This window comes from Aphelocoma coerulescens, chromosome 2, assembly GCF_041296385.1.
Source record: "Aphelocoma coerulescens isolate FSJ_1873_10779 chromosome 2, UR_Acoe_1.0, whole genome shotgun sequence".
Classification (NCBI taxonomy): domain Eukaryota; kingdom Metazoa; phylum Chordata; class Aves; order Passeriformes; family Corvidae; genus Aphelocoma; species Aphelocoma coerulescens.
Genome location: NC_091015.1, coordinates 35,719,204 through 35,962,996, shown reverse-complemented (window position 1 = coordinate 35,962,996; position 243,793 = coordinate 35,719,204). Strand labels below are relative to the sequence as shown.

Sequence of the window (243,793 nt, the reverse complement as noted above, 5' to 3'; positions counted from 1 at the left end):
ACTTACCTTCTTGTGGGTTGGAATTCTCTTACTGGATAATTCTTCCTATTCAGACTTTGAAAACTGACCTACAAAAAGTTCACGAGGCTTTAAATTTCCAGTAATACTTTGATTACAATTATAAATATTTCTAGTGAGCAAGTCTAAATACATTGTTAATTTTCTGTAAGTGTCAAACTCAGAAACTTTACTGGTACTCCTGAGGCTTAAACTGCCTCTGACCCTCAGGGCCACAGTTCTTGTGACAGAGCCATTAGCTTCATACAAACATGTCTCTGACAAAACCTGCAGGCAACAGGATGAGGCATAATCACAGCTGCACAGTCTTTGCCACTGGCATTGAGGAGCATGCTGGAGGAAATCCAGATGAAACTTGTAAGGTTGGCAGCCAGTCTGGTTTTGCCCCAACAGAACAATAAAATTCACATTACTATTGTTTTCATTATTACTGTGGTTATCCAGCTCAGTAGAGCTACAGCTTGTGTGGAGCACTGGGGTGGTAAGACAAAGCTCACAGAACCTACTGTGCTGGTTGGGGCAAAGTTGCCCTTTCAGCCTGGGCCGTGGGCATTTCTGCCCAGCAGAGCATCAGCATTGTGAAATCCCATCAGAACTATGGAGCCTATTTGGAGGCATGCAGCTGACAGCCATTCGATTCTGAACCCCTGTACAGTCCTCAGAAGTTTATTTTTCACAAAATTAAAAAAACAAATTGACAAACAGAAAGCTGAGGCAATAAAGGAATATGGGGTTTTAAAATGCCTGTAATATGTCTTCACGAGAGGTTCCAAACTCATAATTGTTTAAAACAGGACGCAGAGGGGAGATGCAACCCCAGGAGGGATTCAATTATTCATGGCAGCATTTGGAGTCACAAGCATGACACCAAAGGCCTGAAACCTCAGACAGTGTACAATTACCACTCCAGCTCTGTTTGGGCACCATCTCCTGGACATTGCCCATGTGTTTCAGAGACTTCAGGGCTGGAGGCCACGAGAAGCATATGCTTCCTATTGCTTCACGCACTTGTGCCTATGGGCTGGAGAGCAGAGGGATCACTGTGCTCAGCTATTTGCTGCTGAAGCCCTACCCTTCATGTGTAGGGCAGCAGAAGGCAGCTATGGTTCAATGCTGCAGATCTGCCTCTGAACAATGGAGAAAGTAGAGCTGGTGGATAAAAAGTTGTTAGGATGGTGCATCCCTGTGCAGCTAAGTCCAGATACATCTCAGTATTTCAAATACTTGGCAAAAAAAGCTGTAGAAACTTTGCCTTCACCTGTGAAACCTAATAAGCACAAGACTACAATAATAGGATGCCTATAGTAATATCAATAACAATAATAATTATGTTGATAAAGGAGACAGTTCTGCAATAAATATTACGATGATTAATTTTCCAGAACTTTCAAATGGCCATTTCAGACCACTGTCTTTATATATTATGAATGCTGCATATATGTTATCATTGATTTTTTTTTAACTTAGAGTTTTTGAAATATTTATGGCTTAAATCAGCAACAGACACAAAATATGCATGGAAAAAGATAGCACGGGGGACACTGGTGATAATTTGAGAAGTGCTTAATGGAAAGAGGTACAATTCTTAAAAGAGTGGCAAGATATGATGACACCACAAATATAATCATACTGTGTGAGAGAAAAAAGTATTTTGCAGAAGATCCAAAAGGATTAATTCTAAATCTAAATTAAGCCTTTCTTTCTTCTACACATCATTCATTTCTGGTCTGAGAGCAACTTTCCTGCTTTTCTGATTAATAAATAGGGTATGCAAAACAACAAGTTTATTTGGAAAGCTGGGCAATGAGGAAGGATACGAACACTGCAATGAGGCAATGAATTATAATTGTGTCACGTCACCCTATTCAGGAACCTCTGTTTGCCATCCTGGCTGCTTCCATACATGCATTACTTGGTTAATATCAAGTACAAATGTATCACTCAGCAACAATCTATCCCCTCAGAAACTTAAACCTGGGAATGTCTTTTCACTGACTGGCAGGATAGATCACTCAAAGTTCTTCTTTTCTGTCTGTGTTCAATGTAAGTGTTCTTCAAATTCTTGAGAGAAAATGGTAGTTATTTAAAGGTCAGGTAGGGAGAAAATTAATTAATATAGTTAAGAGACCTGAAAACCACCTAAACCAAACCTGAACAGAAAAGATGGCCTACTAGAGCCATGGTGAGAACACAGTTAAGCTCCACTGTTAAATACAAAAAGTTACTTGGTTCCTCCTTTCTGTGTTTTAAATCATTCAAGCCATTTGCAATGACCAAAACCAGCATTCAAGATGATGGAGTGTGTGTCTGTGCACATGCATGTTTGTGTTTGTGAGGGAGGAATAAAGATTGAAAAAAAAAAAAAAATTAATTTCTTTTGCTCTCTAATTTGGAATTTTCTCTAAGTGGCACCGACAGAGTCCCAGGAGTAGGACAGAACCTGCAACCGCTAAAATTTCAGCTAATTCAAAAGAATATCTAAATTCTGCTTATCATGAAAACAAGTGATTTAAATGTTGGCAAATAGAATTATTTATCGACAGTTGCATGGCCTCACAGAATGAAACCTAATTCAATGCTATTCTCAAAGAAACCTTATCCCTTTCTTTAATGCAAAGATGGGAATGAAAATGAGTACTGTACTGACTGATAAAGGCGAGCTATTGCTTTCCAATAAGGTAAATGGCACAAGCCTGATCCCAGAGTAATTTGGCATAAAACTGGTTTTCTGGGTAACATGAAAAGGATATTGTGTATGGAGTCTCTTCCCATTGATTCATTCCCTCTTTTCAGGCTCCGGTGCTGCTGAAACAGATTGTCTGCTCTAGGACAAACCCAAGTGACATCTGATTCACACACTGGCAGCCATTCAAGCCTATCTGGTCGAGCAGGCTTCCGTGAACTGGGGACTTCAGTTTTTTTCCACAGCATTTATCAGCAGTTTTCATGCTGTTGAAATGATCTTGGCAGTGCTGCTCACAGCAATCCCTCACCCCTTAGCACCACTGCTCCTTGCAGATACAGCTCTCCTTACTTCTAGGTGTGTTACCTCGAAGGACTTCAGCCTAGGAAGGCTGTGCAAATGATCAGTTAAGCTGGGAGACCTCAGACAATTTGGATGATGTGCAAAATCAATGCCCTGTAAAAACTAATACAATTTTTTAATGCAATTATGTTAACTACCTGCCTACTTAAATCTAGCATTTAAATCCCCCAAGGCTTTGGAGCCTGCAAATGGTCAAGCACTTCAAGCATCACCTAAATATATTTCCTCTGGGTCTCAGCCATCTCCTAAGGTGCCAGGAGCCTCTTTAAGGGTTCAGTTGTCAAAGAAAACCCAGTATGTCAAATGCATGTAAGTAAGATGAGGCACATGCTTAAACACACCTACTATATGGGGTGATGGTCTGTAGAATAATAGAGCAATTCATTATATATATGAGGGGAGAAATTTGATTTATCTGTACCTACAAACATCTCCAGGAGCTAGACAAAAAGGATGCCAAGTAAAACAAATTATGTTAACAGTGTGCCTCAAAATATCTGTGGGTTAATATCTTACAACTTATTCCCTGAGGGAAGAAAAAGAACCAATCCATATCTATATATAACCATCAGCACATGGTACAGTGTTTTGCATCATGAATTAGATGCTGTCCAATGAAGACTCATAAGAATAAAGCAAATTAAGAACAAAACCAGGAACTCTGGAGAGCCCTGGAAATAACTGAGGATGAAAGCACAGTGCATTCTAGGCATTTATTAAAGCATTTATCTATTTGAGACATAAGCATCAGTTCTTCAAAGCCAGTCTGAATCACTGCTACAACCAAGATAAAAGCAAGCTTAAACAGGAACAGAAAAACCCATTCAAAATTACAAAGGCTGGATGAAAAAAATCAGCACGGGTCAGTGCAATGTCAGAAGAGGGAGGATTTGATATGACTATGCTTAAAGATATCCATGCTCAACACATATCAAAAAAGAACTTCACAATTCAGCAGTCTGTATCAAAATGGGCAGAGCTAAAGAATGAAACATACTTGAAAAAGATTTCTACAGCTGTCCTTTGAAATTGCACATCGACAATTTTATGATCTCTTTAATAGTAAAAGAGCTGAAAGAAGAGAGGTAAAGTCCTGCCTTCAAAGTAGAAAATGCTTCCTTGTTAAACAAAAGATAGGCAGTACATACAAAAACTCTCCTTGAAAATAACCCTTAAAGTCATTAATATTGCATGTGTCATTTAAAGATCAGTGAAACATGCATAAAGGTGATGGCAATGTTCTACCCATTAGAGGAATTAAGTAGTAAAATTCTATTTATTTTTCAATAAGGAATAATTTATTGCTGAGACTTAACAATGTACAGAAAATACCTTTTTTACCTATCAGTACAATTCTTATAATCGTTCAAACATGATATATGGTTATTTAATGTGGTATTATTCCAGATACAAAGCTCATCAGATTTCTCCTATTATCAATCATTAAGGGCAGAACAACTGGTCTTTCTAACCTTTGAGAAGATACAGGAAAAAAACTCCAAATATTTATCTTTACACATAAAATATGCATGATAATGTAGAGAACATTTTGGAATTAGTCTGAGATCTGATATAATAACACTTTGTATTATCTAGTAAATGAAAAAAAATGTGCACTCAAGGGTTACAGAAATAGCCAATGTGAGCGTGTGGTAAGGTGTAGTTCTTGTCATGTCGACTCTTCAGCAGTTGCAACTACTTGGATACAGCATTTCTGTATTGAAAAGAGAGTCTTTAGATGACAGATAGATTATGAAAGCAAGTTCACTAAGTCCTTTCATTTTATCTATTTATTTACCAGACCCTTTGGCATGGAATCCAACATTTTTTTTTTTGCTGTAACAGGAACCTGCACCCTCTTGTCCTCTTTGTAAAAAATTATCTTCTTAATCAAAGCCTTCTTTTACTTACTCTAGTAAGTAAAAATTTAAATTCTGAATTAAATCAGTCACATCTCATATTAACTCCAGATATGTTGACTTAAAGAGTGCCTCCAGTCTGAAACCAGAACACATTACTATCCTTCATCTGTATATACAGTGTTTTTTTAACATATCTGGTTTCTTCTTGCCTCACATAATCTCCTGGTATACTTACCATATGAAACAAAAAATTCAACATTCTGTGATTTTGATGTTATTCAATAGAAGAGAACTTAGGCTCTAAGGCACAATCACAGTCTGAATATGATCTAATTTAATACAAGGTCCCCATTATGCAAATAGTTTTTTATTATGTACTAAATTCATGATCTTACGTGAAAGCCCTCAGAAATTAATCATTAATCACTGTGGGAAAATTGCTTGGCTTTTTTATATGTTATTAATTTAAAAAGAGATTGCCCTGGAATGGATTCAAATACAAGCATACATTTTCATCATTTAATAATCAAAACCTGACTACAGACTTTGTGTATGTCACTAATGTGGCTCTTCATGCTATGCTACTAAACAAACATCCCAGTGGTAAGCCAGAAGGCATCACTAAACTGGCATTTCTATTGCAGTTCCAGGTGTAATTACATTCTGTGTACATGTGTACATGTTTACAGGATAACATGCATTATGAGAATGTGGACTATAATTTACTAGTTATTAATGGAAAAGATCCTTTATTTGAGTATTTGTTTCCAGCCAAGACCTCTGTGAGAAACTTAGACTTCAGTGATGATAAGCTTCAGGGAAGTGGTACAGCAATTAGCAAATACAAGAGCTAGTTCCATGGGGAATTCAGAAACAAGAGCTTCCCTGCTGGGATAAATAGAAGCAGTATTGAAATCAAAATGCTTTGTTATAATACTTGATGCTATTAAAATCAGTCTCTGCTGAATTCTCTCACATGGGAATGAAAATTCTTTTGTGTGTAGTTACTTGCAAAATTAAGAAATGTCTAATGTCAAAATAGAAGCTCCAAGTAATTTTATAGACAAAAACTTTAAAAAAAATCAGAAACACATCAAGAAACAGACACTGTTTCCCCAACATTGCAAGCAAGTAAAGTTCTCACATCTTCGTGAAATTTATCTGGAATTTAAATTGACATTTACTATATGCAACAAACAATTCAATGTTCATTTCTCATTACAGTCCTATTATTGTATAGAGTGCCTATGGACAGGCATAGTAAAAATATGTAAATTTACCATTAAGAAAGTATGTTCTGCCTTCAGTCATTATGCACCACTTTGCTTACTGTGTATAATTAGCATACAAAAATAAATTGTTGTCAGATTTCTTGTTCATTTGCTTTGCTACAAATATAAGTTGAATCAACAGGTCAAATTAGGTTTTAGACAAGAAAAAAAATGGAAGCAGCAGATTTTAAATATAGAAGAATCACTCTGTAGCCATTCAACAGCCACTACTGTGCAACAATCTTGAAAAGGCTGATTTGGCAATACAAATGTGCTTTGCATATCCTCTGAAGGACATGCAAACCATTTCCTTTAATTAGCAAAGTTAACTTGATAAACAGCAAGCATTCATAATTTCTCTTCATGGCAAATGAAAATAATTGTAATTTGATTAGAGTTCAATCATAGTACAGCATCATTTTGTGACATAAACACCTACACTATTTTTAATGGGAATTCTCATTGGATAGATTGTCTTTCTTATTATTAGAAGTCTACATTACCATCTCTGCAGGAGCAGAACATTAAAACTTTTCCTAAGCTTCTATGTCCCCAAAAAGACAATTGTATTAATAAACTGAACTTTCCTAGGTGAAGCCTGCAAGAAGACATGACCCACACCCTTCTGCCATGGTGATCTACTTACAAAGACATAGGAAATCAGCTTTTTGCAAAGGACATAGGCATAGAACAGTTTAGAAAGATGAAACGAAACAGCTGGTATAATAATTTGCCATGTGAATGGCTTTGTTGCTTGCCATGCTAACATAGGATAACTCACTGGAGTTCCTGGTTTGATCATTCCCCTCTTTTTTATCACAGCACCTTTCTTGACATCAGAGTCCATTGTACTTTACTTCACCATAGATCTCTTTTCCCCGAAATTCACTGCTTCTATTACCTGTGCCCACGTAACTTACCTCACTCTGGCAGAAGGGAAGGAATATACAGCCTCTTCCTCATGAGGTAATCAATAGTGCTTCAAAGATAAGCCAGCCAGCAAAGGCTTGTAAATGCATGTCACTTCTGTCTTCAACAGCCCTCAATGTGTGACATTTGCACTGTTTTTAGTTTCAATGGACCTGGCCCAAGGGAAAGATGTCAAAAAGCTTCTGATGAATTGGAGCTCCTGAAGTTACTGCTTCACTGGAGGATTACCACCTTATGCCACACTGCTTTCCCTGCATAAATACTACACCCTTAGTCTTTATTAGCATGTTAGATACATCATAGATGAACTCTCTAATAAATGATCATCTAAGTGAAATATTACTTTTTGCTATAAATTTACCTTTTTTTGTTTGTTTGTTTTACTTGGTATTAATCAGCTGTTTCATCTACAGTGAGAGATAAAATAAAGAGATACAAAAATAATTACCTTGATGGAAGTAGAAGAAGAAAAGAACAACAGAAGAAAATCAAACCTTTAACCTTGTTCTCTTGCAAACTGGTAATAAATTCAGAAATATTAATTCCTCCCAAGGTTTATCTTGGAGACTGCCATGTAAATATCATCTTCCAAGTTTAAACTAGTATGGTTTGTGATAAAGTCCAGAGGTCAGTGACTTTTCAAAAATACAGAACTGGTGGTCAGTAGAGCAGGACTCAAGCACAAAGGAATTGGAAAAAGTTCTTGAAGCTCCTTATCACTGCCAGAGGTTAGTAACATTTAATTGTGTCAGCTTGAGCTCCACAAGCTCCACATAAGACTGTATATGTTTGAGTTGAAAATTTAAGGAGAGGGAAAAAAACCCCATCCAAACCCAAACCCTCAAACCTTTCTCCATTATCAGATATTACTGAAGGCATAAACAATGAATCAATAAACTCAAATACCCAAATGGAACACTCTGAAATGGAATAATAAAATCTGCTATTCATTTTTAGAAGCAGAAAAGTTGCACTATGACTGTATATATATGACTGTATGACTAAAAGTCATATATTAGAAGGCAGTATCTGTCTGAGCCCCAAGAGCTCACCTGGACACGCAGAGCCCAGGGCAGTGCCTGGATTCTGCTCAAAGCTGGGCAGCTGAGTGCACTGTGAAGCTCACATGCATTGGAAAGTGATGTCTTCTCTCACATTCCCAGAGGGAGAACAGATACACTTGGACTTTAAAAGCGAAGTTTTATTACCTTCTCTATTTGCACATTCAAGCTGCTAAGTATATAAACATGAAATACTTATCACAGAATCACAGAATAACTCAGGTGAGAAAGCAGCTCAGGAGGTCTCTGGCTGAGCCTCCTGCTCAAATATGGGTCAGCTTGAGATCAGACCAGTTTGTTCAGGGCATTTTCTACTGAGGATGGAGACTGCACAAACTATAAACCTATGTAACTGTAGGAAACAAATCCTCTAAACAAATTTTTATGTATGTGCGTATATAAATAATACTGTATTTAATTGATATCTAGAGTTAGAAAAGCAGCTGATCATTTTGAGAAAAGGTCTGAATATCAGGTATTAGGGGATACATATACTAGACAGGGCTGTGATGTAAAATAATTCATTGTAAAAGAGGCAAACAAAGGTGATGTTTGTTTCCTTGTGCCATAGATAAAACAGCGCTCCCAAAAGCAAAGGAAAAACAATTTCTAAGTAAAATATAATTCAAAAATGTTATAATAATTTCACTTCCAATGGCACTGAGCTCCTGCTAAGAAAATAACTCTACTTAAAAAATCAAGATCTTTGAAATGTAGTGATAAAAGTTCAAAGGCTCTGATACCAAAATTGTTGCTTAATTGCTGCAACACTAACTCTTCACTGCCTCCTTGGTAGCAAACAGCAAATTGACTGTTCCATTTTTAGGGGCCATGATCATGAAGTGCAGTGGTATTTCTGCTGGTATGTTTGAAGTTTGTTCCTTCTGATTTGCTCCTGGGAGATTTCAAAAATAGCAAAGCTGCAGTTGTGTCAGAGATCTGTAATTCTCACACTGCACACACTTTATGAATGGTATGTAATTCAATATTTGAAAAAATACTTGAAAAACACCACTCTTCTGTCCACTGAACTGAATGTTTAGACTAAAAAATGTAATGAAATAGATGTACGTATGATATGTTAATGGTATATCTGATTTTCCTATCAATACTAGAGAACTTTAATGCATAATGTCAACCATTATTCTTCTATTTTTATCATTTGTGGTAGAAATAACTGTCTACTTACCTAAACTAGATGGGAGAATAAATTCATTTTTTCAGTTCTAAAACATTATGTCTGAAATACAATTGTTTGCCTTTGCAGTCCCAGATGGCTCAAAAGATAAACCACTCACACTCTAAGGATCCGTTCAATGTAGACTAAACGATGGGGAGGTACCTGTTGTGGGTATTTTTTGCCTTCCACATTTCAGCTGTGTTTTAAAATTCTTAGATACCAAAACTTTAAATAACATGTCAAATATTAACGTGGTTAATAGTGAGCCTTGGTATTAAAACTTAATATGTCACTTGATTTTGTGCTAACACTCAAAATACTAAAAATTACATATCTTGATAATTTCTCCAAGGTAAATGGTCACTGTTGTCACTGTTTGATTAGAATCTTGTAGGGTTCGTGCAATTCTGTCAAGTTTGTGCAATTCCCTTTGCACAAAACTTTTAGAGCTATTGATGAATTTTTTAAGGCTTTGTAAGCTACTTTCACTGAACAAAGAAAACTAACCATACCACCAGAAAACATCTCATAGGCTACAGGCAAAACCTCCCTAGACACTCATTTTTAACTCAGAATGGAATAAAGACCAAGTTATTCTCATTCATTTTTACTGTTCCTAAGAATTTGGGCTCCAGGTACATGATGATATATTACCATAATTAACCCCTCCCACAATAATGACAAATAGTTATGATAAAAACTCTCATTCACAGTGAATGCAGGCAGTAGGCTATGAATAACCTAAATGCTTCTACCCAAGACTAACTGCTCAAACAAGAATACAAGGCAATTGTGTACCCTGGAAAAATTACTTAGTACTTAATTAGTCCAACAAAACAATGATTTTCCCTGCTTAAAAGGTTATATTTTCAGCCTTCTCACATGCCTTAAAGAAGGTAGGTTTTGACCTACTGCAAACTCTGCTACTCTCTGAAGGTTAGCAAGCACTGGACCCAAGAAGTTAGGAAATTATTTCAGCCTTGGTGTCCTCTCAGGAAACACTAGGAAATGTCACCTTTTGCAGTAAGGGAACCTAAATCATGTGAGCCTGCATGCCTTGAGCAGTGGCAGCATGCCCAGATGAGGAAATCTTTGCAAAAACGACAGTCCCAGGCTACAGGGCAGAAGCAGGGTGTCTGTTCAAAAATTTTCATTTAAATTGATACCAGAGACCAAGAATGACAGCTCTGTGCATTCTTCCTTCTTTAGTGAGACATTACCTTTAACTGAACTTCAACCAGTTTTGGGGTCTAAGGTTACATAGAATTCTATCCCTGAAGAAAAGCTGGAAGATAACAGGCTTGATGTCCACATCAACAAGCCATAACTTCCTAATCAGGTGTGGGCAGATTGAGAACGGAATGATGAGATGACCAAACGTGGGTCTCAAGACATAAATGTGAGTCATTAATGGAAAAACAGGTAGTTCAGTTTGAAGGACTACTATTACTTCTGCCAAATTCTCTGCTGATGATGCCAAACTTTCACCATCAAATCAGTCCTGTCCTGGTATAGGTAATTCACAGTTACTGATGCTCTGGCCATTGCTGAACTCTGGCTGAGGTATTGAGTTACCACACCGGTCAGCGGGCTGCATTACATCCCATCGTCTCCCTGGTTTAGGATAACAAAGTAGCAGTCACGAAAGAGCCACAAGGTGACACACTGCTCCGGCAGATCCAAGAGGAGTTACTGCCCACAACCACCCAGTGAGACACTCCTGGGGCTGCAAAGAGCAAAGCTACTGAAGACCAGCCTAGTCAACTCCTCAGAAAACACCTGCAAGCCAGCAGTGCCTGCATATAGGTGGTGTTGAAGTTACTTAATAGATTTGGTCTGTCTCTGAAAGTCTCTTCATTATGAATAACTGGGTGGGGATAACCTACAAAAAAAATTAAAAGATTGTTCTCAGAATCTTTCTTCACATCTGCACAGTTTTTCAAAAGGCAATAAAAGTGTGCATCGATTACTGTGTGTAGCAACAAGCAAAACAGTGTTTGCAAGCTCCCTCCTGGAAGATGAGCTGCTCAGAAAAAATTTTGTAACTGCTTGGGACCCAAGGCCAGTATTCGCTGGGACGAGGTCTGTCATTTGTGCTCCAGCGTGGCTGTAGCAGGTTAACCCTGGCCGGATGCCAAGCACCCACCAAAGCCTCCCTATCACTGCCCTCCACAGCTGGAGTGGGGAGAGAATATACAACAAAGGGTTCATGAGTTAAGGACCGGGAGAGATCACTCATCAGATACCATTGTGGTGGCTGGCAAGCCTACGAAACAAGGGACAAAGAGAGTCCACTGGTGAGACAGTTCCTGGTATCAGAGATCCTCCTCAGGTTAGGGTGAACAGAAAAAGCTTCCTCCAGGATGCTTTGCCCTGCGATGTTAATGTACCCCAGTTCTGCTTCCCTGGTTGGCTGTTGGCCTCTCCGCTCGTTTGTTACCTTGTATGTCCCACACCCTAGAAAGTTCTCCACTCCAGGTTCCCCCCATTGGCCTTTGTCCCTCACCACTCCCCCAGAGCTTCCCCATTGGCTCCCATTCCCCAGTCCCACCTTTGTACTGCCTCCGTGTCCTCAGATCATTGGTCTCTGATGCTCGCCCCACTCCTGTACTTAAACCTGGACCCCTCAATGTTCTTTGTCCCTGGAATTCTTCATGAGCGTGGCTGCATTAAACTCCTCCCATGGAACCCCATACGAAAACCCTTCCCGGCCCTTTGCCATCAACCCATTTACTGGAGCTCTGTGTGTGTGTGTGTGTGTGTGTGTGTGTGTGTGTGTGTGTGCACGTCTGTGTGAGTGTGTGGTGGCCCTGCCGAGCGGCTTCGCTAATGAGATGCTTTTGGAAGGTCGCAGCACCTCGTGCTCCGGCACTGCCAAGCTGCAGCGGATGGCTCGTGACAACCATCACAGGCAAAACAGAGATTAGAGATAATAATTGAATTTATTAGAGATAATAATTGAATTTATTACTAATAAAATCAGAGCAGGATAATGAGAAGTAAAATAAATCCTCAAAAACACCTTCCCCCACGCCTCCCTCCTTCCCAGCTCTACCTCCTGCCCCACATGCAGAGGGACGCAGAGAATGGGGGTGATGGTCAGTTCATCACCCATAGCTTCGTCCTGATGCTCAGGGAGAGGAGTTGTTCCCCTGCTGCATCATGGGGTCCCTCCCATGGAAGACAGTTCTCCATGGACTTCTTCAATGTGAGTCCATCTCACGAGCAACAGCTCCCTGTGAACTGCTGCAGCGTGGGTCACTCTTCCACAGCGTGCAGTCCTTCAAGGACAGGCTGCTCCAGCATGGGCTCCTCTCTCCACAGGTTGGCAGGACCCTGTTCCAGCATGGGTCTCCCATGGGTTCACAGCCCCCTCTCAGGCATCCACCTGCTCTGGAGTGGGGCTCCTCCACAGGCTCTGGGTGGATCTCTGCATCCCTCTGATCCTCCATGGGCTGCAGGGGCACAGCTGCTTCACCATGGGCTGCACCCCGGGCTGCAGGGAAATCCCAGCTCTGGCACCTGGAGCACCTCCTGCTCCTCCTTCTCCACTGATCTTCATGTCAGCATAGTTGTTCCTCTCACATACTCTCACCCTGCTCTTCTCCGGCTGCAATTACAACTGTGCAATAATTTTTATTTCTTTTTCTCCTTCTTAAATATTTTATCACAGAGCCTTTACCACCATATCTAATTGGCCCAGCCTTGACCAGCAGCACATCTATCTTTGGAGTTGCCAGGGACTGGCTCTGTCTTACATGGAATTAGTTTCTGGCAGCTTCTCACAGAAGCCACCCCTGTAGCCCCCCCACTACCAAAGCCTGGCCAGGCAACCCCAATAGAGTGGCCTGCTAAGTAACTGAAGCATTCAGCAACGCAGTCTTGTATTCCATTCTCTCTTAACAAAGGCCAAAAAATACAGCAGAATATGTAGGGATGTGCTAAAAGAACATGATCCAAGCTATATCACTTCTTCAGCCTGGCTTTTCAGGCTGTTGTCTTCTGTAATGAAAAAAAACCTTTGGGGAACAGAAGTCTCTTCTCTGTGCTGCTGTCCCATACTGCTGGCAGCTGCCTCACCCTGCTTCTCTGAAAGGTGACAATTCCCCTGGCTGGCCTAAAAGGCTGGCCTAAAAAGGTTTTATCTACAAGGAGGAAAAGGTAGTCTCAGTTTTGTTTTGACTCCAAATCCTAAAAGTGGGAATCAATGGTGTGATTTCACACAGATTTATATAGGCAGGCTACTCAACAATTAAAGACAATTCCATAACATGAGCAATACAGGTCAAAGGGTGGGTTTAGCAATGCCATGTATTATCTACACTATGGCTGGATTCAAAAAAGGGTCAAGATACTTTTATGGAACAAATGTGGGCTGTAAAAGGCATTTTTCACCTAACCACTTGGCATTAAGTTTGTAACTAAGAATGAATATTGCATTCCTTTTCAGGACAAAACATTTCATAATACTGCAGCAATATTTGAAGGATTTTGATGTATGAAGATATAAAGACATTAAAAATTCAACTGATCCTTAAAATATTTAAGAAAAAAAGGTTATTTCATAACACATCTTTCATAGCAAGATGTTATAAAAAAAGTCTGGCATTTGAGTCAAAAATATTCAGATATTGGTGACTGAAACAGTGATCCTTAAAATAAATACCAAGAAATTGCATTTTAACAATTAAAATGAAAACATCCTGAAGTCTTTCTTCTGGGTAACATTATTGCTATACTCTATCTTTTACAAATCCCATCTCCTCAGCTGCTAATTAGTGTTTCTTATTCCACCAGGATTTTAAGCTCTTGCAGAATATTGTCTCATGTAGCCTTCCCAACTTCTGATGATTCAAGTTGTCTTTGTGTTTTATTCTTTCCATACCACTGGAATTGGCTGTTTTTAACTACAGCCCCAACTTGCAGACTATCTCTCGTCAGAACTCCCACAGGTATCTCTCCCATGTAAAGAAATGAAAGCTCTGACACTGATCTGGGGGAAACTATTCAGATCAAAGTAGTAAATAATTTTTCACAAGTTATTAGACTTGCTGTATTGGTGCTTCTCCAGACTTCTGCTCTCCATTTTGAGAATAAAGATGTTTCTCCCAAACTCTTTCCAATTGTTCAGTCACAGGGCAGAACAAAAGATGATTTCTCTTGGTATCTCTCTCTGCAAATTACATTTGATACAAATGATATGATATTCACTGAAAAAACCTGCACAATTTTATGCTGTGAAGTGATATACTTTATTTTTCCAATAGAAACTCACAGAATATGTAGCAGACCAGTGAAAACTCAAATTGTTTGCAGCTGTATTTCCTTCTTTGTGTGCCTTCCAACTGCTGGTGCCTTGCTAGAACGTGACAGTCTGCACTGCTTTACCTGAAAGAACACAAGAAATGAGGTGCTATCAGCTTGTTCTGACACACTTCTCTTCTACCATAAGATGGCAGACATAGTACATAAATTTTCAATAATACACCGAAAATTACAATTATTAGGCCAATATGTATATCATGTTCCCTACTGTCCTTACTGGCATGAACCAGAAAAAAAGTGGTCTCACTGTACCATTATCTGCTACTGCATTCATGGCATCGTGCTATTAGTTCATCACTGCAGCTCTTTCAAAACAACATGACTTGGCAAGAAAAATAAAATAATAAAAATTTGATCAGGCATAAAATTACTGTATTTTTGGTTAAAGTGCATAACAGTAGCACAGTATAGGTAAGATACAGCGTTTGCTTTTATTCAGCTGTTTTGTATGCTGTAGGTATAAATGAGACTTAAACCAAGCATCAAAACTGAACCTTTCAGACGTTAATGTGATGATAGCTGTGTTATTATGAGCCTAATGATATCTAGTGCACACAAGAATACATAGGTGTCATGCTGAGAAACCAATGATCTGGCTCTCATTCTGACTGCAGGCAAAGAATATCTCATCAAAGCTATAAATTTCATGACTCTGTTCCCAAATTTAAAACCCTTAAGGAAATGGCTTTCATGGTTCAAGAGTTTTAAAGGGTTGCTCTTACTTGGCTTTGTAACAAGGAAATTAATAGTTCTTCCAAACAAATCAGAATTATGCCATAGCTGCATGCATTTTCATGCTGTTGCCTTCAGCATTTCACTTCCTTCCCCAGATAACATCACTGCAGAACCCACACTGAATTCATGGTGGGGAAACATTTATTACCTGCTATGATTTCACTCTGTAGCCTTAGATAGGTGATAGAAGTTGTTTGCTCATTGTAAAAATTGTTTTCATTAGGCCATGTGAAATAGAGTCAGTTTCTAATAAATCTTCACTTTTCAGAGTAAACCCAGGGTAAAACCTATCCAGCCCAATGTCAGGGAGAGTTAGATTCTGTAGCGTGATGCAGAGCAACCAACCAAGAGGCAGCCTGCTTATGGGACTGCAATGAGAAAGAAGCACTGAAGTGAGATACTTCTCTGTCAGTATGGTTTTCTCCGGTCAAAAATTCCTACTGTGCAAATATTGAAGCTCCTGAGAGGGAATAACCATGTTAAATAGTTTTCTTAGTTTACAGGTACAGAGATGCTTTCTAATGAGCAGAAAATGAATATTGTATTAGAATTAGCCACTGTGTGTGACACTTTGTGCACATAATGTACTGATCAGGACAAGGACCCTAAATGAGCCCCAAATGTCCAGTGTAGCAATACATTGCAATGTATCATTAAGAAAAAAACCAAAATACTGTGGATTCTCATAAGAAGTTACACCTCCCCTGGGATTAAAATACCAAAATACCTGCTTTTGTTCAGAACCCTTATGACTGCAAAACATTTTAGATCCAACTATTTCAATGACAGAAGAGCAACAAACAGGAAAGTAACAGCATCTGTGTCAAAAGTAGCTTTGATTTTTTAGCTCAGGCCAATCATTTGGAGTCCTGTCTTTAATATAGGAATGTAGCATTTGGAATAAGAATCCTTGCATAACAACAACAATTTGGTAATATACTAAAGAGATTCATTTAATAACAAACTATTGCACATATATCTACAATACAACATAAGCCACACTCTCATAAATCAGAAATATTACTCTGAATGATTAACAAGAACTTCCACACCTCAAATTTTTGATACCCTCATGAGGCAGTGGAAAGGTTAGACATTATTTTCTAAGAACAACAATGATAGCAATGGAGAAATTTGCTCTTCTTTGAGGATGAAGCAATTGTCTGTAATAGAAAACAGTGTTGGAGTTCAAAAAATTCTCCATACCCCGCTGTTCCACAGGAGGGAAAAGAGCAAACATGGAGGACTGAACAAAAACGAACAGCAATCCATCATTAACTGCACAAAAGCAGTGAATTTGTTGTAATATGAGGAAAATAACAGTTTCTCCTCAAGCACAGAAAACATAATTATCCCCAAAGCCACCCTAAAATAGCTGTCACTAATGCAATCCAGAAAAACTGCTATTCCCAACTGGGGAGCATCATCACTGTCATGCATGAGAGGGATGCAGTGGGAAATAAGTAGCTCTCCATCTAGACTTTCAGATCTGCATGTGACTCTTAGTATTAAATAACAGAAAAGAGAGAAAGAGAAATAAAAAGGACATTATAACTGGCTGCTTGGGCACATGTACAGAGGAGTGTCTGTGTGCATTTGCATACAAACAATATACTGCTCCATAAAAGTGACTGCTACCAGCTGAATTAAAGCTGTCTCAAGTTTTGTTCTTCCCATCTCTAAGCTGGGCTTTGAGCTTATTCAGATAAGCTTTGAACTTCATTCTGCAGGAGATAGGATGCTTTCAGTATCCACGCTGGCTTGTGTTTGACTGCAGCACAGACACACCTTTAATAAAAGTCACAATATTCTGCATCAGGTTTACACCTTAGTTCTGCTGAAGAGTAACACTCATCATGTCAGAGTCAGGTAGCAGTGTTGCAGACATCTGCTTTACCCAGTGCGTTGTATCAAAAAAACCTCTGGACACTGAGGAGAAAAAAATACATGATGAAAATGTAATCCATACTGGTAGTTTGAAAACTCAGGAATACACCAAAAAATCAATTCAGGTGCTAATTTTAACTAGAACAGAATCAAAATAAAGGAAATAAAGTCACCTATTTGGTATAGCCTTCATCTGATCCATTTGATCTTTATCAGTTAAACACTTCTCCCCCTCTATTTAGTAAACATGTCTACAAACAAGTTATTAAGATCAGTCTTGTACATTTTTCTGGAAGAGATGAAGTAAGGACTGAATTTCAGTTCAGCCACGTTTGTCTCAATCTCCATCCCAGCTGGTTATGGCAAAAGTGCTGGTTATGGCAAAAGTACTGGTTATTATTTTTCAGCGAAAATGCCTGAATGCCCATGTTTTGAAGTCAATAACTTAACCAAGGGACAGGTTAACAACACTGACTGTAGACTTCTGGTGATGTATGTTGGAGTTAGCTAAAAGTATGGCTAATATAATTATACTTTCACATTAAATTTTTGAAGAAGTTAGGAAAGATATGGAAATACTCCTTTAAAGCTCATCAGAGTTACGCATCACATGGAAGCAAATGGTATCTTTCAACGACTGAACTATTTTTCTCACTCAGGTTTTCCAGAGCCAAGTGATGCATTTTCATACAAAACCTGAACACCGAATAACCACTCCTCTCTTCTCATGCACCTGTACAGTCCTGGGCTGTCACAGAGCTTTGACTCACAGCAAAAGTACAAACATGCTGCCATGGACTGAAAGGAAATAAGATTATATAAAGATATAAATATTTTGCACAACTGAGGCCCTACCTGTTAATTTCAGACAGGATAAACCCAAACATCAAGTGCATCAAGTGCAGGCTGAAAGGTCAAGGCATGTCCAGGCCAATTCATCCCAGTCAGTAGCTCCCCCTGACGTTACCTTTCCTTTGTGTAAGCCCTACGTAAAACTTCATTCTCTTACCTTTCTTTAAAAATTGCTAGTTCTGTCCTTCAAAATTCAGAGGTCTTTCAGCCTGTTCCACTGGACATCCTGCCCCTTCCTCAGACCTTGTGGAGAACTAAGCTCTGAGAACTATGGTTTTCTGGGTTAGTCTGAAAAAATGAAAAGCATTCCATTTGTTTTCACCTACCCTGTGATCCTTCACATCGCTGCACAGAGAATGGTCCCTAAGGTCCTGCAAACTCTGCTTCTGTCTTTCCTAAATCTGTCTCTTCCACTGCAGTGAAGAGAAAATCATTTTCCCCTCCACTCTGAGATGGCTACAGTGGTTGATCTGCACCAAACGGACCAATGCTGAATTTATTTTATCCGTTAATTTACATGATAGCTTCATTCGTTAAAATGAGATCTAGTGTTATTAAACTCCTGTAGAGTAATTGTGATTGAAATTTCTCCATGAGCTAGACACATTTGAACCTCATGAACCAGAAAAGAATTCATAAAAGATATTGCTTAAGCACAGGCATGTTGTTTTTAAAATATCTGAAAATGTAATTTACACAGAGAGGATAAAATTGAGGAGGGATACTATTTACCATCTGATTTAACACAAAGAAAAAAGTAAAAGTGTAGAAGAGTGGGAAAAGAAGTGTACTTTAATTTCTCTAGAGCAAGATAAACTTCACTGAAGGGACTTCAGTGAGTGTTGTTTTAAACCTAAAAGAGAATCAGTGAGATTTTTTGTTTCTTCATTGCAATCTGTGAAACTATCAGGCTGTAAATCTACCTCTGAGTTTCTTGTACTTTCCCATTTACTGACCAGCACAGGCTAAAAAGCAGAGGTAAATTGGAAAACAAAATTAGGACTATAGGAAGAAAAGTTATTTTAAGATATTTATTACTCACTTGAAGGTCTAATGACACAGAAAGACGTTATTTTATTTTGTTAGAATGGAAAGATTGGCATGAGGGAATTAGACCTGGGTAGGATGGCCTAATCAAGACAAAAGCTTGACATTCATTAAAAGACAATGATCACATGAAGATGGAAAAGGTTTACATAAAGAAAAGTATAATGCAACAAGAAACCAATTAAAAATCACAATACAAATGTAAAACTAATTACTTCTAAAAATGTACCATACATATAAAAAAATCTTGCCTCTACCTACTCCTCAGAAGCATTTATTCTAATCACTGATCAGAAGAAATTTCAGAACTCCTTTAATAGAACATATTTATCTAACTTTTAAGAATCAAAGCTCTTGCTCAGAAATACCAAAATATGTCTGAGTTATAACTATCCTTTAAGGATAACACTGCTTTGCAGAGTAAAACATAAAATTGCCCTATTTGCTTAGTAAATGCTATAAGTGATGAATAACCCATCAGCTTTTCATAACGTGTTCAAAAAGCTTTCAGAATTTTATTGGTATGGTACTCAGTTCTGATAATTCAGCTTTAATGTAATCAAGAATATCACCAGGAGCTACTTAATTAATTCCCCAGTGCACCATGAATTTAATTTTCAATGACTTTATTGAGAACTTTTTTGTTAATTTTACAATGAGAAACTATAACCACTGTTACACAACTTGCAAATATTTCAAACAAGACAGCAATCTCCTATTTTTTTGATTTTTTCTGTTCCAAATTCAGCTCCTGAGATGGATTTTCTGCTTCAGCTTCATTTTCATCTTCCTGTAAAAGAAAATGAAAACCTGAACATTAATCAACTTATTGAAGAAGTTCACTTTTTCTGCTTATGCAGATGTATGGAATTCTTTACAGTCTTTTGCCTGACCAATAAGCATAAAAATAAGCAAAAAAAAGTAATTTATTCAAGTGATTGATTTGCTCCAGAATTGAAATAAAAATGATAAGAAATTTAAACAGGTCTAATTGCCTAAATTTATAGTGGAAGAATAATTTAATGAGTAAATATTTTACTGACCATTTTACTGGATGGTTACATAAAGAAATTATTAAATCACACACGGATGACAAGATATTCAAACACCTACAGCAGACAGTATTACACACCTTTACTTTGTTCTTGACCAGAGGTTTCCACTAAATTACTTTTGAATGCAAGAAATTTCATCATTGTACTAAAAATTACTTTTGAAAAGCATCTGCCATTGAAAAATGTTTCATTTTTTTGCGACCAGATGCGTTTACTTCACCATTTGATAAAAGACAATAAATTTAACTTCAGAGACACTTTATGTGCTGCAGCATCGTATTTTTGTCCCATCTAGCATATTTTTTTGACAGGTCTGCCAATTTTCCAATTACTTGTACCACCATATGTTATCTGAAGATCAGTCAGGTCTAAAATAGGAAACATGAGCATGTCAGGCAGCAGCATGCTTACAATATTCTACAGCTTCAGCTCCAAGAGTTGGGCTCATAATTCACTATGGGTTTCTCTGGATCTCACTGAAAAAATGAAGTGACATCATAATGCCTGCTTCCATAGGAATGGATACTATTTTGTGTCCAGTACAAAATTGTGACCTCCAAAGTAAAAATTATGGAAGAGTGAGAAAACTGTTTTATAAGGCAAGTTACAACCCATCACATCATGAACAGTCCTTACCACAATTTCAAAGTAAGGCCAGTTTTCCAGTCTGCATTTTAATTCAATTTACAGAGAATCTTCCACATTGCAATAACACAAAAAAGAAATGAACAGACATTTTGGAATGAAGAAGCATCCTGGCTTCTGTAACCCTTCTCATTACAAGCCAACAGTCGAGAGAAAGGAAACACCAGGGACATTTAGGTGGGACCCAGTAACCTGAGATGTATTTTCCTGATTTAAAAGAACATTTTCATTCTTGTAGGAAAATAACTTTATCCTTTTGTATCCTAGCCCTTCTTTCACCATCAAAGCATGCTTTGTAAGGATAACTATAATATTTAGAGGCAGAAAATATATAGGAAGCACAAATGGGCAGCACAAAATAGAACAGCAGTAGAAAATCTCATTTAAAAATCTGATCTTGTAATATGTCACACCCAACTATAATAAAATGGAAAAGCTAGTTGTTCTATTAAGGTAGCAGATACTCCAAGCCATTATGCCTCTGAATTCTCCCCCTTCTGGGGACAGCATAGGCACTGAGAAATACTTACATGACTGACCACTAAAAGCTAAAATTTCTGGACTGTCATCTCTGCAATTACCTTTAAAACATGTAGTGCTCCCTGTGGCTCTTTTCGTTTAGGTAAGAAAACATGTCTGTGCATGTGTGTGAAACCAAACACTGCAGATTCATTGAAATTAGAAGTGTAGAATCAGATCTTCCCCAAGCATACTGGCAGTGAGTAAAGAGAGTGCAATGTATAGTAGAGGTCACAGAGGTCAAACTTCAAATGAAAACAAGCACAGGGCAGAATTGGAAACAAAGGAGTGAGCTGTTACCAAGCTTACTGCTTACAGGTGACAAAAGAATACTGTGGAATAAAAAAAACACTCACTGAAACTTTTGGCTGCTACAGAAAAACAGCCAGGTTATTTAATGAAGAACATGTTAATAAAAAACCAGCAAATCTGCAAGTTTCTGAAGGTCCCTACCTACAGAAGTTGTATCCCAACTGACCTCAATGCCAGCTAATCCACCTCCCTAGCACACAACTTGACATTATTCTGATGCCCTGACTTGTGCTCCCTCATACAGGAACATAAACCCTACACTATCGCTCTTTTCCCAGAACTCTTCATATATTGCTTAGGGCTGCTTCTCCTAATAGATGGAGCATGCAGAAATTTCAGAGACAACGGGGCCATACCATCACTGAGGACTACAAGAGGGTCAAGGCACATTAGGCTCAATACTGAACATTGGCTTCCTGAGTTTTTTAATGGCAAAAAAGTTTTTGTCTAGTGAATGAGGTTTTTTTACAGAATCTTCTGTCTTTGTGTAAATTTGAAGTGTTTTAATTCTGTGCTCAAAAGGTCATACTTGCACTCTGGCAGATTTCCTAGGTTACAGCAGCAGCTGCAGTGATCAGTATATTCTGAGATGCAGAAACAATGGCTATCGGTGATGGCAGCTCCAGGATTTGCTTGGGTTGAATACTCAAGATGGAAGCATCCACCTTGGGGTATTTTGCAGAACTAATACTCTTTCCTTTGTTGATTTCCTGTTGCTTCAACCAAGTAAAACATTCAAACTGGTAAAAACTACCAGCAGAGCATAAATTGGACTTATATGGGTAGATTCCAGCGCACAATTCATCCAGATGCCTGACTGTTCTTTAAATGCATTGTTATTTTTGCATTTTTATGCACAAAAACTTTCTGACTAGCTTGCATTGAACCATGCTCCACATAGAACATCTTAATTTTCTACAAGCACTTTTACTCCATCTCTGTTTTCCAAGAACAGAAACTCACACCTCATTTGGAAACAGAAATCGGAGTTTGGTATCTCTGAACACAGGTGACTGCTGTGCAAAGCTCAGAGTAATGATGTCTGACCTTTCTTATAGCATGAATTAGCAAGGCGAGAAAACTTTTCCTTTGTCAGAAATGCCTTGAGCCAGATCAGTTCCCAGGCCAGTGCACTGCCACAGTGCCAGCACAAACAAGATAGCAAAAAGGATTTTTGGGGAACACTGGAAAGTATGAACCACAAGTTTTGGCCCTCATGCAGTTTTCTGCCAGAAAAGAAGTGACAGCAGAGGCCTCAGAATGACAATGTCAGAAAAATTTGGGACATGAGCCTCTATAAATTATAAGGAATGTTCTATCACTGCCAGTATGCTTGGGGAAGATCTGAACTGGCAATTTAGAGCACATATTAACCATACTACAAGATGAGAAAACTCACTATTATTTCAGTTTGCTGACAATGCAGGATTTCTATGAAATGCTTTATCTTTTTTTTAGTAGCCCAAGAGGAAGCCCGATGCCTGCACATGGAATACTGAAATGGCTGGAGTTTCTAATGTCATTAATAATGTTTGACTTTTCAGCTACACAGCCTATATAGCCTAATTATCAAGAAATTATGCGAAACAGGCTGCAGATTAAATATATTTAATATATTTGTTTTAGTAATTACCACCTATCATTATCACTATAATGCTTTTAATTCTGATGAATAGCAAAGGAAAACCTTTTATTTTCATGTTATCTGTTAAAAACCAGTCCATGATGGCAGTGTTCAGTTTCTATTACCAGCAGCTACACAGAGATGAAATACTGAATTCTGGTTTCTGTCCACAGAAATTCAGTTCATGTTATTTTTATTAATACCTCACATCTCTTTTTTATATTATTATTTATTTTTCTTCCAGCCACCTATGACTCCAACATCTAGTGCTTTCTGTTCTAAAAATCCTAAAATCAAAGTAGCTTTTCCTAGCAGATGTTACAAGTCCAACTTTTAAAGTAGTTCCTGCCCTTGGATGCCAAAAATAAAACTTATCTCAGTATCTTTTCTGACTACAGACAACCATAGACTCAAATATAGTGAATAGACTCAAAACAGTGAATACACTCACCTAAAAGATGCCTCAGCACAGATTTGGTGACTTGTAAGAATAACCAAGGGAAGTGAATCCCTCAAGACTGTACTACTACTTCTACTGAAAAAGTGCACTTAACAGCCAAAAGATGACTTTAATATTGAAATTAATAAAGTTCACTAATCTGGAATTGACATTATTATGGATTTCCAAAACCAACAGTGATGCAGAAAAGTATAAAGAACATTACAAAGTGATGCTAAACCCAACGCTCTGAACTGAAATGCCAGCTCAGGAGCTCCTTAAGCCACCAGTGACTGGACACCTCATCTGTATCCTGATGACACTGATGGAGAGATGGAGTTTCCACATTAGCTCTCCTACATCCTTTGCCCTGGCATCCCACTTTTTCTCTGATGGAAACAAGGTACTGGATTAAAGGGTCCTTTGGGTGCTCTACAGGTGTTTTCAAGTGTCCTACAGACATCTCTTCCTTCCCACTGCTTAGTCTGTACTTGGTAGCTGGGCATTTAAGGGTCACAGAAACAGAATGGGGTCAGGCATTTAGAACTGAGACCCTGAAATCTGCCACATAATTAAGTGTTGTGATTTACTGAAGTATTGAGCATTCAATAGTTTTGCTGAAGTTAATGAGAACGCTTTGATATTTAGATATCTTTAGGTGACAAAAACTAAAGGTAAGAGTCTGACTTTAAGATTCTTTTTCTAAAGTTTTGAGCTGACAGTTGAGAAAGACTGTGATATAATTTCATCCCCTTTGAAAGAATGTTTAAGGTCAAACACATTATTCTCTGACCAAAGAATAATGGGTCTAACAGAGAAAGTTAATTTTGTAGTAATTATTCCAGAATATTCCCCTGTGGACAAATTTTGGAATGAAAAAAGAAAAAAAAAATAGCCTAGAAATAGGGGTTTGAGTGTTCCTTTCTCTTTTTTTCTCCCTCAAACCAATTTCCTTCAAATAGTCTGAGAATTTCTTTTTCCTCCATTAGTTAATGAAATGAAATCTGGAAAATCACAGTGAATCTGACAATTCTTAACTCTACAGGAAATCTGACACTCTTCTGCATATAGAACAAATCACACATTAATTAACTGTGCTAGGAAATGCATCAATTCCCAGTTCTGTTCACCCACCTGTAATATCTAGAGTTGCATTAGAATGTCATGTATTTTGTCAACTGTAACCTTAATAAACTTAATAAACAGCTATGTATTACAGAATGATGTAAGGGATCATCTGAATAATAAGAAAGTATGTGAAACACAAAAATGCCGTGCTATAATGAGGAATGACTAAAGGGTTGTCTCTGTTATTACATAGTCTAGAAATACCATCTCAAAAGCACTCAGGACTAAATTCTGATCCCATTACTTTCTAGAGTATCTTAACACAAAAGACCTGTAATATGACTAACAGACTAAGGCATTAAGAATGTCCAGCTGGCATTTCATCTCTTGCCTCACAAAATCTAGCTAGGAAAACACGAGTTGGAAGCAGGTAAAAATACTTTTAATACTCTTAAAATATATCAGAAAAAAAAAGGATTTTACTAAATAATAGAGCTTTTGTTTGTGTATGTGGTGAAAGTCTAGCTTCCAAAGTCACAGGCCAAATTTGGAGGAAAATGAGTGTCAGGGAATAGTCACTCTGTTAAATCCCCAAAAGGAAAGCATCCAGCAGTAAAATTCAAAAGCTATTTTAATTCCAAAGCCTATGCTTTCTTCTTGAAATGTATTACTGACAGCCCTTATAATGACGAATGGTGCAAAAATACAGAGTACAAATGGAACAGTTCTTTACCAATGGATATTAGAAGCAAATATAAATTTATTGTGATAGATGACAGTTTTCTGTCACCACAGCTCTGCAGTGATAAGGCAGCTGTTTGTTTCCCAAGAAAAGGAGACCCTTGCTACATGGATCATTTTCATAGTGACAGCCTTGACAAGTTTGACATTTGCTTCATGAAGTATTCTAAAGCAGCCATCAAGAAAATGCCCCCTCTGGGACCACTGGATATCTGACAGTTGTACCTTTTAATGCGCATCGCCATTAATTCTTTCTGTCAAAGCCCACCAAAGCCCTACAGCGCAATCTCTGCTGATCTGGGACACTATAAAATGGAGGCTATGAAGGGACTAACCATTACAATGTAAGCAAACATGACATCAATTAACTGGAAGCAGCTCTCCACCCCACTTCGTTCAGTGAAAAGAGCAACGCTGGAGTGTTTCCTTACCGAGCAGTACGTGCTGCCGAGCTCTAGGTGGCAATGCAAGACCAGCAGAACTACTTTTACACTAAAGCTCCTCTTTAAGAAGCTCTAAGCAGCTGCATGTTTATCACAAACTCTTTCCTTTAACTCACACTGCTACAAGAACTTCAAAGTCTTTTTGAAATGTTTGTCAGTGTTCTGTATTTTCTATTTCCTTGTTTCTAATTCTGATTATACAGATAAATGTACCATCGCAAGAGCCCTTACAGTCAAATTTCATTTAACGCTTAGTACAGAAGTGGAATTTCATGCCAGATTTCAAATCTTCCATCTGTTCCTCTCCTTTTTAGGAGGAAACCATTCCACTGAGTGGTCCCTTTGGCTGACTGCCACTACAGTTGGGATCCTCTTCAGGGCAGGTGGTGCTTGAAACCCAACCATTGTTTTATGAGTTCAGCTGGTTCTCCTTGAAAAAAGTAGAGGAAAATGTTTCCTCTTTAAGAATTTTAGTCTCTAAAGGTTCAGGTTTATGAATGTTTGCCTGCACCTATAAATGCTCAGATATCACAAACCTGAAACATCAACTAAGAAAGAGATGAAAAGCAGCTTTAATGGGATTGTACTGTGCCTATATGGGACAAGCCTTCTTAATTTCCACTCCAGTGTGAGAGGGTACTCTAGTTTTCAAATCTGAAATGGCCCTGAAAAAGGTTATTTTTAAGGCAAATTTGTCCTTCAGTTATAATAATTACATCTGTGCATATATAAACACATATATGGAAACTACAATAGCATTTTCTACTTATGTAGCAACATAATAATTATTTTTATGATTTGTAAATTTAAAACAGAAAGTTCCACTTAATATGTTCTCATAATACTACTACAGAATAATATTTCATAGCCTAGAAAAGCATATTATAATGAAGATAATTTTAAATATTTATGGTTATACTCTCACCATATTTACACTATACATTTACAAAATTTTAAGAAGCAAACCTTATTCATGTTTTTCTTTATACTAGGAAATAAAATGGCTTCTTTTTACAATACATGAGAACAAAAGGTGCTCAGGCCAACAGTAAGGAATTAATAGATCTATTTCTTAGTACTATTTCATGAAAAAACAAAACAAAACAAGAAGTACAAGTATAATTTTTAAGTGCTCAATTGTTAGGTTACCAAGATACATGTATCTTGGCAGGTACTAAATGACAGCTGAAGATTTTTTCAGGCTTTAACTGCTTTCTCAAATAAGTTTGTGAAATATAATCTGCATATAATCTATATATATCTATAACCCTTTATCAAGAGGTCTGAATATTCTTTGCTTCAGAAATGATTAACAACATTAAATGGAAAAGTAGGCACAACTGAGTTATAGAAAAATGCATCTGTAAGCTATTATCAAGACATGCTGCCCAAAGTCGAAGGCACCTGAAAGACTTCACTGTAAACATCACTGAAGGACATGTTTGTAACAGAAAAAGACAGCACTACCATATGAAAGGAATAAATTTATCTCAATAACAGAGAAAATATGGACCCTAATGGAAATGTTTTAGGAAAAATGAGTGCATTGCATGCTTCTGACCAAAATTAATTACAGTTTTAATGTTTTACATTTCCACCATAATTCTTTAAATGGTGCATTTATTTCATAGTAATAAACATTCGGTTCATTAAGTAAAGTTCAAAATCTGTGTTACTCGCTACATTTAACAACCTTTGGCCCTCTTCTTCTGTATTTCTTGATTCAGGTTTCCAAAGCATTGAATAAGCAATTGAAGAACACAAATTTCATGACTCTGCATATTTAGGATTCTTATTTCATCAAAGACAAAGGGCAATTAATCTACCATTCTATACTGAATTTCAACTTTAGTGAGCCATGATAGATACTGAAATGAACTTACAGGAAATGCTTAATTAAATTACTCTAAAAACCATAAATAAAGTTTTCCCTTCCTTATGACAAAAGCAAATGCACATTTAATTGGAAAAAGCCTACTGTAGTATTATAAATTTAATAATTTTGGAATTCATGGAAATATTGCTATAATGTGAGAATTCAGAAAGCTTTTTTCTTCTTATTTCATCAGAACATTTCACCTGAGGACAGCCTTGAAATTCTGTTCAGGCTCAAGGCATAAAAGCTGGAACTTTCAATGGGGTTAATATGATGACGTAGGAGTCTGAACAACAGCAAAGGCCTTTATTTTGTCACTTATTTTCCAAAATGTGATATAAGAAAATGTTGTAGAAATGGCTTTATATTTGCTGTAATACTGAACTCCTATATTTAGTCACAATCCATGAAGTTGCCAACAAAACAGATAGAAATGAATGAAGCTGTAGAAGTAGATGAAGGATAGACTGTGAGAGCAAATAGAATCTGTGCTACTGCTGAAGAAATTAGAGAATAAAAAGACTTTTGCTTTAAAAAAACACCAAAACCCCCCAAAATTCCTTTCAGCAGGCCCCCCAAAACACATGATGATATTTAAATTCAGAATCCGACAACTATAACTAAGCAAACATTTCAATTAATTCAACAACATCAAATAAAATCCCCAAAAGAGCATTTTAGGCTAGGACCAGATCCATAGTGTCATATTAGCAGTCCCTCCCATCTCTCATGGAAGATCTACTCTTTTTCTACTGTTATCATTAATTTAATCTGAATTAACACAAGCATTGCAGACCTTCACAGAAGTCAAAATCATTGCTTTCCAAGCTGTATAAACATACTTTTAATTTGACTATATAGAATCAGAATGATTCCCTTCATCCATTTGGCTAAGGACTTGAAACCTAACAAGACAAGAAATCCATGGCTTTAAAGGTTGGACTTCAGTTGGTTTGATGGCAAAGGAAGTGTTGTAGATTTGTTTTTGTATTTTGACTTTATTGCTCTTTTGAAGGATCGTGTTCTGACCCTATAATGATGCCTGAACAATCCTGTTTCATACAATATATTAAATCAGTTGCCTTTGAAGCACCAAGGGTGTATTGGTAATAAACATGTAGTCAATTTGGAATCAAAATTGTAACATTTAGTATACCAAGGTTTTTAATAGTTTCAGGCTGATCAGCTTCTAAATTAAAAAAAAAAAGAAAAAAACCAACATATCAGATTTAACAGTAGATCTCTTCGAACTCCATTCCTCTTTGCATTTCCAAGCAAGGATCTAAAACCAAATGTCATTTAATTCAGTGGGTATACTGAGGATTTTTTGGTAACTTGTCATGATAGGAATGTTGCTTCCCTGTAGTTTTCTGAAGTCAGAATCAGATTAAATTCTTTCAACTGCAAATAATGTGATGTCCAACCATTTAGTGTTTCAAATATCATCAAAAAGAACTTTCCAAAAAGCATACCCTGTATAATCAGCATCTGCCCTCAAACATACTCTGAAATCCTTCCAAAACCTTGTATCTAACAATATTTATACACTTTGTGGGGGGGAAAAAAAAATTAGTTGCCTTTTGGAAAATTAGAATCAAATTAATTGACAGACCTCATCTCGATAATGGCAGTCACTGCAAACAGGGCTTCTTAAATGTTTATTGTGCATTTCTTTCTGATAAATTTGTAAGTCACTGTTTCACTAAACCTCATCAAAGTCATCTTTTGGTTTGTCAACAGCTTGCTTCCTGTCTCTGCCTACTCTCCAACAAATCACACATAGCTTTCTTAGAAGAGTGGGAGAAAAATACTTTGATGTGATTGAATTACTGAAAAGCTATATTCTAAAAGATTCCCAAAGCTAGGGAAATTTGGCTATAACTAATTAGTGTTTTGCATATTTATGCTAGAAGAGCTCATTACAGAGCTTACATTATAAATTGTTGTTTATGTACTTTTTCCTTAACACTCTGAAGTCACTCAATATCATTCATTGAAACTCCTTTTGAAGCACACTAAACTCTATGCCTCAGAAGGCTTTTTGTCTCCCATTACATTATACCACAGTGCTTCCAAGACATAATACTCTTCACCATAATATTCTGTACCATTAAGGAGCCACAACGTGCAAACATGTATACATGCATCGTTACATTCAGCTCATCTGATTACTGAACTGAGCAGTACCATTGACTGGGGCTACATATGAGCTACACTGTAGAACAACACTTCTCTGGAATGACACCAAGTTTAAAAAGCCCCTGAATCAAGCAGGGCATTTTAATTATGGGTATTTAAGAGGAAGCTGAGGCTATTTTCAGAGGGCTATGTTCTCCCGAAATCCTAGTGCTGCCACTCAACTGCCTCTACAGAGTTTCTGTCCGTCACCTTACGATGGGTCAGCTAAGGCCCCACCATGATGTTTGGTACTTGCTGCTCTCTGCTCTTGCTCAACAGCTGCTTTTGTATCTGTCAGTGTTACCTAATAACATCAAGCAAAACTTTCTATCTTCATTCATTTTACTTAGTTGCAATCTATTTGGTTTTATTCATTGGCTTTTCTTTTTCTGCATATACAGGAGCTCCAGGAATTGGATATCATGATTCTAAGAACTAACAGACAGTAGTTCTTTCATTATCTTCTGTTTACTGATGATTTAAGATAACTGACCATGTTTCCTTCACTCACAAAACTGAACAGGTAGTATATAAAAAAAGGTTATGTAGAAAAAACAGGCTCATGTTCTCCCTTGGCAAATACCACTTAGTATTTGAGACAACTCATTTTGCTGCTTCCTCTCCTCTACACATAACTTAGACAACCAACACATCCAGAACCACAGAAGCTTGTAGCACTCCCATTTAAATCAGCACTTAAATTTAGAAAAAGAGATAACTTTACTACTACTTCTGCCAATGTAATTTTAAAATACATTTATTAACAATATATAAGACTGTGAAGAAAATACAGCAAATGCCATCTACTTTGGCAGACAACAAATCAAGGATCTTACTTTTCCTGCATTAATTAATGTTTCTCTTTGTCTGTCAGTGCTCTCCTTAATGTCACTGAAAGTTATTAGCATTAGTTACTTGTTACTTGAATTGGACTTAGGTATTTTCAATTCATTTGCACTTAAGGAAACCTTTCAAGAGATAAGTTCTCAAAAGATCAAATAATGAAAAATTAGCTGTTGCTTCCCCTGTCCACTGAAAAGTCCATCAAATGATGCTTTTTAAGACCTAGATACAGAAAGGCCTCTAGGTCCTTCGAAGATTTGCTGTTCAAATTGATAAATGATAATACATAGATATAATATTTATTTCTCTATTATATTAATAAATAATCCAAATCTGGCCAAGTCATATCATGCCATGGGCTATATAAACACATCTGGGGAGTTTGATCATGTAGAGTCTAAAATCAGCTATGAAAAAAAATAAAAGAAGAGAAGAACAAGAAGTAAAACATCAGAGAAGCTAAGGGGGTGAGGAGAATGGCCATGTACATCAATCACATTTTGGTTACAAGTATGCCTAATAAATGAAGAATGATTAAAAAGTGGCTATAATCAAAATGTAGCCATTAAATGCAAAAATGTAGCCAATAAAACTGCCTCAAATAGATTTTTTTTGTTTAATAAAACAAATAAACTGATTGTACAGGACAGACAGAAAAACTCAAGACAGTTACTGCAGATATTTTATCAAAACAATACTAAGGCTTGAGTCAGTCTGTAGACGTGTCCTTCTGCAGGGGAAACTGAGTTGAGGTCAAGGGGACAACTCCCTGTGTAGGAAAAGCTGAGGAAACCTCTGGATTTCTGGAACATGTCATTGAAGAAGAGGAAGAGATGGAGAAGTGGTACTTAACAGGTTTTCTAATCTAAAGGAGGGTCACTAACAGAAACCAGCATAAAGCTAATGCATGTGTCAATAGTAAAGCAAGGTCTGAGACTCAGATGAGGAATTTTTCAGCTAAAATCTCTGACATTTGTACCCCTACTATAATGCTTATTTGGCCTGGAGGGTGTGGAGATTGAACTCACTGCTACATTAAAGAATGTATCCGTAAAATGTGAATAATAACACTTTCAATGTCAGGATGGAGTTCTGTGCATGAAAAGATTTATATAAGTGCTAAGTGCTATCATTGTTATTACATTCAGAAGGTACAGAAGACTTTAAAAGCATTAACTTTTCTAGCACAGAACATCACCCATTCTTTCTGAAGCCAGAAAAGAGGACATAAAATGAGTGTAGTTATTGCAAGAAATTGTCTGGTTTTAAGTTCTGATGCATCTTTTTTGTCTCTAGAAAAGGTAAACAACCATTAATAGCAGGAATTTTATGATACATGACATTGTATAATATGCAGCAACCTATAAAATATATGAAAAACAGTTTTACTTCATATAAACTTCCTTTTTGTCAGGAAATTATTTAATTGGAAAGATGCTTTGAGAGCAATCAGAAAGCAATGCATAAAAAAGGTGTCTGGTTTGGAATGATGAATAAAGAATGGAGTCAATTTTTAAAATATAATGTAATAAGGAAGTAACTACCAAGTCAGTGCTAGTACATCAGCCAGAGGGATCAAATGAAATTGATGTGTCTATTCCTTTTTCTCAGAAGGAGAAGCACCTGCTCTCCAAGGAAGACCACATCCTAATGGAATTTAAGTGGTGGTCCATCTTCTCTCTGTGAAAACTGCAGCAGTCATCTGGAGTTAGATCAGTTTTTTTATATGAATGTACTTTCACTTTTAGGCCATCTTGCATCATTTGAAGATAATTGTTAAGACTGTGATCAAGAATTACATCTTTGGGTATAGAAACTTTTGGATACTTATCTTCTGATTCTGGATTTTTAAAAAGTATCATTTACGTCCTGTCTTGTGCCTAGAATTCAAACTTTACTGTCCATTCAATGGACAGTGGAAGTGTCACATACAATATTCCTTTCATCCAAGAACAGCAATCATTCATTTGTCCTCGCAACATCACATTTTCAGATATGGTCAGCATTGTCTCTACATATAACCAATTTTTTCGCTTGAAAATCTTTATTTCATTGAGAAAAATAAAAGGCAGAAATTTTCTTTAATATATTTAAAACTTTAACTACAGGAAGATGGCTACTGATACTGCCCAACATGATAAAATACTTTCTCTGAACAGAACTGTCACTAATACAGTATTTAAATTTACAAAGTGATTTCCACATGAATGTGATTGTTCCAGGCTGAAAACAACATTTTAAATACCATAAACAAACAAGAGATGAATGCACAAAATGAACTGTTTAACAGAGGTTTATGTACCCCTTGCGCATTGTACTTGGAAATGAAGTCCTTAAACTCAGAGGCAGAGGATTCTCTTTGGATTAGAAGAGACACATGTGGTCCTTTCAGCAGCATCCTTTTATACAAAATTTGGCACTAACACCCTGTTTGCTTCAGCAAATGACTTCACGCTTTGTCCTTTTAATCCAATTTCCACCATAATGTAGACTGAAGTGTTGTGAAAATACTGAAAGAGGATGCCTGGAAATTTATTGCATTAGAAATCTAATCCAGGTGGTAATCCAATCCCACACAGCAGATTTCTCATTAACTGAGATGTTCAGCCCACAGATGGCTTTATACAAACCAGCATTCTGCTCTAGCTATGACTGGAAATAATTCTCACACATTGAGACATGACTCAACAAGGCAGGTAAGAGGCTAAGTCTGACAAGAAGAGGAACAGTCGCTCTACTGAAAGCTACAATAATTGATTTAACACTCATCCCAAGTTGAATAGCTCCGATTTGTAGGTTATTACAGCATTAGGTACTTGGCTGATGCAGCCCATGAGAATATAAGCCCACCTATTCAGCAAGAGCTTCATCATTAGGTACTGTCTCCTCTCAGGTGAAAGCACCACGAGTACCTTAAACAGCCACTCCACAGCAGACAGAAGCCCATTCAGAAAAACCTTATTCATATTTTACCATCACAGAAAACAACAATGTCCTAGCCAATGAACATTGCTACTTTTGTCTTTTATTTCTTGAACTGATTCTTTCCTGGAAAGGACAGGCACTTGCAGATGCCAGCAGCTTGTCATGTATGTGTCCTGGCCAGAAAAGCAGCATCCCCATGTTCTCCTTGTAAAAACCATGGGTCCATTTGTGTCCCAAAGGCAACACAAGGCTGCTGCTCATTGCTTGTGAATATGAGGTCAGACTTTCTGTCAGCACAATGAGATCCACCAGGGATTTAAATAAAAAAATACAAACCAAACAGTCTTTAAGAAACTTAAACATGATGAAAGCATACCACTAAGATATTCCCATCACAACATGCAGTGCCACACACCTTTTTATCCTAGCCAAACAACTATCTATTCACAGAGGTGTTTGTCTTTAACCTGTCTTGAGCAGAAGAAGGAGAAAGAAAATGGTGTATACCCATATTAAAAATTTCTATCTAATGCTTGCTTCACAAAAATTTGTGAAGCTAACATTTTTGTAATGGAGTTTCTTTCAAATTTGTCAGTTTTATACTCTTCTTCACAGAAAGGTAAATTTGTTCCTTAATAATTTCTGTAATTCTTCACAAAATATAAGGTTTTGTTTATATAGGGTATTTCAAAGTTAGGGCTGGTAGAAGCAAAAAAATGTGCAGGAAGGAGAAAGAATACCCAAACCCCAAGAAAATACATTCCCTGGCAATGTTCTTTTCAACGTGATTTGAACTGCAGTTTTCCTGCACTGGGTCAATAAACCAGCCTTCTTGCTTAATGAAAAGGATTTGCATTCCTGGCCTATGTAAAAATACAGGCTGTATCTGTGATTTTCTTTTTCCTGTTTCTCTGAGTGACTGAGGTGACAGCTAAGATTTTTATTTTGTCTGAATAGTTCAATAAATGCAACACAGTCCTCCCCTACTCCTTGGGTAAACTCCCCAACATTTTTTTTTTTTCATTTTCAAGGTCTTATCCACTGATACAGAGAATAAAAGGGAATTTTCTCTGTGCCCAATTGGTTGTTTTATTTTGACCTGATAACTAGACAAAAGCTGATGAAAACAACACGTCTCAAAGTTGCTCCGCTTCCCTCCCACCAACTGCTTTCTTAACGTGTGCAGAACTTCATACTTAGGTGCATGTTTTACCACCTTCAGGCTTGTTTCCTTCTAGCTTTCACAGCCTACTTCACAGAATTCTCATATTTTATCCAGGAAAGTTCCTGGAGATCCTTAGGATGATGCTTATAACCTTCTTAGTATAATTTCCTTTGGATAAAAGCTCTTCTTTCTTTCTTTGTTGCTGTTCTTCATCTACTTCCTTAAAAGAACATCTATTGGAAGAAGGATAAGGCAGACATAACTGCTTACCACTTACAGATATGTTCAAGGTGGGGAAACTGAGTAGATTTCCCTAGAAAGGAAATTTCTGGAAGTTGTTTCGCTTTTTTAAAATTTGGAGTCGTAATTTTTCCTCTAATCTTACATTAAGAGAATTAAAGTGAAGAAACTGAAACAGGCACCAGTCTCTCCCTCTCTCTAAAGAACTAAACCATATTCTGGGACTATGTTCCAACCAGACAACCACACCTATGTGGACAAAGTGACATATATTTTTGTTATCACTTTCATAAGCCAAATTTTAAAATATTTTAGAACTCCCATCACATTAATGTTTCACCACTCGGAAGAATATTCAGATTCCATAGGAATGAGGCCTATAGCCATGAGATATGCCATGAGATATGTAGTGAAGGGATTTCCATGAGATGTGTCACACCCAAACCCTCTGAGGACTAGCTGGAAAGCAAGGGTGTTTATTTTCTGCCAAATTTCTATACTCTTAATGCAACAGATTTTAACTGTGATAACAGCAGCTTCTGTCTCAAGTGTTAGAGATTTTCTGAGGAATCCAGCAGGTTGTGATCATATTCAAATTAACCAAGATAATTTTCCTAACTAACCCTCTATACGTAAAATCATCCTGCTTTCACCATGCCAGATGCATGTGCCCCACTAATCCAAAAATATTAAATGCATAATTGAATTTAATTTCCTTAGGGCATATGATTTCATAACCCATGGCAGGAAAGGATGAGAAGAGTCAATTAACAACAAAATGCCTGTCCAAACAAACAAAAGGCCAGACCTCCTCAAAAGCTTGCCTTGTGCTTTGCTTTCTACATTAATGTTCATGAATGAATGCTCTATCAAGCCCTTCAAAATCAAGCAGTAGATACTCTGCAGTTAAAAATTTTTTTCATACTCTGAGAGGCACTGTCAAGGATATGTTGCTTAAGAAACTTTCCCTTCAGAAAGCCCTAGGTGTAACTCTCCTGAATGTGTCACTGAAATACCATTTTCAAATGCAAGACTGGCTGACTTGCTGAAATTTCTAAGCCATGCAGCTAACTGGAATGCTATCATGAAAAGACCAATATGACCTCACTTCTGACAAGTGACAGCCTTCCTTAATGAAGTTATTTGGTGCTAGAAGATGTGAAATGATCTCCTCTGAAAACATTCTGAAGATATGAATTCTCATGCTGGAATTCAGAAGCTGCCATCAGTCAATCAAAGTCTAACATATTATATGATTCTGGAGTTTGCTTGCCTCAGAAGGATTGATGTATGTTAAGTATGAAGTATGAGGTACTAGCAGTCAGCGTGCCTGCTCCATCTGCCATGAAGACATCACAGTTGTTCTGCAAAGCAGACAGGCTCCTGTAGTTCTGGAAGGGATGAAGACAACCAAGGACTTCTCAGTACTTTCATTTCAAAGCACAAAAAGCTGACTTGTAATGAAATCAATTCATCTGACATCCGAAGATACTGAGTTTACCACAGTGAAAAAAGCCTCTGCTATGTGCAATTATACATATTGGTAGCCTAATGCAAGTTTTGTCTGATGAACTTGTCCCACACTATTTTGAACCAATATTTTGAAAAATGCACTGTGAATTAAAAATTTGCCAGCCTGCATCTTCATAGCCAACAGTCAAATGTGCTGGCTTAAGTAAGTGCCTGATTTCCAAGAGGTATGATCCCATATTTGATACAGACATATCCTCATACAGCAACTCCTTTATTCTGAACCACAAAGCAGTGGAACATACCAGTTAAAGCAGGTTCTTATCCTGTAGGTAGGCAGCTGTTCAGATTGAAGTACTGTGTTATTCTGAGCCCTCTGACATGGCTGACCACAGTTCAGTGTACATAAAAAGCATAATGTTACAAAAGCTTCCTAAGACCTGAACAGAGCATAACCAAAGGTAATCAATTCATTTCTCTGCAATTGGATATAGAACCACTATTAATTTCAATGATTGTGACTCAAATTATTCTTTCCTTTGTTGAGCTCTCTGAAAATTAGGAAATTTGCTTGCACAAGATGCATTTGATGGACAGTAGAAGGAATGCCTAGAACATAACTCATCATCCTTATGTTCCACATTGATTTTAGGATGCAACAATGCAAAAATTCCCTAATACATATGCTAAAAACATTCTGGCAAGAACAGTTGGCAAGCTGTTCTACAGAGTGCCCATCCAAGAGTAAATTCCACTCTGTCTGCAAATAATCACAAAAGGTAAAGATTCAGAGTCTGTAGGCACTGGAAATGTTTACAGAAAGAATTAAAATTGAAATTGCAAGTTTCTTTCAAGCCACTGATCATACGGTATTAAACAAGCTTTATTGCCTTATCATAGCAATTAATTTTTGTTTCACATTAATGACATTCTTATCATGCCTGAGATGCTAATGCAATTTGACAACAGCAAACACCATAACATCACTTAGCTTATCCATGTCACTTGTAGGGACAAATACACAGCTTTACATTAATGACCTCCCAAAATGGACTGCTTTTGTGATTTTGTCATAGAAAGATTCATTCTCACATTGTCCTTTAATATCTGATTTTTAAAGAAAACAATTATCACATTTCTAGGCAGCACTTCTAAACCAAAACACTGGGTATACCCCACAAAATTGTATTTTGATGTTTCTTATTAAATACATGACCTTACTAAATCTCCCAGTTTATTTCCCAGTTTATCATCAATGTGATGTGATACTAATGAGTGATTAAAGTTAAATTTATTGCTGGAAGAAAACACTTGGAATTCAAAGTAAAATTCTCACATACATCAGAAACAATAAGACTTCATTTCAGCTTTCTGCTTGTTTGCAAAAAGCTGTGATGGATGCCTTGGGTCTTTTGTGATGGGACTGGCTCCAAAAAATAGCAGTGTCTCTTCTGACCAGGTACCTCGGAGAGCACCTCTCTCAGAAGACTGCAAAGCTGCAGCTGGAATTAGGGAGCTAGTAGCCATAAATATGGGAGTTGCTGCTCCAGGGCTTGGGAAAGGAGCATTCACAAAGAAAACACAAAACTTAACCATTCATCCTTCAACAGATTAAAGAAGCATGGGATATGACACTTTAAAGCACTACAAATCAAACGGTTTTAAAACAGTAGTAAAGGGACAGCTGTGAATTCTGCAAAACAGATGTAGGGTTTCATCACCTACAACCTTCCTCTTCTGTTATTACTTCCTTACAAATGTACCAACACTTCCCTGCATTTTCTTGTTAGAGAAGCTGGAAGCAGAGCTGAAAATGTGTTGAGACACTATAGTATTTATATGAACTGTAGTATTTGTGTATAAAATGCTTCATTACAGTGTATTTTGGATTATAATTACATTCTTATTAACCCAGTTACTTTGCTATGTATATATTAAAACATAATTATATACTGTGATATGTACCTCTCCACTATTACATTTACTGCTAAGACTGATTTTAACTAAATTAAGAGTTCATTCAGATACACTCAGTATACATGTATATTGTATTTTTTTTCCCAGACTACATTACAATTGTACAAAAGAGTAAAGTGCTAGATATATCTTAAGTTTTCTGTAAGAATAAAATGGGTACCTTTAAATTGACACTAAACATGTGCCATAGTTTTCTAATGTCTTCTAAACAAAATATTTGCAGGATTAGTAGGAAGTTTACTGCAAGCTTGTTTTAACTTTGACTTGACCTTCACATTTTTTTTTAAAAAAACAAGGTTTTTGTATTCATACATACAATACCTTTGAAGATGGGGTTAAACTTGTCTGAAGCATTTTAATAAAATACTGAAAACCTCCTTTAATTTATGGCATATATATTTTCAAGAAGGAAAATGCTGATATTATCTTGGTTATAAGCTTGCTGCTGAAATGATTTAGATATTCTTTTCCTTTCACACAGTATCTGTATAAAGCTTTTCTTTGCATGCAATGAATTATAGTTGACACTTCAAACCTATTCTATCAGTATCTTCTAGTTCAGAAAAATGAGAAAACATAAATATTTATTCTATGTATACAGAAAAGACACAGGACTCTGATAAAAATGATCCATTATGGAGTGATGAATAATTGTTACATGTGTCACACTTAGAACAGTAAAGGGCAAAAAAATTTGCCACTTTTTAATATGAGGATTTGAGGTTATTGTGCAAATAAAAATGCAGTCATTTTATCATAGTGAGCTGATAAGTGTTCGGCCCAGTGATTTTTGATGACATTCACTTCATGACTCTATGGATGATGAAGCTGCTTGATACAGATCCTTGGTCTGATTTGAAATAGCCTATTAATGACGTGCTTTAACAGTGGAAAAGTATTTATGCAAACAACCTTCCATTTTCCTGGTTGATATGCGCAATACCTCTCTTGCTTAAGTTTACCAATTAATAAAACTCGTTCCATAAAACTTGTTCCATTCTGTGATCTGTTCATTGTCTTTAATCTTGTTTCTACTACTAACTTAAGTTTCTACATTATGTAGAGAAGTAGAGGCTATTATAACCTGCTTAATAATAAACACTGTAGGACAAGAATGTGAAATTTCCAAATATTTAGAACAATATTATCAGCCTTCTCATCAGTCTTTCCTTTAAAAAAAAAAAGATTTCTCTTATTAAGTGCAAACGCTAGCCAAAATGCAGTAAAAAGTACTAATACAATGTCATCTATTCTTTTTTTTTAATCCACAATGTCTGGTTTTATACTAGAAATGAAAGCTCTTTGAGGTAATCATCTTCCTTTTTTTTTTTTTTTTTGATTCAGTGATTTTAACCATATAGCCCTGACTGCAACACTGAAATGCATTCATGATACAAATTATGGAGCTAAAAACAAATACCCAAAATTCCAAGTTCTTGGGGTAAGATTGCCACAAGAAATGCATACTATTGAATTGCACAGAATTATTTGCTAATTTGTGTTATGGGAGCTTCACAGACTGTAACGTAGAGACCCTGTACTTATTAAATTCAGTACATATTGATTTAAATGAAAATAAAGTAGTATTAATTCAGTAAATAAAAAATAAGAAAGTTCTAAAGTTATAGTACTCTGGAAAATTGGCTAAGACATTTTCTTAAAGGGCTATGTTTGTATTAAACAGTGAACTAGAAATCACAATTCATAGATGCTAACTTAGCTGAAAAAAAATCCAACCTGGAACCACAGCATATCCGCAATACTGCATCTGAGAAGTTTTAATTTTTGGCACAATTTCTTGGCTTCATCACTACACATGGGCATTGGCAGCTTGTGACATAAAGAAATAAGAAGCTATAATGGACAGGAGCAAATATTTCTCTAGTCCAGTTTCTTACCACGTAAAATGGCCACAGGCAGACACCCAGAGAAGACTGCAAGATGAAGGCAAGAACAAATCAAATTTACCCATATTAGTTTCCCAAATTAAATATTATTAAATACAATTACTTTAGAGATAAAGAAATTCCACCTGAAACACTTAGTATCATATGAAGAATTTAGAAAACACAGGCTTTAGAAATAGTATTTTCAAGAACACTCCAAGCTCTTCCACCTTTTGATCTTAGATGAAATAATTGAAATAAATGTTGATTTCAAATTTTCTTTGAGTTATCAGTGCCTCTGCATGAGATCTTGAGGCAGGGATGGAGATCAAATGTATTTCACTCCATGGCATAAGAAAGACCTTGCAGAATCATGCTTGTGGTGAAGAAGGAAGTTTCCTCTACTTCATCTTTCCTTACAGGAGCAGGGATTAGATTTATGTCTTTGGTAAGGTTTTAATGTGCTTCCCCTTTTTGAATAACTTGGTGCCTCTGCAGACACTAAAAGCTTTCTCAAGTAACACTATGACTTCGAAATTGGGTTATTTTTACTCTGCTGCTTATCAGGCTACAATATGAAAAATGGTGACTTTAGGATTATCTACACACTGAATAAAACCATCATTTTTGCCTCAATCCCCATTTCAGATATCACCCTTGAAACTACAAAGAGACTGTTGAAACAAGCAACATTTTGCAGAAACAAACATCTAAAATTTTGCACAGCATGCACACATGCACACAAATTATATTCTGTGGGTGAATCCATTTTTAAATGCTGACTTACTGAGATTTTTTTCCCAGAGCTAAATATATAAATAAAGACTCTCAGAAAATGAGAATAAAAATAAGTATCTAAAATGCCTTAAAAACCTCTGCTCCTTTCCTCATGTTCTCTTCATGCACTTAGTAACTTGTCTTCCATTTTGAGTATTATATATCCCAGATTCAGAGATTTTTTAGAACAAATATGCCTTAATTTGACTAATTTTTTACACTTCTGTAATGGGTATTTTCTAAAGGGCTGTCTTTATCCTCCTAAACTCTGGACATTTATTTTTGTAATACCCATGTGACCCTATGTAACCAATATTGGATTAACTGAGTTTACCTATAGCAAGTGCCTATAAGTAGTAGACAAAAAGTCTACTGAAAATTTGGGGGAAGCAGTAGTCAAGTACAATCAAAGGATTGGAAAACATACAGGGAATGATTCTATTGTCAGTCGTACAGATTTAAGGCAAGTTTCTCCACTGGCAGCTCATTTTAGAATTTAGATTGTAAGTCTCCTCAAGATTAGAAGCTACTACTTGAATTTTTTCTGCTTTCAGATAGAATTCTGAGGATAGAATCCTAGATTTGAACTCAGAATCATGGAATTATGGAATCCTTTAAGTGGAAATAATCTCTAAGATCCCCAAGCCCAACCATTACCCTACCAATGCCAAATTCACCAGTAAACCATGTCCCCAAGTGCAAGACCTTCAAGTCTTCTAAATATCTCCAGAGATGGTGACTCGATTGTTTCCCTGAGGAGCCTGTTGCAATGCTGGACAACCCTTTCCTTCAATATTTTTTCCTAATATCCTATCTAAACTTCCCCTGGCACAACTTGAGGCCACTTCTGGTCCTGTCACTTGTTACCTCAGCGAAGAGACCGACCCCCACCTCTGTGCAGCCTCCTTTCAGGCAGTTGTAGAGAGTGTTAAAGTCCCCCCGAGCTTCCTTTTCTCCAGGCTAAAGACCCCCAACTCTTTCAGCTGCTCCTGACAAGACTTGTGCTCCAGACCCTTGCAATGCCATTGCCTTCTCTGGACTCACTCCAGCACCTCAGTGTATTTCTTGTAATAAAAAGCCCAAAACTGGACACATGATTCAAGGTGTGGCCTCACCAGTGTCAAATACATGGGGACGGTCACTGCCCTGGTCCTGCTGGCCACAGTAACCCAGCTACAATCCAGGATGTCACTGGCCTTCTTGGCCACCTGGGCACTCTGTTGGCTCATGTTCAGCTGCTGTCACCAGTACCCTGAGTCCAGCTGGGCAGCTTTCCAGCCTCTCTGCACCCAGCCTGTACCATTGCATTGTATTGTTGTGACCAAGAGCAGGACACACATGGTTCCCTGCACTTTGATGAATCCAAATGAACACTGGTAGTTTTCCAACAAGCCAAGTGTGGATATGCCTCTGTCCACTAATAGTCTGAAAAGATTTCTCCTGATAAAGATCACAAAAAAACTTCACAAGGATGAAAGCAGACGCATACCACTATGTGTGAATTCCAATGCTTGTGGCTCTTGATACCAAATAGGAGTCTAAATTTTGTGTCACTAATCACCTTAAAAGCAAAAATTCATCCTAATTTGCAGAACGAAGCAGGTTTTTCAGTAATTACAACATTAGCTCTTAATTCTAGTCAATCTCCTGAACAACCCAAATATGACAAGCTTACTTTTGTGGGGTAAACTGAGAATATGGCTGTAAAATAGGAAAAAAGTGCTCCTTTCGAATGGACAAACATGGAAGAACTGGCTAATACATTAAATCCAGAAACACTAGTGAGTATTTTGAAGATTGTTTTCATTTATTTTTTCTAGAGCACCCAAATGACAATGCAATCACAGTGTCAGCCCTGGATCATTTAACTGCATGCTGACACTGAAAAGGGAGGTCATGGTCCACAGCTATGCATGTCCTTCACCCCCATGGATCTCACTCCATGGTCTGCCAGAGTAGCCCACTGACCCAGCTCACTTATCTGCTGGTCCAACACAGACTGCCCTTTCAGAAGCAGTGTGGGCTTGGTCTGGCAGCCACTGAATTGCAGAGCATCTCCAGAGCCCATCTCAGCCATCCTCCTAGGTTAAAGCCTCCTCCAGGTGCCCTGGGAAGTCCTCTGCAAGTATCTTCCTTGGTAAACACTGGCAGAATCTGTGGAGTTTTAGGCCAATAGTTTTAGCCAGCTAAATCATGCAGTAGGCATATCTCCACCTCTATTGTGCATATGCAGAACTACAGAATAATACAAAGCAGTCATTATGAGAGGACACAGAAGTATCTTAATTGATAGGAAGTGCATGCTAATTCCCTGTGATGATTCCAACCAATTTAAACAAGAATCTTACCAGAGTAGATTCACCTACACCCTAGGACTGGATAATGGAATACCAGCTTTCCACAGACACCGCTCCTCATCACAGTCTAAGTCTCTCTGAATTTAACTATATTTTCAGGAACACTTCCTGTTTCTAAATGAAACAAAGACCATAGCTACTGCACAGAATATGTCATTCTGGGTATTCCAGGTCATCTTGAGATTTTGAGAGACTAGGATAGCTACATAGCCACACTTAAAAATTAAAAATTAATTATAGGAAAACTGTTCACTTAAGAAGGATTTAGCAGGTCAATGAGGGCTATTAAAGATAATAGTGTGTGTTAACCTACTTGATAGTCTTTAGAAAATACATGCTTGAAGTTAATATAAATTTAGTTTTAAAATACTGTTAATTCAGGTAGATTAATGTGCATATGACTATCATAAAAATACACACTAATAGCAAAAAGAGCTATGCCAACAAATAACAAATCACTTATCCTACTGCACTGAAATATTTAGGCAATATGAACTCTTCAGTGTCTAAATATTCTGTTTAACAGTGAGAGAAATGTAAAGTAACAATGCTTTGGCGAAGCAGCATTGGGACACTATTGGGATTGCACTGCAGTTTAGAGATAACCGGGAAGCAACTGGGTAGGGGAAATCTATATAACCTATGTTACTAATGACTACTGACTGACCTCTGCTTATCTTCACTACCTTAAGGATGACATTGGAATCTTTAACTCTGTTCAAGCCTCATTACCTCAAATCTAGCCTGTAATAACTTAAAAGGGTTCTGACAATATTTTCAACCTGTCATATTAAAATAGGAAATTTCTGATATTATGTATCATCTACAAAAAGGATCATTGCTTTGTTCATGTAGTGCAGTGTGAGCCCTAATATTTACACTGCATGCAATGACCAGAGAATGCATTAGCTTAATTTTTCACTTAAATATTACAGGTAAGAGAGAAGACAACAAATCCCTCAGGAAAGAAACAAAAAATAGAACATTAAGAGTGTGCACATAATATATTGAAGAAAGAAGCTCCATTTACTTTCCTCCAGGAAAGAACTTCCATTGTGTACCACACATGCCACACAGGAAATGACAATAGCAGCTGATATGGCATTGCACCACGCCACATCATGGATATCTCCAAGGAGCACAGTCAAAGCTGACCACGTAGTGCACTGAAGTGTACTTCAGGTACACTGAAGCTTACTGACACCAGTACAACCATCAAAATCCTCAGCAGGTGGAAACATCTCTAAACTTGAGCTTCTTGCTATTTTCCCGCCTAAAGCTTGCTTAATTCTAATTTTCTGATCAAATTTCCACTCTCTTCCTCTATCAAAAAAAAAAAAAAAAAATTAAAGCACGTCATTGAAGCTGAAAACAAAGCTGTTCCTTCCTCAGAATATAACAAGCTGTTTAATGCTCCATAACATTTTAAAAAGGGACAAATATAACAACATGCTCTTTTCAAATTGAATTTACAAAAATTTATTTTTTTTGTAGGCAAGGTGTTAAAGAAAAACAACATGTCTTATAAAATATACAGTAGCTGTAATTTAACTGCTTCTTCCTATCCTATCCATTTTAAAAATTGTTTCAGTTTTTTTTTCTAAATAAAAAAGAATCAAGTATAATTTAAGGAAATACTTTTTTCTCTTTGGAAAAGAGAAAGACTCTTTTCTCTCTTTCTCTTTGGAACACAATTCCAACTTATCTGTCTTCAGAATATGAATACCAATTTGTACACAAGTCATCCTAAATGCCACTGCCTTCCTGCTTTCAATGCTGCTATTTTTCCAGAGAATATATCCACAGATCAATGACCCTTTCATGTGATCTGGAAATGCCAAAGAATAATACCTCAGGGAAAATACTGTTTTCACTTGAGTTAAAATATTAATTTTTACAACAGAAAGAAAGCAGAAATCCTAAAATATTTGAGAATGCCATCCGGAAAATGTATAGACCTGGCAAATAAAAAAAAAAAAGAAGTAATAGAGAACTAATAATTGTTCACAGGAAATAATTCCAAACTAAAGCCATAGTAATATTAATGAATCTCACAGATTAATAAACTGCTCATTTGGCAGCATTCACTGTAGCACATTTTTGCATGTTTGGCCATTTTTTTCTTACTGTTTATTAATTGCAGCTATTTGGAATTGATGATCTCCAGGGTACTTATCATTGCTTATCAAGACTGATGAATGCATCCCAGATGCTGGAGTCATGTGGAGGGTCTGTCCATGCACAGGATCTGTGCTGAAATCCTCAATGTTTTCCTGCAGTGAACTTTCAGGCTCTCCTGACAACGGAAATGCAGCTGACAGAGTAAATTCCAGGAGTGTCTCTCCTTTCCCCTCTATCACTGCATGAGAAAGATTCTTATGCTGATGTGTGAGTATGCACACATGATGGGATATTGCTTGCTGCCCTGTGGGGTCTTCCAATCTTTTCCTCTACCCAAAAGGAGAGTGTGATAACAGATTATAACAGGTAATGAACTTTGATGGTGCACTTTTCTCTGTAGTCCATGTGTAGACAGGATTTCTGAATTCAGTCATTTGGGTACTGGGGGAAAAAACTTCACAACAGTTATTTTCTCAATTTTTAGCATGCTTTTAAAATTTCTTTTAGAAATATGGGTGAATGTCAGGCAATAAAGGAGAAAACTGTAGAGATTTTAATTGTCTCTGCTTTGGCTATTACACAATAGATATTTTCGTCATCTATATATAAAGTATCTTTGTGAAATCCTTTAAAATATGATTTCAAACCAATGAATGCCACTTTCTATTTGCCTTTAATTTCCTCTCAATAGTAAGTTCATCAGAGTGTAACAATTAACTAACTTAATTAAGCTAACTTAATTATGTTCTTTCATAGGTCAATATGTAGAGCTACTCAGATTAATAGCAGAGCTTGTAAAGTTAATCTTCTTGTATAATGCAAATGATGCCCAGTCATGTATTAAATACCTTCCTGAATAACAGATGATATAGGACTAAATGTACTTTAAAGAAGGGCAGAGACTGTGAAAAGGTTAAATAAAGAAAAATGTCTTGGATTTGTGGAAATTTTGAACAGATCTAATTCATTTTTTAAATTAATAATGTTCTTCTAAGAGGGACCCTCATTTCATAAGGCCATTTACAGCTTAAATATACATAAATAAATTTTGACTTCAAAAGCAGAACTGCATGACAGCATTTTCCAGCCATCTTGCAACCTTTATATTTAGTTATTAAGAAGATTACATAAAACAGTCATGTGAAGAGATTAGAGGGAAAATATGAATTTCTAACTCCAGACCATTTACATACTTAACTGTATTTCCCAGTTTATTTTACAGAGGAACCACTTCAATAGTCAAAGGTATTATGTTCCTTTTCTCAGTTCATTATAAATTCACTTTTAACACAGTTAGAGGCTAAGGCTCTTTAGGCATGTGGCTTACCACTTTTGTTCTGGAATATTAATGGAAACTGAAGTAATAATAATAAGAATTACTTGTAGGAGCATGAAAAGTAAAATCAGACAAATCTCTTGTGTGCCAAATAATCTGAATAGGTGATCCAATTCCCTTGTTTAGATAAATGAGTCTGATGGCTGGAAGACACACTCTGACAAGATGAGTTGGATTATGGGCCAAATCACCCTTAAGTAATTCCAAAAGGAACCAAATATCAGTCTTTTCTACAATGAATCTGACTTAGGTCCAGAAAATACTCGAAATGCATTCCAATTCCAGATCTGTAATCTGCTGCAACTCTTCCACTGTCACTGAGAGAAAACAAAGTGGAGGAGTGCAACAAACACTATGCAATAAACACCTTAGAGAATTTTTATTGTAAAGGAGTGTAAAGGAAAAGACCCCAGAAGTATGAAAACCACCACTGCTCAGAAGTTTTAAAATCAGAAAAAAAGTACTAACAAATGCACTAGGGAGATCCATCCTATGTCTACCAGGATATGGATGACACAGATGATTCTAATGTTTTCTTCTCTTTGTTAAAGTATGTAATTTGGTGTTTGTGGTGGTTTTTTGTGGTGTTTTGTCTGTTTGCAGATCTCAGTATAGCAGCACATTCAAAGTACAAATCAACCTGTGTTCCAAAATCACAATCCAGTATCACTATTGGAAATATTACTGGAAATAAAGGGAAATTATTTACCTACGATAAAAAAATAACTAGTAAGTTATCACTTATGATTTTTCATCAGAAAACAGACTTCTAGGTCCATATAGCATGAACATTTACAGTTACTTTTCTGAGTTGCAAAGTTCCCCAGAAATTAAACAAAAAAAATTCGTGTTCAAGACTAAATAGGAGTCCAACTCACCCTATGTCAGTAACTGTATTTTTTTTTAACTAGCAATGGGTCAGAAAGAATGCATTTATAGCAACAACTGTCTGACACAAATATTCTACTAAATGCATTCAAGCCAGCAGCTACACAGAATAGAAGGAATATATTGTTATGCCTATGAAGTTTAGAAAAGAATGCACAGGCTTTTCACAAGTGCAAGCATAAAAGCTGTGCATTTATACATACAGATAGATACACAAATATATATTTTATCTAATATATTCTTGTGTTCTCTAAGAGTGAAAATCATCTGTCAACTTCTTGATGGTGTTTATTCTTCACGATGATTATTCTCTGAAATGAATTATGTCAGTGATGGAAATTCACTTATTTCATAGTCTAATAATAGCAGATGGAAAAAATATCACATGAACATTATTACAAACTTTCCTATAAAATTACTTCCAATTCAATCATTTCAGAACATGCTACATCATACCTTGTTTAAAAAGCAAAAACCTCAGTGTAATAAAATAGCATAAGAATGGATTGGATTCACTGCTGATGAAGTTTATAGCTTTGGGTTTTAAAAAAAAGAACTCCTTTTGTACTAACTTGGAATGCTAAAGGGACTTGTTGGGAGATCAAGGAAGGAGGATAAATCAAGAAACAAAAGACAATATAAGCTGCCAATCGTATTAATAGAAATTAAGCAACATTTCCTTCACTTGTATAGGAAATAATGCAGTTAAAACTGAATTCTATAACCCTTTTACGATGCTTGTACCATACTTACAACTAATGGCAGATGACTTAAGTGTGGGACACATCTTTTTCTATCAAACAAATCACTATCCCTTAGCTGCACGTTACTTATGGAAAAACGTCTGTGCTCTATTCAGATAAACTGCAAGCTGCAACTGGATGTCTTATAGTTCAGAAACAGGTTAGGGGGTATCTATCCTAATCCTTCTTTAGCTGAGAAACACAACGCTTTGCACAGCTTTTATAGTTTGAATACAGCACCCAAAAAGCACCACAGATACATGCTATTCAGGTTCATATGCTACCAACACATCACTCATATTTTACCCTGAAGTACTTTCTTTTGTAGGGAAAAGTAGGGGTTTGTTGGTTGTTGAATTCATTTTTCTATCCAAGAGAAAGGATAGCACAGCTTTTCCTCTGTATCTGTACTGTTCTGGCAATGCAGACACTAAGAAAGAACAGCTCTGTTAGCCTCTAGGCTTACACTATTAAAACATGATTAATTAATATGCCACAGGATTGGCAAAGGAAATTAATACACATAACTCATGTACTTCTATTTCACTTCTAATTAAGCAAGAGAATATGCCTCTTAGGAGACTCCCATTTAAGGGAACTGTCAGAATCAGTATTTTCTCACTTAGACAACAAACCACTGACATCATCCTTCCCCATGGATTAAAGTGCTGCATATGAGAAATGGTATCAAGATAAAGCCCACCCATGTTGCTCTTTAGAAACACGAAAAAGGGAAAGTAAAACTACTTTAACAACAAATCTTCACTTTCTTCAGCGTCTCTGTATATCCCTCAAAAACCTACTTAAACATATGTACCAAATAGGCTGCAACTGTCAGATGCACAGTGAAGCTGACCAGAGAAAACAGAAGTAAGGGCCATAAAAGCAGATTCACCTGCCTTTCAACTTTATTGAACAATTGCAGTGTTATTCAAGCAAGTGTATTTGTACATTTAAAACATTTTGGAAGCTCTGCATCTTAAATAATCATGGCATCCAGAGAATTTCCTTTCATCCATTCATGGTAAAGAATGTGTAGTATCAGAGAAAAAAGGGCATACTAATAGTGATGTAGTTCTGAATTTTGAAAGGCTTGTGGGAACAAAAATCCTATCTTAAGCATTATCATGGGAGAAAAACTGCCAAAACGATATAAACTGCTTGGAAGGTCTAATGAAATTACACTGAATTTAGGATGACACACATCTATCCCCTTCAAATGCATGAATTCGTCTCTCAAGGCCACTTTTCAATTCCAATTCTTAAAAAACCCCATGAAATAGATACAACATTAACTTATCAATCGCAGAGAAAACATCCTTATTTTAAGATGGACACAAATTAGAATTATTCAAGCATTCAAATCTATACAACTTAAATTTTATGAAGGCTTGCACAGCTTTTGGAAACTGACAGTAAAGTATCTTTCTAACTCTAAAGTTAGTTCAGTTACTTTATAACCCAAAATGTTTCTGCATCTGAAATACACCGATGAATACACACACTTTCCTGAACCACTAACAGGTGATTCAGGACACCAGTTCACAAAAAGTTCACAGTTGTGATCTAAACAATCAATATGCTAATTATTTCTGCAGTGGCTTTTGTCCTATGCCCCATAGCTGGACGCTGTCCTGATGCTACACAGAGTTAAATCTAATTTTAGAGCATCAAAAGAGACTGGGAAGAAGGGCAGCAGTAAGAGGAGTGGATACCATCCTGCCCTCCTGTTGAGTATCACTCAACATTCGACCATCGTTTCTATTAGGAGGAATGACTAGACAAGCAAAACAAAGCCTCATTTGGGTGATCAAATTACATCCCACAAATATCATCCTGCTGATGACATGAGTAACGGAATGTTAGATTCAGACTGTCCTACCTAAGAGGAAGACAAATTGTAAGCAGGAAAACATGTGCTTTATTCAAATTAATGTGGCAGCTTGTGGGATTTTCCACACTTTCTCCTACTAGAAGTTGTGTGTCCTCACATTTGCAAGCCCAAGACTCTTTTTGAGCACCACTTTCCACAACCTTCTCAATTTTTCTCCACCTTCCTGAATCCCTTTGCTGTTAGCCACCTCGCCTTCTTTAATCTTTCCTCATATTTCTCTTTTCCATGGCTGCATTTGAGCTTTTCTTTAACAACTCTCACCAATACTGATGGTTTGAATTCAGATGAGACATAAATTACACAAATAATGCACCAGTCAGTAGTCAATTCCAAATATTAACTCATTAAGCAGATACTGAAAGATATACCAGAAGACTTCAAACAAAATTAAAAAAAAAAAAGGCATTAGTTGAAGTCAAGCTCTGCAAACACTTTTTGGACCTGTTTTTTAGGGTGTTATTCACAAATGTTTATCATGCTGACTTACCCATGAGTAACTTAGATGGGTTGTTTCGTAGTGGGTTCTGAATTTGGAAATTCAGCATACTGGTGCTCTCCTCTCAAGGTTCCCTGCAAATCCAACCACAAAACTCTTTCTGACTCACCTCTCTCTCTTGTACAAACTGCAGTAAATATGATTGAAGAAAGTCTCATTCCCTTATATAACACATGATCCCACATTCAGTATAACAGCCTCAACATAAACTACTACTGAACTATTTAACAAAATTTGAAAGGTGCACTTCCATCTTTTGATTCTCTGCAGTTTCCTCTCCCCCACAGCTGAGCAGCTTTTAAAAAGCAAAAACTGTATACCCATCCTCCTCTTAGTCACCTTTTATTAACTAACCATGTTTCATTCCTCTTTCTGCAGCACTTTTCTTCTCTTTTTATTTTTAAACATTATCTGTGCTTTCATTTCTCCAGTTGAGTGAGGTAAATTGACAAAGCTGAGAATTAAGAGGCAGATCCTATGTCTCTCCACAGACTAGAGGTCCCTTTGCTACTCAAGAATACATAAAAAAGCATTACTAAAAGCTTGTATTACTCCATTCTCAAGACTGCTTAGATGTGATAACCTGACTTTCCATCTTGGAGTATGTAGTTGATAGCCCAAAATAAGTCAATTTACTTGGTCTTAATCCAGGAGACAATCTTCAGAATTCTCCTGGCCTTGTACTCTGGACCTTCCCTCTTCAGACAAAGTGACAAGACTATCAGAGAAATGAAGACGTTTATCTAAAGGCTGCACCAAACTAATAAATGACATTATATCTCCTATGACTAGCATTTCATGCTGTCCTTTAGTGTGAAGATTACAGTCAAAAGAAATCTCAGGAAAAAAGCAGGAAAGACTAGTCTTTATATTACCTGGTACTTGACATATTTTTAATAGTAATAATATCAACTAAACTGTTTGAATAGGCCGAGATTAAGTGTTAAGGCTACTATAAAGGAAAGACTTACTTCTCACAGGAAGGGTTAATTTAAGGATAATAATGGTTCTGTGGGAAGACAATTGCTACCATGAAATGAATTTATGATCCTGAATTCTACAACCTCTCCTCCAGCTATAGTGTACTGTGACAAGGATGCATAGCAGGGACAGAAAACACCTTAATTCATTGGCTATCCTATGGAACTACCTTACAAGCACCTTTGATTAACACAACAGGAAGTATGAACTTATGATCATACTACATCACTTTTTCGAAACCAAGAGAACAAAGAAAGGCCCAGTATCAGGAAGAGTCTTTCCCTTGCACAAGCCAGAAGTTAGACATATTTAAATTTTGTGAAGGATGATAAAAGGTTTATATCTACCTATATACCTATGTACAGATTCTATTTCTGACTCTTCAGTGTAATAACGTTTATTTAGCCAGAATCTAACAGGGCTCCTGTTACTGTCACGGTGTAAAAGACAGGAACAAGAAAAAAAAAATCCTAATTACTCACAGTAAGAAACAGCATTTAAAAAGTAGTATATGTTATGGAATGTACTTGTAGGTACCATTAATAATAGTCCCGAGTTTTACCTTGGTCTTGTGTGCTGTTTATATGGGAGGATAAGATTGAGCTCGAGCTTTAAAAAGTCTGTTACTAGTAGTACAACACTAGGCATGAAAAACAGAGTCAAATGTGTATTCCCCAACAGTTAATCTTGGAAAAGAATAGACACAGAATGTCCTACCTCTTCTGGACGTTTCTGTGCCACCGATATCAGCTCTTCAGAGCTACTTCTTGAGGTAGAGGGTACCACGTTACCCGGGGCCTCTGAGACCACCTCATTTGACGGCTCGGAGTCCTGAGGGCAAGACACAAACAGACCCCTCAGCAGCATGTTGATGTGGCACGCCAAGAAAATGAGACTTTTCAGAGGTACTGTGCTTTAAGCACAGAGAGAGAAATAAAAAATACTCGAGGTCTGACACTCTACTCTTTTTACCCTGGGCAACTTCTTCTGCTCGAGTCAAAAACATCTGTCACATATTTTCTTAGAATAATATTTTCTTCAAGAGAGCATTTTAAGACTTTTAAAATAGTTATGGCATTTCAGAATTGCGAAGTTCTGAATAAGCATGGGTTTTTGCCCATACCTACCCCTGCCACTAAAGGAAGGGAATATTACATTTCATCCACTTATGGCAGATGGATGTTTCTGCAAAACAGCTGGAGCCATGCTAGAACAATCCCCAACAACTATATTTTACCAATCACTGCAAACCAATATAGCACACAACCTGGTAAAGTTAAAGAAGTTAGCAGAGTTTGCTACCTTTTAGTAAATTTAACATTACAGTAAAATATATAAAAATTCTTAAGTAATTTACATTCTATTTTCCAGATTGCCTTGATTTTGCCATGCAGCATGACTACATCATTCAGAATAAAACCCACTTTAATACCTTCACTGCTTCACATGGGGGTTTTGATAACTGCATAGATTGAGACATTTTAATGCAGAGAAAAAAATCCATTAGTTGGTACAATCTCTACTGTGCTTGTCATAATGCTCATTACAGAAGATATTTTAGATGTCATTGCTTAGCAAGCAGAAGATGTGCTTTTGATATATCACTTTCTTTCTACATTCATTAATTGCAAGGAAATCAAGATTATACTCTCCGAAACTGCAAGCTGCAAAGCTCATTATTAAGTTTTCAAACATAACAACCTCTAAAAAGTAAATTAAAATTTCGTAAGGATAATATTCAGCAATTGCAGTTTAGCCCAATGTATGGGAAGGGAAAGTGATCCCTGGTCCAACAACCATTACTGAATCACACAGAGAATCACAGGTAAGACCAGATACTGTAAAAGAATTAACACATGGAGGCAGTTCCCAGAGACTGCAAAGGGGAAAAAATACCTTCTGAGCTTAAATATGTCCAATAAAGCTTTTTTACACCTTTCTTGTTGCATCACCTCTCTGTGACTTAGAAAAAGGATATTCTGGCCCATTCTGTGGCTTGCCACCTTAATTTTAAGGTTTGGTATGAGGAAGATATTTTAGGAAAAAAAACAGATTTCAGAAAAAAAAATAGCTTTTATTGAAAACTAAAGAATACCATCAATTAAAATGTTAACAGTGAAGTCCAACTGCCATTGCACTGAACTGTTTTATGGGCATATGCCCATGCTGGATCTATGGAACAAAAGGAAAAATGAGATATTCTTGGAAGAATGCCAGCCAAACACAGTGAGCTGCAAGGAGAAACATCTCTAGCATTCTGATAATAAAAGTCTGATTTTCCCCATGCTGTATATGCCATCAAAAGGAACTTTGCACCATGTTCGTCCTGACAGCTCACTAGTTTCCATGGACTTGTACAAGCAAACATGTTCTCTCTCAAAGGCCACTTTTGTTTGGTCCTAGTGAACTGTGATGATAAGAATCTTTCTTCTTGTTGAGCCAATTAGCCATGAGCTAACTCTGAGTATAGAACAGTACTGTTTTCTCCTTGAGAAAGTTAAATCAATGCCATGCAATTTATCAGCTCAGTATGTTTCCAGAAGCTCTTCTGTGCTACTTACAAAAACAAAAGTAACAAACACATCTGCTGGAAGAAAATTATATACTTGTCTGAATCCATTGGTTCAGTGATTTCTCTCTTTGAATTCTGCTTGTATTTTGTGCCTCAACAAGCTTTTGTTATGCTGTTATTACCTGTGGCCAGATAATGGTGGCAACCCTTTTCTGTTACTTGCTTTTTTAAAGTAATAGAAAGTGTTTTCCAAAAATTATCTGAGCAACTACAATCTAGTAAGTTTACATTCCTGGTACATTCCTTTGTGTCAACAGGTCCATGGATTCTTTTTCACATCAAATCTTAAACATCATCTTTGCCAGCAGCTTGGCCGTGCTTCTCAATAGCTCTCTTAAGAACCAGCTGGCTAATTTAACACTTCCATTTTTAGGGAGATGGATAGAAACCAAATTTACTTTATTATTCAGAAACCAATCCAAGAAAATATGCTTCCCTTTCCAATTGCACTGGTTTTATTATCTCTTTTCACATTGTTCAGTTGGTCAAAGCATGGAGCTAATGACACCAAGGTCATGGGTTCGATCCCAGTATGGGACATTCACTTAAAGAGTAGGACTTGATGATCCTTGTGGGTCCCTTCCAATCCAGACTGTTCTCTGATCTAAATAAGTAACACAGGCAATCTTTGTTGTTCTGAACTAGTTTGGCAACATGTGAAATACCGCTTTCATGAACAGACAGATTCAGTAAGTGGAATGAGATCCTTTCATGGAAGGTACCACAATGAAAATGCTGCAAGGTGCAAATGAGAACTTTTACAAAGCTGCTTCTAGGTGTGTTATGAGTATGTGGCCAAGTCAGCAACAGTTCTGGTTAGAAATCCTGGTAGTTTTAGTTGTAGTCTGGCAAGTAAAACAACCTGAAAAAGTATGAGAATAATTTACACTTGTAAAGGAAAGGCAAAAAATCGGTACCACTGACCTGAATCAGTATTTTTACCAAAGAGGTGTTAAAAGGAAAAATGTACTTTAAAAAAATTAAAATTTATTGTCCTAAAGTCACTTTATTATTTTTTCAAGGTCCTGCATGATGAAAACAATGACAATGGCATCATCATGGATCTGTAAGCCTCAGCTGTAGAAGTGATGGAAGTGGTGGTTTACGGACATATAATTTACAAAGTAAGTGTTTTGGTACATGTCTTTTCTGGTGCTTAAGCCCTTCCCATTTCATTAAATTATTATTAAATTTTCTAAAATACACAGCAAAAATCACAAATCTGCATTTTCAAGTCAGACAAATCAACACATTGCTTTATAATGGATTACTGTATTTAGTTATATTAATTATTAAATTATGGGGGAAGGTCACTAAATGGTACTTCCAGCTTCCTTAAATTGTAGAAATACGTTGTGAAAACATAAGTGCCCTTTAAACAAATAAATTCCAAATGCTCAGTAATATATTTTTGCCTGAAAAATGCAGATTTTGATCAAAGCTCCTCAGAACATGGTCCTTCCTGGACTTACAAAACCTTGAAGAGGAAACATGAAAGGTGTAGACATTCTGCTATGTTTATGCAAGAAAGACAGCCCTGCTTTTAACTATGGCTCTTTTCCTGTAACCTAAATGTTCATGCAGTTTAAGATAACAAAACTGCATAGGCTTGATCATTTTCTTTTCTGCAAAAAATAATATTTTAATTATATGTTGACACAAATACATAACAAATCAGATACTATAGTCCTGGGATGGAATCTTCTTACTAGATTTGTCAATATTCAGTTCTCTCCCTCCCATCATTCCAGTTGGTATATTTGCTCTTTGCATCTACCGTACAGGAGCACACATTGTGCTTTTAGTTTTGTCCTTTTCTGTGAAGAAGTAGCACTGACACACTATGCTGAAAAATCAACAGTGCATACAGAACAGATGTGGATTTCATTTGCAAGCCACATGAAAGTGATAGATTTCAAAGGGAGATGTTTGTGTTTTATGCTATGCTGATGTTGTGGCTTAATTTAAGAATTTCACTATTCTCACATTACGCTTTTCAAAAACCAGACCTTTAATCCAAGACTGAGAGACATATACAGATATGCATAGTATATATAAATAGGATACAGATATGTATATAGAGATGTGTAGTCACAGGCAAGGCACACCGTGAACATCACAGTAGCAAAATGCTGTATTTACCAGGCCATGTTACTGTCAGCACAGATTCTGACTCAACAAAATAGAAACCCGACATTGCTTCTTCTTTTGAAGAAAATGGAGAACTGACGCATATTTTTATATTTTTAAAATATGCATAAAATATTTTCCTCGAAAGCACAAGAATTTCCATTTGAAACACAATGATGGAAAAACAGTGTCTTACAATGGTGTTCATATCAGCAGCCTAACAGCCACTACTTCTTCTATTGCTTCTTTAAAACAAAACTAAAAAAGGATTTAAACAAATCCTTTATAGATAATTTCAAGCTGGCAGGTTTGAAAATATTATGTTAACTCTGCATCATTTTTCACATATCATCCTTTACCTTGGTCCAGTTGAAAATTACACAAGTCATAAATTAGCTTTAAACAAGTTTTGAATCAGCCTGGAACTAGTTTTCAAATTAAAGAGCCGTCAGTATATTACATCGTACTGTCATTTTATTACCCCAATCAATTCTGTGTGGCCTGAGGTAGAAAGAAAATGGATGCTGTCTTCATTTGCAAAGGGTTTATCTCTCACACCAGGCTGCAAAAACATGACTGCAGTAATGAATTGGAAGCCAAAGTTACTAACAAAGACTTCTAACAGTAACAAAGTAGAAATATTTGTCCCCCTTTAGACTCACAAAAGTGAGGGTGGGGGAAAAGGCCTTTCTGAAACATGAAAACAGCTTCTTACAGCTGAAGCACTATGGGATGAAATTAGCCCATTTTTATTGAAATGCTAAAAGTGCTTGTAGCCTCACAGAGTGTCATTTCCAGTGCTGCACAGAACAAGCCTTCCTGGGTCAGACACACAGTGCCTCTCCAGCCCAGACCACAGAACACCTCTCCAGCAGCTGAGCAACCACTCCTACTGTTTTTGCTCTCTCTTACACCCCAGGGGCATACTTTGAAAGTATTCGAAACATCTTAGTCAGAATTTCAGAAAATCTGCTGCAGACAAGATATCTGCAGCTCTCCACAGTTCACAGGTGGCCAAAGTAAATCCCCAGGGAGAAATGTAGAGTTTATCTCAATCTACTCACAAGTGAGATCAATCACTTTGCCATTCCTCAGATTTTACCCTGTGCTAGTTAATGAAGCAAGAATATGGGCTTTAGACTTTTAAGTCATGCTCCACAGTTGTAAAATTTCCCTCCCTCTTTTATTATGCCTTTGTCATTCTCTTCATGGTGATTTTATTCAACATCTGACAATCTCCTCTCTTCATCTGCCCTCTCCAAAGATAGGAAATTACAAATGCAACCTCTAACATCCATGTGCTAACCTCCTACGCTGCCAGTCACAGAGGCAACACTGTTGTTATGTCCTTGCCTATTTTTTCTCTCTCTGGAGAAGGCGACGATGACTTCTATGTTTATGCATTGTTAACACAAAAAGGTCTCTTTCTCAGCTCACTCTGAAACCACTTCAGTTCAAGCAATAAACCTTAAGCTATCTCTAAAACCTCTGCGTCTTTTAGAAACAGAAACAAAACTAAAACCTTTTATAATTCTCTGTTTTCCAAATATAGAAACTAAATTACATTTTTAGCCTCACACTAGTTTTGCTCTTTTCTTTCAAATACCTTGTGCAATATGAAGGAACTAATAAAGGTACAAGTTTCCAATAAATACCCACTTGTTCCAATTTATTATCCCCTTATCTTCCAATAAACTACAGCACTGATGAAGTATGCTTGCATCTTTGAAATATAGCCAGATTTCCACATGCAAAGGGGGACTTCCCACCTTTACTGTTGTTTTAGAATAAACACACTACTATTGTTAGTATTTTATTAGAAGTGTTTGATTAAAGTACAAAAGGAAATAGGGTCATCTATTTTCTCTGGGTGCCTTCTTCAATGGAAAAAAAAATCATTTACATATATTTAAAACTGGAAAGAGCACTTTCAAAACTTTTCATATCTATTCTTCTAACTTTATCACATGCAAATAGAAACAGCAAACAGAAGAACATTTTACTTCTTGAAGGTATTATCATTCACTGACCTCTGGAACCTGAATTAGTTTCCCCTTTCTAACTCACATATTTTCTACATTTCCATTACTCAGTGTACTAATCCTACCTCTCTTGGGACTCAATTCTCCACCTTCTCAATTAAAGTCTCCTGGATTATTGTATTTCCCTTTTACTTTCTCACCATTCACTATTTCCCAACATTCAATAGCTATTCTTTTAGCTACCCTTTCAATAGCTGCCTTTTCAGACCCCAGAATTCTTTGAACTGTACTAAAAATCATCTCTTAAAATGTTGTAATTAATAAAACTACATTAGAATACAAAAAAGGGAATTGAACTTCAAGTTATAGCCACTCAACACACTAAACTGATCCTGTATGCATAAAATAAGGAATATAACTTTTCTGTTACTGTCATGGATTAAAACTACTGATCACAGATACGGTACGGCTTAAACTATTGGCAAAAATTTCTGTATGAACATGTATATCATCACCAGGAATTTTCAGAATTTCTTCACTAAAGGGCAAAACCCAATATCCATCTTTTTTGCTTTGTGTGTGTTAAATGTCCTATGTCTTGCATAATTTGGTAATTATCTGGTGCACCAGAGCAACAGATTTTATATGAATATCTTTTTGCAGGATATTAATATACTGGCAAGACTGCTGTACTATGCCATTATCAGTGCATGTAAGGGTAATTCAATATTTTCTCCCTTTTTTTGTCCACACTGCTTCCTTCCTATATATTTTTCTGTTCTTTTTTTTTTTTTTTTTGTATTATGAATTAGGGCTCAGGCAGATACTATAGCCTAAAAAGTTATTTTTATCCTAATTTTATTCTTTACAGAATTTAGAGAAGTTACTTTATTTAGTTCAAAAAGCCTTTTATGACAGTGCACACATAATTTATTACAGCTGGATCAGGATATTTCATTTTCCCTGTGCCTGTTTGGTACAGCTCTGATCTCTTCAATCCTTTTTTCCACCACCCAAAAAAAAAAAAAAAACAAACCAAACCAAACCAAAAACCCAAACCCAAACCTCAGGAGCTGCAAAACAAATTCTCAAGCACAGCACAAGCATCTACAGCCACAGTAAGTGCGGACTCCGACATTGCCGCTGTTGTCTCTCACACAGGTGATGTGCAGTTCACAGACTATGGGTCTATGTAATATTAATCTGGTACTCTGGGTACATCTTTATTGTGTAGCTGTATGCATGTTGCATAGCAATTACTGACTTCAATATATTTACAAAATTACATGGGCACCTTACACCCAACATTTAAAACAAGATTTTCTAAACAACAGATGTACAAAGTCATCTGGTATCACTCCTGGAGGGCAGGGCTGCAGCTACAATAGCTCCATTAGTAAGGCTACATTTGCAGTTGCCTCCTTCCTTAAGCAATGTTTTATTCCTTCAGAAATTATCAGGGGCAGATCATAGCAGATCCATTCATATAGTCTCTCTAGAAGAAAGTTTTAACCAGCTATATTTCTTTTCAAGCCATATTTAAAATGCTCCAAACTTTCCATGCCTTTGGATTACTGAGGCAGTGACAACTTGGGAGTAAGGTACACCAGCAAACTTACTTTCATCTCTTAGGGTCAAGCTGCACATTTGCACTATTTATGGTCAAAACAGTTTGCTTTAGTCCACTTCAGCAGCGTGGGAGAACGCATACACAAAATTTGCTCACAATATTTAGTTAATTCTTAACTTGAATGAGAAGATTGAACACTTGAGAAGATCTCTGCTCCAAAAAGCAGCTGCTTTATTCTAACAAAAATAGAATGTAGCTCAGAAAAGACTTTCTTTCAACCACACAATCTTCAGATATTACGCATCAGCATGCAGAGTGTTGTCTGTCAGATGTTGGAACAAAGCTTTAAATTGTACCATCTAACTTAATTCTCAAGACAGGGTCAGCACATTCATAGGGTTGTGGGGTTCTTTTTCATCTTTGAGAAGTCCTTTAAGTAATATTTATTTAGCTCCTTCCATCTTCATCAGCACTGATTCTTGCTTTTCAACTCCTTGAAGTCCAGATTTTCCCAACATAATGCAAAACAGGGTTATATTAAAATGTGTGATCACCAAAAGCATCAAAAAATCGTCAAAGGCTACTTCTTAAATCACTACTTGTTTTCATCTCTCCCCACTTCCAGAATTTTCTTCCAATAACAAGATGAAAAAAAAAGGAAAGGGAATAGTATAGAAATTAATAGAAAAGAAATGGATTGTTCAGTACATCCTTTTTTTCAGTCTAAGTTTATTACACAAGTTTTATAGCTTTCTATAATATCCTTACATGGGACCCACCTGTTTTTCCAGACGTTTTCTGTAAGTGCTCTACCCTTCTCTGGGGAAAGGCTTTTAGTGTGTCCTTTAAATCCTCCTTTCCACTTTGCTGCAATCCTATTTCTTAATTCACCCCATTCTCCCAATAAGGGTTTCTGTGTATTCTCTGAGTGGAATTTTCTCATTCTTACGAATGTGTGTGTGCTTACAGCTCTCCTTTTACACCAAGGGTGCTTCTTGCAGTCCCATTGTTTTTGCCATCATGCTTTTCTCACTCCCATTCTTCCTGTCTCTCTCTCTTCTGAAAAACTACCATCATTTATTTTCAACTGCTAAAGCAGAAAAGCAAAACATTAATTCAAAGCTAGAAAAATATTTTTTAAAGAATGAATTATCTGTAGAAAAGCTTTCTATAAAAATGTTTCCTTCCTTCTAAGATCTCTGATATCTGAATGTGCCAAATTAAAAAAGTATCTTTTACATCCTTTGTAACCAACAAATGTCAGGAACACTATTTTGTGGCTGTCCTTGATTTATTCATTCACACTAGGCACTAGGATAACTTTTTTTTAAATTGCCATGTAACTTTATATTACTAAATAGAGATACATACTCTTATTAATTAAAGTAGCCAGCTTAAACACTAGGATATTTTATGCTGGCACACTGAGCTGCACTGACAATAGGATGTTTACTAAAAAGGGAATGAAGAGCCCGGTTGACACAGTTTAAGATGTGATATTAATCAGCCATCTTTTGCTGAGCTCATAGGAAATGAAAGGTTACAACTACTGCTGCAGCTTTAAAACATCCTCATAAAGGCCTGGAAATTCCTTTCTTCCCTAATTAAGAACACTGCAAATGACACATGGAATGGTGAGGCTAAATTCACACAAAATGTCAACTTTACTGCCTTGTTCCTAGAAGTGTATTTATATTTTGCCTGTGGTGGTTTTTTTTCTTAAGATTATTTCTACCAGATGAAAATTCCTTTTTATGTTTCTTATCTGTACTAGAAAACATACAGCAAGTCTCTTACTCTTAAATATGGTTGCTTAACACTGTAGATCAGACACTTTCAGTTAAAAGTATACAGTGCTTATACAAACAGACAAATGATAAAATTTAATACTCTAGCAATATAGATCTGTGTATTAATTCTTAGGCTTTTGATCTTGACACTACTAATACAATATTTCCACAAATTATCTTATCAAAATAGGAATGAAACAACTTTTTTAGTAGATGAAACTAAAACACAATATACCTTTGATACAGTAAAGGCAAGAGTCACTTCATACCAGGAAACTGAGGTGTGACAGGAACAGCTCTTTAGAGCAAAGCAGTTGGCGTTGAGGACCAGCCAGACGCAGAATACATATTTCAAAGATGCAGCTAGTTTGGTCATGAACACAGCATGTCCATTAGCAGTCAAGAATACATCCTAGGTTTTAGTGCCCCTTGACAGAAACTCACTTTGCACACTCCTAAAAACACTCCATAATGTGAACCAAAGCATAGCCACTGGTGGCAACTGGGTGATTCATTTCAAAAATGCATTTCCGACCTTAACCAAAATGTTAAGATAAATATACACGGAAACACCTCAGATTAAAATCCATTAAAATCAGCATACCAGAATGTAGAACCATTTAAGCTAGGAGTTTGCAAAATAACAGGGTATTTTAAATACCATCTTTATTCAGAGTTCAGCAGTGTTAGCCTGGACCACCTCCTCCTGAGATTCACTGGAAGCTCTCTGGGTTTTAACAGCTGTCCCTACCTTTTCCCTTTTTTTTCCCAAATTAAAAAAAAAAAAAAAAGAGAACATAAGAGAGACAGACATAATTTATGCTGTACTTTCAGACAATGGTTTGACTGCTTCCCTGAATTAACTGGTGAACACATTCCATATCATAATATCATAGGGAAGATCTCAGTTTGCTTCTCTCTTCCTCTTCTTAAGAGGGTTCAAAATAATCTTCCCAAGGGAGTGCTTAAACCATTTTACTATTATTTAGCTGAAGCAGGTTGTTTTGCATGGAGGGATGAGTCAGTGGGCAAAATGATTCATTCTGTATTAGCCAGGGTATCTATTGTCTTGTGACTGTTACTACTTTTATGTAAAGGAGCTTTTCAGTCTCTCTTTATGATATACCCAGAAATCACATGAACAACAACAATAGGTCAATAGCTCATTCAGTAAGAGAATAAATAACAGGTTAATAAATCACAGCTCCCGAATCTCAGTCTTTTTGTATTTTCTCGTAATTACCTTTAAATGTAAGATTTCATTACATGAAATCAGACATTTCAAGACCTTCAAGAAGTTCCTTACCACCAGCAAGTTACAAAACAAAGTATTTAGAACATAATTGTGTTTGGAAATTCCTCTGTCTTGTGCAATATATTTAGCCTAAACAAGCAGTGAAGATATTACACAGTAGGAGAAAATGGTAGGGCAAATGCATATCCATGTGATAGAAAATATGCTTGTAAATATTAGTATCTGATATGTATCCTTATTTATTGCATGAGACTGGTTACAGATTTAATATTCATTATGTCAATCACTGTATCAATCTGCTGACACTCTTCTACTTCCAAAAATAAATATGTGATGTGATTAACTGCCTTGAAGTACACTTGTGTGTACCTTCTGTAAATATTGAGTTATCTTGCTGTTTCCTTTTTGACACTTTTCTTTGGCTATTTATATCACATCTGAAAGGATACCATCTGCCCTTCAGTCTTCATGAGATTAGTAGCTAGAAAAAATCTTGGTATCTACAGATTCCAAGGTTTTCCACATATAAAATCTTTTGGTAATGTTTGTCACAGCTGAAATACATTTAAGACTTTTCAAACACACACAAAGATGTTTCAAACCACTGAACCAGATAATAATTTTCAACTGTTACCAAAGCCACATTTACTAAAAAATCTGCGATAAACTTAATTACTACCAGAATTTAACAATGCACCATACATTTTAAAGGTTTTGTGAAAATCTTTTCAAAAAGCCATCTTAAAATTCTATGTAATAGTTGTGCATTTTCTTGGTAGAACTGATTGTAATGCTCTTGCAGTTATATTCTCACACAAGCTGAGCCAATTTTAAGAGGATGAACTTTTCTGCTACAGAATGCTAAAATCCAAGCAATGAGACACTCCTTTGCAGAGAAAGTGGCTGACACAGCACAAACTGGCAATGCCCAGCTGTCTTCTGCGAAATGTGATTAAATGTGGCTGGCACTAAGAGCACTTCTATTCCAGAATGGCAACTGAACCTCACTTCCACTATCTAACATGACGATGAAAAGCAAATCTTGACTGTACTAAAATTCATTACTTGCCCAGCACTTCATAAAATGGCACTTTTTTTGGTTTCCTCCTTCCCCCACCCCTTTCTCTCTCCTCATTCAATATGATTAGATTTTGCCCAGGCAGCATTAGCAATTTATACTGATGAGTAACACATTACTTAAAGTGACATATATGGCTGCAGTTCTTTGAAAGACTTGAAAATAAAATCAACCTTGAGAGTAAACATGAGCACTTAATTGGGTAACTATGATAATGTGTTCAGATCTTATACAGAGACTAACAATTGAAGATCCAATTCTTCTTCTGTCATATAGAATATGCTTACAGGTGAAGTGCTAAAATAATTTGCAGGGTAATAAAGCTGGACGAATGAGGAATTAAAATATATAATTCTTCTTTAATTACATACCTTCTAGTTCTATGTAAAACATAAGACAAGAAATATATTTCTAGGTGAAGAAATTTATCTCAGAAATCTGGTAGCATCAGAACAGCACTTTGCAACATGAGGGTGGAACAGGATGTCACCAGTCTCCAGACACACCTTTGCACATCAGGAGTCCCTGTTTATGTCACTACAAAGCACACACCTTGCAATTTTCTGTTGATTGCTTAGTTCTCAATGAATATTCAAATCAAAAAAAAATTATGAAGAATGGAAAAGTGGGGTTTTTTTTAATACTGCCCTCCTGGAAGCCTGTATCACCTAACCCAAGAATTTAATCAAGACTCAAAAGGTTTAAAAATTCAAGTCAGTTACAAGCTTTTCATTCACACTTTTTTTTCAGGCATTTCCAAAATCAACACATTCTGCTACCTAAGTAAATAACAACCAAAATTTCCTAACGGATTCTTAACTGCAAGTAGTGATGGTCAATTATAATTTATTGCTAAATTTGTTTATGGCTCCACTGTCAGCATGAAGTCCCTAATTATCAATACTCAAAGAGCTCCTTATTTTAGGAATTCTAGAAGCAGGAAGATGGCCAAAGTAGATCTGAATGTACGTCAGTGCTGTAAGCTATGACTCTTTGGAAGCTACCATGTAGTAACTGTGACACGTGTGTATATTCCTTTTGTGGCTTCACTTGAAAAGGAATGTGAAATTGAGAAAATTTGCATTAAAACCAGTATTTCTGTGTCTTTTACATTTCAATATAGCATCTTCAATATGCAAAATTCACTGTCACGATGCTTCCCAATACTGTACATATCTAGGAATCAATTTTCAAAAGCACAGAAGAAAAAGTCTCCAGTTCTGTAAGGTGCAGTCAACCTTGTTTCCTCTGTCCTTCCTAGACACTATTCCTCTTTCGACCTTCTCAAATTCTTTGAGAATATGCATAGCTGCACACCAAAGAGGATGTATAAAATCTTCCTGTTGTGGTGTGCTGCTCAGAACTCAAAAACTGATTTTGTTTTTTTATTCTCTCATGCTGTGTTAGTGTAAAACCACATTCAGTGGCTTTATTTCAGTCATGACACCAGCTGATTTCTGGATTTTTTCCAATTGCAGCTAGCTCCCAGCAGAGATTTCTTGCCACTCAGTACTACAGCAGCAGGCAACATAGGCTGTAAATTCATTTTGTCATGGCTTAGGAAGAGTAAGTCACGATTCAGTAGCAGAGCTATTACCCAGATAAACCGTAATTGTAAGCAGATTTTGTTAGAATCATAACCTAAAGAAGGTACAGAGTAGCAGCAGCATTTTGAACAGCTGCCCATGAAGAGATTTTGCTTCCTTAGCCACTACCTTAGAGTAAGTAATATTTATTATACATTAACTAGAGGTTTAGTCATTTAAATATTAGATTGTGTATGTTTAGATTACATGCATTAAAAATGTACCACTACTATGCTGTGTATGATTTGTTCCCAGTATTATATTAATCAGGTACCTCTTAAATGTTCCACTGGCAATTGGACATGGCTATGTACTTTAACCAAAGTGATAGCTGTTGACCAAGCTTGTTTCTAATTTCAGCCATCCAGCTTTTTACGTCAGTGACATATTTTTCATCACAAAAAAGCAAAATGATCAAGAGAACTTATGAAAAGCAGGACTACCTCAGTAATAATTTGATTTGTGTGATACTCACAAAGCCTCGTAAAAATTGATTTGCTTCATTTTTGTACTGTGTTCGTGTGGCAAGGTTTTGGCAGCAGGGTGGGGGCCTGCAGGGGTGGCTTCTGTGAGAAGCAGCCAGAAGCTTCTCCTCCATCTGATGGAGCCAATGCCACGTGGCTCCAAGAGGGACCACTGCTGGTCAAGGCTGGGCCCATCAGCAACAGTGGTGGTGCCTCAAGGATAATGTACTAAGGAAGCAGGAAAAACCTGTGCAACAGCACCTGGAGAAAGGAGTGAGAGGAACAGCTCTGCAGACACCAAGGTCAGTGCAGAAGGAGGAGCTCCAGGTGCCAGAGCTGGGATTCCCCTGCAGCCTGCGGTGCAGCCCATGGTGAGGCAGCTGTGCCCCTGCAGCCCATGGAAGACCATAGGGATGCAGAGATCCACCCTCAGCCTGTGGAGAAGACCCACACTGGAGCAGGTGGATGCCCAAAGAAGGTTGTGATCCTGCAGGAAGCCCGTGCTGGAGCAGGCTCCTGTCCCCTGTGGAGAGAGGAGCCCGCTCTGGAGCAGGTCTGTAGGCAGGACTTACGACCCCGCTGGAGCAGTCTGATCCTGAAGGACTGCACTCTGTGGAAAGGGACACAAGTTGGATGGAGCAGCTCGTGAAGAACTACTGCTCTCACATGAAGAGAAAGAACAGGGTGCAAAGTTTCAGCTTTGGAAAAAACTCTATGTTGTTGGGTTGTTTATGAAAAAGAGCAAATAAAGGTAAGCAGCAAGGGATTTCTTCCTTCTGCACAAAAAATACGGGGAAGAAAATGAACTTGTAAACCAAAAAATTTTTGGACCAAGTGCCATTAATATGGCTCTTGTCTTTTTTTTTGGTTTTTTTTGACAAAAAAAAGCCTCATTTAAAACTGCAGTGCGTATTTAAATCTCAATTTTCTAAGAATATACCACTGGGAAAAGAGACTCTTAGCAGGTTTATTTTAACTGCTGGTTTTTGTCAAAGTTTAATGTAAAAAAAAAAATTATGTATTTCACTTTGCACTCCTAATCGGTAATTTATTTTTGTAATACTTTTTGAGCTATCTCACTGTTATCTTTTAGAATCAGAAATCTGGTTTTGCATTAGAAACAACAATAATACATTTGAAAAAAATAGCCCTATATTCCAATTTCTTTAATCTGGCTGGTATGAGCTGCACTATCATCTGTCAAAGACAGACTATCTCAGGCAATGATTTTTCATGTGAACAACAATGCTATATTGTATTGCTCATTTCCTGCTACTTTTTTTTAAATACAGTTAAGCTGCACCCAAAAAGTGCAAGAACTAGAAGCCCATGATGAGGGGATCAGGCAGTCAGCACAAGAGAATATTTGAACTGGTAAAATTGATTTTGATGTGAAGAAGAATCAAAATATTACAAGTAAGCATCTGTTCCACAAATACTTTCTAGTGCTTAACCTTTTTTTTTTTTTCATTAAAACCTAAGCCTCCCACCTAGACTATGAGAATCTTCTGCCAACTAAGTGTATCTGAATTTTTGGATTAATTTGGGGATTTACTACCAACTAACTTATCCACTATTCATAAATCAAGTCCCATCTTAAGTTAATTTCAAGGCTGATTATTTTTGGAACATACTATGGTATAAATTATTCATTACATAGATGTATTAAACCTGTTTGCCAGAAAATAACAGAGGCTGTGCCAACTCATTTTTTAAAAATATGATACCTGGGGAGCAAATATTAAAACACATTTGGCAATGCTTCAGCCAAGTGGTATTGCCATACACTACAATTTCACCCTTTTTTTTTACCATCTTGGTAGAGAAATCCATTTCTGTGCCAAGGTTTGGCATTACTGAAGTTCTTAAAACAGTGAATAAATGGTGTAAGGACTTTTGTTAGATTTTCACATGGCCTGCCTGACAAATTTGGTTTATTTTCTCTTGTTCAATTCTAAGGAAATTACTCCAGTACCAAAGTTCTACTGCTCTTCACAAACCTAGGAAGGCAACAGTGATTTCAAAACAGGCAAATATTTTCCAGTTGCTGTATTAAAAAACATCTTTCTTTCTATGTCACACAAGAAACCAAAGTGCTAGTTAAACTCTCCTCAAGAAACTTTAAAATACATAAATAAACACAAAAACGTTTAACTCTATCATTCTCTATGGCCATACAATAACACAGATCATAATATTCACACCTGTGGAAGACAAATGTAGTTAGTGAATTGCACTATGTAATTTGTTTTTCTTTACCTTAAAATACTCCTAAGTTCTGGCTGAAAAATGTTGCATAGAAACTGAACATTTTTTCCCATTATACTACGTTCTACTTGAACCAGCGAGCAGATTTATTAGCAGTGTTCTTCTATCATTTTTCAGCTGCAATGCTGGGTGCCATGATGGCTGTGCATTTGCTTCTATGTTCTGTCCTCAAAAGAAGGTGCAACAATCTCTGTGATTTAAGGTGACTAAGTAAGGGTCATCCTTTGTCAGAATATGTAAATGAAGCAAGTTTGAATTAATTCAAAATACCTGTAGGGATTTTTTTTTTTTTTTTTGCATACTGTTTTAAAAATGATTTTAGATATAACTATGTAAAATTGCATTGTATTGAATGATAAAATAAGCACATGTAAAACATATTTAAGGCAAGATTAAGTACTATATTACTACTGTGTGCCAACCTCGTATGTTACATTCAAATAGGGGTTTCTTGTATGTATACACATTATCTCCCTCTTCAGCTCAAAGAATTCAGCAATTTTACAGGTTGGGCCACGGGACCCAAGTTGGGCAAGACCAAACAAGGAGAAAAAAATTACTAAACATTTGAAAATGTTAATTTTGTCTAGTACTCACAGGAGCTCTATGGTGAGACAAAGATAAAATTCAATTTATTGCTATCAACTACTTCAAATATAAGGTCAAATTTCCTTTTTTCCCCATTTCTGAAATCATCAGTTCTCATGCCTTGCAAACCCTAAAAACAATACTTTTTCCTAATTCTCAACCCAAATTAATCCTTTTTAGTGACCACCGACAGCTAAATCAGAGAAAGCAGGGGGTCCTTAGAAAGAAAATTAAAAAATCATAGCATGAAGTGATTAAAGGCTGCAAAGTCACACATAGCCAAAAAAAGCACTTAAAGCACTGCATGTCACCGCAACTTTGGTGTTTCTTAAATTTTGGGACGTTAACATTAGGAATTTTGGGTTCATTGTTTAATTTTTAACACACTTGTGAAACTGTATGTGTGAGGAAATGCTTCCTGCGTTTGGAGAAAAGTCATAATGAAAAAGATGAAATTCCATAAACCATAATGAGATTGTCGCCTGCCCACCTCAGGAGAAGATCAGACACTTCTGTACCCCTCACAGACCTTTTTAATCACCAACTTTATTTCTGATTAGAATAAAATTCCATGGACTACAGGAATTGAATTGTGCACTTCTTTCTTTTCATCTGACCAAATCTAAAGGTTTGAAATACATTTTGCATATTAAAATTCTTTTAAACTTAAAATATTATTTCAAACATTATATTCAATAATGTAATATTACAGTGTCCAAATACATTTGCATTCACCATGTGAAAGCAAAACATACCCAAAGAAATGCTTCTACTTGGCTAATAAGCAAAATCCATGATTTCTTTCCAACACAAAATGTGTACAGAAATATATTACTTGCCAGGGTTGGTGTGTTGTGTATTTGTAGTTCCAGAAAATATTTCCTAGGTGGTTTAGATGAGATGCTGACATATATACTGACAATTTACTTCCACTGAAAAAATGCAGTACAGTAAAGAGATTAAATAAAAGGAAGCTAAACAGAAGTCTGGAGATGAGGCAGCTGATCTTGCAGCACTCAAATAATGACCTGACATGTACACTCAGCACTGTTTTTCAAAATAGATTACATGCAAAGATGAGCAGATAGAAACCTAACTAGCATGGTCAGTGTAACACCATGATAATGTTTCAACTCCTTACTGCCTTGGTCCTTGCAAAATTTTAAAATTGGAGGAGATATTTCAAACAGTACTTTTTCACTGGAAGGCAAGAGAAAGAAGCCTACATGTAATCATAAAGAGACCTCATAGTGAGATCTTACTGTACATAATGAAAAAATGGTCAGGCCACATTTATTACTACTAAATATTACCATGTCATGATATTGAATAATTTGGTTTACATTTTATTTATCTCTCTTAAATTCAGCTAGAACAAGTTGAATCAAGTATCTGCATTAAGCCTGAATACCACTAATAAGAACTATCAAGAAAGTCATGATTTATAGCGCTGTTTGGCAATCCTGAAAGTGCACTGCAATCCTTTTACAAGGTGGATGGACAGTGCTATAGAAATGGAGACCTTATAAGTTTATTTCAGCTTTCATGTGATATAACAAAATCTACAATGTTTTTGAGATGAAAGAGCTTGTCAGACCTTAGTGGTGAGCATCACCCATTCCAAAGAAGTGACAGCAAGTATTACCAGCAGAGAAGCTGTTGCCCTCATGCCCTACAGCAAAGTCACTGTCTGTCTATTATTTGACAGGCAGGGTAATAAGGGAATATGTCCCGCTGGTGGAAAAACTGACACAATTGCTGGAGTATCCTGTGACTAGGATGAGCAAAATGGAAGTAGCATGTCCAATGTTTGTGCTAGACAACAATTTAAATCATATGTTTATTACTGCTAGATTACATCCCTTGTACTGCTGACACCTGCAAGTGCTTGGCAAAATCTGAAAATAAAATAGCATTATTGCTGTCAGCAGTATGCAACTTTTCCTGAACATCTACAATTGAATTTCATAATTAGAAGTAAAAACTAACAGCCATTATATGCTCAGCACTATGATCTCTCTCGTCATTGAAATAGCGCCATTTACCTACCAATTACTTTCAAGGCCCTATAGTCCTAATGAAGATATATGGTTGGGAAATTTAAAAATGTGTATTATATTAGTGATTTAAACTGGACCGAAACAAATGAACTAAGTCAAAAGAATGAAAACGCAACAATAGTCTCCTCAGCCAAAGCAGGAAATCCAATCGCATTTTGCTGCTATAATCCATACTAGAAACTTCCCTGTGACACATCAAAAATTGGATGCAGTGAGTGACTGAGAGCCTGAAATCACTGATAGCTCAGGCTTGCAATTCATCCACAGGTCAGGCAGAGTGCAGCAAATGACCCAACGTTCTCTACACTTGTTCTCTTCTGAACTCCCAAGCACACATCTGAGAGACCGCCCCCTCTGAGGAGGGGTAGAAAAAGCCTTATCATGTCAGCTCCTTCAGGCTGGGAAAAATCAGATATATAATACAGAACCCTAAAGCCATGTAGAACAAAGAATTTGAAAATTATGAAGTACAAAACAAAGTCCTAATCCTTTAAAAAATAGGTTCACATTAAGGCTGAAAGGAGTTTAACTTGACACCATGTTTCTTGAATTTATTACACTGCATAATATAAAACAGAAAAAAGCTACCAAGAAAGGTTTTGAGGAACATACAGGGCAATTTAGTGTTATCAGAGAAATTTTTCTGCATAGCTGTCTGGAAAAGTTATGTGAAAGTGACTAAACAAAACCACAAGGAGTCCCCATAAGACAAGTTTTTCAGTATCTTTCATATTCATTACATACTCACTGAAATGCAATTCTAATTGCCTGTACTTGAAAGCACAAGAGACTTTAAATTTACTCACTAAAAATCTTTATGAATGAAAATCGGACAAAAGAACATTTTTAAAATTTCTAATAATCACTAAGATAACACAAAATATATAATCATTCTACTGATAAATTTTGTTATCTCTTGAAAACATTCAATTTTTCAACACACCTTAAAACTAATACACACCCTGCAAGAAGTCCATCATAATTAATTTACCTCATAAAGTAGCTAAAAAAATTGTACCTGATACACGGTGTACTAATCTTCAGGAAAACACAACTAGAAATTACAAACCTTTGAATCTTTTTGTTTACTTGGAAGTCAAGAATACAAGAGATACAAGATTTTAACTGGTGTTATCAGAACCCCATTTTAGTTTAAGCAGGTGGCAGAAATTCAATAACAATTTTAATTCACTCGTGGAATGTCTCTTGCATGTAAGTGGTATTCAAGAAAGATTGCTTGATGTCCAAACTGTAGTGGACAGGTAATTTCCGATGTCTGTCTCCGTGCCTCCTTACAAAAGAACAATTTGATTAATCCCCCAGGGGGTAACTGAGTAGTATATTTTTGCAACTGGAAAGGGACACTAGCAAGCCAAAAAATGATACCACTCCCTGAACGTTTTGTATCTGCCAATCTTAAAAATAAATGCATGAAAGAGTTTAAGTATCCAAGTATGCTAACAAGTAACATATGAGAACATCTCATCACAGCTGTGTCCCTGTTTATCCAAATACTGAGGCACTTACTAGGTAAAAGATTCTGTGAAATACAAAGAAAGTGGCAGTAGCCTGTAAAATCTTGAAGACTTGTAGAACACTCTTTTATTTTTACACTGAGGTATCAGATGCATTTATAAATCCAATTTTGAAAATCAATTGGAAAGTGTCTCTTCAGAGATTATGGTGATGATAGAAAAGAATGCCAGTGCTAAAGAAGCTTCTGTGCAGACAAACAAAGAATCAAAATCTTTATTTTTTGAAAAGTCGCTACTACAAAAGAATACTATTACTTTCAGTATTATTAAACAGCTAATCTATGTCAAAAATATAGTTCTAGTTTTACAATGTTATATTTGAACAAGACATGCCAATAAATATAAAGTAACCTTCATATGAATTTTCAGTGAAAGAAAAAGGTTTAGCAATTTAAATCACCTTATTTTGTTTGGAAAACACATGCATTTTCTATCTGTGTCCGTAGAGGTTTGTATTCTGTAGTACGCCTGAAATACTTTTTCTTGTCAATATTACCAATGCTGATACAGTATCTGTACTCACACCCTTCTCAGAGACCACAATGTCAAAACCAGGCATTTAGTAAATACAGGGGATAGTAAAATTCTCTTTATTAATTCCATTTTGCATACACTCTGTGTTTTTTTAATACCTATTTTAAGGAGAATCTGAAATCTTTATTTTATGACCTTCTGCTGTTTTCCAGAGCAAGCCTATGCATAGCATTTCATAAAAAAACTGCAGACACTAAGCAAAACTCCTAAAACCAGAATACTTCAACTATTTTTAGGGTGCATTAACTTACTTTGGAGGATGTAGAGTCACATTCCTGACAAATCCATCCATAGCCAGTCTGTTTAGGAGACTTTTTCAAGGGAGGGTCTAGACAGCCAAAATGGTAGCAAAGCCTGCATTCATCACACCTGCAAGAGAAAAACAAAATATATATTTATATTAAATGGCACTTCTGTACTATTTTAGATTGAGCTTCCCTGCAATTCTCAGCAGAAGATTTCCTGATTCATTATCATAATAAAGAAAATCAATTTTCTATAGGCGGTAATTTTAAACAGCCACTTCAAGTAGGTTCTGCTTAATCTGGAATATTCTGATGCAGACACTCATGTATCACCTTTGTCATCATCTTATGTAAATGACAACATTTCAAAGACTTGCAAATTAATGAAAAAAAAAGCTTAAATTTTTAGATACTTCAGTGTCATTCACTGCCCTTTTTTATCAGAAATTTTGACTTTTTTAGACAGTGACAATATTTTTCATAGTTTTAAGACACTATTTTGCACATGTAGCTTTGTGAAAAATTCACTCACATATTCAATAACTCAGGTATAATTTACAGCTATGAATTATATTTTTTACACCAGGACTATGTGGTTGATAAACAAATGCACAAAATATTTTCTCATTCACACTGAATTTTCTGGAAAGAGGCATTAATTTAAAAGGATTTCACTGTGATCTTTCACTTATAAAAGTGCTCCGTGTACACACAACAAATTTACATTCTTCTTTAATAAACCTTTCAGCAGTGTTTTATACTATTTATAGTCCACAGCAAAAGCTCAAAAAATACAGCATAGCTATTGTTAACCTACTTTTAATGTACCACCATAGAAAAAATGCTACAGTAGAACAAGTGTTTCATGAAGGGATTTTTAAATCAATACAATAATAGGCTCAAAATGAGAAAGAGATTTTTTCAAAGTAAATAACAGAGATTTTCATATACCCTACTGTATTTATCTTTATTTGCATATCCCCCTGTATTCCTTTGTATGAAAAGGAAAGCTTTTTTCAAATTTACTTTGCAACAGTCTCTTCATTAAACACTCTTAAACTCTGAATTAAAGCCAATATAAATGATTGAAAAATAAGAAAGAGTAAATGTTTAAAAATCAAATTTTTAAAGAAATCCACCACACTATCTTTCTCTGCTTTCCTGGCCACTCATTCTCTCCCTCTACATTATGTGCAAACACAAAAATGTCAAAAAAATTGCAGTAATAGCATGGCACAGGCATCATCAGGTCAAAGACAGAGGAATATAATTTACCAACAGAGCAGACAGTGCACTGCAGAAAGAGGATTCAACTACCAGAACATACTGCTGCGTTAATAGAACAAAATGTTCATGTGACTTCTCCAAGGATTAGTCTCCAAATAAAAAGAAGTAACTGTTTTGCAATTATGATTGTTTAACCTAAGTAAATACTTTTGTCCTCACTGCCAAGGCTGCGCTTGCTAGGAGTCACATGAGCACTGGTAAGGGTGTGGCATGTACTGTTTTCCACTAAATAGAACTTAAAAGCAATAATCCAACTATCCACAGGATGCAACACTGGACTGACATGGTTTTGATATATTTTTTTTTTTAATGAGATATACCATATTGCAATATATAGCCTTAGGACTGCTTAGCAGTGACTCTTAACTCCAGCACAAAGCAAACACTTGAAATAGAAAACCATTCTCAGTCTTTAAAGACAGAAGAGTTGCAATGTCGGAATATATTACTTAAAATTAGGAATACATGTGGTTTTATTTCCTGTGAAAGGTATATTAAAATAATAAAAAGGTTGAGAATGGGAGATGGGATAAGTCACACTCCGAAATCCCAACAGTGTATGTGACCTTCAGCAAAAGATTAAGCCTCCTTTGAGCCTCAATGTTCTCATCTGTAAAGGAGTATATTTTTACTAACCTATTAACCTAACTATCTGGAATCTTATGCATGTAAGGGCTTGCACTTGAGCAGTGCTTATCAGAACTCCCTTCATGTAAACTTAAGGATCCTCTTAAGTAACAGAAAATAAAGAAACATACTATTTCTGACTGATTTAGAGTATTTTCAGAGTTTAATCCTAAAATCTACATTTGATTTAAACAGTGTCAATTTAGATTTTTTTTTTATGAAGCAATTGCTTTATATGTTTCTATGTTCAAAAGAAAATGTTTTCCCTTTAAAATTACACTTTGGCATCTCTTCTTACATTTTTACCATTTTGTATCTAGAATGTGGTACTTCCTGACTGCACTTTCAGCCACGTTTCCTCAGAATACGCTGAGAGAGTTCGCAAAGCCAGGTTGAAATAACCGTGACATCGTGAAATTAAATATGGATCTCAAGGCACCATTCTAAAGCTCGATGTTTTTAATATTTATTGTCATTAGTTTTGACCACTTCAGAGTGCTTAGCTTCGTAGAAGAAAAACTGCATTTTGCTAGAATGAGTTAAGAATATCTGTATGAAAGTTTTCAGATACTAATAGCTTCTATCTTCATCTGCACAGCTGAGGAAATGCAAATGAGTATTTTCATATATCAAATCATAAAAAAGCTGCATGGTGATAAAATGTAACTATACCAAATATTTTTAAATGCTTGCTTCCTACTGCTTTTTATTGGAATATGAATTCTGTACCAGAAAACAGAAATTCCCCAATTCTGAAGCTCCCAGAGAATGATGCTGAGAAAATGGATGAATACACACTGTACCTTGGTTAAAGATGATGCTCTAGCTGTCTGGCAATCATTGTCTGCTGAGACTGACTGGGGACAAAATGTGAAGCTTACACACATAACAGTGCAGAAAAAAAAAAAAATTGGTATTCTTAATTCCAAAAGGAAACCTTACACCTAAGTTAAAATGGCACTAATAAAACAAGATTAATCCCTCAAGTGTATACTATTAGTTGTGTTCTTTTGTCTAGCAACATAAAAATGATAGAAATCCCACTGTCACATTCAGAAAATAAGAAAGCGACACAAAATACAGAGTACTTTCGACTTAGTTATAGAGAATGAAATTGCTGGGTCACAAAAGATGTCATGCTGACAGTCTCACAGCCTGTCGGTAAATGCACTCACAGATCAATCACAGTCCAAACATTCACTGAGCACAGGAGTCACATGGCATCATTTACAAGTATCATCCACTTCCATCCTGAAGATGGCTTAATAGGACAAACAAAACTGTTGGGATGGCAAGGGGGGGAAGGGGAAAGAAGCTACTTCCTCCATATTACAGGTTGTTGAAATGTTTAACCTTGTGCATTCAAGGTCAAACATTCAAAACAGTCCTTAAACTAGCCAGTATTTTATCTTGCTGCTACTTATGGTTAACTATTTTTGTGATGAAGCACAGGACTTACAAATGCAAGTAAGTGGTGGGCCCTCTTCAGCGGCCTGCTTAGCTGCTGTACTGAAAACTTGGTGGAAATAAAAGCAGAGCTCCACACGAAGACAAGGTAACCTAACCTCCTAAATTACCTCTAACTGACAGGTAATTGCTAGCTATCAATGTTGCAACAAGCCTGAAATTACTTTATGCATCAAAATTAAAAATCACTGTGTTCCTCCTTCCAGCAATTAATGAGGATAGATATATGTCCACTAAATACGGAGAAAATGGAGTGTGAAGAAGAAAGGTGAATTCTGACGTAGTTATGATAAAAAAGTTTTAAAAAATCCCAAACAAACATTTTTTACTTATAGAAATACAGAATGCAGGTCAGCTACATCTTCACAGCAAGAAAGCTTGACTAGGCATTTCCATACCTGAAATATGTTTGCTTTGTTCTTTAAAAGAGATCTCCATCTGCTCTTGCCCTTGGATTGTTTTTATTAGTTTTTTTAGCAGTACAGCTGGCTGTCCTCAAGCCCTACATAACTCTGCATTTTCGTGTTCATAATTAACTAATTATGCTCTAATCAATAGTGTAGATACTGATTTTACAATGTAAATGAGATAAATGAGATAATGGCTGGGGTCAATCTCATTTTATTTACAAAGCTCAGCACACACATCCAATTTCATTACATTGCATCTACCTGCACAGGAGGGAGTCTTATCAGTTGGCCTGCAGAAGTCCTCCTGCAAGCACTGGGGAGAAAGACCTGTGCTTTTACAGAGGAGCAGTGAATGCAAAACCCACCCGTCACTGGCACATTTGTAAGCCACTGGTTAATATCATCGAAAACCACAAGGAGCTGATTCAGCCACAGTGAAGAAACCTATTTTGCATTCACGAGACAGCATCACCCATCTATAGCTGTAAAAGTAATTACCTACATGTCCCTGAAACACAACATTAATAAGCTAATCTTTAAATACAACTTTCCAAATATGCTTCAGAGACTACAGAAAATCTCACTTATGTACGCATCATTGCACACTGCCTGCAGTGTCATGCCAAAAGGTACCATGGTGAACAAAATACAAAATTGCACAATATATATACTACTCTCGATTCATCACAAGAGCTTGGGAAGATTTATTTTAATGGAAAAAAAAGATTGATACATATCATATAAAACACTGATACATATCATCACCATTAAAAGTAGAGAATTTGTCACATAAGCCTTACTCTGACAAACTTAGAATTAGTTAGAAAAAAATTAGAAGTACGATAACCCAGAATTTTTAAACTCTAAGGGAACTGCAGTGGGATGGGTGTGTGTACATCACCCACTTGCTGGGGAGATACAGCACAATGGCTACTCCAGCACCTGCACAGATTTAACTACTGATAAGCATCATCCCTTGCTGGCTTGTTTTGGACCCCATTTCTGACTAAATGCTCTTAGCACCTGAAGAAGAGACATCTGAGGAACAGAGGTTTCTTCTCAGGCACTGATCTCTCTCCCCTTTAATCCCTCAGTGTCCAAGTGCTGAGTCACTCCAAAACTGCAAACAGACATGCTTGGGGGTTCATTTTAAATTGCAGCCCGTTCTCAATTTCAGATGAGCAACTTAAAAACAGCCATGACTGTGTAAGTCACTGTCAACACTTGGTTTCTTACTAGCAGCTGTATGATATACCCAATAGAAAGAAGCACATAAGCATTCTCAAAAACCCAGAGTAAATCAATGTAGCTCAAGTGAATTGAAACTGTAGAACCAAAAAGACTGACTTCAGCCTGGAGCAGCTGAGGAGTGCTCCAGGGATACCTTACTGCAACCAGACCACAGGAGTGATAAATTCTGGATGACAGGAATGAATACTATGGAGTGGGTTGCAGCAGCAACTCTTACATGTCACATCAAAGAAGGTACTTTCCTGTGCCCTTATTTAAACAGTAAAATTCAAGAGTTAATGGTGAAATAAATGTATAGTCATCTATTTAGTGCACTATTATTAATGCTGTCCAAGAAGTAGATTTATTCTAGTTACTGAGGGAGGAGCCCAAAACTGTAGCATGTTTTCATTATAGAATATGTGGATAACACTCTTCTTATCTTTTGCTTCTGACCTTTCTTGAAACAAAGTGAAAATAAGCAACGGTATGACTTAGTATCTTACCCTACCATTCTACACCAAAACTCTTCAATTCAGGCCCATTAATTCCAAAACAAATTACTTTCATTGTGCTGTGATATGTCACAGGTCAAACACAAACCATAAATGATGCTGTACTATATTTAGACTCTGAAATAGAAGATCTAGATTCTTATCAACTCCTTTGTTTTTAGGCAAAAAATTGTCAAAATAATAAAACTCTATTAAGTATAAAATGAAAGAAGCTAGTTCTCTTCTTCCTGATTGCTACACTTTTGCCCTTGCCTGTAAGTGGTATAACAACTAAAAATGGATGGTCATCTTGCAGTTCCTTGTTCTATAGAACAGTTTTAAGAAGTCTATTCACATAGGCCAGTCAAGCTTTAGGTGACTTTACCACCAGAGTATGACAACATTTCAGCACTAAAATTCTTATGTGACTGCATATGCATAAATTGTTGATTATAAACCAGGATATAGCCCAACTATACAGCCTCTTCACACACAGGTACTTGTTATCCTGAACGGCTCTCTATCTTCACAGATGCTAAAAGTTCAACCACATAAAACTTTAAGGAACTTCACCTAATTTCTAAGTTAGAGCTAACTTTGCAGTCAGTCCTGTGTTGAGTGGGTGGCTGGAACTGATGTCCTTCAGAGATTTCTCCAACCTACATCTTTCTGGATTCTAATATTTTCATAATTTTGATTTAGGTAAATGAAATACTCTTTCTGGGAAGGAAAATGCTATGGTATTACACTAAGCAATTAAAAGTCACATTCTAATTTCTATTTTATCAGGTACAATGCAAGTACACAAAAGGAGGTCTCTCATTTACATAGTTTATAATGGTAGATGACAGAGTAGACTATCACTCTCTTATGTTATGCCTGGAAAAGAGAGGGCATGGCTACTGTTGAAAAGTGAGAGTTACCAGATGAGGGATGATTATTGCATTCTGGTTTTTATTTTTACCTACTACTGATGAAGACAGTGTATGGGCAAGATGGACACACAGCCTGACAGAGCACGATGAGCTTACTGATCATCAACTAACAGTAGTTCCATGATAAGGTACCTATGTGCTTTTGGATATGGGAAACTGTCTAATCTCCTGTTTACTTAAAATTTCTGTCCAATCTCAAGGGCATTAATAAAAACAAATAGCATCTATAAATTACATCACAAAACTGTGAAAAAAAATAAGCATTAATCTGGCAGACATCTGTGTAGCTAAATTTATTACGCTAAACCCAAAAGTGCTGCCTAACTGATTTAACTCATGATTTTAATACTAAATGAAACACCCCCTCATATCCAAAAACCTAACACTGATTATTCACGGGTAAGGAAGAATTTGAAAGGGCTATCGTTATATGTCATTCCTATGTAATCTGGATTTTTTCTGAACGGTCTACACATCATTTGCTTTAAGGAAATTAAGTTTGCGTGTACAAAACAAATTCTAAGAATGCTGAAAAGAAACTTTATTTACTATACCTGCATGTGAACAGCTTTCTTTCAGCAAGAAGTGTTCACTCTTCTCTCTCACAGGACTGCCAAACTACACAACACATGGCTTTGTTAAATTAGATTGCAAAATTCATTAATGTCCCACATATACAAGTGGAACATAATGATAAGAACACTATTTCAGATGTGGTTGCTTTTGTTAATACACAGCAACCGTCCAGAGCTTCTATCTACAGCATTTTAATGTTTAAACTAAGAATTTCTGTGAAGATGACGACTCTACGACATGCATGAAGGTAATAAAACACGAATTACAGACACTGAAAAACTCCTTTGACAAATTGAAAAGTGTAAAATTTAGGAAACTATCACCAAATGCTGCATTTGTTTTTCTGGAGTACATTCTAGTTGTAATACATGATTGCATCTATAGTGCCACTCTCAGGTGTTCAGACTATTAACTCTACTGAATGGTGTACTGTTTATGAACTACTAGAGAAGTCCATTATAGTTTTGAATATTGCCTTCAAACATCTTTCAAAAGGTGAAACGTCAAGTGTTAGCATCTGGCTTTCAACATAATGATATGGGGGGAGAAAGAGAGGGAGAGACAGAGAGAGAACGAAATTCTACAAGAAAGCTGTACTGGGGAAAAACATAGAAAATACAGCAGGAATTCATCTCAGGATTTCAAGCATGCCCAGGAAAATATCAATAATACTTGTAACAGTATTTAACACAAATTAGTCTGTCCTTAAAATCCTCCAATAGCACAGATTACTGAACTTCCCTAACAAACATCTCTAGTGCAAGTATTCCTGTTATTAGAAAAAAACTTTCTATTGGCTAAATCATCTTGATAGAATGTTGCTTATTTTTAGTCTGACCAGCTTTGAAGATTTTTTTTTTCCTTCTTTGTATCAACTTCTGTCTTTATCATCTTTATATTAATTTAGGCTTTTTGCAGATTTTCCACCTTCACTAAATTAAAGAAATATTACTATTTTAAGCTGTTTCAATTAATGTCTCCTGTGGTCTTCTTATCATCCAATTCAGTTTACATTGGACCTTCTCCGTTTACCAAAGTGGACAGGATGCACTAGCTGAGACTTTGCAAAGGGTGAGATACTGGTCTTCTGAATATTCAGGAGGAGTACTCCAATGCATTAAATGTAACACCTCTCTTTGTATGTGTCAGGTTTGATAAGTTTGATCCACGTTCTGTGATCTGTGATCCAGAGCCCCCCACACTTTCTTTTTTTTTGAAGTTACTCTTGATGCCATAATCACACAGTCGACAGTGATTTGCCTTTTCCTTACTGTACTGCACGCTTCTTCTGAAGGCTTTCTTAAAATTCCTTTTTTAATTTTAACACTGTAGTCCCTCACATTCTACTGTCATCACCTGCAAATGTAGCCAAAGCTTTACTTCAGTATCTAATACACTAAAGCAAAAATTAACAAAAATATCGTAATACTGAAACCAGGAGCTTGAGTGGAACCCAGTGAGCTGAGTATCATTGGCCAGTGAGTCCATGGTAGCTGGTTTACTTTCCTAATCAGCTACATATTTTATTGCAGCTTGTCATGGTTTAGCATGACAATAATAATTAACAAAATCTCTAACTTAAAGGAATGTCACACACAGAAGTATTCTGAAAGTCCTACTAAAGCCGAGATAAGCTACATTTATCATTCTCTCCTATCCACAATATCTAGACCGCTTTAGTTTAATAAATGATCATAAATCACAGTAAACTTTTTCTTTTTTTTCCTAAACTCAGCATGATGTACGGGCAAACATTTTTTTTTCCCCTTGCTTACACAGCACTTGGACACAACTTTTTACTTTCAGAATACTGCTCAAGTGGTCAATAAACTTGGGTCCTTTCTTCCTAAAAAGGATTCACTGATCCTTAAAGATCAAATTCCTGCATTAGCATCTACTTCCTAGTGCAAATTTCTTTATTTTTAAGGTGTCTTTGTGTTCCTTGCTGATACAGAATGATAAGCATTTCTAACAGTCCCAACAAAAATCTTAACTCTGAGATTCTCCCACCCCCTTTTTAAAATAAAACGACGTGTTAGACATCAGGTTAATTTTATTTAATATAATATTCAAACATGAAATGCCCTAGTAAGATATGACTCGTAGATAAGTATACATAAATTTGTATATTCTCCTATTACTTATTACAGCATTTAATTTCTTTCTTAAGTTTAAAAAATACTTTCAAATGGAAACGTGCCTTGATAGATGACAAAACCCACCATATCTCAAAAAATTCAAAGATTATAGATCATAAAGTTACAAGTGTGATTGCATTTGAGCAGAATTTTTCCGAGCAAGTTCAAGATGAAAACGATGAAGATGTCAACACTCTGATACTGTAGATTTAAGAACTGTATCTGTACCATTTGAAGATCAAAATACTATGTGTGCATCTACCAGGATATACACGGACGGAGACGAAGATCTCAGCTGTCACGCTGTGTGATCAGTTCTTCATTCCTTCCCCAACTTACAAAACAATTTCGTGTTTGCATTGGGAGGAGATAAGCTTGTCCTGAACACTGCCAGAGAAGTAAACCAAATAAAACAAATGTCTGCATATACTCAAGTTTTTCTTATTTAAAAAAAAAAAAATTCAGAAAGAAGTATAGGTATAGTTCTATTCTCTCGAGTGTCTGGAGTCAGAAACAATTTGTTCATACTAATAAGCATAAAATCAATTTTTCCATGGCAAATCTATTCCTTCAGAATAGTAAGTCTCAAGTGTTTTACAGGTCTCATTATCACTGAACATTTATTTTTTTTTACGAAACAATCCTTTTTACAGCAAGGTCTATGTACAACACAGTGTTCTATATAGAAATGTTCTTATTAAACTGTATATAAGAAGAGTGGCAGGCAGATGGCAAACCATTGCTTATTTCTTTCAGTATCACCATAGAGGAACACACAATATTTAAGTCCCACAGGCTTCTGTCACTCTTCAGTGAATCCACGCATCGTATAACATCATTTGCCAACGAAGCACAGGGGAAAGAGACATTACTTAATAGGACAATCCTGACAAGACATTTATCCGGGATTTTTCAATGATGCACATACAAAATGTTCCTGATTAGTGCAAAAAAATGCAGGCAAATTAACTACCTTGTCAGTCCAAATAACAAACCAATCAATTACATTCTATCCAAGCCTGACAAGCAAACTCAGTGTTTTGTCATAATAAGCTTATAGTTGAGACAAGGTAGCTGTTCTCCTTTACTTTAGGTATTCTATTGAGAGCTTTATCCATATTTAAAAATCCTATTATAAAAGGTTTCCACGATTGCCTCCGAGGATGAGTTGTGGCAGAGTTGTGTCTCATGAAGGGTATCTACACAGTAAAGTGATAAGAAAAAAATATTAACATTGAAAGATCATAGCAGCTCTCCTCTGTCTTATGAAACATTTTAACATCACACTAAATTTAAGCAATGTGTATGCTCAGATCCAAATACTTAAGACACCCACACCAAAATTCAAGAGTCTCTAAGTGTCAAAACATTAAACTGAGTTAAGTATAGCATCCTTGTAACTTTTTCTCAATACAGCTCAAAGAACAAAGGCAGTCCACCACAAGACAGAGAAGGAAATTTTCTTTTTTTTTTTTTTAAATCATAAAAGCAACAATTTAATACAAGTAGGCTTGATAGTGAAGCTAGCATTTTTACTCAGATTTGAAACCCACAGAAATGAAGCTGTGGGATTGACTACAAGCACAAATAACATGGCTACTATGTTATAACCTTAAAAAATGCTTGTTTTATAGCATTTGCAAGAAAACAAGTCTTAGGATTTAGGAAATACTAAGTAAGGAAGGGTTTCTTTCAAAAGACATTGTAATAATTCAGTACATAAAAGGCTTTAGTCACTTCTGAAAAAATGTCTTTGAGCCAATAATTCCAAAGTCTTCAAAGCTTTTTCTTTTCCTACTTGTACTTCCTGTCTTTTGACACTCATGACATACATACTTTTAAAGAATGCTTTTTTAAAAATCAATACAATTTTTAAGTGCTGATTCTCTACATTTAAACTCCTTAAACTGCTTGCCAAACAGCAAATTAATGTATTTTATAGCATTGTGAGATTTTAAGCAGGAAAACATCAATGCTGTCTTTAAGATGAGCAGATACATTTTGAAAGAAAGACCGATATAAAGTCTCCATCACCACAGCTGGTGGGTTTTTTTTTTCACTTTGAAATGTATTTAAGTAGAATTGTAAATAAAAAAGAAACTGCTGTCATACTTTGATGAAATATAACAGTCTGATGAACAGGAGCCATCTTGTTGCCACATGTTTAAACAAAAATTCTTTGCAACCAAATTTTAGTTTGATTATAAGGATTTTGAGTCTAAGAATTAGAGGGACAACAACAAGTACCACATGTAAATCCACTCCCAATTCTCTCTTCATCTCTTACTTGAGACACAATTACAATTTTAAATTGGGTGTCCTGAACTGCAATTCTACAGTGCAACTTTGAACTTCTTACAAAATCTGAAGAAAAGCTTAGCTGTAAAATAGAAATACTCTTCATAGTCATCTTATTACAATCCTCATCCTTCACTGAGTGCAACTAGTTTTGTTCTGACAGCCTCAGTGGGTGAGGTTGACATGGGTGCACAGTGAAATGCAGAAACTTGAAGGGTAGCATCAGAAACAATTCAAGATAAACTGAAGGTCTCTGTGCCACCTCTACCTTCTCAGCAGCAATGTGAGTAGCTGCAACTGTACCATTTGAGTCAGGTCATCAGAATGTGACAGGCTGTCCCATCTGGGCTAGTAAGGTTTGGGCAGGAATACAGCAATCTATACTTTAAATACAAGGCGTTTTATTTTGGTTTCTCAAAATGAGTAAATGAGTATGTGAACGTGTATACACACACGTGTGTGTACTTATATGTACATTTCTATTTATAAATTATTTTTATATAAAAATTTTATCTATGTAAATTTTTTTATATATGAAACCAACGTCACAGCTGAACCAATAAAATAATCAGTTAAAGTTTAATAAGCTCACAAATCAAAGTAATTAAGTACAAGCAAAGTTCTCAGAGGAAGCTTGTAACTACTGAGATCCTAATATTTTGCACTACTTTAGGTAAGGCTGTAAGAACACAGACATCCAGTAGGAAGTGTAAGTAACCTATACCTGCACTAGTTATTCCTATACTATTTCTTGGTATTACATTTTTATTGGTAACAACGTGTCAAAGAATTTTAAAGGATATTATATTTACTCATTTAATAAAGTGAAATTATTTATTAAATGGTTGGACAATTTTTCCATTTCTGCTCTATTAAAAATTTACCTTGACACCATTTATTTTACATGTTCTACAGTTATCTTCACCCCTCTCATGTTTGAAATATTACAAATTAAGGAAGCACTATTGACTTTGTTTAAATACAGTTCTAGCAAGTAAAAGATTGGTAAAAGACAAAGGAATATGAATGTATAAATACAATAGCATGCAATTATTGTAGTTATTGTATTATTGTAATACAATAGCAAACTCATCTGATAACTGACTATTGTCCTGAGACCTCCCACACTGATGACATTTCTCCTGTTCTAGTCTCTCCTTTTGCTCTTCTTCCATCCCTACATACCATTTGCCAACCCTTCCTCAACCAAAGAACTGCTCCCATTCTGTACATCCATTCAAATTTCTACTGACTGAAGTATCCAGTTGTCTGCAACAGCTGAACTTGTATTTTCAGCCTCACTTAGGAAAAGGATGTAATGAGCACAAAAACCTGAAATAAGGACAGTGAGCAAAACTGAACAACTTTCCTCTCTTACCAGGAGATGCCACAAATATTAAGATAGAAAAAAGCATCACAGATAATGCCGTAACAGATGCTTCCAACAGGAAGGTTCTCAATTGCATATTTGGTCCTTTAGAAGAGTTGCTCTCTCCCAACTCTCCTTAATCCAGGACAGAAGTAATTATAAAAGCACTTTCCTTCAAATTTTGGTACAAAGAGAGAGAAACACACCAACCTCTCTCACTCTCCTCCCTAATCACACATGGCTGTCATCTGCTTCCTCCCTTAAGTAAATATTATGTAGAAGGCAGGTGTCTAAAAGTACGTGCAGATTTCTTTTTCAAAAGACTTTGTAGGACAAGAAACCCCACAAATTATTTCAATGCTTTCTACTCTTCATTTGTGTAACAGGCACTGAAAAGTGCACATTGCAGACAAACATAATGCTTATCTCAGCAGTTTTGATCCGGGTTCTTTTCTAGCCATTTTAATCCCTGGCTTCATTAGGTTAAATACCTGTTGTAAGAGCAATGTTTCTGGCTGCTAACTGGGCACAAGTAAAAATATATTTGCAACCACAATGTAAAATAAGTTTATCTTCAAGGGTCTGAAGGCAAGACGCTGCTTCAGCATACCTTACCAACTCTGAAAAATTAGGATTCTCCCACCAGGTTGTCTGTTAAACCTAAAGAGGAATTTGGGGTATTTATAAATAACTTTAATGAGGTAAAGATTACAAGTAATATGCATTTTTAAAAGTCAGGTTGCTCAAGGTACACCTCATTTCAGAAATTAATCTGTACCCAACAGCTCTATTAAGTGGATGAGAGTTACTGAGCACTTTAGAGGGGGAAAAAAAAGGCAAACCAGACCCACAAAACAATGATGAGCAATGTGTCTCCTACACATTGCTAATTACTTCAATTTTCTCAGTATTGATCGTTATAAATATTAACAAATGCTTCCTGAAAGGTTACAGATTTCTATCTGCCAATATAAAGACTGATTAGCCTGTAAAAAAGTTATCTGCAGGACAAAAGATCACAGCATCTGAGGTACCACTAGAGTAGAAGAGCTCTGCTTGATTTTAATAACTGTCACACGGGAGCATAAATAATGACAGAACTGGTCACTGCATAAACATGTTGACTATCTTGATTTACAGAATTCTGTTCTCCAAGTACTTCTATGCCCACTTCAAAACAATAACACATTTTTGAACTACTTCAAAGGAAAATTACACTTTCATTACTGAATGAAACCATTTCACTTACATGAAACCAACATTTTATTTAATCTTTTGTAGAGGATATGTAATTTTCCTTCATTCTGTACTGTCTTTGTGAATACAAGCTTCTGAGAACCCATGAAAAAATATCCAGTCAATACACTCAATACTCTACATGAAACCCAGTTTTCTCTTTTAAATGACTGCATTTACAGACCTTGTCACAACAAGGTCCCTGATGTTATCGAAGCAATTTCAAGATACTTTAATCATTGGCTAAACTCAGTGACTTGACAAGAGAAATTTGGGCCAGAAGATTTCAATGGCTTAAAAGGAAGGTTATTGAGTGATGTAATTTCATTTGGATGGGACTGATTCCAATTGATCTGTTTTTTGCAATGCGTATCTTGCCTCTGCAGCTGTCTCTATCTGATTCAGTGCTTAACTGCAAGGAGTGACTACCCCTTCCCACTTAAAGAGAAACTCTTCCTTCCTCCTACTATTATTTTGAATGAGCATGAGGAGCCCATTTTCAAGTTTAGTCTCTATACTCACTGAAAAAGAAAAATACATTCAACTGAATTCCAGCCCATGAATTCAATTGAGTCTTGTGACTGCTAGTATATGTATTATGTAAGTAGAAAAACAGATCATAAAGCATTATGCTTATCATCATTATTATTATGAACTGAAAATAATGAGTTAGGGTTTGTATAACACAAGGGCATATGGCAGTACAAAATAATTCTCAATCCCAACTGCACAATATCACATAATCTACACTGTATTAGACTCTTTTCAGTTGAGTACTTAAATTCAAAAGAAAAAGACCCTGCCTGGTATGCAACAGGCATAATACTTAATAAATGGTTATGGTATATATGAAATCGTATCTTTCCATACAAGTATGGTTTTCTACAGTTTTAATAGAAAATAAGTGTACCATTAGAAACCTCACAATTCAAGGTTATTTTAAACTGCATAAAACCTGGGGGGGGGGGGAAATCCCCATATATACAGGGAGTTACAAAGCCTTGAGAGGAGTATTGATGAATAATGTAATCATCACTATATGCTAATGAAACTGAATCAGGATGTGGCAATAGATGTTGCGAGCAATATGTACTGACAGGTCAACTAAGTTGCCCTTCATTCACCCAGCTTTAGTCTTATGCTGTCTGTGCACACAAAACATGCTTGACCAACAAAACATGTGACTTGCTGAATTAGACATAAATGATAATCTAGTTACCAACGAAAATGGAGTTAAAGATCAACTGCCACTCCTTCACTGCCTTCCCAACTTTTTGTATCACAGGAGATGATATGAGTTTTGCTCAATTTCACTTTTTATGTGTAATCTATATACTTCCAAGTTTTAAGAGCTTTTAAGTGTCTATACCAGCAGGAACATTCAGGTCACTCTGAAGCAACGTGCACACCAGACAAGCCTGCAAAAACTCTTCCAGAGAAAACGTGACTGACCCTCAGTACCAACCACTTTGCCTGCTTGATCCCAGGGCTTCAGTTCTGTTGACAGTAATTGTTACAGAGTATCTTCCCTGTAAAATGATGTCTTCCAAAAATGGTAAGTAATCAGGATTTCATCTATCAGTTAACTCAAAAGCATAAACTCAATAAAAATATGTACATTTTATATATTAGACGGCTTTTTATTATGAGTAGTGTCACTCACTGTAATTGTTTCTGTTAACGTGAGAACTGTGTACTCCTTCTTAAGTACTATACAAATACATTAACATACCATTAATCTTACAGAGCAAACATTTTATTGGAAATAAAAATCTAAACTTTTTTTTAAATACAGAACCTGTATATTACTGCTATTACTTGTAGAGCATACTGTGAGCAATATTTTAACTAGCACAGCCCTACAATACAATAAATTAGATTATAATATTGATTTGAGATAAAAAACCTGAATAGTCTTTTAAAATAAAAAAAGTGGTGTGAAGGATATTTTTTTCCATTTCAATAGATAAAATAAAGTCTAAAGTTGTTATTATTATATGATGCTATTATAATTATTTTGTTTATTTTTATAGAAAAGTAGATGAAGTAATGTATTGGACTGCTTCTTTATCAGTGGAGATAGATGAATTCTGACAGGAAAATCTATATTTCACTTCACTATTTCAGTTTCAATACTCGACAGTCAACACCGGGGACTAATGAAGTTGCAAAGTCACTGGACTGCACAGCTTTCATACTGCTTGCAATGAAAATACAGGCTGTTAGCCATCAGCTATTGATAGTTTATTGATATCTGTGAAGCATTTAGAACATTCTGTGTGACTTCAATATGTTAAAATCCAAGCATGACTATCACAAGCACTACAAAACAAGCCAAAGTAGGAATTCTGGTTTCTCACTCTGCTGCTCTACTAAGCACAAGTCTAAAACACAGATTTAGAGCTCGGAGATGGGCATTTTTTTCCTCCTTTTAAAGTAAATTGTTTTTCAAGATATTGATAAGGGTTTTTTCCTCTCAAAACTCCCACTCCCAGAAACCTTAAAACTGTAACAGTTCTACTGTGAGCCATTCATTCAGAAGTCTCTACAGGATCACAGGGAACCTCTTCATCAAGCTGCTGTATATCATAGTCCAGGTCAAAACCTGTGATGCGCCTGCTGCTATGATTAAGAAATCAATTCTGATCCAATTTTATTTATAAATTAGGTTGAAAATATTAATGGCACTAGTGACACTTTACGGCTTATTGGAACCTTGAGTCCAGAGAACAAAGTGAGGTGTAAGCACCATCTCTTACCACTGCTATGGTTTAAAAATTACAAAAGAATTTACTGCTTCTCGATAAGAAAGACCACAAAAAGCTGTATCAGGGCTTTAGAAGAGGAAACCTTGACTTGTCAAAGGCACTGCTAGGCAGAATCCTGCAGGAAGCTGCCATGAAAGGGAGGGTTGTCAAGCAAAAGGGGTATCATTTTTAAAAGATAATTTACTCAGAGCTCAGAGAAATAAAGCAGAAGGGGCTGTGTACGTGATGCCTTTGAGCTCAATGCATCAGCATGCATGGTGAAAACTTGGCCTCAGACTTCCATGCCTACCAGCGTGACATGGGAAAGAGAAGGACAGACAACAGCAGGAAAGCAGCAAGTCAGGATCTAGTCCAATTGGATATATTCCAGTCCACAGGAATTATTCAAAGTTTCTGGAAGAGATGTTTGTTATCTCTGTCAGGATCCTGTGTAAGATCTAAGAAACACCATTACAGTCAAGGCAGGACACTGAAAACTGAAAAATGCTAAGATGAGCCCATCTTAAAGAGGTGAGACATGCACAATAAAAAACAATAGTGAGTAGTACCTAGGAAATCATGGGCTGACCTGGTCAGCCTTGTCCCTGCTCAGGGAAAGATCAAGGGATCCATTGTCAAACACATGAAAGTAACTGAGAGCAGTTAATAAGGGTAAAAGAGTTGGTCGCATTTGAAATGACAAATGATGTGCTCTGTGAAAGGGGGAAGAGCAGTGGTTATAACACATCAAAATGTGTCCAGCATAAGGCTTTTCAATCAGTCTGGTACAGCATTTTCCTTATCAAGTTAAGAACAAGGCTGGATGAATGGGTTGAAAGCCAACTGGACTCAAAGGGCAGAAGGCAATACCTTGAGCTCTAGATGGTGTCCAGTAAAAAAGTACCCCAGGGAGCCAGGGGAAGAGAATTGGTGCATCAGAAACAGCATCAGCAGCTGGGCAAGGGAGGGGATTGCCCTGCTCTGCTCTGCACTGGGATGGCCTCACCTCGAGTCCTGGGAAGTTCTGGGTACCTCAATATAAGACATGAAACTATTAGAGAGTGTCCAAAGGAGGGCAACAAAGATGGTGAAGGGCCTCGAGGGGAAGCTTGTGTGAGGAGTGGCCAAGGTCACTTGGTCTGTTCAGCCTGGAGAAGAGGACACTGAGGGCACTGAGGCCTCATTGCAATTAAACTTCCTCATGAGGGGAAGAGGAAGAGCAGATACTGATCTCTTCTCTGTGGTGACCATTGACAGGATCCAAGGGAATGGCCAGAAGTTGTGTCAGGGAAGGTTTAGGTTGGATATTAGAAAAAGATTTTTCATCCAGAGGATGGCTGGGCACTGGAACAGGCTCCCCAGGGAGGTGGTCACAGCACCAAGCCTGGCAGAGCTCATAAAGCATGGACAATACTCTCGGGTCCATGGTGTGATTCTTGGAGATGGTCCCATGCAGGGTGGGATTAGATTTGATGATCCTTGTGGGTCCCTTCCAACTCAGCATATTCTGGGATTCTTTGATTTTGGGGCTGACAGCAAAACCAAACTCTCCTCCGTTGAAAGAGGGAGGACTCTCACCACAAGGCTCACAGGAACAACCTGAAGCTTAGGAGGTTTAGAGGGGACACAGATGCCTCTTCCGTACAAGGAATTGTGCAGTGAGCTCAGGGATACTTATGCCTCAGTGCTACAGGAACAAACAAGTAAGAAGCTATGATAATTTGTTCTTGATATTCTAAAAGCTTTCATTTCCAGTATTAGAAAGCATTACCGATTCCTGTGGTGAGGATGGGAAGCCACCATGCTGAACAAAATCCTGTGATGCCCAGTGCCTGGGTCTGTAGTGGATTTCTGTCAGTTAGAAGGGTTAACAAATTTCCCTCCCAGCCCTCTTATAGACAGTATCTGACTGTACATAAGCCAATAGTGTATTTAAGAGGTATCTGAGACTGATTTATAATCAGTCTTGTTGTGCACAAATAGTAAAATATTGTGCCCTTGATGCAGTCTTAAAATGCAGTGGTACTAGGCATATTAAAGGCTCTTTTCTTAAGACTGCAAGGTGACTTCATATTCTACTGAAACCTAGACACTATAAACATTTCACCAAATAAAAGCCAGGAAAGGTTATACACGTAAGTTTTATAAGTGGGAGCATATCGAAAGCATTTTGGTAGCCATCAAAAAAACCCCAAACAATCAAAACTAAAACAAAGCAAAAAACCCAACCAAACAAAAAGCCAAAAAGCTCACAGAAAACTAGTATTATTCATTTGTATTTGCAACTCCACAATACAAAAACTTTACACTTAAAGTGGACTACGGAAAAATTTCCCATAAGTATTTACAAACAAAATAAAGGGTAAGGAAATAAAAGTAGGGAAAATGCAATGCATTCACTTGAACAGTTCATACAAATACCTGTATTTTAGAATAATCTTTTTAACACTGGACTCTTTTTAATGGCCATAAAGTTTCTCAAGTTGATTGACAGATATAGAAAAGCTTAACTTACAAAGCAAACATTTCATAAATTCCATTATAATTCCATAGTTAATTTTCAGTCTTCAGTATTATAACTTTCTAAAAAGATAACAGGTCTCTAAGTGGAAATGGACTATTTCTGAAATACACAAAAAGGAATTATGATTTTCTTTGAAAGTAGTCCTGAAGCATGCAAAATTTAGTGATAGTTTTTTCAAAAGAAGCCAGAAGTTAGCCAGTATTTATAAACAGTGGATACATTTGTATTATATCAAAATCAAGCTATATACTAAACGCATTGTACAGCACTCCAGATAAGGACTATTTAGACAATATACTTAGAACAACATTTGTTATAACACAGCTCATCTATACCATGGCTGAATGCATGCATGCCAATAAAATTCAGACATAATAAATAAATCTTAAAAGCAATAACAAAGATAAATGGTATTATATATAAAAATCTATCCATTAATAGCATTTAAGACCACGCCAAAAGTTTGGGAACAGTGTACTATGAAGATGTTCTATTTGTGAAACGCTGTCCTAGATATTAAATAAATCCCTTCCAAAAGAACTAAAAAAGTTCAGTGAAATAATACCACAATGTCCCTTGTAACATGCTTATTTAAGACTTTCCTCAAAAAATATTAAGAAGGACCCTCAAGAAAATTATTTCATCATGAGAAAAATGGAAGTCAAGTAAAAGATCATGCAGATTTTTTGCAATGTCATTACCACACAACTGTATTCTTGATTACTTTCAGCAGGTACATCAATAACCTAGTCTAGATAAAGCATGAAGTTTGTTTCAATTGAATCAAGAGATGAAACTACCTTTGTAGATAGGAAACTAGTAATTCATTTGTACATACATATTCTCATTATATTACATCTTGGCAGTAAAATCTATATGAAACAAATGTAAACCAAATGAAACCAGTAGGAACAAGGGATGTCTCACCCTGCACCATCCTGGGTGTAAGGTGTATCAAATTATTTCATCTGATACTCAATTTTACCATTTTCCTAAACTTTTGTTACGTTCATGTTGGGCACTTTTGTTTAGATTGGTTTCACAGTAACACTGATTCCCTGCAATACATCAGATCTTTAGCCCAGCCAGAAATGAAACAACTTTTCAAAGCAATTGAAAGCAGGCTTAAATGCATTTCAAACAATACATCTATATCAATTTCTCTCTTCAGAACTTGAATTTGGGAGAAAAATAGGAAATAAAGAATATTGTATATCATCCTGCATGACTTTGGAACTACAGAGTAGATTTAGCCTTTTGCCTTATTAGTGGTCATAGACACTCTGAAATGCCCTTGTTCCCCCAAATTCCTTTTCACTATTTTTTCCCCCTCTAGAAGAAACAACACAGAATGTGAATCTATCAACCCATTAGAATGACAGGCAGACAAAACATAAAAATGATGGATACCAAGTTGAAGAACTTGATTTCAGAATACTGTAAAGTGCTTGAATCTGTGACTGTGATTAACCGATTTCTGAAATCTCTCCTTCCAAACTTATTTTTGAAGAATAGAGGAAAACAGAGAAAAATGAAACTATTCCAAATTACTTGACTACTTCATCTATTTTTTAATTAACAGGTCAAGATAGATGAACGACAGCACGCAACATCAAAGAAAATATCGAATAAAACATGGAACTTCAGAAAAAAAATCCCCTTTTTTATGAAGAGTTGCTGATCAATATATATTTATATATATTTAGTTAAGTCATATACCAACATTTTTCTGCATTAAGAATAAAGAGTTTCTAAGTATGCAAAATAAATACATTGGAACTGTAACTGTATAAGTAATGCTAAGTATCCTTTAACATAGTTTTTTCATTAATCTTACCATTTGTACTTTTTTCTTTCTTAATAAATACTTCTTTGCTACTTTTGTAAATGTTTTGATTAATCAGTAAAAAAAAATTGTAATTTTGCAATCATAATAAATAAGTATCTTCTGCTACCTATAACAATGAAGTAGCTGAAAACTTACTACGGTGTCATTTTCCAGTCAGCCACTCCCCATGTCAGCATCACTGACTGGTCATGACCATAGCAAACTTCTCCTTTTCATATAGGCTTCCTATCCACAACTACCCTTCCCCAGCTCTTTAAACAGTTTCAGTATCCCCCCTCCTCTATTATCCACGGGGTTTTCTTGTTTCAGTGTCTTTCTCTAATCAGTCCAACTTTGTTCAATTCCTGAAACTTGAATAGACCAGATTTAGCTGCCTTCTGCACACCATTTAAATCCTATTTCTTCACATTCACCATCCAAACTCAGGTCCTTCTCCAGCCCTAGTCCCACCATGATCTCTGGACTGGGTTGTACCAGACAACCACAACTCTAAGGTCTCTCTGTCTGTAAATCAAGGCCCTGTTTCATACAGCACATCTGCATGATTTTTGGCTTAGCTTTACTGAGGAAACAAGTATATAGTACAAATGCTAAACTCTGGTAGATGAGTAAAAAATCATGTCTGTTGATATGAAAAGGTACAGAGTAGTGACTCAAGAGGAAAAACAAAACTAAAAACCCATGAAAATTAAACCATCTAAGAATATACTGGAGAATCCAAGGAAGCCAATTCAGCTAGATAAGGATCAGCCTGGTCCAAGGAGCAACAAAACATCTCTACCTTACCAAAGACTGCCCCACCAGCAAAGACACATCAGACATCAGCACTGGGTGAGTTATTCATACTGAAGCTTAGCCTAGCAAAATGCTAGTCCTCGACACAATGTGATTGCTGTGAATTCTTGAATTCTGCACATCCTGCTCACATCTTGCTCTATGAATGACAACAGATGACCCAGAAGAAGGGGAGTCACACACCTCTCCATACTCACTGCCTCATTTTACTATTCTCATCTAGAGCAGCACTTGTCCACCCTGCATTTAGATCAAAGAGGCTTCAAATTACCAGTCATTGATACTGTCCTTAACATCTTTCTTCTCAATCCACATTTCTGTTCCTTGCAAGTTCTGTAGCAACTGTAGGGAAAAGCACACTCAAATGGCCCACAGCACACTCTAAGCACAATGATGAAAGATCTAAAACCTGCCATACCATGACTCTAATAGTTATGAGGAAACTACTTCTCTCACAACATCCTTTAAGGCTTCCCTTTCCCCAGATTTCACCAAATTGACATGAATATATTTCTCCTCTGTCCTTGGGAAAGGGAGGTCTTTGCCAAAATTCAATTTACGGATCAAAGACTTCAATTCACTTTTCTTCTTAAAGGTATGGGGTGAAGGACACCTGGGCAAGACAGTACACTTGCTCAAATCTCACCTTAAAAATTTTGCCTGAAAACATCCAGCCTAAAAGATGCAAAAGAGACATTAAGAATTCTGAGCCCAAGTGATTAAAATTTTACAAGTAATAAGGAACTGAAAATGGGGTCTGGTACCACAATTATTACTACTGCCCAGCATAGCAAACTTTCATCTGTATTAATTCTAGTTAAAAAATTCCAGAGAGTAAGTTTTGCTAAGTTCCAGTCACAGACATTTTGCTTGGTCATTTCCCCATTGCTCCTTTTGCTGTGACTCAGTATTTCATAACATAGTCATTGTATAGAATACTGTATAGAATACAAATAATACATCATTCTTGATGACATTGAGTGGTCAGATTTCCCTAATTCAGAAACAAAAATCACAGTATGAATTTGAAATAAATGAAGTTCTAAAAGAAGAACCAAACTTTCATAAGAAAGTGCTCCTGAAAAAAAAGCAAACACTTTTTAGGTCGTTCGCCAATGACTTCTCTAATTAATTTCAGATTTTTTTTCCCTTGTTGACAAAGATACAGGAAGCCTCAAATACAATGACCAACAGTGAAGCACTATTTTTCCCAAAGGTCTGATGCCACAGACAGAAGGAATTCTTTTGCCTGTTTGAACAGTGAAAATTGTGCATATGTCTCACAAAATAGCAAAATTTAAATTAACACATAACACTCTAAAAATGTTCATAATTCTGGGGCTGTCAGAAAACATAAATATATTCAAGTTACTGAAAAAGGCAACTGCAGCAATATTAAATATTTTTCCTTTTCTTCAACTAACTCATTAAACATATGTATCAAGCTCATTGTCAACTGATAAATTTTGCTTATGGTGACAAAAGTTATGTTTTGAACCTTATCACTTTAACTTATAAAACCCACCAGCTTCACATAAACTTTTCTTCATGTAACTGTCAGAGGAAATCTACTTCAAAAATTTGTAACACGGACTAATCTATACTGAAAATACTGTGCTGCTTAATTTCAGAATTTTATCAATCCTCACTATCAATTATCCACCCACAGATACAGTTTAATACAAAATTTAAATGCAAACAAAATGAAGGAAGCATGGCAATTTTACTGAGACAACTCATCAAACAGTGAAACTAGTTTTGAATGAAATATTAAGGTATTTTCCTAATGGGAATGAGACAATAAGATTTAAATAGAACTAAGTACATATACTGTTAAATGAAGTTTCAAAATAAAAGTCTTTTAAAGTTTTCAACATGAAAGTTTTTTAAGCTAAAACCTCCTGAGTTTTCATTAGTAAGAGGGACCAACAGCTTAACTAATAATTATTATATACTGTAAACACAATCTAAGTTTTTCTTTCTCACAAGATGCAAAATGTATGCTGTTAAGAGATCCTCAGAAATCACACTGGGCCACTACAAGCTGACGCAGTGGATTTTTCAAGTGAAGAACTACACTGCAAGAAAGATATAAAGTGGTGAGAAAGAATCCAAAGGAGGGCAACAAGGATGGTGAAGGGCCTTGAGGGGAAGCCGTATGAGGAGTGGCTGAGATCACTTGGTCTGTTCAGCCTGGAGAAGAGGAGACTGAGGGGAGACCTCACTGCAGTTACAAATTCCTCATGAGGGGAAGAGGAGGGGCAGGCACTGATCTCTTCTCTGTGATGACCAGTGACAGGACCCAAGGGAATGGCCTGAAGTTGTGTCAGGGTTTAGGCTGCATATTAAAAAAAGGTTCTTCACTCAGAGGTTGGCTGGGCTCTGGAACAGGCTACCCAGGGAAGTGGTCACAACACCAAGGCTTACAGAATTCAAGAAGCATTTGGACAACACTATCAGGCACATGGTGTGACTCTGGGGGCTATCCTGTGCAAGACCTGGAGTAGGACTTTGATGATCCTTGTGAGTCCCTTCTAACTCAGGATACTCTATGGCTCTATGAAATGACAGTGAACAGGAACAGAGGACATGCCTAATATGTTTGCTATCACTTACACTGACTACTCCAAATACAGGCACGTGTGCACATACAGAGATACTTGTCAAAATGCTATACAGAGATATAAGCTACTACCTACAGTGTGAAAAAAGAGGCCACAATAGTTTTTGGTGCATATTAGAAATCAATGGCACAAAATGTTCAGATCAGGTCTCCAAGGAACTAGGATCTGTAGAAGAAAAATCCTTGCTGTTAGTAATCTTCCATCACTCCACAGAAAGCCAGCTCCTGTATTCCTAGTTTGGCTTGGAATTAAGGGAGTGCAGATCTTAACTCACAGTGTGCGTAAAAACTGCGTCCACTACCCTACTTTGTGGGGTACTCCAGTACCCACCACAAGGGATGCAAAGGAGAACTAAAAGGTAATCCTCCTGCCCTCATGTTCTCCATCCCTCACAAGGGACCTTACCCTTCTAGTGCAGCACCACTAGACCTTCCCTCCTTGCAGTTCTAACTCCCTCGTAGCTAAGTGTGGAGTTTTAGCTATGACATTATTTATTATTTTCTGGGGCTGGAAGAATTGGCAAAGAGCCCCTTCACAGTTGAGTTTTGTGAGTTTTTAGGTATCTCAGTCTGCTGCCAAGTTAGGTGATACATCTCTTTTAATGCAATTTGACAGGTGACCCCTGAAAGCTATTGTTGGGGTGATATTCTAAGGTAGTGAATTTAGAAATGCATTTGAAAAATGCAGTTTTCAAAGAGAGAAGAGGAAGGGATTCAGAACTGTGGATGCCTTATCTGAACTTACATAGTGGAACCTCCTCCCACTAAGATACAACTTCCAGTGGAAAGCTGCAAGCATTAGCACTGAATCCTCCATAATGTTGTACAACTACAAACTACAACTATAACATCACTTTCCCAAGACATGTATTTCATAAGCATAATTACTTTCTTGTTCTTAATTAGTGTTCTTTATGACTCGCTATATTGACTACAGAAAGATGTTTCTTTTACAACAAACTAAATTTTACCTGTTATATACAATAGAAGATTTTTTTTTTTTTAATGGTTTACTTTTAAGAACAATAAATACACTTTTGACTCAGCACTGGTGGAACCACACCAAGAACATTGTATCCAATTCTGGGCTCCCCAGTGCAAAAAACATACTGGAGTTATGGGAGTAAGTCCAGCAAAGGGACTATGAAGATGATTGGCTGGAGTATCTGTCATGCAATAGGCTAATGCCTGAGATTATTTAGTCTGGAGAAGAAAAGGCTCAGTGAGAATCTTCTCCGTGTATAAATAAAGGAAGGAGAGCCAGATTTCTAAGTGGTGCCCAATGAAAGGACAAGAGGCAACAGGGAAAAACTGAAATACAGGGGATTGTTAAATATAAGAATAGGTTTTTTTTCACTCTGAGGAACAAGCAACAGAACAAGCTGTTCATAGAGGTTGCAGAGACTCCATCCTTGGATACATTCAAAACCCAACCCGACACTGCCCTGAGTAACATGCTCTATCTGACTTGTTTTGATTTAGCGGGCTGGGACTAGAGGAGCTCTAGAGGTCTTTTACAATCTCAAGCATTCTGTGATTCTATTTTTAATAAAAGCAGAAATTATTTAGAAAACCTTTCAAAATTAAAGAAAATTAAAGTCCTGCAGTTTACTTACTTTTCTTTAATGTGAAAAACTAAGATTACCAGTAGAGTTTTAAAAGTCCACTGGTTTTCTTATCTCTTTTTCACAGTGTTATTAAAAGAACTGTCAGTAGGTACCAGCAGACAGGCTGTTTTTACGTAAATTTAAACAATTTTTGCTATGACAAAGTAATACTTTTATTTTTCCTCTTTCCATTTGCTCTGCGTTTTCAGATATTAAACTGCTGCTTTTGCAGTTTTTACATACCCATAGTTGCACATTCTCTCAAAAATGTAGAGAAACTTCAAGTAAATATTATTGTTCACATCACTCAACAGGACTATTAAAGCTAGCACTACTGATTTTACTCATGAAAACCTAAAATCTTAAATGATATTACATTTTCTTTCTAAAGAGATCATTTTAAGTATTTTTTCGTCAAGTGCTTTTCTTAACATTTTTTCATAAACTCATCTGCTGTGGCAGTTACAGGGAAAAAAAAATCTAAAAGTTCCTCTCTTCTCCTGCATTTATTAAGAAATGGTCTTCAATTCTGAAGCAAACAGCTCAATAAATAAGGTAATCCTTGTCACAATTTCTCATGCTATGACTGAATCCTGTTCGTTATTCTTTATGAATATCTTCAAAAATCAACTATTATTTTCAAGTCTGATTTTTTTTTGTCACATTTTGCATATTCTCAAGTAACTTAATTTTTTCTCTTCTCAATTCTTGCATCATGAAATGTTAACACAGAACATTCACTGCCAGGAAGCTGTCCCCAGCAGTGTGTAGACTGGATCCCTTCTAGCTTTCATGTGAAATTTCAGATCTTTGTTCACTACTTCAGGGTTTACAGAATTTGAAAACTGGTTTCTCCTCTATTCATTACTCACTACTCTCTGCCTACTTAGCCCTTCTTTTGTGTCATTTCCTTTTCTCACTTTCCCAGAACCTCTGTCTTCTGCAGCATTTCCATATTTTCACCTTTTACTCAGATTACTTTAAGAAATATAAATAATTTAAATAGAAATATAATTTAAATATCCTAAATGTCTCAAAACCAGTTGATGTTCTCAAATAAAAATTTCTCTGGACTTGCACAGATTCGTGACAATTAAACCAGCTATATATTCTGTTCCATCTACTTAGTGTCAAGTTCAATAAGCATTTATAAAACACACTTCACTTCCAGAAGATTCTTCCACAAACCTCCTCGTGTAGTCAGTTTCTATACAAGTTAAAGGACAGACAATTTAGAAATGAATATAGATTCTGCTCCCTCAAAAATAGCCCTACAAAGGAAATGAGAGTCAAATTCACAATTACAATGGACTTCACAGTTTCACAAAGACAGAGTTCAGAGATTAAATTTTTTGTTTATTTTATTTGCCTTTCTCCAGGCATAAGCCGCAAGTCTGTGCTCACATTTGGATGTGCTAATGAGCATGCTCTCAGTTAGATGCAAAAATGCAGGCATGAGTCCCATCCATTATCTTTTATGTTTTATTCACGTGGATCATTGAACAGAGGTGGGAATACTTAAGTAGGAAGTCCATATCTCAAGGTCCAAAGAGACTTCCATTTTGAGTCCTGGGAAGGCTTAACACAGGGATACTTAAAGAATAGAAGATTTAACTCCTCTCCTCTATTTCCCTAGGCAGCAACATCAGCACCAGGCATAATTTGTCTCTGACTTTTAGTAACAAGAACACTTTAAAAAGCTATTCAAATTTATGAGATTTTTAAACCCAAGGATAAACCCTGGCCACAGTTTACACTGAAGCGAGCACTTTAATCCATACAATATTTTCTTACCAAATTATAATCAAGTTTCTGCTATGCAATTTTGGTGCTGCTATCGCTAGCTTTTATTGCTGTATTAAATTGTTAGCAAACAGCTAAAGGCTGCCAGAACAATTTCATAACATCTATTTCCTTTTAATAGTCCTTTGTACGAAACAGCTCTGAAATTATTGTTTACATATTATGGTCAAATAAATGCCAACAAATTCTATTGTTTAGCTTACTGCCATAAGGATGTTTGCAATTATTTTAGTCTTTATTACAACATCATTTTTTAGAATTTAATAATTTAACTACCAGTCCACCACTATCACTGAATTATACTGGTTTTACTTCAATCCTCTCATGCTAAAACTGAGTGATTCTTCAACTTTTAATTATTGGTACCATTTTCACCTTTAGCTATCACTACCATTTCGGCTTCCTCTCAAAACTGGTTTAGCATATGTAGGATGCTGAAACTTTTATAAAGTCCTGAAGCTCTCAGATGCCACACAGTTTTTCCAAGACACGCCCTACTTTTAAAACCCAATTTTACACATTAGTTTTCAGGAAAATGAGAGAGCTGGTTGCTAGTGTTTCACATTTAGCTACAAATATTTAAATTACAATAAACCTCTTCCCAGAAGTTAAGATTATTTTGAATTTGTCAAAGCCAGCATGCCTTTTTGGCCAACCATTAAATAATGTGACAAAACATATTCCAATACATACATTTTCTTTCAAGTAAGTTACTGTGTAACCAAAATTCTATGTTTATTTTCAGTGACTGCAAAGTAAAATATTTTATTCATATTTAGATCCCCCTGAGGGAAACAGAATAACTTACAATGACAACAACCATCATCCAACACATTGAAACTGGATGAGAGAAGGATAAAATAGATGAGGTGCCAAGAAAAGTTCACACATCCTTAAGAAAACAAAAGCAAGAACTGTGTTTTTCAAAGATAAAATTGTATACTGTGCTAGAAACAAGCAAGGCTTTTCATCAGTTCTGAAACACGAAATTGAAAGCTGCCAAAGGATGAATGAACTACACTTTAGACTTACACTTAAGTAATTCTTCTGTCCAAGTATTCTTACATGCATTACTTCAGATACAGACAAGCTCCTGTACAGCCTGAATGGAGAGCTGCTTTCTGTTTCCTCACTCCATAAAATTTTATCCTTTTCCAAGTGACAAGTGCTGACCTTTCATTGTATCATGTCTGCTCATGGTTTGCTCCCTTCTACAATCACTTCTAGCAATATACATCAAAAATGACAAGCAGAAATAAGTGTACTGCATGTGCTGTGTTGTATAGCTGATGTGTAAGGTTTCTGTGACTGTTAATTAGAAAGGATACTTTACTGAATTATCATACTTTGTACATAATTACTGCACAGCAGCAACGTAAGTTAACCCTACAGAGCAAGGTGTTCAATATTGATGCTGGAGATAGGGGCATTTCTTTTCCCCCAAAATCTGTACAATCAAATGTCAGAAACAATGTATATTTAGAATGGCTTCAGTTATCACTTTAAAGCAGAGATTTCTGTATTAGAATTCAAATGCTTGGCCACCCTCCCTCTACCTTCCTAACCTAACTTTTGTTTTGTTTTTAATAAGAAAGGAAAAAGTCAGCAAAACAAAATGTCAACATTAAATCATTTCACAGCATTTTGTGTCAGAAACGTAATGGAAAATGTGCACATCATGGGAAATGTTACTGTTCTTCCAGAACATCTTTTCATTTGGTTCAGGACTCATCCCTCTACATAACTGTGCAGGCACTACCGATGGTTGCTCTCCCTGGGCTTAATTTGGCAGTTGAAGGATTGTGGCATTTTCAGGAAACCACAGTGCAGTGATTTTAGTGGTTATCCATCTGAAAGTGATGCTATGATTTAGAATAATTGCTCTGTTTATGTGCAATGGTAAAAGTCAGTTACCACACCATATTCCAATGTCAGTTTACACTTTCCTGACTATTTCCCTAATACAACATCACATCCGATGTCAAAGTCAGAATTAGAGGGATTTAGTGTTCCTGTTCCTAAGCAGTAAGTGCACATGCAGTACAGTACCACTGCTGTATTTAGTTTAACTGACAATTGGGTAAGGAGAGGAGCAGGAGGGAATGGGCCGAATTCAGCTACTTAATCAAAGCACGCTGCACATTAATTTACGCTCGACCTTTACATTGTTACAACCAGCAATATGAAAAAGAAAAGAGAAACATATTAGTCTTTGCTAAGAGTTTTTTGATATTCTTGAAGAAAACATAAGCTTTTCCTTTTTTCTTTTTTTTTTCTTGCATATCCTTTCCACATCCTTTCCTCTCAGAACTAAGAGAATTTATTAGGCCTTTCTCAAGATTAAGTCAGAGATAGGCTTAAATATTTATTTGTAACTTTATAACTTAAAAAATCCATTCAAGGGTAAACGTTCAGAAAAAATCTCAAGAAGAAGAATGAGGTTGTTACAAAGTATTGAAGTCCTACCTGGAACATTCAGTGATACTGAATTCCTGTCCTAATACAGAATCTTGTCTTTGGCATTTTAAGTGGCTTGAAGCAAATCAGATACAAAAATTTAATTTCATTGAGATGAGAATGTTAAGCAATGACACAAAGTGTAAGTAATACTAATAGTCTCAGCTGTTGTAAAGGCAATTCAGTTTTACAAATCGGACGCAAAGCAAAATCTGAATCCAACCCTTGGATATGGCACAGATGAAAAAAACAAAAATTAAGTGGAAAAAAAAAAAACAAAAAATTCAAAATTGTGCAGAAGAAAGGAACAAAACTAATAGTAAGGCAGAAAAATAAATGAAAAATATATAACTCTATTTTACAAATTCCTAAATTTTGCATCCAGAAAAATATTACTTTTGTAATAGACATTAGTCTAGATTATTTGATCTGTAATTGCAGTGACCACACTAGCAGGGAACTACAGTAAGACAAGTCGACCAAATCTAGTCGACATCAAAATCATGCTGAAGTACAAGAAATAAACCCTACAGTTCTATTCCTTTTCCCAAAAAACAAAGACATTTTATAAGAAGACTGATATTAATGTCACAATTCTCAAATTGTCCATTTAGATGTGATTACATGCAAATTATTTCAACTACTTCAAAATAACGTTCAATATTAAAACTTCTCTTCTTAGATAACCTACCAAAAAAGCTGTGTTTACCAAATACATTGTAACGCTGAAGAAGCATTACAACTAAATGGGTTTTTTTATTGTTCATTTTAGTTTTTTTATCTGTTTAAAAGTATCTTCTCCAGTAAGAAGCTTTGCCTATCACTCAGCCTATAGCACAATTAAGCTAAAAAGAACAATAATATCCCAAATACATGTAGATTATCTACAGCCTCTCAGATAATAATACTGTACGTAAAATTCTTGATTTAGACCCAAATTAGCAAAAACTTGCATGCAACTTGCTCCATTTATTTATTAATGAAATTAATGCCATTAGTGCAATTAATACTATATAATACTATATAATACTATATAATACTATAATACTATAATACTATTATATGCCATTTTAATAATGTGAAGAATAAGTCTGGTCAATGCTGAGAAAAGCGACTCAATGTCCTTAAGCTCATTGCACCTCTAGCTGCTTTTCATGTACGAGCTTCTCTGGTAACACAAAAAATCCCAAAACACACAAACCCCACACTCTCACAGTGTTCCAAGACAAAATTAGTTTTGAATAGTGTAGATGAAGTTTTGTACCCAAACTTCAGACTACCTACCAAAACCCCACACAGATTAACTAACTACAGATCAAAGAGTTTTAAAAGTATTGGGCAGTACTAACAAAAATGAGAAAAAATGCATGTGGAACAGTAAGCATCACCCTTCTGCATACTAAGATTTCTTATTCAAACAGCCCATAACTCACACTACAGTTCTGTGAAGAGAGATTTAATTCAGAAAACTGACTGCACAGATGTGCATTTGACACTAATTGTGACAAGTCAAAACTGATGCTGCAACATAGCATTTAAATGGTTATTGACGACTGCTGTGGTCTTCTATCACATCATTTTAATGCCTGGACATGAACATTCTCAGGTCATAAATTTCGTAACTATAAATTTCAGTCTTGTGGCTCATGTAGCAATGGCTCAGCTTAACAATGCAAAACAACTGAATTGGTAATGAATTTGACATTTGCTTTCTGAGTGTGCTGTACTATGAAATCTTCTGATGTGATAAGCTCACTGCACTGAAAGTGACTGAACCAGCTTGGCCCGAATGAAGGAGTAAGTGACACATTCAAATGCCAACTGAATTGAATTATTTGATGCAGTTTGATGTAAGAAAAAAATCTTAAGAATGCCCACTAAAAAAACAAGCTACTGACTCCATTCCTATGATATTTTTGCAGTCATAGCCTATTACTGGTAACCACACTGAGAAATAATTTGGTATGTCATGATTTTCTCCTCTTCCATCACAAACTGCAATTTCAAGATCTGCATCTTGTTTCATTAAATACTTTTAATCTTCCGATGGAGCACCTCATTCAGTGACTGCTTTATCTAAAGAGGCCACTCACTACTTATAGCAAAGAACCTCTATATCATATTTTTTCATTTTATAAATTATTATAAATCCTAGTAGTTACAGAATGCAAAAAAAGGAGCAAAGGTCTCTGATACATGTATTTCCTAGGGCAATCAGAAAAATCATAAATAAATTCTGAGATACATAGCTGTTCAGAGAACAGATAACAACTGCAAAATACAGTTTCAAGCTGTTATTTACAAACCCATGATTGCAGCACAGACTTGATCAAGCAGCTGTAACTGAAGGGGAAAAAGGGATAACTATATATTAAAAATTCAGTAATAAAAAAAAAAAAGCAAAATATTTCTTGTTAGTGGAAAACAAAGTAACCCCATAGAAAGATCCTCTTATTTATGAGTGGCTATCTTGTTGCTTATTTCTGAAGTTCATGACACTGCTACAGAAGCTTTTTGGATCAGCATACTTCAAATATCAATACTAAGAACTTCTGACAATTAATGAAGAGTATAAACTTCTACTGTTCACTAAGCTTCTACAGATTAAAGCCCAGTATGAACTTCAAGAAGGTTTGACTGACAGATCACTAAACAGCCCAAAAAATAATGTGAAGAAAAACAATCGGGGAATGCTCACACTGCTCTCCCCTATTCACTTGTAAGAAGAACACTAACAAACCTCATCAACTATCACAATAATACTCCAACAGGGATTTAGTACTTCCGTAACATTGAAGACAGACAAATATGCATTTTTCCTCTATTCTAGATACTTTAAGGATGTATACTTCTTCCCAGTGTATTAATAGGAAATGTCATTAAATAACCCCAAAAAATCAAAGAAACATTTTTGTGGAGCATGCAGGGGGAATCATGCTTTGCCGTTCCTGTGTTTGATCAGAAAGCATGGTAGGCCAGATAATTTCTCATGCAGTTTCGCTCTCCTTTGCAAAACGAAGGCTCAATGTTAAACTTTACAGAAAAATTACATCAGATTGTCCTGTAAATATTTTTCAGCCTGAATTTCTTAATTCTGATAACAGAATTGAATGGTAAAAAAGTCTTTTAAACATGGAAATACCTCCAAAATTTCAGTTTTGGGCCATTCCTACATTGACTACCCCTAAGATAGTTCCTTCAAGACTACACAGTATCAAGAATCAAACCAGAGGTGGAACACAAAATCAGTAACCAAAGATCTGAGCTTCTGTTATTTAGATGGTTTAAATTTCCCCAAAAGTAAAACAGCAAAACAATCAACTGAGAAAGGTAACCCGGGCTTCAATTCCCATTTTGCTGCCTCATTCCAGGAAAATAACAGACAAGTCTACTGAAGAAATCCATTAGGTAACAGGTAAATAGATTGATGTCTAATTAACAGAAAACCCAAGGGTCTGCCATGCACTTTTTGCAAATGTTCCAGGCATGAGGAGCTTCAGGTAGCTGGAAGCCCAAATACAAATGCACCCAGCAGTCTGCTTCTAGAGAAGCCCTGAATGACAGCAGTGTAATTCTTATTACCAGACCTATTCCTGACTCCTAGGTACTTGGCAAGAGAGCTGCACAATGCCTACAGGTTTTTTTGTAATGTCTGCCCTAGCATATGGATTTACAGAAAGTAAAATGCAGTGCAAATTCAGTTTGAATAAAGCCCTCTGCAAAGAAAATGCGCGTTTGTCATCATACGTACTATCCTGCAACCTAGAATAAAAAAGAAACACTTTTGAGAAGGCAATGCAATGAAGAATTATGCAAAAAATGATCTAACAGGTAACTCAAGCAATTAGAAAAGTTATCAAATGTGATTTAATCAGATTTAATCCCTGTAAATTTTATAGCAGAAATAAACTAAACAACTGAATGTTACATTTCCTTTCATTCTCTTATTTCACTCCAATAAAATAATGCATTTTTAATCCTCTGTAACACACAAGATTGTTGCAAATTGTGGCTTAACTAACATTTTCCTTGTGATTAATCCCTACATTAGTGGTCTTGAACTTCTGTGGTAACTAACAGGCTTTCAATCACTATGACAGACTGTGAATTTTGTTGCAGTGCATTTAAAGTAATGAATAATTAATGTACTTGTTCTGGAATAAACTTCAGCTCACGAAGAGATTCAAAACTAACAGCTAAACAAATAAGGAAGAAATCCTTAACTTGAAGTTTGGCATGCCCCTTTGCATGGAAATTTAAGAAATAAAAATGCAAAGGTAAACCTATACAAGACAAATACAATTAAGGAAATCTGGTGAGAGACATTTTTGGAGAGAAGATCTCCAGAGGATTCAAAAGAGACTGTCTAGAACACACTTTCTGTCAAAAGCAGAATTAAAGCTGACCACTGTGTGCAGCTAAGCTAATCTTTTATACAGTATAAATTATCATCCTAAACTTGATACATACGTTTGTAGCACCAGAATCACAGATGTTGCACACGTTTTGAAGATTTTCAGTTACAGTATGATTGGATAACTCATACTATAGCCAACCTTATAGTTAATTTTACTCAACCACTTCTTTTCTTAGTAAATATGACACTGCATATATTTTATTATTTCTCCTTTCCTACTGCTCACCTTCCCTGCCTTGATACAGTGACTGTACATGCAGCACACTAGACTTGCTTGAAAAGTGAGAGAGTATATTGGGAAAAATAAGTACTTTTACATTTAGCTTATTTCCTAGTAAATATATCCATTAAAATAAATACTACATACATGCTTAATAATTTGCTTTGCAGATTTATGCTTTTTGAATACTTTATAACCAGCATTCAAATCAGTGCTTTCAACAAATTCTATTCTCTATTCTTTGAAATACATGACCTTCATATTTTTTACCCTCTCTGTAATGCTGAAGTCACAATTTTGCCTCAGTTACTGAAAATCAAATGAAATGGAAAATTCTAACTTAACTGACAATATAGAAGAAAAAATACATAAAACTACAAAAGAATGAACTATATGCTTGCTCTAAATTCTTGAAGAAATCAAGTGTTTTACAGAGATTTCTTTAACCTGGTTTAGGCCCATACAAGAACGATACTCAAATTCTATTCTGCTTTTCTCAAATCTACTACTGAGATGCCAGTTTTATCTAATTCATTACATTCCAAAATATTACCCAAGCACATCTTAAAGCCAACAACAGAAGCTATATTTAATTTTTTTTTAATAGCAGCAGTTGAAAACTGGTTTATTTTTGAGAAGAGACCACTTCTTTAGAAGGGAAATAATTTAGAAATCTTCCCTTGAAAGTTTTTGAACTGGATTAGCTTTTGTATTCTTCTTTACAGAACTGTTCTATATATTAAGACTACTTTAATTCATCTTAATTTTTTATATTACTAAAGCAGATTTTACAGTAATATTGTGCTAGAAGCACTCATCTGTACAGTGCTACAATATGGAGGGCAGGTTTTACCTATTACATATTCAGCCAGCTGAAAGACACTTCTTTATCCATGTTTCTACTAAATATGGGGATGTTCTACAGAGAATTATTGGGGAGCTATTTTTAAATATCTGCATGAGTGAATTACAGCAGCATTAAAAAAAACCCAAAAAACCAAAATAGGAGGTACTTATGAATCAAGCAATTCCTCTGCAAGATCTATACTTCTAGGCAATTCATGTGAGACTGTAATTAAGCACTCAGGAAACCTATTAAATGTCTAAACTATATATGACTTCAAAAGATTCACAAAATGAAAAGAAAAGCATTGCATCTGAATTCTTTCTGAAACATACAGCAGAGGTCAGCTCTAAAAACAAACAGAACCTTTAAAATTATTTTGTGGGTTTCTTAGAAAATTCACCTTTCACAGCTTTAGAAACTCCTGTACTTCAATGTATGTCTTTAATTTCATGCAAATGTTGCCAATATTTGATAACTGGTTAAGACTGAGCAGTATATTTTTATAGGTACCCTCTGGTTTCTCAATACTTTAGTTTCAAGCACACAGTATAGCTCTTTTAACTCTTCTCTCTTTTTAAAAAGTTCTGTGTCTTCATGCCCTATATCAAACCTATCTGTGTCAAATACAAAATATTTTAAAAACTCCATCTTTTATTACTATTTCTCTCAAAACTCAGTGACAGGTCATTTGAGTAAAAGATACTCAAAATCCACACTTTTCTCTAATTACAGCTATAGCTTTCTCACTTATTTATAATGACAGTTACAGATCCAACTTTGCCTCATTTGAGTCTCATTTGAGTACATCATTTCAATTAACTTTTCACTGTTAGATCTGTAAATCTTGACTGTGCCACTCACTCTTCTTGTAAATGGTAAAAATTGCAGAATTAATTAGTTCAACAGAATTTACACAGACATGTATAGAAGAATTTATAAAATAAATTCACTGTAATTTCTAAAAAAAAAAAAAAAAAAAAAAAGCCATCACGTAAGGATCACAAGACTGATCTTTTCTAGTGGACAAAACGACAAAATCTGAACTTTCAGTTCTAGTGCATGCTACTATACTGAAAGAGCCTATCTATATCTGACATCCCTGATTAAATAAGCACTATCCTGACATGTCTGTACTACATACATATGGCTAACTATTAGCATATATAAAAGCAACATGTCAGTAAGTTTTAGACAAAAGCTAATAATTAAAGATATCCTAATTTTTGTTACTATAGTCACTAAGGAATAGTTCAGTCAGTTAGTAAAGCATTATAATTCATCAGAATGAAATGCACTTTTTAATGAAAAATCCTTCCATAGTCATTTATTGATTTTAAACCATATGAACAACAGGTTAAGTAAAGCCACTGAACATATAACAAATAATTCCTTAACCATCCAATGCTACCCAGAAGCAGCTAAAATGGAGACTAAAAAAAAAAACATTCCAATAGTCACACAGTAATAAGTAGTTAAATTATATTTTTTTGCTCCAGATTCATTGCTAAATAGATTACTATTATAAATTATGAATTTCTGCTGCACTATTTGAAATATGAAAAAATTGCTTATCTTCCTCTAATTCCTACTCAGATAGCGACTCTGGAGCCAGGGCCAAATAAATTTTAGAAAAACTTACAATTTTTAAAAGCAGCTTGTCCGAGTGTCATGTAACTAGCCCTGCCTGTGGTTAACACAGGGCAGGAAAAGACAGAAGGTCCTCCAAAATTATTCCTTAAATCTGCGGTTTCACCAGTTACATATTTCTATTTAACTTAGTGATGAACTTCTCTAGTCAGAAAAATCTCTTGTATAACATCACCACAACCCCCCTTTTCTTAGTTACAGATGGGCTGGCAAGGCAGAAAATTAAATCTAGGAATTTTTGTGAAGACCAAAGACATTAAAAAAGATCTGAGAAATTTTGGGCTTTACTAACAGACAGTACCAAACAAACAGATATTGAAAAAATACTTTTTATACTTTGTTTTCCCTCCTAAACATATCTTGCTTGCAAGGAACCCTTGCATTTAAAACACTATTTCTACCACCACAAAGGAGTCCTGCATGATGGTACAGGGAGAAGAAAGCAACAGGGCAGGCAGAGGGTTGCTCCTACCACTTTGTGACAACGCAAAAGAAAATAAGCTTCTGAAAACTCTCTCTGACATAGTAACACTCTGTGGATCACTCTCCTACACATCTTAGGCTGCAGAGTTACCATAATTTAGTAATTATCAAAAGTAAGCCTCCACAGCTCTTTAGAAGCAGTGGTAATCTAAACCAGATAAAGTTGAAGCTATTTATAGGAATTATCTGAAGAATGGCAAGTTATAAATTTATATATTTTTTAAAAAGTAATATGGAAAATAAGATTTAAGGAAATATTTTTCAGAAAATTATGAACAAAGGATTAGAACATAACAAACTCCTTCTCCTATGCAGGAGTACTGTTCTTGGCCTAATTATGAGGATGATTTTTAAGAGAACCTGTTGGATTTTCGGATGTAATATGTTTATTTTTGGCCCATCTAAATTACTACTAAAATTTTTTCCTGTAGTAAACAAAACATAACACTAATTTTCTACCATTATTTTTTAACTGCAACTTAAATATACAGCTCCTCATGGCATTTCCTCATCTTATCCTTTATGTCCTCCAATGTGGTATTTAAGACTTCTAGAAAAAGCCTGAAGAAAAAACTAATTCACTGCCTTTTTCACAGTAAAGCACAGTATATGTTTTACCAGGATTCCTTCCCACAACAAAATAGTCTTCCTGCATCTTTTATTTCTTGCAAACTATAGGGCTTAAGAAAGCCCTTTATCTTCTCATGGGCAGATAAAAACATGCTGCCACCAGTTCTCATCAGTGTAACTGCACAAACAATCCCTGTAACACCCCCCACTATTTCACAGTCTGGTTCTGAGTAGGATCTAGGATTACCCAGCAGTAGCAGCTTGTCTATATATGAGAGTCACACAGTTACTGATGAGCTTGTAACAGGCACTCTGCCTCCAATTTGGAAATACAACTGCACTCTGGCACACAGCCTTGAAATTTTATCAACTTCTATGGGAAATCATATGCTGTGATTGATACTAAAACCAGCTACTCTGAGTATGTACAAGACATCTGTATCTGTGACACATCCTGATTCTTGCCTATGTGTTGCTTGCCTATGTCATCAGTGATTCTGACTTCTCTCATAACTCTGACTCCCAGAAATAAACTAAAATACTTATTTTGGAGTAGTCCTTCCAGTTAAAAGCAACAATTATATGTGACCTAAAGAGAAGAACTTGTCTAGAAAAATCTGGTCAAAACGTACAGGACCTAAATACAACACACTTCTTTTAATCTGAACTTATCAGATCATTTTAATGAAATCTCTGTAGATTCAATTAAAATCCACCTTCTGATTGATAAGGTCCATGATTCTTCTTTCAAGAATTGTGAACAGTTTCTACAGCTTTGCAAAGAGGCTACAATATGAGCTATAAAGTCAAAATTGGAAGAAGTTGCGCTCAGTGGTAGCTATTTAATAGCAGCTATTCTACACTTTTAATTAGATTTCTGCACCTACTAAAATATCACTCAACGGGCTTTTTTTCATTTCTGTTTCAGATAAGAAACATGATTATCCAACCCTTTCATGATCTGCATTAATGGAGGTAGCATTAATACCTTTTTGAAAACTTAAATTCCTCGTAATCCACATTTCAGCTCGTAAAATTGTTGATTATTTTAATTCAATTACTTTTAGGATGCTCATGTAGCTTTAATATCATTAAAATGCTGGTTTACCATTCTGACCTGCTCTAAAGCATTGACAATTCACCCTGATGGGAAAAAGTTAATTCTCCTGTGTTAGAAAAACAGATTATCTTGGTTATTTAAAATATAAATATTTTTGGCAGATCAATAAGTTAATCTAGTCAGTATTTCTGATGTAATGTTTCCCCAAGATAAGGGGAAGAAATTTATTTTGTTTTTAAAAAATTCACTTTCTTCATTTTAATCATGACAGAGTGATAAAGATGGGACTTTAACTCCTCATACGGTCAGAGTATCAAACCTACCTGACTAGATTTTCATTGTCTCCAGTGCCTTTGCAGGTAGCACACTCAGTCCTTAAATCCTCTGACTTGGGCTTCTTTTGCAGCACAGACTGCCGTTGCCTTCTTTCTCTGGGAATACGCTCCTGTCACAGCGCAAGGCAAAAAGAAAGGAATGGGGGGAAAGGAGGGAAGGAAAGCAAATATTTTCAATTATGGCATGGAAGTAACACTTCAGCCCAAAGTTTAATTTTTTGTGAAACTGTTAAAAAAAACAAACAACAAAACACTATATTCCAACCTCAGGTTTTTCTTCTTCAGGCACAAAGCTTCGTTTTCGTCCTCTAGTTCTCTAGAAGAGAATATATTTAAAATTCAATGTTAGGCAACAGAATGGTATGGCTATTTACCTATTACTCCTAACAACAACAAAAACATACTGCAGGAAATAATTTAAAGCATCACCTACAGAACGAGTGCCAGACAACTACACTAATCACATTCTGGATATAAATCTATAGAATTAGCCAGAAAGTAAATATAAACACTTGAGCATGCTAAGTCTTGTTCTTAAAAAGATTGCCACTAGAATTACAAATATCTTACAGATTTTGCACAAACTTCCCAAAACTAGTAATTTGAAAATTGATATGACCAGTGAATTAAAATAAATTCATGGAGCAGTAAAATGTGCTCTGTTTTTAAGCCAAGTGATAAGATTAAAAAAAAAAATCAAAATTAAAAATTTTATCGAAACAGAAAACTCAGATTTTGAGGAGTAACAAGAATTAAAGCTTTCAAACTGGAGCTTACTATAATGGATATATGGCAAATGCTTATAAAGCTGTAGCATATACCAACATATGACTGGTACACAATAGATGTTTCTGACAATTCTACACAAAAAGTAGAAATTATTTCAGTATTTCAGATGGCAAAAAAAATATAAATACCAACAGTGTGGAGGACAAGAGGTGTCCACAGACTCTAACAGCAAGTTCCAAAGGTTTACAAACACCTCTTAAGTTGCTACACACAACTTGACTGAGTTCAGGTTCAGTCACTACATTTTATCTTTAAAACAGCAGATTACTAACCTGCCTATGTTATATGAGTGCCACAAGCTGACAATATCACATTCTTTCCTTCTGGTTTAATAAGGGAAGTATATTAGAAGGGATGTGGAAGGAAGTAAGAAACATCAGAGACCACTCCAGTAACCCAAAATGTCAGAAACACTCACATAAATAACATAAATATATAAAAAATCATGAAAATGCTTGTTTTTCTGGGAGGAAATCATCACAGTAGGAGTAATTTATCATATGATAAAGGAAAGCACTGACTACTTTACGATTTCTTAAAACTTTTTTTGAAGCAGCAGGTGTTCACTTCAGAAAAACTAAAAAAACAGCTCATCAGAAAAATCTTAGACCAGTTTAGAAGCACAAGCAGTCATAAATCCAATTGAGAAGAAGCTAATAATATCATGCTTCTCCTGTTTGGGTCCTCTTTGAAGGTGATTTATACTAGCTTCAAATTCAAGACAGTTCCCTATTTTTTTTTTGTTTTGTTTTGTTTTACAGATTTAGATACAGCTACACTGCAAATAAACCTGCCACTTCAACACATCTACAACTTTATTCTTATGCAGATTTTGATCTGTATATGTTAAAAACGTTCTGTTTGGGAAGACTTTCCTTTTTTAGACAAGAGTTAACACTACAGTAGCAATGAATGCAATTGAATGGAAAAAGCTAGTCTACTTCATGGCTTTTTAGAATACTTTAATTACCATTAGAATTCTCTTTCACATTTCCCTAAGGGTGATTTATTAAAAAATGTAAAATCTTATCTAATACACACCAATATTTACTGTACATTTAATAATTGAGGTGTGCTACATTCCACAAGCCACACAGTAGATACCCAAGTGCCCAAATTTGGAAAAAGTGATTTACTACAGGTAACTGAATTTATCAATGTAATATTAGAGGTATTAATGTAACATGGGCTACATGTCAACTACATGTTAAACAATCCAAGGTCACTGCAAATTAAAACTAGATAAAAGAAAAGTTTGATCAGACACCAGCATACTAACTGCCAATTTTACTACTTTCAGCCTCTGGAATTAGTCCTAAGAACATTTACAAAGTTAAATAATTTTAAGTTGTGTAGGCCCTCCTGAATGCAGCTGTGTACAGGTTATAAAGAAGTAAGTATAATGGTGCATGCCAATAAAGGCAGTGTTACGGTCCTCACTCTTCATGTTTAAGCAGCAAGAGAAAAGAGTGTAGGCCTTGTACCATCAGAGTAATGCTATCTTGAAAACTGATACATAATTTGGAAATCTAGGTAACAATGACATTACTTTTGACTCTAAATAGAAAGTATTACAAATTAATAACTCCATTTTAAGGAATAATGAGACATATTTAAACTTCAGCAAAATGGAGATGTAAGATTTATAAATAATTTAGTCACTTTTGCCAAGAAAATACTGGTTTTGACCTGTATAAAGTGCTGTATAAAGTGTTATGTATATGACCAGGAATGTCACACTAAATTACACTTTCATGATCATTTTGTTAGCTTTCTAAATCTTCAAACATACTTGAGTTTGTTCGATAATCACTAGAAAACAAACATTAAAATCAACATCTTTAGCACACATACTTGTAGGATATTTTATATGCTTTGAAAATAACAATTTTACACTTTTTTTTCCAAACAGACCTCCATAGTTAAATATATTTGCAATGTTTCTGCTCAGATCATTTTACTATTGCCAGCATTCAACATGGAAAATAAGATCGAATTTGCGACTGAAAATTGAATATTCTTTGATTTTCAGCAACAGCCCTCCAATAATTTGACATTTGTCATTTTACATATGTTGTCACTATAGTTACCTTACAGGTTAACTGGAAATAATCAGGTAAATCTGGATTACTATGTTCAATATCATTCACTGTTGTTTGCCTCAAAGTACTGCATTTTAAATTGCTTTGAATAATTTCTGTCATTAGCAGGCTCAGAATGAAAACATCAGAGATTAAAAATATAAAATATTAGAGCTGCATGTACTCTCCATAAACAATTTAAAATTTAAGACTTGGTATTTAAAAGTAGCTAAAGGACCCTTGTTATTAAATGATATATATTACAACTGAGATAAACTTGTTCATATTCAAAACTTACTATGCTAATCCCGTAAAAGATGCATATAAAAACTGATTTTTTTTACTCAAAATACCTGGCAATTCAATACTAGAGAGATACAGGGAAATCCTCAACCGAGGGAATCATAAAATGGAGCAAGACAGTTTGGAAACGCAGGGACGAATTTCTCAAAAGTGTTCGAACAGTAAGTCAGGGAAGCAAAGACACATTATCAGCACCCAAGCAAAATCCCAATTAATGCCACTGCTGTCCCAGCAGCTTTTTTATTTTACTGCAGATGGTAGAAATGCTGTAAAACTTCTACCATTTGGGATGGACAACTCAGTCCAGATCAAAACAGAGCAAGGTATGGATAAGAGAGATGCAACCCATACACAGCAACTGTGACAAGGTGACACTTTAGGAACAAGAATAATAATTTTTTAAGAGTACTGAACAATGGAAAGTGGTTCAAAATATGCACCTATAAAATTTTCTACATGTAGAAATAAAAGATTATTTCAAATGTTGACATTTAACGACCACTTTGTCTTTGGTTGTGTTTCATCCTAAGTTCTGCACTTGCACAGCTTTGGAATTCATTCAGTGGGCACTCCAGTAAGGGCAAGGTGTACTATGTGCTCAGACACCTCCCCACTAGTAACAGTGAGACTCCAGCCACTGAGCTCTGGAGCCCACAGCATCAGAGTGGAATCACCATGCAGTTCTGTTTAATATATAGGCAGCTGAACATTTCAAATTAGATGTCTATAGCTAAGGGCTGATTCTGTATAACCTTAACTGACCCAAAAACTCGGACAAACATGCCAAGCTCATAACAAGTGCAAACTCTATTTTTCATTTCATTTCTTTCACAATTATGGCAGTGAAATAATACAAATAAAGGAATGAATTGATGCTAAAATCAGTCGAATTAGTAAAATCTGACCTCCTGATACTATACCGTATTTCTATTCCTCCCCTTCTTTAAGTGACTTCTTAACCTCTTCTTCTCTAGTGCATCCAAAACACACCTCCCACCATATTCCAAAGTTCTCCCTGTGTTCCCCAACTAAAGTGAGAACCTTTTGCGTACTCAGGCCTCATCCTTCCCATTCAGCTGCTCTAATAAATACTCCAGCACTTAGTTACCCTAGGCATACATAGCTCTCAATCAAATACTGTAATAATGGGTCTACCAGTTACTAAAGGCAATGCTACCATAGTAGTGGGCAACTGACTAACTTATTTTCATTAGGAAATCCAGTTAAAAGCTATTATTTTTTGAAATAAACAGGCCAAAGATTTAGCTGCTGCATCACAAAGCACATACCTTACATTGAACTGAAAGAGAAAAATAGTACTTTATTTCATTAGCAATGCATCCCAAAATAATCTGAGCAGCCCAGGAAAGGTCAACGAATTCAAATTAAGATGCCAGCATAAAATAGAAATATTTTTAAACAAGAACAAAAGAAACAATTTGATAAAAAAGTTAAAAATTATGAAAGAGAAAATAGATTAAATTCTTCTTATTAGTCTCTTTTAGCATAACATGTTGAAGGGAAAGACATACCTCATCAAATAAACTGCTAATTAAACTCTTTAAAATCCTGTACAATTATGTTCCTTGGGTAAAGAAACTGAGCCATTTGATTCAATGAAATCATCAAGGTGAAGGCAAGACATCTTTTCCTGACCATATCTCACAAAAGGTTTAGACTTCATAGCAATTTTAATCCCCTTCCTCTAAAAAGAGCAATGCTCTGAATAAATGAAACCTAAAGATTAACAATGTCCTTTTTTGTTTTTATTTCAAGGCTTACCATCTGTGGAGGTTGGAGAACCATCCCACACTATTAAGGTATACCCCATTTCACTTATTTCAGTTATTTCATTAACTTCTGATTTTTCATTTAATAGTTGCACAAGAGAAAATCCGACCTCTTGCCTATTGTTTTAAAAATTCCCACAAAACATTACAAGAGTCCCTACAGAGAAGCAGTGGTAGGCATCACATGCAAACAGTTATCAAATCTGGAAAGAAAGAGAAGTAGTGAAACACCCAACATTGGTTTGCTCCTCTCTAATCTAATTTGCAATGATCTAGGTTGACAGTTACAGTATGATATCCCATAAAATACATTTCATTTTATAATATACAATAGACAATGCAAGTAATGAAACACAATTAAGAAAGAATATTAGAGAAAGCCTAGGAAGAAAGAAAAAAAAGAAAAAAAAATAGGAGAACTAGAGCATACACTTCCACAGCCAAGGGAAAGATAAATAAAAAATTGGCTTCTTTCAGCCATCGCGTTTTGTGTCACAGAAGTATCCATCTGTGCTGTGCAGCATTCTGCTGTTATGGAGTGGAAACTTGCATGTTAGCTTAGGGAATTAGAAGAACCAGGACTTAAATGGCTAAAAAATAGAATACTGACACAAGAAATTAATAATGAATGATGAAATAAATGATATAATGTGACACAGATCAAATGCATGAGGGTATGGTGTGATGCATGAGAGGAAAGGGTGAACTCAAGACACGTTAAAAAAATCAGAACATTAAAATCCCTGTCCAAAATGGAATGAAAATATGCTGAGGGAAAATGTGATCAACAATGGGATCAAACCCAATAGCAGGAGAAGAAGAAAGACTGAAGTGGGAATCTCCATTTTGAACTTGGAAAAGCTAGAAGTGAATGTTTACATTTCATATTTTTTTAATAAGCAACTGGACAACAATATGAAACACACAAAATGAAGAAGATTAGATAATGCATTGACTATAAGATTTTGAATATTCTCAGAAAAATGATTTCCATACATGAGATAAATGAAAGACATCTATAAAGGAACAAATAAAGCCTAGGATGAACCCCGTAGTCTTTGAAAGGAAACAGACTGTTTGCAAAAGGAAACAAAGCAGCAAAGCAAAGCTGCAAAGGAAACAGTCTGTTTGCCATCACTAACAGATGCAACGAGTTGATACATTAGCTTCCAGGTGGGAAAGCACAATGGTGAACAGGACAGGATAGGTGCCAACATAACCCAAAACCCCTATGGCTGCCACCAAACCTCACTGTTATGTTTCATTGTTTATGCTTTAAACCAATTCATCCAAAGACAGCAGTAGAAGGCTGACTGTTCCCTTGGAGCACTTTTGCTTTGCCAGTTGGAAGAAAAAAACCCAACATGATTGATCCAGAACTTGTAAACTGACCAAAAGAGGAGAGGTGATTCCCAAAAGTCAGAAGCATATGCTCTTTGTGAGCTTTTTCTGATATGGTCCTAGAGGATAAAAGTGCATACTGTCACCTATTTAATTTCTTGTTCTACACAAGAAGATACAGAGGAGTTAACAATGTTAACAATACATGGAAAAGAGTATGAAATACTGAAAGCATCTGTGGTCAGTGGCAAGGGTTCAAGTCCACTCCACATAAAGTGAACTAGCATGGTTCTGGATTTGATCTCTTGAATCACAGTTTTTCAGAAGGTCAATGGTGATTTCTCTATGGTAATTTCAAAAAGTTACTTGAGAAAGAAAATATAAACATAGAAGGGGTTAGACCACAATGACATTTAAGACAACATAAGTCATTCCCAGTCATTTGCCAAAGTTGTATTAATTCTGCCAACTATTTCAAACACCACAACAGAAAAAGCACTGCTCCCAGGTCCTCCTTTGCTTACTATGTTAACTGGTTAGAATTTCCTTTAACTGTTCGCACACGCACACAAAGGCAGCAAAGAGGCCCAGCACACCTGCTTATGCCATTCCAGCTGGGTATTTTAGGTAATTTAGGGATTTCACTACATTAGCATGCATGCTTCTGCTTGCAGACAGGAAAGATGGTGATCCTTATTATGCTCATGCTTCTAAACCTCTTGGATGCCACAGAAACAATATGGTCATATACACAGGGCTCTTCTTTCCAGCACTGAGTTTCTGAGACCCCTAACAGTGCTGGTACTACAAAGTAAGTATTACTTTTCTTTGCAAAGCTGAGCACAGGAAATTTAGTTGGTACTCCAAGTGCTCTTGGAGTTTGGAGGCACAGGATATCATTAGGAAAACATGCATTTTCATTTGACCATTTCATATAAATAATTCAAAACTAGTCTCAGATTTCCTATTTAAAAAATTAATGAAATTACTGAAGACATACCTGGCTTTCAGAACTATCGGTACTATGATAATTTCTTTCCTCTGCAAAAAGTCTGTAGCTGTTGTTTTGTGTGTGTGTACTAATCTTAAGAGGGAAAAATGTGAAGAACTTTAGATGTGTTGATTTTTGGAGATCTATAAACCTCCCATTTCTTGTTAGAAATAACAGCACATACTGTTTATGTTTCCATGACAGACCTGTGGCTACAGTAACTACTTGAAAAAGACACATAGCTGTCTTTTACACATGCTGAAATGCACAGGGAAGAGGATCAGTATAAGATTACAACCATGTTTTAATTCTGAATCCTATGCAAATTCTTCAGACATTTTCATTTCTAGCTTGCATCAAGTTGTAGCTGACACACTAACGATATACTTTCACAGTTTTACCTTTTCTCAAACTATGGTTCATAGATACATATCACACACATCAAAAACCTCCAAACCTCGACTCTTTCTTATGCAGCCTTTCTCATATACTGCTAAGGATAATCTAAAGACAAAAAAAAATAAAAGGAATCAGTAAGCATTAGAAGGCTATATAATCATTCCAAACAAAGAGGTCATGGCAAGGAGAATTTCATTACTACAGAACAGAAAATAACTCTGGTATGAAACACAAGCAAAACAGAACACACTCAGAAAACAGAATTGGGAAAACTTTCACTATACCGTAAAAGTGTCTTGAAGAAATCACTGCACTAACTATCAATAGCATGCATAAAACAAACCACAAAAGCCTGTGAAAAAAGCCACACAGGTTGAAACTGCACAAATAATGTGTTCACTATCCTGTTACACATTAACCATAACCATTCTGCCAAGATAGCAATTTTTAATCCATGACGTCGCCCACCCCTTATGAAAAGTTAGAAATTACAAACTTCCTTTGCCAATGAAAAAGTTATGATGAAACCAACAGCAGAAAAAAATCCTTTTGACACTCTTTGCTTTGTTAAAAGGCAGAAGAAGTGTTCAATTGATGGCACTACATAGGCATAAAATTATTTTAAATAAAGGTAAGGACTGCCATGTAGACACCAGATGGCACACTCGTTCAATACAGATCAAAGTGAGTATCTTAAATGGTACATATCACTACTATTCAAAATATATCTCTGAAATAACTATTAAATTGTCCAGAAAAATGACAGTAATAAAAAGGGAACTGTCAGACAAAAAAAAAAACAGTAGTGAATCAAAATATGATAACAAAAAAAAACCCAAGTCAACCATAAAGCTTAATTACATAGAATTACAATTTTTCTCTATTTTTTGTTTCCACTGTCTTCAGAACTTTTTCTTCTAGAAAACCAAAAATTTTGCAACATTCCTGCTGTCGAGCAAAACTATCACTGAGTCCATCAATTAACTTGTAACTACCGTTTCTCAGGCTTAAACAAGTAACAGAATTTAATAAAGAGCAGGATTGACTTCTATCCTTTTTAACACTGATTTCCTCCAAAGCACACGCTTAGAGAACTGAAACAGAAGAATGAGGACAAAGAGACCAAAAGACCTGTTTTCAGGTGTTGCTAAAACAAGTGATTCTTTCCTGGAAAACTCAATTTAAGAGTATTTCTTTGCAGAAGTAATAGATACGCCAGTTACCTTTACTTAACAAAGATACCAGTATTGACACCATTGGAATACAATTTGGAATATGTCCATCTCTCCATGCCATGGCAGCATGAAAAAGTAGTGATCTTTCACCTGCAGGGTTTTTTTCCTTCTTGCTTTATTAAAAATCAAACCAACCAACAAAAACAATCCCCAAACTCCAAACAAAACAAATTAAAAAAGAAAATGTAAAACTCTAATACATTCCATTTGCTTCAAGCATTGTGGAAGAGCTAGATCTTACTTCACTCCATTCTGAATTTGATCTGAAGCCGGAAGAGTATCATGTATCCATGTATTTGGCAAGCTAAATTAATTACTTTTAACATTTGTGACATTACAACATGTCATAGACTCAGTTGAACTTTTCTATTAATTAATGAAGAAAACAAAGTATTTTACAATGTTCATTATAATGAAAACCTTAAGTTTTAGAAAGCTGACTGACTACTGGGTTTTTTTCTAGAGCATTTACGTTCAGTTGACCAAAATTAAACTTTAAATTCTGTATGTCAAAACCATAACTAACACAGACTTTCTACTGTTAAACAGAAATTTACTGTCTGTTCCTCTTGATTACACACAATGCAGTTAGAGAAAAAAGATTTTCAGGTTTCAAGTAAGAAAAATAGGTAAAATAGGTTTGGTATCAGAGTATTAGAATACTTTATTTACAGGCTTCAACTATTAAGTTCCCAAAATTCTTTAATTTCACCTTTATAACACTGTTTAGATAGCTGCTTCTCAAGGAATAAAACATGGAATTTCCACAAAAACAAACTACACACAAAAAACCCCCTCTAACATGTTCATTAAGAGCACCAGGATCTGACAGCATTTATTGGAAGATGGAATATTCAACAACACAAACACTCCCTAAATTCAAAGGATACACCATACACTCTCAGAGCACAGCTAGCCCCAGCTGCACAAAATTACTTTAGAAGATGTGTATGTATGTGACACACAGGAACTCCATTACACTTCCAGACAACAGCATATATAGTAGGCAAAGTACAGTTTACGAAATTTTTAAAAGTTCACTGAAACCTCCTTAGGATCATTTTTTTAAAAGGAGAGAAGAAAAGCCCTTATTTTGCAAAAATGTTACACCAGACTAACAAAACTACTTTAGCAATTACATGTTTGATAAAAAAAAAAAATATGTGTATTCCTTTTTATTCTAGGACAGCAAATGAAGTGAACAGATTGTTAAAAGCTGTGTTTTTATAATATGGAACACCTCAAAAAGACTGAAAATCTGAACATACATAGCTGAGTAAAGGAAAATCATTGATCTCTCAATTTACTGCTGAAAAATGCTATTTGTATCTCTTTATTTTCCAAAGAAACAATCTATTCTATACTTTTAATCTTTATAATAAAAAAAGGTGAAAAAAATTGTACAGTTTTGAAAAGCAAATGTTAAAAAACATATTCAGATTTATAATAAATATAAGGAAGGCATTTATAGATATCTGGTTTAGGCAATTAGCTATTGGTTTCTATTAGCTCTTTGCTAATCATTAGCTATTAATTTCTATGAAAAACTGGAAGCAGAAATAATGATTTGCAATGATTATAAAAGTGTGAAATTGGAATTATAAAAATAACAGATTTTAAACGAACCTAGTTTAAAAAGTTATGCACTGAAATGCAAGAAATCTTTAAAAGGTCACTGCATATGGCTTGAAATGTATAAAGCATAAACAATTAATTAAATTCTGTCTGTAAATACAGCCATCATATAACAGAATTAAGTATAAAGACCTAATGTCTTGTTTATTTACATTCATTTATAATTTGTACAGACTCTGGCTCAGAGTAAAAGTATGGTATGTTTAAATTTACCCTCATATATCCACTTACATGGTCTTAGGAAGTCTAAAATCAGAAAAGTCTTCTTGTAAACTTGTTACATTTTAATGTACAATATGATAGTTGCTGTCTCCAAAACAATGGAGTCCAAATGGCTGGACTTTCTCTCTGTCTTCCCAATTCTTTGAAACAGCTGCTCTACAATGCAGAAATGACATTGGCCTGTTACAGGATGAGGATGGTCACCTCTCAAACAAGGACACAGACAAGGCAGAGATGTTTAATGCTTTCTTTGCCTCTACCTTCAACAGCAACAATAAGGCTAAGGGGTCCCAGTTCCCTCAGCTAGAAGACCATGGCTGTGAGAATGATAAATTCCCAGTCAACCCTGAATTTATGTGGGATTTACTGCTCCAGCTGGACCCCTTTAAGTCTGTGGGGCCTGATGGGATTGATCAGAGAATACTCAACTGTCTGATGTCATTACAAAACCTCTGTTGATGATTTTTGCGTGGTCTTGGGAATCCAAGAGGTCCCAGTTGACTGGAAGCTGGCAAATGTCCCAGTTTTCAAGAAGGGCAATGGGGACCCTGGAAACTACAGGCCTGTCAGTCTCACTTCAGTGACTGGTGAAATCATGGAGAAGATTATTCTGGGAGATACTGAAAAACTCTTGAAGGACAACAAAGTCACCAGTCAGAGCCATCATAGCTTCATGAGGGGAAAGTCCATCCTGTCAAACTTGATTTCCTTAGGTTATAGTGAACAGGGTGACATCAGACTGGCGACCTGTCACTACTGGGGTTCTGCAGCACTCCATACTAGGCCCAATTATCATCAACATCTTCATAAACCACTTGGACACAGGACCTGAAGATACACTAAGTAGGTTTGCCAATGATACTAAATTGGGAGGAGCTGCTGACCCCCTGAAAGGCAGAGAGGCCCTGTAAAGGTCCTAAACGAGAGGGCTGGGAAATCACCAACAGTATCAAGCTTAACAAGGGCAGGTGCCAGAATGTGTACGTGGGATGATGATGCAACCCTCAGCATATGGACAGACTGGGGAATGAGAGGCTGGAGAGTAGTGCCACAGAAAGGAACATGGGAGTCCTGGTCGATGGGAGGTCAAACATGAGTCAGCAGTGTCCTGGCAGTCAGGAGGGCCAACCATGTCCTGGGGGGCATCAGGCACAGCATCGCCAGCTGGGCAAGGGAGGGGATTGTCCCGCTCTGCTCTGCACTGGGGCGGCCTCACCTTGAATATTGTGTGCAGTTTTGGGTGCCACAATATAAAAAAGATAAAAAGCTATTACAGCTATTGTATCTGAACTCAGAAAGAGTTCTAAGGAGGACTATAAAGATGGTGAAGCGCCTAGAGGGAAAGACATGCAAGGAGTGGCTAGTTCAGCCTGGAGAAGAGGAGACTGAGGGGAGACCTCATTGCAGCCTCCAGCTTCCTCATGAGGGGAAGAGGAGGGGCAGGCTCTGATCTCTTCTCTCTGGTGACCAGTGACACAAGCTGAAGGAATGGCCTGAAATTGCATCAGGGGAGGTTTAGGTTGGATATCAGGAAAAGGTTTTTCACCCAGAGGGTGGTCGGGCACTGGAACAGGCTCCCCAGGGAAGTGGTCACAGCACCAAGGCTTACAGAGCTCAAGAAGCGTTTGGACAATGCTCTCAGGCACATGGTATGATTCTTGGAGGTGTCCCATGCAGGACCATGAGTTGGACTTCAGTGATCCTTGTGGATCTCAGAATATTCTGTGACTCTATGATTCTATATAAATACACAGTGAAATATTTGAAAACTAAGAGATAGAAATACTAGAAAGCACTCACAGGGTTCTTTAAAAAGCTTATGTAGCTTTTTATAAAACACTTACATAGTGTTTTATAAAACACTGTCCTGGCACACAATTAATGTAGAGAATTGTACAAGGGAGAAGCATTGTCCTGACTGAATAACCTGCTTCAGTGTTAGTTTTCTCACACTTCCAAATTACAGAAGGAAACTGAGTCTCCAATGTCATGCAGAAGCTGTGAACACTAGTGTGCTCCAATTGTCATATGTCTGGACATTCTGGTTTTGTCTGGGATAGAGCTAATTTTCTTCTGAGTTGCTGGTATAGTGCTGTGGTTTTTGGATTTAGTATGAGAATCACAGAATATTCTGAGTTGGAAGGGACGCACAAGGATCATCAAAGTCCAGCTCTTAAGTGAATGGCCCATACAGGGATCAAACCCACAATCTTGGCATTATTAGCACTATCCTCTGACCAACTGAGCTCATCTGGCCTCAAAAATGCAGATAGAATCATGCTGGTAACACACAGATGTGTTGGCTGTTGCTAAGTTATGCATACTTCAAATCAAGGACTTTTCGGTGTCTCATGCTCTGCCAGGGAGGAGCTGCATAAAAAGCTGGGAGGGAGCTGACCGAACTGGCTAAAGGGATATTCCATACCATAGAACATCATGCCCAGTGTATATACTAGGGGAGTTACCCAGAAGGAGGCCAATCAGTCAGTGGTTGATGCTCCTCTTTGACAGAGAAGCCCTGCCCACAGGGCAGCAAAGACACTATCTTGCAAATCTGTACCTTGTACAAAAGTAGAGAACTGAAGGAGAGACTGAAAGAGAGACTGAAAATTCAAGCAAAGGAACAAAATCTTTCTTAGACTAGCAGCAGTGATTTTTCCACAGTGCAGTGCCACACAGTGACAACACATCAGTCTGCTGAAAGTCAATTAATTCTGTATTACATACTACAACATGTGTAGATGTGATTTGGCACATGAGGTGCCAAATCACCAATGTAGCACCAGTTCAGCACATCACAGCGTCATGGCATGAGGGGAACACTTCAGAGCAATCAGACTTCTCTCCATTTTGCACAGAAGAACCTTGGCAGTTATTACATGAGCTTTAGAACAAACCAATCTTGCATTCCTATGCATTTCTGAACAATGCCTTATACTACTCCTTTTTTTATTACAACTACAAATGTCTTTCCTGCAATAATTTCAGTTCTCTTTAGTAGCAGAACCATGATTCTCCACACCCTAATAGCACTACATTAGGTATAAAAAGAGAGAAGAGAAAGAAGAAACAGGAGAAATGAGAGACCAAGAGTTCAGTAAGCATAACACCAGGTAAGTCTTCTTTCTGTGTGAATAACAGTGTAACAACAGTAAGTTCAACCTACCCAGGCAACTGTAAGATCCTATGAGCTTTTATGCCGAAGGAAGAAGGCTACTTTCCCTCAACGAGGAAAAGAAAGAAGAAGTAGTTTCTCAAAATTTAATTTTGGATTTCTCACACTCCTAATAGTTTGAGCTAAATTAATCAGCTTGGCTTGAGTCATTCTTGAAGTTCTGAGTCACAGACCAGGAAAGGGAAGCCATTAGGTAAATCAAAGCTGTGGCCCAAAATTAAAGCAAACATTTAACATTGGGTCAGGAAAATACTTGCTTAATTCTATCAGCATATGTTAAGTATGGTATGTGCTAGTATAATCATAAAATTTCTGCAAAGCTTTGTGAAGAAAATAAAGTTGTGCTGCATGAGAGATGAAGTTTATTTAACTCTAATGTGAGACATTGTAAGTATTTCTTGATAATAAGGAATATATTGGAAGATGAACCACTTATGTCTGAAGGGATATGGGAACACTACTCATCCCATAAACTGGACCTAAATGCCCTTTGATATTTTTATGTACTTTTTATAGGTGATATGACACATCACACATGAAAAGCCTTGTTTTATGAACAAGTAAGAGAGCCAAATTTAAGTAAAAGTGCACAGTGATTAATAAAAAAGTACTACTTTCAAAGGAAGGAAAGATGCTAAATATTTCATCAGTACAGAAAGCATGAGCTTTTGCTTGTCTTCTCAAAATTCTATCAACCAAGAAAGTTTAAGAAAACATACAATGACTAGTAAGACTAGGAAGGCAAACAAACTGAAATAACAGGGTAGTGTGATGGTCACAAAATGTGCAGTTACTGAGCAGGTTGCCTGTAGATAAGGAAATTACTAATTACTTTACAGCTATAATTCAATATATTTAAATCTTCCCTAGTAAGTGTCCTTACTACTACAGCGAAAAAGAACTGTAAAGGCTAAGTGCAAACTGAATTTTTTCTTAAGCTTGTACAGCTCTTCAGTTAATTACCATGTTTCCCAGCTTTCTAGCAAAACTGTATTTACCACAACTAATAAAGCACTAAAAGGAGAAAATGGAATAAGTAACAAAAACAGAACATCAATCTAACTGAAATACCTTAGCTCAAAATGTGCACAATGTAAGTCATCTGAAACAATATTATTATGAATATGAGCCTCAAAACATCAGCTCCACCATCATTTACCGTGTTCCTGATTGGAATTTTCTTCGGTTCTGTAGGCACATCCTGAGGAACAAATTTCACTGGTTCCTTAATTTGCCTCCTTGATCTTTTGGTCCCATCTGGTAAGGTTTCCATGGCGATATCAGCCTCCATATCACTGCTACCTGCCTGGTCACACTCTGAGCATTGCCTGCAAAGTGGAAGATTTTCTTTTTAAGACTGCAGTCACACGAGCAGAAAAAGAAACATATTGAAGTGTTTGTGTTTAAGATAAATTCAAAAGTCAAGAAATCAAATGAACACATAAAACATACACTTTACGCAACCAAGCAAAACACAAGTAAGATGTCCTTATATTCCTGACAGTATTTAACTTTGAAAACCAAGATTTTGAAAGTAGGAATTAATCTTCAAGAAATATGCACGCTATTTCATCATTTTCATTCTACCACATCCTCATTTTTAAAGCTGCCCACTGATCTGTAATCTATTAATTACTGCTGCTGCAGTTTAATTATATTATTATGCAGTGGTTTGGATTGGAAGGGATCTTAAAGATCATCTAGCTCCCACCCCCCTGCCATGGGCAGGGGCACCCTCCACTGGACAAGATTGTTAATCTTTACATTGACATGCTGCTGAATTCATTCTGATGAGAGCATGCTTTAGTGGCAGGGATTTGGAGGACACGTTTGTTATGAAAATAAATTTTAATATGTATTTCCTAAGGGAGTGGGTTTTAAATCTGAAAAAAATAGTTAGGAGAAAATTATAAATACAGAAGCTAGAGACATATATTAACAAACTTTGAACACCAAATTGAAAAAAGTTTCTGAAAAAAGTACAAAATCACCATCAGAACTTCAAAATTGAACAGATGCTAAAGTAATGCTATTAACATGCTCCATAACAGAACTAAGAAAATAGTAATTCATTAGGATATGTTTTTATTTGCAAAAAATCATCTTATGCAAAGTCATAAATGTGGTTGTTCGTTAATGAAAACATAAAAATTATACTCACTGGTAAGAGTCAATTTTAATTACTTCTCACACTACACTTCCAGTTCAAAAAACTACAAGTCTATTCAAATGAATTCCAATTCACCACTGTTCTCCTATCAAACAGGATTTTTTAAAAATATAAACTAAAAAAAAAAAAATCAACATTATGTTCTGCTATTAATTGGCATTAACAGGGATAATAAGCACATTAAAATTATCTAAATGAGGGTGCAAATTTGCTTTGGATGGAGACAAAACAAAAAAAACATGTATTTATTTATTTGAAGTTAAATTTTAGTACACACTTGTGACAAGAAGGCATATCCATCCTGTATAATCAAAAGCACAAAGTCAGATACACGTTGTGTTTGAGTCCATTTCTTCCAATTTGCACTTTCAACAGGAATAGTTCTCCTGCGAAGTTCAGTGAGGGATAACACAATATCAAGTCCATTAACCTTCCATGCTTTCTAATTCTTTCAGAGTAATCCAAGCAGTATAATCTCAGATCTCTCCTGGCTATACCAAAGACGCCTGGAGGCATCATGGTTTGCTACACAGACCAGTGGCTACCAAGTCAGAATACAGAGAAACTAGTCATGGATTGGGTAACAGATCAGTGTAACCCTGACTAACTCAAGACCTTTCTCCTTTAACTTCTTCATATGTAAATTTTAGATAATTGTGGCTACATTATAATGTTGAAGGTTCATCATCTTTATCTCAAAAGCACTTAAGACCACTGTACATATGACACATGAAAGTACTTGGAATATTTGCTGGTCTAGAAAAGCAGAATAGGGTAGATTGCAGGAAAGATAACAGTTTCTCCCCTCTCTCATGGAAGTATGGAATCTTTATGAGTAGCCAAAACACAAGGAAGTCAGTTCACATACTTTTCAAAGAGTTTTGGGCCAGCATACAAGAGTATATTTCTGTATTCTTCCTTCTTGTCCGGGTTACAGAGAAAAGGGGGACGGAGTTTTTAGCACTTTTTAATTCCATACCACACACATCATCACTGGGGGCGTGGGTGCAGCAGCAAGAGCTGAGCGCCAGAAACTAAAAACTTGCCATCTTGATTGGATCTCTCCAGAGAGAAGGTGCTGGGATCAGTCGGCCCCAGCCCCCTCTCCACCACTGGTGGTCCCCTTTCCATTCCAAACCCCCACCTGAGCTGGCACAGCCGGACAGAGCCCAAAACCCCATCCAGAGCTGGTGGTGTGGTGCCAGGGCCGGCCGCGGGGGTCTGAGTAGAGCTGGGCAAACGCGGCCAAACGCAGCTGAGCGCAGCAGCCTGGAGAAACAGAGGGAAGCACAATGCCAGCGATCTGGCTTCTGAGTTTCATCCTAGTTCTCTGCTGGTTTCCTCAGACTGGGACAAGGGAATGTTAAGCTGCAAGGGCTCTCCTCAGCTTAAAGCCTTTGTCCAGAGACCATACTGGCAGCACTATTTTTGGGAAACATTTTTGTTTGCTCCCAGAGGTGAATTTACGAGAGGTAAAATACTCTCTCTTGTATACGTTTTGCTATTAATACTGCTGTTGTTATCGTGATTTTAGTAAATCTCTCCCTATTATTCCTCCGTTATCAGAAGGGGTGGGGGAAAAAGGAGTAGCTTATTTGGGGTTTTGTTCCCTGCGCTTCTTAAAATGAGCGCACTCCTCTTTACAAGCCTCGGTTTGTCACACACAGAGTACTTGTTAACACCTCTAGGCCTTAAGACACTAGAATACAGAAAAATATAAGGTACAATAGCTTTCACAATGCTACTTTTTACAGTCATATGTTTACATAGATTTGTGTATACACACGCAAATACATATTCACAAGCACTTAAGTAAATAAAGGCACACAGATCAAACTACTACTGTTTTAAGATATTGGGAGAAAGGCACTCCAATGATGAAGCAGAGAGAAGCTTTAAGTAACAATATTCCCTCAAAATCTTGCATGCCTGCTTAGCTAAAAGTTACTCTGAGTTCTTTATTTTTTTAGGATACATTGTCTTCAAGTCATGCAACCCAAAGCTTTAAGGTGAATTTCTATTTGGTAAGCATCAGAGAGCACGGCCCTCCATAGCACTGCAGCACCAGTCATGTCATTAATTTATGTACAGGAAAGCACAATTGAAAGTAATTACTATGATCTGCTTATGCAGATGTAAGCAATACCTATGAAAATGTTCGAAAATTCTATGATGAACAGTTCTTACAAAGCGTTTATTTTGCCCATTATTATGGCAAAAATATGTGCTATATATAAAGTAAAAAAAAAGCTTCAGTAACTAAAGAGCTGCACTAAAAATAAAGCTTTTATAAGACAAACAAATAGTCATAGGGTTTTACAACAATATTTGGAATTGGGACCCCAGTTTCTTGGATCTACCACCCTGCATATATGATTTAAATCATTCCTGTTTCTCTCTATTACAAGGGAAAGACACCATATTTCTGCTACCTGTGTTCAGACAGTTCCACAGAAAATACCCATGCAGATCAGTAAAGTCCTGAATTTTCACTATTATCCTATTTAAATATTATAAGTGAAGCATTTTAACTTCAATGTTACTGAGGAAGACATGAAACATCTCAATCAAAAGATGAGGCACGGCATGCAAGTTCCTTAAATTTTGTTTTTATGAACAAGCTTGCTCTGAAACAGGTTGTGCAAATGTGAGAGTAATCAAAATTACAAAAAAGGTAGACCTAGAAAAGAAAAGCAAAATCATACTATGATGGGGGTGAGGGTGTTGTGTGAATCACAGAACAAAACTTCACAAATATACCAAAGGTAAAGCAGGAAAGGAGTTACAAACATGAACTTACAAGCAGCCTCTTGATTTACCAGAATAGGCTCTACTATCATAGTCAACCATGTCTCATCATCCCTATTACAAAACAGACAAGCTTCAACTACAAAGCAGTTTGGCTGTTAGCTCCCACAGAGCCACAGAAAAGCTGTTACAGACACACACTCCTCTGACTTGGAAACAATCTCCTTTCAGCTCTTCTTATAGTTTATTTCAACATGGTTCTTGAACTTGAAGTACTCTTCCCATTTTGCTGTTTAATCCCAATATAGTCATAGAAAACAGACATAGCACTTCTGTTTGGCTATGCCACAGTCATGCTCACTTCATTTCAGCTCTTCAAGCACAAGCAGTGAACAGAGAACCTATCACAGCAGGTCACCTTTAGAACTACTGAAATAATCTTCAACTACCTCTAAATCAGCAAGCATTGCTATGCAACATAAACAAAATTACAGAAGAAATGGTGCCAAAGAATCAACTTTCAGCTCACAGGTTTTGTTTTGCTTTTAGTCTGGACTTGCCTAATCTGACCCACAGAGAAAATTGGTAGCAGGCAATAATATGCCTACTTCTAAAATGTGCCTACTGCTAGAATTATTGGAAGTGTTTGTTCCATAAAGAAATCTCAGTACTGATTTGAAATCTCTTAATCATACAGAAAGTCTTTGATTAAGCACTAACAACCTACGGAAGAAAAAACAAATTGTGTGATTTTGTTGTGTTTTCAATCTAACTTGGTACAAGAATCAGAGATTACTTCCCATGTCACAAATCAACTCAGTAGCAGTGAGTTGGGAAAGAGTGTATTTACATGGCTTAGCAAATACCACTACCATGCTTTCAGAAAACAGTTCTGTCCTCGGTATTTAAAAAGGAAAACTGTACAGTTACTTAGAGTGGGGCTTGTTTTCAATAAGGAAGACGCAGGTCTCACAGATATACTCTCTGACAAACCACCTCTCGCAATGTTTACAAAGGATTAAGCCACTTTGAACTCAAGAAACATGGACCACAGCTTTAAGATGACACGCTCTGGAGATAGAAGACAGTATATATGAACCAAATATAGTTGTCAAAAAGCTTCAAAGAGCACCTTACAGAGTGTGAAGATACAGAGCATAACAAAAAAACCCTGCCATTTGCAATGACCCGAACATCTTCAAATAGGACAAATTACAAATACATAAAAATATGTATGTCATATTCCACTCAAGTTTATGTAAGTTAATAATTTTATATCATTATCCAGTGACCCAGGATGAAAAAACATTTGAAGAGGTGCTGGATCAGTACTGAATGAATGAGGCCAGGAATATGGATGAAAATCCAGATACTGCATGAATGTTCATGGGACTACTGGTCAGGAATTCTACAGCTCATTCTGTCCTGTGGCCAGTACTCCCCACAGCAGTCACCACTAAAATAACTTGGCCTTCTAGAACAAAAATAAAAACAACCAAGCATAATACAACCATTAGTCCTTGTTTTGTCCATCTCAGTCCCTAGTATTTCATATGCTACCAGAAGTTATCACTGCTTTTCAGCAATCTCATTCCAGTAGAAAGAGCTAATCCTTTTTGGTACCTCCCAAGTATTTTTTTAAAGAAAATGTCAATATTTTACAATTAGATTCATTATATAGTCTGCCAACACTTGTGCATTGCCTTAGTAGAAGTTAAGATCATTCTCTACCAGGAAAATGCACAGTTCCCAATCCGTCCAGAATGGTCAGGAGCATAAAAGCACACAAGTTGCCAGCAAGAATGGTAAGATTTAGTATTATGATATTCAACTGTTTAATCAATAGGATTTCTAGGAAACTGAAAATTTCAATTTTTTAAATGAAAGTAAACCACAGCATTTCAGTGTACGGTTAAAACTCCCGATCTAGGAGTTGGACTTGATTCTTTGAACTCAGGATATTTTATGCTTCTACTTTGAAAGCACAGCATCAAAACAGGCATAAATTAATGCTTTAATGTATTCTTACATAAAATAGTTCCTATGCTCTTCATCTCAAATCCATTTGAAATGAGGACAGGCTTTGAATCTACTATGGTACAAACTGATGTGTAAGACGTTATAACTGTTACCTTGAAGAAAACTGTCAGGCCTCCAAACAAGAAAACTTCTTAAATGTTAAGTGTTTTAAGCCAGTTAAACTAGTAAGCTGTGAAACACTGGTGCTCAGCAGGTCTAAAGTCTTACTATGATTTTGCTAAGACTAAAACTGTTAGCTCATTTTAAATTTTAGAAACACTGAGATAACAAAATATAATTTGTGCTTTCTTTAACAATTTAGCTTTTAAATACACAATATATTTAATTCTTTTCTCTTACTATTAACATATAATACTGGATTTAATTTAACAATTTTAAAACCCTTTTTGGTAAACTGTAATTTAAACTATTAAATGCTGAGCATGAAACAGACAAAATGTATAACTATAAATTAGCCTATGTAGCATCACACACATAACCTGAATCACCTGACATCCTCAAACACAATAAAAAGGATGAAGTTTAGGGAATAAATTCATGTTAAAGTACTCATTGTTTAAATAAACATATACTGGTAAAGTACATGACCGTAATCCTCAAAACTTTGGCAAGGGCTCAAGTTAGCTATTCTGAGTAAATTATTAGCAATGATAATGGAACAGAAAAAAACCCCAAACAATCATTTTTAATTGTTTCTTGATTACTATTTTATAAGAGAACTAAACTCATTGTTTTTAACCACTCACAAATGAAGTCTTTCAACCTGCCTAGTGTTTCAAGGAATTTCCTACTATACCAATTTTCTTTTATTTTTTTGCTAAGTTCCTATTATATCCTATACAAATATCCAAAAAGTACATGGCCCCCATCTAAAAAAAATGCACTTTTCTTCATATCTTAATCAAAAGATAAAAACTGTATTCAAAACAGCAGGGGAGGAAAAACCTGCTGAACTCGAACTTGGATTAAGGGTCTGTTCTGTATGCTCTCTACTGATCCTGAAAAAGAATACATAAAGGAATGTTCAATGATGAAAAGGATGCAATCAATGAAGCTCAATTTGTCTGCTATCATCTCACACTCCAGAATATGGCTGAGCTAATTAGAAGTAAAAGCCAAGTTTGTGATCTGAGATATCACTGAAGCATGAAATTCACAACAAAGATAAGTTATAGCTTTGAAATGAAAGAGCTTTACTACCTAACCTGACCTATCCTGCCTTTAACAGCTACTGAGAATTATAGTCTTACATCTTTTGGACTGATAGCTTTTAGTAAGCCTTTTCAACTTCGTTAAAAGCAGAACAAAAATCAAATCCCCTGTGCAAATGGAGAAGCTATCTAAAAATTAAAAAAAAAAAAAGCTTCCATGTAAAATATCTACTTGGCAAATTTGACAAAAGAGATCTAAAGTCTCACATCACACACTGCATTAAATAATTAAAGGAATATTAGGTTCAGGAAAGTATTAGTGATGGTGAAAACCTTTTTGAGATTTTAATCTTTTAAAAAAAATCTCTATTAATTTACTAAGGAAATTTATTGAGGTAAATACAGTTTTTGTCACATTAAGATATAAAAAAGAGAGGCCTCCCATTTCATGTACTGGCCATCTTGTTCTGCACGCAATCTTCAAAACTAACCAAAGAGATGGCTGAAGTAAATGTTTTATGCAAGTTCTTTAAGAACAAAAATTTAGATATATGAAGAAAAACAGAAGGTAATCTTTTTCTATTAAAATAGTTTTACTGTATTTTTAGAAGCAATACTTATACTATTCTGATTTGGTACCTTAACATTCAGACAAGGTGATGAATGACTCCTTGAGATGCTGTACACTAACTTCTTGCCAGCTACAAACTGTTTCTGAGCTTGTTCTAACACATTTCAGAGCAGTTTAAACATGGAGGTTGCTAACACTACAGAGCAGAGCAAGCTAATTTTACGACAGTTTGGAAATCAGCATCTTTGCCACCTTACCGTTTCTCCATTGTACCACTTAGCTTTTGTTTTGCTCTGCAGGCATGAAAGAACTTTAATTCATGGAAATGTAACTGCAATAAGTACAGTTATGAACATACTTCTGCCATTGTACATTTGAGTCATAAGACAGCAGTAAACCCAGCACTTCCCATTTTGCAATAAACAGATCTATTACTTTTAAGTTTATTTTAAAATATTACAAGTATTTGCCTGAAGATCCAGACAGAGAGTCGCTTATCTGAGTCCTAACATAAACAGAAAACCGAGTCTTCCATTTCCCAAAAGTATTCACCTATAATTTGCTACCACTATTATATTGCAGCAGTAACAATCACAAATGAACTCAAAACCCAAGAAAATTACAACTATAACCTATTTTTACGTAGTGGCTAATAATGAGAAAATCTTTACAACTCTTTTTTTTTTTTTAACCTTGAAACATCACTGCTAATAACCTGAAAATAAAAAATTTCTGTTCAAACTGCATTAAAGCAATGTGTAATCCACTCAGAATTTTCAAATCTATTCATATTTACATCCTACTTTAAGTACAGAGACAGCACAAGACAACACATCAACTGCATTCTTACCAGTAACTGTTCTTGGTCTTCCTTGGCATCCTTGTAAGAGGTGGATCGAGGCAACCAAGATGATAATGGAGTTTACAAGTGTCACACAGCAGCAGTAGGTGTTGATCATGGTTCTTCTTGCAAATTCCACAACTTTTCATGTACGTAGCAGAAAAGCATTATAATTACATATTCATAAAGAATAAACAATACACCCCAGCACACTCCCCAGTTTCAATACAAACATGTGGCAACTTCAAATTGAATGTATCGTTTATGTGCATAATTACTTTTTGAAGTAATTGTGGAGTAATTTCGGAAGGGTTTAAGGAGCTTCTATCCAAGTACAATAAAATCATAAAAGGCTCCTAATAAGATTTAGCAAAAAATGGCTTTCAATTTAAATTTTTGAGGGCTTCTAACAAGTTAGTAATCACTCAATACTTCAGCAAAATGTACCAGTAGCAAGTGGAAACAAAATACAACAAATACTTAAACAGAAAATTATACTGCTAGTATCACTCTTAACAATCAATCATACACTTATTAATTACCCTGAAATAGGTCTGTGGTGCTGTTACACTGGGCAATGTAACTAATCAGAAATTATATTTCCTTTTTATTATTATTTTAGTGGAATTGAAATCTTAGTTATTTTGAAAAGATAGGTGTTCACTGATTGCACTGTAACATGGAACTGAGTGCATTTGAATGAAACAAAACTAGTGAAGCATGACTCCAGTTATCTGTGTACATCTAAATAGCCAAATCTTCAGATCACTGCCACGTTTTCAAGATTTCTACCTCTTGCAGCACTAAAATTAACTTTTGCTTATGTAAATCATCCTCTTCAGTTAGCATGCTAGCTGGGCAAGACACTACTTGCTGTGGCTGGATGCCTGGCTGCTGCTCTCTAGATAAACAATAGACCATGTCACTTCTCAGCCGTGGTGAGAAAAGATGATCCTAGATGATGTGTTTTGCACAGTCACAGTCTGGGATCCTAGTTTACGTCCCACTATTAGGCTTAATAAAAACCCAGTCAGTAGCTTCACAGCTTACAGAAGAGGGGAAAAGGTGGAACTATGTATGACAGAGTAAGTGAATACATTTCATAACCTTGGGAATTAATAAAAATAGAAGTAGGGACATTTAGCATGAGCAAAAAGTCTTATATGACAAGTGATTTGTGCATAAAGGAATCGTGACTGAACAGCATCATCACTGTTCTCAAAATCATGCACTCAGAGGACTGCATTCAAAAAACAAAGTGATCAGTTAGTTTTGACATCAAAAAAACTTCAGATGCAACGAGTTAGCTTTGTCCTTAAAGCACTGCTGTCAAATTAGCAAAAACACCCAAGTTTTACTCGTGTGGTAGGGTGAAGAATTGACCACTGTTCAACTTAGCATTCAAAAGTAAGTAAAACGTATAGAAAACAGTAAAGCATTTGGTTAATTAAACACTGAAGCAAACAATTCTGAAACTATAACTTGCTGGATGCTGTATCTATTCTGTCAAAGTTTAATTACTTGCCTATAAAGTACTGCCGGAAGTGTAGATGCCTTTTGTGCTCCTCCTTCCTTTTTACTTGGTTTCCTTTCCTTTGGAGCCCGTAAAATTGCTGGTATGTTCAATTTCTATTGGATTTGAACAAATGCAGTACACATGAGTCTTGACACTTTTAAAGAATATTCCTCTAATCTCAATGCATGAAGAGCGAGACACATAATAATGAGTGGGAAATTGCTTAGCTAGCTGTTTTACAGACTACACATTTACTCCAATATGATTCTGTAATATAAAGTAATCTTAGAGACATTTTTTCAATTCAGTAAGAAACACACGGAAAGACTGGCTTTTAGAATCTTTCTTCAAGCTTCCAATATAGAGATGGACAAGGATGCATTTCTCTAGGAAGCTGAAACAAGCAAAGGCAAATTCATGAAAGTGACAGAACACTGAGGCAGTTTATTTTCCCCAGCATTGCAGCTACACTGGTGCTCGACAGGTTAATTAGAAAAATTATCTTATTGGACCAAGCCCTTCACAAAGCAGACGAGACTCTCGTTGGGTTTCTACTATCTGCAGTATGCTGGCTTCTCAGACAGCAACCATCTATCAAAGTCATTTCTCAGCAGCCCCATGGGTCTGCATCTGTTCAACCAACTGGAAAAAAAATGTCATGCAAGCTGTGTAAATGAATTCTACTCAGCTTTTCATTCTTTTTTTTTTTTTTTCAAATTTCATAACATTTGCATCAGGAAATATCTCTGCAAATACTTACTCAAAGGAAAAGATTTAAAAGATATGTTATGCAAGAATTCTTCTTTGCAAGTAGGAGAGGCAGGCGGACAAATAGAACTAGTAAAAGGTTGCATATCTTAGGAACTATTACTGCATAAAGAAAGTGTAAGGTTCATTTTCTGAACAGCAGCACAAACTCAGCAGTAACAAAGGGCATGCCAAAATTGTGAATAATTGTATTTCTGCATTTTCACAATGAACAGTTTCTTCAATATCAAATCATAACTGGAAATTATTGCAATCTCCCTCTCACATCCAAAATGTCCATTGACATTTAATACCTCTGACATAAAACACATATTGAAAACACTGCAAAAATCTACACTTCTCTTTTTTCCCATATCAGTGGGAACAAAGATAATTACTGGCAACAGGAAGCAACCCAAATCTTCTGTTGTCCTAGATATTTATATTCATTCAATCAACATATTCTCCTCCGTCTAGTTACACACTATTACATAAATACTGCATTTAAAAGGATTTGTATCTTATAAAAGCCATAAAGAGTTAACTTCTCATTTGAAGCCTACAGTAACTAAAGACAACTGGAGACAAAAACAGTAGGATTAACTCATGCCTCATGCTAAGATTCATCACAAATGACAGGTCAATCACTTATACCAAATGAAAGAATTTTGCAAACAAGAACACTATTGCAACAACAAAATGAAGCTACACATTCCCAGTAGGTGGTTTGCAGAAGTCTAGGTACTTCAATCAGGAAGCATTATCCCCTGAGTAAAGCCTGGGTCTGATCAAATCAAATAAATTTATTTGGCCATAGAAGTGGCAGAGAGAAACAAAACAGCCTACTCTTGGAAAACCTGTTCTGCTGTTTTTTTCTGTAAAGGGGGGCAAGGAACCAACCAACCTGTCCAATGATTCTACCCAGCAGAGCCCAAATGCCTTGCCCTTCATTTCGCAGTTTTCCATTCATATTTTGTAGCTCTTCCAAGGACTCACACAGCTGAAAAGTTTAAAAAAAAAAAAAAAAGCAACAGGAATGGAAATCCGTTAAAACAGTTATTTAATAAAATTTGCTCAACCTCTTACTTATCAAGGGTGCATTAATTTATCGTGGGAATAGAAAAACAATGAAACTGATATCAATATAGCTGAGATCAGTACAACCATTCAGTAATTCAAAAGAACTAAGACAAAAACCAGAGCAGCCACTTGTTTCGTAAAGACTTAAAGCATTTCAGCATGGATATAAGGTTTCATAAAGTCATATGGAAAGCAAAACTAAAATACAGCAGTACTTTCTATGTGTTGTCCATACAACATATATAATCTTGTAGGCAGCAAGATTATAACACGCAAACATATAAATGAATTAAAACTCTCTTTTGCCACGCTCACAGAAAATTTAAAATTAAAGGATGCAAGCAAAAAAAAGGTTGTTTTTTTCTCCTGGCACTAACTGTTAGGTTGTACATTTTGGGAGGTAACTATTAATTTGGTTAAAAGCCCCAGGCACAACTTCCTTTGCCTTTATCATCTTTGGGAAGTTCACAAGGATCTGCTGCTACATTTTCCATATGTTCTCACTTAAAACACACACCAAACAGTTTAGGAATTAGTAGCAACACCATTTTTTGTCATCATTAACTAACACTTAACAGGCCCTTGAATTCAGCAAGAATTGCAGCATGTTATCCGTCACAAAAGGTACAGTATATCAATGTTTCAAAATGTTTAATTATTAAAATAAACATTCATTTGATAAAAATGCACAAAATTCTTTTTTAGTCATAATGATGAGTTAATAAAAAAAATATATTAGCAACATTTTGGGGGAGCAATGCCATAACTTATGGGCATCAAATTTGTTATACCCTAAAAAGCATGCAGAGGACACTACGGAGGTGTGAATACTGATAATTTCTGTCTAAAAAACTAGTCATTAAATCTAAGCCCAACTGGAGTTGCAGTTGACATAAATAAATAAATAACAGTTTGAGTATCCTAGGTTTAAATTATCAAGTAGGGCTCCAAGTAGAGAATCATGCAGGTTCAAACAAGTCCATGTGCAATTTGTTAGCGGAGCTCTCAGTGGGGTCAGCCAAAGAACTTGTGTCCAGTCAAAGTATCACATTTTAGAAATTGATACTACTTGTACAGGAGAAGAAAGACTACTGAGTATTTTTAAAAGAAGAAATATGTTTTTAAATATTACTTTTAACAGATCAATAGTTTGCATCTTTCATTTTCATCCTAATCTTTTTCCATGGAAAGAAAAATTCTATCAAAATAAACAGCAGCAATACTAAAATGGTACAATGGTTTATCACCCCATTTTCTTTACCTTATTATACTCCACATGAAGCTTTTCTTGCTCATTTTCTAACTTATCCTTGATATTCTTCTGTTCAGCCATATTCTCCTGGATTTGAATCATGCGCATATTTCTCTCTATTTAAAAGAAAATCGCGTCATTTTCTGTTCTGGAATATACATTTTCAAGTGTTATGCACTAAAAAAAAGTGAAGCAATCGAAAATGAAAAACCGTAACAATACAAAACTATGGCCTATGGGTTTATTACACAGAGTAGAATGAACAGTCAAAGCATTTTTATACTGCTGCATAAATATTGTAGTTAAAATGATGAACTTTGATCAGGATCTAGCAGTCAAAAAGTCATGCTATTCCACATAGAAATGGAGGACAATTTAAGGAAAAAATATTATACCAAAAGTTACCTACTCCCTTCCTAAAGACAGTTTAGTCTCCTCTTTATACTTGAAAGATTTTATTCTTTTCTGAAATGTCTTTAAAAAAAAAAAACTTTGTGTACACAGAGACTCCAAGAAATAATATACCTGACTTAAAATGAAGTCATAATCCACATTTATCTACTATAAACAATTAAATACAATGAAAATAAAAAAGCCAATTAAATAGCATAACACAATGCAGCAAAGTGATACCTTTCCATTGACAAAAATAAGGCATTTCCACCCTTACCAAGGTAATAATTCACGAAGTCAGCAGTGAGAGCTGGTTGTTTATGTTTTCTTCTTCCATCAACACTGGAACTCGTATCCGACGTATCCACTGGAAAGATGTCTGTGCTGATTCCCATCAGTTCGGCCTTGCGCATAAGCTTGCGTATGGCTGAAGCGCTGCTCGTCAGCGGCCGCGGCAGCTTCTCCCTGGGAACCCAGGCCTGTGGCCTGGTGGTGCGGGCCAGCTCCGCCTTGGCACGGTACTGCTGCAGCCTGGCATTGATGCGAGCCTGCAATGAAGAATTCCACAAGTTAAAAACATCAAGGAACAACTCAAAATTAGTTTTGTTATAATTTGGAACACATCCGCATTTTCTTTTCATTTTAAAAGCTGCACAATCTAATCAAGGTCATTTTCACTCCAGAACACCACATCTCAAAAAACAGACATTGCTACAGACATTCCATTTTACTTCAAAGCACACACACAAACGACACTATCCTTTCACTAGGTTTTGGAGCTACGTACACATTTCTTGATGAGATTTCCCTATTGATGAAAGCAACAGATGATTGCTGGCTTTGAGACAACACCTTCTGATAATGATAATTTGACCGGACTGTGAAAACTCACTACTGGTAAAAGCTTTGGTTGACTACCACATATGCATTTAGATATACTTTAAATTGGCATCCATGTGAGCAAAAAAAGTTGATGAAGAGCATTATTACCATATTTGACATACTTTTGTAAGAACTCCTTTCACAATGCCACTTCTCTTTATAAATGTTAAATTTGCTGATTATAATTTGTCAAAAACACAATCCAAACAGAAGTGAAGTAGACAAGAGAAGCTCACAATATATATTGCTGGTGACATCTGTATATTTGTGACCATCTGGGAGATCTACCCCAGAAGATCGAGCTATTACTGACAGTTGGAAAACACTGTCTTGAGGGAACTCTATGAAGTGGCAATTCTGGCAGAAAATGACATCAACATACAAACCTTCAGAAGCAAAACTCCAGCTGACTATCAGTTTGAAGCTGTTTACTTGCCTGCACAAAGAAGAAACTAAACTAATGTGACTGCCCCACCATATGGTGTGAGATACTCCTGAGACAAAAGCAAGAAGTGTGCATATACATACACACTGTAGTTAAGGAACATCTCTGACTTCAAACAGAATCATTGAAGGTAGTATTGCAGACAGTTTAACACATTACCTTACTAGGTCTTGAACATTAGTGACCAAGAAACACAGGAAACATGGCTTACAGGTCAGCTCTGACCTCAGTGGCTTTTTTCTTGGAACCATAGCAGCAGGCAACAGGTCCACCTACAGCCACCATGGTTCAATACCAAAGCCACCAATAGTGAAAACACGTGGTTGTACAAAATGTATGCAAGTTATCATACCTATATCAAGGTGCCTATAACAATATGTCAAGTAACTCCACCTGCAGTGTTCAGCAGTCATTATTTCAGTTTCCAAAAATTTAATCCAAATAATTTAGATTAAAAAATTGCAAGGTCTTGATTTGGGGAAAAGAGGAGGGAGAAAGGAAAATGCTGGGAACTTATCAGCATTATCAGCACTGCATAACACATGCCTGAAAACAGAGCTAATAAGGCCTGTTGGATCCAAACTGATACTGCACAACCAGCACTTACCATTACTTTGGGTAGTACTCATTGTAATGCCTCCACTACACAGGTGCATTTCATATAACTCAGAGCTGAGTATATTCAGCAAGAAGTATTAAATCAGTTTTACATCAAGCTACATGAAATTCAATACCCCATAGAAATATTGCACTCAAAATTCTTCTACAGTACGAGTTTGCTCATGCTCATTCTCAACAGCATAGGTCAGTTTAAATTAATATTCTCTTCTCCTATTCAAAGATCTCTGAAGAATTAGAAAGGTAAGATTTTTTAAAATACGAAGTTTGACAATATGAAACTGTATTTCTTATCATTACACTATAATTCTCACTTCAGAAAAAAACCAGTCTTCTCCCATAAATGATTTCCACTATTTACAGCATCTGCTACTTGCTAGAAATAAATTAGGCAAGTTTCGTTCAGGTAACAAGCTGCTTTTCTGCACAGGTGTGATTTTTCCATGGAATGCAGTTCAGTCTAAGCAGTGAAGCAAACTATGCTAGAAATTCCTCAGAACCAGAAGACAAACCCTGAAGGACACACATTGAAGCGTATGAAAGTATGCAGATTCCCTCAGAGGGATTGAAACCTTTACATCAACAGGACATTTACCAGTTGAGCTTATGCAGTAACTAACAGTTTTAAATGGATCTGCCACTAGACAGAGATACAGACTCGCCTAAGGCTTTCAGACAATGCCCACGCATGTAGCACAGACTCACTTCTTTGCATACATTATTTTTTTTCCTTGGAAATCTTTAGTATGAAAACACCTGGCACACAGAATTCCACTTAGACCTACAAAAATGGAAATTTAGATAGAAATAGAAAAATGCCTAATTTTTTTGTCTGGCTGTCTTTTTTTTCTTCAGAATCTTGAAGAAAATGTTAAAGAAAATCTATGGATTACAATGAAAATTACCAATTTTTTGTCTCAAAACCTAAGTAATATTTTTCAATTCAGACAAGCACAGATATTAGTATTTGATATTTATTGAAATATATATATGAGATATAACTATATCAGATACATATAGAGAGACACAGATTGTTCTTAGAGACCAAACCCTACAAATAGTTCACTGCACTGTTAAATGACCATGCACTATCAATATATTACCCATTTAACTTCCAACAATAATTACATTTTTACGTTCTCTTAATTTCTGTCTTGTTCAACATGGATGATTAATACAGAGGCATTTGTGTCACGAATACAATACCTGAGCTTCTGGCGAAAGCTGCTTTTCTCTTTCCTGCAAGGACATTTTACAGTAAGATTGTAATGCCAAGTAGTTCTTCCGCTTCCATTTTCTGTCTAACCTGTCCGCATGCTGTTTACAATAAGCAAAAAAAGGGTCAGCTATATCCTGTTTCAGAAAAAACAAAGGGGAAGGAACGAAAATTAAGTAAGACAAAGTAAGGCCAAAGGGATCTGAACAGCACAAACATTCTGGCAATCAGTTCCCATGTTCAAATGGACATGTTTTTAAAAACAACTAAAAAGTATGTTTCTAAATCAATTTTGTCATGTTGATGCCATTTACAATATAAGGTGTATGTTTTTAAATGCATTAACTATTTAACTCTCTACTAGTCAATATCTGCACTACATTTGCACTCCCAGGAAAAAAATCCAGCAAAATAAATTCCTAAGTAAAAATCCCTTTAACATATAACATGCATTAACTTCTTGTTGATTCACTGTGCCTTTTAAATTAAATCCTACAAGTGCAAAATAATTCTGAATACTATCAAAGGCAATATATTTGGTTTCTCTAATGTTTTTCCAACTGTTCTGGAGGCTATACCATCACATTATTTATCACCTCTCAAATGATCTTTTTTTTTTTTTCCGTTTTTCATTCCACTGTATCTGCACATTATCATGGCTAGGTTTATAGCAACTTTTAGCACCTGCAAACCTTGCAAGCAGACTACAAATACGTGAGCCATGAGGAGACATCCTTTAAGGAACACATTTATTGCCTTTGTATTTTCAAAAGTGTACAAACAACATCATGAACCTACAGACTAAGAAAAATTTAAAGCAGTCTTCCTTCATAAAGTAATACAAATATTAATAAATTATCTGCCTATCAAATTTTCCTGTACTCCATCTATAAAATATAGACCAATAAAATTTACTCAGACTTTCCTTACAAGCACATTTTATTTTAATTTAGATTTTCACACTATGCAACAGCTTACTTCAAAAATTAGCAGCGTCCTAAAATGAGATTGTGTGAGACCTTGATTAAAAATTTGATTACAGAACACATGTAATAAAATTTTAAGGTGGAAAGGCAAGCAGATATATATGTCCAGAGAGAATCCACACAGAGCGTTTGAAGACTCAACCTTACACATAATCTATTAAGGACAACAATAATGAGGCAATGTGCTATCTTCCTATTTATCTGTCCAACAGAAGGAAGTATTTTGTGATTCCTTCATGAATTCCTTAGTGATCCACTGTTTTCAGAAACAGAATTGTCAAGATCAACAGTAAAAGTAATGCTTGTTTTTGTGTTACCTGTGCTACTTCCTAAGGCAAAAAGTTAAATCATGAAGCTATGACCATGACAGGCTTAATCCAAATGATACATATCAGGATGGAATTCGACAACCTAAAAGTACCTATACCATAAAAATGAATTGAGAAGTAGGAACTTCAAATCTAAATTGCTTTAGATCATATTACAGAGAAAAAACTGTTAAGAAAAGATATTAAGAAGTTATCAGGAGGCTATAAATACTTGCTTTTCATTCTGATTCCAAAGATTAATGTTACCACAAGGGAAGTCATATATATGTACTACAATTTGAAGAAAATACTGGAAAACAGACATGAAAAAGTGGCCTCAGAAATGTAGTTAATTTCTCAAGTCTCCTATTTGGTATGTAACAGAAATGACTATACTACACAAACAGCTAGGTAAGTATGTCACCCTATGTGAAGTTCAGGAATTACAGTTAGAATTCATGTCTATATTGACTGATAGTCTATTAAGCCAACTTCTTTGTTAACTTTCTCTATCCTTTTTTCCAGTCAGTTTCAAAAGGTGCTCAGATTGGCCGATTTGGTGAAGCACTCTCCCTGTACAGTTCCTTTACTCAGCCCAGGCCTCGTTACCTACTGTAAAAAACTTAGTTCAGTGTCTGTGAACAAAAAAGCCACCATTTCAGGTCATCTTCATAAGCTTTCAATAGAAGTTTTTTATTCTATCCTTTCCATAGCTACCTCTTCCGCTGCTGCTTCCGAGAGGAGGCCTTCCTTCTGAGCGCAGGTCACATGGAAATAAGCTCTGCACATGCCAGCATCACAACTAATGCATACACCAGTTCTGGCAAAACGAGGATCTTCGCAAAAACTGCACTCCTTCATAAAGAAGAATGGAAAATGCCACAGTAAATATTTCAGGTGCGTTTTGCCTAGTATTTCATAATTTACGTCTTATATATAAAAAGCAAACTGGTAGGTTACTCCTGTGTGGTACAGAAACCAAGTATGTTCCCAACAGTTGACACTACTTAAAGCTCCATGCTTTCTCAGCTCCCACTATTAATTTGATTTTCAACAAGCAATGGTAAAGTGCTTAATTAATCTAAACAGCATGTTGGATGAATTTTTATATGAACCTCCATGTTTTGCATTCCCCTTCAGCAAAACAACTAAAAACCATCCAAGCAATTAAAGCACAATTAATTGTATAAGCACGGTATAAAAAAAAAAAACAACACCACTCCTCAGTAAATGTTCAACAAGTTCAGAGGACAAACAATAAAAGAACAGTGCTCTGAATGACTGAACACCATAGGTAATTATGTACATGTCCTTTGATAAGCAATGAATGAAGAGTAAACACGTGACAATGCAGAAACAAATACTCAAAAATCATAATTATCAGTAGAGAAGGTTGTGATTCACTTAATTAAGGAATTATGGCTTCAGATTATTAATTAAGGAATTATGGCATTCTAGGCACAGTCACTCGCAAAACAACAAACTGACATCCCCTAATATGACCTAGAAAAAAACAAAGAACTTATTTTTCAGTCAGATCAATTCCTCAGTCTGTTTCGGCACAATTTCAAACCAAATCCCTGTGCCAGCAATCTAGAGTGATGAGCACACAAGCAGGAAATGGGAACATGCACTGCTTAAGCAGTGATGCTATCCAGTGCATAAAAATGATCTAAAATTATACAGGCATGCATTTCCTAGCCTCCTACTTGCTGAATAGAGAGCAAAGCTGTCTATCACCTAGAGAAAATATCTCCATGCAGAAAGTTAAACAACAGAAAGGAATGGTAAGGAAAACTCAGTGACTGAAGAATCTCAAAACATCACATATGCTACACTAGAAGGGTACTCTTTAGCTGTGTAGCTGCAACACAACAGGTAAGAAATGAAATTAAAAGCACTATTATATTAAGGTGGTTTTGCAGGGAGGAATTTAGCAAAGTAAGCTGTAACTTCCACACTTGATATAGAAAACAGCATTTACAGCTTTGCAGCAGAAATGAGTCTTCTTCACCTGTACAGTTCACTTTCACCTTACTACAGCAAGAAAAGATGTCCACATTCTTTGCCTGGCTCCTATACATCACTCATGTTATTAAAAAAAGAGCATGACTTATTTCAACAACAGTTTGGAGGGTCTGGCATGCTTGCCCCAACATTTTTTTATACAAACATTTCTAAACAAGGCTAAATGCCTCAGCAGGCCCAGGCTCCTGACACAGGTATGTTGAACATGGGCAATCCAAAGTGTTTTAATCTGTTTTATATATTGCATGCGTTTTTAAAACTGCACCACATATTTTCATTTAGCATTGAATTTAACAAACTGACATTCAGGAAAACAAGTGACTTGGCAGAAATGAAGCTTTAGAGCTGCAGGCTTACAACCAACCACCTTCCCTCATATTAACCTGATACCACACTGTCTCCATTAGCCATACAAATAGTATTCAGCAAACTAATGAGTGCTGTCCTCCACTCGTTGCAATGGTTTTCTTTGTTCCTGACTACTTCTGATCTGGATTGAAACCATTTACATATATAAAACAATTTTTAACTTCAGAACCATTTTTCAGCTCAAGTTGAGGGTCCTATGTTGCTATGGGTTTAGCATATGCTAAAGGTTGCTTTAGCATATGCTAAAGGCTGCTTTGGAACAGCCTTTTTGTATGCATACTAGCTTACATATAAACTCTAAAGTAATTCTTACTGAATGTACATCTGCCCCTTTCTTAACCAACTTAACCTCCCATTTCTCATCTCACAAATCCTCCTCACTTTCCATTCACATTTTGTCAATCTGCCACTAGCTGACTTCAAAAGAAATTAGCACCTGTGTAAAAAATCAGAGAAATTGGGGGAAAACAGTGACAGAAATTATGTAGAACAGTGGTAAGGGAACAGATAGAAGGATGGAGGGAATAACAATGGTATAACAACCATTAACAAACTTTATCTCATTTTTAGTTCTGAACCTCACTACAAAATTGCTATAAAAAAGAAAAATTAAGTTGAGAAGATGCATTTTAGTCTATTACATGCAAAAACATAAAATACAGCTACTCATTGGCACTACATCTCTTCTAAACTTACCTTTGCACCGTACTTTGAATAATTCATTTCTGTTAGTGTTACTGGCCGCAACTTGTCAATATCTCCAAATGCCACTCCTGGAACATAGAGGGCACAAACAATGTGGACCCACCTAAAACAGCAGACAAAATCAGGTTACTGTTATCAACATTTTGATCCTATATTATACTCACCACTTTCAGGTTTCAAAGTGCCTTGTAAATGTTGCAGATGCTAGATGAAATGTTTGAAGGAAAGTACATTAAAAGCAGGGATAGAGTGCCTATTTGGAATTCAGGAGCTCAGACACTGAGCCATATAGAAAGGCCTTTCAAAGCCACTGGGATTGCTCTGCCTGCCTGGATCAAGGGCTGGGCTACCATCACCTTTATGTTCTGATGGTTCTCACAAGGGCTGCACATACTTTTCAAGGAACATGAAAGGTGTATGAAGATTTTGATATTACTTATAAAGCTAAGGCAGACAGACACTTTCATGATGTGGTAAGGGGTAGGAAGGGGAGGAACGAAATTATATACGTAGTCACACCAACACTGAGCTCTGAGCATATAGCATAAACACAGCATCAGTCAGACTTTGCACTGTTAGTTACACCTGTTAGTATCACCAGAACTACCTAGTTTTAAGCAAACAGATAGGACTTGCATTCAGTAATAAACACATCTGAGTAGTATTATAGAAAGGCCTATCTGAAACTCAGATGAACAGACTGTTACTTAGCTGTTCCCTTCCTCACTGGCCATGAACAAACAGGAGAGTAATCTTCAGCCCTGAGGGGCAGAAAATTAATCTGGACCTTAATGTATAGTAATTAAATAGTGTATAGTAATTTACACAATGGTAAAGGCTTCAATCTCAAGTCTGCTTTTGACAGGCATCTTCCTAACCTCCTGAAACTCTCAGCTACCCAAACAGCCTTGGAGCAGAAGACAAATTTTCCTTTTCTTCTTATGTAATGAACATTTTCTAAAAGATCCAATGCTCATTGTCACAAACCATCAGTTAGTGACAAACTCAAAATCTGTTCTGCACAGCACGTATGACCCAAATTAACTGAGACAAACTACTCCAAATAATCTTACTGTTTTATCAAAATTCAGGAAGTATTTGCTACTCCTTGCTAAATCACCAGATGGGAGAAAACTGTGAGAGACAGAGGGTCAAGATTGCTCTTTTTTTGTTATCTTAAAATATTCAAGAAAATGGCTTTTCAGTTGCAGAGACTGTAGCTAACACTTTGAACCTAGAAAGTCCCACATGACATGTAATACAACTAGGGATGTCAGACATAACTGAGCCGAAATATCCTGTTTGAGCCTCAGTAAGTGTGTTAATTCAGCACTTTACAATCTTCCCAGTCATTACTGTTTAACAGTAAATGTATCACTAGTGAAGACTAAAACTCTCTTCTGTTCTAATCAAATAATAGAATCTACTCCCTGCATTCAAGATGACTCATGATGATGTGAGAAACACTTCTTCCCTTGTCTCTTTTACCAGGGAATCAGTACAGACCTGTTACCACTTGCTTAAACCCGCATGCATGCTGCTGTGCTCTTTTTTCCAATCTTCTACCACTGTTCAGCCTATCTCTTCTCCCTCCTCTTTCCTTTTTAGGTCAATTAAAAAAATTCAGTTATACCAGAGCAATAACATCCTGGCTTCAAGTGCGCTTAGAACAGCTACTGTTATTAACTAGCTCCTTACAGATGAGAGAAATACTGAAGCTCATTGTTATACTATTCAGGAGCTCCATGTAGTCCTGGTTTCCCAAAGCGGAACACTTCTCATCAATGGTCCTTAGACCTACAACGCTTTATCACACTCAGATTAATTAAGTTTCATGTAATTCATGGATCATATATCCAAACAGAAATTCCAAAAAAGCAAAATACAAAAGGTTCGGTAGCAAGCTCAAAAATACATCTGTATTTCAGCCTTTACAAAGAAAACAATGGTCTTTCAATAAACAAAATTGGTGGACAGACTATTTACTTACCATTTTCCCCCAAAACAGTCCAAGACATTAACTGGGTAACAGAAAAATCCCAGTAAGAAACTACTTAAAAGCCATTAAATCACTTCACTCTGTAAGAAATTTTTCAGTAGCTCTAACAAGCCACAACACTGACTGACTCATTGTGTCATATCTGATAAGACTCTTTTCACTTGTGTATTTAAAAACAAGTTTTTATCATATGGTTAAATCACTCAGGTTTGAGATGCTAGGTAGTAAATTCCCTTTGAAACATATAAACTTAAAACAATCAGAATAATGTATATCCCAAATACACATTTATATGCAAGAACTGCATTGCTTTGCCTCCACAAATTTTACTACTGCTCTTCACATCCACAAAATTATTTGGTCCCAGCACTGTAACCACAGGAAGATGCAAAGAAAATTTAATTGAGTTACAACTTTGTCTTTAAATAATGTAGTACAAATAAGACAGCCTGTTAGCTGCCAGAGAACAAGCTGAGATACTCAAGTGTTCTGCCAAACTTCTTGCTACTCAGAAAGGGAGTAAAGCTCATCACTGGTTTTATTACAGCATAAACACTCTAGCATGCCAGCACAACCCCCTAACGTAATACAATGTTACATGTAAAAAAAAAAAAAGACTATTTTCATTAGTATGTGAAAAGTACATCTTCTGTCTGACTCCCCACAAAACCAGTAGAGGAACAAGATATCCCTGCAGGGAAGCAATGGAGCACCAGGTACCGCCTCTGCCCTTCCATGCTGTATCCAGGAGTGGTAATAACTTGGCCTAAATCACTACCACACTTTAATAAAATGTTCCTCTATTAAAAAAAGCATATGTATGTGCTTAAATATGCATTTTGGTAAACATTATGATTTACTAAAGTAAGTATCTCATTAACATGAACATATTGTACTTGTTTTCAAAAGGAAATTAAAAATAATTTTAAAAGAAAAATGCCACACACAAAATGAATGAGACCTGTAACCTTGAGATAAATAGACAGCTTGTTTGTAAATAAAAAACATCTGAATTCTGTAAGGCTTCTTTTCCATACTCTTCCTTTAATTTAAGGTGTGTAATACAGAACAAATCTTTATAAACAGAAGCTATGTATCTTCACAATTATTCTCAACAAAATTCCAAGGTTCTGGTTGAAGATTTTTGATAGTAAGTTTTAATACAGCCTACTAAACGTAACCTCCAAAGTTCACTATAACGATACACATCTTCTACAAGCAGCTGCTTTCTCAATTTAATTTGCACAGTTTTTTCATGCTCCACTGGTGTATTTAATGCTGCTGCACTCTGTAGGAGTTTATCTATGATAAACCCAACAGCTGGCTGCTTGCTTCATACTGACCTTCTCAAAATGTTTTAGTACATGTCACCCAAGTATTGCAGTATTACAGATTTAAACTGCCATTTCAGTGTGATTGGCACACAAGTGCCTCATTTCTTGAACCACCTATATGCGAACTCAGACCTGAATCATTATTAAAAAACATACACAAGTCAGTCAAGTTCACAGCTGAAGCAGCTTCAGCTGCTTTTAATACCCGTTCTAAATATTTTCCTGCTCATTTATTTAGCTGCACATGTTTTAGAAGCTTGTAATTAAGACAAATTGGGTAATCAAAGAAGAATAATCTTCCTTGTTACTCTACCATCCATTTAGCTTGCAGCAATGATGACAGATGTTGATTAGGAAAGAAGAAAAACTCCATACTGAAACAAGGACAGAATTTGTATTTTTGGATAATAGCATTTTGAGAAGTAAAATTTCATAAATTCACATTTATACTTGTGAAACTGAGAGATTAATGTGAAAAGGCTTCTGCTGAAAAATTAAGCACCTCATTATTCTAATGGTTCACCTTTCATGTAGAAAGAGAGAAATTATTCCAATTTGATTATGAAGAGAAACTGACTAGGTTTGGCTTGTGTAATTTCTAGCACTGATGTATATGAAGAATTTATTTTTAAAAGGTGGTAAGGGCATGAAGAGCAATGGTGAATTAAAGGAATCTGTTACTCAGTAGTCTCTTCCTGCTAATATGTCAGGAAAAGCACTGAACTGGATTGCAGTTTACTGAGTATAATGAAAACATAATAGACACTGCCCCAAGACTCTACCCTTAGTCTACAGTGCCTCCCTACCCTTGAGAATTCAAATTCATAAACAAATAATAAAAAGAGAGCACAGGAATTTTCACATATTAGTAATGTGAATTAGTAAATTGCAATTAGTATTTGTTTATTTCTAGTACATAATCTCTTCATCTGGGAGAACAAATTTATCCAGGACAGCAATATCACATTGTCTAGCAAGTAAAGACACAACAAAAATAATAAATTATTGTGATAACGCCCACTGTCAGCAAGGCAGGCATATGCCTCTGCACAGACAACCTATGTAACAAAGAAAATACCTCCAGGTTAACCAAAAGCATACCACCATTTTACAAGAATAATTTTAAGCAATTATTAAAATGTTGACTATAGTTTCTAGTAGGATAAAGGAGAAGTCACATATATAGGGCTTAAATTGTTTGCGGAACACAAGAATAAAAAGGTTGAAAGAAAATTTGCCAGGTGGTATCAAGTCTCACATTTCTTGTTACACAATTGACTTTTACTCTTTAAAAAAAGTATTTTTCTTGCATATAGAAGCATTATCATTAAAACAGAAAACAACTGAAAAAGCACAAGTTGCTTAGCTGTGTAAAAGCTTTACAAGGAAGATGCACATACACTCTTGAATCTACAACAGACCAGAAACAAGGATCTGAACCCTAGAAGTATTAAAAGAGCACTGCTACCTCCAATGGTCAAAATTATTCACTACAAATCTTGACTCACTTGTGTAACTTGTTTTTTAAAACCTTATGACAAGCCCAGCACATGAAAGCGTTGCTGATTACCACACACCTGCAGTTTATACAACCATAAGGTGTAGGGGAAAAACCTTAATTTCCATGGTCTATTTAAAAAAAACAAAACAAACAAAACAAAAACAAACCAAATAAAACTATGCAGCAAAAACCAGTAACATTAAGCACAAATCAGACATCATTGATAATCCAATTTTTGCCTTTTGTATAGATAATTAGTTATCATTAATATTTACATCTTAATTTATTCTCCAAATGTGACAGGAATTGAAGACATCACGAGAATTAATCTGCTTATTCTCAAATTAGACCTGAATGCAATCCTAAAAAGAAGCAAAGAATATTCTCAAAAATCAATAATATAATCTTTATAATTCAAAATACTCATAATATACCAGGTCTGTCTGAATACCTTTAGCACACCTTCAATAAAATTTTGTTATGCTACTTTTTCCTATTACCTGGCATTACTGACCCAGTAAAGAACTGCAAAACTTGAAGTTCTCCTCCCACTTACATCATACTTGAAAGTCAATAGACTTGAGCAGAGTCTTTACAAAGTACAGGAAAAAACCCAATCTTTTAAATATAAGAGGAATACCAAATTCAAAACATCACTTATTCAGTCTTACCTGCCTGCATCAGTCTCTTTGAAGATCCCATCCTGGTTGGGACACAATTCACAGCTAGGTGTGACACCACATTTGCATGCATCACAAAACCAAGGCTCTGTGGAATTTTCTGAAGCTGAACTCATGATAGAGTCACTCTCTCCATCAACACCATAGCAACCTACACACAGGATAAATGCAAGATCAGTATGAGAAGAGACAATTGTAGCAGCAGACACTTGTCAGTTGAGTTTAGAAGGAAACATACACACACAGACTCAGGGGAACAATATGAGAGAAATACTGAGATACCCAAGAAAGCTTACATTTTCGAAACTATTATTGTTAGTGCAAAATTCACATTTTATAGAGTTTTATTCTAAAAAGTCATCTGTCTTATGTGATTGTCTCAGATTACAACTGTAAAACAAGAAGAAAAAGACTGTTTTACTTTATTTTTCTAGCCACACTTGATATTCTTTCAGACTATCCATTAGGAAGGAAAGTAAGAAAACAAGACTTGAAGCAACCAAAGATTAAAAGAAACTCAATGCATTATGCATTTTTTTTCAAGAAATGTCTTTCAAGATAAATGCAACAAGCTCTTCTCCCTGAAAATGAACAATTTTTGGAGGGAAGGGGAGAATGTTTGGGTTTTCTTCTAGAGGTTCATTATCTCAGTAGAATCCAGTCAACAAATACGCACTCCACTTTTCTACTTTGCATTCAGCATGCAAATCAACTACAAAAGAATATACACATGAAATAAAAAACACTATTTACCTACTTTTTGAGTTGTAGGACTGACCTTAAGAACCCTTGTGCAACTCCAAAACCAAAGTGTAATTTGTGGAGCACAAACTGACAATTCTGAGACACTACATTGGTGATTGATGAAATATACATATATTTTTTAAGCACTCTCATTTGTACCTGCTTTTAAATAATGGCTAGGCTCAATCATTCAGTTTCTCCATTCCTCTTCAGTACAACTAAGGGTATTCTTTATGATTGTTAAGGTGCCCATGCATGCTTAATTACCACAAATTTAGGAAAACAGTGTCTTTAAAGTGATTTATTATTTAAATTTTGCATAAGAGCAAGAATTCTATTGGTTACTACTGCAAATGAAGAAAAGGAAAATCCTAAAGCTAATCACCACAAAACTGTTTTTTTCATATCCCACACTTTGAACATTTAGCTGCTATTTAGTAAGAGAAAAAATATTTAATTGTCAACACTTAAAACGCAGTAGAGACTTTACTAAAAAATTACATTCATTTATTTATCAAATACAGCAATCAAATCAAACTTTGTGCTTCCCGAGCAGTAAAATTACTCAATCTGCAATTAAATAGCAACATGATCTTTTACTTCGTTTCATTACCCACTGGCTGTAATAAAATAACAACAGTACTCCAACTCCCCTTGCGACAGAAACAGAGGTCTGCGTAACACACTGAAACTACATTCAGGAAATAAGCAATGATGCAGGAACCACTTAAGAAATGTAGTCTTCCATTACAGAATGAACCTTATCAATAAGAATTAAAATAAGATGGCAGAATGCTTCTTTTCATTATAAAAAGTATCCTAGAATGAAAGGACAAGTAATGTGCAGAAGCACACTCACAGACAAATTTCATTAGGGATATACAAGATCATATAGCTCATGCATAGGGTAACTCCATCTTCCTTATAATGTGGTACCAGCTTTAAGCAGAATTCCACAGAGTAATTTTTTTTTAATTCTAGTAACATGATTTTGAATACATGCCAGCAAATCTCATTTTCAGCAAGAGCACTAATGTACAAACACATGGCCCACTGATATCATAGAGCTGATGAATTATTAACCTTTTGATAATTCCTTCAGACTTCTAAACATATCAACATTTTCTTAAAAGTACTTACTAAAAGTTTCTTAATGTTACAGATGCAGTAATACTGCTCTCAATCCACATGGCAAAATAAAATCAGTTCCTTTCAAACACTGATGCTTCTTCACCAATTGAAAGTAATTAGATTTGCTTTTCTAGCCTAAGTGCCACCAGTATACTAAAATAAGAATAATGACTTCCCCAAACTGTCCTACCTTCATTCTGAAATAGTTGCTTTATTATACTTATCACTCATATATACGTGATTGGTTTTTATCCTTCCTCCCAGAAAATGACACAAACGTGCTGCAATTATTTCCATCCTTATCACATGTGTTGGCATTAAACATTATTTCTGTAACAATACAAATATAGCTCCTTTTCCAAAGTGGAAAAAAAAAAAAAAGAAGTCCATATTTTTAACCCAATTTTTTGCCCCAATTTGTATATAAATCTTAATGACATCTTTAAAGAGTTTAAGATCTCTGATAGACAAGGAAGCATTCACTCTTTTCCTCAACTGGCATTTAGCAAAAGCTAAACACCACACTGTTACACCCAGCAGAAGGGGTGGTCTTTAGCTGGAGAAAACAGACCAATTATTAATCATTGCTGATAAAAACATCAAAACAATCTGGTCCACCACAGAGCTGAAGAAATCCAGCCTGTAAGACTACTGCTGACCTGGTGTACACTGCCAAATAAAGCTACTGAATCAAAGCTGCAATACAAAACCTTGTGGCTATGAAGCCAGGTTTCAGAGAAGATATGTAGTAATTGTTCTTGACTGAGTACTGGCAAGGGCCAATTTCAGTATGCTCCGAAGTCTAAAACAATTACCTCTTTAAAGATATCATTTTAGCATCCTTAAAAATGCTGAGTACAACAGAGGTTCAACCTATTACTACCTGCCTTCTTTGGCTATGCTGAAAGAATTTTTTTGTTCCAGTTAACAAAAATTTCAAAACCCCTTATCTTTAGGACTTCAAAATGCATAGATATGCAAATACAAAGCTGCTACTTGGTAAACCATTCCATCCTAGTATTAAGTGGCTATACTGAAGATCAATTTAAAGTTGCTTAGTCCAACTGTTCTGTATGAATTACTGGGAATTGCTGGTGTTGGAACAGAAAGCAACCTAAGGGCTCACTTAGTAAAAGCATCAGGACGTAATCTTTAGGTTCCTTCTAAAAGTACAAGTGCACAGACAGCGTGACTAGTTAAGGCCTGAAAGGACAACAGGGGGAAGGATACAGAACCTGTAAAGGACATGTTTGGTTCCAGCTATTATTACTGGCCTATTTGGCATTAAGTAAACCATTGGCCCCTTTGACTGGAAAACACACTGAAGAAAATAAAATAACTTTTAAACACTTTCCTGAAAAAGCATGCTGCCTTTCCTTAAGATTCACAAAAATTCTGAAGTCTGGGTCTTCAGAATACCCGTAAGAGCTCCTTTTGAACTAAAGTTCATTAAATCCTCACGTTTGTGTATTCTTAGACTACTACATCCTAACTCCACTTCTGACACCTCCTTGAACACCATTAACACTAAACAATAAAAATAGTTTAGTATAATACTAACCTGTGGTGGCCAGTGAACATACATTACAAGGGACAGAGAGTGCTCAGTAAGACAAGTCCCTCGCACCAGAAGAACCACTTAGGTTAGGGTGACCAGAAAGGCTTCTCCCAGGATGCCTGTTCTGTTCTGTTAATCTACCCCAGTTTGGTTTCCCCGATTGGCTGTCAGCCTCTACCCCCCCTCCTCTCTCCCCCAGAGCTCCCCATTGGTCCCCGTTCCCTAGACCTGCCTTTTCCCCACCCCCGGATAAAACCCTGGCTCGCTACTGTTCTCTCGTCTTTGCCCCTGAATCTCCAGCAGAGTAGAAGCACTGAACGCTCCTGCTGGAACTCATGCAAAGGCCCTTCCCATCTCCTTGCGACCGACGTTTACTGAAGCTGGCCGTGCGTTTGTGCTGCATGCGTGTGAGCACAGAGCCGGACAGGGACAGTAGTACTAACCTATGCATTTAAACACATGAAATTCCAGAAGGTAAAATTTTCACAACACTTACTGTTCCATCTATGGCATCTCTATATTACAATTACAGCCAAGTTATCTGTTGAATGTATGGCATTATATACAGAAGACAACCTTTTTTATTCCCTGATTTTGAAGTCATTTTACTCTGTCAATAGCTTATATTTTCATGTGATTGTCAATAAAAAGAAATTGCACACACTTCAAAATAATACCATTAAAATAATTGTTCTGAAATGTATATCACTGACAGAAACAGGAATAGAGACCTAATTCTTGTCTTGGCTGCATCTGGTCCTCTGTTTCTCTGGGAAGGTAATTTTTTGCCAAAGAGGATATCTGCATACACCAACCAAGCATATCTACATATGCTTTGAAACATGAACTTTATGGTAAACTCTGCGTCTGCAAAATTAAATGCTGTGAGATCACAGTATTTAAAATATGTTTCATTCAATTCTTCATTGGACCAACAGTTTAAAATAAATACATTAATAATTTCATGCATCATAAATTCAGAACAGTATTTTTATTTACTAAATGGAGAGTACTAAAGTACATGATTTTGAAAAATGGATTTTTATACCAGACAGCAGCAGACCACAGTAAGGGGCAAAATTAAAATGCAAAAGTGTTTTACTACACTGTAGAGCATATGGCAACTACACTATTGCTTTTAGCAAGGGAAGTTTTATTCTCTGATATCACATCAAAGTACAGTAAGAAACAAAGATAGGAGATGGAAAAGAAACTGCTCAAAAAATGTAGAACTTTCCCATTTAACTCACAGCAACTAACCCAAGGGCAACAACTGGCAAGCGGACTACCTACACTTGTGGCAAATGATATGATGTGTGCCAGACATTTTCTTCAGACACACTGCAATCAAGATGTCAAAAAAACTGACAACACAGTTGGGGGTGTTCTGCTATTACAAGATCTTAGCACAAACGCATTTATCCAAAATGACAGACTGGTGTCTAAAGAAGACTTTTATAAAAAGAAATGACAATTATCTTCATACAGAAGTAAAAATTCTAAAAAGCAACAGTACAAATTCAGTAAGAGAATTTTTTACCTTTTTTTTGGAGGGGAGAGAGATGATGTGACAGGGATAGGTTGATATGCAAAATGAGAACACACTTTTAATTGATGGACATGAACTAATTACAGGCTTTTCAAATTAATAGATGAATGCATTGTGTAAGAGTGGGTATTAAATTAGCATTACATGTATGCTACTTATGCAGTTTTAAAGGCAGTTAAAATTAGAACCAGTTATTTACTCCCCTAAGAATAGATTTTTGGACACATATCTGCAGTGCAAAGACAGCTTTTGGACAAGTGATGCAGGCCGTGTAGGTGATATGAACATCACACAGCAAACAGTTGTATTAGAAAGTAAAATTAATTTCTCACAATCTCAAAACTCATCAATAAGTCAAGTAAAGGTATTTATTAAGGGTCCATGACTTTAGGTCTGAATGAAAATTCCCCTCTAACTCTTGGCCATGTTGCTGTTTCTGCATGAGCTCTGGCAGACTTGCTCCTGGATGAGTTATCGCCTCTTTTTTTCCATGGAAGACCTTATGTAACAGCTCATTAATGCAAGCAAGCAATCCAACAGGAAGACAAGTCACAACTGAACAAGCAGCTGCTGCACCAGGTCCTCAAAAGGAAAAGGTGGTAGCACCAAATATCCAGGAGGGAGCCCTGGTGTCCAGAAGAAGTAGGTTTGACTCAGAACACTATTTTCTCAGCTAATGAATAACTTCACATTAAAACAGAGGTGGCTGTCATAGAAAAATCTGTTCCAGTCACCAGAAAGGTTCTGTGGTAGACAGAAACTTCCACTTGAACAGAGCACCAAGGCATAAGTCAAGGGTGTAAGACCCCCTCCCCATGAAGCAAAACAGTTTCTGTAATAATCAACAAGGAGAAGGAGAAAATAAGGTCTTCAGGGGAAGAACAATCAAACTGTCAGTATCATCATTATGTGGGACCCTGGGTAGGACACCAGTAGTGTGTGAAAGGAGTGCACTCCTTCCAAATAATTATTTACCATGCTACGGAGAAGAAGAGAAAACATGCTCATTCATAATACCACTTAATATTGCATATAAAATCTAGGAAGAAAACCTCTGTGATATTCCAGCAGCTTGCTTTGGGCATTTTGGAACAACTGGCTTTGATTCTAGGGAAAAGGCAACTGCTAAGAATCAAAATCAGACTGCAGGAAATGGGCATACTACTAAATGCAGGTAAACGTCACTGCATTGATTTCTATCCAATTCATGAATAGGAGCCTCTTCATTCAATACTGTGTTCTGAAAAATTCAAAAGCTCAAATATTAGAACAAATTTCAGGACACAGCATGATATCCACAGCCACAGCAACCTACCTACTAAGGGAAACCTGAAAAAATAAAACAAATTCTTGGACTTCAATGTATTTACAAAACAGACTCACTCATTACTGGAACTTATTTTTCAAACTACCAAGCAGCTGTGTATACGAGTACAAAGGACTACAAATACAGTCTATGTCTATGATCTGGGTATACATTTACAAAGTACAGATCAAAGCCAATGCCATTAAGAGTAAATCTTGCTTCTATTAACATTAAAAAAATAATTCTCAAGGTTGCAAGCCATGTTTATATGATTAGACAGTAATTACCTTTTCAACTACTTTTCAATCTATTTTGGAAATCAGCCAAGGTGAATGATTAGGCAAACAGGACCAAAAAGTAACTGTTGCACTGCATTTTATTTTTGACTGCAACTTCTAATGATAGGTTGTCTTCATGTATTACTTCTGCATTCAGAAGTAAATAGTCAGTCAGTGAGCACTGGGCAGGAGTGCAGAAATCTCCAAGTCACATATATATATGTGTATATATAAGATCACTGAATCAAACTAAAGTTTCAAAGGTTACAATTCTTTTATAGCTCTTCGGTTTTGGCTCGGGTGGAGTTAACTTTCTTCAGAGTGGCTAGTGTGTGGCTATGTTTTGCATTTGTGCTAAACACAGTGATGATAATAAAGAGATGTTTTTATTATTGCTGAGCAGGGCACACACAGAGTCAAGGCCTCTTCTATTTTCCCTACTGCCACAGCAGTGAGGAAGCTGGGGGTGCATAGGAGGCTGGGAGAAGACACAGCCAGGACAGGTGACCCCAACTGACCAAAGGGATATTCCAGACCACATGACATCATGCTCAACATACAAAGTGAGGGGAAGACGGAGGAAAAGGGAGATGCTTAGGGTGATGCCATTTGTCTTCCCAAGCAATCGTTACTCGTGATGGAGCCCTGTTCTCCTGGAGATGCCTGAACACCTGCCTGCCCATGGGAAGCTATCAATTAATTCTTTGTTTTGCTTTGCTTGTGTGTGTGGTTTTTGCTTTCCCTATTAAACTGTCTTTAACTCAACTCACAAGTTTTCCAGCTTTTTCCCTTCTCATTCTCTCCCCGTCCTGCTGGTAGGGAAGTGAACGAGTGGCTGTGTTTGGCTTGGTGGCTGGCAGGGGTTAAACCACAGCAATAATATTTTTATTTGCTGCAAGCAATTATTTAAACAAATTACTGAAAAAAGCTCAGATTTAAAACAGCACCTGTCTTTACTTAATCATTATAAAATATCAAAGTACAGAAACAAACACAGCAAAATAAATGTCCATTTCTACTTGAAACTATATTCATACATATCTAGTAATGCAACATACACATAAAATGTCAAGTAAAACTCCAAATTGTTCAGCTTCAAATTGTTGCTGTGTAAATTTGCATTTTTATCACAGTCATCAATTACTTTCACATACACAGCTTGCTTATTTTCCTCTAAGAATTCACCTATTCAAACAGAACCTCACAACTGCTTTGTATACACTTTCAAGTATTTATTATTAAAATTAATTGCAAAGAGCTAACTAAACATTCAACCACAAGTGTGAAAAATTAACCAACACCTATAGTCAATTACCTGGTACACACTGTAGAACTTACCAGAAGAAACTAACAAATTAAATCTTCTGAATTAATCTATTTTACTTTGTCACAATGACAACAAAAGAAACATACACACTGTACTCTTTGTATCAGTGGGACTACAGGGAATCTTTGCTGGGAACACTGTAAAAAGAATAGCAGCCATTACTTTTAAACAGATTTAGAACTACTAAAATTCAAGTGATTTCTGAACTATGGAACTACTTTCCTGTAGAGGAAAGGCAGCTGTAATCTTTCTTTTGTAGGGACAAAAGTTTAGTAAACTAAGCGAAGTAAGGAAGGGATCTTTTGGGGATTTTTAAAGTATTCCTCTTGAATAAAAAACAGATTTGCCATCATTTCCTTCCAAACTGGCAGACGATCATTTTCCTATCACAATCATTCTTCACTTTAGCAATCATTACAATCATTAAATAAATCTTCCAGAAGAATCTTCAGGAAGCTCCACAGCTTTAGAATTTGGATGCATTGACTGGATGTAATGTTTGGGGAATTCTCAAACATGCATTTATCACTATCAGCAAAAGACTTTTTTTGTTCCTCGTGAGTTAATACTAGACTATGCTAGGGAAAAAAGAAGATCTATCAAGATTCTATAAAATTTTTAGATAGTTACTGCATCCCAAATCAGATATATTCTGCACATTACTTTTCAAAAACTTCATGGATAAAAAGGAAGGAGATCTGCGAGACACATAAATTTAGCAGCCTAACAGTTATAGTAGGCAATAAGACCTGACTAATGCCCTCAAAGGCACGTGGAGTGTGATTCAGCTCATCATAAATTAGGTCAACTAAACTGCTCTCTAAGCAACAATTGACAGACATTATGGATCAGTTCTTCAAAAGACCACAACAGGTTCAAGAGTTAAAAGTACCCATGGACACATAATATAAGGCATCTGACCCACAGGACAGAAATTCCATCCTTAGTTTCCTAAGTGATTTCAAGGGAAGAACTGAATACATCCTAGCACATGAAAAATACTGTTTTGAAACAGTTTTCAATCTAGTATGAGAAATCTGACGCGTGAGCATGGAATTTATAAAACCACTTCCTACCTAGAAAGACATGCTAAACAGCTCAAAAAATTTTTAAATTAAGGGAGTCACATAAATTAAATAAATGCCTTGTACACTTCTGAAGAATGAAAACCTATTTCACTTATAAATAAATGCCATGGAGTATACCTTTCTTCTTCTCCTTCTCTCTGCTGTTTTGGTACAATAAAAATATAGGTGAAATAACCTTCCCTTAGAAGGCATCCTATTCTCATTATCTTATATTCCAATTAGGCAATCAAATTAATATACTGAACTAGGTAAGATAGATTAATAGAACATCCTAAAGCCCTGAAAAGACAGTGTATAGCTCCAATATTTGCAGACTGTCATTCACTGTATTAGTATCTGTAGACTACATCCCATCCCAGAGGTTCTTGTATTTGCTTTGCTAAAGTAGAAGATGGGTGTTACACCACTGAAAAAGATCAATGTAGCATTACAAAAACATACCCCCCAGCATTGAAAGGTTTTGTTTGAAGAACACGAGTCAAAATGTTATTAAAAGCAAAGCATATGCCTTCCTCCTGCAATGAGAATGAAGGGTTGTATTACCTTCATGCACTGTTATTCCACAGTTGTCACACTGGATTATTTCATCAGCATCTTCACTGTTATCTCCAAGACAAACGCAACAAATCAAAATATGGTCCATTTTCTGGGAACTCCAATTTTGAGACTTCTCAAGGATCAGTGAGTCCTAATATTGAAAAATGAAGACATATGGATTATGCCAGGAACTTCAATTTTATTTAAAGCAAACAGAAGATCTGTTAATTGCTCAATTTTTTAACAATCAAAAAAACATGGAACATTATTTTCACAAGGCTAAAAGATTCTTTGTTGTCAAAATGCTCAAACATTTCATCCATGAATGCAAGAGCTGGGATGCATGGATCTCAATGCAACCTATAGGGCTGTTAAGATCCAAAGGTCAGAGGAGAGCTATTTCCTCAGACAGAAACATATGTCTTTGAACGATTTGTATTCTACAAAAAGGAAAACTTAAGAAACCATTTAAAATCAAAATTTAAAAAAAGGCCAAAGGTGACCTTCAAATGTTCCAGCATTCAGAAAAACTGCTTCATCTTGTTAAAATTAAAAAAATCTCATGGATCTGAGAAATCCAAGAATACACTGCTAATACAAGCCTGCCAAGTTTTCACTTACATAAAATGTAAAAAATTATCAACTCTGTATGAGTTTGTTGTAATGCAAATTTATGCATCTCTATGCAAAACTGTATGATTTATAAAAACTGTATGTTCTTCTGATTATACACAGGAGTAAGGATTTGCAGAACATGTACACTGCCCTGTTCTTCCAACCTGCAATATGAACCAGTGCTCTTAAAGTGAATGTGGGTTTTAATGGGGAATTTTTCAAAGGAAACACAGAGAAGTGCTTCATAAACCAAACTAAGTTGCATGTAAAATTAATTTTCTTAATAAAACTGTCTTCTTATTATGATCATGGTGCAACAGAGCCACTGTCTCTTCTGTAGTTTCATGGCCTCCATACATATTCATTTATTTTTTATATTTGAGCTTGAACTACCTTCATTGGTAATATGAAGGCATATAAGGAAGTGCTAAAACAGGCACAATAGTAAAAAATAGCCACTGCAATACAAAGAAACAGCAATAGTTTCAAAGCAGAGCCCGAGAGTTCAATGGTACCATTCAAAACATCAAAGATGCAAAAATATTTCAAAGCTGCTGTGGCATCCAAAAAAAAAAAAAAAAAAAATTAGGGTGGAAGATGCCCTCTCAAACATTTTTTTTAAAATTCCATTCCCCATTTATAAAATACAGCACCAATACTATGCCTAAGGGATCATGAGCTCATGTAGAAGTAGAAAAGAACACTCACAGAGTCACACTGCTTACAGGAGGGCAACTAACTGTGAAAAACAGAAGATTCTCTTAAACAGAGTTCAGACTTACAGAGCATCTCTTCCAACATCCTCCTTTTGGGACGAAGCATTTTGAGGAAAGCAATAAGCTTGGGACATTCCTGCAGCCCATCATTACTCAAAATACCCACGTTTAGCTTACCATTCACATTACAGATAGGAAAATGGCAGCAGATGCTCCCTAACTTTGGCAGATTAACTGTGCTATGGCACAGATTTCTCCGATGCCTGTGACAACTCTACAGAAATCAGCTTTTTCTGACAGTACCTTCGACTTAAACTGTTATTTGGCTTCACTGAGAGAAGCTTAAAAGAAATTTGCAATCTCTACTGTTATAGAAGCCCAAGGTCTGGTAATTAAAAAAAAACACCACAGTATTACTTCAAATTAAGAAGCAGAATTGCATTGTAAAAACAAGACTGAAATAACACTGGCTGTCTAGGCAGTGAGAACCTATGCAAACATGGACCAAAAGACCCAAACAAACGAGCAATGATGAAAGGACATCAAATTTTTGTTCTAATGTTAGGATACCCATCCATTAAGGTTCACCTCATGTGAAGACAGCCAACCAGTCAAAAAAGGCAGCTGAGCAACCTATTGTTTTTATGCAGGCACAGAGAGGGAGTGATCTGTAAAGTGTGCTGCTCTCCTCTGCTCTTAGCCTATGTAAGCCTCTGAAAGACCCTACTTGTCTAAAACATGGGAACTTTTCCATACAACAGTAACTGCTGCAACTCCTGAACAAGTCCTGCTCCCTACTGAAGTGGGAGATACTATTTCAGCTGGATCATTATGTAATTTCCATTTCTGGGGTGTTAATGAAGAAAGTGAGCATTTCAATGTATATGCCCATTGAATTTAAACTTTACAGGGAAAAAAAAATTCAAAATACAATAACCATCTCACTGAGAATAGAAGAGTCCTATAAAGTGGTAGTAATTATAAAAACAGGAAAACAGCATTTACCTACTAATGATGCTTGACCTCAGGAAAGAAAGCTAAGCTCGCATTCTGTGTGTAATACAATGGAAAAGCATGTGGTATTTAATTACAGCACATGTTAAAATAACGTATATGCAGACCTCAAAATATTTTTATAAAATGTAAAGAAATAAAAATCACAGGGAAACAAGAACCAAACAACTCCTTCCCAACACCCTCCCCAGTTTCCATCCTCCAAAAATAAGCAAAGGAAAGAAAGAAGAAAGAATGCATATAAAAGACTACAATATGTTCAGAACTAATTACCTGAACACTCTTTCCTAAATTAATTGTGCATTTGAGCATCTCTTTTTCTAAGAACTCACTTTCTGCAGTGCAATGAGATTTTGCTAGATGTGTCTGCTAGACAAGATTTTTCTTTACCCTTTTTCTTTTTTACTAATTCAAAATACTGTAGGAGTGGAGAGTATACTGTTACAATACAGTATATTGAGTATCAGAGAAATCTGAAAATTACAGTCTGTAATTCGGTCTATAGATACTTTTGCAAGACTTCTCAATAAAGACATACTCATAAACAGTACAGCACTTTACACGCAATAAAGATAAATTGTTACTTACAAAACTATAATTTGAACTTCAAATTTTATGTTCTGAACACTGTTCCAAATCTAAGGCAAGAACAGAATCTGATATCCATGCATACTAAGAAACTTCACAGAAGACATACCAGAGACAGCTCTGGGTTTCCGAAACAGGTCTATTTTTCCAAGCCAACAGAAATTATACTGAAGAATATATCACTAAGAATGTAGCCTCACATCTCCATTTTGATACGGGAAGCAAGTCTGAAAAACAACTGCCTCTCTCTGTTTCAAGTTCAGATCATTAGTATTGGTACAGAACTTTCAGCTCCTGAGCCAGGAAAATGAAGACAATAATACTAGAATCACAGAGCTTGACAAGGAAAGAAGATGCCTATACAGAAAGTTATAAAAAGAAAAAAACCCAAACAAATCATGCTATTTTTTCAACCTCAATTATTACTAGTAATAAAAACAGCACAGCTCACGTGCAATAGTGTATATATATACACAAATATATATATCTCTCTCTCTCTCTATATATATATATAATACCTATCAAAGTATCTGAAATGGACACAGCTAATTCTTTCAAATACTGTTTAGTTCCCTGTCATTTTACACATTTAAATAAAGTTTAAAGGGAACAGCAGAACTTTAAATAATGTCATATTACTACCATTTACCAAATGTTATGTTGACATTGTGGCTATTTCCTGAAAACTGCATGTAGATTTTACAGCAATTCTGTTTATTTTGTTCAGAATTTTGCTATAACAGAACATGAAGTCATCCACAGTGACAACCTGGTAACTTAATTTTCCCGCAGGCACAATCTTCAAGGCAACTGTAATTGTGCATAGGGGAAAAAAAAGGTTACTTTATTAAACACTTATATATATAATTTTCACATAATGTAATCAGAAGATATTTAATATAATAATCATAATACCCAAATGCTTTTAGTATGGTAAGAAATTAGTTCATTTGTGACTATTATAAGCAAATCCAACATAAATGATCATAATTATTCTATTTGATTTTAAACCTAGTGTGCATATTTCTTTACTTAAAATTCTTCTGTAAGTGAACTTTGTGTTCAGACTCTGATGTTTGTCACAAAAAAGGGCAAAGAGTAATGTCTCATTTATCTATTTTATGATTATATCACAGATGCATTTAACCTTCAGAACATTACAGGTATACAACATTTACATTAAAACAGAACTAGAAGCCTCGTTAACACATTGGTTTGCATACTGGACCTCCTATTTGTTTTAGTACTAAATCCAATCTCCTTAAAGCCAAGAGAAGTCCCTCTATTGACTTTAGTGGCATTAGATTGGTCAAATGGTCCAAGCAAGGTTATTTAATATGCAGTGCCTATTTAGCATAATTTTTCCTGCGTCATTTATTCACTTATTATTGTGTAAGCACAACTCCAGCCAATCAGTTTAACTTTTAATATTAACAGAATAGCTACTGGGGAGTAGATTCCACTTGTCAACAGATATATTATAGAAAGTTGGTTGCACTACCTCATTACTCTTGCTTTGTGAAAGAGCCAGGCTATCATTTGTCAATTCCTCATCATCTGCATTATTCCTGTTAAGAACTTTACTCTTCTTCTTCTTGGAGCCTCCATCGCTAGCGGTGCTGCTATTATCTTCTTCATTACCTTCCTCATCATTGTCATCCTCATCACTTCCACTCCCGTCATCTTCATCATCTTCATTATCTCCATCACTCCCCTCTTTCCGCAGTGCATTCTTTCCTTTTCTTTTCTCAGCAGTAGGCCGCCAGTCATTGTCATCTTCACTGTCATAGTCATCCATATCATTTAGTTCTTCCATCGATACAAAATCCAGCAGAGGTCGGTTCCTGCGCAAATTCCATTTTTTTGGTTCATTTGTTTGCTCATCAGCCACAGCATCAGGTTCAGCTGCTTTCTCCTTCTCTTTCTTCTTTTTTGGCTTTTCTTCTTCCTCTTCTTGCTCTTTCTTTTCAGTTTTAATTACCTCTTTGTCTGCTGTTGGCACCTCTTCTTCAGTGGAGGTTTTTGGCTGTTGCTCTTCTACTTTCTCTTCTGCCGGTTCCTCCTCCAAGATATTTTCTTCTGATTCAGTACAGGAACCTTCACCACTGTCCTTAGATGCATCTTCACTCCCATGACCACTTCCTTCAGAATCTGTTGAGCAGATGAAAATTTAAAAAAAGTTCCGACACAAATGTACCCCCAAAAATAAAATCTCTTGAAGCAAGTTGTTAAACAAAAGAATGATGCATGTTCCTCCCTCATAAGGTATTCCACCTATTTTTTCAGCTGGTGTCCAAATACTGCTATTTCGAGTGCTATGTTGAAAATCGGTTAAACATGAGTGCATTTTAAGATGCCAAAAAAAAAAAGATGGTAGAACTTATTAAATGAGCATTATATGTTCCTTTGAACTGCAGCTCATATTAACAAAAAGCAGTAGCACAGAGTAATTTCCGTGTGAAGTCACATCTTAAAGAAAGAGCATTCCAGTTTTTAATTTCTGGAGTTGTTTTCTACATCTTCAAAATAAAATAGCTATCCAATAGAAGAGGTTTGGAATTACAAAATGAAGAGCTTACATAACTATTCCTAAAAATAATATGGATAATCCCACGCCTTCATTTTTAGTACATTTTTTTTTTCCCGGGTGTGAGGGCTCTTTCAATTTCCAAGGTTAGTTCCCTTATTAAACCCACATAAACCATGTCTTACTCAGCATTGCAGCTGCACAACAATCCATTAACCTTATACCATTCATATGGTACTGTTCTGTGTGTACTCACTATTTCCATTAATTAACACATGCCAATATGAGCAACAGAAAAGAAAAGAGAAGGATCTTTATTTAAAAAAAAAAGACATTTTTACTATAAAGTACATGTAAAAACTATTGAAAAATGACAGGTGAACTTGTTAAATTTTATAAACAACATCCACTTTGCTATCTCTCATCTTATATCCACCTACTGCTTTTCATTCATAGTTTTAATGAAAGAAAATTCAGAAAATTTTTTCTTTTAAATTTTAAAAAGAAAATGCAGTTTCTTGATCCAATGCAGGGATTAATTAGGCAGTGGCCACAATTTTCAGTTTGCTCAAAGCCATCACCAAGTTCTTGATCCACTGTCATATAGATGCAAAGATGAAACACGTCAATGCTCACAAATTAAAAAAAAAAGTCTTAATTGCTTTACCTACAACCCAAAAATCTCCACCACTCAGTATCACCTTACACAGAGAATTTCTGTGCACACTCATCTCTGTATAAATCCAAATAAACAGACACTGAGGTCAGTGTGCTACACATTTAATATGGCATTTATTTCCATCCCAAAGAACACTGCCAATGATTAGCCAGCTGTTACTTCAATATAATGGTCAATTTTGCCTTCTTCTGCATATATCTGCATGTGGAACTGTTCAGTGAGAAGATTATAAAACTATTGACAAAAAAGTCTGTAAGTGCTACTATTACTGATTAGGACATTAAAGCTATCCATCCCCTTACAAGCTAATAGAAACTACAAGTTTCCAACCTGTTCTAACATGTAGAGGTCCAGAAAAAACACATTTTCTACAGTCTTCTGAGAAAAGTATAATTCAGTCATTTTTCTACACCTGTTAGCCTTAATCGTAGTAATCAAAGTACAACATAATAAAAAAAGAACAGAAATAACTAACATGCAATCCAAAAAAATTATTTTCAAGTTACAATAACTTTGTTTGGATATAGAATCACAGGACAGGTAAGGCTGGAAAGGACCATGGTGGTCCATTCTAGAGTACACTCCCCAGGATTGCATCCAGACAGTTCTTGAATATCTCCAGTGAGGGAGACTGCACAATATCTCTGGGCAATTCTGTCCCAGTGCACAGTCACCTGCAGGGTCAAGTTCTTCCTCAGATTCAGGTGGAACTTCCAGTACATCAGTTTCTGCCCATTGCCTCTTGTCCTATTGCTTGCACCACTGAGAAGAGCCTGGCTCCATCCTCAAAACACTCCCTTCACATACTTATAGACATGGATGGGTTCCCCTCTCAGATGTCTCTTCTCAAGGATGAACAGGCCTAGTACTCTCAGCCTTTCCTTGTTAAGAGTACCTCCACAGAAGGGCCACAAAAATGGTGGGAAGGCCACACTCCATGACAAGCTTAAAGAGTTGGTGTGGTTCATCTTGGAGAAGAGAAGCCTCCAAGGAGAACAGGGCTTGTAAGTGAGATTTTTTACCAAGGCCCGTGGTGACAGGAAAAGAGGAACCAGTTTCAAACTGAAAGAGGGTAGGGTTTCAACTGGACATGAGAAACTTTTCAATGAGCATGGTGAGATGCTGGAACAGGTTGCCCAGGGAACTGGTAGATGCACCATCACTGAAAATATCTGAGGCCAGGTGGGATGAGGCTTTAAACTACCTGGTCTAGAGAAAGATACTCCTGACAAAGGCAGGGGGTTGGTTTAGATTATCTTTATAGGTTTTTTGATCATGGGTTGGTTTATAGGATACCAGGCCTGCTGGCAACAGAAAGGGCACACCACATACGAAGCGGGGGAGGAAAAGGATCTCTGCACAGGCGTTAGCAGGGCTTACTGAAAGACTAAAGTAGATTTGAAGGAGGGAAGGGATAAACCCGCGTTTATCTCACTAGAGGCACACTTCAGGGCAGCACACCACTGGGGGACATGTTAGAAAGGTCCTTTGGTCTGTTGCCTCAGTGGGGGTAGGGAATGGAGATCCATGCTGCAGTAAGGACGCAAGGGTTATTATATGTGAGAAAACACGGAAGCGACTGAAAACGGTCATGTAAGACTTAGGGCTTGTTCCCCCAAAAAGTTGGTGAGATCAATAGCCCAGCTGAAGTGCCTCTACACCAACGTACACAGCACAGGCAACAACCACGAGGAGCTGAAAGTCACTGTGCAGCAGTAAGACTATGGCAATAGCTGCCACCATGTAGGCATGAGATGACACAGACAGCGAGAGTGGCCTCAATGGATGGCTATAAACTATTCAGAAGAAACGGGTAAGGAAGGAGAGGTGGTGGGGCAACCCCATATCTTAGGGAGTCTAAGGCATAATGATGACATGGTTAAGGGCAAAACTCAGGGGAAAGTCTAACAAAGCAATACTGGTGGGAGTCTGTTAAAGACCACCCAACCAGGATTAAGAGAAAAGCGAAATAATCTATAAGCAGTTGGGAGAAGTCTCACAATCACTATCCCTCATTCTCACAGTGGACTTCAACTTACCAGATGTCTGTGGAAAACACAATACAGCAGAGAGGAACTGGTCCAGAATGTTCCTGGAGCATGTGGAAGGTAACTGCCTGAGAGCAGCCAGTGAGGGAGCCTACTAGGGAAGACTCCCCTAGACCTGTTATTTGCAAACAGAGAAGGACTTGTGGGTTACATGGTGACTGGAGGCTGTTTTGGGCAGAGGAAATGTGAAATGATAGTTTTCAATTCTCAGAGAAGCAAGGGGGTCATCAGATCCTGGGCTTTCAGAGAGATGATGCCCTGTTGAGGCTTGGTTGACAGTCTCTTGGGAGGCAGTCCAGGAAGTCTGGACATTCTTCAAGGAAATCTTAAAACGCACAGGAGCAGGCCATCCCTATGTGCTGACAGACAAGCCAGCAGTGAGAAAGACTGATGTGGCTGAACAGAGAGCCGAGAGCTTTGACTGGAACTCAGAAGAAAAAAGAGAATTTAAGGCTTTTGGAAGAAGAGGCAAGCAACTCAAGAGGACTACAGGGATGACATGAGGGTTTGCAAGGAGAAAATTAGAAGGGCCAAAGACCAACTAGAACTTAATCTGACTACTACCATAAAAGATAATAAATACATAATCAACAAAAGGAAGGCTAAAGACAATCTCTACCCTTTTACTGCATTAAAAGGAAAACAGTGACAAAGGATGAGGAAAAGGCTGAGGTACTTAATACCTTTTTTGCCTCAGTCTTTAACAGCAAGACTGGTGTTCTCTGGGTATCCATCCACATAAACTAGAAGACAGACACAGAGAGCACAATGAAGCACCATAATCCAAGGGGAAATGGTCAGTGATCTGCTGCATCTCAGAAACACACAGGTCTGTGGGCCCAGATGAGCCACTTTCTATCATTTACCAGCAATCCTGGCTAACCAGGAAGGTCCCAGATGACTAGAAGTTAAAAAAATGTGATACCTATCTGCAAGAAGGGTCAGAAGGAGTATCCATGGAACTCCAGTCAGGTCAGAAGGAGCATCCATGGAACTCTCTGGAACGTCATGAAGCAGATCATCTTGAATGCCATCACACAGCGTGTGCAGGACAACCAGGCAATCAGACCCAGCGAGCACTGGTTTGTGAAGGCAGGTCCTGCTTGATCAACCTAATCTTTCTATGACAAGATCACCTTCTTATAAACAAGGGAAAGGCTGTTGATGTTGTCTACGTGGATTTTAATAAAGCCTTTGATGCCATTTCCCACAGCATTTCCTGGAAAAAATGGCTGCTCATGGCTTGGATGGGTGCACTGTTTGCTGGGTACAAAACTGTCTAGAGGCTGTAATGGCCAGAAAGTGGTGGTGACGAGTTACACCCAGCTAGTGGCAGGTCACAACCAGGTTGCCCACAACTCAGTACTGGGGCCAGCCCTGTTTAATATCTTCACTGACAGCCTGGACAAGGGGATCGTGTGTACCCTCACTGAAACAGTTTGCAGACAACACCAAGTTGGGTAGGAATGTTAATCTGCTGGAGGGAAGGAAGGCTCTGCAAAGTGATCTGGACAGGCTGGATTGACGGGCCAAGGCCAATTTTACGATGTTAACAAGGCCTGGTGTGTGAACTTGGGTCACAAAAACCCCATGGAGCATCAAAGGCTGGGGGCAGAGTGGCTGGAGAGCTTTCCAGTGGAAAAGGAGCTGGGGGTGCTGGATGACATCTGGCTGAACAAGAGCCAGCATGTGCCCAGGTGGCCAAGAAGGCCAATGTGTCCTCGCCTGTACCAGCAGTGATTGTCCCCCTGTACTCAGCACTGGTGAGGCCACACCTCGAATCCTGTGTAAAGTTTTGGGCCCCTCAATTCAAGAAAAACACTGAGGTGCTGGACCATGTCCAGAGAAGGACAATGGAGCTGGTGAAAGATCTGGAGCAGAAGTCTGACGAGAAGCAGTTGAGTGAGCTGGGGGTGTTCAGCATGGAGAAAAGGAGGCTCAGGAGAGACCTTATCACTCTGAACTGCCTGAAAGGAGGTGGGTCTTCTCCCATGTAACAAGTGATAGAACTAGGTAAAATGGCTTCAAGTTACAATAGGAGTGGATTTGGTTGGGTATTAGGAAAAACTTCACAGAAAAGGGTGCTCCTCAGGGAAGTAGTTGACTCACCATCCCTAGAGATTTTTAAAAGATGTGTACATGTGGCACTTATGGACATGGTTTAGTGGTGGGCTTGGCAGTGCTAGATTAATGGTTACTCTTATCTTAGAGGTCTTTTCTAACCTAAACAATTCTACAATTCTATGACACTTGCCAGCTCTCATAAACACTTTACAAGAAACTCCTAAAGCTATACTCTCATACTAGACATATCACAGATTAAATGCCACATGTATGCTCAAAGCAAAATGTATTTTTCCATCTCATTTCACAGGTGCCGAGTACCCACGTGCACTATTTGTCTCACTGTAAATTTGGTAATACAGGATTTTGCCACGTAAAAATTAACTGAAATTTTTAAGTTAGATGTCATTATTTTCTCTTGCTTTATTTCCCCACCATAAATCTATGACAGACACTTGTTTTGATGCTTTAACTGTGCTGTTGCAATTATAAATAGTCTTAGACCCCTTGCCAATTTTATGTTTTGCAGGGAATCTTAAGTCTCGGTATAGTTTGATCTTTAACAGCACTCTAAATTACTAAGAGTGATTCTTGTTCATCAATACTACACCACGCAAATAATTTAAAGCAGAGAACAAATAAACACTATTTTCACTCACTTCTCTCCTTCAGTTTCTCTTTGCCTTCTGCCTGCACATTTTGCTTTCTACTCTCCTTTATATATTCATATACACACCAGAGATAGCTATAGTAAGAGATATCTCTCCTTGATCTGAATGCATCCACTGTGAGAGGTGCTTTTCTAGAAAGAGCTATTCAGTGATAACAGCAATTTTTGCAGGTCTTCTTCTGTCAGCTGCACTTTTACTGAGCAAAAGGTTGCAGTATACAATTTTCTCCTTGACAGAAATGCTTAAAGAATGGCTCTTTCAAATTGGCAACCATATCATGTCATTCCCTATAGGAGAGAAGCAAAGCTACTTTAAGTGAAAGATGGGGCCAGATACACCATCAAATAGTGAAGAATATAGAGTTCCATTGAGAACAAATATGAGAGATAACAGTTGGGAGAAAGACATCATTTATTCCTCTACACCTTGTATCTTTAGCTCTACTAAGGACAACAGCAGGTGGCAGTCAAATCCAAGAGGATAATTCTGAAAGGAATTCCAAGAACAGAACATTATGCTACAGAATTAACATACAAAAAAAAGCCGTGGAGTCTTGTATAACATGCATGATGCACAAGACTTCAGGGTAAACCTAGTGAAATTATTACATGAGTCAACAAAAAAAAAATCCTCCCAGGGTTTGCAGGACCATTTTACAAACAATTTTAAATATGACACTCCATAATTTTTACTTTTTTTTCAACATTCTAAGAAAATTCATATATACAGCGAGCAAGTGCTGCACTACAAAAGTACCTGGCCAACCATTCACAGGAGACATTCTGGTTCTTAAATGCAGTATTTAGCTTAATAAGCAGCTCTGTAAAAAACAGATTTACTGATTGTTTCAAGTGAACTCCAAAGGATAAGCTAGTTAAAGGCAATCATGGAGTCAGTTTTGGACTTGCCTCTTCCACTAACAAAGCTTAACAAACTCCAAATAGTAGACAAAAAGCATTTGGAATTGTTTCAGAATATTCTTTTATTCACACTGAATCCTATTTGGTTGAGTCTTTCCGAAGTGCTCAAAGCTATCTAAAACGAATGCAATCAAGGATCCTGGAACGTTGAAAAGGAGTAAAAAAACCTGAAAAACTGAGCATGCAATACAGAAAGCAACTATGAAATTATCACCGTTAAATAATATTCAATAATAATCTAGCAATCACATGACAAAGAGCCTACAGTGGCTTTTACAATACCCTCTTTTTGAGAGCAGTAACAAAAACCAGGATGCAGGTGAGGTTAATGTCACTCAATCGCCACCATCTGATCTATTGGTCCTTTACCCTCTTTTTCCCCCATCACAAGGCAAACAACTAGCCTTTGACATGATTATGTGAAATTACCTAGCTATCTCTGCTGAAACACTATGTACAATCCCTCACCCACAATGCCTGTATCCTGATGGATGGGAAACATGGAAAGCACCACTAATTGTGTTTGTCAACAGCCTCTGGCCATAAAGTTCCTTACAGAAGAACTGCTCCAGTATCACAAAAAATCCTCGGCACATGTGCTATACCAAATATCCAAAAGCAGCTGCACTTCCTACACATCTGATCTAGGTATCGCAAATAAAGACTCCGTAATACCATAAGGAACTCCTTAAACTAACTAGGAAGCTACAATATTAATAACTGGATGTAAAAACAAGGCAGGAAAACCTAGATTATGTATGGAAAATAAAAATTTTTAAATTACCAAAGGCAGAGTTGTGTACCTGGTAAAATTGTGACCATATCTATTAGACACAGAAGTCCAATATGCAATGATCAATGTAACTATAAGCAAGAACTAAAAAGGCTTAATACTTCATTGCAACATAATGTCAAGAAAGAGAATCTAACACACCAGTTAGATACACGCCCCTGGCTTTCTATGCTATTTTGCTTCATATGATGATTAAACACTGGCAGACTACCGGCAATTCCACATTGGCAGTACTGGCAGTTAAAAAAATGGAACTGTCCAAAGCAACATGATTAAGAACACATAAAACCAAACCAATATAGATTAAGATGCTACAGCTCCATGGAGAGAAACTGTCTTCTCAAATAATGTTTTGAAAAGTATCTAATATGTCTTAACTGCAGATGTAGACTGGGCGGAGCAGGAGATGAAACTGACCACTGATCCATGATTACACATTTCAGAAAACAAGTATTTAATATAAAAACGATGGAAAGGGAACAAGGGAAAGTCATTTGGTAAGCAGCTTACTCACTTCTTCACAAGCAATAATTATGTCATGACATTTCAGTAAACGTCTATTCAAGTTGCAAAACCACTCAAAACTAAAGATTGCCAATTTTGACTTGAGTCATTAGGAAGTGCCTCATTTACAATGTTACAACACTGATGAAATTGGGTGCCCTACCAATGCCTTGTCAGCAAGCCCCTGGAATAACAGAAATCCCAGTGTTTCCAAAGAGAATGAAGTTGAAAATCTTGTCAGTCACTCCCAAGTTTTACTTAGGGTGGCAGACATCTGTACAGACAAAAGTTTTACCTGGGATGAAGATACTCCAAAAGAACATAATGCTGGTATTTTCCATTTTCTCAATTAGAAAAAGCCCTTGTGACTTCCAGTCTCAGGAACTATACATTAATATGGAAATACATGATAATTTACTAATGATTAATTCATCAATATTTTCTTTTATCTTCACTGTCTACTGAAACACCTTAAAACTTTACTGTTTCCTATCATTTAAGTTTAGTCTCAAAAACAAACATTTGCATCTTTATCAAGATTCCAGTACTGCTAAACACTACAGTATTTTGATTGTTCACAAACATTTCTTTATATTACAATATCCTCTATAGGAAAGCAAAAGTGTAATCTCCATTGTGCTAAGAGGAAAGAAGTTACATAAAGATAATAATATTTGCAACTTTTTATTTCTAGATCAAGACACAGGTTTTTAAGAATAGCTAATATATGCATTTTTGTAGATCATTACTTGTTCTAAACAGATCTTCTACTGACTTCAGCTGCAAGAATAGTACATGATATATATGCAAGTCAGGCTCCACACTCAACGTCAAAAAAAAATTATGAATGCATCTAAAAATTATGAATGCATCTAAAAACTTGAGTCAACAAGACTGGTAGCAGAAGTAGTAACAGGATTGAGTTCTTCAAAGGCAGCATTCAGTTATTTTCTTCTTAGTTACATTGTGATAGAGAACCAGTCCTTAAATTCACACATGATCCTTGATCAGGGACCACACTACATTCCTCTGCATGATTTCAATTTCAGTATATGCGCTGACAAAACTGAGTTCACTGATGAGAGACATGAAAAGTAGTAAATGCTTGCTTTGGAGCCCTACTGGGAATTACTCTACACCTGTACTCTGATTTCTGACATCAGTGTATTTCCAGCTGCTCCCACTGCAGAAAAAAAACCCATGAACAAAAGGACTCCCCAAAGCATGCTTAATTAACTTAAAAGCAAAACTTGAAATAACTGATGGGTATTGTGAAAGATACTATTAAAAGCCTTCAGTTGAGTATATTACAGCACCATCATTTCAAGTCACATGTTTGTACACTCTGACTCCAAAGGGACAGTTTTTTTGATTGGTCCTGCATTAAGATTACATATGACGTTCTTTCTTATGGAACAAATTTTTCAAGATGTTTACAAAAACCAAAAGAACACAGTACTTTAGAATATGGCATTACCAAAAGAAACAGAGAAGCCATTAAAAATTACTTTGTTCAGTATAAGCATGATGAAAAGCCCGGAGGCCTGAAAACTATTTACATTAAGTAAACTTACAAGAATCTAACGATTCTAAAATCAGTTTCTCTAAAGAGATGTCAAAATATTGAGAACTTTTAAGTGGAAAAGGCCAACTGACAGTTGGTATGACCTAAATCCAAGAAAATAAATTAACTACACTGTAAGTAAAAGTCCACGTAGATTTTTTGGTGGAAATAGAAGTTGGGTGATTTGAAATATTTTTTGTAATGAAAAATTTTACCAAGGCACCAAGACTCTGAAAACAAAAACTGAGAAATGCCAAACTGCTTCCTAAAAGTACTTAGTAACAACTTCTCAAATCCTTACTGCATTGCATATTTCCCGAAATCTGGCAGAAGAATGAAGGTATGTAAAAGTTTAGGTGTTCAGGGTTCAGTCCCCATATATTTGCACAGTATCATCTACTAGTACGTATCACTGGAGATCCTAAAGCTCACACATATGGACACAACACAATCATCAGGGAGAAAACAACTTCAGAATTCTTTTAATTTAAGTAATCCCTTAATTTAATTTTCGAATTTGTTTTGTTATTTTAAACACCTATATGTGCATTTGTGAATGAAGTAAACGTAAGTATGTGTTGTGGAGCTGTGGAATTACTATACTAGAATTTATGCTCATATTCAATGCAGACTGGTTCTTATTTCTGACACACTTATTGCCTTTTGTAAGCAAACTATACAATGTCATTCTGAATTCAAGAAAATACTAAATACTGATTTGCAACAGGCTGCTCATGAAGAGCCCTATGTATGCATGTGTGTGTGTGTGTGTGTGTAAAAAAGTCCCTTTATTTAATCACTTCTTCCAGCCAAATCTAAATGGACTAAGTGCAACCAAATTTAACATATGTTATACCAGCTTCATTTTAAATCAGTACAGATGTTGTGCTTCAGATATCCTGCAACTATTCATTTAAACTTGTATTACATGTAAGAAACACTTATTTGTAATAACTTTCTATTCCCCAACTTCTCCAAACCCTCACTAATTTATTTTTCCACCCTGAAAATCTTTGAATAAAGTATAAGATGTCAAATTCTCTTGCTGTTTCAAAGTGTTTTCATGAAATTTTAAATTTTATTAAACAGAACAATTATTTCTCCTACAAATGATAGATATAGGTTCAGAAATGCTAAAACAACACTTCATGAGATATATGAACACAAAACAGCAATTAGAAAAAAAATTAAGTAGAATTTTTTCTCATATGCTTGTTTCAATTCAGTGTTGCATATTAAAAGGAAAATCCATTCAACTTCCTCAAAATGAAATTGATTTTGAAATAAACCCAAGGCTAGATACTGACCAGCCCCCTCTAGTATATATGCAATATCCTAAAACTCAAAAAGGATAGTAATTAAAAATTAATGTGCACTCACACATTGTTGAGTCAGGAAGCTGTATTCATTTTTTTTAATAAATGACTGTCTTTTGACCAACTAATATACTTCTCTGAATTAAGTGTTCATCACCCATACTCCCTTTCCAATTCTCATTTTCCCTTAAATCCTGCCTAGGCTACTGTTCCAAAACAGGGAGATTTTTCTCTGGTAATTAAAAATCATTTCCTTTTATGGCAAATTATATCCTTATTCAAAAGAAAGGATCAAAAGCCTCAGAACACAATTAAAAGAGTAGATGAAACAAGCCCCCAAAAGTCTTAACATGAAATTGGTAAGATGACATCAGTTTTATTCTCTTAAGGCACTGCAGCCTGCTCTACCAGAACAACCAAGGGACATATGTCTAAGCCTAGGGGAAGAGGTGGTGAGAAGAACAAAACTAACCAACCAAACCACAAACAAGGAGCATTAGGGCATATCTTAAAACTAACACTGGGTAAAATATTCTTAAGCATTTTTAAGTTCATCAATACAGAGGAACTTGCCAAATGTTAAAGAGTAAGCCTTTAAATGGGAATAATTTTGCACTATACATTCACAGAGAACATACACCAGCATCCCCAGTGCAGAAATAACAAAGTCAAGTTATTTGATAAGCTGCCATAATGCTTCCCTCACATCTTGTACATCCTGCATCTTCTTGTTTATTTCCCTCAGCATATGCCACAGAACATCCAACATGCAGTTTACTGAACAACATGATCCTATCCCTTCTTTCCCTTTCCTTCAATATACTTGAATTTACTAATTTTATTTTGGCCATCTTGTCTATTTTCAGTTTCTGTGAATATTCACTGCAGATAAAGGAATCTGCACGTATAGAAAAGACTGCAAAGCAACAAAACTCTGTGGCAAGGACTTCTTTCTAGTATGAACTGTGTACACTTCTCTGCATATTTCTATCTGAATGGACACCTTAAGTTTGTCTACTGTAAGAAACAATAAAAACCTGAACAGATTATCTTTTTGCTTTAGGTTCTTACTCACCAAGTACAATTAACCTTGAGAAAAAGGCAAGTTCATAAGTCCACAACAAACTATTATCCAGACTTGTTCAAAACAAAATGGCTTTAGATTCTTCTTATTTCAATACTAAATACAGTGAATATTCCAAAAATTATCTCTACACTGAAGAACTCAAAAGTAATAAATACAGCTAAAGCAGTCTGCACAGAAGGTACTCAAATGTTTCTACCAAAACTTGTTTCACAGTCACGAGATTTCTGTTGAAAAAAAAAAATAATCACAATTGTAAGTATTGATTCCCAGTTATCCAATCAAGTCACTCCCTTCAAGGGGCTCCAAGTCCCAGCAGACTCACTACAAGCATTCTGCCTCCTATATGATATCAAATGAGCAACCATAAACCAAAAATGAGATAATTCTGAACTGAGGAGATGAGAAAGCATATTTACCTGAAGCATCTCCAACTTTAAAATCACTGTCATCAGAGCTATCATAATCTAAAGCTTCCAGCAGCGAAGCTGCCAAAGGCTTCACCTGTCTCCTCTTCGAACTGCGGTCCACTGCAGGAAAAAAAACAGTGTTGTTACCGGGTAGCATAAAGAGAATTCAGCATCGCTAAGGGCATTTAAATTACAAGGCAGAACGGGCGTGACAGGCAGGGGCAGTCCCGAGAGCAGCCGGCAGATGCAGCCGCATCGGGATCCGGGGCACACCCGCTCCCACAGGTGAGGCAGGGCAGGGTCCGCCCGCCCGGCGGAGCGCTGGTGCTCCCTGCAGGCGCCGGGAACCGCACGGCGCTGCGCACCGCGGGCTGCCCGCAGCCCCGGGAGGGCTGGGTGGGCACTGGGGCCGCCAGACATCCCCGGAGCAGCCAGCATCCCCCGAGGACGCGCCCTGGCGTGATCCGCCAGCGACCAGACGCAGGGGGGGGACGCGCAGCCGGGACCGTGGGACGCCCAAGGGACAGCGATGCGCCCGCTCGCCCGGGGGCGGGGGCGCTCCGCGGGCACAGCGGCACCCCCGCGGAGCAGGACCGGCAGAACCGCTGCGGATCACTTACTAAAGCCTGCGCGGGTGGGCGGCGGGCGGGCAGGGGCCCTCGGGTGCAGCGCCGCCGAGCCCCGGGCCCCTTCCCCAGACAATGGGCACGGCGGCGACCCGGATACAGACCCGCGCCCGCCCCTCCGCCCGCCCCGCCGCGCAGGCGCCGGCCGCGCGCGTGCGCACGGCGAAAGGAAGCCGGGGAGCGGCGCTGCCCGCGGCCCTGCCGGGCCTGGCCGGGAGGCTCCTGCCGGGAGCGGCGCTGGTCGCAAACTCTCAGCGCAGAGCCGCTCATTCTCAGGGGACTGCTGGTAAGAAACAGCTTAAAAAAAACACCCCGGCGCTTTTCCATTTCCCCGTGTGGAAGCGAGAAAGCGTTACAAAGCTGTTCTCATTTAACCCCTGCTCGAAGAGATTAATTTCTCGTGGACTCTGTTGCATTGTCAAGCTTATTCCTGCAGATCTGAGGAACCGTAACCCATAGCATTGGGGAAAAAAAAAAAAAAAAAAAAAAACAAAAAAAAAAAAAAAAAAAAAAAACCAAGAAAATTGGGAAGAGATGTTCAAGGCCAGGTGGGATGGGGCACTGAGCAACCTGGTCTTCATTGAAGGTGTCCCAGCCCACGGCCAGGGGTTGGAACTAGGTGGCCTTCAACGTGCCCTTCAACCCCGAACCATTCTGTGATTCTATGATAGTACAAATCCCAGGGGTTATTGTTGACCACATCACACGAGTCTGGGAGCTCAAAAGCACAAAACCCAATGGTGAGAGATGGACAGCGAAGGAGAGCAATGCTGGGCCATGGCCTTTGCAAGAGTCCCAGCTTTGCCTCGGTTGCCGGGGCTGTCCCTGGCCCCTGCGTGCGCACAGTTTTACCAGAGTCTCTTCTCATCTCGCCCCCACACCACCAAAATCGGCCACCTGCACAAAATCTTTAAAAGGGATGGCTTTAAGAGCTTGAGGATCAAGAATAATGCTCAACATGAAAGCTTCCAACAGGATTGTAAGGGCTTTAAAATTGGAAAATGTGTGTTTAATGATGGATAAATGTAGGGCCAAACTCTTTCTATGGTTGTACAGAAAATCACACTATGAAAAGCCAAAAAGGAGACAGAGGAATCCTACAACTTTATTTGAATAAAGGGAGAGTCCACTGGGACACACGCCCATGGAACCTTCTCTCTTGAGGTTCCTAAGTGCACAGCCTCCTTTTATCCCTCTTCCTGTTGCCCTCTTCCTTTTCCCATTGGCTGAGGTACTAGAAAAGTACAGCCTTCCCGAACCGCCTACCATATATTTCCCCCCTTGAACCTGTCATTTTATCCCAAAGTTCAGAAACTCAGACTTGTGCAGATTCACTTGCCTGTTTCAGGAGTCAAGCTGTCTGGGCTCTGTAACAAACCTGCTGCCCATGGAATTGTTTGTAAAGACATTAGCACTCATCTTCAGTATCATGGTGAAGTGTGGAGGAGAAATAAAGTTTGGCAAGTATACGTTCTGTGGCCAGAGCCTGTGCTACATTTAGCATAGTGCTGCATGTAGCACCCACACAAACCTTCCCAGAGCCAAAACTCCTCCTGGCATTGCAAAGATAGGTAGGTAGTTATTGGCATGTAAGTTTATAAATAGAGCACAGAGATGGCTGGTTGGTATATAATTACACAGCTGAAACACTTTCAACAATAATTTTGAGTATTTTGAAAGGACAGAAAATTCCAAAGGTAAGTGTGAATTCTGTTTTAATTCTGTGCTTGAATTTCTTAGGGTTTTTGTAGCATGTTATCACATCCATAGTTGATGTGTTCATGCTGACTGCTCCTGTTTCCTCCATCAATTCTTTGGCTACATAGGTGGTGTGACTGCAAAGTGAATTCTTTTCCTGAATCTGTTTTTGCCAGCCCTACCCCGATATGCTATCAGCTCATGTACTCTAGTATTTTCTTCCAAATTCTGATCAGCTTCCCTGTTCAATGAGGAATTGTGTATGTCAGCTTTTCACTTTTTCCTTTTGACTGGCAATCCCCATCCTACTTTCCATTCACACACTATTTCAGTCTTAAAAGACAAGTGGCAGGGCTCAGATCCCTTCGTTGAGACTGCAGATCCACGATAACATGCAGGAACAGGTTCTGCCAAACCTCCTCCCTGCCAATGGGCAAGTCCCTGATCTTGTCCCATACACAGTGATTGTCAGGACAGCCCAAATCATATGTAACAGGAAGGAATAGTAAAAAGAACTGCCCCCAAGTTTGGCCCAAATCGAAGGTCAGACTGAGTGGCGCAGACAGCTTCGAAGAATGAAAGCTTTCAGCACAGACAAGGGGAGAGGAGCACCCTGTAGAACAATGGAGGAATTTATGAATCCTTTAAATAAGAATGCCAAAGCAGATGTATGGACTGTCTGACTTGCAGTTCAGCCCTCTGGGACAGGCTGCAATGCTAGGATTATTCCAGTCTCTACCTACATAGTTCTGGAAGGAATAGGTGATCAAACCAAAGTTAATTAATGGCTGCCTGCCCCTGCTCCTCATTAGCACTTCACGTTCCTCAACTGCTCCTTCCTCCTTTTCTCTTTTGTAGTCTGTCCCATGACTCAAGCCCTCTTAGCCCTTCTGTCTTACTCCTTCTTGTCCCAAATCTTTTTTTTTCCCTCTCCTTTTTTCCCCTCTCCAAAGGAATATTCACACTTTCATTTCTGAAAATAACACACACATATTCTGTTATCTTCTGTACTCAGTTTGCATACTTTGCCCTCATTCCTCAACAGGAAAAAAACCCACATCAATAAAATGAAAAGAACTGTGAAGTGCCTGAAATTTATTCACTGTTTCTCTAACCTTCTAGGCACTGCAAAGATGGGGCTTACAAACAAATCCTGCAAATGTAGTAAATAGAAGTAAATAAAACATAACAACACAGAAATTAAGTAGAACTACCAGTTTATCTTTTGATCATCATTCTTTGGAAGTTTCTGGCTACTAAAACATCTGTTAAAAGGTATTTCCCCCTTAGTAGTTGTTAACCTCTTCCAGTAGAGTCAGATTATTTCAAGTAAGGGGAAAAGAAGGGAGAATTCATGCTCCAAATGAAAGAAACCTTCAGAATGTCTGATCCCCTTATTTCTGCAAGGCCTTTGCCAGTCTCAGCGGAAAACCAAGAATGTTGAAATGTTCAGTTGCCTTTTTGGTAGAAGAAAGGTGGTATTACTGGCACACTGCTGGGAGCTGGGCACTGTACTGTATTTGCTATATCCATTAAATAGATTCTAAGTGTTGTCAGTTTAGCACCTTTAAGTACTACCCTCATGCACATACAAAAAATCATCCTAAAAGGTCATTTTTGGAGAAAAATTGTGAAGAGCTGAAATAGTACATCTAGTACGAAAATGTCATGGCAGCTCCATCACTAACATAATACCTAAAAAACTGCCTAGAAATATTTCAGTATTTCAGGTCATGTCAAGCACATCAGGTCTTTGAATTATCTCGGCATTCCCTTCTCAGTTCTCGGTTCCATTTTCGGTTCTCCTCAGGCTAAGCCTTCAGTGCACAGCCTAATTGCAAGATTAGGTGTGTGAATCTCCATTTCAGTGCTGCTGGAGAAGCAGAGAAAACAATATCTTCTGCCTTTACTTTTGCCCTAAGAAAAAAAAAATCTTTGTTGTAGCTCTGTAAAGACCATTTTAGAAGGACTTAAACAATAGCAAGGCAGCAGAGAATATAGTCGCACTCAAATAAATTACCTTAAAAACATCATTCTTAGTTTAATGAAACTGGTGAGTTTTCAAAGGAAGAAGTGCAATATTTCCTCAAGTAGGGAATAAACTCAAGAGTATGTTTCTAACTTATCTGCCAACTGTAAATGGAGAATAATAGAATTAAATCTCGTATCTACTTTTTTTTTCCTGTCAGTGAGCAGACAGTTAAAGCCATGACCTACCTGTCTGAATCCAAATGGCAGACTCTTTTTTTGTCTATCCAAACATCACCATCCTTCGTGTGGAGACTGACCTCTTCAAATAACTTTCCGAAGAGAAATCCTCCAGCTTTTACTCTTTAATTGTGCCATTACAGCAAACTCTTCTCAGTGATCTCTCTTGTCTAGTATTATATGGTAAGATATAAAGAGAAAAAGACTGAATCAGATGTCCCTGCTTTTTTAAATACAAAGGGGAGAAAATTCAGTATGAACGGTCTCTGAACAATAAGACTTTGAAATAAAGTGCAGACTGCTACAAGGTCTACTGCAGTCAAATGCTGCCAGGGAAAGTTCCCATCAGACATTGAGAGATTTCTTGCATTCGTAAGGTCATGCTCAACCTCAGTCAATTAATTATGGGGGGTTTTTGATTACATGGTACACATATTGTAAAAGAGTCCAGGAAAAGTGAAAAACAACAGTAAAAAACAACCATATGTATCTTCAGTAGAAGAGCTTTCTGAACTATATACATATATTGGCATATATATTCCCACCATTACCAAGGCTATATATGCCTACCTACTTAGCCCCTATGAGACCACCCCCTGTCACTCATAACCATAAAAAGGACATCATCCTCAACTCAAACCTCACTGCAGATTCTGCCACTGAAGTTACGTCCGAAATATTCAATGTAAAGCATAGCTCACCTGCAGCTTTCCTGTCCCCCCATCCAGCTAAAATTCTTGTCTAGGCTCATGTCCCTTCTCATTTCCATCAATCTTCTCTTTCTCTGGTTTTCAAAAATGCAGCTCTGATGTTGCCATATCTATTGTAATGATACTCCTCAGCTTGTACCATGTTCCTTTTCCATTTTGATCTTTCCAGTGAATTTGCGTCTGCTGCATCAGTCATAAACTTCTTGAGTTTGATTTCAGTACATTTCACAGATTACTCTTTCATTCATCTGCCATTTCTTTGTAGCAGATGAAATTCGCCATACAAATTTGTTTAACACAATGTATTGGCCTCTAGTTTGCTGTTGAATTTTCAGACAAATTTGAGGGCTTTTTTCCAGGCATCCTTCATACTTAAAATGTATTTCATGTAAATACCTGCAAACTGGGTTCATTTTTCCTCGCAAATACCCTTCTACCACCATGCTCCCTAAAAGTTTTGTACAATCAAATGAATATTTTGTCTTGTGTTGTCTCATAGTTTATTTGTATAGCTGTTATACAAGTATAGCAGTATAGCAAGTATATGCTGCTATAGCTGTCTCTGGTTTTGGTTCTTGTTCTATGTATGCATTACCAAACCATTTGGGGCAGACTTAGTATTTCCATTTTTGTATTGTTTTTCTGTCTGTGATTTATATCACACATGGCAGAATTTTGAGTTGTGACTAAAGCTCCCAGACATTAAAGCTACAAGAGGAATATTAATAGTTTTATCATGTGACTTTCAGACAATGAACTCATCCAGTAAGCCATGTTCTTTTTGTTTTAAAAATACATCTAATTTGGGACACTGTACAAAGAAATTATAATACTAAATAGCAACAACAGCATATTATGAAAGTTTTAGCTTATAGAGGTGTTTTTCTTATTCAGATTAAGGTATATCTAGCCTAAGAGGACAGCCAAAGGAAAGGAGGAACAGAGCAAGTATATATGGTATTATATAGTCATTTCCCAACTTCCAGTTATTTTCAGTGTTGTGGGTTTCTTGATCCTGTTGTCATTTGTCCATTTAGTGGCATAATGGGTCTTTCTCCTAAGAATTTGTCCATTCTCCCTTGTAACCCATGTAGAGTTCTTTAATACCTCAATATTATTACATAGAATTCCACAGATCTACTACCTTATGTAGGAAAACATTATTTTGTTTGCTTTGAATCTGGCTTATGTTCTGCTATACCTCCCAAGTCATCTGTTTCCCAAGCTAAAGAATCCCAGCCGACACAGTCATCTCTGTGATCAGAGATGACTATCAGGGCTCTGATAGTGTGCCTGAGATAGACTTCAATTTCTCAAATGCCCCTTGTTTCACTTCAATGAACTTTTCCCATTTTTATAGACAGCCTTTCTATAGTGAGAGGACAGCACTGACGTACAGGCAAATAGTGCATTTATTCAATTGAATAATACTCCTTTCTCTTTTGTTCTCTATTTTTTGTTCTCTATTTCTTTCATGTGATTTTTAAGATTCTTTTTTTCTTGGGGCATGAAGTGCACATTGACTGCATGGAAATAACACTTCTATAAAACTACCATAATTCCAAGGTCTTGTTTCGAAGTCAAAGCAGTCAACTCAGAGTCCATTGGTTTATGTGCAAAGCTAGGATTTCTTGCCTTCAGAAGCATAGATTTCTTTACATTTATCTATACTGCATTTCACTTCCTTTGCCTTTATCTCTATTGAATTTCATCTGCTATTTTATTTACTGTCCAGTCAAGTAAGAATTTACACCATTAGTAGTTGAACCGTTTCATACCTGAACTCTTTTAGAATTTCTGGGAAAGTGCTGGTTTCTATGTATTTTATCAGACCATTTTATCTTTCTTTTTAATATTTTATCTGTAGCTGCTTCCACAATAACTTCAAATTCAGACAGATTGTGTCCACTGAGCCCTCTCCCCCCAGAGAACTGTACTTTAGCATGGGAGCATCTTCAATTATTTTTCATAGAAAATACTGATGGAGAAAATTCATCTCTCTGAATACATTTCATACAAATGATCTGCTGGGCCAATAGCTGCTGGCATGTTTTTTCTGTTTCAAATATATCTTATTACTAATTTTTATGCTTTTATCTTGTCAATTCTCAAATTCTTTTTCCATGCTGCCAAATTAATCATATTATGAAATTTAATAAATTAAATCATATTATACTTTTTATTTTCTTGTTTTAAATACAATTTGAAGGATTCCTTCCTGCTTGTGGTAGTCTCCCTAACTTTGCTGAAAAGTGATTTCAGATTCCTTTTGTATTTTCTCTTCCATTTCCATAGGTGATAAACACTAATGCTGCGATTCCAGTATAATGTTGTCCAGTAGCTTACATGCCCATCAGAATTTAATTCCTTGGACTATCCTTGGAGAGGGAAAAAAAGTAAAAAGTAAAGTTCAGGGGTTGAGATAAGAACAATTCACTGGAAACAACAATGCAATAAGAAAATGAACAGTAACAGCAACAATATTAGTAACAGAAGTGTACAAGAGAGAGGTGAGTGATTCACATGCAAAACATTCACCACAGAGCCCAACCTGACCATGCCATACTCCCCTAACACGGAAGTGAGACCCTTCCCCGGTCCCCAGAAAATGATGTGAGGTGGTATAGAATAACCTTCAGGTCCTAGCCATACCTCCTCCTGGCTACTGCAAAAACTAGCCCTGGCCTGGCCAAAATGCTGTCATAGAAACCTGAGTCTTTAGCTTCTTGTTTGCTTAAATATTCTTCCGTTTTGTCAGTAGTACTGGTACACCACAGCCAGTTAGACCTTCCCAGAATCTCTTAGGAGCCTTTGCAGACTCCCCAAGGGTGTCTTGGTTGCCAGCTGGTAGCACTGTGCAAACCTGAAAGTCTCATGGGACCCCAAGCCCAGCTATCCATAAGTGCCATGACATACTCTTCTGCCAATACGACCTTTCTCTTCCTCACTGATGGAGAAAGAAATTACATGCAGTACAAGTAAAGAATGTCACTCCATTATTTTTTAATAATCAAGACTTACTCCCTCTTAACAAGATATGAAAAATGTGAACATAAGCCAGGAATTCCCACTGATTTCAGTGGGCTCTGGCTCAGGCTTTTATTTTAATGACGCTGACTGATACTTTTTCCAGATGTAGTCTTTCATCCATCAAACCATTCTGTTGTTCTGAGGAAATCTGGGATGTAAAGAACATCTGCCACAATGAACATAAAAAGCACAGACCTGCTGTTACTAATGGGAAGTATTCTAAGAGCTTGGATTAAAAAAATAAAAAAGTTAATTAATTTTACAAGAATAATTACTTTGAATGTGAATGCCAATGGCCCTTCTCACATAAAGCTTTTCCAAAACAATTTTGTTTTGGTCTTGATGAGGACAAAAAATGCTTCAGTTGTTCTGACAAAAATCTTTGTGAATTGCTATAAAATAAATTCTACTGAAGGGGTTTCTATAGCTTCCTTTTAAGTTCTATTTATTTATTATCTGTAAACAAAGAAGCTGAGCTGGCCTGGTTTGGATTTGTGTGGTAAATTATAATGAAATAATAAAACCTCTGAGCAATCAAGAAAGGAAATAACTGCTTTTAATGTCCTCTGTTAAAATGTAATTGTGACATTTAGGAATCAATTTGCTGTTTTTTCTAATATTCATTGTATCACTGATTAGCACAATGTTTAGAAAAGACACAGAAGATGTCTTTTATTATAACAAATTTTATAGCATCTAATCTGTTTTTAATCTGGTTTTGCCAAATTGCGTAGTTTTTTTCTTGAAAAATTGTATTTTAAGAATTTGAGCTGATTTAAGATCCAGTTTATTGCAAAAGAAAAGACATTCAGTTATGCTAGAGCTCCCCTTCATCTAGACATATATGCAGTTTCCTTTGTCTTTTAAAAAGGAAAAGCAATCGCCAAGACATGTCTTTGTTAAGGTTCCCTGCTGGCGGCATATGGCAAAGTTACTGGCACCTTGCCTGGAAAATGTAGCAAGAACTGATGGATCTGATCTTATTCTGTAGCTGGGGAGAAAATAGATTACAGTGAAGGCCACTCTTTTACAGCCTGCGACCATCAGTTGCTTGGCAAGAAGCACAAGTTCCTGAAAACAGATCTGGGAAGGTGAAAGAGAAGGAGATTTTACCTTCCTAAGTGATGGCAGAGCCCCCAGAACAGTCCATGCTATAGCAGAACCTTCAGAAGTCTCAATGTAATTCTGTTTTATGTGCTACTGTGAAATAAAACTCTCGAGGTATAAATGTTTAAGAAACAATAGCATATAAATGCAGACAAATGTTTAAGAATTACTACTCGAATAATAATAATAATAGCAACAATTTTATTATAAATAATATAATAATTTAATATTTTTACAGGTTGGTCTCAAGTTTTTCTTGACAACTGGGATGAAGTCGTGCACCTGCAGAACTTCTGAAAAAAACCCCAGATTTTCTTCCATACTGTCATATTGGTTGAACCAGACATTAAGAATGATGACCCATCTGATGTAAAAAATACTTATTTTTCATTATTTGAAATTAGCTTGGCAGTACTCAGTTTTGAAGGGTTTAGTTGTATTGAATGGAGGGGGAATCTACTGTAATTTTGATGGTTTATAAAGCAGAGACTTGAACATCTTCAGTCCCAAACCTGGACAAGACTTCTAGCAATAAGATTCTATTCCATTCTTTCATGAAGATATTTGTATACTAAATATCATCCTATAGCAATGGTCATTTCTATGCTTGTACAGATTTCGTACCCATGACAATTATAGGGAATGGAATTGATTTCCAGATTGCTTTAATTATTTCTGACTTGAGAAATGCTGCAAAAATTAAAATAGAAAGGTTCTTTTCAATTACACTGGCATGATTAATTTTTTTTTTTTTCTTTAATGAGTCCAGCCAAAAAGACGTCATCTTAGTCCCACTGATGGCAGGGTACCTTTTCATATGAAGTCTGCCATCTTCCATTCTCAGTACTTACACCAAATTGTGCAATTATCAAACCACATACTGAGCCAGTTTCTGATCTGACAGAAACCTACCCTACCAAGAAGCCCTGTGGTTCTAAGACCAAGTGATCCAGTGCAAGCCAGGGGCAGGGACACAGGGTCAGGAACATGAGGGAGAGAGGGAAGCAGGCATGAGTGCCCAGCTCAACAGCAGCCCATATCAGATCAGGTGTAACACACAGCTGCTGGCAGCTCTATGGTCAGATCAGCCGGGCCTGGAGTGAGACAGCGTGACCCCACCTCCCCTCTCCCATTCACTTCTCCTGCAGGTTTTCTGCAATTACATCCTTTACCCTTGCAATTAGCACTGACCTGGAACTGGTCCATATAAAATCTTTTTTTTCATCTCTTTTGCACAGCCTTATGTGAACTGGTGCTGAATCATGAGTACCCAAGGTCGAAGGATGGATAAAACTGTATCTCCAAGTACCACTTTAAGCTTACTGTGAATTAAAATGGCTGTGCTACTTTGGCCTAAGCTATTCATTACATCCTTTACTGTTCCATGTAATAAAAGCATACCTGTGTTCTCACTGTTATTTATTTGTATTCTGTGACTCAAGGTGCCTCTAAAGAAATTTGTGGAATCCACAGTGCACAGTCTTTTCTGTTGCTCCTCAAAAGACTCTTCTCTCTGTTCCAGATTCTGCAGTTGTGAAACTGTATACCAGCAAATCAATCTAAAAAAAATACAACCTTGAAAATCATGCTACCTCCCCTTCCAAATCAAGTAAGAGAGCAGAGAGGTAGAGACAGGAAGCAAAAATTCCCACTGTACTGATTTGTTTCTCTTAAAATGCAATGTGGATTGCTTCTTTTAAAACTCATTGCACTGGAATGTTCTGATTTTAAAATCACAAGTTATTTCAATTTGGCCAACTTGTAATGAAAGCTTGTTTTGCACAAATATACTGACTTCAAGTTTGATTAGACAGATCATTCTTGTAAAGATGTATTTGTTTTAGTTTACAAAAAGCTAGTTCATCTCCAGACTGGCCTCTTGCAGGACTTTTAAATTCTTTATTTTTTAAAATTCGTAATGCTTCTGCTGTGAAGAGGTTGTATGTATGCTGTGCAAATATATCCCCAATATTTTTGACAAGGATGTTACTTATCAGAGCTCTAGCATTTTAAATTATGCTTGCAGAAGATACCAGTTTTAAAATGTATTCATTTCATCTGCATCTGTTTTGCATTCCACAGAGAAAAGACAAGAGTATTGGGTGCTTGAACACTTTAGGAGTACTACATGGGTTTGTTAAGACAGCTCTTTCACACAAGTGCTACTGTTCTGCTTATGTCTCCATAAATAGGGATGGCAGCCTGAAAGAAGTGTTTCTTAGGGGCAAGTCCCAAAGTGGAAAAACAGATGGGCAAAGACAGCATCAATGGAGTAACAAAGTATACAAGCGTGTAAGTTAGTTAGACAAATAGGTTAGTGAAAGACGGGAGTCAACTGTTTTGGACCAAGTATGTTCTGAAACCAGCAAGTAAACAAAATATTCTGTTGTCTTTAATCTGATTTCTTGTGTAATGTAAGGAGAAAACAGCCTTTTACAGAAAACAAAGAAAGTATGCTATGAAACTCATTTTTAATTAAATGTGCTCTTATGCCAGTTCTCAAAGAAAAATTTTGATGTCTTAGTACATATAAGAAGAAATATCAAGACATGCTGTAGTTTTCCCCTTCGCATAATTTTTATTTCAGTCAGGAGTCTGCTGTTCAAATAAAATAAATTCCTCCTCAGAAGTCTGACTACCGTTATGTATTTCATGCAATCACACAATGTGAATCTTACAGATATGCTGTATATATTATTCAAAGGAGAAGGATGAGCTCAGTCCCACATCAAAGCACGTTATTATCCTTTTCCCATAAATATAATAATACAATTCCCTACATTGAAATGAAGCTGTATTTAAAGAAAGAATAGCATGGGAATACTACTTCTCGATAAGTGGTACATCACAAAATTTTTAACCGAGTAGAAATTTCAAAAAAGAGTTAGTAAAACTCAAGAGTAACCGAAACAATTACTTTCATGCACTTTTTGATAAAGCTTTTGTGATTTATTAAAGAGAGCTATCAGGATACTTTGTATTCTTAAGAACAGAACATTAAGTTTTGTACTAATCTAGACAAAAGCATAGACAAAAAATGTCATCCTTTAAAATGTGTGGATGAAGCACTTTAATCTGCATCCAGGCTGAAACATGGTCTAGCTCCCTTCTCCCAAATAGAGAGAGTACAGCATATTTATTTATTATTTACCCAGAAAGGAAACAAGCTGTATTTCATGTTCCACTATGCTGGAAATTATCTGCATAAAGTACTAATGATTCAAACAAATGTAATAATTTGAGATATTGGAAAAGGACAGTGGCTTAGAGGTTCTTTACAAGAACCTGTCACTGCCCTCCCATGTCAGTTTTGTTTATGTCTGAATTATACTTCATCTGGCAAAGCTATGGAAAGGTTTAAACCATTGCTAATGTATCAATTTCATATCCCCAGTTATGTGCCACTGTCTGTTAAATCAGGCTGCTTACAAAACTCATCAGCCCTTGCAGTGTGCGATGTCATGGCCCTCGTAGGAGGAACCCCAAAACTAATGGTTTTGCACAGCATGAACCATGTGAAATAGCAAGAAACAGATATTATTAGATGTTCTGCACAAGCACTCCAGGTCTCACCAGGTTCATATCAGGATACTGCAGATATCTTGGTTTTGCTCTGAAGCATTAGATTTATCCAGAAACGCCTTCTCAAATGCAACCGAAGTCTATCCCTGTGCATCAGCTTTTATCTCCAGTGATTTTGGCAAAGGCCAAATATGACATCCTGAAAGAGTGATTTATTCTAGCTATATCTTAGATTGCCTCTGGGAACCACCCATATCTTTCTACAGACTTCAGAAGCAAGACTTGCATAAACTAAACTCCTAACTTTTGCATTTCTAAACTTCTGTGGAATGTATTGCCCCCAGTACACCGTCATTCACTGAAACACATGCAAAACACACTCCACACCTATCCTTTTCAGGTGGCTCTGTGTTACCCAGCAGTGCCAGGATCTGCAACATTATCCAAAGACTCCTAAAGTAATAATAATTCTGTCACCTGGTATTAGCAGCTGGAATGATGTATCTCTTCTTTCTGCAATGCATAAAACAGACTGGATTTCTCAACTACCTTAAAAACATTCTTTTGCAATTTCTATTCAGTAGTCCTTTCTTCTTCACAAATACTAACCTTCCTCTAAAAACTACAGCAGAATAGAAAGGCAAATAATGTTTTCTCTGGAAAGTACATGAATAACATTCTTACTTCTAAAATAGCTCTATCTGTCCTGTTCATAAATCGCAAGAATCCCTTGTTACCTTTTCCATAAAGAAAACAAAAGCATACGGCTCTTGTTAGGGGAAGACAAATGAGGTTTTTTCTCCAGCCTAGGTTTGTGGAAAATAGCTTGATCAGAATTATGTCTCATCCTGTCCTCTAAAGGCTCTATCACTGTCTTAAATGAGAACAAGTTTTGGCTTACTGAAACTGTTAGATTTGGAAGCCTTATTCTTTCTGCAAATTGTGGTTCTATTAAAATACTGGCATTCTTCATGGAATTAAAAAATACAGAAAAATAAATTAGAATACAAAATCTATTTATACTATTCTGAGTAATCCTTTGTTGGCACAGCTTTTGCAGATAATGCCACAGCAATAAGACTATACTTTATAAACATGCACAGTTTTCATGTTGCTTTGTTATTACTATATTGTTCTCTTTAATATTTGGAATGCATAGTGAACGTGAGATCTCGTGTATCATTCTTTACAGCTGCTGCACAGTCAATTATACTATTTGTGTGTGTGTGTGTGTGTGTGTTTGTGTTTGTGTGTATTTCTACATTTCAGAAGCTGCCTATGAGCAGTTTGCTCTGTTCCCAGACTGTCTGCTTGAGTCACTCCTGTGGCAGCTGTGGCAGTTTCTCCTAAGCAGCAATATGTCCTGGAAAGGGCTGTCAATACCAAACTATTATTTTCTGATAAAGGAGAACAGCTTTAATCAGATAGCAAAGTTTTATAAATAATTAGCCAATAGCTGATGAAATATGATAATTTTTACTAGTGTGACTTTAACTGTCATGCCAGACCTGGAAATCCATGACTTGTCTCAGTTGGTATAATTCCCAGCATAAAAAAAAAAAAAATCAGCTGAGATGTGAGTACATTTTGCTAAAACCATGTGCAAACAAAAGATTAACCAAAGGCTAGCTTAAATTTGAACATCAGAGCAAAAGACTCATAAGAACTATCTATTTCTTCCCCAGCATATGTAAAAGAAATGACACAGAATGCTCCTGGAAGTATTATTCAAGCACGTTTCTCCTTACTCCATAGCAGAAACTAAAAAGCATACTTTACCTTCTATATTAAGATGAAAGATCAAAAGCCTTGAGACAATTACCAGCATAGAAACAGAAGCACCTTTAATTTGTCTCCAGTAAGTTGTTGCTGAATAGTTGAAGCAGCATCTAGTTAAAAACAGTTTCAGGTACCAGTCCTGCTTACATTTTTAGTGAAGATTTTCAATTTCTATTGATCCATTAAACTTATCTTTTATTTATGGAGTTCAGATAGTTTTTTAAATCAAACACAAGAGTAGCTTACAGGGATGCTATGGATGCAATTCCATGAAAGAGTTTATCTGTTAAAGGGCACTGGATCAGCATTGTTCTTAGGGGGAATCATTCCAGTAACTTCTTGTGGTCTTCTGGCCAGATTCAAGCCATCCAGTTGGGTGAAAGCTGTATTTCTGCATCCTACGTTTTGGCAGATTATATAACTTAAAACAAACTATATTTTAAATATAAAGACCAGCGGTTTTCATTTGCTCTTTTGAACCTAGAAAGGAAGCATGGACAAGGACCACAATTAATTTCATTTTAAGTACTTGATTCTCAGCTGTTATGTTTTTGTCCTGTCATTCTTCTTACTTTCTTTTCCTAATAGTCATGGAATGATACTGAATTTAACCCCACCACCCCCCCATATACTTTATAATTATTAGTATTTGAACCTGAATATTTTCATCCATTTGGAATGTCTTAATATTTTGTTTCTGGTTCTCTCCCATAACTACTGAAGCCTTTCAAATGAAAACATTTATTTTCTGTCGATAAGAGAAACTCTTGCTGGTGATCTGTGACCTGAGGTTCTGCCCACTGTCTCAGTCCATGCTGCTCCAAAATCTCTAGAGAAAACGTACTGAACTAGATTTATATCTGTTTACTGGAAGATACAAACCCTCAATTTTCCATTATGAACAACTCACACAGCCACCTGGGTCACTGTGAAATATACACCTCAATAGGTTTCCTATGCATGGAACAGGTTCTTTTTATATTCCGTATGGACAAACAAAGAACTTCCCTCTAGATCTTTTATGCAGATTCAATAATAACAACTTATGAAAGCTGAGGAACTGGGATTTTATAAAAATCATATTCAAGGACAAAATTTTAAATACTTGCGAATACATTAACATTTTGTCAGAAGATGCTTCAGTTCAGAAAAGAAAAATTAACGCTTCATTTTATTACTGCTAATTTAACTTTTGCTAAATAGCACATATTCATGCAGTCACTCTTGTATAGAGTGTATTTATTTTCTTTTTAAAATAAAAGCCTTTATTTTACAGTAAGGATTTATCTGCTTTAAAGCAATTATAATTACTTTAATGCTACAGCAGTGTGTATAACTGTACACTTAATAAAGGCATAATATTACAGAAAATCTGCACATTTGGGCTCATAACTTGAAGTTTACAAATAGCACTGTAAAAACCCAGGACACAATTTGTATTTGCAATATAAATGAATAATTATAAGTTACATACTTAAGTGCAAGTGAACTAAAAAACTTTTCTGTCCTAATAGAGTATTTTTCTTTGACTTGCTGAGCAGATTATAAATGCTATAAAACAATTCTTCCCTTAGTGATAGAACATACAGCCACTTTTGCCAAGGTTTTTTTTCATTTCCAGATCTCTAGGAGGCCTATTTAACAAAAATTTTGCTTTTATGACTGATAGCAAGTTATGCTTCTTAACATGTCCCTGAATTGTATAAAATTATTGTGTACATTTAATGGATATATTGAGACAGGAACATTTATCAACGTGTATTTTTGAGAGACACAAATGAGAGAAGTAGAATATTTCCATACTATACATTTCAGTACCATTAATTTTTAACTTCTTCTTGGTTATAGCCCTTGTGCTGTTAGTTTTCAAATTTCCAGTCATTTACTTCCTTTCACCATATTTTCTTAAATGCTAGACATATTTTTGTTGCAGTTTAAAAAAAAAGTCTGGTTTCTAACCTTAATTTTTTTCTTTCTACTGTTTTTTTCCTCTATAAGCATAGCATTTGACTTAACTAACTCTAACTGATCATGAAATTCTTAAGGCTTTTTGTTTTGCAGAGCAACTGCGATGTTTACACTTAATGGAAGATTTTATCACAAGCTGCTATATTGAAATGTTACTGTCCCTATCCATCCACCTCAGATCCCCATGTTTCCTTACTGCCATTATACCAGGGATGCAGGAATAGAATCTGCAGCCGCTCCATTTCACAGAGTTAGAACCAAATACAAGTCAGATGTTAAAGAAGACGTAAGTGAACTACTCCAAATGGGATGGCAGAGGTCTGCAAACATATATCCTGTTCTGCTGTTGCCCTCTGCTAAGTACAGAGAAAGGAATACAAGGACGTACAACAGAGGGAACAGACCTATAAATGGGAACAAGAAACAGTAAAATAAAATAAATCACAAAAAATCCCAATGTATTTGTTGCATGTAAGCCAGGCTTTACATTTTTATATATTTTTTTAAAAGTTTTTTCATATATTTTGCTCTTCTAGAGAGAGCAAGGAAAGCTCCTTTGCTCTCCTCTTTTTCTCTGCTAAGAATTATTTTTAAAAGTCACTGCCTTTTTACCAACTCTGATGAGACCTACAGAAAATCCTCAATTTACACATTCTTCTGATTAACAGAGAAATGTCCTGATGCTATAGGACAATTCACAATTAATTTAGTTTCTTGATCGGTGACCAGTTGGAACATCCCCAAATCTAGTAATCTTTCCTTCCTATTTTCCTCCAAATAAAATAAGTAATTCAAATTGACTATAATTTTGTCTGTTTCTTTTTTTTTTTAATGAACTGACTTTGTGAAACCTTAAGAACGCAATTCTTCAAATAACCTGATTTTATTATGACTTCTGATTCTTGTTCTTTAGGAGATCAGACCTGATTATATCTGTAGCTAAAATCAGTTGTTTTAAATAAAAAAAAAATGAAGTACACCATAATTGATGGTGAACAGATTAGAAATCTGCAGATTTCTTTGAATCAATTCATATTGACAGGTAAGATTTGAGGAATAAAGACTTTAGAAACAGGAAGGCCTCCAAAAACTAAAACAAAACATCTGGAATAGAAGAAAAGTTTCTGAAATCAAAAGCTCAAATGAGCCTAAGGACAGAACAAGGTACAATAACAATCAAAGAGGCACAGTGAGAGACAGAGGCCATGAGGTGAGGCTGTACAGGACAACAAAAGACAGGAGGAAAAAATAAATGACAAAGCACCAGAATAATCTGAGGACTTGACTTTTCAGCAGTGCTGAGCACTACTGCAAGTCCAGCTCCTAGTTCTTAACGGACTGGTTCATCACAAAAACTTGCAAAATACCTGAAGGATTTATGCATTCACTTATTTAAAAAGCAGAAAACTACACAAAAAAAACTTTCCTCAGATTAAAGGAAGTGACATTATTACAGCTGGTGGTGGGGTCAGCGGCTCTGACCCAGGAAGAGATGACCGGTCCGGGGAGATGGTCCCGAAAGGGATCGCCTTCCTGAGGCCCGGTGTCTTCCCTGAGCTGCTGGCAGGGGGGCCCTTGCAGAGGCTGTCAGCTCTTTAGTGATTATCAGCTCGTGATTCCAGCTCAGCTCTGCAGGGCACCTCCAGGCCAAACCAGACCAGAGAGAGAGAGACGAGAGGCTCGTGTGGCTGGTTCCGCACAGAGGTGGCTTTATTGTGAGTCCCCTCCAGCGAAGGGGAGAGCCAGGGACGAGAACCCTCTCTGAGAGCCACGAGGGCCAGAGGGTTTGCTTTTATAGGGGTACCGGGATCGGTAAAGGACCAATGGGCTACAGACGATCTGGGATGGGTGAGGACCAATGGGTTACGAAGGATCTGCATAGGGCCTCCCAAAGGATTGTGGGTCTGTCTTTTCTCGCCCGTGACCAAAGTGGTTGCCTTTCCAGGGAGTCCTGCTGGGCAATTGCGAAATCTCTTAGCTCAGCAGAGATCCCTCCAGGGCAGGGGCTGGGCATACCCCACATGACATGGCTAACTAAAGGTTTATAAATGTAATTGTCAGGTGTGAACACAAAGGCACCAAACCTCAAGAGGGAATAAATGCGTTTACCTTCAGCTTGAGTAGCTAAGCAACAGATAAAAGAGCAGCAAAATTATCTACCTTTATCCAGTGTTTACTGTCTTCCTGGGAATGGGTTGATAAGTTACAGAAAATGGTTAGTCTTCAAGTATGGCCAATATATTGACAGCATTACTATAAATTAACACATATAATTTATATAACTATAGCATAGTACAAGCACTCAAACTTGGCAGCTAAGTAGGTATTTCTCAGAACCACAGATCCATCATCAAGATGCCATGAGGTGGCTTGAGTTTATACTCAGAATTGTGCCAAGTGACGCAAGTGAGGAGTTGCATTTTTAGCAATGCTGCATTGTGTGAAATTTAAAAATATTAACTTGCAGTTTTCAAAATTAGAATGAAAAAATCTGATTTCTGATTGTTTTCAAACTTTAATTTTTTTATGTCTGCAAAATTCATTCCCATACACAAAATTCCAAGTATTATAAATAATAAGACATGTTTATGAACAATGAAGCAGCCGAGCCATACAGATCCGGGCAATAAAAGCTGATGTGCACGATGAAAATTTATGAAAGCCCATGAAATGCGTGACAAATTTTGCAAATTGATCAGGTACTATGCCTCTTTAAATTCATAAAAGTGTACGATGACAGCAAAAACTATAAATCATTGTGAAAAAAATTATACTGGGAAACATATAAAAATCATGATAACTTTCCTAAAAATATGTGCCCAAGAAATAGCCTAGTGGAAATAATGTATCTCAGATGATCTTTCCTTAGTAGAAACAGGATACTTGAAGTCTCCAAATTTTTGCACTTAGCCGCATGTTGGCTGTGCATAAGGAAGCAGACTGTTTCAGCCTGAGCAGAGTTTTGCTGAGCAGCCCCACATGGTTTCTGGCTATCTACCCTTCAGTTGCTCCCTGGTTTTCCTGAAGCTGCTTTGGCAACTGGTATCTCCTGCAATCCAAGTATATGGTGAAAAGTTCAACTACTGTACTAGAGGGTGAGCACTGTAACCTTCCAAATTACTCTTAGAGGTTTCTCTTTTATAGAAGAATAGCAGCAATACTATTATTTTCCATACTTTTAACACAGGGAAATTGTTCTTTCCATTTTGAAAAAAATGGAAAATTAGTGTCTTCATGACATAATGAATACTGGAACAGTTAACAGACTCCTGGAGCACAATAATTATGCTTTTTTTCTGATTATCAACTCTGAAACAAATGAGGGAGACAAGCAATAGGATTGCATTGCTCCAAAGAAAACATTGTTGTAACAATTTTTTTCTTGTGCCACCCAATGACTTGTCAAATGCATCTGCACAAATTACCAAACTTAGCTATTACCCAGGTTAAACTGGCTCTGGCAATCTAAAAAAAAAAAAAAAAGACTTTTGAATGATTTGCAAGGAATATGACACTTTTTTTTTTTAGAATATATCATAACAATTTGAGACAATGTTTGAAAATAAGCAGAAGCCAGTCTGTGGAACTAGTGAGTGAAATAGAAGACATCCATTTATTCTCTGCCACTTTGTTATTTTTTACTTCAGATTTTTTCTTTGTTATATGGCCACAGAAACTAAGAGCATTCACGTAAAGTTGTTTTGCTTCTAACCTAGGAAAAGGACTATTTCTGTCTTAGGTTAGTAGCGTGATGATTCCTTTTACCTAATAATGAATTTTTTAATGCCTGGGGGACAAATTTACTTTTTGGGCTACCTTTTGTGAAAGAAATCACACATCAAAGTGGCTGGTGATACTACCCAAAAATAGTGATTAAGTTCCCAACTCTATACAAGATACACAGTAACGGAGAAAAAAAATAAGGCAGCACTTGGACACAGTACTATACAATAAATAGCCATGCTGCTCAAGCCATATTTAAATAATTAAAGCAACCTTGGCCAAAATATTATAGAGTCATAGAATGGATCAGGTTGGAAGGGACCTCAAAGGTCATCTAGATCCAACCCCCTGCCATGGGCAGGGATACCTTCCACTAGACCAGGTCGCTCAGAGCCCCATCCAACCTGGCCTTGAACACTTGCAGGGATGAGGTATCTACAGTTTCTCTGGACCACCTGTTCCAGTGCCTCACCACCCTCTAAGTAAAGAATTTCTTCCTACCCTCTGTAAGTTTAAAGCCATTCCCCCATGTCCTGTCACTACGTGTCCTTGTAAAAAGTCCTCTTGCTTTCTTGTACGTTCCCTTCAGGTACCGGAAGGCTGCAAACGGGTCACCCCATAACCCTTCTCCTTTCCATACTGAACAACCCCCACTCTCTCAGCCTTTCCTCCATCCCTCTGATCACCTTTGTGGCCTCTTCTGGGCTTGCTCCAGCAGATCCATGTCTCTCCTGTAATGGGGACCCCAGAGTTGGATGCAGTACTCCAGGTGGAGTAGACAAGGAGAATCACCTGTATGTAATATATCACTATAAACCCCTTCTGAAAATCAAAGGGCTGTCTCAATGTAACGTATGCACCCAACTTCTGCCAACCTGACCGTAGCAGAATAATTAAGTTGGCAGTTTTATGATGAATTTCATTCCCTGTATCCTTCTCAGAACAATGAAACTGTCTTTTGCCTCACCTTTAAACAACCCCTGTAGCAATGGGGAACAAAGACGACAGACCCTCTCGCATGTCCCAAAAAGATCCATTTATTGCCAACAATCACCCCCTCTTTATACCCTCGATCTCAACTGGACCCAAAGCGCAGCCGAACAGAACTTAACAGCAGAAGGGCACCCACTGGCTGGCACAGCTGCGGCGCTGCTGTCCACGCGTCTGCTCACATGCCATCCACACGTTCTTCCATCCAATCACAGTCCCACTTCCAACTGTCACTCAACCAACTCTCTCCTCACCCCAAGGGCCTCTCAGCCCTCAACCAACTTCGTCCAGCCCGCGGCTGTGCCTTTCCTACAGGGCCTTCTGGTGAGCGTGAGCCTCGACCACTTCAACAGATATAACCCCATATTCCACAAATCCCTTCGACTTTTAACCTGGCTTGGTGAGTGCTCTGGCATACCCTGTGAGGGGAGCCCAGCTGAGAGGCAGGCACGGGTGTGCATGTACCCAGTACCCACCACCACCACACACCTTCCCAGCAGTCCTGATGCCACAGGGAGCAGCAGGCACCTCTCAGGAAGGCCGTGGCAAGGCTCTGCCCTACGTCTCTGTGGCAGCAGCTCTCAGGCGGTGTGAGGGCCGTGCCAAGAAAGTCCTCGTGGACAACAAGCTGTCAATGAGCCAGCAGTGTGCTCATGTGCCCAAGGACGCCAGTGGTATCCTGGGGTGCATTAAGAAGAGCATTGCCAGCAGGTTGAGGAAGATGATCCTGCCCCTCTATTCAGCCCTGGTGAGGCTGCACCTGGAGTGCTGTGTCCAGTTCTACACTCCACAGAACAAGACAAGTAGCTCCTGGAATAGGCCCTGTGGAGGGTTACGAGGACAATTAGGGCAGTATCTCTCTTAAGAGGAAAGGTTGGGGGAGCTGGGCCTGTTTAGCCTCGACAGAAAACATGTGAAAGCAGATTTTATTGATATCTATAAATATCTGAAGTGGGCGGATGTCAAGAGGATGCTGTTAGGCTCTCCTTGGTAGTGCCAAGCAATCGAATATTAAGCAACGGGCAGAAACTGATGCACAAGGAAGTTCCACCTGAATGCGAGGAAAAACTTCTTTACTGTGCAGTTGACCGCGCACTGGAACAGACTGTCCAGAGAGGTTGTGGAGTCCCTCTCACTGGAGATATTCCAGAACCGTCGAGATGCATTGTGCCATGTGCTCTACGATGACCCTGTTTGGGCAGGGAGGTTGGAGCAGATGACCCACTGAGGTCCCGTCCAACCTGACCCGTTCTGTGCGAGGGACAGCAGGCGGGCGGCCCCCATGGCCGGGCGGCCGAGGCTGCCGGGCCCTGCTCGCCGCGGGCAGCCCGGGCGCAGGCGCTGCCCGCGCGGCAGCGGGCGGGGCGGGGCGGGGCTGCCCGGCTGCCCCGGGGTGCCCGGGCCGGTGCCTGCTGCCGCTCCCGGTGCCCGCGCTGCGGGCGGGACGCGGCCGCGCTGGTGCGGGGACCACGGAGGCCGGGGAGCGCGGCAGGACGGGAGCGGGGCGGCGCGGCGGCGCGGCGGCCGGCGCAGATCGGCGGAGGGAGAGCAGGCGAACGCCGGAGCTGCTACATCCGGGCTGCGGCGGCGGCACCTGCCGCGGCGGGGGCCTCGGTGACATTGGGGCTCCGTGGTTGAAGGGGGAGGCAGCGCTGCGGAGCCTGCACAGAGTGAGACCTTCGCCCGCACCCGCCGCCACCAACCCGCCACCACCGCACCGTCACCATCGCCATGGTGCTACGCGTTATCTTCACCCACGCGAAGAAGCACCCGGCCGTGAGTACCTGGGCCCCAGTACCCGGCCCCGCGCCCGCCCTCCCCTGCCGCCGCTCGGTGCCCCCAGCCGCGCCGGTCGCCTCGTCCTCGCCCATCCGTCCCTTGGCATTCCTGTGCATGCCGGGCCCCTGGGCCGGCCGGAGCTGGTTCAGCAGACACGGTCTGGTCCCCTTTTTCCTCTGGTCTCTGCGGCCTTGCTTGTGCTGCAAGGCTCGAGGTGGCCCTTCTGTTCTTCTTGCGCATCAATTTGCCCCCACAGTCCCACTCTGATGTTTTCGGTTTGTAATCTGAGTACAGACGGTAGGAGCTGTTTTGGCAGTGGAGGGAAGGATGTGTGTCTCAGAAACGCGCGGTGACGGGATTTTTGGTTTGGGTTTGCTTTCTCTTGAAGTAGTAGTGTTTTTTTATATCTGCCTCTTCATAGCTGCTGGTTCCTCAACGACCCCAGGGACGTTTCGCAAACAGGAAGGTCATGCCAGGGATTTAGAGGGCCACGCTTTTGTGGCTCAAAGTCTGTAAGATTGTTTTTTGGTTTGCCATAGCTGCAGTCAGAAGTGCTATGTATGAATACTATTTTGCTGTATCATAGTATGATACTAAATTTTTTTGTTGTTGTTACTCCAGTTGATCCCTCTGTTTGTGATCATTGGATCTGGAGGTGTTGGTGCAGGCCTGTATCTCATGCGTTTGGCGATGTTCAACCCTGATGTCTGGTATGTATACAGTAATCCCCAATGCCAGGCCTCTTGCTGCATGTGTTACTCTCCACTGCCTTGGCTTTTATGTTCCTGGAGGCCTTAATGTCTTGATCCAGTATCACCTGACATTAAGTGTGTGGAGCCTTCCTTGATTTGGTGATTTGTTAACCATGATATTTCGAGACTGCTGACAAAGGACGATGCCTTTTTCTGTGAAAACTTCTTGGATGGGCGACTCCATGACCTAATAAACACAATACATATATGAATATATTTTTTTAAAATTTTGAAGATAATGTTAATATTCTCTCACATCTTGCATTTCTCTCAATAGCTGGGACAAGAAAAATAATCCAGAACCTTGGAACAAATTGTCTCCCAGTGACCAGTACAAGGTAAAATGAGAAATAGAGATTTTTAGGAAGCATAATATTAGGTGTAGCCTACTGCTTTAGGATGTTTGATTATATAGGGAAAGTAGTTGAATGAGTGATGTATTTGTTCTGTGCAGCATTTGTTTCTATCTAGAACCCTGAGCAGAGATGGCTGAGTTCGAGATTTAAAACTTTCCTAATGATGCTTGATAATGGGGTGAAAGGAGTCTATATGAAAGCAGTCATATCACTGCACTGTAAGGAAAAGAGGAACTATGTATAAGAGGAAGAATTTACTGGCTCATAATACTCAGAAATAAACTACAGGGAGAAAGACAAAACCCCAAAAGTTGTGAACTACAGTTTTCTAAGCTCTATAAGCTGGTGGCCTATACTCACGAGAAGCACTGCAGGAAAATGTCAGTGTTGAACATAACCATGAATTCAGTTCTGCAGTTGATTTTTTCAACACAAAACAGTATTGTAAGTAACTGGATGCAATAGAAATGTTCTTTAGCTGATACTCAACTAATTTCATTGAACTAATGAGGAAGTGTGCAAAGATGTCTAAAACATTGGGTAGTTTACGGAAATCCTAGCATCGTAGAATCATTTATGTTGGCAAAGACCTCCAAGATTATTGAGTTCAACCTTTGACTGAACACCATGTTGTCACCTAGACCACAGCACTAAGTGCCATGTCCAGTCATTTCTTCTACACTTCAGTGATGGTGGCTCCATCCCCACCCAGGGCAATCTATTTCAATGTTTGACAATCCATCCAGTGATTAAATTCTTCCTGATGTCCAACCTGATCCTCCTCTGATGCACCTTGAGGCTGTGTCCTCTCATCCTGTTGCTGGTTGCCTGGGAGAAGAGGCCAACCCCTACCTGGCTACACCCTCCTTTCAGGGAGTTGTAGAGAGTGATAGTCTCCCCTGAGCTTCCTGTTCTCGAGGCTGAACAACAACAGCTCCCTCAGACATGCCTCATATGACTTACTCTCAGTACCCTTCACCAGCTTCATTGCCCTTCTCTGAACATGAATCATGTTTTAATCATGTTTTACAGAAGTGCTATTTTAGTGAATTGCTGTTAAGAATATTTTAAGATTATTCTCAAGCTACAAAAAAAGCAAACCTACTATGTTTGCCTACCTGAAGGGAACGTACAAGAAAGCAAGCTAGTGTCTTGTTCAGTACCATATACTACTATTCCAATCCTTGAAATAAGTAGAAAAACCCCACAGTTCCAAAATAAAACAGGTTGTAGTTCCCTTAAGAGTCCATGAAGAACATTTCATTCTTTGTTTTCATTGCCGATTCTGGAATGTTGCTGCTTTGTAAATATCTAAACTTGGCAAATCCAGCATAGTGCACAGCACAAATTCGTTTAAAGAGTGCATGACTTCTGTAGCACTCCCCTTCTGCCTTAGCATGCAGGCACAGCCTTGGGGTTTGCCATATTTGGGTGTGTGTATCATTGGGGACATTCTTTTCCAAATCTACACTGTGGGAAATGAAAAGGACGTATACTCTAATTTGAGGATGACTCTTTAGTAAAAAGTTCTTGTTAGTCTTAGCTTTTGATGAGGTTTTTTTCTATTGTAAACTTCTCTTTGTCATATTAACTTACTAAGTCTTTTTCCAAAGAAAGAGTTGAAGACCTGATCATTACTGTAGGAGTTGCACAGAAAGCTGTAATTTGAATGTGCTGTAAGCTGTTTTGTTTTCTTTGAGAAAGTTAAAAAAAATTAAAAATTGGGTATAACTAAAAATAATCAAGCTAATAGTTATGTGTTTTTCTTTCTTTGTTTTTTTTAAGAAAAACATCTATGTGCTTGATGTCAAATCAGGCTGGGATGCCAAAATATGCAGTTAGTCTGTAAACTCATTGTCCTCAATCCCTTTTTGGGTTGTTCTGGACTGCTTGTAACAGGATCCAATGATAATAATATAAACTGAGTGTGTTGGAGGATCTGTTCTTGCTTTCATTCCTCCTTGTCATCCTTCACAGTTCTAGATGCAGCTACTTAAACCAAACTTGGCTTTTGCAGCACTGCACTAAATGTTCCTTTGTGCCACCGTCTGTTCATAGGCACTGTGCTTTGTGCCACTTGGCAAGCTGGCTTTTGCCTTCAGTATACAGGAGCCATAGATTTTGAGCAAAATGGATAAACTCAGCAGTACTATAAAAAGTTCATCTGAATGGACTTCTAATTCTGAGGGTTAAGAAGAGGAGCTGTGGGTTTTCGCTAGTGGAAGACATGAGCACTGCCTCATTTTAAGTGCAGAGCTTCTAATACTGGGTGTAGAATTAATATGAAAAAGTTACTGCTTATCAAAAGTTTTAATTTATTATTGTCCAGTTCACAGACTCAAAATATTATTTCAGTTTCCTGACCTAAGTTCAATGATGCGTATTTTTAGTAAATACCAGGGAAAATGTGTAGTCAAGCTTCTTAATATTTTTTCCTTTCTCTTTCCTAGTTCTACTCGGTTAATGTGGACTACAGTAGACTGAAAAAGGACCGTCCTGACTTCTGAAAACACTCATGTCCATAAGCTGCACAGAAAGATCTTCCAGAAGCCGTCCGCACAAGTGTCATGCTTAATCATCCAGGAAATAATCAAATTTGCCTCACACAGCACTAGGTCATGTGTTTGAAACTGTTTTGATGAGGCTTAATAAATGTTTAAAACTTGAAGTGTCTGCTCTTTCATTTTGCAAAATGACAATATCCTCCTATTAACAGTTTCTGCTGTATGGTTTGTCACTAAGCAAAAGCCAGTTTATGTTTCCTGGACAAGAAAGCGAAGTTGTGATGGGCTTTTTGCTCAGTGTGTTGATCTCAGAATAATAACTGCATGCTCATGCAGTGTCAAACTGTGACATGCAGTTACACCAAACTTCAAGAACTTGAAGGCATGTATTTATATGTGTGCATGTATATTTTTTTTAATTACACCTGAATTTATCTACTTGCCACTTTAAGTGGTTGCAGAAAAGTCAATGCCAACAAGTCATTATCCATCAGGAAGGCAGCAGATGTTGCCATATGTTGCTGGAGGGAAGGAAAAAAAAAAACAGACTGAGCTCTCCAAAAGGTTTTGTTTCTGTTCTTTTGTTTTTTCTTTTCAAGTCAAGCAGGTTTTTTTAATAAACAGACAAGTTTCAATATTTAAAAAATAAAATTCTATGAACATTCTCAACATTTCCTGTGGATCACAGTTTTAAGGAAGGGAAGCACATAGGAGAAGGTCCAGGTTTTGGGACATAATTAGCTATTCATGTAAGAACAAAAATACCTTTTAGAAAGGGAAAATCTTACACTTTAGTAGGGTAAGCTGAGTCTTACTGTGGGAAGACTAAAAGAAAATAGTTTTGCAACTCTAACTTATGGTAGGTTCTTTGTGCTTTACTGTGAACATCTGGCATTTCCTTGGATAGGGGATATTAATTCTGGACTATGACAGGATACAGCTGTTCTTACTTGATACTCTGCTTAAAGTAGACTCCAAGAATGTAGATGACTATAGCAACTATTACAAGTAATAAATCAAGCAGCAAGAACTTTTATTGGAGAAGAAAGACTATTCTGTGGTAATTGCAAAGTAACTGATATTTGCAAAGGCTTCATATTTTATATGAAAAAATCTTGTAGGTGAATGGATGATGTTTATTTGGTAGCAATTCAGATTAACCCTTCATTATGTACTGAACTGGGGGATTCACGCAGTTTTTATTTGCTTGTTTGAGAGGTTCTCATGAAGTCTGAATAAGAAAATGTGTGTTACAAAAGATGTGGTTACAGTGGTGGGCAAAGCCTGGAGGTGTCCTTGGGGAATGGTTGCTCTCTGTATCCAAACAGAATGTTCTGTTGCAACACTTTAATTCAGTTTTAAAAGTATGTTGTGTAAAAATGGGAAGAGTGTGTTATAACTTGCAAGCTGGCACTTTGTTTGGATTTTACCTCTTCAAATGCAGATTCTCTGGACGTTAAGAAGGACCAATAACCAGGAAATAAACCCAATTCTTAGGTGAAACAAGGTTATTCCTTTTGTCCACAGCTGACTAAAGCATAGGATCATGTCTTTCTTAATAAAGGCACTTAAATGCATATTTCAATTATATTTAACAAGCGAGCTATTTAAATCTTTAAATACAGGTTGACTAGAAAACAGAAGACAATTAATTCAATGTTACTTTGTGGTGGCTGGTCAGCCTGTGGTACAAGGGAGGAAGAGTTCTATGCTAAGACAGTTCCAAGTACCAGAGACTTCTGCAGGTTAGGGTGAGAAGGGAAGCCTCTCCCAGAATGCTTTGTTCTGTTATGGTAATGTACCCCAGTTCTGCATTCCTGGTTGGCTGTTGGCCACCTAGCCCCCTTGCTACCTTTTATGTTTCATGCCCTAGAAAGTTCTCCACTCCAGGTTCCCCCCATTGGCCTTTGCCCCTCGCCACTCTCCCAGAGCCTCGCCATTGGCTCCCATTCCCTCGTCCTGTCTTTGTACTGCCCCCGTGCCCTCAGATCATTGGTCCCTGGTGCTCTCCCCGCTCCCCTACTTGAACCTGGACTCTTCATTGCTCTCTGTCTTTGCCTGGAATCCTTCATCATGTGGAAACAATACACTGCTCCTGTGGAACACTATGCAGAGATCCTTCCTGCCTCTTTGCTGTCAATCCATATTACTAAGCTACCCGTGCGTTTGTGTGTGCATGTGTGTGTGTGTATGTGGCTGATCCTGCCAAGCAGCTTTGCTAAGGAGATGCTCTTGGAAGACCACTGCACCCTGAGCTACGGCACAGAAGCCGCAGAGATCATGGGCTAGTGATACTACTTGTTTTTGCTCATTACGGCATACTTGCTCCTGAAAATACACAAAACTTAAAGTCTTCTAAGTTTATTTATTCTAGAAGTCATTATCCTGAGGGGACATTTCTTCCTTTTTCTTTTAGGGGTATACTTTTGTCCTGTGTTAAATGTAGTGGATAATAGTCACCATTACTTGCCAAACTTAAAACTCTTGACAAGAATCTTAAAAACTGGTCCTTTAAAACCATCGTCTACCTCTTTCTTCATGAAGCCAAAGATGGTATTCCCTGAGGACAGTATGAAGAAATGACTGCAGTTTGGATTCTTAGGATTTCATCTTCTTACATTTATCTTTGGCTATTAATTTTTATGAAACAAGGAAATCCCATCATTAGTAGGAAAAGTGAAATCCTTTATTAATGCCATGGCTTGTCATTTTGTTTGATCAGATGTGTTATCTGAGAGAGGCTGATGTTGTGCTGTCTTAGGTTTCAACTGAGATGGATATAGCTGCTCAATTTCCGCTCGTGGCAGATGTTTTTGGAATGGTCAGTGTGGACCTGGTCTTCATGTCCTTTTCACGAGCCACATACAGAAGATTCATCTCTTATTTTTGCAGTGCAACATTGTGCCCGCCACTGTCAGACTTTCCTTAACAGTAATTCTCTGCCTCCTTATCAGTGGTCCTGATATGCAGTGTTGTAAACGAGGCTGAGACTTTTTTAAAAAGAAAAGCCAACTTGTTTATTTATTAACAACTGAGAGCGGGAACCCAGGATAAGCCCAGGCTCCGCACGACAAGCTAGAGTAAACCAACACACATAAAGGACAGTGCGACCCACTGGGTGCTCCCTTTGACCCCAAGTTCCACAGGAGGACCCCGGATAAAGTCCCAGGTCCGTTCTTATACCCTCTGTCCGTTCACAATTGGTGGGTTTTGGATCCTTCTTCTGATTGGCTCGCTTCCAGGGGTTCTGTTGGTCTTTATCAAGATGCGTTTTTGTCCAATCATTTCCTGAGGGCATCGAATGATTGGATAATCCTTTATCCACTAGCGGTCCAGGATGTTGACATCACCTGCCTGAGGTAATTTTCTAGTCCATCACGTCATGACATCCCCAATTGCGTCTCCACCTTGTGCTCACACTCTGATATTACACCCGGACAGTCTCACAATATCCTCAGTTAACTCGCCCATTTATTCCACTATGAACTCCCCTCTTTTATATCTCATCCAAACAGTAACAATCAGCACCCCGAAACCAATTCATTTATTACATGCAGCACGGTGATTAAATTTGAAATGAACTCTGCCCATCTAGGATAGAAAGATTTACAGGTTTCTGTTGTTCTGGCACGTGAACACATACTCCATGCAGCATGTTGAAAAATTTGTTGTTTGCCTGCAGTAAGAAAAGCTCCTTGTGGGTATAAAATAACTACCTGCCTCTAAGAAATTAGAAGGGTGTGCCTGATATTAAAAGAATAATTAAAATTTTTAGTGGGATTTGTAGCCAAATGTCATCTGAGGAATGAATTTCAGATCTGTTTTCAAGCGCTGCTTTACCTTTAAAGTTAGTTTGGAGTGTGACTATTGAATGGCCTCTAAAATAAGGAAATGTATGTTCGATGCTGATTCGCTTGTAATACTTTGTCAAGAAGAAGGATTGAGAAGTTATTACAAGAATTTTAAAAATATGTTTTGAATGAGTTAATTGAAAATAATTAGAAATGTGCAAGTGCAGGCAAAGTTCTTGTTTCTGCTGACTGACCAGCCTTACTATGTAAGCAATTGGATGAGCTACAGAACCATTTCGTCAGGACAAAGTGAAGCACAACAGGTCTGTGACAACTACAGAAAACCGGTGTTCACTAGCATCATTGCCACAGTAGGGTTTTATTAATATTATTTAATAGAAAACTTACTCTTCTTTTGAAACCTTACTTCTCTCTTTTGAAATCCAGAAGTTGGTTGACTCCATGCTGTTATGATCCATTCACTTTTCCTTAGACATGGTCTTGACATCACTATTTAGTCATGAGAAGTTTCTCTGAAGCTCAAATCTTTTCATATCCTCCTCTGATCTTTAAGCTTCTTAAGAGTGTCTCTGGACACTGCTCTGATGCCATATTTCCCAAATGTGTGCTAATTTTGGTGCTGTGCTGTTTGGAAGAAATTTGGGGGTTTTTTTCAAATAATTTCAAAATGCTGCTGTCTGTGGTTGGTAAGGCTTAATACTTTCTTAGTAAGGATGACATGAACCAGTACAGTACAAAAAAAATACACACCTCTTCCATTCTTGAGAAGCAAATGCATTTTTAGCATCCAGAGTAACATTTATCTGAACCAGGACAATCATTTGCATTTTTTCTTTTTTTCCTTTTTGAAAGTTTCATTTAAATGAAACAACAAAGTAATTTTTAGACTTTCTAAGCTAACATTATTTTCACAGTTAAAAAGTGAAGAACCTATGTGTATGCAAGTAAAGGCAAGACAAATGTATTCAGACTTTCGATAATTTGCTATCAGCATTTACCTGACATTCGTTACTAGAACAGACACAAGACTGGCAAGTGGAACTCCTTGCAAGAGCAGCAAGTTCTGAAGATGATCAGAAAATTGTTTATTAACACATGGCAGTGCCTACATTACAAAGAAGAAAAGAAATTCTGCTGGCAATATTCATGGGTATTGTCAATGCTTTATAACAGTCACCTAAAATAATATTTCTAGGGTCATTAATTTGAATTACTTTGGACAAAATAATGCACTACACCATTTACAGTTCATCACTATAATGTAAAGACAACTTTACAAGAGAACTGCACAAGCCATAATCCAATAGACAAATTTATAGACTTGTTTTTTTCACATTGGAAGCAAGCTAACTATGAACATGAAATGTTTTCTAATTTTAGTTTCTCTACTGCAGGCAAATGAAACAAACTGCTGAGAAGGTAATGAAAACAGATTACTTAATGGTGAAAAATCTGAGTGCCATTCTTTTTCTACCAGTGGTGCCACTGCTGGAATTTAATGGAGTGGCACCAGTGTGTCTGAATGAAGATTTTGATCCTAGCTGTTTAAAAATAGAGTTGAATCTAATAAGATTTCCTCAGTACTGATAGCTTTTTATTTCCCTACACTGAGAGCAGGAAGATAGCAGAACTCATTATTAACATGAAGAAAGAGGAATTTCATCCCAGTTTCAAACTTCCTGCTCTAGTTCCACTTACACTTCATGATAATCTCTAGGATTTTGTTAGAGTGTTAAGAGGATAATTTTCTTCAGATGTTCTTATCTTCATGTTGTGTCAAACAAATTTAACTTCCTAGCTTTTTTGGAAGCTTAGGGGAGGAAAATTCAGGCCAGCAATAATGTGCTTAAAATGACCAGGGATCACTGAAGCTTTTTTTTTTTTTTGCATGTGATAATCATCTCTTTCCTACCCCTTTATGAAAGTCCAGGTAAGTTCAGGAAGTATACCAGGAGAAATAAAAAGAGCAACAGACATGTGCTGGAATAGGCAGATGGAGCTGTATCAGGTTTTACACCAATTACAGTAAGTTCTTGGATCTATTGCAGGAGCTTTCTTAGTTTATGTCCTTCAATTTCTGCATATTTGGCAATGAAGAAGTTGTTTGTTACACCTGCCATGACTGCCTGGCCTATTAGGATGCAGTGAGAATTAGTCTGAGAGTAAAGACAAAAGCATGATACTCCAATGGCTTTAAAGTACTGTGCAAAATAAAACAGCAGTAGCAGAATAACTGCAGAAGAAGATCTGGTGCACTGTCTTCTGAATTTAGTTTACTAATGACAAGTTTGTATTAGTGCCATAGTGTGAAATAAAAACAATATATGGCTAATTTTGAAAATAATATTCTTTCTTTCTGCATTGCCTCGTAACAGCACAGTTTCTAAAACATTCTGACATTGTAAAATAAACATGTGACTGTGTTTGAACTGTATGTATTTTAATTTATGCTTTCTTTTAATGACTTCATTGTCAGTAACCATTTATATTAGTTTAAGCTCATAGTATTTTATGTCTCAGACTATGTTACTGTTTCTGAACAAAACTTGTCTTATGCTTTCAAACTGGAAAAGAGTTTTAGAAGATCTTTCATCTTAAATCTAATTTTATTTTTATCTATGAAAATTTAACACTTGCGTCACCAGAAAGAGTTTTTCAGCAGATTGTTACTCAAAGCATTGGAGCAGGTACCCTGTCACTCTTTCTGTAATGAAGTGTAGCATAGTAGGCAGTTGGATATGACTCTCCCCAAAATAAGGGGAGACAAAATTTCCAGGAGCTGTTTTATGCTGGTGGCATAACACCTAAATATGAAAGAACTCTTTTTCATGGTTGGATGGATGGATTATGAGGAACCACCACCTGACCTGCTTTTTATCCAGGTCCCTGGTGAATGTTTGCTTTTGTCAATCCCTGGCAAAGGGGAATAAAGTCAGGAGTTGACTAATGGCCCAGACTACAACAGCTGAGTGCTTAAAAGTGATCGAGACTGCCATGCAGTGTTTACAGAGTGAGGATAAAAAAGATGACTCAAACCTTTCCTGTTTCCCATATCAAAGCAAATCTTTCTCATCTGGCCTGGTAGCTGGAGCAAAGATTAGTTGAGTTTTTACAAATTCTACAGTTTATTAAGCTGCGCTTGGGCTGATAATGCATAGAAAACCATGGGCAAAGGTAAAATGAGATCCTCAAATTTAGAGTATTTTGCCAAATAACTATTTCCACCACAGAGCACAGTATGCAGTGGTCAGGCAGTAGGCATGACTTATATTGTACATAGCAGTAGACCTCCCAATCCTGAAGTGTAGGTGCTTGCCCCAGCAGTCGAATGAGCCACGTAGCTGCATTTGCTGGCTCATGGAGCTTGAACAGTCTGCTTCAGGAAGAGTGGAGCTCTTCTGAATGGAGCTTAATATTCCATTATCTACCTGTGTGCACATTAAATGCAAAATAAACAGTCCAGTAGTGTATCTGAAATTCTATTTGGATGTGTTTTACTGTTTTTCACTCATTACAGAGAGCTGTTATGTGAAAGAAGAATGAGCTTTTGGAGACCCCAGAAAAAGAGATTTGTTACATCCAAAGCAAGGAGAATGGAGAGACAGAAACAAGCAGCCTACTCACTCAGGCATAGGAAAGCAGAGGATGTAAAATGTGCAGTGGAAGTATAATGAATTCCTCCATTACAAATTATTGTCACAGGGAAATGTTTTTGTACATGAATTCTGACACAGAAAATTGGATGGATTTTTTTGTTTGTTTGTATGTTGCATTTATTGAAAATGAGAAAAGCTCAGTGACAGCAGTATATAAATGTGTATAGGTATGTTGCTTAAGGTCTCCATTTTTCTTGTCTTCAGACTTTATTCTCTCATCCTCTCCTCAGCTAGATAGCCAGGGTTTCTGCTTACTAGCCTGAGAAATCCACTTCACTCATATATCTTCCTCTTGTCAGGAGCTTTCCTTCTGTGGGGCTATGCTATTTCCTGACATGCTGGAATCACTGGTACTTTTGTGTTAAAAAGAAATAACATGTTTCCCCATCAACATCTCATTACAGCTGTGTCACCAGGTTTCCAAGTAAGCAGAAAAGTTAAGTGATCCAAGTAAAACTTTTTAGAATTTGCAATAGAAACCTCACTTGGCATCAAAATGTTTACCAACAAATAGATGATCTGATGGAAGCCCAATCTCTCTGAAAAAGAAGGGATCTCATATCCTGGGCAAAACAATATCACTGTACATTAAATAGATAAAATATTGTTACCTCTTTCAAGACTGTATGAGTGTGTTATTTGGTAGCATAAAATGAAATAAATTTAGTGCCACATACAGAGAGAATGTAGTGAATATTCAACTTAAAAATGCAACTGTAAAGGACACAAAGGTATTTGTATTTTGTATTGTCTTGTTTTCTACTGAAATATTGTTAATACCAGGTAGAGATCTTTGTAGATCCAGAAGGGACACATATGGTGTTACTTGCTTCAAACCAGATTCTATATTACTGTACAAGGTACCTGTTGAAATGAAGAGTTCCCCATCAGCTACAGCAGGCTTTGTATTCAGAGCCTGTTGACTATTTTATGTTCTGTGGGGAAGGAAGGAATGTCCATGATGATATTTTCATGTCACTGTGGTCAAGTGAAATTTTGTGATTGCTTATAATGAGATCAACATTTCCCTTTAGGATTGGATTTTCAGTAGAGTTTGGTGGGGATACAGTCAGTTTTCTTCACAGTAGATAGAATGAAGCTGTGTGCTGAATCTGTGCTGGAAACAATGTTGATAACAGGGATGTTTTAGCTGTGGCTGAGCAGGGCTTGCACAGGGTCAAGGCCTTTTCTGCTCCTCATCCCACCAGTGAGCTGGGGATGCAAAAGGAGTTGGGAGGGGACAGAGCTGGGACAGCTGATCTGAACTCACCAAAAGGATATTCCACACCATATGGCATCATATCCAGCATGCAAAGCTTGGGAAGAAGCAGAAAGAGTGGGACATTTGGAGTGATGGTGTTTGTTTTCCCAAGTAATGGTTAGGTGTGACAAGCTCTGCTTTTGTGGGATGGTTGAATACCTACCTGCCCAAGGAAGCAGTGAATGAATTCCTTGTTTGTGACTTCTGTTCTATCTGTTAAACTGTCTATATCTCAACCCATGAGTTTTCTTATTTTTAGTCTTCTGATTCTCTCCCCATCCCACCGAGGGAAAATGAGAGAGCAGATGTGTGGGACTTGGTTGCCAGCTGGGGTTAAACCATGATAGGTAGAGGTGGTTCATAAAAGCTGCTTTACAAATCCAAGGTGTCAGAGCTTAGAGCTACTTCATATACTTACTATTTTGTACATGCACACAAATACATTTAAATTTAGCAAGTTCAGTTGTCACACAATTTTTTGACTCAGTGACTTTAATTCTGTAGAATGCATACTATTTTGCATTTTATCTCTGTTTCCTAAGCCAAATAGACCTTGCTTTTTTTAAGCAATCTTGACTATATTAATTTTCTTGGGACTAATTAATGCATGCAACTTCCAACAGAGAAGAAAAATTAACTTCTGATTTCTAGTGAGAGGTGTACTTGGATGTTCTGGCTAATGCTGTCAGTTAAAGGACCATACGGCCCACTTTCAAGTACACCCTAAGCCTTAAGGAAACTTGTTCAGCAGACTCCTGTGCCCCACAGCAGTGTGACTTTGGGAAAACAAGCCTGTTTTTTCACACTAGCAGCAGTCCAGCCACGACCATAGCACATGGCATCTGTTCCAGCTAGCAGAGGTACCTCACACTGCCATGAGACCACAGCTGCTGGTGTCCAGGCTTGCTAAAAGCCATCTCAATTACTATAGTGCAGTGCTGCCCTCTGTCTTGTGAATTTATGTGGTCTGGAACATAGTTTGTGATTTTAAAAGGCAAGACTGAGAGACTTAGACCATTTAATGAAAAAAGAACCATGGGAATTCTGTGGTTTTGTGCTTGCAAACTACAAAATGCTTTTGGACATTTTGCAAACTACAATATGTCCTGTTTGGACAAAGAACATACATTAAAGTAAGTGATTATTTTGTACATCTGTGAGTTCAAAATACTTTCTACCAAAGTGTGCACATATATGCACACAGTATGTGATATATATCGATATAGTACACACACATGAAATACTTTTTAATATTTGCACTTCAGGTGATATGTTCCACATTAATATAGTGACATTCACACAGCAGTGCAGAGCTTACATATCCTGTGACAGTTAAATGGCATATGGTCTTCTCTCCTTCATGAGCATGGTGTGTCCTTTTGCAGCTGAATCTCTATAGGGATATCAGTTCTTAAAGGAGAGTCACTCATGTTGGGGAAGCAGAAGGCAGGATTTCTCAGCTGAGCTCTGTGTTTCTGGCGCTGGAAGTGGTCCACCAAGCGCTGCGTTGCGCCAGCCCTTCAAGCCCTTCCAGCTGCACCTACATCTGTGCATCATTAGAGCAGCAGAGGCTACTGCAGTCACCCAGTGGCTGTTTGTGAGCAGCTCTCTTGCCATTTTATTGCCTGGAAAGGAAAATTTCTCTTTATCTTCTCTCCACTGAGTTCCCAGTTATGTGAGGTGTGTAAGGTGCAATGACAGTGATTATGCTCATAAAAAGCATATCAGGTGATAAGCCTATTTCTTAGCGTGTTTTAATATTCCATGTTGGTATTCCAGCATACTTGAAAAGAAAATCTTGATGGTGTTTATTATAATTTCTTCATTCTTGCATAAAATTTATGACTTTCTAAGAGAACTCTTTATCAGCATTCTTTTAGACACAATGTTGCTATTCTGTTGAAATGTTTTTCATCTTGCAATAAAAGGTTCTTACTTGAGAATTGATCAATTTCACACAAAATTTTGGGGTGTGGTGATGTTATGTTATAAATGGCAAAGCTTTATTGTGAAATCTTAATTTCTTGAAGTGAGTATTTTCTGTGAACAGTCAATGCAGGCATAAGTGTGGATTTATCTACATAAATTTTAAGGAGATTTTACTTAATAGTAAAAAGCCATCTATCTAGGTATTTAGGAGTTTAAGAAGTGTATCAAAAATAGTAATCAGCCTATCCAGTGCACTGGGATGACATATAAAATTGAAAAGGTTTGTACTGTGGCTAAAAGTTAGAGGTAAAATTTACGGTTGCTTTAAATAGGACCAAGATTTCTTTTGGCATTATTTAAAAATCATTAGTGGAAGCTTTTGCAAACTGAATTAGTGTTTGCTTAATCCTTGAGTTTTCAGTGGAGAAACATTTATGAAACATGCATGAGATGTCTGATTCTTGGCAGGAAGAGTCCTGGCTGGTTTTTTTTGCTGCAAAGCATCTCAGCCTTGGCAAAACAGGAGTAACAAGCTTTAAACAGATTAATAGTTTATCTGATTTAGTGATCATCTTGCTTTAGGATAGAGTTAAAACCATCAGAATCCTTTCTTGATCTTGCTCAGAAAGCATAAACTGAGAAGTGAGAAAGCTGCTTTTAGTGCAGATGTGCTATCGCTGAAATTAATGCTGTTGGGTGTTACTGTGGTTTACTTTACTTATTGGTTGTTTTAGGATGGCCCTATTTTTGCAAATAAGTATATACATAGTACATATAGTATATATACATGTATGTGTGATGTTTTATCTTGCCATAGCTTTTGAATACAATAAATACTACAAAGGATAACTTTGAAATCCTGCTTTTTTATCATTATCTTTTTGTTGTTGGTTGGTTGGTGGGAATTTTGTTTGCTTTTATATTCACAGATAAGACCTGTTTAAGAAACATGCAGTCTGCAAGGAAATGTCCAGTTCTGGCAATCTCAATCTCAGTTTTTGGATGATTTTTTTAGTTAAGTGTTCTTTGAATACACATGTTGTCCTTGAGATCAAAGAGTTAGAGGGCATGTCTTTTTTGTCAGCTGCTAGATTCTCCTTAATTTCCCTCCTTTTTATGTGGTGTACTATGCAGTTTTTGAAATTCCACACTCCACTAGCAGCTATAAATCTTTATCCCTGTGTTTATTCAATCTATTATTCAAAGACTCAATTTTAAACATTTGCACTGTGACAGCTCCGGGATCCAATGCACAGTCCTAATACTAGACTGACCTTTCCAAAAGAGTATACAGTCTGAATAAATAAGATAGAAAGGAGCTGGAGAAAGAGTGCACGTTAATCTACAAGTACAAAAATAAAAGTGACAATTCTGTACAACAGCACACAGCCACACTTTTGTTGAATGGATTGCTTCACTTTCATTTGCTTTCATTTATTTGGCCTGCCATATGGGCACACTTTTTCTTCACAGCCAGTGATATTATCTGCTTTTCTGTGCCAGTGTCCTAGCCCTTGAGGTAGTTTATCCCTGAAAAAAGAGAAGATCAAACTTGTAATCCACTGCAGCAATAGTCTTCCAGACTCAATCAGATTTCTCGTTAATCTCCTTGACAAGCATGAGTGTAGCTTCCTCTGCCTGAAGAAAAGCTTAGAGTTCACCAAATCTCTGGTTTCCAGCATGGATGGTTATAATTCTCACTTTTGAACTCTGACAGCTCAAAACACCAAGTTGGTCCAATTTATTTTTAACATTGGAACTGATAAACATTTGTAAAATTACCTCAATCCTAAACTCAGCATTGTGGACATACGATGAATAAAAAGAGTAGGAAAGATAAATTAAATAGATTATATATAGAGGCAAGTGTAGTGAAGGGGTGGGGGGGAAGGAAGAAATGAGTATTTTATTATTTTGCACTTGATTTTAAGCAGTTTCTTAATTACTGAACAACAAAAATCCAGCTGGTAGCATAGATGTTGAAAAAAAGATTTCTAGACCTGCCAAGGAATAAAAAGAGGTTCTATTTAAGAAACTGGGACTGTGAAGAGCACTTTTCTGTGAAGACTATGCTCAGCACCACCCTTACACAGTGTTTAATCTTGTTCAAGGCTTATATAGACTTCCTTTTCTGGTGTTGCATTATTTCCTATCCCAAGCAACTCTTTCTGTGAGGAAAAAGTAAGCTATTGTATCTAGTTGGGTACAAAATGTTCAGGCAATAACCAGAACTGCATTGTTATATTATAGAGAAATCTAGTTACTATTGCAGAAACAGGAAAAACACATAGTCCTTGAATATGAAGTTGTAAAAAAGCCTTCTGGCTAAGAAAAAGATTCAAAACATTTCTTGTCGTGACTGTACCACTTACTAAGTATAACCTGGAGTAGCTAATAAATTGTGGGTAAAGCTGAGAATCATTTATCAAGGGTCCAACAGAAACATGAAGTTGATTGTTTTTCCACTAGCCTTATGTACCTTAAACAAGGTACATAAAACCAAAGTCACTGTGAGACATTCAAAAATTTGTAATTGCATGCAGATAGTCTTTGCCCTTATCCACTGTTGGAAGGGGGAACTGAGGAGAAAACTGCATGATAAGCAGAGCTGTTGGATACCTGGCCAGGCTCAAGGGCTTGCTTTCCATCTCCAGTGGCTGTCAAGGTGGGGAAAAGTGCAATAAATTTTTGTTCAATGACTCTTTGTGAGAGAAATGGAAAAACTGAAAGCTTCATGGTGAGTTTTTACTCCTTTAAGTGAAACCTCAAGGAATCATATATTGAATTCTAATTAAGCAGTGATTTTAGGTATACTTCTTCCTTATAAACTTAGGGGAATATAAAACTTACACTTCTGATAATTTGTTTTGGAATTTAAAGCACTCCATTTTATACCATGCATAAGGCAAAACAGGAAATAAGGTAATTTTAGCACACAAACTTACAAAATTGTTAGAAATGTGTTAACTGTGATTCCAAAATAGATACTAAAAGTAATTGTTCTCTTTTTTTATAGTAGTTGCACTAAAATGCAACCAATTACTGTAAGTAAATTTATTAAGGAACTCAATAATTTTGGTTCTTTTTAGTTTCCAGAACTTATTGATGCTTATTACTTGTCTATATGAGTATCCTGTGAACTGTAGCTGCCTGGGTCAGTTTTTGTGTGGATGCCTTAGCAGTGTTCAGTTCACTCTATGTTTGCACAATAAAACATTTCTCAGCTTAAAATTTTGAAACTTGCAGATCTACTAAATACCTCCAAGGTCAATCCAGTCAGTGAAAGGAATTCACTTTATAATTTCACTTCTGATATTAGGAATAGCATTTATGAAAATGGCAAATGTATTCTATTAACTTTCTGTTTAGAATACTAGGTAAAAAATACATACACATATATTGCCATCAATGAATACACTGTGCACACAACATTTGGGGCCCTGGATATGTGCAGTTAGCTGAGGTTCAGGTGAGCCTCTGTTGGAGGATAGAACCAGTAGAATTTTGTCTGAAGGGATAAGATGACATTAAATAAAACAAGATGCCGACTCCTTAGTGAGAATTTTCTTTCTTTTCTATCTTTCATACGTGGGATAACACAACTTCCCATCCTTCTGCATCTTGATTTTTCTCAGTGCAATTTCCTCTCCTTGCCAACCACACCAAATACCCACACTGCTCAGATGCATTCAGACCTTTCTCTGATAAGCCTAACACAGGTCCAAAGGAATACGAGTGCTCTGAAGGGTCAGCATTAAAGGTTTGGAGGTGCTTTAAAGCCCTAAAAGGCTCCTGTCTTGAAGTTTAAAGCCAAGTGGGAGCAGGCACACTGTTCTGGCATGAAGTAAACTGAGAATGAGTGGCCTAAAAATGGGGTGATGAGCCCAATGGTCTCCAGCCTCTTAGATGCACTTAAAGAACTATAATAATGATTCATTCTAAATGGATTTGCTTAACTCAAGTTAGCTGACTTGCACTGAAACATTGGGAATTGTAATTAGCAGCTTGTATTAAAATCTATAGTGAAGTTAGTGTTTTTCACTTAGTTTTCTGACCAAATTAAAGCACAGTTGCTTTGGTTTCAGCAGGCAGAGATGAGCAGAAAAGAAGATGGACACTGACCTTGTTTTTATGCCTCCCTCGCTAGCTCTGTATTGAGGTCCATATTACTTCATTCCGTGTTGCAGTCAGATGTCTGCATCTCGCTGCAGAATTCCCATTGCCCTGCATACAAAATCTCTGATTCCAGACTTCCTAGCGGCTATGGTGCTCTGTTCTCTCAGTTATCATGGTAAAGGCTGACATTTATTTTTCAATGTTTTACACTGTGGCTTTTAACCCCAGTTTGCTCTTTTTCTCATTATTTCCTTTTTTCAAAAAAAATTAGTACTCTCTCTCCACCAATTTTCCCAATACCATCCCTATAATGCATTGTAACATTAAGACAAATATTGTATTTTTAGAACTCATTCACCAATTTTCATTTTTCCTTCATTATTTTTCTATCTCCTCAAAGTTCAAGATATATGTATGTGTGTATATATATATATATATATATATATAGACATATATATTCTGGAACTGACTAGAATACCACAATGAAAAACACTTAAGCAATAGCTTATAAGAGCTCTAAAACACTTGCATTTCTCTCTGAACAACAGAAAACAAAAGAATTCTTACCCATTTCCACAGCACTAATAGAGTCAATAGCACTACTTTGGGAATTTTTTGTCATGGCTGACATCAAAAAGCATATTTGAAGAAAAGAAAAAGTAAAATTCCTTGATGAATTATTTTTTGAAAAACTGTCATAAAATTCTGGTGACACACTACAGTAATATTATTTCAATTGTTTTAATTTATTTGAGTGTAACAATTGTAATCATTAATGTTTAGTGGTTCCACCTAAATTTTCAAAGCTTTGTGTGTGGTAGAGTCCCACTAATCTTGTTAAAGTCAGTGAGAGCAGTGTTTCTAAATCCCAAGCAACTCCTTGGAAGTTTAGCAATTATGTGAGATATCCTCATCGTGAGGGGTGATTGTACTGGAACACATTAGGCAGACAGCTTCATCTCCAGTCTCAGCATTTTGGAAGGAAGAAAGGAAATAAGTCAGAGCTGCAACCTATAGATGAATTTCCTCGTCCTATATGAGTAGGTAGATGTTCCATATATATTGGTATTAAAGCCACATAAGAAATGGTATAATAATTTGGAAAACCCCCCATTTAATAGGGGATGCTACTTTTTCTTCCCAGAAATTGCCTTTCTATTTATTTAGCTCTTAAAAAGCATGAAGCAGCTATAAGAGTAGTAATAGTAGTAATAAGAATAGTAATAATAATGGTCAAAAAAAACTTGCCACTCAAAAGTTTTCTCTTTTTTTCTTTAATTCAGTGTTTAAATAAAAAGATTTTTATGTCAAACAGAAGGATCAGCCTGACTCTCTCTGTTACGATTGTTGTAAGGAACTAGGGAGAAGGATATAATCAGAAGCTCTGCAGTGAGACAAGAAGATGGAGAATTAGTTTCTGGCAAAATAACATCTTCCGTTCTCTAATACAATTCTCTGTTCACTGTTAAAAATTACTTTTTCTGTGATTCTGAAAGTATCCCATTGAAGTCCACTTATTCCAGGGACAATTTATTTGTTTACTATACATTTGAAACAAATATTCACGTTTAAATAAAAAGCTCCCTAAAATTTTTGACCTTTCAGGTGCATGAATAAACAAAATAAAAGCCAGTTATTTTGTGAGTTGTAGAATTATTAATAACTCGTTTCCTACAGATTTTAATGCTGTCCCCTAACTCTTCCAAGAAAAGTGAGCCCAAGTTTTCCATCATCTCATGACATGCACCAGAAGCACGTGCTGTGGCTAGCCAGGGTCCTAGATGCGTGCTTGTGCGGCCATCTGTCAGATTCCAGCCATAGTCAATAACTGTCTCCTTCTGTCTGAATTCCTGTCTCCCTTACATCAGAGATACTTGTTTGGGTCTCCTCCTTCCAGCTGACGATTTTCATGAAGTTTTTAGTAACCTAATCACTGCAGAAACTTAAACCAGTGTTCAGTCTTGTAAAAGTGGATCAACAGATCTACATCTTGGTAGGGAAGAAGAGATGGAAACAAAGTCTTAATTTATTTTGCATAAAAACCCCTTAACTTATTCCAAAAGCTGGTTAGGAAAAAAAGCACAAGCGATAACCAGAAAGATTTTATTTATTTAGGCACATTTTAAGTTGAATCAAGCATGATAGTACTTCTTAAGCAATCTAAGCATAACAAAATGCTTCCCAGCAGTGAGGAGAGTCTACTAGATTTAGATTTTAAAGTAGTAATAGTAATAAGAACATATTGCTGTGTGGGATTTGCTTTATGGGAGGATAACTTGGTATTTCACAGAGTTTCTTCCCCAATGGGCCTTTACCTGGAGCCATTTCTCATTCATTCAGCTTTCAGAAATTGGTGTAGCATTATACTGCTCATAATCTATTAGCTGTTTTCCTGGAGATCCCTGATTCTAACTGAATCACGATGCCGTACTTGAGGCATCAGACCAACATATTTTTGAAGAGTTACATCAGAGAAAAATACATTTCCTACATCAGCAAAATGTTCTTTATTGTATTCTGATGGATCATTGCTACCAAGCGTTCTATTGCATGTCAGAATAGCACTGAAATAATTGATCTTTTGATCATTTGAATTCCTTTACCAAAATATCAATGTTTAGTCTGTGCTCAAACTACAAATAGAGATTTTTTTGTTGTCATTGTTCAGGGAATTTCTTGATTAATTTTTTGTACAAAGGTCTTCTCTCTAGGTACAATATAAAACATATCCAATGTGGCATCTTTCAGGATGAAGGACTGCAGAATGTCATCCTCAAAGCAGCTCAGAGCTTTTGATCCTTCTAGCCTCCTTCTTCTTTACAGAAATAATGAAAAACTTCAGGGAAAAGTGCAATTTAGATCTGGAATTAGACTCCTACCTTGTTACAACCTGCCTTCAAGTAGTAATAGAGAGGACTTCACCAATATGTGTGGTAATACCACGATCAGGTAGTTTTTAACTCCCTAAGCTCACTCATAAACTTAGTAAGAGCTATTGGGTGAAATTCAATGCTGGATTGAATTTCAGATGGATTTGAAACAGAATCATTGTACTCCTTCATGCTTTTCACCAGGTATAGAGATTTTAGAGATTGTGCAATATAAATGTGAAGACTACTTAACAAAAAATAAGTAACATAGAAATGCTTCTTTGTATTGAAGCTTCTATGAAAAAATATTATTTTAATAGTCTAAAATAAGCTGGAAAGAAACAGACATTTTCAAGCAAGTGCAGAGCTCAATAGCAGCTAAATATTCTGAAATACCTCAAGGCCATCATCATTCCATGCACAATTTTCAGCACAGATTCTGGCATCCTGCACTGCTAATACTGTGTACGCATATGTCCGCTCTGACATACACACCATAACAAAACCATCAGCTCTCAAGTTATACTCAAAAAATGTGATGTGCAGACTACATCCACAGCACCATTCTCACTGTTATCCTTGCCCTACATTTAACCAAAATATGCAGCTACAACTCTTCACTCTTTTTCAGACAGAGGAAGGGTTCATGCCCAGAAGATTTATAATCTATATAAAATACATATGAGGGATACGAAATTACATTTAACAAGGACAGTAACTTATCCTACTCTTCACATTACTATTGACATTTAATATGAATGTTGTCATTGTTTTTTGATACTCACATGATAAGTAGGCTGGTGTTTCTTTGGTCTTCTAGAAGAAATAATTCTACATATAGAGCCAAGGAAGATATTTCACAGACTTAGTGAAACATGGGGCAGCTGTGAGACAAATTAACTCAGGAAGCCTATAAGCATTAAAAGCAAGAAAACTTAATAAAAAAATAAAAATAATGATGAAAGTAAAAATGAAGAGTTTTAGTCAAAGGCTCTCACAGATCTTGTAAGTGTTAATTAGTGTGAATAGATGTGTGAGTAGTTGCCCTCAGTTTCAGTTCTTGTCTGTATGGTATTAAATATTTGGGCTTTAATAGAAAATTGTGTCTGAAATCACAATCATCAAAAATATATCTGGCACGAGCAAACCTTGGGATTGCATCCAGCATGTGTTTTGAGTGTCAAAGGAACAAATAATTCATTTTTGTGGTCCATTCTCCAAACTTTCCTGTCCAATCACTAGCTAGTGGCTTAATGTGGTATAAACTCCCTTCTTTGAGTGCATTGTGTGGTTTTCTTCTTTGCCAAGGTTATTATAGTAGGACAAATACTGTAAGCCATAAGGATATACAAGGTGAGTCATAAGTCATATGGGCCAACGAAGCCAAGACTTGGCCTTGCCTTTGACAGAGGTTGTAAATTTGACAACATTGACCTACACACATGGGCACGGCTATTATTTAACTCAAGTACATCTCCCGAATGCTCTGCAGGGGACCACTGGCTAAAGCTGTTCTTTTCTGGTAAAGTTTTTGAAACAAGGCAGCATTGCTATTATTCTTTTAAAGGTAGTGTAAGGTGCAGCCAGACTGAAATTCACACTGAAGCTTGCAGTTGTGCAGAAACAAATCCAGAGACATTCTTAATAATTTTAACATTATGATTGTGTTTATTCTGCACCACTGAATACTATTACTCTAAGTATGTTCTCAAAATACTGTTTATAGGAAAAACCATGGGGTGTTTTCTGCTTAAAATCTCTAATAGAGGAAAAGGAACTGCAGCAGTCAAATAATGAAAAACCCAAATAGATATCTTGTTTATTTTTGGTATAATTGGTCCCCTGTAGTGTTGCTAATAAAATAAATGACAGCCAGAAAGCAAGGGAAAAAACAGAACATCCACCCTTTTCTTTGCAGCAGCTTTCAGGAGGCCCTAGGCTTAGATGATGAATGGATGAATGAAGTGAGAAAAGAGATTTCCTTTAAAAGACCAAGCCTTCCTTTAAGCTTTTATCTGATATTCAGGCAGAAACACTATGTGCAAGTTGTAAACTAAAAAAATCATGTAAACCACTAATATATTTGTAGATGGGAGGAAAAAAATGGATAAATATGTAAATACCCTGCCACTAATTACAATGAGGAATTTACTTTCCTGTCATGTTTCAGGGCTGCTACTGTGTGACAAGACTTATTAATTTATATGATTCATCAAACAGTGGGGATACCAGTAGAATTTCATTCTACTTGAGAAATATAACATGTATTTTTATCAAGGCTTCTTATATATATTTACATAAAGCTATTGAATAAAGGAATAGCTAGAAATAAGGGACAAAGTTTTCATATTATAATACTGGAAGCAACATAAGAACACTGAGGAGTCTTGAATTGCTTCTGATGACTTAGAAACCTGGTGGTTGCCTCATTACTCTCTTAAAAAAAGTTGCTGAAATAAGACTTCATGCAAAGAAGGGTGTTTTTTAGAAAACTTGTTATAAGCTTAAAACATTGTTTAGCAAAATGAAAAATGAGTTGCTTAAACCATATATCCAGCAGACATTGACAAGTCTAACCTTTCTGATTATCTCTTCAATAAATCTTAATTTTGGAAGAAAACTGCCATTTTAAAGTATTTTTTTTTAGCTAGCAGTACAATAAAGAGGATGATGGAATTCCTATTTCATAAATCATATTGCAGAACATATATCCAGCTCAAAAAGTATGTCTTCAGCAATATTTTTCTGATCCTGTTTCAGATGGATGAATCCTTTAAAGACTTTCTTGTATCTTCTAATAATCTAGTGGTTTGCCTGTGTGTTAAATAATTCCTATCAATACTGATACCTCTCAGACCAGGCCTTTTTTGCCTGAATATTTATGATATTTTGTTTTTATGAAAACATCCAGGGCGTGAATTATTCTCTGTTACATACCGTAAGTCATGCTGGGAAACCTGTAGATGAGACTATAGCTGCATCTTAAATGCCTTTATTACTGTTTTCTTGAAATTCTCAGCCTCATGAAGCCCAGTGTAACCACACTGTTGGTGATAACACTCTTATTTACTTCATTTTGAGGGCAGTTGCCAACATAATTTCTTCAGCCTCACATGTACCACAGTAATGAAACAGCCTCTTATTTTCTCTCTGTATTAAAAAACACCAAAAGCAAACAAACAAATAATGAAAAATTCATAAAGTAGTTTACACAAAAATACAATCCTTGCAGTATCAGGAATTTTTCAGTATGAATGGGTTCTGGTTGTTTACCCAGTCTGAGTCCTTATCTTGCTTGTATCATGTATTTGAGCATTAGCAGGTAAAAATTTAAGATTTTAATATATTTGAAGTAGCTGTATCTTGTGACCATTTAGTGAATACCCACCCTGCCCCCTACCAAAGAATCAAGGCATCTTCATGGCACTCAGATTGACACCATTACCAGATCTGGTTACCAAAACATCAGCCAATGACTTAAATTGTACATTTTCTTTCTTCTGTTCCTTGAAATTATTTTAATGCTAATATTTTGCCATTTATTGGACTAGATTTCTGATAAATATTGCCTGGATACCAAGATTACTTATATTCCCCCATTAGTTACCTATTTTCTAAGGGACATTAACCTTATGTGGAATTTTATGAATGCTCTGGGGGAACTGATCCTTTGGAGCAGGACCGATGATGTAAAAAGTATGGTTGTAGCTTAACTGTACTTTTAGATTGCTCCTATATTTGTCTGAAACTGCTCTGTATGAGATATTCAATTATAAGGTTTAAAACCAGAAAAGAAAATTTCTTAGTCATTACTAGAAATAGGGAATTTGGCTTGCATCCAAGTTGACAAGTTAATAAATATTAAGAGCTAAAGAGAAAAATAAGAATTCTGACTTAGTAAATTTTAAATGACATAACATCCTTACACCAAGGCTTTTTACTCTGCCTTGAGAACTATTAATATGAAATATTATGTAGGATTATTTTGTACTCTCAACTTTAAAATACACTGGTTTGTGACATAGTATGTCGATGGAAAAGCATGATAGGTATGAGTCAGAGAATTACTTAAGAATATAGTTCAATTCTGATGGCACAGCTAGCTTCAATGTTACTGTTTTGGATGAAAAATTATTTTTTATATTATTTTACAAAAATTAGGCATAAATTTGTAACAAATAAATGCATTTTTAAAAAACAAATGCAATAATCAATTATATTTAGGCTTAACTGTAAACTGAAGAGTCAAAGCCAATCTTTTTTTACAAGTAATAGCATGCTGCATTCATTCTAAGAAACCCTTAATAATGGAAATGACAATAAATCAGTGTCAGCTTGCATACTTAGGAGAGGAGATTGATAAATCTCAGTGCAAAAATATTCAACTTGGTACAGAACTGTACCTGAGAGACTATACCTTTAAGAAGGTATCTGCAACACCACATAGTGTTCATGTGGCAGTTCTTTGAGAGTGCAAACTGCAAGGGAATTTTAAGTCTTCTGGCAGTTTGAAAGTTCTTCTTCATTCTCCTTTAAATGAGCTTATCTGCATTTCCACATTCTATTTCCTGAATATTATTTTTCTGTAATATCTGTTTATATGCTGTTTGCTTAACCTTTTTTTTGCTTTATAAACATAAAAAATCAAACACACTTTTCATTTCCTCTTTTTATCTTCTCTAATACTCTCTCTCGATTTCTCATCTGTATGGTACCTATGCATACAATTTGCAAGTGACTTTTTTCTATACGAACAACTCATGATTAATATAAATGAGCTCAGATTGATTCAGATACAATAGGGGCTGATGCAAACAGGAAGGGGGATTAGCATTGTTCTTCTGCATGATGAATTGCACTACATCATGCATTAAAACAATGAATTGTCCTTCAGGATATCAAAGACATTAGCAAGGAAGATGATGGCGAATATACAGTCTTTTATCTGATGGAGACAGTATTCCTCACGGAAGATGGCAAGGCTGGAGGAGCATCAGCAGGACTGCCAACAGGATTTTTGGAAGCTGGCTGCATGGAGGCAGAGCAGCTGCTTGGTCTATGAAACATACTGCCTGAAGTAAACCTTCCACAGTGAGCTCTCTTGCTGCCTCTTTTTGAACAGTTGTGTTTTAATAATGATGATGATCATCATCATCACTATCTTCCTCAGATGAGTGAAGGTCCAATCAAGTCAGTCAAGGGTGGAGATTGGAAAAAAAAGCAGTAATTGTCTTTTGCCAGTCTCACAGATGAAGGCCCTTGAACCTCACTGGCAATGTCACGCACTAGCATGTACTAGTCCGTAAGCACGGGGCCTTTGGTTTGTAGACAGAATTTTCTACTGCTGTGTCAGTTGTCTTGTCTTAAATAATAATTTCTTCATGTGCAAGACACTGTTTAGCAAAATGGGCTATTCTACTACAGCAGCTTGCCTTTAAAGTATTTCTCTTGGCATTATTTTAGTAATTTTCCTTTATATGAATGTATCACACTGCTTGAAAATTGCAAATTACATTTGTATTTATGAATAGCTGGTGAGCAAATTTAGTTTGCAAAACCCACCTCCAGCACAAATGCAAGAATAGAATAGAGTAAACAAAGTCTTTCACTTTTAACTACTGTTTCCAGTGATCTGGTGGCCTGTTTACAGGAAAAATACTTGTGTTGTTACCTCACAGTCAATCAGACTCCTGCTGGGGCATTACACAGCAGTTCTAATTGTATCTTTCTTACCATTATGGAGAGTTCAAGCACCTTCACTTTTATTAATACATGCTGTGATGGACCTGTTCATCTGTGGGTGTTCAGAACTTTGTCAGAAATTCGAGTTCACATGCAAATGTAGGGAAACAAGACTTTGCATAATGAGAAACATAAAATATGATTATAAGTGCACAGTTTTCATTTTACATAAAAATAGTACCCAACACCCTACAACAATTTTAAATCTCTTTCCTTTATTCCTTCTGAAGAGATAATTAACTTTGGTGTTAGGCAATTTTTTGCCCAATCAAAATTAATCATCCCAATCAACTCTAATGACATTATGTTTGAAATAGGAATATTTTGCTTGATCAGCTACAGGGTATTAAAAATTATATTTCCTTCCAGGCTAGACTGCATTAGTTCTTGTTCACTTGCTTAATTTCAAGGGAGACTTTACAGAAACAGGCACTAATTTTCATTTAATTGGAATGACAATATTTACAACTCTGTAGTATTTAAACATTTCAAATTTCAGCAGTAATTTTCAAATTTTCATAATTACTTAGGTTGTTCAAGACAGATAATGAATTTTTTTTCATATTTTTCTGTCTCTAACACAGGGTTTTTTGAGGTGAAAACATACTTTCAGAAATTTTTGACATGATTGAGTGATGCTTTAGAAAATTTCAAATTCCTCTCTAATTAATCTGATTTGTCATATGCATACCAAACCCAAAAAGAATGACAAAAATTATCATGTTGAACCCCTGTAATGCACAATCTACTCCAATATTTGTCCTGCCACTGCCAAGTATGGAGAAGTATTAAAATCCTATGTTTAATACTCAAACCTTCTTCTCCATTATGGACCCCCCTCTGGATTGAGGAATCCAGGGTTGGTCCTGAATTTCCTCCTCTGCTTTGAAGTCATTTACTTTTATCTGTCTTGCCTGAGACAGCTGTTCTATTTCACTGATAGATGTTATGTCACCTTACAGCTATCTTGGGCTTCTTTCACTTTATGAAGGCTGTTTTCGTCTACACATTTTCATTTCAACTCTTGTCTTCTTATATAAATGATGAGCTCTTTAAAAACATACTACTGTAATCTATTGGCACAGATCAAGAAGTGTCTGCAATCCACAAATGAAACTGGTGTGTGGGTTGTGGTTATCTCAACTCTATTCTATTCTAGACATCAGAATCATAAACTTTGACATTTCGCAGAGGAAATGAAATGGTCTTATATTTTATCTGGCATAACTATACCCTCATTTGTTTCAATTGCCTCAAATTACACTGACAATATATACTGTTTGTAGCAAGACCAGTTATATCAAAGATATTAATAAAAATATGTTTGCTTCAGACTGAACTGCATTTTCAATTTGGTTGCTTTCCAAAACAGAGCAGCAGTAGATGTAGTATATTAATCTGCACAATTTAAGCTTTAATGGGCTAGGAAACATGCTTTTACATTAATATGATTTAAACCTAAAGTACAGCAGTTCTATTAAAAATAAATCAACTTCTACATGGATGTCTGAATAACCAAAGTTTTTTTACAACTAGCATTGCTTTTTCTTTGCTCTAAAAGGCAGAGACAATCCTGAAGGGGTTGGCACAGGAATTTCAAGCTTCAGTGAATAATGAAAGCCATGCATAAGAGCTGAGGCATAAAGCAAGTGCTCTTAGTTTCTTTAACATGTTTCTGTTCTCAAAAAATATGAAGCAAACAACATTAATTAGGGGGATTTGTCATTTTTAAGACCTGTCGTGTTGCTGTTCATGTACACGTCCAGGCTCGGTGTATGGTCAGCCCACACCAGCCACGCTCAGTGTGCGCACACGTCTCCTGCTCTGTCTGCACAAGTGCTTTCCTATGCAGCCTTTCATTTTCTCTGTGTTGCTCTCTCCCTGCCCAAGATCCAGTTTGAACCTGCTGGTTTTCTCTGTCTGCTGTAGTTAGAGACCTTTTCCTTTCTGCAGGGAGATGAAAACTTTTCCAAGGGCTGTGGCAGAAAGCTGAAGAGGAGTGATATCTTTCACCAGCTTGCCAAAGTCATGGGAGACGGAGAGAGTGTAAACAAGAACAACAGGAGGGAGGAGAGCAAAAATGAACTGGCCACTGGAGTTTCATTTTGGAGACATTATAAATTTTCATTCCTTTTTCCTTTTGTGAAGGTACATATAGGAAAATTGCAGCTGTGGTGAATAGCGCAAAGCAGTAAAAGATAACAGTGGTACTTGGTTTCCAGCAATCAATGGAAAAAAACAGGCTGGAAGCATATCTTAATTTGGCACTGATTGCTAACTGTATGCACCAGAGAAACTAAGGAAACATTGAACTTCATTTTATGAACACAAATCTATTCTTTATTAATGTCACTGCATGGGGAAGTGGAACAATGAAATGCTGCTGTTGTTGTAGTATATTTTGGTGTCTTTTTTGAGGGTTACTTTTCTACTTCAGTATTAAATAATTTTATTATCTAATTTATTTTTTATTTAATCTAAGCTCAAAGAATAGATACATATTTTATTAGAACAACTTTTACTAATATATAAACTATATCAAAATTTTTTCCTTTCATATGGACTTCTTAAAAGTGGCAGTTTTATAATGCTTTGCTTCTACTGAATCTTAAGTACTTGTCTTCCACTTCTAGAGTGTGATGAATATAGCTTCACTGTGGCCTGAAGTATACCTAACTATGCTCTAAGTGGATATGACAAGCTCTAAATATTAAGTAAGAATATTTAGATCAGGATTTAGTACAGGAAAAAAAAAAAGATGTTAAGACAACAATGCTGAGATTATAAAGCCAAGTGCTTGAAAGTAAAGACACTCCAGTGTGCAACAGGATTTATCCCCCTTTCTGCTGTTAGCCACTTATTAAGCAATTTGTAAATTTCCTCTGTTTCATTTCTTTTCTTCTTTGCCTCTGTTTCATGAGTTCTTGTACTCAGAGTTCAGATTAAAATGCAAGAAACACAGGGTTCTTCTTCTAATTGATGTTTATTAATTCTTATCTGCGGCATAGCTGCACAGAGTGTGCCTTCTAAGTTAACAAGGTGGAAAATGGCCCCAAGTTCTAACTTCCAAGGTCTTTTAAAGCCCAATCTATCCAATTATGGAATGCCAACTAATTTATTTTTACTCATAATCCAATAACTAATTATTCATGTTCCAAACTGTGGGTTTTTGAACCAATACCAGAACACCCAGATTTGTGAAGAAGTAGGAAAGAAGAAGAGCTAATCCACACCCCAAATCCTCCATATTGTTACTGTATCCCATAAACCTAATATTTCTACATCTCTATATATTCCACCCATTGATATAACTTTTAATTACACAGCAACAACCTCAGTGTTATCACACAATTTGGGAAGCCTTTCCCAAGGCCTCAGGTCAAATGCAGTATGCTTTTGAAGATCATTGCCTGTCAGCACTGAAAGACTGAAATTTGTAGAACTCAGGGTTCCAACAGCAATTGAGTAGTTGCTTTTTCTAACAGTGAGCAGTGATACTATGATCTATTGCTTCAGCTGTCGCCAGAAATTAAAATAATTACTACTAAACTCAACACAGTTCAGTCATGTGCACTGCTAATATTCATTGTAGAATTTTAGCCAATTTTTCAGCTTAAGTGATAGTGGTTTTGCACCTGAATTAGGTACCACTTTAACCACAAGAAAGAAAATAGATTCAGGTAATGAGTATTCAGTAATTAGGAGACTATCCTGGTTCATGAGTGACATCTGAATGTGGATTTGAGGCTTTGTACCAGGAGCAAGCAAACACACCAGGAAAAAAACTGTTCACAAAGTGTTCATTTTTAGCAACTAATGAAAAATCAATGTTATGTTCAGGACTGTGAGAGTTTTCAATAATTCTTATGAATATGGCTTTTTAATATTTAATCTCTATATCTAACTACTAGATAACCTTTTCATCTTCAGAAGCATTAAATCACTAGGAGCTCACTTGCCTAGGACCTGGCACTAAAATTCTTCAGAAACAGTAAAAGTGGCAATAATTGTCACTGTAACTTCATGAATAGAAGACCGTAAGTCCATGAGAAAATAGGATTTCCAAGTTACCTTCTGGCTACTCAGATACTGTGAGCACCTTGAAGAGATGTAAACCCAGTCATTTGATCTCCAGCCCAGCTGGGCTAAGCACTGGGGAAGGACTCTAGCTGGGACATCTTTCTGATTAGGTTGTAAACCAAGAAATGTTAGAGGTGGCCTGAAGTTTTGTTTATTGTATTTTAAGTTCTGTTTCTTCACTCCTTGCATGGATTAGAGCTTGACCATAGTGGAAGAGTTGAGACTTCTCCTTTCTGCTACTTTCTGCTAATATGTTTATCATGTTTTAGTTATATGACTGCTGTCCCTACTCTGGAAATTCTTGATTATAAGACAAAGAAGATATGGACAAGTAATCAATTTCTTCATAATGAATCTGTGTGGTAAATTACAGCTATTTTAAGTGTGCAGAAATAAATAAATGTGCAGAAATAAGCAGGACATTTAGGATTTTCATAGATAAAATCATGGAAAATACTCTGAAAATCAAAGAAATGGGGTTTTATTTTCTAATAAATGTGATAAAAAATTATTTAGACTGGGAGAGGGTGCTTTCTAATGAAGCCTCATTAGCAGTGTATTATATAGCCATATTGAGATTGAGGATCCAGTCCTACGAGTGACTGAGCAGTGATAATTAATCTGCATTTTCTCTGGCTCAGGCCAATTGTTTTCTTAGGCAGTAATTAATGAAAGATCTATTTAGGAATCATGAGCTTTTAATGTAACAATGAGTAGGTATTCCACCTTAGGGTGTAGCACAGATGACTAAAAGTAATTTGTTTTAACAGACAGCACCTAGTCTCAATAAGAGCATTTCAAATGGAGTTCTGTTTTAGCCTATGCATTTAGAGAGGTCTTTACACTTTCATAGGATGCCAGATATGTACAATGTTTCCAGTGACATAAATTAGTTTTGGATTAGGAGTATTTGATCAGCAGTTATTCTCTTTATCTGGGTTTGGGGCACAAAATGATGGTTGAACATAGCACAACATTTTAATTGCTTGAAAGCTCAATGCATGCTTAGCATTAGTCACATAAAATTTACATGGGAAAATTTTAGGATAATTTCCTGCAGCATAGTTTTCTTTGTCTCTTGGAATACACTAATGCTATCCAGTTAATTTTTGTCATTAAACCCTGAAGCATTTAGTAAAAGGAAAAAATTATAATTCTATCCCTTACACAGAATTGAAAATTTGCAAACCTAAGATTAGGTAGAACACATTAGCATGTGCACAAGTACTTAATTACATTAGTGATGCAAATGTTTTGCAATATTGTGGTTTTGTAAACAAAATAATCTTGTTATTATAGAGAATTTGTGATAACTGCAATGTGAAGGAGGCTCAGAGGCTATGAGAACTGAAACACACTACCATGTTTAGTGCCTAAAACAAAGGGGTTTTTTAAATCCATTAAATCCCCAAAACAGTATTAAAAAAAATCCACTGTTTATTTTTAAATGGTAAATTTAAAAAATCTGTTTTATTTTATTCTTGTTCTGTATGGATTATTTCAAATTCCGTTGAATAATTACTTCAACAATAATATATTCAACTGTAGCAATTTTTTCCTAGCTAAGCTTCAGGATATTCTAAATCCCCAACAATCAAAACCATGTGTGTGTAGAGGAATAATTTCACACCTTCAACAGTACAAATTGGGATATGTATTCATACATTTATTTTGCAAAATATTAGAAAACATATTACATGGGATTAAATATGTTGCAACAAATAGCTAAGATTCTTAGGAAATAGGGGATCATTTCACATTTACACCTGGTAGATTACAGTATACTTCTTGAAAATTGATGCATACCTGTCTAAAATTTTAACATTATTTTCCATCAGTCTGAAGGTGTTTACTAAGTTTCTTATCTTAACATTAAAGTGTTGATTATAATTAGTTATTAATAACAAATTTTTTCCCCTTTCCTTTCTTTGGCCATATTTCTTGAAAATCTACATGTTTTCCATTTCATGAAAATCTCCATTGAGTTCCATGGGAATCTGAATTGAACAAGGATAACAGATTTAACTGAAAAATACTTTTATTACTCAAATACAAGTATTTTTGCCTGCTCAAATACAAGTATTTTTGCTTGATTATCAAATAAGAGAATCTGACTGCAATTCTTCTTTGATGACCTTTATAGCTCAGGATGGCTTTTGCCAGAGGCATCCATCCCAGTTTCACAGCTACCAATACCCTTTTTCCAGGGCACAGCGAGGGCTGGCTGCTCCCTGAGGGACAGGGTGCCAGGAGAAAGTCATGATGTGAGAGGCATTTATGCTGTGGAACATGTAAGGCTATGGGGAAAATTATTTAAAATTATTTAGGTTTGCAGAATCATATTAATGGAAATTGGAATGCACTAAGATATTTAGCTGCTTCTGTAAGCCTCATTCCCCTTCCCTGTGGGACCAAGTTGTGCATGGAAGAATGACAAAGTATTATGTAAAAATAATGTAAAATTGATTAAGCCATCATTAGATTTTTACATAAAGAAGAAGAAAGTTCACATTTAGCACTTCTTACATGTGAAACTGGGATTTTTAAAACTAACCCTCCATTGTTTACAGCAGAACTTAAAGTGTTATTTTTTAGTTTTCTGAAAGGAAAGACTTCAAAGCACTCCAAAATCCTATTTTTCCTCATTTGGCTGTGAGCTTGAAAGCTGTTACCCATTTGGGCTGAGTTTCATCGTTTCAACCATGTGCCAAGGGAAAGTTAGCATTTTTGTAAGAAATATGTTAGGATGCTCAGAACTTAAATAGGCACCTTTTATCACCTTAAATCTAAAAAAATGAAATTTTTCTGAAAGGATAACAAGCCTGGGTTTTTGTCCTGAAGTACTGTACAACCTCCATCAGTTCATGGCATCTCTGGTATAGCATATCATGAGGGGACCATTTCTGGAATATTTTTTGGGAAGATGGCCTAAAATTTTATGAGGAATCTAGCCATTGCAGGGCAAACCCTGATTTTAACCATGTTCAATAAATAAAGAAATAAACCAAGCTAAAGATTCATGTTATTTCAAAGCAATCTCCATTTTTTTTCCTTTTTTTAAGGATTTTCTCTTTGCTTTCTTGATGTCTGCATGTTGCACCAAAGGAGGTAGAAGACATAAAAAGGGCATAGAATACTTTATAATGGAAAAAGATAACCTAAGGTGCTCTCACTCCAAATTTCCTTATCTTCTGGTACAGGTAGCTGTAGATGCATGTGTATCTATATCATCTATATCTATATGTAGACATCCATGTATGCACACATGCAGTGCCAGATCCTCAGCAGATGAAAACCAAAATTATACCGACCTGGTTTGTCACAGGATGAGCATGTGTCTGGTAAGGATATATACAGTGTCACAAGTATAAATAATAAAAGTTAAACAATACTCTTCTAATTCTGTATTAAAATGTAAATATAAACACACACTTGTACATACATGCAGACATATGTAAATATGTATATATAAAAATATTCAAGAGACTGCTTTGCAGCTATCTGTCCATTTATCTATGTAATTTCAAGCAATTCTGTAATACTGTGATGCTTTACTACCATGAAACTCATTTCATATTCCATCAGTCCCTTAGAAAATGATGAAGTGAGATCATTTACCCTGTTCTTGTTAATGGGCTGGGCTTTTTATTCTTACTACAACAAAATGAGAGAATAGCTTGGCAAATTCATATCCATTACAACAACAGATGTACCGGAATGATATTAGTCAGATCATGTTTAATATTTGTGCTAATAAAGAAAAATATTCTGTCTTTTGACAAAGTCTGAAATGAGAAAAGTTGGCATATTTTCTTTCCATTCTGCAGAGGCTCATGTTCTGACTCAAAGTAAACCCGACCTCCAAATTTCATATCTTTTTTGTGAATACTGCAAAGTTCAACAATGCTTAGGCACATATGACTTTATTTGTGTAAGTCTGAAGATACCTGCTTTTAGCATGAGGTTCTAATTTTTTTGTAATTAATAACAATTTGCAGGCATCCAAATGTCTCAAAGCCTTCTGCAAAATTTAATTAATACTTACAACAACCTGGAGAAGTAGTCATAGGAGATAAAAGATTTTTTTCACATGAGTTGAAATGCAGCTGTCCTTGGACTGGCATGTAGCAGCTGTTTAACAGGAGGTGGAAGCACAGATTAAGGCTGGAGATGAGCTAAAATCAAGAGGAAATTTCTGTAAAAAAAGTAGGGAATTGAAGGTTAGCTGAAGGTGGACATTAGGTTGAATCCTCTCTTGACTGTATCATGATTTCATATGCGTGGCTTATGATAACAGTATTTTGTTGTAGGTTGATTAGAAAAATAGACAACTAATAGATGCCTTCTATGTACTTAGATGGACATACATTTAATTAAACAAATGCCAATGAAATTTTATTTTGATAAAAATTGTGCACTTAATAGGTACTTCTGATTTCCCTAATGTGAGATAAGAACCACAAATCACAACAAATCTATTCCACTAGTTTTACAAAACTCTCTTAAAGATGCCTGGAGGAGCAGAATTAATATGTATTTAAAATTAAGCTGTCACCTTTGTGCTCAAATAATAAGATGCCAATAAAAAAATAAAAATAAGGTAATCCTATTTTCCTATCACAAGATCACTATTGATAGAGGTATCTTAAACATTTTGGAAGCCTTGTTTGCAGCAGTGACTGGAGATCTTTGGGCAGGTAAATGTGTTCACAGAGCAATTCTGCATAATATGCAATTTGGAATGATGAGCATGTGTGTTGTAGTTATCAGTCATCTCTCTATATAGAATAGTCCCTTTCCAGAGTTTCTGGCAGTGAAAGATGGCTTGTCATTATGAAAAAACAGTCAAGAACCACAGTTTTCTCAGGGTTAGAGACTCTCTTCCCATAGCACTGGGGAACCTTTGGAGGTTTAGAAGAGATCCAGGCCCATAGCCTACACCTTTGGATGACTGTGGCTGGGAGGTGGCTTTATTAAAGCATCCTCTGTAGTTCATTTTCATTAGTGCCATATTAAAGGCTTAGAAGCTAAAACAAACTCCATAACAATGGAGCAATAACTCTCCATTTTCTGCTGTTGCAGTTCATGAAATATTAATATATTAAATGTAATTTCTTCAAATGACTTGTGATAAAGGGAGTCAGTGATACTCCTCTGGGTTAGTTTCTTCATTTAAAGAGACATGCTACTGCAGAGCTTTAGTGGCAATAGTGTTTTGACAAACTGCTATAAAACAAGAAAAAGTCCTGCTTTCCAGTATTAATCCATCAGGAAGCTGTTAGGGATTCATCTTGTCTGAAATATTCATAGGCAGCAAAATGTCCTGAATGCCCTACAGAATTTGTGCAGAGTCAGGCAGGTGATTGATAGTGAAGTTCTGTTCTGAGTCACTCACAGTATGTAACTCTATTTGTCTTGCCAAACACTAAAGAGCAACGAACTCATAAAATGTAAAGGTAACGGGGCTCATATTTTCCCCAATTTAAGAAAGAACCTGGTGTCTCCACTTCACTGTACGTCACTGAAACTAATTTCCATTAAATCAAAGGGGAGAGGCACGGTGTTCCTAGCAGAGCACTTAGAAGATGAATTAGGCAGGTGTCATTTATTGTGTCATATATATTTGTGTATATGATTTTTGAAAAAATCCTTCACAATTTTACATTGTTAACATCTGAGATAAATCAATGGCTGTCTCTCAATTTACAATGACATTGAACATATATTGAAGACCCTACGATTACATCCTTAAGTAAAAACCCCCAGCAAATCTCAATGCCTCCCTGAAATACCTTTAAGTCAGTAAATATTGTCTTTTATTTTAAGTGTCATGTGGCTTTTTGGGGTTCAGGGTTGGGTATTTTTTTAAATGCTCATCCTATTTGCATGCCACATCATTAGTTTATTCAATTCGTTTACTGTTCTTCAGACCTCTAGAGAAAGACAGAGAAAAACATAAATTAAAGATGAACTGGCAGTTTAAACTCTGGGTTTTCTCATTTTGAGTTAGGCTATAAAAATAGCTGGACATTTTATATAGAGTTTATTTTTTATTTGTCTGGTGTCTAGGTAGCTGCTTTCTCAGTGAGCCTCAACTGATAGCATGCAACAATCTTTCTTTCTTCTAAGTCCCACAGCATCTCTGTGAAAACATGTTTTGACAGATCTCATCCAATGTCCTACTGCCAGGGTGCTGCTGGGAGTAAAATTCAGCTGTACCCAGAGGTGATGTACATTTTCTCTCCTTTCAGAGCTGGACACACTCAGCACCACACTGACTAGGAAGAAACCTATTAATCATGAAATAATGTAGGTGTCCCATGTGTCAGCCTTTGCATCCATCAAAGGTATCACAGCTGAATCAAATTGTTGACCATTTGCCCCATTTCACCAAACCGAGAAATTAATTAAATACTGGTGAAAGGTCCTCACTGGCTTCTGCGGGAATTCACAGCATTCCTCAGGAAAGGGGGCTGGGTGACACGTTGCTTTCCCTAGTACTTTATCAAGGTAGCCATTGGCCCAGGGGTTTGTGCTGGGTATTACTAGGTATAGTCCACAGTAGGGAAAAAATGTTTCCTGATTCTGGCTAGCAGTCTGCATGTCATGGATAAAATCTGGGAGATCCAGAGCTCAAACTGATTGAAACTGGTGACCTTGTTAGTAGGAACATTATGCCTCTTTTCATTACAGGTGTGTGCCATGTTTTCTAAGCACGGGTGCTGTAGGATGGGGGAAGGGAAATATGCATGCTCAGGACTTTGCTTTTATACCAAGTCAGTAAATTCAGCTATTTCACCTCTTCTATGAGATTCTATGAGAGAATCTAACAGATTCTATGAGAGCCTGCAGGATTTCCTATCTTGCTCTTAGGACTTGTCATCTTTGGTTTCCTACTTCACACAATAGCCTTGTAGTGCAACTGTAACCTCACTTGTTTGAGACTGAAAATGCCACCATACGGATAAAAAGTAGGCATTAAAAAAGTGCTTACACTTGAAAGATAAATTGAGCTATATACTCAGTTTTGATGGAAGAAAACGAAAAGTAGAGAAAAAACTGAAGAAGCAACATGGGTCTTA

General features: G+C 36.7%; 2 protein-coding genes and 1 long non-coding RNA gene across 4 annotated transcripts; 2 read left to right on the top strand and 1 right to left on the bottom strand.

The window, feature by feature from the left end:
- Nucleotides 1–19,823: 19,823 nt before the first annotated feature.
- Nucleotides 19,824–183,401, bottom strand: LOC138106435 (PHD finger protein 14-like). Its single transcript, XM_069007025.1, is given in 20 exon segments — nt 19,824–20,004; nt 52,931–53,044; nt 73,877–73,994; nt 113,910–114,031; nt 114,187–114,237; nt 129,042–129,210; nt 137,413–137,544; nt 138,929–139,032; nt 140,571–140,666; nt 142,008–142,114; nt 142,669–142,939; nt 145,543–145,689; nt 147,564–147,701; nt 149,940–150,051; nt 155,454–155,613; nt 164,987–165,131; nt 169,415–170,064; nt 182,503–182,613; nt 183,114–183,176; nt 183,179–183,401. Coding segments are annotated over 20 exon segments (3,096 nt in total). The 5' UTR covers nt 183,390–183,401; the 3' UTR covers nt 19,824–19,929.
- On the top strand, nt 183,318–193,290 carry LOC138106436 (uncharacterized). Of its 2 annotated transcripts, XR_011148986.1 has the most exons (3): nt 183,318–183,405; nt 190,031–190,245; nt 192,111–193,290. It is a non-coding gene; the product is annotated as an uncharacterized lncRNA (long non-coding RNA). The 2 variants fall into 2 exon arrangements; XR_011148985.1 differs by lacking the exon at nt 190,031–190,245 and having other exon boundaries at nt 183,320–183,405.
- Nucleotides 193,291–205,451: 12,161 nt separating this feature from the next.
- Nucleotides 205,452–209,409, top strand: LOC138106434 (cytochrome c oxidase subunit NDUFA4-like). Its single transcript, XM_069007023.1, has 4 exons — nt 205,452–205,630; nt 206,255–206,343; nt 206,663–206,723; nt 209,192–209,409. The coding sequence occupies exons 1-4, from the start codon at nt 205,586–205,588 to the stop codon at nt 209,246–209,248; spliced, it is 252 nt and encodes an 83-aa protein (XP_068863124.1). The 5' UTR covers nt 205,452–205,585; the 3' UTR covers nt 209,249–209,409.
- The last annotated feature ends 34,384 nt before the right edge of the window (nt 209,410–243,793 follow it).

Excerpts from the sequence above, each read along its gene's own strand:
- LOC138106434 (XM_069007023.1), top strand. The coding sequence starts at position 205,586 with ATGGTGCTACGCGTTATCTTCACCCACGCGAAGAAGCACCCGGCC. Across the intron at positions 206,344-206,662 it reads ATGTTCAACCCTGATGTCTG|CTGGGACAAGAAAAATAATC; the intron begins GTATGTATACAG and ends TTCTCTCAATAG. Across the intron at positions 206,724-209,191 it reads CTCCCAGTGACCAGTACAAG|TTCTACTCGGTTAATGTGGA; the intron begins GTAAAATGAGAA and ends TCTCTTTCCTAG.